The sequence below is a fragment of the Perognathus longimembris genome, chromosome 8 (assembly GCF_023159225.1).
Source record: "Perognathus longimembris pacificus isolate PPM17 chromosome 8, ASM2315922v1, whole genome shotgun sequence".
Lineage (NCBI taxonomy): Eukaryota > Metazoa > Chordata > Mammalia > Rodentia > Heteromyidae > Perognathus > Perognathus longimembris.
The window spans coordinates 40,545,390-40,833,747 of NC_063168.1; the positions used below are offsets into that span (position 1 = coordinate 40,545,390).

General features: G+C 39.5%; 4 protein-coding genes across 8 annotated transcripts; 2 read left to right on the forward strand and 2 right to left on the reverse strand.

Moving 5' to 3' along the window:
- Positions 1–1,729: 1,729 nt before the first annotated feature.
- Gpr75 (G protein-coupled receptor 75) lies at positions 1,730–4,775 on the forward strand. The gene has a single exon (XM_048352939.1). The coding sequence runs from the start codon at positions 2,582–2,584 to the stop codon at positions 4,187–4,189; it is 1,608 nt and encodes a 535-aa protein (XP_048208896.1). The 5' UTR covers positions 1,730–2,581; the 3' UTR covers positions 4,190–4,775.
- A 15,395-nt stretch (positions 4,776–20,170) lies between these two features.
- Positions 20,171–44,728, reverse strand: Erlec1 (endoplasmic reticulum lectin 1). The gene is made up of 14 exons (XM_048352945.1): positions 44,420–44,728; positions 38,772–38,876; positions 37,253–37,333; positions 35,971–36,048; positions 35,768–35,831; positions 34,777–34,811; positions 32,363–32,586; positions 32,141–32,270; positions 29,949–30,110; positions 28,890–28,949; positions 24,492–24,616; positions 21,812–21,889; positions 21,519–21,594; positions 20,171–20,432 (listed from the first exon to the last, which is right to left on the reverse strand). The coding sequence occupies exons 1-14, from the start codon at positions 44,576–44,578 to the stop codon at positions 20,361–20,363; spliced, it is 1,449 nt and encodes a 482-aa protein (XP_048208902.1). The 5' UTR covers positions 44,579–44,728; the 3' UTR covers positions 20,171–20,360.
- Positions 44,729–44,850: 122 nt separating this feature from the next.
- On the forward strand, positions 44,851–143,069 carry Asb3 (ankyrin repeat and SOCS box containing 3). Of its 4 annotated transcripts, none has more exons than XM_048352940.1 (10): positions 44,852–45,001; positions 62,526–62,733; positions 76,162–76,320; positions 92,439–92,551; positions 93,126–93,261; positions 101,365–101,542; positions 104,593–104,790; positions 112,832–113,089; positions 119,781–119,914; positions 142,291–143,069. In XM_048352940.1, exons 2-10 carry the CDS (start codon positions 62,538–62,540, stop codon positions 142,494–142,496), a joined length of 1,578 nt encoding a protein of 525 aa, XP_048208897.1. In that variant the 5' UTR covers positions 44,852–45,001; positions 62,526–62,537; the 3' UTR covers positions 142,497–143,069. The 4 variants fall into 4 exon arrangements, with proteins under 4 accessions (XP_048208900.1, XP_048208897.1, XP_048208898.1 ...); XM_048352941.1 differs by lacking the exon at positions 44,852–45,001 and adding an exon at positions 57,403–57,467; XM_048352942.1 differs by lacking the exon at positions 44,852–45,001 and adding an exon at positions 57,423–57,459.
- Chac2 (ChaC glutathione specific gamma-glutamylcyclotransferase 2) lies at positions 49,499–57,243 on the reverse strand. 2 transcript variants are annotated; one of them, XM_048352946.1, is made up of 3 exons: positions 57,082–57,243; positions 52,257–52,292; positions 49,499–50,377 (listed from the first exon to the last, which is right to left on the reverse strand). In XM_048352946.1, the coding sequence occupies exons 1-3, from the start codon at positions 57,214–57,216 to the stop codon at positions 50,012–50,014; spliced, it is 537 nt and encodes a 178-aa protein (XP_048208903.1). In that variant the 5' UTR covers positions 57,217–57,243; the 3' UTR covers positions 49,499–50,011. The 2 variants fall into 2 exon arrangements, with proteins under 2 accessions (XP_048208903.1, XP_048208904.1); XM_048352947.1 differs by lacking the exon at positions 52,257–52,292.
- Positions 143,070–288,358: the final 145,289 nt, after the last annotated feature.

Here is a 288,358-nt window from a genome sequence, read left to right on the forward strand (position 1 = left end):
GGGGAAAAAAACGTTGAGGGCTGGGAATATGGCCTAGTGGCAAGAGTGCTTGCCTCATATACATGAAGTCCTGGGTTCAATTCCCCAGCACCACATATATAGAAAACGGCCAGAAGTGGCGCTGTGGCTCAAGTGGTAGAGTGCTAGCCTTGAGCAAAGAGAAGCCAGGGACAGTGCTCAGGCCCAGGACTGGCAAAAAAGAAAAAAAAAATTGTTTAGAGTTGGGCTCCCACTGATAGCTCATGTCTGTGATTCTAGCTACTCAGGAGTCTGAGATCTGAGGATCTCATTTCAAAGCCAGTTAGGGCAGGGAGTTTATGAGACTGTTTCCTCTAATTCACCAGCAGAATCTCAGACTGGGTACATGGCTCAAGTAGCAGTAGAGCACTAGCTGTGAGCAGAAATAGCTGAAAGTTAGTTGAAGCTCTGATACCAGTGCGTGCATGCACACACATACACACCACAAAAGTTCAGGATTTTGTAGTTTTTACTTCCATAAAGCCTCTTTAAGGAAAGTATAGAGGATGTATTTCATGTTTCAGTGGAAAAATTGGTCACATTGTCACAATCTGTTCAATATGACTGTTGGGGATGTAAAAGAGTCTATTTTCTTCCTTAATGAAGGACACAAGTTAGTTATATACACTGCCCTGCCCTATGATCTGTCTGATACTCTCTGGCAGGGTGCAGCCTGTTGTTAAATGCTGATTGTTGTTAAAGGATGACTGTTCCCCCAGGGATCCCTCACTAACCCTGATCCAGAGACTAAAGGGTTGACAGCTGGGCACTTCTGGCATTCAGCTTGAGCTTGTGGTTGAGTATTCTACACAGGAGCCTGAGCCTCCCAACACCACTGGTTATTCTTAAAATGTTGGATTAAAACAAATGCTATTCAGTCATCCAGAGCACAGACTTGAATAACTTAGTCTGCCTTGCTGAAGTCTTTCGGCGAAGGTTGGCACAGGCCACATAGATTTGTTGGGTTGGAGGCAAAGTAGATTTGTGTGAGCACATAATTGAGGGGGAAAAGATTATGGGAAGGGGCTGGGAATATGGCCTAGTGGCAAGAGTGCTTGCCTCATATACATGAAGCCCTGGGTTCGATTCCTCAGTACCACATATATAGAAAAGGCCAGAAGTGGTCCTGTTGGCTCAAGTTGGCAGAGTGCTAGCCTTGAGCAAAATGAAGCCAGGGACAGTGCTCAGGCCCTGAGTCCAAGCCCCAGAACTGGCAAAAAAAAAAAAAAAAAAAGATTATGGGATGAAAAGTGGAGGAAAGCTGTTGTTCTGAGATAGTGAGTGTGTCCATATCACTTGTGTGTCTCCAGCTTCTAGTATGATGCTGGTCTGTTGTAAGCAGGTGAAATTCATGGAAATTGAGTGGATGGATGCCAGAATGAGCCCATGCCTGAAGGTTTGTCTTGGGGACATTCCTGTTGGAATATGATAACAGTTAGATTTTACAGTGTTTCTTTCCCCCCACCCCCCACCCTCCGATGCTAAGCCAATACTCTACTGTGGAGCTATCTCCAAAGTGATGCTTTATATCCTGTAAATTTCAAGTATGTCCATATAACCCCCCCCTTTTTTTTTTCTTGTCATGGGGCTTGAACTCCAGGCCTGGGTACTGTCCTTGAACTCTGAGCCACAGCTCCACTTCCAGTTTTTTTTTTCCAGTGGTTAATTGGAGATGATAGTGTCACAAGGATTTTTCTGCCTTGGTTGGCTTTGAACCACAATCTTCAGATATCAGCCTCCTGAGTAGCTATGATTATAGGCATGAGCCATTGCCCTCCCCCCACCTACACCCACACCCACTTCCAGATAATTTTTGTTACTTTGTTCCCATTCCTAGCCTGGGCACACAAAAACGGGGTCCTACAGTTTTTTGTCCAAAGGAGCATGTGTAGTTGGCTAAAAGAACTACACACTGGGAAAGAAATAGCAAAGAAATAGAAGTTGTTAGTGATTCATAGGCATTAGATGAAAAGCCCCATGATGTGTCACCAGTACCCTCCTTCCTGGTACTATTTCAAGGACATCCTGTTTCTTGCCTCCATCCCTCTTTTTCTCCCAGGCTGTTTGTCCCACTGCTGGTCCTCACCTCTCACCCAGCTGGCACCTGCTCAACAGAGCTCCCTTCCTCCTCTTGCAGGCCCTCCCAGGCTGGCTTAGATCCCCTCTTGAGTCCTTAGCACCCACAAAGGCTGCATTCCACAGTGATACTGGCTCCTCAGCTACAGTCTCACCTCAGGTGGACAGGTTCTGGTCATGTATATGTCCAGTGTCTGACATGGAAACATAGAGTTGCTAATTTGGACATGGTGAGGAGAAATGCTTTTGTACATCAGGAAAGAGCCGGGAAAAGATTCTAATCCTTTTGGTGAAAAATAATGAGAGTGCTGAATGGATTCCCTTGCTTCAACATTAATCCCTGTTTCTGGGTATGCGTTTCTGGTGCAGGCTCATCTGTCCCGGGCTTCTGTCACCTGATACTCATCTGTGAGTTGAGGGCCTGATTCCCTTCCCATTGAGTAAATTTGTTTTTTGGAGACTAGAAGGCAGAGCCATCTCTCTGAAGATGAACTCAACAGGCGCCCTCCAGGATGCCCCCAATGCCAGCTGGCTGCAGGCGGCTCCCTCCCCGGCAGGAAACAGCACCTCTCTCCAGGAGCTCATCCACAGGGCCACCTTGGTGACCTGCACCTTCCTGCTGGCCGTCATCTTCTGCCTGGGCTCTTATGGCAACTTCATCGTCTTCTTGTCCTTCTTCGATCCAGCCTTCAGGAAGTTCAGAACCAATTTTGACTTCATGATCCTGAACCTGTCCTTCTGTGACCTCTTCATCTGTGGGGTGACCGCTCCCATGTTCACCTTTGTGTTGTTCTACAGCTCAGCCAGTAGCATCCCCGATGCTTTCTGCTTCACCTTCCATCTCACCAGTTCAGGTTTTATCATCATGTCCCTCAAGATGGTGGCGGTCATTGCTCTGCACCGGCTGCGGATGGTGTTGGGGAAGCAGCCCAACCGTTCCGCCTCCTTTCCCTGCACCCTGCTCCTCACCCTACTTCTCTGGGCCACCAGTTTCACCTTGGCCACCTTGGCTACACTGAGAACCACGAAGTCCCACCTCTGTCTTCCCATGTCCAGTCTGATGGCGGGAGAAGGGAAAGCAGTTCTGTCCGTCTACGTGGTGGACTTCGCCTTGTGCGTGGCTGTGGTGTCGGGCTCGTACATCATGATCGCGCAGGCGCTGTGGAAAAACGCGCAAGTGAGAAAGTGCCCTCCGGTCATCACAGTGGACGCATCCAGGCCCCAGCCTTTCATGGGGGCCCCCGGCAAGGGCGGTGGGGAGTTGGTCCAGTGCTCTGTGCCGGCTCTGTACAGGAACCAGCTTTACAATAAACTGCAGCACGCTCAGATGCACGGATATCCGAAGAGTCCCAACCAGCTGCCCACCCCCGCCGCCAGCAGACTGCAGCTGGTGTCGGCCATCAACCTGTCCGCGGCCAAGGACTCCAAGGCTGTGGTCACTTGCGTGGTCATTGTGCTGTCCGTCCTGGTGTGCTGCCTTCCCCTGGGGATCTCCTTGGTGCAGGTGGTTCTGTCCAGCCACGGCGGTTTCATCCTGTACCAGTTCGAGTTGTTTGGCTTCACCCTGATCTTCTTCAAGTCGGGGCTAAACCCTTTTATCTACTCCCGCAACAGCGCCGGGCTGAGGAGGAAGGTGCTCTGGTGCCTCCAGTACCTCGGCCTGGCCTTCTTCTGCTGCAAACAGAAGACTCGACTTCGAGCCATGGGCAAAGGGAACCTGGAAGTGAACAGAAACAAATCTTCCCATCATGAAACAAACTCGGCCTACATGTTGTCTCCTAAGCCACAAAAGAAGTTTGTGGACCAGGCTTGTGGCCCGAGTCATTCTAAGGAGAGTGTGGTCAGTCCCAAAATCTCTGCGGGACACCAGCACTGCGGTCAGAGCAGCTCGACCCCCATCCACACTCGCATCGAACCGTACTACAGCATCTACAACAGCAGTCCTTCACAGGAGAGCAGCCCCCAGAAGCTGCAGCCTGTCAGCTCCTTCGGATTTGCCAGCTCCTACATCGCCATGCATTACCACACCACCAACGACCTCATGCAGGAGTATGACAGCACTGCGGCCAAGCAGATTCCAGTTCCTTCTGTGTAAAGCCATGCTACAGGACGCTGGTTTCCAACAACCGATTGATTTTTTTGCTTGTTTTGGGAGGGTTTTTTTTTTTGTGTGTGTGTGTGTGAGGTCAATGCCTGACAAAGACTTAAAGCTTCAGTAAGAGTTGTCAGTTAGGATTTTCTTCTGTCGCAAGTATGAAAGCATCTGGCTTTGCTGTGTAGATCCTTGACATTTTAAGATGTGATGTGAATGTTTATTTAGATATGTGTCCTGACTTGCGGCCCGATCTTCTGTACTGAATCTTTAAATAGATACCAAGAATGATGATACAACTGCTTTAAAGTAGGAATGGGAGCGATTGTTCAAGCCTTGAGTCAGTGTTACCAATCTTCCAAGCAAACCTTGGATGGAACTTTTTAAAGGAATTTGAAAGTTTGATCCTTGCCGAAGTATTATTTTTATAAAAAGTAAAAACTGATTCTTTGAGGTACTGAAGTAGGGAATAATACACATTTTTTTCTGCTACCAGGTTGATTTGGATAAATAATATTGTTACCATCAGAAATGTATTGCCTATACTTATGTCCTTACCAAAAAAATACTTAACACATGAAATACTTTCGTTACATAAGACAGTCAAATACGTGTAGAGAATTAAGACTATCGTCATTTCTTATTATAGGTACTATTATTTGAGCAACTGTCTAGTTCTTTTGAAAAGAAAAAAAGTGTTTTTGTGTGTTGCAGGTGGCTTATTCTGTAATTATTTTTATCCCTGGATTGGACAGGAGACAAGGGCTGCATGTGCAGAGGGACAATGTTCAGGGAAAGCAAGCTGGTTCATGGTCCTTCTAGATAAGGTTTAAGAGGGAGGCAGTGAGGGCTGTCTTATGCTAGGCAATCTTTGTTCTTCTTTAACAAGGCATACAGATGAAGGCTTTGATTTATCTTTCCTTTCTGTGTGAGTTGAGTTCGTTAATATACCTGACAGTAATTAAGTATGTGGAAATAACTTATCTCTTGACTTTATTTATATATTACTACAGTAGGAAAATTCTCAAGGTGATCTGTTTTTAATAAATAGTTTTATTCCTCTCCTGTTAATGTTAAACTGGAAATGGGCACCTAACATTAAGTATTTCTACATGCAAAATGAATTTTATCATTATGTACTCTGTGGTTGCTAGGAAAACAACCAATGAACTCCTATTTTATGTAAAAATATTTTCACTATGTAGTCAGTATTTGAACTCTTTAGAAGTTTGGAACCATCACCGTTATAGACTCAAGATAAGCATGGAGATGCAACATCTGTCTTTCCAAACCATTCTGTTCAAGAGTTACTCTTGCACGTGGGAAGCTGCTTTGTTCCTGTGAATGAAAGGCCACCAGTTCCCAGCACCTCCTTCAGGCCACCATGCCCAAACACGGGTCACAGAGGCAGAGGAGGCCTAGGTTTTCAGCCAGCACAGACTTCCCCTGCTCTAGCAACTCTTGACTTCAGTGTTCGCTTGTCATTCTGACTACTGCAACTTCTGTGAGAGAGGTAGGTTGTGTTTGTAAATTCACCTTATAGGACTGACAGATCTGCCTTCCCTTTCTCTCCACTCTCTTCTTCCTCTCCTTTATTTTTGCTATTAAATTTTTATAACAGAAGAGTATGTATCAATCTCTCACTTTTTTGGTAATTGAATGCTATTTTTGAATGTCATTATCATCTGTTTCAATTGTACTTTTATATTTAAATAAAACAATCCTCTCACTTATTAATATTCCCACAAGTAGATTAGTATGTTACCTCTTTTTAACAAAGAATTAAGAAATCTAATATCCTGTCCCACGATCATTCAGAGAACTGTGGCAAATTAAGAATTGGATATTTTTCCTCATTCAAAGGCTAGTATTTAGTTCAATAAGCCAATTAACTTTACAGTTAGTAATATTAGTAAAAAAGATATACATCCCCTTTGGTGAAACAGACATTTCTAATGTGATTTAATAAAAGGTTATAACAAGAGTAATTTCTACTTATACAATGTCCTGTGTGACCTTTGATTTTGACATGATTTGAATAGCATGGGGCTCACTTTGGGGAAGTACAAATTATAGCGTAAAGAAAACTAAGCATGTGCGTATCAAGTATTCAGTTTCTTTATGCTCATCGCAAATTATTGATTTAATCTGCATGATGTATGCAGTGAGCTCATTTCTTTGCTTCTTAGTTTGTATCTCTATCTGCTGGTAGATAGAGATACATAGATACACCTTGTCTCTTCATAAATTACACATGTCTGTCTGTACCTGTATGGTGTGGCCATATTGCAATAGCTATGCATATATAACTTGTCTCTTCATAAGGGCTAACCTGAGAACCAGAAATGATTAGAATTCAGTTGAATAGAATTCATTCACAGGTTCATTAGTTAGTTTTCTTGATGCTTTACTGTGATGCAAAGTACAAAACATTTTATAACAGTTCTTATATTAATCCTTAGGCTAGATTTGTATCTGATGCTTTTAATGTACTTTTAAAATAAAGTTTGGAAAATAAAAATGATGACAAGCTGAACATCTTGAACATCAGATTTCAGTATGGTAACTTTCCTGTCTAGTCCTTTTAGAATCTTAGGTTGGAGGTGTGGCTCAAATGGTAGAGCACCTGCCTAGCAAAGAAAAGGCCTCAAGTCCAACCCCCAGGACCCCAAAACAAAATTAAAAGAAGTTCCAGCCTCTTGTCACCTTGGTTTACTCTTGCGCATGTCTAGCCATACTTTCATGTGATAGCAATAGCACCTTATGTGCTCCCTCTTGAGACCACATAACTGCTCTCCTGTAAACAGAGATATGCTTACTCACTTCCAGAGGTCTAAAAACCAGACTTCTATCACTGTTCCTCAGTTATGTTCACTATTCTTCTAGCACTTGAGCCATACCTGCAGCCTGGTGTTTTCCGTTCATTAGAGATGAAGTCAATTTCAGATTTTTTTGTCTGGATGACTTTGAACTGAAATTCTCTAGGACTTAGCTGCCCGAGTAGCTAGTATTACAAGGATTAGCCTGGTACCTGGCACTTTCTAAGATCAGTATTCTATCTTGGTACCTGACACTTTTACTTATTGGCTGGGATACTACCAACTGAGCCATGCTTCCAACCCCTCTTAAAACAAAACAAAACAAAACACAAGTGTTTACTCTGTTAGTGTTCATTGTACTCAGGCTCACAAATCCTCTTGACTCTGATTTGTGAGTATGAGATTACAGCATGTGGTCACTACACCAAACCAGTAGATTTTATTTTTCCATTTAGGAGATATGTCCATTTTAAAATTACCCACTCTAGCCAGGTGCCAGTGGTTTGTGCCTATAATCCTAGTTACTCAGGAGGCTGAGATCTGAGGATCATGGTTTGAATCCAGCTTGGGCAGGAAAGTCTGTGAGTCTGTTATTTCCAATTAATCACCGAGAAAGCTGGAAGTGATGTTGTAGCTCAAGTGGTAGAGAGCTAACCTTGAGTCTAAGGAACCTAGGGACAGTGCTCAGGCCCAGAGTTCAAGGCCCAGACTGGCAAAAAAAAAAAAAGACTCCTTTGCTAGTCTACTGTAGTAGAAGAAGGAAGTAAAGGGTCATGTAAGATGATGAGGGAGAAGAAGATAGGCCCCCAGGAAAAATCTCCCCTCTCCTCTACTAGGGCAAGACAGTTTAGAGATGCCAGGCCTAGACTTAGCTTAGCATGCAAAGCAGCTGAGCTCCACCACTGGGAGAACCCTGCCTCCAGAGATGACTAAAGAATGCTCAGGATGCATTAAACCAAATTTAATGAGGGCCAGGGAGCCATAGTCCCTTTAGAAATGGAAAAAACAATGATCACCTGTCATTGGGTGAGGGCACTCTTACGAGGGTAGAGTAGAGAAAAAGGAAACAGTAAATAGTCTCAGTCCCCATTAGGAATTAGGAAGGGTAGGACTTATAGATAATATTCTTTTTTAGCTGATCCTGAGGCTTGAACTTAGGGGCCTGGGTGCTGTTTCTGTGATTTTTTTTGCTCAAGGCTAGCATTCTACCACTTTGAACCACAGCTCATTTTAGTGGTTCATTAGAGATGAGTCTCTGGGTCTTACCTTCCCCAGAGCTGGCTTTGAACTGTGAACATCAGATCTCAGCTTCCTGAGTAGCTAGGGTTACAGGTATGCATCACTGGCTCCTGACTAGGTATTTTTATGGAGATTGAAGCTACTCCTAGGGAATGGTGGAGCCTACTTAGAATAGACAACAAGCCTGGCAATAGGAATTGTTTATCCTGACTAATGATGGCAGTAGTAACAACTCATGCAGAGCTCCTTTCAAAACAAGAGGGGAACAATAGTCAACAGCCCAGAGTAACTAGTCCACTCTAGTAATGACTACAACATTATGCTTATGTCTATCTTCTGCCCCCTCCCCTAATTCTTTGTTCCCTGAAGATGGCTGAAGATGTGTGGTCTTCCTATGGCATGTGTGTCATAAGTTTCCTTTCTCTCCTCCAGCATGTCTCTATTTGGCATGTAGGGGTGAGCAGCTGGGCCTTGGATGAGCATCTCCTGGTGTAAAACTGCAGTTTTAGTAGGATGGTATACTCCAGGGGCCTTTCCTCTATACTTAGTACAGCTCTCCGTCCCATCATTATGTAACCCTCCATTTGACTTTTTTTTTTTTTTTTTTTTTGGCCAGTCCTGGGCCTTGGACTCAGGGCCTGAGCACTGTCCCTGGCTTCTTCCCGCTCAAGGCTAGCACTCTGCCACTTGAGCCACAGCGCCGCTTCTGGCCGTTTTCTGTATATGTGGTGCTGGGGAATTGAACCTAGGGCCTCGTGTATCCGAGGCAGGCACTCTTGCCACTAGGCTATATCCCCAGCCCCTCCATTTGACTTTTAAAAGACAAATCATTATTATCTCCTGATATCATTGTATATTGTCTCCTTAGGCTGTGGTAACATAGTCCCGTAGACCAGGTGCCTAAAACAACAGACATTTCTTTTCTCATGGCTCTGGAGGCTGCAAGGCCATGAGCAAGGTGCTGTCTTGGTTGATTCTTACGGATGCCTCTCTTTCTGGCTTTTATTATTTATTATTATTATTTTTTTTGCCAGTCCTGGCGCTTGAACTCAGGGCCTGAGCACTGTCCCTGGTTTCTTTTTGCTCAAGGCTAGCACTCTGCCACTTGAGCCACAGCACCACTTCTGGCTTTTTCTATATATGTGGTGCTGAGGAATCGAACCAAGGGCTTCATGTATGGGAGGCAAGCACTCTTGCCAGTAGGCCATATTCCCAACTCCTCTTTCTGGCTTTTAGTTGACTGCCTTCTTGCTGTGTCCTCTCTCCTTGCCCTCCATAGTGGAGAGATAAGAAGCCAGCTCTCAGGAATTCTGTACTAATACCATCATAAGGATCCCCACCCTGATGATCTCATTTAATCAAATTAGTGGTTAGGGGGTAGGCATATGAATTTGGGGGAACACAGTTAATTCCACAGTTCTATTGAGTTGTTGATTGCCTGTCATCCCACCAGACTTACAGCATTATAGCCCAGTACCTGTTAGTCCTTGGTCCTAGTGAACTATTTACTAAATGAATCAAACAAAGGCATGCATGGATGAAGCTTAGAGGTGAGACCTAAATCCATATGTGGTTTGGCTTACAACTTCCCTATGAATTATTCGTTATATCCTTCTCTAATTCCCAGGCTGGTTATCAATCAGTAGGATTCTAATGAAAGAGGACCTGTGACCAGGCACTGGTGGCTCATGCCTGTAATCCTAGCTACTCAGGAGGCTGAGATCTGAGGATGGCAGTTCAAAGGAATCCAGTCCATGATATTCTTACTTCCAATTACTGGAAAACCAGAAGTGGTGCTGAGACTCAAGCACTAGCACACTAGTCTTGAGCTAAAAAGCTCAGGACAGTGCCCAAGCCCTGAGTTCAAGCCCCACAACTGAAAAAACCAAAGTGGGGAAGGGGACTTGTGTTCTTAGTAGGAGTACAAGATCCTACCCTTTCTTTCTTTTTTTTTTAAAGGGATATAAAACTATTTATTGACCACTGTTCACCATTATTTACAATAAAATAAACAATATACAGTTGGGTAACATTCTGATTACTACAAAGTTGTTTCTCTGGCTTTTGTGGAACCAGTAACCCAATACTGAAAACAATTGAGCCTACATGTAAGGAATGAGTTGGGGTAAAGAAAAAGCATGCAGGTCAATAATTATAAAATTCTGTCCATTCATTTAGGCCAGCAGGTCCTAAATAGTCACATCTCTAACCAGCTGATTTTACATTTCCATGAGCTGAGTATTAGATAGCCCGTGACCCAATATTCTGTAAAGGAATGCTCACTACAGAAAATTTTAGTAAAGGAAATCAAGATTTGTCTTTTCTCATCTGGGTGAGGGAAGCTGTTATTAGCTTAAATTTTTTCCTTTCAAGAAGTTTTGCAAAGCTATTGCATTTGCATATCTATGGCAGAGGCAGGAGGACCTAAAGTTTGAGGCTAGCTAGCCTGGCTACCTAGGAAGTTCAAGGTGATGAGCTGCCTAGAGACCCTGTCTCAAAAATCAACAAAAAACTAAAACAAGGGCCAGGGATGTAACTAAGTGATACATCGTTTACCTACATATGCAAGGCTGTGGGTCTGATGCCCAACACCTCTAAACAAGCAAAATCTCCAAAACAAAAAAACTACCTATGTAAGTATATTGTTTACACACATACAAACACAAAGAAGAAAATTCAGGATGGTCCTTCAACATAGCAGTTAAAGACAAGTTGTTCTGATTAAGTAATGACCCCCCAAATTGTCTAATATTTAAAAAAGCCACAACAATCTATGGCCATACCACCCCGAACTCACCTGATCTCGTCTGAAATGTCACAACAAAATGCCCCCTGGTTGGGGCTGGGGATATAGCCTAGCGGCAAGAGTGCCTGCCTCGGATACACGAGGCCCTAGGTTCGATTCCCCAGCACCACATATACAGAAAACGGCCAGAAGTGGCGCTGTGGCTCAAGTGGCAGAGTGCTAGCCTTGAGCGGGAAGAAGCCAGGGACAGTGCTCAGGCCCTGAGTCCAAGGCCCAGGACTGGCCAAAAAAAAAAAAAAAAAAAAAAAAAAATGCCCCCTGGTACAACGAATATAATGCTAATAAAAAGTCTTAAGTCTATCACTCAATTACAGATAATTACTTATTCCCCTCCCCCCATCCAGATAAACAGATTTTCTGTGTTTTTCTAGATGGTTTTTCTCAGCTGGTGCTGAGAAAGGTCTAGTTGTTTCCTCAAGTTCCACTTGCATGGTGGTTTGCCCTTTTGGCTTTGTCCTGATCCCTCAGCCACTGCCTGTAGCATGCTGAAGCGTGGGAGTCTTTCAAATGACTCTCAATGTAGGAATCTTAATTTTCATGCAAAGCCTGACATTCTGCAGAATGTAGCTTGATGGAGATGTCAAGTAGACCCTACAAGGCCATGCAGTTCACAGAGCACTTTATGCCTGTCTTCTGGCACTGAGGAGTGAGAACAGGGCAGGTCTTAGAACTTCATAATCTCTGCTTTAGCCAGAGTTTGTGAGCACTTCTGGAGTTTTTATTTGGTTTCTGAACAAGATATGTCGAAGAAGCTGCTCAGTCTGATTGTCTTAATATGACGGAGGGAATGAAGAATAGAAGTTGTGCTTCTTCAGAGAAGCCGAAAAGGATGGGTATTCTGAGGAATAGGATTTGGTTATTTTAGCTCACAGGATTGGGGAAGTAGATGAAGGAGATGCACTGTGTACTCTCGCTGGGGAGAAATATGATGGTGAAACCTGTGAAACCACAAGAAAGGAAATATTCAGGAAACATTTGTTGAGTGACGTGTGTGTGTGTGTGTGTGTGTGTGTGTGTGTGTGTGTGGGTGGTGTGGTGTGTGTGTGGGGGGGGGGGGCTTGAAATCAGTCTCCAGGCACTGTCCCTGAGGTTTTGTGCTCAAGGCTAGTGCTCTACTTCTTGAGTCACAGCTCCACTTTCAGCTTTTTGATGGTTAATTGGACATAAAAGTCTCCCTGGGGGCTGGGAATATGGCTTAGTGGTAGAATGCTTGCCCAGCATGCATGAAGCCCTGGGTTTGATTCTTCAGTACTACATAAACAGAAGAAGCTTAAAGTGGCACTGTGGCTCAAATGGTAGAGTGCTAGCCTTGAGCTGAAGAGCTCAGGGACAGTGTCCAGGTCCAGAGTTCAAGCCCCATGACTGACAAAAAAAAAAGTCTCCCTGACATTCCTGCCTGGGCTGGCTTTAAATGGTCCTTAAGTCTCAGCCTTCTGAGTAGTTAGGATGACAGACGTGAGCCATTGGTGCCCACTTCTCAAGTAACATTTTGGTTCAAGGTCTGAGGAGAAAAAAAGTAAGATTATTTTTTTATTCCCCCAAAGAAGGTGTAAATACAAGAGGAAATGTCATGCTATCACTTAATCTTGATGTTCATAAACAGTGGCTATTTACCATGAAAAGGGATTATCAAATGTCAAATCTCAGTGGGACAACTTTTTTTTAGTAGTTTAACTGAACAAGGGATTTCATTGTAATATTTCCATACATATGCTTTGACCACAATCACCATCACCCTGTCCTCTTACTCTCTCCCTTCCTTCTTCTCCTCTCCCTCTCGAAATGGTCCACATTTTATACTCTTATCATTTTTTTTCCTGGTCTAGGTTCCACATAAGCAAGGACTTATACTTGTCTCTCAGTCTGGCTTATTTCACGTACTTGGATTTCCAGTTTCATCCATTTACCTATAAACATAATTTCATTCTTCTTTATGGATGAATAATACTTCATGTACATATACATATATACATTAAAAAATCCATTCATTGGTTGCTACAGACTTAGGCCGATTCTATAACTTGACTATTCTGAACAGTCACCTATAAACCTAGGAGTGCATGTGTCTCCTTCTATACACAGGAATGGTGTAGAAGGATCATAAAGTAGTTATATCTTTAGTTTCTTGAGAAACTGCCGTACTGATTTCCATAGTTGATGTACTAAGTTGCATTCCCATTGATAACGTACAAGAATTCTTCCCCAACCCCCGCGGTCCTTACTCGCATTTGTTGGTATTTCCTTGATAAAGGACTATTCTGATGAGGTTGGGATGGAATTTCAGTGTTGTTTTGATTTGCCAGAGTGATTTTTTTAAAAAATGAAATAAAGAGTTCTTTGAATGCATCATTTTTGAAGGTAGTATAATATTTCAGTGTATAAATATATGTGCTTAAACTTTTTCTAATGCTGTACATTTTTGGCCTTCCCTCCCTTATTTGCTATAAAGTTTTAATGAACATTTGGAACCAATGTTTATTGATATATTCAGAAATTTCCTAAGGATTTCTAGGAGAATTACTAGACAAATGTGTATTGCATTTAAAACTAATGACACACAGTTATTTCCAGAAAGATGCAGCTATACTGGCATATAGCAGTGGGGGAAAGCAGCCAACTACTCTTGCTGGTAATGGGTAGTTCCACTAAAAACACAAATAAGTTAGGTGCTGGGTGGCTCATTCCTATTATCCTAGCTACTCAGGAGGCTGAGATCTGATGATCATAGTTCAAAGCCAGCCCAGGAAAACAAAAAACTTTTTTTTTTTTTGCCAGTCCTGGAGCTTGAACTCATGGCCTGAGCACTGTTTGAGCTTTTCTGTGCTCAAGGTCCACACTCTACATAGTGGCATTTCTGGCTTTTTCTGTTTATGTAGTGCTGTGGAATCGAACCCAGGGCTTTGTGTAGGCTGGGCAAGCACTCCACTGCTAAGCCACATTCCCAGGCCCCAAATTGGAAAACTTAAATTACCAAAAGCCAGAAGTGGAGCTGTGGTCCAAGTGGTAGAGCGCCATCCTTGAGCAGAAAAGCCCGAGTACTGGGACAAGACAATAGCAGCACCTCCCTCCCCCTACCTAAATTACCAAAGAAACTGACTGTCCTGTGTGATGGGAGCCTGTTCTGTGCTCCTAACTCAATGATGCTCCCATAACATGGCCCACTGATACCCTCCCTCCCTTCTTGAAATTCTCCAGCCCAGAATTTTAATGTAAATATGAGAGCCCACTTCCCCAGGACAGGCTGTTACCATGAACTCTCAAGGCACGTCCTGAAGCTCCTGGCAACTCTCCAGCTACCTTCCACCCTGCCCCCACCCAGGAACCCTACTCAAGTCCTTACACCCCTGTCTGAATCACATCTGCTGTCTCCTGCCTCTTCTCAGGCCACCATGGCTTTCCTCTTCAACTTTTCATTAAAGATGATCTGGTCTGTTGAGTTCATTTTCTGCTTTATTCTAATACTCTCATGATTCAGTTTCTTTTTTTTTTTTGCCAGTCCTGGCCCTTGAACTCAGGGCCTGAGCACTATCCCTGGCTGCTTTTTGCTCAAGGCTAGCACTCTGCCACTTGAGCCACAGCACACCACTTCTGGCTTTTTCTATATATATATATGTGGTGCTGAGGATTTGAACCCAGGTCTTCGTGGATGCAAGGCAAGGATTCTACCACTAGGCCATATTCCCAGCCCATGACTCAGTTTCCTGACACTGTATTTTTTTTTTTTTGAGTTAACAATGTACTTTGTTTTTACTATGTTCTTCCATAGAGGATATACATATATATATATATATACACACATATATATATGCACACACATATATACATATGTACACATATGTTAACACTATTTCACAAGTGAAAAAAGGTTCATTTTGATTTTAATCTGTATTGATGCCTGATGAGATTTATTTTTAAAACTATGTTTTTAGGAATTTGCTTTTTTCCTTTAATGAGTAATTGTTTGGTTCATTAACATATTGAAGGTTTTCCTAGCTAAGGAGAAACTTTAATTTTGCTAATATATTTTAATCTGTCAGATGTGTAAATTGTACTAGCTTAAGAAAAGTTGATGTGGGCTGGGAATATGGCCTAGTGGTAGAGTGCTTGCCTTGTATACATGAAGCCCTGGGTTCAATTCCCCAGCACCACATATATAGAAAATGGCCAGAAGTGGCATGGTAGCTCAAATGGCAGTGTGCTAGCCTTGAGCAAAAAGAAGCCAGGGATAGTGCTCAGGCCCTGAGTTCAAGGCCCAGGACTGGCAAAAACAAAAGAAAAGTTGATGTGTATTCCATCAAAGTCACATGGAAAACCTGAAATCCAGGACTTAGGTGCCCATTTCCCTCACCCGCCAGGGCATCATGCTGAGCCTCTCTGTATGTTCTCTCCTCTCGGGTGGGAGATGGTTAAGAGTGGCTCCTGGGGAAAGTGTAACATGCTATTTATGAATATAATATGTGCAATATGAGTGTGTAACAATGTGCTGGCTTATGCCCTGTACTCAGTAGCAGGGAATACAATACCCAGCTTATTGGTTGAGATGGGGTCTTGCTCACTTTTTCCCTAAGTTGGCTTCAAGTCTTGACCCTCCAGATCTTCACCTCTTAGGCAGTTGGAATTGTTACAGGTATGAACCACCACACCCAGCCATGAAGCTTAAGTCTTAATGGGTGACAAATGAAAATTTTTCAGTAGGGCTGGGGATATGGCCTAGTGGCAAGAGAGCTTGCCTCGTATACATGAGGCCCTGGGTTCGATTCCCCAGCACCACATATACAGAAAACGGCCAGAAGTGGCGCTGTGGCTCAAGTGGCAGAGTGCTAGCCTTGAGCAAAAGGAAGCCAGGGACAGTGCTCAGGCCCTGAGTCCAAGGCCCAGGACTGGCCAAAAAAAAGAAATTTTTTCAGTATTTTGAAATGTGATATTTTCAATGTATTGGAGTATCTTGTCTGCTTGTACAACTTGGTTTGGGGATATTACATAAGAGAAAAAAGCCTTGTCAAGTAGCACTCTGTGGTTTTGCCAACATTTCTACTAAAGAATTGGTGGGGGGGAGGGAAAAAGGAGGGGGTCAGGAGACACAAAGACCTTTTCTATATTAAGTGCAAACAACAAACATTGATAAGTAAAATCATTCCACACTAGGAAAAGAGTTCGGAATGAGATCTAAGTTGGTTGGTGGCTACTTAGTTTTATTTGAATCTCCGGTTGCAAATCCTAACAAAGCAAAATGGACCTTGGGTTTTTATTTTTTTCCTGCTAAAGATAAAGGGCTTAAGCATTTTATGATAGCTCTTTTGTATTTCTGGGTTAATAGTATGTCCTATATGCATGATCAGAAACCATGCCAGGTCTAGGTATCAGATGACTAGAAAGGGTTGTTCACTTGACAGAACACAGGAGCTTATTTAGTTTTGAGGTAATTTGTTGAAAACACTGTTCATCCAAGGTCAGGGATGGCCTGTCAGCTCCACCTAGTGGTGTCTCAAAGAAGAGCAAGTAGAATTTAAACACTTTCCCATGTCACAACTCTTGGAAAGATTTACTTGCTGTTTGCCTGAAATTCTAATCTAGGGGCTTAGGGCTGGGAATATGGCCTAGTGGTAAAGTGCTCGCCTCTAATCTAGGGTCTTAGTATGCATGAAACCATTGAATTAGATAATGATTCTCAACCACTGAAGAACTCATTTAAAACAATCACTTGGTAATTTTATTTGAAACACAGATTCTTAGGCCTTATCCTAAAGGATCTGATAAGGACTTGGGACAAAATTTAGTAGTAGAGCTTGTTTTATTGTTCATGAGACCCTGTGTTTGATCCCCTGCACAAGACTGGAAAAACATCATGATTGCAGTAATAAAAAGCTAAATTTCTTCTTCTTCTTCTTTTTTGCCAGTCCTTGGGCTTGAACTCTGGGCCTGGGAGCTGTCCAAGTTTCTTTTGCTCAAGGCTAGCAACTCTACTCCTTGAACCACAGCACTACTTCTGGCTTTTTTTTTCTGAGGCTAATGGAATTTCCTGCCTGGGCTGGCTTCCAACCATGATCTTTGGATCTCAGTCCTCCTGAGTACCTAGGATTACAGACATGAACCATGGCACCAGGCTCCCTAATGTGGTCTCATTGTCATACAATATGTATTTCAAAGGAAAGACCATTACCCAGGATAAGGAAATCAATCACAGTGATACAGTGGACTTGCTAGCCCTAAATGTTTATGCAACTATTAATGGAGTTCCTATACAAGGTAAGAACAAAAATAGAACTAAGTTCATAGCCTGAATTTTTGTTCTGTCTTGGATATCAGTCCCGAGGCTTGCACTCAGGGCCTAGGCATTGTCCCTAAAGCTTTTTCGCTCAAGACTGGCACTCTACCACTTGAGCTACAGTTCCACTTCTGGCCTTTTGGTGCTTAGTTGGAGATAAAGAGTATCATGGATTTTTCTGCCTAGGCTGGCTTTGAACCATTGTGGGCTCTCTCTCTCGACTTCCCCTCGCTTGGGGGGGGGGGTGGTCCTTTATCGCTCTCACGTGGGAGCGATGGCCACGGGTAGCCTCGATGGCGTGTGGTCGCAGGGTGCCCCCAAACCGCCAAGAACGACACGGATGCGTGGGTCCCTGGAGAAAACCTCTAGGGCTTCTGTTTATTCAAACGAGGAGCCCCCCAGATATACCCCAAAGGCAGGCACAAGAGAGGGGACCCTGATTGGTCCCAAGTGGCTGTCCCTCAAATGATGTCAGGAGACTTCCTTTGTGGGCAGAGGTCCAGCCCCCTATGGATTGGCCCCTGGAGTACCCCTCTGCCATAGCACACATGCTAGCCCCAGGAACAGGGGCTTCTCTTCCTGTTAAAGACAGGAAGGGGAGGGACAGGCTGAGGTCGGTCAGCTGTGGTCTCTTAAAGGTACAGCTGACCCCAACAAACCATTATCCTCAGACCTCAGCCTATTGACTAGGACTGCAAGTGTAAACCACAGTTTCAGGGTAAAGTCAGAAATTTTAATAATCTCTGCTTCCTTTTTTCTTCTGAATTTTAAATTTATTATATTTAACTACTCTTGATCAAAACCATGTGAAATTAATACTTGAATAAGGAAGGGTACTGTGTATTTGTCTCTTGGACTTTCTTGCCTGGGCTCTTGAACCGGGATCCTCAGATCTCAGCCTCTTGAGTAGTGAGGATTACAGGTATGAGCCACCGGTGCCCAGCTACACTACTTTTTTTTTTTTTAAGTTGGTTATCTCAAGTATTTGTTAAAGTAATGGGAAAGCTGACCAATACAATGATTTTGGTCTTTGATTTTACTGTTAATGGAGACAAGGGCAACAGTAGGAAGTAAATGAACCCATATTAGAATCTAGTGTGTGGGTAAAGCTTTTTTATGTACAGTGAAATTAGTGCACTATTACAACTACCTTGCTCTTTTCTTTCTTTTTTCCAGTGTGGAATAATATAACTACTTCATAAAATATTTGCTTTTGTTGGGTGCCCACGGCCCACACCTGTAATCCTAGCTGCTTAAGAGGCTGAGATCTGCTGGGAATATGGCCTAGTGGCAAGAGTAGCTTGCCTTGTATACATGAAGCCCTGGGTTTGATTCCACAGCACCACATATATAGAAAATGGCCAGAAGTGGCGCTGTGGCTCAAGTGGCAGAGTGCTAGCCTTGAGTAAAAAAGAAGCCAGGGACAGTGCTCGGGACCTGAGTCCAAGCCCCAGGACTGACAAAAAACAAAACAAAACAAAGAGGCTGACATCTAAGGATTGTGGTTCAAAGCCAGCTTGGGCAGCAAAGTCCCTCTGAGACTTTTATCTCCAAATAATTGTTCAAAAGGCTCAATGGTTCAAAAGTGGAGTTGTAGCTCAAAGCGATAGAGTGCTAATCCTGAGCCCATAAAGCTCAGGGATTGCGCTCAGCCCTGAGTTAGGCCCCAGGACCAGCACTAAATAAATAAATCCAATTAATATCTTTTGCTGGGAGTATTGAAAAACAGAAAAAGTGATAACAGTTTACTTCTTTTATCTATTTTTTTAAAGATAACCCTAGCTGGCCTGGAAGTTGCTATTCCTTTCCCTGTCCTTACTTCTCTTTCCCTTCCTTTGTACCTGGGATTTGAGTTCAGGGACTCATCCTTGCTTGGCAGGTGCTCTCTACCACTTGAGCCACTGTAGAAGTCCCAATGATCACTTTTCCGTTCTTGTATGCTTTTTCTTTTCTTCTTTGGTTTGAGGCTGGAACTCAAACTTGATACTTGGCACTTTTGCTCATTAGCTAGTGCTCTACGAACTAAGCCACACCTCCAATCCCTGTATATATCCTTTTTAATGAACTAGTAAACCTTGTATTTACTTGAGTTCTATAGGCAATTATATTCAAAGTATGTGTAACAGGATAATAGAGAAAACTGAGGAACTGAACAATCTGCCATTGACTACATGATATTCTACTTGTGGACACTTTATTTTCTTTAAAAAATATTGTGCTGTAAAACCTTTCAGATCTGGTAATACACAGTAGGCAGGTATAATAAACACCTACCATTGTGTGTTTTGTTAGAGTAAATCATTCTAAGTCTGAGAAGAATCACCAACTGTTTATACACGATATATACTCTGGGAGTAAACAAATTTAGATGAAGAAAAAAACAGTTTGAAGAGAGAAATAAGTTTCTTTAGATTAATAGTGGTGAAGAAAACTCAGGTGTGGCTCTAACATATGTCCACTTTGTAGTTTAATGTCTGTTAGAGCAGTGGCTACATAAAAAGTTGTTGAAAGGATCTCTGGAATTTACATATTTTACATGGGCTCTCATTTGAAGAACCTATTAATGTCTTTACTTCATTAGCTCGTTATATATACACACTACGATTTACTTAATAAACCTATTATTTAAAATATTTCAGTAAGTACAGTTATGACATCTGTTTAAGTGGTTTGCATCTTCTTGGTTCAACTCAGGCAACTCATATGTCTCTAGGAATCTTCTGCCATATTTCCATCTTATTTGAGCAGTTATGACATTTGCCTAGGCTAGGTTCTAAGTTGCTTGGATGAGATTTAGTTTCAAATCACACTATCCAAGCAAAGACACATTAAAATAAAAAAAAATGAGACAAATGTCTGCCTTAGAAGTTTATCAATAACCTCTTATATATACATATATAATATAATGACAGAGTGGTCGAGTCCTTTTCTACCATCCATTAAATGAGGTCCCATGTCTGAGAACACTATGCTGAGATGCATGGTCAGACAGAAATTATCATTACTTTCAATGTTGTTGTTTTTTTCCTTCAATTTTAATGTCCTTTAGTTGGGGAGAGAAAGTAGTCCATTTTCATCTGCAGTGTCTAAGATTTTACAAATCACTGGAGATTCAACCTAAGAAACAAGAACAATAAAGCCATTAAAAAGCTGATAGGGTGAATACTTATTCAGTAGTATTTTGCTGAATGAATACATTTGCTAAATGCACGAATCATTGTTTTGGATAAACCAACATTATTTGTACAAATTAATTAAGCCTTTTGAAAAGCATTTTTAGACATCTGTATGCAATGTGAGATTGATGGTGAAAACATTTATTATTTCTAAGTAAATATCGAAAGGGAGAAGGAATGGGAAGAGCAGGAATATGAGAGATACTTAGCTAGATTTTACATATCAAGAAATATAAAACATGAGGGGCTGGGGATATAGCCTAGTGGCAAGAGTGCCTGCCTTGGATACACGAGGCCCTAGGTTCGATTCCCCAGCACCACATATACAGAAAACGGCCAGAAGCGGCGCTGTGGCTCAAGTGGCAGAGTGCTAGCCTTGAGCGGGAAGAAGCCAGGGACAGTGCTCAGGCCCTGAGTCCAAGGCCCAGGACTGGCCAAAAAAAAAAAAAAAAAAAAAAAAATATATATATATATATAACATGGAAAAATAATCAGCTTTATTTAGGTGAAAAAAGTTTTGAAGGGGATCAGATTTAGAAAAATGTATTGATAGACCAGGTATTAAAATTATGAGATGTTGTGATAATTATGAAAAATACATTAATAACAGTGGGAAAAGTAGACATGTGTGTAAGAGGGAATTCCATAAAGGAAACCATAAAAAGGGAAACAGATTAGCCTGGCACTGGTGGCTCATGCCTGTAATCCTAGTTACTTCAGAGGCCGAGATTTGAGGATCACAGGTTGAAGCCAGCCTGGGCAGGAAAGTCCCTGAGACTCTTATCTCCAATTAACCACCAAAAAGCCAGAAGTGAAGCTGTTACTCAACTGGTAGAGCACTAGCCTTGAGGAAAAAAGCTTGGAGATAGTGCTCATGCTCTGACTTCAAGTCCTAGGTTCAACAAACACACACACTCACGACTCAAAACTGTGTGAACAAAGGGACTCATGCATGATAGGCAAGTATCCTTCCATTGAGCAACGTACCCAAACAAAATTGAATTTCTGATATGTTCATTTTACTTACCCCAAGAATATACTGACAGGAGTGAGGCTCTAGCATATATACAGTAACAGCATGAGGAGAATCTGATTCTTTACATCTGAAAGAAAGAGTACTTTAAGGTACTTCCCAAATCATACAAATTAAGTAAACTATTACTCTCTTAAACTACAGAAATCCCATTTAAGTAGACCCAGTATAACTTAATAGATTCAGATAACAATTTAATAATCATTCATAATTATATTTATTTATATAAAACTTTTATCTGTAGGAAACAGTGAAGGCATAAAGCATAATTAAATGGTTCAACTTACTTTAGTTTTACAGTCACTTGTCTTGGTTTGTCAGTTATATCACAAATGTCTCCATTCCCATAAAAATGTGATACCATCCTGAATCAGAAAACACAAATTTTATTAAAGTTTCACTAGTTCAGAATAACTGGAATGGGGGCTGGGGATATAGCCTAGTGGCAAGAGTGCCTGCCTCGGATACACGAGGCCCTAGGTTCGATTCCCCAGCACCACATATACAGAAAACGGCCAGAAGCGGCGCTGTGGCTCAAGTGGTGGAGTGCTAGCCTTGAGCGGGAAGAAGCCAGGGACAGTGCTCAGGCCCTGAATCCAAGGCCCAGGACTGGCCAAAAAAAAAAAAAAAAAACAAAACAGAATAACTGGAATGGGTAATGTTGGCAACTGCTAGGGTTTTTTTGGTTATATCACATAATCTTTCAGGTTCTATAGGAAATATAAATTACAGATTACTTTTTTTTAATTATTTTTTTTTTTGGCTAGTTCTGGGGCTTGAACTCAGGGCCTGAGCACTGTACCTGGCTTCTTTTTTGCTCAAGGCTAGCACTCTGCCAACTTGAGCCACAGTGCCTCTTCTGGCTGTTTTCTATATATGTGGTGCTGAGGAAAGCACTCTTGCCACTAGGCCATATTCCTAGCCCTACAGACTACTTTAATAATGTCCTTAACTTGCCTAATATTTGTAGATAAACAGCTGAGATTCCGGGAGTAAAGTCACATGTTAAAAGTTATATACCTTCACCAAAAGGCTGAAAACAGCTTTCCTTATCTTACCAAAATGAACCAAGCATGTTACTTATAGTTATATTTTTCATCTGTTATTCTTGAGAATAGGTCTTAGTTTTGCACACAAGGTGTCTTATAAGGATAGTCATTCTGGTAATACATAAACAAATCAGTCCCAATAAAACTTTATTTTTCAACCCTAAAAACAAAAACAAAAAAAACCCTCCCATGCCTCATGCTCTTTCAAACTTTTTACTCAAGGATGATGCACTATCACTTGAGCCACACCTGCTGGTTAATTGTAGATAAGAATTTTGGATCTGTCAGCCCAGGCTGGCTTCAAATGGTGGTTCTTAGATATGAGCCTCCTGAGTAGCTAGGATTACAGGCCTAAGCCACTGGTGGAGGCTGGGTTGTCATTTGTTTTAAAGTTATTCATTTGTCCAGAATAGTATATTGTTTATTTTGCTGAATAATTCTTTTTGTTCTCTATCAGGCTAATCCTATTAAAATATTATACTGTAGGTGTACAAAAGTAAGTCTAGGACAAACTGTAAGATTTAAATAAGGGGCTGGGAGTGTGGCTCAAATGGTCGAGTTCCTGCCTAGCAAGTAAAAGTTGCTGAATTTAAACCTAGTACCACCACCTCCCTGCACAAAACCTCAAGGTACAGTGTGCAAAGGAACACACTTCCCTTTTGTAGCTGCTCCTGCTATGTTTCAGTATTGTTGGATGCCATAACTACTTTCACACAAAACACATACAAGCATAAGACAATCTGTTTAGCGAATTAAAATGCTGAAATGTCTGTATTTTTTCCAACTTTGATTTTGGTCAGACTGAGGACATCACATTCTGAAAACAATCTCTAAGTGCCATCTGTTCTAGGAAGAATAAAAGAAACATCTAACAAGGAACAAGAATGAATAAATTCACTGAGCAAGACATCACAAGAAAAGCTAAAGCTTATTCTTCAGAAATGAGATTAATTTATTCATGTTGCAACACAATATACCCTTGTGATGTGGTTTCTCAGGAAGTCACTGCTCAGCTACGTTCAACCATTACCTCAAAAGGTAATTACACTAGAAAAAGGTAAACTTCAAAGGAAAATGCTGGAGCATACTTAAGTGAATGAAATAACTTACAAACGTAAAGATTACATATGAATGAGGCAAATGCTTTATAATTTAATTCTAATAGACTGAGCTTGGTTGGGTTGGGGATGTAGCTCAGATGGAGAACATTGCCTAGTATAGGTGAAGTTTTGGGTTCAGTCTCTATCACCACAATAAACAAAACAAAATCAAAACCCAGGGGCTGGGAATATGGCCTAGTGGCAAGAGTGCTTGCCTCGCATACATGAAGCCCTGGGTTCGATTTCTCAGCACTACATATATAGGAAACCGCCAGAAGTAGTGCTGTGGCTCAAGTTGGCAGAGTGCTAGCCTTGAGCAAAAAGAAGCCAGGGACAGTGCTCAGGCGCTGAGCTTAAGCCCCACGACTGGCAAAAAAAAAAAAAAAAAAAAAAAAAAAAATCAAGACCCAAACTCAAACTAGCACTCCTCACATAGTCACTGCCACTCCATTCGCACCACTACCTCTGGCAAAGGCAGCAGATCTGCATGTGATTACCATGCAGGTACTGTCCTTCATAGGAATTAAGTTGCTTCAATGTCTCAACAATCCCATAGGCAACTAGGAAAGAAAAGTGAGGCTTCATGAAAACATTATGTGATTTGCTTAAGGATGAAGGTGAAGAGGCAGCCAACAACTGAATACACGTAGCTGATTCCACAAACGAGTGCTCTTTAACTGTTACACTGTGATACTTTCCCCAGAGAAAACCAATCTAAAAGATGTCCCCTGAGACTATACTGACCTGGGATTTTATTTATAAATGTAAATTTTCATCTGTGTAAATAGTCTGAATGTTAAAAGGCAAATAGTCTTTACCTGACTGTCTGGGTACCATCGTCTTGGAGATGATAAGCTCTAGCAGTGTTCTTCTTAGCCCATTCAATATGCTCTTCTTGGTTCCATGTTCCCACAACCACAGAGGTTTTCCCACTGTCCTTGTCCTAACAGATGAAAAATATCTGTGATAGTGCATGCTTGATATCATAGACATTTATGCAATGATTTGATCCTTTGGAGTAAGTCACATCCTTATTTTCATTTGCACATTTGATGACTATCTTTTTTTGTTTTTGTTTTTTTTTGCTTGAACTCAGGGCCTGAGCATTGTCCCTGATTTTTTTTTTTTTTGCCAGTCCTGGGCCTTGGACTCATATATATATATATATATATATATATATATATATATATATATATATATATATATATATAATATATTTGGCTTTAGAGTCTTCTGTATTTCCACTCTAATCCCTCATTCCACAATGCAAACTTTAACCCCTCATACCTAGATTGTACAACCACATACTATTGTACCTCGTTTTTGTGATGGTGTGGAAGACTAGCACTCAAATCCGGGCCCTGTGTCTGCTGGGTGAGCTGCAGTCCTAGTCCTGCTTGGATTCTCAATTCAGTCTTTGGTTTCTATGCCTGCTATGGGATGAATGCATCTTCCAAAAAATCAAGTGCTTGAAATGAATCCCCAATATAACATTGCTAGTGAGTAGTCAGGTCATAAGGGATACAATCTTGTTGTATGTATGTATGTATGTATGTATGTATGTATGTATGTATGTATGTATGTATTTATTTATTTTGGCCAGTCCTGGGCCTTGGACTCAGGGCCTGAGCACTGTCCCTGGCTTCTTCCCGCTCAAGGCTAGCACTCTGCCACTTGAGCCACAGCACCACTTCTGGCCGTTTTCTGTATATGTGGTGCTGGGGAATCGAACCTAGGGCCTCGTGTATATGAGGCAGGCACTCTTGCCACTAGGCTATATCCCCAGCCCAAGGGATACAATCTTATGAAGAGATCAATGTCCATTGTAAGGTTGGCTTGAGGCTCTCTCACTCTCTTGCTTTCTGTCTTGGGACAATGCAGCAAAAAGACTCTTCAAACTGGGGACCTTCATATTGGGTTTCCTAGTTTTTTGGAAGCCTGAGAAACAAAGTTTCGTTTTGTATAAACAACCCATTCTGTGGTATTCTGTCCTAGCCACCCAAACATAATAAGCTATTACCTTAAATCTACAGCCCAATTTCTTTTTAGTTTTATTCTTTTAAATGTAAATCTTCAAGTTATACTGGTCTTCACACTACTTATTTGACTCCATACTATTTCTATATCAAAACTTTCTGTCTAGGCTGGGCACAGTGGTACATAAATAGAATCCCAGAACTTGAGGCTGAGGCAGTAGGAGTACAAGTTTGAGGCCAGCTTGGGCTACATGGTAAGACCTTGTTTTAAAAAAAAAAGAAAAAAAGGCTGGGATGTAGCTCAGTGGAAAAATGCTTGCCTAGCAAGTAAACATCCTGGGTTTGGTCCCTAGTACCCCAAGAAAGAAAAGAACAAAACAAAAACCAACAACCAAAAAAACACAAAAACAATTATAAAAAGAAAAAAAAGGGACTCAATCCCTATTTCAATTCTGCCTTTATTATTTTTCAGAATAACTATATAGTCTTTTTTTTACATTGACTATAATGACTACACTTGCTCATCCTTTCTCCCCCCACTCCTGTTACCTTCTCCTTTACCCACCTCCCAAAACATGTTTACACTTCTTGGCATTTGTTTTGTTAAAAAATATATTAGTTGTTTGGAGGAGTAATGCCTTTGGATTCCTCCCCTAAGTATTCCCTCCTTTAGTCAGTTTGTGTGTAAATGCATTGAGGCCCACATATGTTACCATCCACAGTTGTGTTTTAGATCTAGCTTTCACATACGAAAGGTATGGTGCTGCTTGTCTCTTTGAGCCTAGCTTACTTAACATGACTTATTCTAAGTCCATCCATTTTCCTGCAAATAGCATAGTCTAAGTGTACTTCTCTTTTTTTTCCTTTCTACTTCCTTGTCTTCGTTTATATTTTATGTGTGACAACTATCTGTAGGCAGATACTTCTGATTGGGGAACTGAAATCCCAAGAGTGGTAAGTGAATCAAGAAAGGCCACTCTCCTCCCTCATGCTTATTGCCTATGGAAGGCATGGCTATTATACAGGCTTTTCAGCAACTACATGAAACTTCTAGGCGGGAATTAGACAACCAAATAAAGTGTTTAAGAGACGGGATGGGGAGCAGACTCCCTGACTATCAACTTTAGTCTGACCATTTATTACCTATATGGTATTAGGTTTAAGTTTTCCTCATCCATACCTCCTAAGGGTGTGACGAGGATTAAGTGAGCACTTCCTGGTACACAGTGAACAATTACACTTGTTGCTCACTATTGTTTTTTTTTCCTGAATAATTACTTATTTATTGTCAAAGTGATGTACAGAGGGGTTGCTCACTATTATTTTAAATATCCTAAAGCTCCTGGAGGAGTCCCTCAGGAAGTTCTATGTTAGATGACCTTGGACAAATTAAGTTTGGTAAAATAGTGTTGTTAAGTATGGAAAAGCAGTCACTTTAATGGGTCTATTAACTGGACTAACTGTCTGGAAGGCAGAATTTACTTCAACCTATCAAGTACATCACCAGTAGTATGTACTAGCAATATACTGGCAAAAGGACACTGTGTAGCATGGTAGTGCATGCCAGTAATCTCAGCATTTAGGAGGCAGAGGCAGGAAAAACAATTTTGAGGCCACTTTAGGGTAGGTTATATGGTGATATTGTGTCTCAAAGGAAAAAAAAAATACAGTAACAGAACTAATTAATGCTTCCTAAAACACTAAGAAGGTCTGGTTAAATGTAAGGTTGGTTACAGACATAATCCTATGTACCTGATGAAAAGAACAAATATGGAGCAATATGTGATCACTGAATAAATAAAAGGTTAGACCAACATTAAATATGTTGGGTTTTCTTTGTCAGTTGTGAAGCTTGGGCCAGGGTGCTCTTCCTGAGCTTTTGAGCTCAAGGACAGTGCTCTACCACTTTGAGCCACTGTGCAGCTTCTGGTTTTCTGGTAGTTAATTGGGGGAAACAGTCTCATGAACTTTCCTGCCCAGCTGGATTTGAACCGCGATCCTCAGATCTCAGCCCCCTGAGTAGCTAGGATTAGAAGCATGAGCTTCTAGAAAGCCTGGCTTTTTTTCCCACCCAGCAACAGAAAATGTTAACCACAGATATTTTTGGGAATGATGATAAAAGGAGAAACTAACCTTTCATTAAAAATTTTGGTGCACATTTCTTCAATTAAAGGAAGTTACTGGGTATTATCTGGGTTACAGTTACATGGTAATTTCTTTGCTCTTTACCTGTATTAGTAAGTTCCATTAAAAAGAAAGCATAATTACAGTAATTAGGAGGTATGGCAGGCAGGATCATGAGGTCAAGGCCAGCCTGGGCAAACAAAACAACTCAAAAATTGCAAAGCAGGATAAGAAATGGAAAGAATACTTAATATGATCCATCTTTGAGTTTAAGATTAGCTTAGAACATTTTATGGGCAATGAGCATGGCTCAAGTGGTAAAGCACCTTACCTAGAAAGGATGAGCTCCTGAGTTCAAATGTCATTATTGAAAACCAAAACCCAAAACTTTTGTGTTGGAAAATATAGTATTTCCTAATTATGACATTACTTGTATTGGGAATGCTTAAAGGAGCCATTTGAAGTAGTCAAGTCAATCTTTATCAAAACTTATCTTCAAGTTTTAGAAGTTTATCTTACTGAACAATTACAACTATGACAAGTATAGACAGTAAACAAGTTAGACCAATGTAGGGAAATGCTACCTGATTTAAAAAATTATAAATGAAAAAATACAAAAGTCTATGTATGCAATCTTAAAGACTGTTTTGCTATAGTCAACTCATTTTTCTTAATACCATTGTTAATGTATTATCTTAATTTAAAGTGAGTTTTAAGGATAACTTACTTCTTGATTAATGCTAGAGGGGAACAACAACCTATTACTCTACCAGGCTCATGCCAAGAATTTGAGTAGCCCATAAGCAGCATCACTTCTAGAGGATTGTCTTAGTTAGCATTAGGGTTTCTAATTTCTCAAGTTTGGAGATGATTTAATATTTCCATATGAAAATCATCTCATAATTAAAAGTAGTATCAATATTTTTCCTTTATTCCATAAACTATTTTAAAACTTTTAATGCAGAGCTGAGCTTGTATCAAAGGATTTGCCTAGTAATGCATAAGTCCCTGGGCTGGAAGTTCAGTATAACGAACAGACAAAAACCAAATCAATCAATAAGTAAACTAACTTTAACCCATCCAATGGTAAAAAAATATAGAAATGCTATTCCATACCTCATGGTATTGATGTACATGTTTGCCATAGCAGAATTCATATTTCCACCAGCCAACACCCTAAAGGAAAGAAAACATGTTAAAAGCTGTGCTCTGAGAAAGGGAACTGAGGACTGATTTAACATCGTCAAATGACAGTGATGAAAATATAAACATAATAGCAATGATGTGGTTGAAAATTAAACATGAGTGAGACGTATAATAAAAAACAATAACTATGGTACTATCTTGGTAAAATAAATAAAAAAGAGCTGGGCAGCAGCTGTATCACACTGGTAATAGTAACTACTCAGAAGGCTGAGATCTGAGGACTGTAGTTCAAAGTCAGCCTGGCAGAAAAGTCTGTGAGACTCTTTTGTCCAATTAACCACCAAAAAGTTGGAAGTGGAGCTGTGGTTCAAGTGGTAGAGCCTTGAGCAAAAAGCTCAAGGAAGTGGCTAGACCCTTAGTGCAGGCCCCAGGACTGGCACACAAAAAAATGAACAAAACAAGATAAAAATCCCACTTTTACTTTTCTTTGGTCAGTCATGGGGCTTGAACTCTGACCTTGGGTGCTATCCCTGAGCTCTTCAGGTCAAGGTTAGAGCTCTATCACTTGAGCCACGGTGCCACTTCTGATTTCCTGCCTGGGCTGGCTTTGAACTGCGATCCTCAGATTTCAGCCTCCTGAGTAGCTAGGATTATAGGTGTGAGCCACCAGCACCCAGTTCCCACTTTACTTTGTAGATGTTAAATTTAGTTTCAACTGTGATTACTATCTAAACAAAAAGTAGGAGATAGAATCATTGATGCCACTTCCCTTGATCAACCAGAATCATACATTGTAACTGTAAGAAAGGTCAAGTTTTCCCTTGGGAGTAAGACTATCTATAAGGGCTATGGATTAGATTATGGAGATGTGGAAATATTTGATTGTAGAGAGAAATGACTACTAGTAATGACAAGATCCTGTCATTTCACCACACACAGAAAACTTTTTGTAGTACGAATGCCTATTGATTAAATAATTGCAAAGTAAAAATTGAAGAAAAATATTTAAAGTGAAGGTTCACTTCTTACCCCATGAAAGCAGTAAGAACCACTAAGGAACTCTTTTATAAGTTGGTCATCTGTTAGCTTGGATATATGGGTTGTTCCAACAGTGAACATTGGCTGAGAGCCAATAGTAATAGTTTTGTGGATTGCTGGAAATCTTTCTTCTTTAGTTGACTGCAAATCTTCCTAAAAATAAGCAAACATATTTGTAATTCTTATGTTATACTTTTTTTTTCAATTACAGATTCAGTCATTACTCTTATTATTTGCCAGTCCTGGGGCTTGGACTCAGAGCATGAGCAATGTCCCTGGCTTACTTTTGCTCAAGGCTAACACTCTACCACTTGAGCCACAGCACCAACTTCTGTTTTTTGTTTTTTTTTTTGGCCAGTCGTGGGCCTTGGACTCAGGGCCTGAGCACTGTCCCTGGCTTCTTCCCGCTCAAGGCTAGCACTCTGCCACTTGAGCCACAGCGCCGCTTCTGGCCGTTTTCTGTATATGTGGTGCTGGGGAATCGAACCTAGGGCCTCGTGTATCCGAGGCAGGCACTCTTGCCACTAGGCTATATCCCCAGCCCACCAACTTCTGTTCTTGTTTTTTTTTTTTTTTTCTATATATGTGGTGCTGGGGCTTGGACTCAGAGCTTGAGCAATGTCCCTGGCTTATTTTTGCTCAAGGCTAACACTCTACCACTTGAGCCACAGCACCAACTTCTGTTTTTTTTTTTTTTTTCTTCTATATATGTGGTGCTGAGGAATCGAACCCAGGGCTTCATGTATGCGAGGCAAGCACTCTACCACTAGGCCATATTTCCAGCCCCTATTATTATTATTACTACTAGTATTGTGATTTTGGTGTTTAACTCAAGGAGGTGCACTTGCTAGGCAGGGCTCTATCACTTGAGCCATCTGCCCAGCCCCTTTTTGCTTTGGATATGTCTTGAATGTGGTCTCTCACTTACAAACAGGCTAGCCTAACCATAATCCTCCTAGTTATACTTCTTTTGTAACTAAGATGACAGAGACAAACCATCATGCTTGGCTTTTACGGATTTAAATACAGTCTATGAACTTTTTGCCAGGGCTGGCTCTCAATCATAATCCATCTTATCTTTGTCTCCAGAGAAGCTAGGATTAAAGGTGTGAGCAATGGTGTTTTTATCTTACTCTTATTATTTTTAAGTTATAGAAAATCTGGAAAATCAGTTCTTCACTTAATTTAATATGTTTTAAGGAAATGGAATTTATGAATGCTCTAAACAAATGATAGTTTCATCTACCAGTTAGGAGTCTGATAATCATTTTGAAACATAGAGACAAGTTCCATTCATATTTAGTCTCATTATTCTTTTTGGTACTTTGATACTTGTTAAACACTTCCTGTCCTTTCCATTTAGATTAACAAAAGATAAAAGATAACGATGACTATCTGAGGATTCCAAAACAGCTTTTGAAAAGTGTAAGAAGATGAACTGAAATCATAAAAAGAACTGGAATTAAAAAATCTGGAGCGGGCTGGGGATATGGCCTAGTGGCAAGAGTGCCTGCCTCGGATACACGAGGCCCTAGGTTCGATTCCCCAGCACCACATATACAGAAAACGGCCAGAAGTGGCGCTGTGGCTCAAGTGGCAGAGTGCTAGCCTTGAGTGGGAAGAAGCCAGGGACAGTGCTCAGGCCCTGAGTCCAAGGCACAGGACTGGCAAAAAAAAAAAAAAAAAAAAAAAAAAAAAATCTGGAGCCAATTATTGACAGGTGCCAGTGGCTCATGCCTGTAATCCTAGCTACTTGGGAGGGTGAGAATGGGAGGATTGTGGTTCATGGCTGGCCCAGGCAAAGAGGTTTGAGAGACTCCCTTCCCATAAGCTGGGAATGGTGCTATATGCCTGTCATCCTAGCTTTGTGGAAGGCTGAGACTGGAGGATCATGGCTCTAGGCTAGCTCTGGGCAGAGAAGTCTGCAAGATTCTGTTTCAACAGAAGAACTGAGTTTCATGCCTAGTTAGGAAGCAAGATGCTACCTATCTAAAAAATAATCATTGCAAAAAGGGCTGGAGTTGTGGCTCAGCAGTTAAGTACTGCGTAGCAAGTGTGAACTCCAGTATTATCTCCCCCACTCCAGAAAGAAAAAGAACTACTACAAACATCAAAATGTTGACGTATGTTCTAAAAACTGGAAAATGTAGCACTAAGAAATAGTCATTAGATAATCCACTTACCTCTTTACTTCTCCTAAAAGGAACCCTTAGTATTTCTTCTTGTTGCTCCAACTGTCTCAGCGTGAGAGGTTTAAATGGAGATCCTGGCAATGATTGGCAAAATATGTCATTCACAGGAGATGCTCTGAACCTATTTATTAAGAACAAAGCATTAAACTAAGCACCAGAACACTATGAAGCACATGTGCACTGTATGTTTAAAATATTAAATGCACATCCTACCTATATTTAGGATGATTGCACAAGAGTGGTGTCAGAATGACAACTTCATATTCACAAGTTGTAACTTCAGCTACTGAAAGAATTTCATGCTTAGATTCAGGATGACATATGTACATCACAGTACTTGATCTGGGCCGGTTCTGTTTCAAACTACAAGGTGTACCATTTCCCATGCCCACAGGATAGTAGGGTGTCATCTGACCTTCGATATTTTTAGTGGGAATCTTAAAAGAAAAGTATAAGACAGACTTTTCATTAGAAATTGAGGGGGGTTGGACATGGGGAAACACTCATTCTGGAATGCAAAAAGCTACATTTTACTTATAAACAGAAACGTAAGCTACATTTTACTTGTAAACAGAAAAGTAATATTTCTGTATTTAAGCCTAGTCTAATAACTTTAATAATTTGTATTTGCTAGTTTAATACAGTAAAAAAGAATATTATTATTTGATGCTAAAATTTACAAAAGTGATAAAGTTCAGGATTAACATTAGTTATTGTTAACACACTGAAGATATAAGAACTTAGTATATTAGCTGCTTTAAACTGTCTTTACTAAATTCTCAATTGGCTGTTTAAAAGAAGTTTGATTCCAGAAGTCCACAGGTTAATTTGGCAAAACAGAGGACAGTAAGACTCTATCTTCTAAACAGGAATCTAAACCAGTACTGGCACATCTAAGTATTCATCTCTGACATTAACAACACATATTTTTCAGCATCTAAACTGCTACATAAATCTATTCAAGTCTAACAAAATGCCTTTTAGGATGCCTTTAGAAATTTTCATGAAATGGGAGAATAAAGGATCTGTCTGAGGGGACAAGGATTCATTAAGGAGTTAATAATGTCTCAGTGCAAGCTCTCTGAAAGCAGGGAACTTCTATGAGATCCCTGTCCATGCCATATCCAAAACCAATCAATAAATGAATGTTCCTAGAATGTTTTGAGATAACTTGTATGCTATTTGATATTACTGAAAATTAGAAAAACCTGGGTTCCAAATTTTGAATTTGCTAGCTTTATGACTTTGATTAAACTTCTATGTTGGTCCTTTATAAAAGTAGGATAAAATATTTAAAGCTTGTTGGAAGAATTACGCATTAGCTTTTGTTACATGCCTGGCTTATACATTAGGTCTCAATGTTAGTTTACTTCCCTCATCCTTTTCTACTTCTTCCTTCTTACTTTTCATTTTTCAGTACTGAGGACTGATCTCAGGGCCTCCCCAGTCCTCATTTCATGCTTTGATTCCAATTATGCTACCCTTCACTCAAGGTCTTAAAGGTAGTCTGTAAAATCAAAATCTTTGAAATTATCAGTGCTTTGTGTTTATACTTAGCTTATAAACTTCTTCCCAAAGTACCAAAACCATCTTCTTAATTAGACATCAGTCCTAAGTATTTTCAAGGCCTTTGACATTTCATTTCATTTCTACTAAAGGCACCATTATGATACTAAGTCCTTTATAGAAATATCCTCCATCTAAAGTTATATACATTTGGGGGGCTGGGAATATGGCCTAGTGGTAAAGTGCTCGCCTCATATACATGAAGTCCTGCATTCGATTCCTCAGCACCACATATAGAGAAAAAGCCAAAGTGGCGCTGTGACACAAGTGGTAGACCAAGGACAGTGCTCAGGCCCTGAGTTTAAGCCACAGGACTGGCAAAAAACAAAGCAAAACAAAAAAAATAAAGTTATATAAAATTGGAAATTCTGAGAATGCTAAAGCACGCTGAACTATATAGATATTCCTAAATCATGATTATGTATTTTGAGGAATCAGTTTTCAAACGTCATTTAATAAATGTTTAGGAAGTGTCTATAGTATGTATGGTTCTCTACTTTGTACTGTGGGATGGAGAGATAAAAGATAGTAGTTCCTACACGTTAGTTCCTACTTTTAAGACATGTGCAGTCTGGAAGCTTATTTACAAATACAGTTTTTCTGTCTTATAGGACATAGGAACCAATGAGAAAATACAAAAACTCTTAACATGACATAATTAGGGAATCAATACATAATTGACATTTATTTAGATATGATTCTAAATGCAAACAGAAGAAACACAATGTGGGGCTGGGGATATGGCCTAGTGGCAAGAGTGCTTGCCTCATATACATGAGGCCCTGGGTTCAATTCCCCAGCACCACAAATACAGAAAATGGCCAGAAGTGGCGCTGTGGCTCAAGTGGCAGAGTGCTAGCCTTGAGCAAAAAGAAGCCAGGGACAGTGCTCAGGCCCGGAGTCTAAGCCCAGGACTGGCAAAAAAAAAGAAACACAATGTAACTTTTCACAGAAAAACCAAATACATTGCAAGTTTGTAAATCTTTGACCAAATCCGATGAATAAATTCACAGTTCAATAACAACAAAGGTTAAGAGTGAAAGTTAACACTTGTCACTTGCCTCATTTGATTTTTCCTTATCTTCTGCTTCTTGTTCTGTGGAACATGAGAAAAAGGTACATTTAAAGAAAGAGTAGTGACATGTATAAGATACAGCGATTAAACTTTCAACCAATCTTGTAATCTTAAACTTCTGATATCCAAAACACACATATGGATTTTGTCTTAGTAGTTTCTTTGTGTGGGATAGCAGTGCTGTCAAATGAATCTAGGGCCTCAACGTATGCTAGGTAAGCACTCTACCCCAGCTGGGCTTTCTAACTTTTAAGTTAGTTTCTTTGAAATTATTTTGTAGGAAAGGGCAGTCACATTTAATCTTTACATTATGTGTGTGCACGCACACGCCCGCATGTGTGCTAATACTAGGACTTGAATACTAGGACTTTCGCTTAGCTTTTTCACTTATGGCTGGCTCTCTACTATTTGTACCACAGCTCCACTCATGGCTTTTTGCTAGTTAATTGGAGGTATGTACTTATATACTTTCCTGCCTCATTTAGCTGAGTTGATAGCCAGATCTTAGCCTCCTGAGTAGCTAGGATTATGGGTGTGAGCCACCAGTGCCAAACTTAATCTTTATGTCTTTATGTAGAAATTACTCTACTTCATTAAGAAATTGTCCCCAAGAAGAAATGTCTTTGTGAAAAATTAAATCTTAAATAGCTGGACAATTTGGGTAATTGAGGTTAACAAAAGCTTGTCATTTGAGTTGTTCATCTATTTCCATATTTAAAACCTATGATTAAACACTATATAAATATGAATATCTAACAGGTTTATAAAACTTCATAAACAGAAAAAGAGCATGTCTGTCAAAGCAGGAAACAATGAAAACGAAGATCTCTTTTAAAAATGTTTCCTAAGAAACAGCTAAGAAAATGATTTTAATGTTTTAAAATTCCATTGCCAAGAAAATTTCTTAAATTTCAATTTGAATATAAATATGAAACCAAATTCCAGCATCATTATCAAATTACTGTGTAGAGACCAACCTTTTTCAGACAGAAGGTTCTTAGCCAACATATTCCCAAGGTAGTACTCATGAATATTTATTTTCTATATTAAAAAGAAATATGGTAAGTAATTTGCAAGTACATTATAAGGCTATAACTTTAAGTTTTACTACTAACAATCTTATTATGAAACTTCTCATTTTTATAGTGTTCTATATTTTATATTCTCAAGAAAAACATACCTGACCAGTTTCTTTCTCTTCATGGTACTGTCGAATGTGTTTTCCATGACATACTTCATAAGTCCAGTAAGACTCAATCTAAGAAATATGAGCAAATTTAAATATATAAAAGCCACAAAATTCAGTTAAATTACTTTGTTGAATTTATTAATAATTTTTAGATCTTTTAAGTAGTTGAGTAAATTTCCCCCAAAATTTACAGTAAGCTTTCACTAAACAAAACCTGTAATTACCAGAAGTTGCGGCAACTTCTGAAGTCCATTGTTTTCATTAGTTAGCTATCTGTGAAAATTATGGAAGAAAACAAATCTAGAACATTCTAGGGTCTGTAATAACTAACTGGTTTAATATGTAATAATTACATAGCTTAAAATAATTAGCATTTTAAATTAAAATTCTGAACAGCAAGAAAATTTTCTTTAAAACTGAACTGAAAAAAAATATCCAAGTGAGATGCTGGTGTATCACATCTGTAGTCCTAGCTATTTAGGAGGCTAAGATCTGAGGATCACAGTTCAAAGCCAGCTCACAGGCAGGAAAGTCTGGGAGATTTTTACTTTCAATTAAGCATCAAAAAAGCTGGAAGTGAAACTGTGCTCAAGTAGTAGAGTGTCAGCCTTGAGCAAAAAAGTTCAGCGACAGCCCCCAGGCCCTGAGTTCAAGCTCAGGACTGGTATGTGTGTATGTATGAGCTCACGTGCGCATGCATACACGTGCACACACATACACAATTTGGAGTGGTTTGGCAAGTGATGATCTCATACTGGTATTAATGAGTGCTACATATACTAGAATTTAAACAATATACACACATACTTTTTTTTGGTACATTCACCATCATTGTACTTTATTTAATAAAGAAATACATTTGCCCTTGCAAAAATAGCAAGTCCAAGTTTACAATAAGACAGACATAAAAGTCACAATGCTCAATCTTTTAAATTTACAACCAACAGAAGTTGATTGGTTTACAAACAATCCATGAACTACAACAAAAATAAAAACTACCAAAAGGTCACAGGAGCTTAACGAATATGTTTAGTGACAATTTCATAAATATCCCAAAGAAAATCCCAAGATTTCTAAACTTAAAATGTTTCAAGTGTTTTTATTGGTAAAATCCTTCAACAAATAAATGAACAAATATTAGGCAATAACTTAGATTTGCTCGTAACTTAAAATTTGACACAACATAATGAAGTAAGAAGAAATGCATAAGCAATTTCAAGGTTCTATTGTCTGCTGGAAATTTTCTATTTATCAAAATAACATAAATACATACTCTGTAGGAGCAACTGCTTTGCTTAAATAGTGGTTCCAAAAGCTGTCTTGGATTAGGGCCTTTGTAGTCTTTTTCTTCTTCCTAAGAAAGAACTGGCATTTAATACAATTTTCCTAAAATTCACCCAACTGTGCTGCTTGGCTATTTATTTACTAGATAAATCACCAATGCTTGGAAATAAAAGAGGAAAAAAGCCAAAACAATAAACACAATTCAATGGTATGATTTCTTTCAAATGAACCAAAGCAGAAAAATATGGAGCCATGGAATAATCTTCCCTCCCACTCATTCTTACTTCTTTTGGAACAATCTTTTCTGTACCCAAGCAAATTCTAGCTATGAAAGTGTGAGAATGGTTGAAGCTTGTGGAATATACTGGAGAGATAGTTTTTAAGATGCTTTTTAGTTTCCTTCATATTTCTACATTTTAGACTTGAATGCTGTGTGTGTGTGTGTGTGTGTGTGTGTGTGTGTATTAAGTGTCTTAAAGAAACTTAAAACAAAATTAAACAGCTGTCCTGCACAGATTTCAAATCTGAAAAAGACTTAAGCAAGCACTTGAATTTAGTAGTTACATTTTATAGATCACAACAATATCAATTGGCTTATAAGTTTATTGAATGGAGGAACTGAGTTTCAAATTTGTCCAAGGTTTCACTAACTGTAGCCTATACCTCAGGCTCCTGGCTCTTAGGCTGGTTTCCTTTCCATTTGATCATGTTGCCTCTCTTGTTTTATCTCAAAAGATGTCATTTCTTTGAAGGATGGATAAGAGGGCGTTAGAGATTTTAGAAGAAAAGTGAATGTATGAGCTAAGGAAGGGAGAAAGCAAAGTATCTGGAGGTTTATTTATGAGAAAAATCATCATAAACATTTCGTATATACATTAAAACGTCTCTTTTTTTAACTATGATACAATTCTTTTCTTTTTTCTTTTTTTCCTCCTTTATTGTCAAAGTGAAGAACAGAGGGGTTACAATTTCATATGTAAGGCAGTGAGTACATTTCTTGTTCAACTTGTTACTTCCTCACTCATTTCTCTCCTGCCTCCCCCTCCCTTTTTATTAGTTTTTTTTTTTTTTTGGCCAGTTCTGGGGCTTGAACTCAGGGCCAGGACTCTATCCCTGAGCTTCTTTTTGCTCAAGGCTAGCACTCTACCACTTGAGTCACAGTGCCACTTCTGGCTTTTTCTGTTTATGTGGTACTGAGGCATTGAACCCAGGGCTTCATGCATGCTAGGCAAGCACTTGACTACTAAGCCACATTCCCAATCTTAAACTTATTTTTATAAAGGAAAATAATTGTGGAGCTACATTTTCATTGTAACATTAACTGGTTGCTATTTTTTTTTCCAAAATGAATTGCAAACTCAAGAAATTCTGGAATAACAAAAGCGATGAATATTCTTCTACTAAAAGTTGTTGGGAATCTTGTCACTTGGTTTTAAAGCATATGGTTGCAATGTTTTAAAACACCATCTTTGATAACAAGGATTATAAAAATATTTATGAAAACGTACCTCATCCCCACTTGTCACAAGGGGAAGTATGCATTTATATTTTTCTTTATGTGCTGTTGTCATGATGACATAATTATCTTCTTTATATAAAACTCCAGTTGTGGGCTAGAAATAGAACAAAAAAAAAACCCGTATGTTACATTCTTCTGGAATAATTTACTTTTTTTTTTTTGCCAGTCCTGGGCCTTGGACTCAGGGCCTGAGCACCGTCCCTGGCTTCTTCCTGCTCAAGGCTAGCACTCTGCCACCTGAGCCACAGTGCCCCTTCTGGCCGTTTTCCATATATGTGGTGCTGGGGAATCGAACCGAGAGCTTCATGTGTAGGAGGCAAGCACTCTTGCCACTAGGCCATATTCCCAGCCCTGGAATAATTTACTTTTGTAACTTATTTACAAATTACTTTCTTCACTGGCATTACATTGGGTAAGTTCAGATCTAGTGCAACATAATTTTCTCAAACTAGTATGTCATTTCAATGGAATATTTTTAATAATTTCATTCTCTTCTTTATTCTCCCCTCCTTATCTTTTCTGAGAGGGTCTCTTTATGCATCCCAAACCAACCTCAAACTTGGTATCTTCCTACCTCTGCTTCCCCAGTGCTGATGCTCTGTGGCACCATGCTTGACTGAAGATGTATTTCCTGTATGTGTGCGTGCATGCGTGTGTAGGTCCTAGAGCTTGAACTCATGGTCTGAGTGCTGTCCCTAAGCTTCTTTTCCTCAAGGCTAGTGCTTTACCACTTGGGCCACAGCTCCACTTCAGGCTTTTTTTTTTTTGGTAGTTTATTGGAATTAAAAGTATCTTTTTTGCCTTCAGAATGTGATCCTCAGCTTGTGAACCACGGGCACCCTGCTGAAGATATATTTCTAAGGCAGAGAAAATAGCCTATACATTTTTAAAGTGAAGATAAACAAAACATATCCTTGTGTTATAATAGAAAAAATGAAATTTTAAGTACAAAAATAATAGTGCCAATGCAATATGTGGAAGTTATAATATTGATTAAAACACATATGAGACAATAAAACCTTTCTGATGATGCTGGGAATCAACCCCAGGTCCTCATGCATATAAGTATATGGTTTACCAGTGAGCTACATCCTCAGCCTAAGAGACTATGAATGTTCACAGAAACATCACTCAATAGTATGACTCCAATCACTATATGCAACAACCCACAGTACTTTATAAAACATTACTATAGATCTTCTGTGCCAAGCTAACTTTTCTTTTTTATTGGTACTGAGGTTTGTGAACTCAAGAGCCTTGCACTTTGCCAGGCAGATACTCTACTACTTGCTCCATGGCCCTGCTCCTTTTTGCTTCTTGTTTTTTTTTTTTTTTTTGCCAGTCCTGGGGCTTGAACTCAGGGCCTGAGCACTGTCCCTGGCTTCTTTTTGTTCAAGGCTAGCACTCTGCTACTTGAGCCACAGTGCCACTTCCGGCTTTTTCTATACATGTGGTGCTGAGGAATCGAACCCAAGGCTTCATGTATATATGAGATGTGCACTTTACCACTAGGCCATAGTTCCAGCCCTCTTGTTAGTTTTTGATAGTCCCCCATTTATGCTAGGCTAGCCTGGACCATAATCTTCCTATTTAAGATTCCCAGAAGACTATGATAACAGATATATGCCACTGTGTTTTTATTGCTTGAGATAAACTTTTGCCAGAGTGGCCTCAAACAGTGATAATCCCAATTCTCCACTCCAGAGTAGCTAGGATTGCAGTCATCACACTTGGCTCCAACTTAACTTTTTAAAGTATATAACAGGGATCAGCAAAATTCCTTTTATTTATTTATTTTTTGTTCTTCATGAGGCTTGAACAACTCAGGGCCTGGGCACTATTCCTGGGCTTTCTTGATCAAGGCTAGTGTTTGAGCACTGTGAGCTACAGCGTCACTTCTGTTTTTCTAGTGGTAAATTGAAGATAAGAGTCTCATGGGGAATTTTCTGCGTGGGCTGGCTTCAAACCCAACCCTCAGATCTCAACCTCCGGAGTAGCTAGGATTACAAGTGTGAGCCACCAGCTCCCAGTAGCAAATTTCCTTTGTAAGGGGCAATATTTTAAACATTTTAGGCTTTGTGGGTTTTATAGTCTCTGTTGTAGCTCTGCTATTTTAGTAACAAAATACACAGTTATGGCTGTGTCCTAACAACTTTATAAAAAGAGGAGGTGACAACCTGTCTGTAGTGATGGGAGGGAAAAACTGGGAGTGAGAGAAGGGGTAACCCTGTCCAAAAAGAAATGTACTTTCTATCTGACTTATGTAACTGTAACCCCTTTTACACTGCCTTTATAATAACAACAAAAAGTTGAATTAAAAAATAAGAGGTAAGCCAGAACAACAGCTATAGCTGTAGTTTGTGGATTCCTGGCATACTTCAACAAAACTATCCTTAGTCAGGTGCTGGTGGCTCATGCCTGTAATCCTAGCTACTCAAGTGGCTGAGATATGAGGACTCAAGTTTGAAACCAGATCTGATGGACAAATCTAAGACTCGCATCTCCAACCAACCAGCGAAAAAAGCCAGGACTGAAGGCATGGCACAAATTAGCATTGAGTAAAAAAGCAAAGTGAGAGTCCAGTAGGCTCTGAGTTGAAGTTTCAGTACCAGAACAAAAATAAAGCAACAAAAAACTATCCTTAAAGCCTTCTCCACTATAAAAGCAAACAAAGTCTCATTGATTTCTAAAAGCCAATATATTTCAAATGAATACCTAAAATACACACACACACAAAATTCTCTTTCTCAAACCTGGTTCTGGGATTTGAACTAAGGTCTTTACACTCTCAACTCAGCCTTTTCTGCTCCTAGTTGGTGCTCTACCTCTTGGACCACACCTCCACTTCCAGCTTTTTGTTAATTGTAAAAGATCTTATGTTGGTTTGATGTATCTGCATGGGAAGATTATATAAAGCAGAACTTTCAAAACCTTAGGAAAAAAAATTCCCATCTTCTAATCCTGTCTTTCATTTTAGACAAAGGACATTATCTTAGTTCACACAGCTCCTTTATTATATGCAAATGTCCAGTCAACTGGCCTATTAAAAAATGGTAATACAGGGCTGGGGATATAGCCTAGTGGCAAGAGTGCCTGCCTCGGATACACGAGGCCCTAGGTTCGATTCCCCAGCACCACATATACAGAAAACGGCCAGAAGCGGCGCTGTGGCTCAAGTGGCAGAGTGCTAGCCTTGAGAGGGAAGAAGCCAGGGACAGTGCTCAGGCCCTGAGTCCAAGGCCCAGGACTGGCCAAAAAAAAAAAAAAAAAAGGTAATATCAGGGGAGGAGTGTGTTTTTTTTCAATTAAATAAAGCAGTAAAGAGAAGCCTTTTAAAAAATACCAATGATGTTTCTTAGAACTTATTTAGTACAAGGGCATAGTTTTTTGCCACTTCACTGAAAAATGTTTAAATTTTTCTCAGAATAACTCAGACTTAAAAAGAACTTCTTGAGAAAAATCTAACGTGGACAAAGTCTTGAAATATGTCATCTAGATTGTTGCCTTGCCAAAGAAAAGTATTTAAAAATGAAATTTCAAAATAATATTGATAAAATTGACACATTAATGTAAAATATATTAGAATTGGAATTGTTTTCCATGATCTCTTTTTAGCTAGCAACACAAGTGCTAGAAAGAAGATGGAATGACTATATGGGAGTAACCTTATAGATTGTATTTCTAGGTACATACATTCAGAGATACATTTAAATATGCCTCTTAAACACAGGTCCAAGAGAAAGCAAATTTTAATGACCACATGCATTAAACATTTACCGTGAAGGGCGATCATTCTGTTTGCTCTTTACAATAGACAACCACACCTGGCCTAAAGTATCCTTATCTTAAGACTCATAAGGCTTTATCTGATTAATAAAAAAATTACATAGGCATTTAATACAAAATGGCAGTATTTCATGGTATTAATATAGAGATAAGCCTTAATATGGAGAGTACCTAAGTTTGAGAATTAATTACCAGAATGGACAACAGTAGGGAAGAAATAAACCAACTATTTCATACTGCCATCTGCAAACAGAACTTCAGTGGTTTAAGTGGACCAGATAGTATCAGTGCTGACCACAGAGCCCAGGGGACTATTTCTGTAAGTGGAAACTATAAAAGGAGGTACTTCAGGATACACTTCCGAAATAGCACCCATTTCAAATCTCTTCCTTGTGATTTTCAGAGCATGATGTAACTTTTTACTCAAGCTCTGACTGTTACAGCTATGGACAGATTCATATTAGACCCTGCTAAAGAGAACCTTAGAAAGAGTAAGGGGTATGGCATTAGAATCAAAAGAGTTCTTTTCACTAATCCACATGAATATGCCAACCTTTGAAAACAATCTTTATTGGTCTCCTAAAGTTATTGCTGCTTCAAGTAATGATAACATTTACTTGTGGTCTTAATTCTAAACTCTAGTGATTTGAGGCTTTGATAAAAGAGAAAGATATGCTATATGTGTAAAGTAACCCTGTGTGTGTGTGTTAGGGATCGAACCCAGGCCCTTGTATATGCTAGGCAAGCACTCTACCTCTGAGCTACAATCCTCATCCTCCAACTTGATATTGTCTTGCTGTCACAGTACCATCTACTAATATCCCAATGAAATAGTTACAGAGCAATTAATAATAGTATCAGAACTTGAATGATCACAGATAATAAGACTGAAAAAAGCCTTCCCCCCCCCCAAGAACTCAATTTGAAATAAATAAATTAACTACTATAGGGTAGCATAAGAGCAAAATTTTTACTGGTTTGCAACAGCTACATGTGGCTAGGAAGACTCTGCTGCAGCCCACCTCCACCCAACATTTTCATTTCCACGAGGTTATAAATACATTCTTCACTGTATGAAAATTCATCATTAAAAACAAACTCTCACGTTCTGGGATCTTAAACAGATCTTGGCTCATCAAAACATAGAAGAATGCGGGGGGGGGTTGAAGAAGGGAGGAAATGAGGGAGGAGGTAACAAGTTGGGTAAGAAATGTACGAACTGCACTTTGACAATAAAGAAATAAATAAATTAAAAAAAAACATAGAAGAAGGTCTTCCACGTAGAAGGAAGTCCTTAGCATCTCCCAAGCCAAACAATCCTGGGGGGTGGGAAGGAGGACAATTTTGAAGGGAAGAGATTCCCCAGGGGCTGTTGCAAGTTTGTGACTTGTCAAGTGTGTAATGTATGCGGGGGCAAAGAATGCAGAGAGGGGTGTAGGGAGGGAAGCAGACGCGCGGGTGGCCAGGTGGAGGGTAATGCAGAAGAAGGAGGTTGCTGGTGGAAGTAGAGAAGGACAGGCGGTTCTGCAAGGATGAGCAGGAGTGTGCCCAGGTGATTCCAAGGCTTCTCGAAGCGCGGGGTGGGAAGCAAGCATGACAAATTGGAGAACGACGGATCGCTGGATCCCCCAGCGCTTCCTATGGAGGGCGCATCCACCTAATGGAGCTGGAAGGATGAATGAATGAATACATCAGCGAGTGAAGGAACGCGGGGTAGAAGGAACTTGGGCCTGTGGAAGAGATGGGGGGGGGGGGGGGGGGGAGAGGCTACGCGCGCTGAGGGACGGGGCCGAATTGCTTGGTTCCCGGGGGGAAAAGAGGGTTGGAGGCGGGGTTCGCGACGACACTGACCAGAGAGAACTCGGTGCCGGGCCAGTTGACGCGGAAGGGGACGTCGTCGCTGAGTGGGGGCAGCGCCCGGCCGCCGCCGGCCGCCTCCAGGAGGCCGCAGAGCATCAGCATCAGCGGCCCGGCGACCGGGCTCCGCGCGCCGCCGCCCCCTCCCTCCATCCTCCGCCGCCGCTCTCTCCAGCCGCCGCCACAGCCTCCTCGGCTCAAAAAGAACAGGAGGAGGAAGAGGAGGAGGAGGAGGCAGCGGCGGCGGCGGGACTACAAAGCGTGCCGGGAGCGAGGGACCCAACCGCCGCCACGTCTCCTTCCGGAGAGTCCGGCAACGCCGCCTCAGCCCCCTCCCGCCTGGGGCCTCCCGCCAGTATTTCCGGGGTCAGTTAGGCGGCATATCAACATCCGGGGTCACGGGGCAGCGCGCCTACGGAAGCCGGAGACCGTCGCATTTCTGTATTTTCTACTACCTCAGCTCTGAGGCGGGCTCGGAAGCGGCGTTCTTCTGGCACCCGACGCCGGAGAGGGACTTTATTTGGGGGACCTGGAGACCCGCCTTTCCCTCGGAGAAGTGGCCGCACGGCGAAGCCGGTGAGTTCCGGTGGCGCTAGCCGCTTCGGGTCGCTCCTCGCGCGCGTCGTAGGTGGGTGGGTGGCGGCCGGGCCCGCACGGCGACGGCGGCGGCGGTGGCGGCGACGGTGGCGGCAAGCGTGAGCCGAGTCGGTGCTAGTCCTTGGGTAAATTCTAGGCGGTGGTGAAAGTGGCTGTGTTCCCCACTGCCCTGCGTGTACTTCATCTCTCTGCTTCTGCTGCCCGCTCGCGGCGTCTTGGTCCTGCTGCCTCAGGTTAGGGAAAACTTGGACGAGGACCTGCGGTCCCAGGCTCCAGAGTCCCATGGGCTTCCCACGTCGGCTTGGATGAAGACTCCAGGGGTGGGCAGCTCCATTCCCAGCGCCTGCCTTGAAGGTAGGTGTGTGTGTGTTTTGGCGGGCACGTGTCAGGAAATAGCGTGGTTGGCGGGCAGGTGTCAGTAATTTGACAGAAAAGCTGTGTGTGTGTGTGTGTGTGTGTGTGTGTGTGTGTGTGTGTGTGTTTTGGCGGGCAGGTGTCAGTAATTTGACAGAAAAGCTGTGTGTGTGTGTGTGTGTGTGTGTGTGTGTGTGTGTGTTTTGGCGGGCAGGTGTCAGGAAATAGCGTGGTTGGCGGGCAGGTGTCAGTAGTTTGACCGAAAAGCTGGAAATAGCGTGGTGGCCGAAATTGCATTCCAAAAAATCAGGCAAAAAGTTTTGGTTCCGTGTGTGTGTGTGTGTGTGCAGGTGTCAGGTTTTGGTTCCGTGTGTGTGTGTGTGTGTGTGTGTGTGCAGGTGTCAGGCCGAAATTGCATTCCAAAAAATCAGGCAAAAAGTTTTGGTTCCGTGTGTGTACAGTTTTGGTTCCGTGTGTGTGTGTGTGTGTGTGTGTGTGTGTGTGTGTGTGCAGGTGTCAGGCCGAAATTGCATTCCAAAAAATCAGGCAAAAAGTTTTGGTTCTGTGTGTGCGTGTGTGCGTGTTGGCGGGCAGGTGTCAGTAGTTTGACAGAAAAGCTGGAAATAGCATGGTGGCCGAAATTGCATTCCAAAAAATCAGGCAAGAAGTTTTGGTTCCTTCGCGCGCGCTCTTTTAAAAAACCAAAAATGATACTGTTTTTAATCTCTAGTTTAATAGATTATGCAGTGTTGACCATAGTAAGTCTCTTCTCTTCCTGGGAGGTGAGGGAAGCTAGTGTGTTAAATTTGTTTAAAAACTACCTTTCTAGCTGCGAATGTGGCATAGTGGTAGAGCGCTTGCCTAGCCTGGGTTCAATTCCTCAGTTCCACATAAACAAAAATTAATAATAAAATAAAATAAACCTGCCTTCCCTCTTCTTGTCCCCCAAATTTGAGTGAAAAAAACAGTCCATTTTTTGGGCTGGAGGTATGGCCTATTGGTAAAGTGCTTGCCTCGTACACATGAAGCCCTGGGTTCGAATCTTCAGCACCACATGCATAGAAAAAACCAGAAATGGCGCTGTGGCTCAAGTGGTAAAGTGCTAGCCTTGAACAAAAAGAAGCTCAGGGACAGTGCTCAGGCCCTCAGTTCCAGCCCTAGGACTGGCAAAAAAGAAAACAGTCCATTTTTCGTCTATATTTTCTCATAACATGAAGTCACAGTATCAAAACTGCTTTGCATTAGAATTGAGGTGTTATTCATTAGCACTTTATTTTTTGTTAGCATTCGGATTTTGAACTTATGCTTGGAAGAGTGTCACTGTTGCTCTGTGTCACACTTCCAATTCTTGTTTTTTTGCATTAGGTATTTTTCAGATAGGGTCTCACATTAAGTCTGCATATTACCTAATCTCCTGTTCTGATCCTACCTGTAGCTTTCCTTGTACCTAGATAGGTATACACTACACCACATTCAATATTGGTTGAGGGCTGGGGATATAGCCTAGTGGCAAGAGTGCCTGCCTCGGATACACGAGGCCCTAGGTTCGATTCCCCAGCACCACATATACAGAAAATGGCTAGAAGTGGCGCTGTGGCTCAAGTGGCAGAGTGCTAGCCTTGAGCGGGAAGAAGCCAGGGACAGTGCTCAGGCCCTGAGTCCAAGGCCCAGGACTGGCCAAAAAAAAAAAAAATATATTGGTTGAGATGGGTGTCTCAGTAACTTTTTATCTGAGCTGACCTCAAATGGTGATCTTACAAATGCTCCCACATGGTGGGTACAGGTGTTTGCTACCTCTCCTGGCATTTATTAGTGATATTTAGCATCTGTTGGTGTTGAATGTGACAAAACATTGAGATTGGTAAAATAACAAGTAAATGGGTTTCCGCCCTTGGTTTCTCATAAGTCTAGTGAGAAATTATACAGATACTTTTTTTTTTTTTTAGCTAGTCCTGGGTCTTGAACTCAGGGCCTGAGCACTGTCCCTGGCTTCTTTTTGCTCAAGGCTAGCACTCTGCCACTTGAGCCACAGCGCCACTTCTGGCCGTTTTCTGTATATGCCGTTTTCTGTATATGCGGTGCTGGGGAATCGAACCCAGGGCCTCATGTATACAAGGCAAGCACTCTTGCCACTAGGCCATATCCCCAGCCCCTATACAGATACTTTTAAATTAGAGTAATAATGGTAAAGCAGTTTAGACTTATTTAGCTTTTGTTTTAGTATAATCACTAATACATTTTTTGTGCCAGTACTAGGACTTGAACTCAGGACCTGGGTACTGTTTCTTAGTTTTGTTTTTGCTCAGAGCTAGCACTCTACAACTTGAGCTATAGCTCTACTTCCAGCTTTTTGGTGGTCAATTTGAGACAAAAGTCTCATGAATTTTCCTGCCCAACTTGGCTTTGAACTTTGAGCCTAAGGTTTCAGCTTCCTGTGTAGCTAGGATTTCAGGTGTGCAGTGCCCAGATGTAAATAGTTCATTTTTATGTGCATTTCATACTGTTCTGGTATAACTATAGACTCATTTGTAGTAACAGATACATAGCTGTCAAAGTGTAACCTTTTTTTGGTGTGGGGGGGTTCAATTCCCAAACTTGAGAACCTTGATCTTAAGATCCATCCTCCTGCGTTAGCCTCCTAAGGGCATTACAGACATGTGACACTACACTCAACGAACTCTTAACATCGTGTAACAAGTTACATACTGCTTTATTATACAAAGACATTAATTTACTTCCTGGAGAAAAGTTGCAGGGTAGTGAAAATAGTTAAGTGGACTGTCTTAAAACACACAGTGGAAAGATCTTAGGCATTAGATCACAGACCTGGGTCTGTGCTGCTAGTTAGATGTATAGCTGTCTGCTGGTTATTATGGAAGCAAGCTTGGAGGAGTAGCACATCCTTAGGAGATATAACTGAAATGTTGCCTGGAAAACAATATTTAAAATTCCAGAAAATACTTAAAAATAATTACATAGCTGAGCAATTTACTAAGTAAAGAACTTACTTAAAAAAGCAAAAACAAGGGCTGGGAATGTGGCTTGGTAGTAGAGTGCTTGTCTGGCATGCATGAAGCCTTGGGTTCGATTCCTCAGTACCACACAAACAGAAAAAGCTGGAAGTGGCACTGTGGCTTAAGTGGTAGAGTGCTAGCTTTGAGCACAGAGAAGCTCAGGAATAGCACCCCAGGCCCAGAGTTCAAGTCCCAGGACTGGCAAAAAAAGAAGAGGAAAAAGAAAAAACTTACATGAATAATATGAATTACCAAACCCACACACGAAGATGAATTACAGAAATCAGCTATAATGTGAATCAATGTTGTTTCTACTGGAGTTAACATAGTATTAGTTTCCCACTTGACTAGCAGCAACATACACAGTTGATACTCTTAGATAGGTGCCAAGTGGTAAAGAAAAATGTGTAGTAAATAATCAAGTGATGCCACTTTAACAAATTCAAACCCCAAAACCGTTTCAAGTATAACTTGTATATGTTTCTACTAATCTGTAACTATCAGAAAGCCTTTATTTTTCAGTTTCACTATAAAATAAATACTAAGTGAATGACGTTAGTGGATGTGATTTGTGTACTTAGTAATTTGAGTTCTTTAATGACTTTTTCTATGAGTAAAATGCATTTTTTTCATAGATACGTAACACATTATAATTCCAAAGAATCTTATATTCAAAAAGCAAGTTTATTTTTTATTTATTTATTTTTTTGGGCCAGTCCTGGGCCTTGGGCTCAGGGCCCGAGCACCGTCCCTGGCTTCTTCCCGCTCAAGGCTAGCACTCTGCCACTTGAGCCACAGCGCCGCTTCTGGCCGTTTTCTGTATATGTGGTGCTGGGGAATCGAACCTAGGGCCTCGTGTATCCGAGGCAGGCATTCTTGCCACTAGGCTATATCCCCAGCCCTATTTTTTAATTTTTGAGACAGGGAATTGCTATGTATTCCAGGCTGGCCTAAGATCCTCCTGTCTCCATTTGTAGGTGTGATTGAATATAGATGAATACCACCATATCCAGCTAAAAAGTCAATTTCTTTTGGCCTGAATTCGCTGAATTCGAGTCATTTAATTCCTGAATAATAAAGAAACACACAATTAAGGCTCAAATTTTATCTCTATTACTGTGTATTTTGAATCACACATTATTTTAAGCTTGCATATTTTAAATCATGGTTACAGAATGATTTTATAGGAATATATTGAAGGTGTAATTTTATTGTATTTACTTTGGTTTACTTCTCTATAACATTAAAATAGTATTGTGAGATGAAACAATAGGATTCTTTTTACTCTGATAAAAACAAGAACTGAATTGAGATTATTTCTAAAGAACTCAATTCTGATGAGCAAGTGCTCAATATCGTATAGTTAGGAAATCATTATGCTATTAAGACTTGAATTTCTCCTTTCTATATTCTTCAGTCTTCTGAATGTATGTTTCTGGACACTTGCAGTTAAACTATAAATTTGTTGATATCCTGACTACACCATTAAAAATAGTATCTTCATGTAGTTTACAAATTTTCAAAACACATTGCCATAATGCACTTAAATTACTCTCTGAATACTAAAAGCTCAGCTAATTTGGAAAAGTCGATGACTAGGTCTTGGTAAGTAAATGAGGTTCTATTTTTCTTCTAAACGTTCTTTTACTAATTTTTCCAAAGAGAAAAGATGTTCATCTGCATCTTCTGGCACAAGGTTTCTAATGGAATTTGCAAGTTCAAAAAGATATTCTGTATTTCTTCCACTTGGGCCAGCTGCATTAAAAATTTGTTCAGCAATGTCTTCCAGAGGTGCAGGACCAAGATAATTAGGATTATCACAGGTCCCAATATATAGCAACACACTGAATGGTTTTGTTGTGGGATCTTTTGGATAAAAGATCACTGTTATGGTTCTGTAGCCTCCTTTCTCTCTGAAGTCAAGGTATGTTTTTACTTCTTCTTCTTTTCCTACTGGCAGTTTATAAGCAACACCCCATACACAACCCTGTTGAAAAATGAAAATATACTAATTAGTGTTTACAAGGCTAGTCAGAATAGGTGAAGATACGCTATGACTGAAGATAACATTGTGTGGTCTTAGAAGGCAATTTTAAGTTTGCCTCACTTAAGATGCACTGAAGAGGTATGTACTATACTAAGCAATAAAGGAAGTCTTTATTTTGTTTTGTTTTTGTTGCCAGTCCTGGGTCATGGACTCAGGGCCTGAGCACTGTCCTTGGCTTCTTTTCGCTCAAGGCTAGCATTCTGCCACTTGAGCCACAGCTCCACTTCCGGCTTTTTTCTATATATGTGGTGCTGAGGAATTGAACCCTGAGCTCCTGAGCTCCCTGAGCTCCTGAGCTTCTGAGCTTCTGAGCTTCTTTTGCTCAAGGCTAGCACTTGAGCCACGGCTCCACGTCCAGCTATTTTTGTAATTTATTGGAGTCCTAGGACTTACTTTCCTGCCCTGGCTGGCTTCTAACCACCACTCTCTAATCTCAGCCTCCTGAGTAGCTAGGATTACAGGTGTGAGCCATCAGTGTCCACTTGAAGCTCTATTGATATTTTTTTGTAAATTCTTGAAAGCATTTTAAATTTACACTATTACTAATCTTATACTCTGTTATTACTATCTTCCTTTATTATTATTTTTTTTTGAGACAGGATCTTGGTGTGTAGCCTGGCTAGTCTCTTAACTTGCCATTCTCTTGCCTCAGAGAGTACTAAGATTACAGAGAGCACTCCTGTTTCTGGCACTGCTTGATTTTCATACAAAGTTTTTCCCAAAGCTAAACCTTCAATTTCACAAGATAAAAATGGAAATCTATATATCAACAAAAATAACTAAAATGTTTAAGAAACAGAAGCCAGTTTAGTAAGAGTTCAGGTAGGGCTGGGAATATGGCCTAGTGGCAAGAATGCTTGAGGCCCTGGGTTCAATTCCTCAGCACCACATATATAGAAAACGGCCAGAAGTGGCGCTGTGGCTCAAGTGGCAGAGTACTAGCCTTGAACAAAAGGAAGCCAGGGACAGTGCTCAGGCCCGGAGTCCAAGGCCCACGACTGCTCCCCCCGCCCCCCCCCCCCCCCCAAAATAGAGTTCTGGTACTCCACACCTGTGAAAGAAACACAGTGCTTTATATAACATTAGGCAGTGTGGAAAGAGAATTACTTAAGTTTTTTTTTTTTTTTTTTTTAATGAGAATAATAAGATTCCTAGCCAATGTGAAGAGAGCTTTCAGGGTCTGACGAGTTTTGGTGGTAGTTTGTCTATATGGGAGCTATCCATTAATTCTTCTTTCTTTTCTTCTTCTTCTTCTTTCTCCTCCTCCTCCTCCTCCTCTTCTTCTTCTTCTTCTTCTTCCTTCTTCCTTCTTCTTCTTTTTTTTTTTTTTTGCCAGCCCTGGAACTCAGGGCCTGAGCACTGTCCCTGGCTTCTTTTTGCTCAAGGCTAGCACTCTACCACTTGAGCCATAGTGCTACTTCTGGCTTTTTCTGTTTTTGTGGTGCTGAGGAATTGAACCCAGGGCTTCATGCATGCTCTAGGCAAGCACTCTACCTCTAACTCACACTCCCATCTCTCCATTAATTCTTAATAAACACATTTTTAAAAACACACAATAAGACTACATGTCATTTTGTTGTAATTTTTTGCTACCTTACACTCTATATTCTAACATTTCCCACTGGCCTCATTTCCCTCAAATATGATAAGCAAAGTGAAAGCCCTCATAACAAGTACAGAAAAGAGTTCTAGATTTAGTGTAGTGCAAATTGTCTGGTGACGTACTGACAGTAAAATTTCATTGGTTAAAAATGAAAAACAAAAAAGTAACAATCCCTGAACAATAAATCCTATGTAAAGAAGAACAATTATATCATACCCCAGGATCTTCAACAAGAGTCACGACTCTTCCAGGCTGTTTTGAAAAAGGTTAAAAAAATACTGAATTAAAGTTCAGTAAACAAGTGAGCATTATTATCAACTCATTGTTGATGGAATAAAACCTGCTTGCTCTAAGAAACACTTTTAAAACTGCTTATTTTTGCCAGGCACCAGTGGCTAAGGCCTGTAATCCTAGGTACTCTGGAGGCTGATGTCTGAGGAGCCAGGTTGGGTAGAAAAGGCTGTAAGACTTTATTTTGTTGGTCTTGGGGTTTGAACTTTGGGCCTGGACAGTGTCCCTTCAGCTCAAGGCTAGCGCTCTACCACTTGAGCCACAGCGCCGGGCCCAGTCAAAAAGCTGTAGCCCTGGCTGGTCTCGAACTTGTGATCCTCCTGCCTTATCCTCCTTGTTGATTACAGCATGCACCACCATAGCCAGTTGTACTGTAAGAGTCTTAATTTCACTAAAACTACAAGGCCAGAAGTGGTGCTGTGGCTCAAGTGGTAGAGTGCTAGCCTTGAGCAAAATAGATCAGGGACAGAGCCCAGGCCATGAGTTCAACCCCCTAGGACTTACGGACACATGGACACACACGCACATGCATGCATCTTGCAGACTTTTCTGAAGCTGGATTTGAATCACGACCTCAGACATTGGCCTCCTAAAAAGCTAGGATTTATAGGCATGAGCTTTCTGACTTAGTTCTGTCTGCTGAGTGCCTTCAGTCTGGTTCCTTTTTATCCTTTACTCACCTCTTGGAGCTCTGCCTTTGTCTCTTAATTTGCTTCTTTCTAGTCTATTTTCTGCTGGGTTCAGAATGACTACCTGGATTATAAATTTTAATATGTGATAGTGTACAGGGTAAAATGAAAATTCCCTAGCATAACTACAATCTTCATATCTTCACACTTTCCCCTCCAAGATGTACTAAATGACTTAACTCCTACAAACATTTCTATCTTTGAATATACTAATGTAGTATGTGTAGTCCCACCCTCTTTGTTTACCTGGCATATCAGGCCATTTCCTCCATAAAGTTTTGGCTCATTCTCCAGGCAGATTTAGTAGCTCCACCTAAACTCTCACTGATACTCATGAAAGGCCATGATACTTAGGAAAGGTTTTTCTAAGCTGAATGGGATTGGAGGATATAAAATGAGTCAGATGGGTGCTTTCAATGAGTAATGTTTCTGTCTGGAAAAGTTTATTTAGTAAATGTTCCCAATTGTGTAATATTAAACATTTTTCCTTTCCATTAACTTGTAACATATTCTACTTGTAGGAAAAGCCTTCACTTAAATAAGATGCTTATTTTAGTGAGAAACTGGCAGTTTTGCAATAAGTTGATGGTTAATTAAGCTTAGGGTTAACGAAGCTATAAAGCAAGCATAATTTGATAAATCGAGTAGGTTAAGTATTTTGCCCACTGCACTATGTGGAAATGAGACTAACATTTTGCATTTCCGTGTAGTAAACATGAGGCTTTTCTGATGACTTACTGGGGTACAGGCTGTTGTGAAAAACCTGATTAGTGTCCTAATTATCTGAAGTTGATGTTTCTAAAGCCTTCTGTTGTTTTGTTGGATAAGTAACATTTACATAGGCTGGTGATCCAAATCCACTTTAATAAAAATAGAAGTAGGGCTGGGGTGTAGCTCAGTGACAAGGTGCTTGCCTAGCAGGCAGGTTTGATCCCCAGTACCATTAAAAAAAAAAGAAGTAAAAATATGTGTTTTTTTCTTTTTTGGTGGTACTTGGTTTGAACTCAAGGTCACACACTTGCTAGGCAGGGACTTTGCCACTGATCCCAGTGTTTTTGTTTTTTCCTCATGCTGGTTCTGGGGCTTGAATTCAGGGTCTGGGCACAGTTGGTAAGCTTTTTTTGCTCAAGGCTAGCACTCTACTATGTCAGCCACAGCTCCACTTCTGTGTTGTTTTTTTTTTGTAGATAATTGGAAATAAAAGTCTTTTGGGTCAGGCATCAGTGGTTTATGCCCGTAATTCTAGCTGCTCAGAGGCTGAGATCTGAGGATTATGGTTCAAAGCCACCCTGGACAATAAAGTTCATGAGACTCATAAGTCCAATTAAGTACCTCCCCCCGCCAAAAAAAAGCTAGAAATGGTGCTGTGGCTTAAAGTGGTAAAGCACTAGCCTTGAACACAAAAGCTCAAGGACAGCACCTAGGACCTGAGTTCAGGCCCTAGGATTGGCAACAAAAAAAGAAAAAAACAAAAACAGGCTCATGAATTTTCTTGCCCTGGGTGGCTTCGATCTACGATCCTCAGATCTCAGCCTCCTGAGTAGCTAGGATTACAGGTGTGAGCCACTGGTACTCTGTCCACTGAACACTCTTGAATTCTTTTTTTGCACTGATTATTTTGAGGCAGGGTGGCTTATCTTGTGTCTGTATCTTGATCATCCTGTTTTCTTATTCCTGTAGTAGCTGGGATAGCAGGTGCACACCGCCATGCTCTGAATCTTCCACTGAGATGGTGCACCATTATCCTCTTTACCTTTGTCTCCAATGTAATTAGGATTTCAGGCAGGAAGCACTGTGCCCAGCTATGGACTGAGAAGGGCTCTTAATAATTTCTTTTTTTTTTTTTTTGCAGGGGGGGGGCACTTCTGTTGGACCTTGCGTTCTTGCCATTTTTTGCTTAAGATTGACATTCTACTACTTGAGCCACACCTCTACTTTTGGCTTTCTGCTCCACTACTCAGCTTTCTGAGTAGGTAGGATTACAGGTATGAGCCACTGTGCCCAGCTAGGTTTTTTTTTTTCTTCTTCCTTAACTAGAATGCCATACTTAAAAGATGTTTAGTACTTGGATTTTCCTTTAAGTTACTACTAGCATGTATTTCTAAAGTAAAAGGTTTAAAACTGTTGGCAGTGCAATTCTCTTCCTTCACCTTTCCCTTCTTATATTTCAATAACTTAACTACAAAGAGATGCTGGCTTTTTATAGTTCCTTTCTCCTTTCATTCCCATAATTGTCTTTTACATAGTATACAAAGGTCTTGCTTTCTTTTAAAGAATGAACTACTGTAATGATTGAGACTTTAAAAAATCATCAGTCTGTCTGACAGTATACATATCCTGATGTGCTGTGTAACACACATTGTGTGTATTGGGTTGTAAAATATGCTATCATAACCACATATGTATAAATACTTGTTTATTAAAGTGGGAGCCTAGGCTTTCTCTTCAATGGCAATTTAATTTAATTAATTAATTTATTTTTTTATTTTTGGTCAGTCCTGGGCCTTGGACTCAGGGCCTGAGCACTGTCCCTGGCTTCTTCCCACTCAAGGCTATCACTCTGCCACTTGAGCCACAATGCCACTTCTGGCCGTTTTCCATATATGTGGTGCTGGGGAATCGAACAGAGAGCTTCATGTGTAGGAGGCAAGCACTCTTGCCACTAGGCCACATTCCCAGCCCTCAATGGCAATTTAAATGAAACTCAAAAGGTATTTTATTTTGCTTAGTTTTTTTTTTTTTTGTTTTGGTTGGTCATGGGGCTTGAACTCAAGGCTTGTATGCTGTCCCTCAGCTCTTTTGTTCAAGGCTAGCAATACCACTTTGAGTCATTGCTCTACTTCCAGGTGTTTGAGTGGTTAATTGGAGGCAAGAGTCTCATGGACTTCACTTTCCCAGGCTGGCTTTGAACCATGATCCTTGGAACTCAGCCTCCTGATTAGGATAGCTAGGATTAGGTCTGAGCCACCAGCGCCTGGCTAGAATTAAATTCTTATTGGCTAACTCTAGTTGAGGTAGAATGGTTTCTAACTCAGATTTTTTTCCTCATTATTTCAATCCCATGTGCATACTATTTGAACCTTGATCTCGCCTCCTTTCCACAGCTGTATTTCTAGAACTGATTTCCAGTATTTTAGATACTGTGATTTTTGAGTCAATATAATTTCTTGTTTAAAAACAGCAATCAAGTTCACATAAATTTTCAAAAATATTTTAGAGAATAAGCAACAGAAATGTTTTATTCCCCATACATTAGGAGGTTAATCAAAACAAGTGTCCCAATTATCAGTTAATAGTTACCCCAAATTTAGTTTTCTTCAGGGATTAGCCAATACAAGGCTGATTTGCATGGGCATTTAGCTGCTACTAATTCTCAGAATACATATATAGAAATGAATGTCTCTGTATTTAAAGTAATACAGTGTATGATTTAGAGAAAAACAGGTCCAATAGTTTATATTAAACATTTGTAATTTAGAACTACTGAGGAATATTAAAATAATGCTGATTTAGGGTTGCTATTCATATAATAACTAAGTTAACTTTGCTAGTACCTGACAACCAAAATAATCAAAATAAGTTAATAACCAGAGATAATTTTGAAAACTAATTCCTCTGTGATATTAGGCGTCATTTAATAAAATTGTTGGAAAGACATAAAGAAACTAGAAACTACAAGTGTGTTTAAATGTAAACCAGGAGTCTGGACAAATGCAGAAATGTCAGCACATTTAGCCATTTTAACTTTTCAGGTTGACTTTTACTATTGCATTTTCGTGGTGGCGTGAAAATTCACCCCCTCTCCCCCATTTTTTCAGTAGTGGTCAAAGCTGGTGTGTTTGTGGCCGCGGGTTTTGCCGCCTCTAGAAACTTAACCAGCAACATCTTCAGCGGTTTTAGGGGGGTGCCCACGTCTGGGACAGAGGTGGGGGCTGAGGAAGATGCAGGCTTATTAACTGTATGTGGCCTCAGGGAAGCCTTGGGGTGCGGGTCTCCTACAGGTGGGCCAGGAATTGGGGAGCGGCACGGTGGGTAGCGTGGGGACCTTGCGGGCGTCTTACCTTGCCCGGGACCCCGCGGTGGTCAGTGCTGCCTTGCCAGAAGCGCCTGCTGTAGTCTGTGATGTACCCAACCAGCTTGTCCTGGTAGGGGAAGTCCACCTTCCAGATCAGGGACCCGTAACCAAACACCCACATCTTTTTGGAGCTCCTGGGTCCCGCGGTGGCCAACTCCGCCGCCGGGACTGCAGCCTCCCCGACGTACTTAACCGGCTGCTCGGGGCGCAGGCGCGATGACTGCGCTGCTCGGGGCGCAAAGCATACTGGGGCTGTAGTCCAGGAACGTTTCCCACTCCAGTTCTGTCAGCATTGCTTCATTTCCTTGTTTGAAAGGATCGTTTACTTTCTGAGAACCAATTAGCTGACTTCTCCGCAGCCTCGGTAAATCGGTAAACTTCCCCTAGTGTGCCCGTGCAGAGGACTACAATTCCTACAATCCCTTTCGAAGGGCTGTGACTCCAAATTGAAACTTTTTTCCCCCACCTGAACAGGGAGGGTCGGGAAAGGTAAGCATCGGAGTCTTGGCTAGTCTGGACTGCATTAGTTTAGGTAGGTCACTCCGGCATCACACTCAACGAGGAGAAAGACATTTTGTGCTTTGAAAATTGGATACCCGTGCGTGTAACAGCAGCCAGAGGAGCGGAAGCTGGAATTAATATATATTTCACACAATCGATCGTTTGCCTTTCAGATAAAATAAAATTAACAGTAAAGGTCTTATGCCTGTGAAAAAGCAACTGTTGGGCTGGGAATATGGCCTAGTGGTTGTTGAGTGCTTGCCTCGTGTACATGAAACCCTGGGTTCTATTCCTCAGTACCACAAATATGGAAAAAGCCAGAAGTGGCACTGTGGCTCAAGTGGTAGAGTGCTAACCTTGAGCAAAAAGAAGCCAGGGACAGTACTCAGGCCCTGAGTTCGAGCGTCCACGACTGGTAAAAACAAAACAAAAAAACCAAAAAACGAAAAAGCAACTGTTATTCCAGTGCAAATTGTTTACCCAGTTAAATTTTATGCTAAGAACAACCATGTATATTTTAGTGCTCTCAGTAGCTCATTTAGGAAAGAACAAGGCTAAAGCACTTTTCTAAAGCTCATAGCAGGCTTCAGAGAAATGAGCTGCGGAACATACTGAAATTGTGTACAAAATTGGGGTACATGTAGCTCTTTTGGGGAGAAACTCTATAGCGTTCATGAGCCAAAGATCTTAGTAAGTGTTAGGATCAACTGGTTAGAGCAGTTTCTCAAAAGCATTCTTTAGGAAGCTCACCTGGATTGTCATGGTTGTGTCTGTGTGTTGAGTCCTTAACCAAAATTTTAAATCCTTGAGAATTTCTATTAATCATTTCCAGTGTTATTAGAGAATGCTAAAACACTCAGGTTCAGAGTATTATTAGCATTTTTGAAAGGAAATCTATAGAAACTGCTACATGGAAATCTTAAGTTTCAGGATAACCAGATTTTTCATATTTTCTCTTGAGTTGTAGTTTCCTATTCCTGCTATGGTTATTTTCTGTTACTTTTCTCCTCCCCCTTAAAAAAAACTTTGAACTATACAGAAAGGTTAGAAAGTATAATGGTCATTCATATATTCTTCATGTATACCCAATGATTAATATTAGAATATTAATATTACAATTGCTTTCCTTTACTCTCTATGTAAATGTTTTTTTTTTTTTTTTTGGCCAGTCCTGGGCCTTGGACTCAGGGCCTGAGCACTGTCCCTGGCTTCTTCCCGCTCAAGGCTAGCACTCTGCCACTTGAGCCACAGCACCGCTTCTGGCCGTTTTCTGTATATGTGGTGCTGGGGAATCGAACCTAGGGCCTCGTGTATCCGAGGCAGGCACTCTTGCCACTAGGCTATATCCCCAGCCCCTCTATGTAAATGTTTTAAAAATTCTGAAGCATTTGAAAAGAGTTGTGTGTGTTTGAGCATTTTATTGCTAGATACTTCTGCATGAATGTTTGAGGAATAAGCACACATTCTTCTAATATCCACAGTGCTTTATCATAGCTAAGAAAATAACAGTTGCCTCATCAAATAGCTATTCTTTATTCAGGTTTTCTTTTTTCTTTTTTTTGGCCAGCCCTAGGCCGTGAACTTCGGGCCTGAGCACTGTCCTTGGCTTCTTTTTTGCTCAAGGCTAGCACTCTGCCACTTGAGCCACAGCGCCACTTCTGGCCATTTTCTGTATATGTGGTGCTGAGGAATCAAACCCAGGGCCTTATGTATAGGAGGCCAAGCACTCTTGCCACCAGGCCATATTCCCAGCCCCAGGTTTTCTTTCTTTCTTTTTTTTTTTTTTTTTGGCCAGTCCTGGGGCTTGGACTCAGGGCCTGAGCACTGTCCCTGGCATCTTTTTTGCTCAAGGCTAGCACTCTGCCACTTGAGCCACAGTGCCACTTCTGGCCATTTTCTGTATATGTGGTGCTGGGGAATTGAACCCAGGGCCTCATGTACACCAGGCAAGCACTCTTGCCATATCTCCAGCCCAGGTTTTCTTAATTATCTCAAAATTGTTTTGTAGAGTTTCCCTGCTCCAAATCCAGGATCCAGTTGAAGATTTTCTTTTTTTCTTTTGCAGTGCTGGGGACTGAACTTAAGATATGCTAGGGAACTAATCTATTACTGAGCCACACACCACTCAACTCTCAGTTGAAGTTTATATATCACATTTACTTGACTATGAATTCCCTTTCAGTCTAGAGCACAGACCTTTTTGTGTAAGGAAACATCTTATGAATAGTTTATGTTCAATAGACCATATGCTAGGGTTTGACATAAAGCTACTATACATTGAGATATTTGATCCATTTTGAGTTTTTATTTTGTTATTTATTTATTTAGCCAGTCCTGGGCTTGGACTCAGGGCCTGAGCACTGTCCCTGGCTTCTTTTTGCTCAAGGCTAGCACTCTGCCACTTGAGCCACAGTGCCACTTCTGGCCGTTTTCTATATATGTGGTGCTGGGGAATCGAACTCAGGGCTTCATGTATGCGAGGCAAGCACCCTTGCCACTAGGCCATATTCCCAGCTTGAGTTTTTATTTTTGATGCCAGATCTAGGGCTTAAATTCAGGGTCTGGGCACTGTCCCTGAGCTTCTTTTTGCTCAAGGCTAGCACTCTACCACTTAAGCCACAGCACCACTTCCGGCCTTTTCTGTTTATGTGGTACTTAGGAATTGAACCCAGGGCTTCTTGCATGCTAGACGAGCACTCTACCACGAAGCCACATTCCTAGTTCCTTGATTTTATTTTTATACTGGGTGAGAGATCGGGAATTATTGTCAGACTTCTGTGAATGATATTATATTTTTCCCCAGTTAATGTTTATTGAAGAGGTAATCTTTTCCCATTTTTTTTTGGAACTGGTTTTGAGAATGAGGTGTCTATGAGTTTATTTCTGAGTCCTCTCTTCTATTCCTTCAGTCCTTATGTCTGTTTTTGTTCAAGTACCATGTTGTTTTTGTTACAATGGATCTTAGTATAATTTGAACTCAGTTACTATGATACCGCTAGCATTATACTCTTTTACTTAGAGCTAGGGATGCTTTTCTGCCCATAGGCTCTTTTTTCTTCAGTGGTATCAGGGTTTGAGTTCAAGATCTCAAACTTCACAGCTAGGCACACTTCCCATCGAAGAGTAATTTTTTAATTCTTCCTGTTGTGTCAGGTACAACTCTCATTCTTTATTGAGCAGAAACAACTTCTTATATAATTTTTATGTCTCTATCTTTACTTCTCTTATAGAACTTTCCATTTCCTATCATGGGTGACATATATTTAATCATTCCCATGAGACTGAAAACAAATTGAGATAGAATTTATGACATATCAATGTCATCTATATATACTCCCCACTATTAATCATCTAGTTGGTGTTTAAATAAATTGCCAATTGTATAATTAAATATTGGACAGTTAACATACTCACTCTAGTAATGGACTTTTTGATCCAATCAGTATAATCAATGGCTAACATTACCTGTTTGGCTTGTTATAAATAAACTTCTGCAGTAAGTGTCACCTTCACTAAAGGTAATCATGGTAAATTTAAATTTATTATAAGAAAATTTCTATACATTTTAACATCTTTTCTGAAGTCTTTGGTTTTTTGATAAATTACTTAGAATGTGTTTCTAGAAAAGTTTTGCCTCTATTGAGGTAGACATGTTGGCATTTTCTGAATTACTACCTTTTTTTTTGTTGATTGTGGGGCTTGAGCTCAGGGCCTTGGCGATGTTCCTGAGACTCTTTGTGCTCAAGGATAGTGCTCTATCACTTGAGCCACAGCACCACTTCCAGTTTTTGAGTGGTTCGTTGGAGATAGTAGTTTCATGGAGACTTTTCTGCCTGTGTTGGCTTTGAACCGAGATCCTCAATCTTAGTCTCCTGAGTAGCTGGGATTACATGATAAGTCACTGGTGCCTGGATTCTGAATTGCTACTTCTTATGGTGATTAGAAAAACTAAAATGTCCAATAGGAGATAATTGTTTCCCTGAAAATCTTGAGTCTTAGTCCAACTTGCTTCACAGTACCATTAACAGTTGTTTTCGTGGTTTTTTTTTTCTCTTTTCTTTTCTTTTTTTTTTTTGTGTGTGCTAGTACTGGGGCTTGGGAACTCAGGTCTCTTTGCTCTTTATCCCTTTGCTTTTTCACTCAAGGCTAATGCTCCACTTTGGGCCATAGCTCCCTTTCCCAAAACTAAACTCAGCTTGGATTCTGACTTCAGGGGAACTTGAAATGAGCTGTAAAGGGAGATGACAATGATAATGAGGGCAGTACTGCTGCAAAGAACATTCTGGACTGGTGTAGGGAAGCTGGGCTCATCTCTTTGTGGTAGCTCTTTGTTGGTTTCAGAACATCCATTCATTGGGCCTATTTTATCAAGTATGGAGAACCTGAGTGGTTAACATGTGGAAAGGACTAGCAGTGTTGGGAAAACCAGGATAACTACTTAAATACTCCATTTGCTTTATTCTTCTTAGTAAACCACCTTTTACTCGTTCGTTGTTCTTGTTATGTTTTGGGGTCTTCTTTAGAAGGTTTTATGTAGAAGTTGAGCATTGCTAATACTTAAATGACCCTTTCTGCATAATGCAGTATATATTTGGGAATCACTGGAGGTGTTTAACAACTCTCATCAATAGAGTTCCAAAGAGTACTTTTTGGTGATGTATGAACAGTAGCAGAAACCTGGAAAGAGCTAGTTAAATATTTCCAGACTAGGAAAGATGAAGTATTTAAGATTCTCTTGATACTTGTAAATAATATTCCTAGGAATACTTAACTTTAGGGACAGGTTTAGGCTCAACTATGATTGAGGCTGTGGCACAACTGTCTATTTCTCTGTAGTTATTTGAGAGATGCTAGACTGTCTTACTGTGATCTACTAATCTCTAGGAGTATTAATTGACTACAGTATTATCTTTCTACCTTGTTTTGTAGGCTGGTCAAAGAATGGATTTTACAGAGGCTTACTCAAACACATGCTCTACCGTTGGACTTGCTGCCAGGGAGGGCAATGTTAAAGTCTTAAAGAAACTGCTCAAAAAGGGCCGGTGTGTGGATGTTGCTGATAACAGGGGATGGATGCCAATCCATGAAGCAGCTTATCACAACTCTATAGAATGTTTGCGGATGTTAATTCTTGCAGGTAAAGTAAATTCAAGGTATGGAAGGCTGTGCCTACAAGCTGGATTAATTTTTAAAAAGGTGGTAATATGTGGTAATACGTGGTAGTATTTGTTTCCCTTTCTGTAATCCTAAAATAACTGCCTTATCTGTTTAGGATAGTAAGATTGCCGCCTTGGATTATGTCAGTTTAATGCTCCATCTGGACATCTATAAATATTGTCTTTTATGTGGAAGTGCTTGTGTGGCTTATTTTTATTGACTGTGCTAGGGGAGGTGTCAGAAGTCGTCTACTGTTTGAATTTAAGCCCAGTAGTTCCTGATCCTATTTGTTCTTCTTTTTCTAAACAAAAGGAACAGTGCTACTGAGATTGAGGTTAAGTATTTTGTTGGGATTAGTCTTCTTTTGAGCACTTTTCAGTTTCCTTAATTTGGGAAGACTTTCAATTTCTTGGACTTTGTAGAAGATACGGCAGAGCGTATGCCAAAGTGCCAGCTTTCATAGTGCTTATATTCCTATCAGAGAAGAAAAAGAATACATACCTATGATGAAACAAAATTATTTCAGAATATAAAAAGTATTGTGTAGAAAATAAAACTAGTGAATAGAGAGTAAGAGTGTGCTATTACACATATCATTACAACTCTGCTTTCAATTACTTCATGCTATAGCTTTGGATCATCCATGACAAGATTTGTGATACCGATACCAGACAAATCAGCCAGTGCCGAAAATTGGCTGTTTGCCACAGGGTGAACCAGTTAAATATTGATCAGTGCACCATGATGTGAAGGGACTCTAGGAGAGGAAGGAGATAGGAGGAACACTAATGGAGATTAACCACTATGATCTGGCACATAAACCAGAAGCTTGATTTCCATTATTTACTTAGTATATGCATAATTGCTGTTAGAGGCAGTTACATATATCCTTATTTTATTAATGAGAAGACCAAAGTTCAGAGAAGTTGACTTATTAAATGTTATGTCATAAACTAGAGAATATTTGGTTTGAACTTATTTCTCTCTGGCCTTATTTATTTTATATTACTGTATTATATTTCATTAGTTATATGTATTTGGGTTAGTCCTGAGTCTTGAACTCAGGGCTTGGGCTTTCTCTAAGCTTTTTTGCTCAAGGTTAGCACTCTACTATTTAAGCCACACCTCCACTACTGGCTTTTCAGCCTCCTGAGTAGTTAGGATTACAGGCATGGGTCACCACATCCTGGCTTCATTTTATTTTATTTTTAATCAGGCTATATTTCTGAAATGGCTTGAGAGGTTTTATTTCTTTCTTTTCTTTGTCTTAGAAGTACAGGGTTTGAATTTAGGCCCTCAGGCTAGCTAAGCAGGTGTTCTATAACCCTAGCCATGTCTCCAGCTCTTTTTACTTTACCTTTCAGATAGGGTGTTGTGCTGTAGCCCAGATTGGTCTTGGATTGAGATCCTCCAACGACCTTTTTCAGAGTGGCTAGATTACATTTGGTGGGTGCCACAATGCCTGGCTTCTTTTTAGAGATAGGATCTCCCTAACTTTTTTTTTTTGCCTGGGTTGGCCTTAGACTACAATCCTTTTTCCTTTCTCTACCTCATGAACAGCTATGATTTAAGGTGTTTGACCCATACCAGGCCCTGTTTGATTCTGTAATTTACATCAAGATCTATTCTGAGAACAGCACATGTTCTTCTTACTCAAACTATAGAAGAGCATTCAAGTTTGATAAGGATTTCTTAGAGATTTAATATGCACACATGTTTCTTTCTTTCTCCACTTTAGCATACAATATATTTGCATGTCTTTCCTGTATTAGAAATTTGGTATAATAATTGACATATCTCCGAAGCTTGTCTTCTTTGGGGCTAATAATAATCTTTAGTGGCAGTTAACCATGCTATTCAGTATTAAACCTCTTGTTGTGAAGGTCACTTAATATCTTTAAACTAATTAGAATATATAGCTAAACAAATATTTTTTATTTGGCAAATAAGTGATCTAGCTTGTATTAATTTTTATTAGTTCATGTTAAACAACAGAATATATTGTTAAACCAGCACAATTAATTATAGGTAAGCTTATATATTAGTTCATATTAAACAACAGAATATACTGTTAAATCAGCACAATTAATTATAGGTGTTGACAATCCTTAACTAAATAAGGCAGTGTAGGATAGTTATTAAGACTTATGGTCAGGGCTGGGAATGTGGCTTAGTGGTAGAGTGCTTGCCTAGCATACATGAAGTCCTGGGTGGCACTGTGGCTCAAGTGGTAGAGCTCTAGCCTTGAGCAAAAGAAGCTCAGGGATAGTGCCCAGGCTTGGAGTTCAAGCCCCAGGACTGGCAGGGGGAAAAAAAAAAAAGGAAGAGTTATGGCCAGATGAACCTGCTGTGACTGTTTGGTGTGACTTTGAGCTTTTTTTTTTCCCCCTCAAGTCTAGTACTCTACCATTACAGCTCCATATCCCACATTTTCTCTTTCCTTTGGTGGTTAATTGGAGAAGAGTCTTATGGACTTTCCTGCCTTGGCTGGCTTCAAAACTTCAAGCTCAGTCATCAGTTCTTAGACTCTTGAATAACTAGGATTATGGATGTTAAGCCACAATCAACTGGCAGCAAGCAGATTTTCTAATGTCTCAATGGTCGGCTTTCAGCTGAAAGATAGAAATACTGTTGTTCTTGCTCAGACCAGAAACTGGCTCATCCTTAATTCATTCCTTTTTTCTCATCTCCCTCATCCAATCAAAAAATACTTATGATTACAGGTGTTGTTATCTGTGAACCACATATCCCCATATATACTGCATAATCAGACTACTTTTCACTGCTTTTAATACCTTTGTCTGGTCTATATTATTTCTTTTTTTTTCTGCTTTGTAGTCTTTTATTTTTATTGAAAGTTCATCAAAGAAATTTAAACAACTTTTTCCCATACATTTAACAGAACATATACCCTGCTTCAATCATCAAAATAAAATGTATTGCTCCTACTAATAGAGGACAATCACTTCCTTTGAGTAACAAACCTCATCTTCATTAACAGGAGAATGTAGTGTAAGTTTATTTAATACAATATAAGCTCTTTTTTATTACCTCCTGCCTTCTTTACTTTAAAATTACAAATATTGACCAGGTAAAAGATGATTTCTTTTTTTTTTTTCTTATTTATTGTCAAAGTGATGTACAGAGAGGTTACAGTTTCATTGGGCATTGGGTACATTTCTTGTACTGTTTGTTATCTCCTCTTTTATTCCCCCCTGCCCCTCCCCTTTTCCCTCTCCCTCCATGAATTGTTCAGTTGGTTTACACCAAACAGTTTTGCAAGTATTGCTGTAGTTGTTTGTCTTTTTATCCTTTGTCTCTCTATATTGGTATTCCCTTTCACTTTCCTAGTTCTAATACCAGTATATACAGTTTCCATTGTACTCAGATAAGATACAGTGATTGTGCGAGTACAACCACAGGAAGGGGATACAAGAAGATCATCAACAATAGAAGCTATGGTTTCACATGGCATGTTGAAAGTAATTACAACAGTGATATAACACTCATTTCCATAACATGGAGTTCATTTCACTTAGCATTATCTTATGCATTCATAGGGGCATAGCTATTAGGCTCTTGTGATCCTCTGCTGTGACTAGCCTAAACCTGTGCTAATTATTCCCTATGAGGAAAGACCATAGAGTCCATGTTTCTTTGGGTCTGGTTCACTTCACTTAGTATAATTTTTTCCAAGTCCTTCCATTTCCTTATGAATGGCCATAAAATAAATGCAAATCAAAACAACATTGAGATTCCATTTCACCCCAGTAAGAATGTCCTCTATCAAGAAAACTAACAATAATCTATATTATTTCTTGACTGGATTGCTGCAATAATATCCTAACAGATCTGTTTTCTGCTTTTGTTTTCTACCCATAACTCATTATGATATCAGAAATTTATTTGTTTATTTAATTTTGTTATTGAGTATACAAAGAGATTACAAGTTCCTAAGTCAGGTTATGAGTATAATACATCTTGATCAATGTCACCCCTTTCAACACGCTCCCCTATTTTTTCTTCTCCTATCCTTAAAATTTATTTTTTGTGCTTCTGGAGATTAAGCCCAGGGCCTCATGTATACTAGGCAAGCACTTCCCCTCTGATATATACACCCCCCCCCCCATGATCTGTTTGAAAGATATCAGACTATTCTGTTCAAAATTCTAGGGACCAGGAATATGGCCTAGTGGTAAAGTGTTCGCCTTGTATACATGAAGCCCTTGGTTTGATTCCTTAGCACCACATATATATAGAAAAAGCCAGAAGTGACTCTGTGGCTCAAGTGGTAAGAGTGCTAGCTTTGAGCAAAAAGAAGCCAGGGACAGTGCTCAGACCCTGAGTTTAAGCCCCAGGACTGGCAAAAACCAAAACCAAACCAAACAAAAAACTCTGCAGCAGCTCCTTATTTTCTTGTGAGTAAAACACTACTGTATAGTATTTTGCAATAGTCTGCATATAAAATAATTTACTTAATTACTTGCCTATAAATGGACATTTTTCTAGGTAAAGTTTTGCTATTAAAAGTAGTGCTTAGTAAACATGGTTCTCAGTGTACAAGTATGAGCGTTTCAGTAGCATGATTTTAGTAGTGAAATTGCTGGTTCATAAAATATGTTAACATGAAGGCTTTCTAGAGAAATAGAACCAATTTGACACACACACACACACACACGTGGAATTTCCTAAGGGAAATGTGATTATAGAGACTGGAAAGTCTCATCGTTAAAGATAGAGAACCAAGTAAACAAGTATTATAATGCAGTCTAGGTCAGAAGATCTGTGAACCAGAGAAACAGTGGTGAAACTCTGCCTAGGATCTGATTGGTGAACTGGTTTAAATTCCTGAGTGTGAAGGCTAAAGAGCAGGATTTCTGATCTCAAGAATAGGAGAAGATAGTGTAGCTTAGGAGAAAACAAATGCTTCTTCTGCTTTTTGTTGTTGTTGTTCTATTGGGCTTCAGTAGATTGCTCAATCTTATTCAGTGTGTAGGTTATTGACAAATTATGTTTTAGCAGGTATCTTGCTATAATTGTCACATAAAATTAACTATTGATATTAAGATATTGATAGATACTACTATGTTGTATTCTTCCAGTAATAAATAAAGAAATCCAGTTCATACTAGCTTGAACAAAGGGATTATAGTAGCTCATGTAAATGCTAGGTCTGAATGCAAAAAAGTCTTTGCAGGCATTACTGGACTCTAGTGATCATATGATTTCATTAGGACTTTGAGCCTCCCTTTCCTCTCTGCATTTTTCTGTGATGATCTTATTCTCAAGTAGGATTTCTTTCAGATTTACCTCAGTTTTAAAGAACTGTTGGGCTGGACATGGTGGATCACACTTGTGATCCCTGCTACCTAGGAGGCAGAGACAGGAGGATTTCTGTTCAAGACCATCTGGGGAAAAAGTTAGCAAGATCCTATCTCAATCAAATCAAAATGAAACATTTTAATTTGAAGAGAAATGGATGAATTGGATAACATCATATTAATCAAGACAAGACAGACTCAGAAAGCCAAATATGTTTTCACTCATATGGAAGCTAGATAGAAGGCAAATATTTGTGTACATGTACATATGTACACACATACACACATGATTCTAACTGGGACTTTGTAGGAGGATGAGGGGAATGGAGGAAGTAAGAAGAAAGAGAAAGGGTGAATACTTTAAAAATTCAATGCAGCTATGTATGAAGTTAGAAATTTCAGTGAAAGCTATTGGCTAATAGGGAATTGGGGAAACGGGAAGAGAAATCAATGGAGGGCTACTCTAAGCTATGCTATATGCTTATCTGAAATACCATAGTGAAACTCCTTGGTACAACTAATGAGCACTAAAATGAAAAAAAAGAAAAGATTAACAGGAAAGTGAAACAGACTGTTGGAGAGGGTGGGCACCAATGCTGGGGGATTGAGTTGATGAACAAACAGGGTGAATGAGTATAAATATATGGTGGAAGTAATTTATTTGTGCCTGTTGTAATTTTTTAAATTGTAAAAAGGATATACAGAGGAGCTACAGTTACATAAGTCAGGTAATGAGTATACTTCTTTTTGAACACTGTCACCCTTCCCTCATTTTTCTCCCAGTTTTTTCCCTCCTGACTCTTCCCCCCTCAAGTTGTATAGTTCATTTTCAACATAGCATCTAGTGAGTATCACTGCTGAATTTGTCCCACAGTTTCTGTGCTTCCCCTTCCCCTCAACGAAGACAAAGGGTACAAAAATAAAAACAGAAACAAAAGGGGAAAAACAAAGAAACAGTACAATAAAAAACTTCTTTTTTTAAACTTAGTTTTATTGACAAGGTGTTGTACAGAGGGGTTATAGTCGCATATACAAGGTAACGAGTACATTTCTTGTCACTTCTTATTTCCATTTCTTGGAGTTCATTTTGATAAGCATCCTTTTATTAAGCCCTTAATGTGATCCTATCCTAAGAATATTTCCCTTTGGTCTCACTGTGTGAATGTTTAGAGTCCTGCTTAATTAATCATGTCCAAGTGCAATTTTTTGCCTTTTTCTATCCATTGGGTTTACTTATAGATTAATAGGCACATCCAATTATTACAAATGGAGACCATGCAACCCATGTTTATTTGACTCTGGCTTATTTTGCTTAGAATAATTTTTTCTAAGTCTTTCCATTTCCTTGTGGATGTGCTGATGTCATTCTTTCTGATGAAAGCATAGAATTCCATTGTCTATATATACCACATTTTCTTGACCCACTCGACCAGTGAGGGGCATCTGGGTTGATTCCCTATCTTGGCTTTGATAATGCTGCAATGGACATGGTTGTGCTGGTGGCTTTAATGTGGTCTAGTTTGTGGTCATTTGGATAAATGCCCAGGAGTGGAATCTGTTGCAAATGTTTTAACAAAGGGGATTGGGATGGGGAGAGTGATAAAAGGGGTGAGGTTGATTTGAATCTATTGTATACATGTGTGGAAATGTTCAAATGAAACCGTCTTTGCTCAGTTAGTATGAACTACTGAAAAAAAAACAAAAGTGGTGTCACCCAGTGGCTCACACTTGTAATACCAGCTCTTCAGAAGGCTGAGATCTGAGGATCACAATGAAACTATCTCCAATTAACTGGCAAGAAAGCTGGATTGTAGATGTAGCTAAAGTGATAGTATACTAGCCATAAGCAGAAAAGTCAAATGAGAGCAATGAGGCCTTGAGTTCAAGCTCCAGTACCAGCACAAAGCAAACAGACAAAAACAAGACAGAATTGGTGACACATGCTTGTGCCCTAGCTATTCTAGGGGTTAAGGTAGGAGGATTGTGTTCTAGGACAGTTAATACAGGTCCTTATTTGGAGAAGAAAGGAAAAGATTGGAGTTGGTTGCTCAACCAGTAGAGCATGTACCTACCAAACATAGGATCCCGAATTTTATGTTGTTTAGAAGTTAGCAACAACAGCAACAACAAAAACCCCAAAAGTTACACATTCACACCCAAAACCCAAAGAATAAACAAAAAATGCAAGTATTCTGTTATTAATCCTTTGCCTATTACACATGTTTCAGGTATTTTCTATATATTTTCTTAGTCTTTTACTTTTTTTTTCTTTTTCTTTTATTGTTAAAGTGAAGTACAGATGGATTACAGTTTCATATGAAAGGCAGTGAGTACATTTCTTGTTCAACTTATTACCTCCTCCCTCATTTTCTCCCCCTCCCCCTCATTTGCTTTTCTTGTGGTGTCAATTTCTCTGTTATGTTTTCAAGCCTCTTCTCCACTGATTTCTTCCCTGCATCTTCTATTCATGGTTTCCAAGGTTTGAGAATTTTGCTCATGATAAAATTCCTTGTGTTGTGTAAATTATTTTGTATGTAATCTTTTCCTAGACTTCCTAACATAGTAAACTGATATAAATTATGTAAAGGTCTTAAGCATATACCTGATAAACAATGTTTATCATTTTGTGATCATCATGTATAAAATTTGTATGGCCTCATTTAAATTCTGACTCAGGCACTGAGAGACATGGATCTCAAGTTTTAACTTTTTTGGGTAAGGAAAGCCATGTGGTTTTGCTTTACTTTTTCGAGGTTAGCAAAAAAGAAACAAAAACAAAAAAACAAAAGTAAGTCTGTTGCCTGTCTCTACCACTATTATAAGTAATAGCTATGCAGTTTATTATTCATAAGTGAAAAGGGTACCTTACGTCAGCAGACAGGGTGTGGTGTCACTTGCAGAGTGTTAAGGTCTGCTCTTGTCACTGTTGCACAGATGGCCTCAGCCCTAAAATGTAAACAAGAACAAACTCAAAAGTTTGTTATAAATGACCTAACATGCTCTTGTGTTTGGCATTAGGAAGCCTTTAATGCTGCTAACATTTAAAATTTGTGTAAGTAGATTAGTAGAAACTACTTTGCCTTCTGCTGAAGATAAAATAGAGGTTATAACATTAAACATTAAAAGTGAGTATGATAAGCTAATTTTTTCAAGAAGCCCTCTTGCCAGGAAAGTCAGAGAGTAGTTGGTGGTCTAGGAAAACATGGACACAATCCCTTTGGTGAAACTGACATATTTTAAGGAACACAGTTTGTCATTGGAACTTGGGTACTGAAAACCATAAAGTGATACTTTGGAGACTCTATTAAATTTATAACAACTGCTAGAGCACATCAGTACAGTAATGGTTACATATCTACTATTTTTTTTAGTGTTTTACAAAATTTAAAACTATTCCTAAGTTTGCTGAGCCCCACTGAGAGTTAGGCCAGCAGTATTTTTACTGCATAATTCGAGCCTGAGGGAATTTAAGTAAATTGCCCAAATCTTAATCCAAATTATAATTGAAGATGCCAGCCTGAGTCTTCCAACTCCAAATGTTATCTTTCTGGCCTACTGGTTTTAAAGTTAGCTAAATAAATCTTTTTTATGTATAGTAATTGATACAATTATTTCTCATGTTTAGAAATGTTTTTCTAGTTATGCCAGAGGTTGTGTTCCTTTTTCCCAGAGTTACTTGCATGTTAGAGGTAGGAAAAAATTCTTTTCCTTGAAGAGTGGAAGCCTCTATATAAACTTTTGGGATTTTTTTTTTTCTTGGCTGGGTGTTAAACCCAGGTTCGCATGAGCTTCACCCCTAGCCCTGGAATTCTTTTGTTTGGAATTTATTTCTTCTCTTTCAGTTATTTATTTACACCTGCATGGACTCATGGATATTTATTCAGGGATATCGTCTAATATGATGTTATTTATTTTGTGTTCAAACCGTTTTGGTCATTAGCTACCCTTTCAGATTGGTTCCTATATGCTTTTGACATGGATCATTTTTTTTTTTTTTTTTTTTTTTTGGCCAGTCCTGGGCCTTGGACTCAGGGCCTGAGCACTGTCCCTGGCTTCCTTTTGCTCAAGGCTAGCACTCTGCCACTTGAGCCACAGCGCCACTTCTGGCCGTTTTCTGTATATGTGGTGCTGGGGAATCAAACCCAGGGCCTCATGTATACGAGGCAAGCTCTCTTGCCACTAGGCCATATCCCCAGCCCGACATGGATCATTTTGAAATTGTAATAACTTTTACAAAATTTTTAATTAGAATTTTTTTCTTGAATATTAATTTTTTTTTCTGAGCCTATACTATGCTGCAGGCTTATTTTGTATTTTCCCCTCCTAATCCTCAACATTTTCACAAAACACCTAGTTTCTTTTCTTGGGAGAATGATATTCAAAACTAATATCTGGCCAGGCACCAGTGGCTCACACCTGTAATCCTAGCTACTAAGGAGTCTGAGGCCCAAGTACCTGAGTTTAAAGCCAGCCTGGGCAGGAAAGTTTGTGAGACTCTTCTCTTCAATTAACCACCAAAAAGCTGGCAGTGGAGCTGTAGCTCTAATGGTAGAGTACTAACCTGATGCAAAATGCTCAGGGACTGTCAGTGCTTGGCCCTGAGTTTAAGCCTCAGGATGTGCACAAAAGGAAAAACCCAAGATCAGGGATGGAGTATGCTCACTGCTACTGGTGTGTCGTTGCTTTTAGGCCTTTGCATTAGACATAGCTGGAAAGTATTTTTAAGGATTATTATCTATTTATACACATATAACTGATTATTTCTTTAGCTATCTATATTGAGTTAATAGTATTTAGTCTTCTTGATTTGTTTTTTTTTTTCTGTTGTTTTGGCCAGTCCTGGGCCTTGGACTCAGGGCCTGAGCACTGTCCCTGGCTTCCTTTTGCTCAAGGCTAGCACTCTGCCACTTGAGCCACAGCGCCACTTCTGGCTGTTTTCTGTATATGTGGTGCTGGGGAATCGAACCCAGGGCCTCATGTATACGAGGCAAGCTCTCTTGCCACTAGGCCATATACCCAGCCCATGTTTAGTCTTCTTAAACTCTAATCCTGTACCATATTTCAGGTTCCTTTTAACCTCTTCACTTTGCTTATATGTAGTAGTTTTACTTAATTTTTTAAAATTTATAAAAATGACTCCATTAAGGTTCACTCTTTCTGAACTGTCTGGAATTAAACATTTTCTTTCTAATAGAAGAGAACATCCTTTCTTATTTTCAAAAGAAAACTCCTTGGCTGCTTCAGTAGTATGACATTGACCTTTTCAAATATCACCTCTTCTAGTCTCTCACTACTTTTTTTGGCTCCTTCTCTCCCAAGTATTTTACTTTTCCGTCTTTAGGATGTGGTTGTCAATACCTAAATCTAGATTTCCCTTGGTATCCTATTTATATTTCTAAATTCTTTGTTGTTCTTACATATCATATCCTACTTTTAGCAAGTCAAATTACTATACCAATTGTAAAACTAACAAGAAAGAGTTCTATGGGCATTTTTGTCAGACTTATCTTAAATTTATTATTTTGGATTTTTTTGTTTTTGAAACAGTTATTATTTAGTACTGGCTGGCTTGGACCTTGATATGTAGTCCATGCTGGCCTCAAATTTATGGTCCTCCCAAGTGCTGGGATTACAGGTATGTGTCACCAAGCTTGGCAAGAATTAGTATCTTTATAATACTGATTTTTTCCCCCATTTAGGATCCTTCCACCTTTATCAATTACATCTGTCTGTCTGTCTGTATCTATTTATCTACCTACCTACCTCCCTATGTAATCTGTCCATCCCTAGACATTTGTGGTTCTAGTTTTTCATATAATTTGTATGTATATAAAACTATAAGGAGGGCTGGGAATGTGGCTTAGCAGTAGAGTGCTTGCCTAGCATGCATGAGGCCCTGGGTTCGATTCCTCACCACCACATAAACAGAAAAAGCCAGAAGTGGCACTGTGGCTCAATTGGTAGAATGCTAGCCTTGAGCAAAAGAAAACCAGGGACAGTACTCAGGACCTGATTTCAAGCCCCAGGACTGGCAAAAAAACAAAACAAAATTACAAGGATAATATGTAAAAGCTGACTGATCTCTGACTAATTTAAGCGAAATAATCTGAACAATTTCTGAAGTTTTTTTTTTTTGTTGTTGTTGTTGTTGGTCATGGGGCTTGAACTCGGGGCCTGGGCACTGTCTCGGAGCAATACAGCTCAAGGCTAGTACTCTGCCACTTGAGCCACAGCACCACTTCTGGTTTTCTGGTGGTTAATTGGAGGTAAGAGTCTCATGGACTTTCCTATCCAGGCTGGCTTTGAACTGCAGTCCTCCAATCTTAGCCTCCTGAGTAGCTAGAATTATAGGTGTGAGCCATTAGCACCTGGCTGAAGAATTGTTCCTAAGATAAACTATGCTGTATTCTGTGACATTTATGGACCTTTTCTCTGAATACATGTACTTGTAAGCTGTTTTTGAATGTTATAACAGTCTTTTTTTTTTTAAATCAGTGAGTTACAGTTACAAGAATGGTTAGTTATTTTAGTCAGGGTATTAGTTTCAATTCTGGTATGTCTAGAATGTGTGTGTGTGTGTACATATGTATTTGTATATTACTCTCAGAAATGCCTTTACGATTCACCTCAAACCATCCTTAATTATGTGCTTAGAATTTCACTGGTTTGGAAGCAGAGGTAAGAAAATCACTTCTTAATGTTATGGAGTTTAAAATACTTTAATGTCAGTGTTATTCACCTCATTTGAATGCTATAAGAATGTATAGTTTTTCATCAGAAGTACACTTCTGAAATAAATTCCCAAGTCCCCACATATAATGTGTGTAACTGTTTAGCTTCTTTGGAGTACATTCTTTTTGGTGTGTCTTCATGTTGTTAGTTGAATACAAGGAAGTAATGCTAAAACATAACTCTGATGGAATTTAGGAATCAGACTTAATGGTATTTCAATAAATCTTACTCAAGCAACGTTGTGTTGCCTCCTGCTGAGCTTTTGTGTTATTTTCAACTCCTGCGACTTCTCTTTGCCCATCAAAAACTCAGAGAACATACAATGGAATTTTATGTATCTATTAGAAGGAATAACTTAGCCCCATTTATGAGGAGATGGAAAGACTTGGAAAAAATCATACAAAGTGAAGTGAGCCAGACCCAAAGAAACAAACTGTATGCTTTCACTCATTGGAAACAATTAGTACTTGGCTAGGATAGTCCTAGCAGAGGAGCCCAATAGCTCAATGTGCATATGATCACATAAGATGATCAATCCTAGGCAAAATGAACTACAAGACTTGGAAATAAGTGGTTTGTCTTTGTTGTTATTTCCAGTGTACCCTATGAAATTATGCCTTTTTCTTTTGTCTTTCTTCCCCATGGTTTTACCCACTGTAACTGACTTTGGCACACTGGGTATTGTATGTTTGTTTATTGGAACTAGGGGAGGGGAACACTAAAATGGAGACACAAAGGGTAAAAGGTAAACCAATGCAACAGCAATACTTAGAAGACAATATGCTGTAAACCAACTGTACATCTCAGGGGAGGGTGGGGAGGGAACTGAAAGTGGAGAGGGAACCGAGGGTGGGGAGGGAACTGCGGAGGGTGGAAGGTGGGAGAAAAACGAAGGAGGAGGTAACAAGTTTGATAAGAAATGTACTCACTGCCTTACATATGTAACTGTAACCTCTCTGTACATTACTTTGACAATAAAAAAAGTTTTAAAAAAAGAAACCAGAATGCTAGAGGAAATAGTCAAAAGCATTTAATTAACTAATTATCGACAGTACTGAGGCTTGAACACAAGACCTGACACTTTTTGTTTTTTTGGCTTTTTTTGCTCAGTCCTGGTGTTCTGCCATTTGAGCAATAGCACCACTTCCAGCTTTTTAGTGGCTCATTAGAGATAGAGTCTCAGAGACTTTCTTGCCTGAGCTGGCTGTGATCCTCAGTTCTCAGTCTTCTGAGTAGCTAAGATTACATTTTAATATTTCATTAAATTTCTCTCTCTCTTTTTTTTTTTTTTTGCTTTAAAACCCAAGGCGCACAAGTGCTAATCTTCTAGTTGACAGATTTTTATTCTTCCACAGAGTCATCTGAAAACTACATTCAGACAAAGACTTTTGAGGGTTTCTGCGCATTACATCTCGCTGCAAGTCAAGGACATTGGAAGATTGTACAGATTCTTTTAGAAGCTGGGGCAGATCCTAATGCAACTACTTTAGAAGAAACCACACCATTATTTTTAGGTGATGTATATACTATTTGTGGTACAGTTAAAAATTTTAATGTTAATTATTTTATTTTGTCAACAAAACTGTTAGAACATGTCCTTTTGGTAAATATTACATCACCACTTCTGTGGTTTTGAAACTGGAAAGGTATTTTTAGAGTTTCCCCCTCTTGTTTTCTATTTTTGGGTGGTGGTAGCACCTGGACCCTAAGTTTGTTAAAAGTTTGAAAATCTGTTTTTAGTTGGCACTGTTATAGTTTTTCTTTGTGTAGTGCATAAATTGTAGCAGTGTTACAAGGTTACTCAAGAATGTTTTATGCTTGCTTTTTCTTGGCATTAAGAAATTAAGAAGCTTTTATAAAAGCAATCACTAGCTAATCCTTTAATGCCAGTTAATTTGTGGCCTGTTCAGACTTATTCAATTACAGAGTTTTTAAAATTCTTTAAAGATGACAGACAAATTCTAAGTGGCACACTTTCAGAACTCCTTTTTGCCTTTCCTCCCTCCCTCCCTTCTTTCTATCTTCCTAAACATTCCCTCTCCTCCCTCTCCTCCATCTCTTTCTACTTTCTACTGAGAATTGAACCCAGTACTCTGATTCATGCTAAGCATGTCTTTTACTACTTGAGCTATATCCCCAGGCCTAGGCTCTGGCTCTCTTCTTTTTTCTGTTTCTGAGACAAAGTCTTGCTGCATATCCCAGGCTGGTCTTGCACTGAAGATCCTCCTACCTCAGCCTCCTGAGTACTGGGATTACAGATGTGTACCAGCATACCTAACCTCCCTTCTTTCCTCTCTCTTGCTTCCTCTCTTGAGTTCTTTCCTCTGTTGCATACACATTCACATGCACATGCATGTACACACACACACACACACACACACAGTAAATATTCTAAGGATAGGGTTTTTTTATGGGGTGGTGGAGGAAATAAAGATCCTATGCTTGGGATAGTGCTGCTGCTGCTGCTGCTGCTGCTGCTCCTCCTCCTCCTCCTCCTCTTCCTCCTCCTCTTCCCCCTCCTCCCCCTCCTCCCCCTCCTCCCCCTCCTCCCCCTCCCCCCTCCCCCTCCCCTCCTCTTTCCCCTGCCCCTCTCCCTCCTATAGGGCTATTTTCTATTATAGGTTAACTTGATGGCTTTTAGAAATGTAAAGAGCTGGGTCCAGTGGCTCACGCCTATAATCCTAGCTACCCAGGAGGTTGTGATCTGAGGATCAAGATTCAAAGCCAACCCGGGCAGGAATGTCTGTGAGACTCTTTATCTCCAACTAACCACCAGAAAACCAAAAGTGGTGCTATGGCTCAAGTGGTAGAGCACTAACCTTGAGCTGAAGAGCTTAGGGACAGCACCCAGGTCCAGAGTTCAAGCCCCATGACCGACCAAAACCAAAAAGTAAAGGTATTTGCTAGTGGATGAATGTATGTGAAGCATAATTCACTATTTACAAAGGAAGGAAATAGTGTCATATGTGACTGCGAGAATGAGTCTTTTTATTTTTTGGATGATGTGTGTATGAAATTTTATTTATACTCATTGCTGGCCTTGAACATAACATTCATATAATCAATATATTAATAAAAGGAATAGCTATTTCTGAAAATTATTTAAAGGCAAGTTTTTTCTGTTTCTGAGTTGCATATAATTCACACATAGTTCTTTATATTTAAAGGTATATTATTTTCTGTAAATGTCTATATTTGGATTCCTTTTTTTTTTTCTTTTCTTTTCTATTTTTTTTTTTTTTTTTTGCCAGTCCTGGGGCTTGAACTCAGAGCTTGGGTACTGTTCCTGAGCTTCTTTTGCTGAAGGCTAGCACCCTGCCACTTGAGCTAGAGCACCACTTCTGACTTTTTTTGTTTATGTGGTACTGAGGAATCGAACCCAGGGCCTCATGCATGCTAGACAAGCACTCTACCACTAAGCCACATTCTCAGCCACCTGACTCTTTATATAAGATCAGCGATTAATATATTTTATTTATTCAGCAAGTGTGACACACAGGTAATATTCTAAAAGCCATATATCATAATTAGTGGAAGCTTTAGTCAATTCAAAAATAACCACAAAGAGAATGTAAACATTGGGTGGATCTTGTTTTTTGATCCAATCTGCTGTTCTTTTGATTGGGGAATTGAGTCCATTAATATTTTGGGTTATTATAAAAAGATGTCATGTTTCTTGCCATTTTCTTAATTTCTTTCTTCTCCCTGTGTTTCCTAAATTGATCTTCTAGTGATTTTTATCTGATGTGTTTCTTTGAATTTGATTGCTTTGTTCAGATTGTGTATTCCTTGTTTTTTTTTTTTTTTTTTTGGCCAGTCCTGGGGCTTGGACTCAGGGCCTGAGCACTGTCCCTGGCTTCTTTTTGCTCAAGGCTAGCACTCTGCCACTTGAGCCACAGCGCCACTTCTGGCCGTTTTCTGTATATGTGGTGCTGGGGAATTGAACCCAGGGCCTCATGTATACGAGGCAAGCACTCTTGCCACTAGGCCATATCCCCAGCCCAGATTGTGTATTCCTTTAGAATTCTTTGTAATGCTGATTTAGTGATCATGAATTCCTTTAATTTTTGTTTTGAAGGTTTTGGTTTTACCATCTAGTGTAATGATAGCTTTGCTGGGTAGATCTGTGTGGGTTGGCAGTTGTTGATCTTCAGTAGAACTTGGCTTATACCATTCCAGGCTCTCCTTGCATTGAGGGTTTGTGTGGAGAGGCCTGCAGTAATTCTGATTTTCTTTCCATTGTAATGCAATTCCTTCTTTAATTTTTCCAGCATTTAAAATCAGTTCCTGCTATTCATGTCAAATGGAATCAATGAGGGGGAAGAATTTAATAGTAAAGGCATTGAAAACCTATGCAGTAAAATAATGTTTCATAGAGAAAACCTCATCTGCCTAACCGAAGTATACAGAATCCCCAGTAGACTGGATCCAACAAGAAGCACTTCTGGACACATCATAATAAAAATATAAGGATACTTGTTTTTTAAACGTCTTTAAAAATAAAATAGCTTTCTTATAAATATGTCTAATTCTAAGTGAAAACTTTGATAGTTCCTTAGAATATAGCTTTTCCCTTATTTTGTTGTATGTTCAAAATGTTGATAAATTGGAGTTTTAAATCCAACCCATTGTGACTTCTTAGAACAATTTCTATGGGAACTACACAACGTGCACTTTTGGCTTGTGTTGGATTGCTTTTTATTTTTTGTGCTTCTGAACTTACTTTGTATAACCTTTGTGTTAAACATAGCAGTAATGTTTACTAAGAACAAAGTGTTTTATAAACAGTGTTATGTAAGATTACCTGTCTCAATATTTAATTGTGAAATATGTCATACTCTACCTTATGTGGCACATCCTTTAACTCTCACTCTGCTGACATAGTCCATATTTGAACACTTTTTACTAGTGTCTTCATGGGTGATCATTCTGAAAGCTATATTTTAAGATACCTAGTTTTGAGATTTAGATTCATATATCTTACTATATGTTGATCTTTATTTTGTAGTGACTTTTAGATTTTCACATGAACCAATTACCTTCCTTGGGAACTGTAATGTATGCGATTTTTCCTTGAAGACATGTTATTAAAAATAAATATTTCAGGGTTAGGTGCTGGTGACGCACATCTGTAATCTTAGCTACTAAGGAGGCTGAGATTTGAGGTTTGAATCTTGCTTGGGCTAGAAAGTCCGTGAAACTCTTACCTCCATTTAACCACCAGAAAAATGGAAGTGATGTTGTGGCTGAAAGTGATAAAGCACTAGCTTTGACCAAAAGAGCTCAGGGACAGCACCCAGGCCCTTAGTTCAAGACCCATGATTGAAAAAATAATACAGATTTGCGTTTTCTAAGATCAGAAGTATAGAGTTTACCAAAACTTACACTTGGGGCTAGGAAGGTGTCTTAGTGGTAGAGTGCTTGTCTATCATGCATGAAGCCCTAGTTCAATTCCTCAGTACCATATATGCAGAAAAAGCCAGAGGTGGAGCTGTGGTTCAGGTGGTAGAGTGCTAGCCTTGAGCAAAAGAAGCTCAGGGACAGTGCCTAAGCCCTGAGTTCAAGCCCCAGGACCGGCAAAAAAAAAAAAAAGTGTTAATTGTATGTTCAAGTATTTACTTTTATCTTTGTTTATAAAGGTTTATAGTTCTTGATACAACTTTATTTCTTTTTAGTTTTATTCATATAATTAAATACATTTATATGATCTGTCATTTTATTTTATTGTCATATCTAATTGACAAATTTATATTTCCAGTGTTAAAAGTAAGGAAGTAATCTCATTTTTTTCCTTTTGGTGGTACTGAGGATTGAATTCAAGGCCTTATACTTGCTAGGCAGGTGGCTCTATCACTTGAGTCACATCTTCAGCCCCTTTATGCATTGGTTATTTCAGTTATGCCCTGGCTGGCCTCGATGACAGGCACCTACCACTGTGTCCAGTCAGTTAAGAAGGAGTTTGTGAACTTCTTTTTGCCTGGGCTGGCCTGAAACTATGATACCTAATCTCTACCTCGCTTGTAGCTAGGATTATAGTCTTGAGCTAACACATCTGTCCATTTTCCTTAAATTATTATGTAACCTTTTATTCTTAACTTTTGTCAGTTACATCATATTTGAATTGCCAGTGGAAATAATACTTTGTCTCTTGTTCTTCACTGTAAATTCTTCATTTTATTTTATTTTTAGTTCTGTGACTAAATTGTTTAGAAATTTATCACCGGCTATTTGTTTTGCCATAGATGCTTCAGCTTGGTTGTAAAATTCTTCTCTTAACAGAGCCCCCTGAAAGGACTTATGAAAATATTATTCCTTGAATTCTTACAGGTTTAATATTGAATTGTGATTTTGTATTTGAACGACAATTTGATTAGATTCAAAACTCTTGAGTCCTACTTTTCTTCTTTAATGGGAGGGGGATCTGTTCTGTTCTAGAGTTGAATCACTATAAATTTCTGACCTCCATCCCTCCCCCTCTTCCTCCCTTCTCCCTTCTATTTCTTCCCTCTTTTCCTGCCCTGTCTCCCCTTCATTTTCTCCCATCTTCCCCTTACCTCTCAAGTATGTTAAATATCATTTTTTTTCCATGGATACTCTATTAACATGTAGATGTAGACTTTTTAATTTTAGTATATTTTGGAATCATATCTTTAAATATTTGTTTTATTCCTATGACAGTGTTTTTAGATCCACATTATTCATATTTGAACAATAATTTTTTATCAGTGATTTCACCTCCAGTATTCTTTATTTTACTTTTCCTGTTCTTTTAAAATCATTTTTCTTAGTAACTTCTATTTTTTCCAGTATTGTTTTTGTTTGTTTTTCCAATTTCACCTACATATTCAAGGTATTTTCCCCCCAGGTCTTTTCTGAAGTCTTCATATTTAAATTATGTCACTTTCTGTCATCTAGCCATGGTTTACTTGGGCTCTTGTATCTCAATTGTTTCTTTTTCACAGAGACAGTTGTTTCATTAGCTTTTCTTTTCTTTTTTTAAACAAAACAACTCCCCCCCACCCCCAACTCGTAGACAGAGTTTTCATTCACTTTGTGGCAAGATTTTTTATGATGAGAATGTTTGTTTCATTTTGTTTTTGCTTTACTGTTTTTCTGTAACTTCCTTTTTTTCTTGTACTTTTTTATGTATTTGTGCTGCTTCCTTTATGACAATTTATGTCAGAAATATGTGTAAATTGCTTGACCAGTTATTTTCAAGAGGTTTATAATGGAAAGGAGCAGAGCCATATACCATATTAGTTTCGTTTTCAATTCATGGTTTTTAAATTTGAGTTAATTTTTGCTCATGACCTTAACAATCAGTGATGTGGGATTTTTACATTACAATTCCCTTATGGGTCAGCAGACTGTTTTGCCAACATGGCTTCTTTGTGTGATTCCTTGTTTAAAGCCAGTTCCCCTGATTTTCAGATTGAACGGAGTATATATCTTTTCTTCTTTTGGGAATTTATATTTTATACTTCAGATGGAGCTTCTAATCTTTGAAAAGTGTACTTTGATTTCTTTTCCTAAGATGTGCACCTGAGATATTCTTCCTACCACAAGTACCCAGGACTGACCTCCATTCTTTTGGAAGCCATTTACAACTGTTTCTGATTTGAAGTTCAGAAATTTACAACTAAGATACTAGATTTTCTAAAAGTGGAGCCTGTATTATTATTTTTTGCTGGGCCTGGGGCTTGAACTCTGGGCCTGGGTGCTGTCCCTGATCTTTTGAGCTCAAGGCTAGTGCTCTACCACTTGAGTCACAGAGCCACTTCCAGTGTTTTCTGTGATTAATTGGAAATAAGAGTCTCATGAACCTTCCTGCCTAGACTGGCCTTGAGCCATGATCTCAGATCTCATTCTTATGAGTATCTCGAACTACAGACTTGTGCCACTGGCATTGGGCTTATGGAAAGTGTATTTTTAAAATATAATTTTATTGTTATTACTAAGATGTTGAGGGTATATTTTTATTTCAATTAATCCATACAGATTAATAATTGCTTTGGTTTTGTTTTTGTTATTGTTGTCGGTGTTTTAAGACAGAATCTCATTAGTAGGTAGTCTAAGCTGGCTTTAAACTTGTGATCTTCCTGCATCTGCCTCTCAAGTACTGGAATTACAGATAGGCTACCAACATGCTTGGGTTCTTTTGGGTGTTGGGATTTTTTTTTTTTTTTTTGGTGTTTGGTTCTGGGGCAAAAACTGGGCATTTTCACTCCAGCTTAGCTGTTTTGCTTGTATGTGGCACTTTTCTCCTTGAGCCATGCCTTCACTTTGGTGTTTTTTGCTAGTTATTTGCAGATATGAGGATTTGTCTTCCTTGGCTGGCTTAGAACGTCAATTCTCAGAGTAGTTAGGATTACAGGAATTGAGTCACCATGCCCAGCTCTCTCTCTATCTTATTCTTTTCTTTTTTCTTTTTGGTGGTACTAGTTAGTGTTTGATATTGTAAATATCAGTAAAATACATTTCAGACTAAATATTGGTGGCCATGACACATTTTAGTAATATGAATCTATAGAGGGTGATTTGCCATTATGTAACTCTTCTCAGCAAGGAAGCTTCATTTTGTAATTATTATATTACAAGCTTTACCCAGTGACATTCTTGAAATAATTCTTGACACTCACATTGCCAGAGAAAAGGGTTGCAGCTAACATATAGCATCAATTGAACTTAGAGTGGTTCTCTAATAATCGTTTTTGGCATATTGTATTTGATATATTGTGTTGTCACAAAAACAGAGACCTAAGGTTACGTACAATAAATTAGAGATGTGAGGGAAGGAAGGTTCTGTTATGGCAGTGCAGTTTCTTATTCGGTACCACCAGATGGCAGTGTAACCACAGGTCCAGAGAAATATTGAAGCACTAAAATAGCTTATGAACATTGTTTATAAAAGAGGTAGTGTATGGGCTGGGAATATGGCCTAGTGTCAAGAGTGCTTGCCTCACATACATGAAGCCCTGGGTTCGATTCCTCAGCACCACATATATAGAAAACGGCCAGAAGTGGCACTGTGGCTCAAGTGGCAGAGCACTAGCCTTGAGCAGAAAGAAGCCTGAGTATTGCCCAGGACTGGGGGATGGGGGGTGGGGGGGAAGAGGTAGTGTAAATAAATGGTTTATACCTAAAGTAGATAGGCAGTAGAGTGTAAGAAAATGAAGTACATAATGGCAAATGGAGTGCATGTAGAGTGCACAAAAGCATAGATGCAATAAAAATTTGTATATAATTTAAATATCCTAATAGAATATGTAGGCAATCTCTAGGACTCCAGAATCACCAGCCTCCTTCTATATAGTTAGAAGTGATTTGTAGCTTATGATTAAATTGTTCATTATAGCTATAGTGTTTCTTCAAATTAATATCTGTCAAAATCTGTCCTTCAAAAACCAGATTATATTTTCCAGCTTTGATCTAAAACTTGCCTCATTGTGATTTGCAACTGGTACAAATTATTTGTAGCTTTTTCCTAGAACATATAGGTTTGTTAAGCATCTTTTTTTTTTTTTTTAAACCAGTCCTGGGGCTTGGACTCACTGCCTGAGCACTGTCCCTGGCTTCTTTTTGCTCAAGGCTAGCACTCTACCTCTGAGCCACAGTGCCACTTCTGGATTTTTCTGTGTATGTGGTACTGAGGAATTGAACCCAGGGCTTAAATGCATGCAAGGCAAGCACTCTACCGCCAAGCCACATTCCTATCCCTGTTAAGCATTTTTTTTTTAAAGCAAGTAAGGTTTTTAAAAAGTTCCATTTTGAAAAAAAAATTTTTGTGGTGCATAATTGGTTTTGAATCAGGGTCTTGGAAGGCAAATACTGTATCATTTGAGCCACATATTCAGCCCTTTTAGCTTTATTATTTTTACATATAGTCTGTGCTTCTTCCCTGGTTGGCCTTGGAGGACCATGTCCTTGAATCTTTGCATAGTTGGCATTAAAGAGCACCATGCCCTTCTTGTGTTTTGAGGTAGGGTCTTGAGAACTTATTTTTCCTTAGACTGGCCTTGAACTTCAATCTTCCTACCTCTGCCTAACAAGTATCTATGATTATAGATGTGAGCCACTCTACCCAGCCCTAAGAATTTACTCTCTAATAAATGCTGTATTCAACAGTAATCACTTTAATATTCCTGGTTACATTTAGAACTTAGATATATGTATTGGTCAGCCATGTTTCTTCCAGATGAAATATTACTTGGAGTCTATGTCTTCCTGAAATCTTCATGTAAGGTTTGTGATTGGATTTAACATACCTCATACCACAGCTGAATTTTTTAAAGCTGTTTGTTTGATGGTACTTTACTTTTATTTATTTTGTATTGTTTTCCTCAACTAGTTTTACAAAAGGGTTTCAATTTAACATGCCAGTTTCTGAGTATAATGCCTCTTGGTCAGTCTTCCATTCATTATTCTCTTCTCCCACTTATCTCTTCACATTTCCTATATCAGTTTTCACAAAAGTACATTGAGTATTATGGCTATACTCACCTATTGTTTTTGTTACTCATTGTTGTCTTAAACAAAAGAATATTTCTTCCTTCTAATTTAGGAAATAGAAACATTTGTTTCTTTAAAAATGTAAAATGACCTTTTTGAAAAGAGTCTCAGTGGCACAGCAGATAGAGACTTAACAAATGGGATTACATCAAAGTAAAAAATAATAAACAAAAAAATAGCCAACAGACTAGGAGAAGATACTTACTAGCAATACATCTGATAAAGGCCTAATATCCCAAATATACAAAGAGTTCAAGGAATTAACCCTTCCCAAAGCTAATAAACCAATCACTAAATGGGCAAAGGAGCTAAGGAGATAATTCTCAGAAGAAGAGGAAAGAATGGCAAAGAAACACATGAGGAAATACTCAACATCTCTGCCCACAAAGGAAATGCAAATCAAAACAACTCTGAGCTTCCATCTCACCCAAGTTAGATTGACCAATATGGTGAATTTGAATAACAACAAATGTTGGCGGGCATATGGGGAAAAAGGAACCCTATTGCCCTATTGGTAAGACTGTAAAGTAGTATGATCACTCTGGACAGCAATCTGAAGGTTCCTCAAAAAACTAAACATATATCTTCCCTATGGCCCAGCTATACCACCCCTGGGCATTTACTTAGAACATCAGAAGCCACGATACCATAAATATACTTGCACATTCCTGTTCATTGCTGCACTATTCACAATAGCCAAGTTATGGAAACAGCCTAGATGCCATACAGTAGATGAGTGTATCCAAAAAATGTGGTAGCTATACACAGTGGAATTTTACACAGCCATTAGAATAATATGATGCCATTTGCAGGGAAATGGATGGATAGATCTAGAACAAATTACGTTAAGAGAGGTAAACCTGCCAGGTGCAGGGCAACAAGTAGTGCATATTTTCTCTCAAATGTGGAAGCTAAATCTAAAATTACCCCTGACATGATAAATTATATAGGACTCCAAACATACACACAACAGTGAGAGTAAAGGAGGATACTCTTAGGGGACAAACACAAAGGCACAATGTTTGTGTGCCTCTGATCATATAAAATCATATTTATTGGAGTGAATTCCAGGAAATTGAAAAGAGTTTTTTTTTCTTGGTGTTTTGTCTTCTTTTTGTCTTGTTCAATTATCTTTGGAAGGGTAAGGGGGCACAGAATTGGAGGGACAAAGGGTGAACAAATATAGGTGTGGTACTCATAGATAGTATGTGGAAAATGAACTATATGAGGGAAAAACTGGGAGAGCGTGAGGAAAGGAGTGACACTGTTCAAAAAGAAATGTACTCATTACATGACTTGCTTTGTACATCACCTTTATGATAACAATAAAAATAGAAATACAAAATGTTTTCTAGACATTGCAGGAAATTATAAAGTATTCTTTTAACAGCTCTCTTTTGTATTATAATATGACCTGTTGTTGCTGGAGGGGCTAGGTTCCAACTCTCAGGACTTTACTTTTGTTCTTTCTCAGCTGGGTAAAGTCTTAAAATACTTTACAGTTGAAGAGAGGGAAGTCTTTTTTTCATTTCTCCATATATGGTGGTTGCTAGGTGGACACTCTCCTATTTGAGCCACATCTTCAGTGCTCTTACTTCTTCCTTCGCCCCTTTCTCTTATTATTTATTCTAGGACTCTGGAGCCTATTAGGTCCCAGTGTAATACAAGATACTATGATTCTGCTTTTTTCCCCCCAAGAACCCTGGGAACATTTCTTGGTTGTAGAACTACCCATTTCTATCTGATAAGTATTAGGCATGCGGCTCTTCTAGGTTAAATCTTAAACTTCAGGTAATGTAAGTGTTGTCCAGAAGAGCCTGTAAATATCCTATATTTGCACTATCCCATAGTTACTAGCCACATTTAACCTTTTTATTTTTTATTTTCTGTGCCAGTCCTGGAGCTTGAATTCAGGGCCTGGGTGCTGTCCCTCATCCTTTTTGTTCAAGGCTTGCCTTTTATCCCTTGAACCTACAGCTCCACTTCTGGCTTTTTGGTGGTTAATTTGAGATAAGAGTCTCACAGACTTTTCTAACTAGGCTGGCTTTCAAACAGTGATCCTTAGACCTTAAGTCTCCTAAGTAGCTAGGATCACATGTAGCTCTTGAGAACTTAATTAGGCCAGTTTGATTGAGGAACTCATATCTCATTTTCATTAACTTAAATGTAGCCACATGGGACTAGTGACTCTTGTATTGGAGAGTGTGGTTCTAGATAGCAACAGAATGAATATAGTCTCTCTTAAACCCTTTACTTAACAGTTAACATCTTAGATTTGAAATATGGGCCTTTTCTGCACTTGTATGTGGTCCTAGGTGGGTTCCACAGGGGAAGGTAAGGGACCAAAGAAACATCATGTTGGCCAATCACTTGCTTATCTCTGGGCTGGTAGATTGGATTTCCCTCAGACACCTCTGTAAATTGAGTAATTATTAGGCTACTATAATATTAGACTTTGTTCCTGATAGTGAGGACTTTTCATTTAGTTGAGGATAATGTAATAACTAGAAATTCAGTATAATTTATAATTTGAACTATAAGAAGTACAAAGTACAGATTAGTACTATCCTAATTATTGTTATTGTTTTGCTATGCATTCATTTACTTGTTTTCTTTTATATTCTTTAGGGTTCAAAGCATTTTAAATTATTAATCAAAGTTATGAATATTATTAAGATTGTTCAGTTAGATTTTTATAGATATGTTTTTGGAAATTCAGATAATATAGTATACATATTACTCTATTTCAGGTATTCAAAGTGGCTTGTAGATTTCCATTTTGAAATTCTCTTCGGAATTTGTGAAGTCTTTTTGTTTTCTGAATTTGTGGACAGTTTCAAGCATATACAAAAGTATATACAAAGATGTAATTGCCATGTTCCTAATATTCAACGTCAGTAATGATCAATTCATTGGTAGTGTTGTTTCAGTTTCAGCCTTACTGTCTCCACTTCTTATTAAATTTTTTTTTGAGACTGGGTTTTTACATGTAGCCCAGGCTTGCCTCTTAAGTGGAGACCCTCATGCATCTCCTGAGGGCTGAAATTATAGGCATACAACATATACCTGACTTGTAATTCAAAACAAAAATATTCACATACATATTCTATTAAACAAAACACCTAAAATGATCTTATTAATATTGCATATCCAGGTAGTATTCAGATTTCCTTGATTGCTCTGTGTGTGTGTGTGTGTGTGTGTGTGTGTGTATCTGTGTCTGTGTACACACACACATTTTGTAGAAATCGGGATTGAGATAAGGGCTTTTTGATACCATTAGTTAATATGTCCCTTACATAACTTATAATATAGTACTTCATCAGTTCTGCCTGTATAGTGTTTGTTACCTGTCCGTATATTGATTGTTGAATGGACGAGATCCCAGTCATGTTTTAACATCTGACAGGATTAGTAGTGGTGTTTTAAAGGAATCAATTCTCCTTTGTTCTCCAGATGCCACCTTGTGCACAAAGTATTATTAAAGTGAATTCAGCACACTTTGTAGATTCTGATGGGGAGAGATGGTGATGATGTTACTGCCAATTTCCACAACAGTAGAAAGGAGACTTAGCGTTTTATGCTTCTGAGATGCCTGGCCCTATGCATTTGAACCATAGCTTCACTTCTGGCTTTTTTTTTTTTTTTGGTAGGCTAGTGTCTATAAAGAATCTCACAGGGCTGGGAATATGGCCTAGTGGTAGAGTGCTTGCCTAGCATACATGAAGCCTGTGTTCGATTCCTCAGCACCACATATGTAGAAAAAGCCAAAAATACCACTGTGGCTCAAGTGGTAGAGTGCTCTCTTAAGCAAAAAGATGCCAGGTTGTTCAGGCTCTGAGTTCAAGCCCCATGACTGGCAAAAAAAAAAAAAATAGTCTCACAGACTTTCCTGCCTGGGCTGCTTTCCACTGTGATCCTCAGATCTCATCTTCCTTAGTAGCCAGGATTATAGGTATGAGTTACTGGTGCCTGACTTTGTATGTTTGTTTGTTTAAAATTTTATTGTAAAGGTGATGTCAGAGGGGTTACAGTTAGATAAGTCAGGTAATGAGTACATTTCTGTTTGTTTATTTTAAATGAAAGGAAAACTTACATTTTTTTTTCTGGGAATAGTGAACTGGTTTAAACCAGTTTACAATTTGCTAGTAGACTCAATAGAGAAGGGATGATGAGAACAAACTCAGAGTCATAGAACAGAAGGTATAGAATTGGGGTTATAGCACAGGCCAAATAACTAGAAAATAGCCTGATGCCTCTCTCTGGGCATAGGAAAAAGCAGGAATAAGTGAACTGTTTCTACACAGAACACAATGTAAATGCCAGTGTGTAGTGCATTCCTACCAAGTTGTCATCTCAGTATCAGTTGTATGGGGTTTAATTTGCTGTTGTTATTTTATTTTTGGCCAGTCCTGTGGCTTGGACTCAGGGCCTGAGCATTGTCCCTGGCTTCTTTTTGCTCAAGGCTGGCACTCTGCCACTTGAGCCACAGCGCCACTTCTGGCCATTTTCTGTATATGTGGTGCTGGGGAATTGAACCCAGGGCCTCATGTATACGAGGCAGGCACTCTTGCCACTAGGCCATATTCCCAGCCCCTTGCTGTTGTTATTGACACACTTCTCATTTCTCTGTATCTCCACAGCTCTCAAGGCAGAGGTACTCATAATCCTTTGCTGTCATTCTCCAGCCTTTCTCTTTCACCTTTGTCCTCACTGTCCCCACAATGTACTCACTATTACAGATGCTTAAATGGCTGACTCTGTTCCTGGGAAAGATTTGCACTTTCTGTTTGGATCCTGGGCAGTTTCTAACAGGTTTTTGTAGGTGTTTTTCTCAGAATAGTTGAGAAAATAGGTCTGCAGGAAACAATGACTTCCTTTTTGGAAGCACACCCATGCCCCATTTTGATAAAGACAAAGTTAATGCACCTTTATCCAAATGTCTAATATGCAAGTGAGTGTGTGTGTGTGTGTGTGCGTGTGCGTGCATGCATGTACATGCCCACGTTTGTGTGTATGTGTGCGTACTCATGGCCTTGAGCCTGCTATGTAGACAGTCTACCACTGAGCCATTTCTTTAGTTCTTTTTATTTTAATTTTTTTCTTGGCAAACCTGAGATTTGAACTCAAAAGCCTTATGCTTATTAATTAGGTAGGCATTCTATCTGAGCCACAGGTAGATGCCTCTATTCACAGAAAGTACTGAATGTGTGTGTATATATACATATATATATAGCTATCTATATATGTATATTTACAGTACACATGTACACATATATACATATCTGAGTTATAAATACATATGCTTATACACAACTAAAGTAGAGCTTGATTTAGATGCAGTAAGATATCACAATAACAATGAATACAAAAATCACAAGGCTCCTGAGTGACTAATGCATATATGTGAGGATGGATATTCTGGACATAGGGAAACTTCACTTCCTGGGTAGGAGGGAATAAGATGGTATAAGACTTTTTTTTTTTTTTTTTTGCCAGTCCTGGGGCTTGGACTCAGGGCCTGAGCACTGTCCCTGGCTTCTTTTTGCTCAAGGCTAGCACTCTGCCACTTGAACCACAGCGCCACTTCTGGCCATTTTATTTGTTATGTGGTGCTGGGGAATCGAACCCAGGGCTTCATGTATACGAGGCAAGCACTCTTGCCACTAAGCCACATTCCCAGCTCAGTATAAGACTTTTATTACACATCAGAACAGCATGCACTTTAAAACTAATTGAGCTGGGTGCTGGTGGCTCATGGTGGCTACTCAGGAGACTGAGATCTGAAGATTGTGGTCCAAAGCCAGCCCAAGTTAGGGAATTTTGTGAGACTCCAATTAACTACCTGAAAACCGGAAGTGGAGCTGTGGTTCAAAGTGCTGGAGCAATAGCCTTGAGCAAAGGAGCACAGGGACAGATCCCAGGCCCTGGGTTCAAGCCCCATGACAGACCAAGAAAAAAAGCAAAAATCTCAGTGGAGTTTTCTGTTTAACACTTTGGGACCACTGTTGACTACAGTAATGAAAGTTGCAGAAGGAAACCTGGGGAAGGATTGCTAGGGTTTGTCTTGTGTTCTGTTTTTCATTAATTCCATGTTTAAGCTTCCCCAGGATTGCTAACATTTTTTTTTTGTCAGTTGTGGGGCTCGAACTTGGGGCCTGGGCACTGTCCTTGAGCTTTTGTGCTTAAGGCTAGTGCACTACCTCTTTGAGCCACAGGTCCACTCTGGTTTTCTGGTAATTGAAGATAAGAGTTTCACAGTTTTTCTGCCTGGGCTAGCTTTGAACTGTGATCCTCAGATAGGAGTACAGGCATGAGCCACCAGCACACAGTGACACTCTAGTTTATCTGGAGTCCACCTTTAACCTTTTAGTATATTTTCATTTTTTAAATGAGATTACATTAGTTATATGGGGGAGGATTTCATTGTTACATTTTTATACATGTACAGTGCAGTTCAGTCATTCTCACCTCCTTTATTGTCTCTCTTTCCCTTCCTAAACCAATTTCAAATAGTTGCCTTGTTTTGTTATCATAGTTGCAGCCCATCTGTTTCATGGTATTCACCCTCTTCATTGTTTTTGTTATCCCAACCCACTTTGGCTGGTATTTACTTCCTTCCCCCAACAGAGCCTATTTCTCTTCATCACCCATTCCCCTAAGAACATAATTTTAGCAATGATTGTTGCTTATGAATATAAAAGAATTCCAAGATACAGAACTGGCTTTCACTTTTTGAGAGTGACTCTTGTCGTTTGTGATAAAATGGTCATAGCAAACCTTTCAACCTTTTTGAAGCTGTTTTTTCAGACTGGTGCTTTTTAAAAACTATTTACTCTGTCCAACTCCCAGGTGCATTTAAAACAAACTATTGCTACATGGACTCCATTGTCAGAAAATAAATATTTGCCTCTTGGCTTCTATTTCCTCTTGTCTTTTAATGTTGCATGTGAACAGAAAGGATATGTAAATGGGTTTGGGCTAAGATAGTCATGGTAAATGTTTAGGAATGATCACAGCATTGTGAGTTCTGAGATGAATAAATGATGAGAACATCACCAGTGTCCAGTTTTACGAATGTACCTTTTTGCTGACAATGATTTTTGTGACTACTATATTGCAGCTGTTGAAAATGGACAGATAGATGCGTTAAAGCTGTTGCTTCGACATGGAGCAAATGTTAATGGATCTCATTCTATGTGTGGATGGAACTCTTTGCACCAGGCTGCTTTCCAGGTAATCTCTGAATTTATTATTTCATTTCCATGTAAATTGTGTGTTTTACCCTTTTAAGATGACAGTTCTATACAGTTTTTGCTTCCTACTTGCCTATGATTTATGATGGTTAGTACAGCACAGAAAAGGCAGTCTAAATGCTAATGATCATTCTGAATAAGCCAACTGCTGTAGTAGCTGTAGCAGCTTTGGGCTATAGGGATTACCTAAGTTTTTAAAATCTTGATAGCAAAGTTAAGAAATCATCTGAATATTTGTGATATAAATTGATAAAGAGTAGAGGCTTATTTTATGACAGTGTATTAAGAAACTGTGATTATTCCGTAGTGCTTGAGTTAGTAAACTAATTTTGCAGGACTGTGTAAGGGTTATAATTCCAAGAGATTACTAATTAATATATTTACATTTAATGGGTTAGAGATAGTCTGATTATTTGGTTCCTTCTTCCCCAACCAATACGACTGTACTGTTTTATTTTTTTCTTCAAAAAGAAATTCAGAAAATGCAATAAGAAAAAACAATGCCTTCTATTTTCTTTGTTTTAATTTATTTACAATATGAATCTGTGCTTTAGGGAAATGCTGAAATAATAAAATTGCTCCTTAAAAAGGGCGCAAATAAGGAATGCCAGGATGACTTTGGAATCACAGCTTTATTTGTGGCTGCTCAGTATGGCAAGCTAGAAAGCTTGAGCATACTTATTTCATCAGGTAAGATGAATTCATTAGCCTTTGTCCTGCTACGATCATGACTTTCAGCTTCATATATTTGTTGGAGGATTCATTCCTGATTTAAGTATAAGTCAGTTTATAAATATGTGGTTTTATAAAAGTAAACAGTAAATGAGAAATATGGAAGTTGATTTATAAGCCTGGTTATTAGTGTCTATTACTAGCAATGCAGTGCACAGCTGCTAGTTTATCTGAGTAGGAACATAAAGATCTATCACTAGAGCAGGCTTATTGGTAAGCTGAAGGATGACACTGTTGTTTTCTATAAGGACCAGAGCAGTTACAACTTCTAGGGTATAAGCTTGGTATGTAGGCTCATTTTATTAGGTGGTTAATTAGTGCATTAAACTTTTGAGTTGCATGTTTTGATACTCATCTGATTATCTAAATGGGTTTATTTCAAAGCATGTTTACACCTTATTATGATAATAGCAACAGAAACCTACTAAAGGTTTCTCCTTGACAATTTTTATACAGTCAGCATTGCCAGAGAAGATGCTGTTGAGGTGGCTGGCATTCTTAGTTTATATGACTTCTCAGAATAGACGTATTTATTGTATATGGGCCTGTAAAGCCCTTCCATACAGCATATCTGCTTTTTTGCTACTAAACTGTTGAACATAGGTAAAGAGAGCAATACCATGAGATACTCTGCCAGGCAATTTTTTGTTCAGTATCTGGACTTTAATATATTATTTCCATATAAACAAAAGTTTATTCAGACACAAGGGCACATGTTTTATTTCTTCTTTTTCCTTATAAACCTTCAAATACCTAAGTCAAAGTAATAAAAGAATTTTTCAGAAAGTAAAAGAAACATTCATTAAGTTCCAGTTTGTTATAAATAATGAATCTTATCTTTTTTTGAAGTTTTTTTTATTATTAATTTCCTTCATTGGTCTTATAGAGGTGATGTACAGAGAGATTACATTTATGTGAGTCAGGTAATTAATACATTTGCTTTCATACAATGTCTTCTGTTCTCTCACTCTCTCCTAGTTCCTCCCTCCTTTCTCCACCCACAAGTTGTGTGGTTCATTTTCATCAGTGTCCAGTTAGTTCTACTGCTGTGCTTTTTCTCCCTTTTTCCCCTTGAGAATCTAAACCTTAAAGTTTAGAAAACACATTTTCTTATAATTACATTTTTATTATGCAAAGGAGTTACCATTCAACAAGTCTTTTTTCTAAGTATAATAAATCTTGATGAAATCATTTTTTCAAATACATATATATATATATTTTTTTTTGGCCAGTCCTGGGCCTTGGACTCAGGGCCTGAGCACTGTCCCTGGCTTCTTCCCGTTCAAGGCTAGCACTCTTGCCACTTGAGCCACAGCGCCGCTTCTGGCTGTTTTCTGTATATGTGGTGCTGGGGAATCGAACCTAGGGCCTCGTGTATCCGAGGCAGGCACTCTTGCCACTAGGCTATATCCCCAGCCCTCAAATACATATTTTTTAAACTAAGAATTCTAGGTGTTGTCAGGTGTTGGTGGCTTACACTTATAATCCTTTCTATTAGAGACTGAGATCTGGGGATTCTAGTTCAGAGCTAGCCCAGGCTGGCAAATCTGAGAGATTAAAAAAAAAAAAAATCTCCATTTAACCAGCAAAAAAGCCAGTACTGGAGGCATGGCTAAAGTAGGAGTGTGCCAGCCATGATGGAGAAAGCTCAAGGCCCTGGCACAAGAGTAAAAGAATTCCAGGTCCCTAAGTATTTTGAGTACTTTGCCAAAGATCTACAAACTTTCTGGCTGAATCAAGGCTTGGACTCAGGCCTTCTGACTTTTTATGTATCAGTACCAGGGCAGACTTTTCTGCTTGGGCTGACTTTGAACCTCAATTCTCAGTACTCAGCTTTCTGCTGAGTAGCTGGGATTATAGGTATGAGCTACTAGTGCCTGGCACCTTCTGATTTGTGATGTTTTTTTCTTATACTATGTCATACTCTTGAACACCATCTTAATTTGGTTTATGACTTCTAGTCCTGTGATTTTTCAGTTATCACTGTTTTATTAATACTTTGTATAAAATAAAACTGCACACTAATGGCTATCTCATGCCAAGTCTCTTGACACGTGGAGCTTTAACCGCTTGCTTAGTTTTTTGTTTTGTCCTTTTATATGTCCTTTTTTCTCTGAATTGTTATGAATGACAGATTGAAAAGGTGTATAAGACTGTTTATAATGTAACTTGGTATGTTTCCAGCTCATTATAGCTTCTTTCAATGAGATATCTGTCATTTTTTCAACTTTTTCACCTGTAGTCTTACAGGGTCCCTGATTCTTTCTTGTGCTTTGAAGATTTAATTAAATGAAGGACGTTTCTTTCTTGGCTTAGTCTTTTTCAGTAATGGGGTTTGTTTCTTTTTTCATGTTTTAAACAATGCATAAGATTGTAATAGTTAGATAACTTATTTTAATCTTTCCCTTGTTGTTTTCTCCATGATTTATTTATTTATTTTTTTGTTTTTGTTTTTGTTGCCAGTCTTGGGGCTTGGACTCAGGGCCTGAGCACTGTCCCTGGCTTCTTTTTGCTCAAGGCTAGCACTCTATCTCTTGAGCCACAGCGCCATCTCTGGCTTTTTCTGTATATGTGGTGCTGAGGAATCGAACCCAGGGCTTCATGCATGCTAGGCAAGCACTCTACCACTAGGCTACATTTCTAGCCCTCCAAGATTTTTTTAAAAGAACTTTTAAATTGTTATTATAAAGGTCATATGTAGAGGTTTATAGTTGCATAAGTCAGGTAGAGTCAACATTGCTTTTAATGCAATTAAAAACATGTTAAATGGCCTTATAAATTTATAAAGCTCCTTTTCGTTATTTGTCTTAGCCCTAAAATGTTCCCATAAGGTTAGAGGATTCATTAACCATTCAAGTTTATAGTGCAGAAAAAAGACGAAATAAATTTGATTTACATAGGGTCCTTCTCATTGCAATACCAGAGTTATAGAATAAAATCTTATCTAGAGTGGTGTTTATTTCTTTTTGAAGTTGACAGATCAAGCATACAACTTATCTAAGCAGATTCTAGTTACCTAGCATGTTTGGAATTTCTGAATGCCTCATTTACTGTTCACTTGACATTTGTGGTTTGCATAGTTTTTACCCATCTCAGGCCTTGAATAAATGTAATTCAAGGACACCCTTTTATTTTTTATTTTGTTTTCTTTTAATATATATTGTTATATGGAGGTCAGATCTGGCCAGTGCCATCGTTGGCTGTTGAGGGGTTTCAGATTGACTCCATCTCAGATTAAAGAGAGCAGAAGATGACTCCATCATCACTAAGATCTCCTCCGCCTAATCCAGGGAAGTTCCCCTTCACTGCGATAAGATTGTGTAAACCGCTTGACTACCTGAGTAGTAGAATGCTCAAGGTTAAACCTTTGCCCTCCCATGAGTAGGCGTATCCGCCTGCACCAAGTGAGCCCTGCCAAATCCATGTGCCAAGTATAACTAAAATGATAGGTTACTTCAAACAGTTGCTGTGAGGCAGATTGTAACTCCATTGGCCACCTGTGTGTGACCTGGCATGCTCTGTAAGTGTTGTAACCTGCGTGGCAAGCTTGACCATGTGGTATTTGCCTTTATAATCCGACCCCAAGTGTGGCTCAGGATGCGCAGTCCCAGCTCTGAGTCTGGGCCGTGACCCTGACCGGTCAGTATACTTTTTACTTCCCCAATAAATCCATCTTTTTATTTGAGACTGTCTCTGAGTGGTGGACTTTTGGAGGGATGAGGGATCCCCCCCACCCTCGGACCCTATTACATTGTGGTCCCCTCCCTTGGGGGGACCCCATTCATATATCAGTCACATTTTCTTGATCCATGCATCAGTTACAGGGCATCAGGGTTGTTTTCATAACTTGGCTATCATGAATAGTTCATCAAAGAATACAAATGTACATGTGTTTTTATTGTATCGTCTTACAAATTTTTGGACAAAAGTGTCCAAGAGTGGTATTGTTGGATCATAGGTTAGTTCTGTGTTTAGTTTTTTGAAGAACCTCTATACTGCCTTTCATGATGGTTGCACTAATTTACTGTGTAATAGGATGCTCCCACATCCTCATCAGCATTTGTTGTTATTTGCATTTTTTAATTTTTTTTTTTTTTTTTTTTTTTTTGGCCAGTCCTGGGCCTTGGACTCAGGGCCTGAGCACTGTCCCTGGCTTCTTCCCGCTCAAGGCTAGCACTCTGCCACTTGAGCCACAGCGCCGCTTCTGGCCGTTTTCTGTATATGTGGTGCTGGGGAATCGAACCCAGGGCCTCGTGTATCCGAGGCAGGCACTCTTGCCACTAGGCCATATCCCCAGCCCTAAAATTTTTTAAATTGTTACTGTATTGGTGATATACAGAGGAGTTATAGTTATGTAAGTTAGGTAGTGAGTACATTTCTTTTTTGGACAGTGTCACTCTTTCCTTTGCTCTTTTCCAGTTTTTTGTTTTTGTTTGTTTGTTTTGTTTTGTTTTGTTTTTGTTGCCAGTTCTGGGACGTGGACTCAGGGCCTGAGCATTGTCCTTGGCTTCTTTTTGCTCAAGGCTAACACTCTACCTCTTGAGCTACAGCCCCACTTCTGGCTTTTTCTATATATGTGGTGCTGAGGAATTGAACCCAGGGCTTCATGTATATGTGGCGAGCACTTTACCACTAGGCCATATTCCTAGCCCCCTAGTTTGTTTTTTGTAGTCTTGATGATGGCTGTTCTGACTGGCATGAGATACAATGTCAACATTTGATTGACATTTCCTTCATGTTTTAAAAAAAATTATTGTCAAGGTGATGTACAGAGGGGTTACAGTTACATATGTAAGGTAGTGAGTACATTTCTTGTCAAGCTTTTTTGTTTGTTTGTTTGTATTTTGGTTGGAGTGGGGCTTGAACTCAGGGCCTGGGTTCTGTCTCTGAGCTCTTTTGCTCAAGGCTAGCATTTTACCACTTTGAGCCACAGCTCCACTCCTTCATGTTTTTACTGATCATTTTTACTTTTTCTGAGAAGCCTCTAGCTTTTTCTTTTTCTACCTATTTATTAATTGGGTTATTCAGTCTTTGAGGGTTTAGTTTTTTGAGGTCCTTGTATATTTTGGTTATGAAGCCCTTATCAGTTGTATAGCTAGCAAATATCTTCTCGCACTCTGTAGGTTGTCTTTTTAGCTTAGTAACTGTCCTTCACTGTGCAGAAGCTTTTTAGGTTGATGCAGTCTTATTTGTCATTCTCCTATTTGCTGAGCTTCTGGAATTCTCTTCAGGAAATTCCTGCCAATATGAATAAGTTGTAATGTTTTCTCTTCTTTCTGTAATAGTTCTACTGCTCCTGTAGTGAGTAGTTTCAAGGCTTTTGGTCTTACATTGAGGATTTTAATCCACTTTGAATTGATATTAGTACAAGGTGACAGACAGGGATCCCACGTCAGTCTTCTGCACATGGATGTTCAGTTTTCCCAACACCATGTTGAAAAATTGAAGAGTTTTATCTTTTTTCCCAACATATTTTTGGCTCCATAAAAAATCAGATTGCTGTAGGTATTTATAGGTTTATTTCTGGGTCTTCTAGTTTGTTTCATTGGTTTTCAGGTTTGTTTTTGTGCCAGTATCGTGTGTGTGTGTGTGTGTGTGTGTGTGTGTGTGTGTGTGTGTGTGTGTATGTATGTATGTGTGGTGTGCTTGCCAGTCCTGGGGCTCATCTGCAAATATGAATACTTTAATTTCCTCTTATTTGAATCCCTTTTGATTCCTTTCTCTAACGTTTTTACTCTGGCTACAAAATTCCAGGAGTTGAGAGAGTGGGCATCTTTGTCTTGTTCCTGATTTTAGAAGTAGTTTTAGTTTCTCACTATTTAGTATAATGTTGGCTGAGAGTTTGTCACATGAAAGTTTTCAAAAAAAAACATAATGTTTTATATTGATATTAACTAATTACATATATTTCAAGGTGTTCATTTTAATTTTCACAATGATAAAAATCATCATTCTAATCTACAAAGCTTATGGGTAATATGTACATTTCTTTCCTTTTGTTTAGTATCATCGCTCTCTCTCTTCCCTTTCTCCCATCACCACCCTTGAGTTGATTAGTTCACTTTCATCAGCATCCAGTGCAGCAAATGGACCCCTCTGCTGTATTTTTTCACCCTCTTTCCACTCATCTGTGCCCTCCTCCTAGCTTCCCTCAGATGTGCACGTTTATAAAACATATATGAGGTAAAGAATATACAGTCATCTAAAAATAATAAGACAATTTCAGAAGAGGCCCTTTGTTTTCTTATCATTGGAGTTCTTTTCAGTCTGTATATTGTTTTATGTACATATGAAGAGGTGCTTGGGTCCTACTAGTTGTTGCTTTTCTCCTAAGACTGTCCTCTTTTGGTCTCACTGTATATTGGTATCTTGAGTCCTGTTTACTTTGGTATATCTCATTGCATTTTAAATCTAACACCTGCATATCAGGGAGACCATGCACTGTTTACCTCTCTGTTCTTGGCTTATCTTGCTGAACATGATTTGTTCTAGTTACATCCATTTCCGTGCCATTATTTTATCCTTTCTAATGACTGTAAAATTCAGTTGTATATAGGTACCACCTTTTTTGGATCCATTCATCTATTTGTAGAGAGCATCTGGGTTTTTTCCATATTGTGGTTATTGTGAACAATGAAGACATGTGACTTTTATTATTCAACGTATGTGTGTGTGCATGTGTGTGTGTGTGCGGGCCCTCAACTGTGGTCCTGTCTACTTGCATCATATCCCCAATTTTGGCGGGGTTTTTTGGGGGGGTGGTCATGGGTGTTAAGCTCAGGCACGGACAGTACGCAAGCCCTGAGTTTAAGATCCATGACCTCACCCCCCCAAAAAAAAACCCAACAAAACAAAACTCAGGACTTGCGTACTGTCTGTCTCTGAGCTTTTGTGCTCTACCACTTTAAGCCACAATTCCACTTCCTATTTTTAGGTGGTTAATTGGAGATAAGATAGATAGATAGATAGATAGATAGATAGAGGAATGACATTGTCCAATAAGATATGTACATATTACCTGACTTATGTAACTGTAACCGAAATAACAATAAAAAATAAAAATTAAAAAAAGATCACAGACTTTCCTGCCTGGGATGGCTTTTGAATGACAATCCTCAGATCTCAGCCTCCTGAGTAGCTAAGTGTGAACCACTAGCACCTGGCCACTTCCAGCTTTTTGATGGCTAATTGGCGATATTAGTCTCATAGACTTTTTTTGCCAGAGCTGGCCTCTGACCAGGAATCTTGATCTCTCCTTCCTCAGTTGCTCAGATTACAAGTATGAGCTGTCACTACCCAGTTAGCCAACCTTTCACATCTTTGTATATTTGTATTCAAATAACTTGATTTCATTCATGACTTCAAAATCAACCCAAAATCCCATTTAAAATATTGTTTTTCCTTTTCTGTGGACTTTATTTATTATGGAACAGTGATGAAGAAGAGATATAATAAAGAGAATGCTAAATCAGAGATCTCTTGTATGTTATCTCTACTAGTAGTTTTTTTTTCTCATTAATCTTAACCTGAATCAGTTAGTGACATCTATAAAGTTTGTAACATAGCCTTTTAAAAGTAATTATCAGAAATGTTAAAGTGTTATATGTATTGGATAGTTTGCACTAAACTTTTTTTTTGGTGAGGGCAGGCTCTGACTATGCAGGCCAGACAGATTAAATGAACTTAATGTATACCATAGAGTAGTCTCTGTGTTCTTCCTTTCTTAGCCTTCCATCTGCTAGGTTTACAGGTATGTGCCACCCTATATGGCCCATTTCTTCTCTTTAAATGTGTATATACTTTGGATCCACAGGTTGCTTGTTGAAGATTGAATAAGAGTTTTTAGTTTAAAAATGAGTTCCAAAATTGGATCCGTTGTTTTCTTTCTAATAGTAATTAACAACTTAGAAAATATTCAGTAACAAAAAAAAAAAGAAAATAGTAACATTCATTGATGGGAAAAATTTGTATAATGAAACATTATTTTGGCAGTTGCTTTAAGATTTGTTATTTCTTTTAAACAGATGATCATTATCTGTTAAGTCTCTTATTTTGTATTAGGTGCAAATGTCAATTGTCAAGCCTTGGACAAAGCTACTCCACTGTTCATTGCTGCCCAAGAGGGTCATACAGAATGTGTGGAGCTTTTGCTGTCCAGTGGGGCAGATCCAGATCTTTACTGTAATGAAGACAATTGGCAATTACCTATTCATGCAGCTGCTCAAATGGGCCATTCAAAGTAAGTATTGAAGGCAGAAATAAAAATGATCTCATAGTTAAAAGCTAATAAGGAATAAATCTAGGCCAGACCTTTAATCTCCAGGCAACATTTTTGGCAGTTCCTTCTGTAACTATCTGATAGGTATTGAAATCTATCTACTCCTTTTCTGTTCTCCATGTTATCCTCATCTCCTGTTAGTCTTACATCTTCCTTTCTGAGACAGAGGGGCTAGTAGATAGAGTAGCTTCAGGGTCTTTCTTGGGGTATTGTCTGTCCTCTGATTTTTTCAGTTAGTGCTACCTTCTTTCTCTCCTCCCTAGTTTTATCCTAAGCAGCCTCCCCCCCCCCCCCGCCCCCTCTTGCCAGTCCTGGGGCCTGGACTCAGGGCCTGAGCATTGTCCCTGGCTTCTTTTTTTGCTCAAGGCTAGCACTCTGCCACTTGAGCCACAGTGCCACTTCTGGCCGTTTTCTATATATGTGGTGCTAAGGAGTACTCTACTGCTAGGCCATATTCCCAGCCCCTCACATATCTCTTTGACTGCACAAAGTTTCTTATTCCTGTTTGGAATGGAGTCTTCTTTGTCCTTTTTTGTTAGTCATGGGGCTTGAACCTCAGAGTCTGGGTGTTGTTTTCTGTCCCTGAGCTTTTTCTGTTCAAGGCTAGCATTCTACCACTTTTGAGCTACAGCTCCACTTTCACTGGTGATTAATTGGGGATAAGAGTCTCATGGACTTAATTGCTTGGTCTGGCTTTGAACCATAGTTCTCAGATCTCAGCATCATGAGTAGCTAGGATTATAGGCGTGAGCCACCAACACCCAGTGAGTCTTTTTTTTTTTTTTTGCTGTGTGCTAAGTATGCCCCCCCATCTTAAATCTTTTGGCTGGCCTTTAGTTTCAAGTCAAAGCTTCTATTTTTCTAGCTTTTGTTGCTCTTCTTGATTTGTGAAAATTCTTGGGAAATTATTGATATCTTTTAGATTGATAATGCATTTGGTTTAAAGGAATCTTATAAGCTGGTAGCATCTATACGTTTAAGAAAATGACTCTGAACATACAATGACACTGAACAGTTTTTTAAAACAGTAATATATTTTCAGTCTTTAGGGCCATAGTTCTACAATATATCTTATAGCTCTCGGTAGTTTTTAAGAAATAATGCTAAGTGCCCATTATTTCATGTGTTACATGGTAGTCAGCAGTTTGCAATTAGGTTATTATGCCACAAGGTGGTGTGATATTTCACTGTGTCCTTAAAAGTATTTTTTTTTTTTTTCTTGTTGATCGTGGGGCTTGAACTCTGGGCCTGGTGCTGTCCCTGAGCATTTCAGCTCAAGGCTAGAGCTCCACCACTTGAGCCACAGTGCCACTTCCTGTTTTCTCACCACTTCCTATTTCTTGTTTTGTTTTGTTTTTTGCCAGTCCTGGGGCTTGAACTCAGGGCCTGAGCACTGTCCCTGGTTTCTTTTTGCTCAAGGCTAGCACTCTACCACTTGAGATACAGCGGCACTTTTGGCTTTTTCTATATATGTGGTGCCAAGGAATCGAACTTAGTACTTCATGTATACGAGGAGAGTACTTTACCTCTAGGCCATATTCCCAGCCCCACCACCATTTCCTACTTTCTTGTGATTAATTGGAGATTAGTTTCATGGACTTTCCTTCTCGGGCTGGCTTTGAACCACAGTCCTCAGATCTCAGCCTCCTGAGGAGCTAGGATTATAGGCATGAGCCACCGGCACCCGGCCTAAACAGATTCTTAATGTTAAAAAAAGTTAGGTATTAAAATTTGGTATTTACATCTTAGATGAAATTATGCTTGAAATTTAAATTAGTAACAAAACTGAAGAATTTGCCCTCACTTGTGTTGAGAATTCTATTTGCCATTTATAATTTCTTCTGTAGCCTACAGTAAAGGTTAATCTTTCTGTACACCTGAGTTTTCCTTTACTACTCTCTTAGGCTCATATAAGAGAAGTAGAATGTCATAGAGATACAGTAAGGTAAAAAGGAATTTCCTAGCTTGCTTACTCATTTTATTTCCAAATTAAAAAATTTAAAAACTGAAATATTCAGAGTTGAATTTAGGGCCTTGTGTTTCTTTAGACAAGCACTGTAGCATTTGAATTATACTCCCAGCCCTTTTGTTTTCGAGATAGGATATTGCTAACTTTGCCAGGGTGGGCCTCAAATTCCTGATTCATATGTGTCCACCTCCTGAGTAGCTGGAACTATAGGCATGCACCACTATGCCATGCTTATTTTATAAAAAAGAGTGAATTGCCCTTTTTGTTTCTAGTTAACTGCTGGAATAAGTTTATATAATCTAAACATGTTATATTTCTTTAGAATTTTCTATCAACTAGCTTCTTTATAAATCTGCTTCAAATTTTAATGACCTTATAGTCTTTTCAAAGAATAAATATTTTAGCAAAATTGTATTTTTCTGATGTAAATGTTATTTTCCATTTTGTATTATTTACCATCTTAAAAAATTCTTACTAATTAGACAAACAAAACTAATTGGAAACTGGGTGCTTGTAGCTCATGCCTGTAATCCTTAACTCCTCAGTAGGCTGAGAACTAAGGATCACGGTTCGAAGCCATCCTGAGCAGGAAAGTCCATGAGACTCCTGTCACCAATAAACTACTAAAAAAGAAAAAAAAGAAAAGTGGAGCCGTAGCTCAAATAGTAGAGTGCTAGCCTTAAGCAGAAAAGCTCAGAGTCTGTGCTCAGGCTCTGAGTTCAAGCCTCAGGACAGGAATACACCCTCACCCCAAACATCTTTTTCTCCCAAACCCCACTAAATGGTATTTGAAGAAGGAAAATACTTCATTGGCTTGATACCAGTTTATAGTTAGAATAATAAATATTTAAGTAATTTACTACACTTTGAAATATCAAATATAAAAAATTGAATATCGGAGCATAAGTGGTGAGTGATATTAAGCTAAATAGGCAAAATTAGCAAAAAAAATAAAGAACCATGAATGTGCAGTAGAAATGTTGTTTGAACTCATGCATATAGCAGGAAAACATTAAATGCTCCTGCATTTGTGTATTTATAGAATCTTGGACTTGTTAATACCACTCACTAACCGGATCTGTGATACTGGGCCAGACAAAGTGAGCCCTGTTTACTCAGCAGTGTTTGGAGGACATGAACGGTGCTTAGAAATACTACTTCAGAATGGCTACAGCCCAGATGCCCAGATGTGCCTGGTCTTTGGATTTGGTTCTCCCATGTGCATGGCTTTCCAGAAGGAGTATGTATATTTGCTATGTTTGAATTCTTTTTTGTTGTATGGCAATGTTTTACTAGGTATCTTTTTTCATGGTAACTTAATATCTCTGTTAGTGCTACATTACTAACTCAAACACCCACTATGAGGAATCCTTTTCAATCATTCAGCAACAAGGAAGTGATAATGTCAGGTAATCTGTCCTCTGTTATACCCAAGTCCTGAGAAGACCACCAAGAAGACCACCGAGAGCCAGACGGTCCGAAATGCAAAAGCAAGGCTTTATTCAGGCGAGCTGCAGATCGGGCCTTGTCCTACCCACCGACACAGCGGAGGTTAGGAGGAAGGCCCCGAGCTGAGATTTCACAGGGCTTATAAAGGCAAAAAAGCAAAGTTACAGCAATCAGGTGTTCAAGCAAGATTAGGATAGGGGTACAAATCTGATTGGCTCAGGGCTCAAGGCATTCTGGGGCGGTTAGAGTTAAGCATTCCCAGGCGGTTAGAGTTAAGCAGGGAGTTTCCTGACTGGCTGGGCCCTAATAAGCTTGTTCTGCTAGCCGGGATAATTGGTGGCCTGGGTTACTCATAGTTTAAACAGACAACAAAATGGGGGCTGCCTGAAAATGGGGTTTACTTTAACTTTTCATCCTCCTTTGAGCCTGGATTTTTAGTGTAGCAATTTTAAGTAATTCTTTAAGTGTGTTTGAAATATGAATACTGGGTCTAACTGGCACCCTCTTGGCATCTTGGTGGATGATAGGGATTTTCTGAAAACTCTTACAGGTGAAATCCCACCCCTACCCCCTGAAGGTGGTTGTGCCTGAATTCCTAGAAGCAGGGGTGAGGAGTTGGACAACAGGTTCCCAGACCTGCCAGATGTTTACCATAAACTCCTGAGACTCTGAATTCTCTGTGATCCTGCCCCCTCACTATGACCCTATTTAGGCCTGCCATCTCAGCTGTCATTGTACCCTTGAGTTTTGTGTCTCTTGACTCTCCTCAGGTCACCATGGTGCCCCTCTTCAACTCTCCATTAGAGTTGATTTAGTTTGTTGAGATAGTTTTTCTACTTTTTCTTTAATACCCTCAGTAGTTTCCTAATAGTATTAAGATCATTCAAGGCTGCAAGTTTTTTTTGGGGGGGTGGGGAGGACGACATATGTCCACTTGCAGTTGGTTGCTTTCTAATAAAGACTCCCAATTCACACGCCACTGTGCTCAGCTATGAAGTGAGAAAGGATCTTGTGGACTTCAGTAAGTTTATTTTAAAGAAAGCAATATTGAATAATACCTGTGATACAATGGAATAAGTTATATACATAGATGCTATTTTTATTGATGCAGGAGACATTGTAGACATACATTGACATTTTGGAATTCATCATTATGGCTATCTAGCTGCAATGCAAAACTTACTGAGGTTTTCTTTTTTTACTTCTTTGTGTTGTCTAATGTTTGCTATTTAACTGGTTCAGTTTATTTGTTTCAGTTTCTGAATCATGTTTTAGTTTGAAGATTTGGACTTTCGATGATTAATTATATAAACTCCTTGAGTTTTGCTTTTTAAGCCAGAGGCGCCCTAATTAGTTTAGTTTCAGTAAGGTTACCGTAATGACTGATTATTTCAGTTCTCTTTATGCCATATGAACAATCTTTATTAGGTCAGAACATAATGGTCTGGGAGAACTCTTTATGTGTTCACATGTATGCACATGTGCACTTATGTGTATGTGTGTCCTAATATGATCTTTTTTGGCTTTCTTTTTTTTTCCCAGAAGTGAAGTTTTTGTTCCTTCTGGTAGCAGCAGCTACGTTCTTCTCTCATGCTCTTGTAGGAATAGTTTGAGTTAGACCGTATAACACGGTGCCCCTGTTGACCCAGCAACACTATAAAATTAATGGTAGCATGTCAGAGTTGTGTAGTATGCTTCATGTCATTTACAGGATCAGAGATAAGTAAAGTTTGGTGGAAATAGTGTTAGGTAAGATTCTGGATTTTGCTAAACTACCTAAATTGTGGGGGGCTGGTCCCCTTTCCTGTTGATTTCTACAATCTTTTTGTTTTGTTTTGTTTGGAAGTACTAGGGTTTGAACTCATAACCTCACACTTGGTAGGAAGGTGCTCTTGAGCTACACCTCCAGCAAAACTTATGTCTTACACTATGTTTATATTAGCTAATGTCTGGCCATTCTTAATATACTAGCATGCTAGTCACTGAATATATGAAGTAGAAACTATTTTGGGATGCTGTAAAAGCTTTATTGATCAAACAAGAAAATGTTTAATGTTTTTCAATGGAATTTGTTTTTTGTAGGTGAAGACAATACAGCCTTTTATAACTGATTATAGAAGGAAATTATAGCTTATTTACCCGTTTTTGTCTACTTTTCTAAAATAATCATTGTTATTTTCGTTTTATCGAAACCACTGTGTTTATTCTAAATATCGTAAGTGGGAACATTGGAAAAAACAAAATGTCTTCATTTTAATTTTTAGCCAATGCCTGAAAGCCATTCAATGAAACTTTCTTATGGCCTTTTTGGTAATTGATCTAAATTGGCTAGGTATCTTATTTGCAATTAAAACATAGTTGCCCATTTCTGTTTGTATACAGTATATCTGTCATCACATTGGATTTTTTCGTTTGATGGCTCAATGTTTGATTCTTTTTTTTAATAAATTAATTTATGTCAAAGTATTGTACAGAGAGGTTACAGTTTCATATGTAAGGCAGTGAGTACATTTCTTATCAGTCACATTGAATTTTTTTACTTTTTACTTTGCTTTTCTTATCTGGACACTATTTTCCATGAGGCCTCTGATCTCTACTTTCTCAATAGCTAGGATTACAGGTTTTACCCTCCACATTCAGCTGTCCCAATTAATTGAGTCAGGAGTGTGTGGCCCGTGCTTGTCATCCTACCTATTCAGGAAGCTGAGAGCCAGAGGATCACAGCTCAAAGCCAGCCCTGGTAGAGAAATCTGAGATTTTGTCTCCACTTAGCTAGCAAAATACCAGAAGCATAGCCCAAGTAATAGAGTATTAGCTGTGAGCAAGCAATAGCTTTAGTCACCCTTCTTCTTTTGTTGTCCTTATTAATGTTTGAACTCAGTGCCTTAAAATGTATAGATGGATGCTTTATATTTTGGCCTTACATTTTTCATAGCTTGAGCCATATGTGTAGGCAGTATGTTGTAGGCTTAGTAAAAACACCTGTTTATTTTTAATTTTTTTTTTTTTGTATTTTTTTTTTTGGCCAGTCCTGGGCCTTGAACTCAGGGCCTGAGCACTGTCCCTGGCTTCTTCCCGCTCAAGGCTAGCACTCTGCCACTTGAGCCACAGCGCCGCTTCTGGCCGTTTTCTGTATATGTGGTGCTGGGGAATCGAACCTAGGGCCTCGTGTATCCGAGGCAGGCACTCTTGCCACTAGGCTATATCCCCAGCCTTATTTTTAATTTTTTTTATAAACGGTTGTGGCTAGGGTATCTACCAAAAGCATTTACTGTAACAACATGCTTTTAGGAATAATCAATGGTGCTTAATTAGTTGAATTCCATAGCACAAGTGTATCTTCTGGCAAGAGTCTTTAGGCTGAGCATCTATGCTAGGATTTTGTTGGTTTCAAATGCTTAAGGGAAGAGAGTTCAGTCAGTCTCTGAATTGCACATGTAAGCACACATGTCTGGAATTGTACATAAAATTTGTAATGAAGCACTATCTTGAGCTTTTCACACAGTTGCTCTTCAGTGCTTATTGGAACATGTTCAACAGTCCATGTGTAGTTTGTCTCTTCTATAAGTGAATCAGCAAGTAATAACTGTAGTCACAATAATGAGAGCTTAGTTAAATGAGGTCAAAGTGGTTGAGACAAATTGGTGATAATTGTTTTGAACTGTTGGTCAGAGGATATCCTTTAGGGCTTCCTGTAGTACAAAACTGCTGGCAACAGATTCTCAGGGTGTTTCAAAGCAGCCAGAGGAAAACTGCATACTGACAGAGTTGTTGTCAAGAACAAGAAGGAGATGAGCAACAACATACATTTTCACAAGAAGTTTAGAAATTACACACTTTCTGAATTATTATACAAATTATTAACAATGAGTAATATACTGTTAGATCTATTAAAAGGAAACAGAGATGAGGCATAAATAAAATAGCTTTGTAGTCATAGACATGGGTTAGAAGACATGTACTTACATATCTAGTCAACTGCTTATAATCTTGACTTCAAGTTTTGAATATGAATCCTCAGAAGTAGTTTGTCTCACATGACTATGGTTCAGATCTCGTATACATATTTTACCTAAAATGTTATACTTCTTATTTATTTAGATTGTATGGGTAGTGAAATATCTAGTCTACTGTGGTTCTTTAGGATGGTGTTAGTGCCAGTTTTAAAGGGCGACTAATATATTCTTAAATATTGCACAGCTGTCTGCAGTGAACACATGTTTAATGAACTTTGTTGAAGTTTAAACATGTTTATATCATAAACATTTAAAGAAAATGTGGCTACACAACCTTTACAATTGCAGATTTTGATTACTTAATGTTGTGTATATCTGTTTCTCTGTTTTGAGCATTTACGTCATGTATTTGTAAAGTTTGTCATTGATAATATTGTGTCTGATATACTTATACAAATAGGTTACAATTTCTTTTGAATTTTATCTCTTGAATAATTCCTAAGCGTTATATTACTAAAAGGAAGCCTGAGCACATACCTAAGTATATTTAAGTTATATAAATACATTGATCTAAATAAGTATAGTAATAACATTTTGTTTTAACTTAATGGTAGTTTACTTAAAATTTATTTGATATTGTAATACTTATTTAGTACCAGTTTTGTGGCTAGAAAAGTAAAGTAATTTACTTACATAGATAAGTGACTGGTCCAAGACTGTGCTCTTTAAGTTTGGAACAATGTCTGTTTTGATAATCCTGCCAAGTAGCTCTCTCAACTAAGGGTTAGACCTATCCTGAGTTAATTTCACTATGACTTACAAGTAGTAAGTAGTAACTTTTAAAAAAAGCAACCAAATTCACAAATATAAAATGGGCTGAGTGAGGTGGTTTACACCTATAATCTCTACTGTTCAGGAGATGAATGTAGGAGACTCATTGTTGAGGGCCAGCCCTAAGCTCAGTCCTTGAGTTTTTATCTCCAGTACTGCTTAAAAAAAAAAGATGTAAAATGAAATGCCTTTATTCTACAGAATTACTTGATAATGAAGATTAATTTTAAAATGTAGAACTGTAAGTTAAATTATGCATGTAAATTATTTCTACCCTTAGGGGAGGAACACAAAGGTATAACTTCTCTGAACATTCAAAATACTGTTTATTGAAAGGAACTCTAGGAAATGGAAACATGTCTTTTGTTGTTGTTGTTGGTGGTGGTGGTGGTGGTGGTGATGGTATTTGTTTTTGCTTTGGGTTTTTTCCTTCTTGGGGGTGGGTAAAGGAGAAGGAGAAAAGGTGAACAAATGCAATCATTCTATTCAGTACGCACTATGGAAAATGACCTATGTAACTTGTGGGCAGAGATGGGAGGGAGAAACTGAAGGAAATAAAGGAAGGGAAGCTTGTCCAAAAAAAAGAACTGTACTCATTACCTGATTTAACATTACCTGATTTAACATTAATAGTAACAACAAAATCATTAAAAAGAAAAAAAAGTCATAATTTTTTTTTTCCTGGTTTGATCTTGAACCATAATCTTCCAGTCTCTGCCTTCCTCATGGCTAAAGGCATGAACCACAGTGCCTAGCTTTGTTGGATTTTTTTGTTGTTAAAAATAAAAGGCCTTTTCTGTATTATATATCTGAATATATGTGTATATATATTTATATATGTATACATATGTATATACATACATACATGTTTGTATATGAAATACACACATATGTGTTAGGTTTTTAAAGTAGGTAACCGGTAAAGGAGAACGCCACGCGGTATTCAGGCAGGAAAAAAAGTTTATTACCGAACTGCTGGCCTGTGGCCAAGATGATCCATGGCCGGAGAGAAGGGAGAGAGAGAGAGAGAGAGAGACCCCCACCCAGCCCTGCTTTATTTAGGGCAGGGGCATGGGGTGTGGCCAGGTGGATTAGGAGGTGACCTCAGGGAAAGGGGAGGTAACTGCCTCCAGGTCTGCAGGTTACCCAGGTAACTGGGTGGAGACTTAATGAGGTGGGGACATCTGCATGTAGCCCTCAGGGAGAGGACCTTACAATATGTATATACATGTTGCCATTAGAAATCTGAAGAGGGAAATTGGTTAAGTCTATTTAATAAAAGAAATTATGTTTATTAGATATTTTCTATATATATACATATATGTGGGTGTGTATATATATGTACACACATATTGCTATTAGAAATCTTAAAGAAGGAAATTGGTTAAGCCTGTTACTAAAGAAATGATGTTTTAGAAATCCTGGAATGAATCATTAGGCTTTAGGGACTTATCACATTGTTTATTAGCTTGGTTTAGCAAGTGTTTTATAGGAGGGATACAGAATTGTACAAAAATTACAACTTGAGAAGATTTTTTTTGTTGGTGATGATTTAAAAAATATCTATTTAAACATGGTTTTATTTTTAAGTAATTGTTTCAATTAAGGTTTCAATTAGGCACATCAATTTTTATTATATTTTTGGCAGTCGTGGGATTTGAACTCAGGGCCTGGGCACTGTTCCTGAGCTTCTTTTGTTCAAGACTAATGCTCTACTATTTTAAGCTATGGCTCCATTTGTAGTTTTCTGGTGGTTAATTGGAGATAAGAGTCTCAAGAGTCTCACAGACTTTGCTACCCAGTGAAAACAACCATCCCAGAAGACCACACAAAACAGTCACATACAGCAAAAGGAATTTATTGTCAACAGGGGCTGACAAGGCCAATTCTCTCACAGGAGAGGGAGAAATGGTGTCTGTCCTTTGTTGAGGGGCAATTTAATACAGTCATGGGATTAGAGGCCTAACACTAAAGGTAGCATTTAGCCAGGGCAGGTTATTTATTTATTTATTTATTTATTTTTATTGCAACAGTTAGATTAGGCAGCATTCCACTGATGCAGCTGGGGGCTAGAGATAGTGCAGTTTAGCTGGGGGTGGGCAATTGTGGCCAAGCCTGGCTTGGTCACTTGATTTTGGGGAAAGGACAGAGGACCTAGGATAGAGGCTGTCAAACAACAGTTGGGGAGAACATGCTAAGATGTGCTAACACCCAGTAACCACTATCCTTAGGTCTCAGTTTTCTGAGTAGCTAGGATTTTAGGTGTGAACCAACAGTGCTCAATGAATCAATTTTTTTTTAAAAACAACAACAACAACAACAACAACAACATATAACTTTATTGTTATTACAGGGAGTTTTACAGAGGAGTTATACTTTCATGAATCAGGTAATGAATACAATTCTTCTTGGACAGTGCCACCCTCTCTTTGCTTTTCCCCAATTTCTTCCTCCTGTCTCTGCCCACAAGTTGCATACTTGATTTTTTACATACTTAGTGTATATTGAATACCGTGACTACATTTGTTCACCCTTCCCTCCATTTCTGTGTCCTTCTTTTGCCCCTTCTAAAAATAGAAAAGCTACCAACAGTAACAACAAAACAAACCATGTTTCCATTTCCTAGAATTCATTTTGAAAAATTGTATTGGATGTTCAGAGTTACACGTTTGGGTTTCTTCTCTAAGAGTATCTTCCTTTAGTCTGTTTGTGCGTAAATGCATAGAACCCTGTATAAGTTATCACGTAAGTTGTCTTATATGTAAGTTTATCTGTTTTGTGATGGATAAGGGGAGCATAGAAATGGTGGGACAAAGGGTGAACTAATACAGCAGTGATACTAGAAACTGTGTCAAAAATAAACTATACAACTTGTAGAGGAGGGAGTTAGGAGGGAAAAAATGGGGAGAAAATGAGGGAAGAGGTGGCATTATTCAAAACATAATGTACTTATTATCTGACTTATGTAACTGTAACCCTTCTGTACACCACCTTTACAATAAAAAATTAAGTCTAACTTCTGTTTTTAATTTTTTTATGATGAAGCTGTGAATTCTTTGGAATTGTGAATATTCTTTTGAAATATGGAGCCCAGCTAAATGAACTTCATTTGGCATCTTGTCTGAAATATGAAAAGTTTTCAGTATTTCGATACTTTTTAAAGAAAGGTTGCCCATTGACATCCTGGAACCATATATCTGAATTTATAAGCCATGCAATTGAAGCACAAACAAAATATAAGGAATGGTTGCCACACCTCCTGCTTGCTGGATTTGACCCACTAACTCTACTCTGCAGTTCCTGGTAAGAAATCCCACTATTATGGGCCCTACAATTTTATGTGTCTATGCTATCTTTTTTCCCCCTTATGTGTTGAGATCTCTGTGTTAAGAGAAGGGTGTGTGTGCCTATGTGTGTTTTGATTGCTTATGTGTGTTTAGATAGATGCTAGTGAGTTATTCTGAGAGAGAGCTTCTCGAACTGCCCTTTCTCCTCTCTCTTCTTCTTCCTTCTTCCTCCTCCTCTTGCTATATAGGCCAGGAAATCCTCAAATTTATTATGTAGCCCAAGTTGTCTTTCAGTTTACAGTCCTACTTCAGCCTTCGATGTGCTAGGAATATATTATAGGCATGTTCCCTTATTCTTTTCTTAAAATGTTTGTGACACAAGAAAAAAAAGGTTATAGCTGCTTTGAAGATTGTTATCTTTACCAAACTAGATTGAATGTTCCTACCCTACAGCATCTTATCTTTTTAAAATTTGTCTCCTTAAAAAATGGTTTCTGAAGTATCTGAGGATATAACTTGTTTAGGTAGTTTCTCAAAGAGGTAGCACTCTACAAGAGATTATACAAATGTTGAATCAGGCTTTTACTTGGGTAGGAAGAAATGGCTGTTTCTTGCTAACCTCCAACCTTTGCAAGAATCATTACTCTGGTCCTGACTTTGGTGGCTTATGCCTATAATCCAAGGTACTAAATAAGCTGAGACCTTGGAGGATCAAAGTTTGAAGCAAGACCAGGCAGAAAAGTCCAGCAAAGTGCTAGATTGCAGACATGGCTCAGGTGGTAGAGAGCCAACCATGAGAAGAAAGCTGACTGAGAATGGAAGGCACTTAGTTCAAGCTCTGGTATTTATACAGAAAAATAAACTCGTAGTGTCTGGAGACAGAAAAGTGTAATAGTTAGAAGACTTTTGGCCTGATGATCATGTTAATGAGGCAGTAGAATAAAAATTTGCATCAAAGTAGAGGAATATTATTTTACAGAATTTTAGTAACACATCTAGTCTTTATTTGGCTCATACCTTTAATCCTAGCTACTCAGGAGTCTGAGATCTGAGCATCAGCCTGCCCATCAGGATAGTCCACAGGACTCTTATTTCCAATTATCCACCAAAAGGCTAGAAGTGAAGCTGTGGTTCAAATGGTAGAGGGCTAGACTTGAGGAAATAAGCTCAGGAACAATGCCCAGGCCCTGAGTTCAAGACCCAGGACTGGTGCAAAAACAAACCTACCATTCACTAAAATAAAATTCTGATAAGTACTAATATTTTATATTTGACATCTTTCCATTTTTTTTCCTCTCCCAAAAAGCCTTTTTTGAGGTTTAAACATAAATATTGTCATTGTGGCAGAATGCCTGACACACATAGCTCTAAAGTAGGAAAGGTTTATAGGAGGCAAGCACTTAGGGTTTTTTTTTTTGGCCAGTCCTGGGGCTTGGACTCAGGGCCTGAGCACTGCCCCTGGCTTCTTTTTGCTCAAGGCTAGCATTCAGCCACTTGAGCCATAGCACCACTTCTGGCCGTTTTCTGTGTGGTGCTAGGAAATTGAACCTAGGGCCTCATGTATACGAGGCAAAAGTAGGAAAGGTTTATTTTGGCTCATGAATTCAAAGGGTTCAGTACATGCTTGCTTTGCCCCATGCTCATGAGCAGAACATCATTGTGATGGAGTCTACAGAGAGCTGTTCACTCAAGGCAGTTAAGAAGCAGAGTAGAGCAGCTCATATCAAGGCAGACAGGAAGCAGAAAAGGGATACAGGAAGAGGCCAAGATGAGACAGAGCCCTCAAGGACTGCCCCCTCTCTCCTGTGTCTTGTCTTCACCACTTCCCAATAATGTCATTGCATTTTGATATTGTAAGATGGTAATCAGTTCCTTAAGTTAGAGCATCACAAGCACCATCCAGATATGCTTTACTAATCTCTTAGGAGTTTTTTCACTCTAATCTGTCTTGACAAGATGAGTTTAATTTGCATTTATCTGAACTTCCTCCTCCACCAGCTTTCTCTTTGAGTGAAAACACTAGGTATTTTGTCAACATTGTTCTAGTATCTTATTGTGTGTGCCCCATTACATGAGATTCAGGAATTTTCACTGAACCTCGGCTTTATGCTTAGGAGTATCCTGAAGTGATACTATCTCTCAGATATATTATTTTTGAGGAAAACTGCTTTCTCAGTGGTTTGGAGCATATAGAAGTAAAAGCAGAGTTGAATAACTGTATTTTTCGGACCCCCCCTTATTTTCATTTATAGTTTATAGCAGGTAGAGTTTCTAATTGTGTTTATTATGCACAGTGATATGTCAAAAGCTTCTGGTTGCTTTTTACTGTTTCCTATTATTTTTTGCAAAACTCACCTTTTTAGATAATTGAATAAAAGAGATAAAGTTTACTGACATGTTGAAGTATCTATAATTTTTACAAGTTTGTTATGTTTGTCTTAATAAGCCATGTCCCATGCACACACATTCTTACATACTGTTGAGATGCAAACCACTTGCTAACGAATGTATATGTAGTTATTAATAAAGTTATTTCAAGATTGGATCTGATGTCTTGTTAGCTAGCTGTTGCAGGCCCTCACTAGTGTAGGATTCACTCCTGGACTGTGCTATAAATCCACCCTAATGTGGGTGGCTATGAACCACCCTGATGCTCTCTTTTCCACATGGTGACTGTGGTATCTACTTTCTTCTCAGCCACACTTCCTGTGTTCCTGTCTGGAAACTTAACTGAGACCATTTGACTTATCTTGTGCTTTTAACCTTTACATTCCTTTTTTGTTCGTTTAATCAAAATAGAATGTTGCCTGACATCTAGTAGGGACTAAGTTCTTATATAAGGTCATGTACTATATTAACCCATTTACCATTACAATTATTTTACAGAGGATAAAATTGTGGCATAGTGTTTAATGTACTTGCCCAAGCTTACAAAGCAAGTTAGCACTAGAGCTTAGATTTGAACCAGGCTGTTGTGCACTGTGGCTCGTGTCTGTGTTCTCAACTGCTGTTGCTTTGCTGCTGTAGCCTTGTATATCACTTAATCCCTTGCCAAACCTGAGGGACAGAGGTGGGGGGTAAGGGTGTCTATGCTAATGTTTCTGATTCCTCCCACTCCTAAATTAGGGGGAAAAAAGTCACAGGAAAAAGAATTAAACATTGCATCTTTTTCTTTCTTCTTTAGCCATCTAAGTAGAATGTTGGCTGGGAGAATGAAATATTTAGCTTTATTTTATTTTATTTTGTTGGTTGTGGAGCTTGAACTCAGGGCCTAGGCACTGTCCCTGAACTTTTCTGGGTAGCACTTTACCACTTTGAGCCACAGCTCCACTTCTGGTGTTCTGGTGGTTAATTGAATATCAGGGTCTCACAGACTTTCCTGCTCAGGCGGCTTTGAACCCTGATCCTCAGATATCAGCCTCTTGAATAGGTAGAATTACTGGTGTGAGCCATCGGCACTTCACTTTTTACTTTTTTTTTTTTTTTAATTCCTATACTTGGGTTGGAACTCAGGACCTGGACACTGTCCCTTAGCTTTTTCATTCAAGGTTTGTGTTCCACTTGAGTCATAGCTCCACTTCCAGCTTTTTGGTGGTTAATTGGAGATAAGGGTTTTGTGAACTTTACTGCCCACGCTAGCTTCAAACTTTGATCCTCAGATCTCAGCCTCCTGAGTAGCTAGGGTTATAGACATGAATCAGTGCCTGGTCTATAGCTTTATTATTTTTTTTTTAGAAGACATTGTAAAATATACTGTCATTGATTCAGATACAGCCCCCCCCCCGCCAGGTGTGAATGATGAGAACTTTTATTGTTGTAAACTACTGGGTATGTTCTGTATTTGCTGGATGTGTTAGGAAAGAGTTAAGAACTAGTAAACAGTCTAGTTATTTTTAAGTAAATTATAAAACTTTCAGCACTTTGGATTGAGAATGCCAATTGCATATATTTTTTTTTTTGTTTTTTGGCCAGTCCTGGGCCTTGGACTCAGGGTCTGAGCACTGTCCCTGGCTTCTTCCCGCTCAAGGCTAGCACTCTGCCACTTGAGCCACAGCGCCCCTTCTGGCCGTTTTCTGTATATGTGGTGCTGGGGAAGCGAACCCAGTGCCTCATGTATATGAGGCAGGCACTCTTGCCACTAGGCTATATCCCCAGCCCCCAATTGCATATATTTTGCTACCAGGTAGTAACTTGGGTCACTTAATATTCATTAAAACAAAATGGCAAATTTCACTTTGGATGTGAAAATGCTTAACATGGTCAAATTTTTGTTCTCTGAGCTCATATTGAACAAATAAAGTCTGTTTGTTTGTTTTTTTACTGGGTATGATAAATGCTTTATTTTGTTTGATCATATTTAAATTCAAAGAGCTATTTTAGGACAAAATTCTCCCATAAAAATTCCAATATATTAAAGTGGATTTGGGTTGTTTCTTGTTTATAACACATGCAAGTCTGTTGTTTAATCTTTGTCATGTACATTATAAATGTCTTCCTAGGTATTGCTTGTCTTAAAACAGTCTTAAAAATGTATCTGGTTGAATAATTGCCTGTCACAATATAATCTACAAAGCTGAAATGTTTTTCAACTTTAAATGCAAGACTAAGTCCCCTCCTCCTCCTGGAATGTAATGGGAGAACAATAGAAAGGAAATGTCATCTGTGCATTTTGTTGATTAACTGTCACTTGTTTATGATTATACAACTGTTCTGTACAGTGTAATGGTCAATGTAGTACAATGACAATACATTTTTAGTGGCATTATCAGTGTTGATAAAATAAGCTCACCATTTTGTTAACTAAAGCTGTACAAACAGATCTACCTCTCACACGTATTCTGCTAGCTGCATAAAAATGATTTTGTGTTGGGTTAGAGTGAGACCTGAAGAACATGGAGGAGGAAAATGAGGCCATTAAAAGAAAATAAATAAGGAAACCAAACCAAGTGGCCTTTGATATGCTAACTCCTAGAACATCAAGGACAGTTTGCCTTTGAATATATTTTATCATTTCACTTATTCTTCGTATTTTCTGATAAGTTTTGATTTCACTGAGAACTGAGGAGTAAAATGTTTTCCTAAGGTTTATGGGCTGCATGTTAAGTTCCTTTTGTATGTGTGTACATTTCAGAGAATTGAGAATATGGGGAATGATCTTCATACTTTCAGATCAATCATTCATTTCAAGGATACTTTGATTCTGAATTACCAAAAATGAGTTGTGGAGGTGGCTTTGTGGCTCAAGTGGTAAAGCACTAGACTTGAGCACCAAGAGGCTCAGGGACAGCACCCAGGCCCAGAGTTCAAGCCTCAGAGGGGAAAACAAAAATCAAAAACAAAAATGAGTTGTGTTTGAGAAGACAACTTTAGAATACTACTTAGTCTCTCTCCTCTCCCATTTTCTCTCTCTCTCCCTCTCCCTCTCTAGTTGTTGGTTAGTAATGTTCCCTCCTACTCCCCCAAAAGATCTTGCTTTTATGCTGATCACCAGAGGTCCTAATTTTTCAAACACATGATGATAGAGGGTATCTAATTGAGCTTGAATGCTTAATTTTGTTAGGATTTGGAGTTCTTATCACACTTTGACAGAGTTTCATTTGAATAATATTATGAGGCTTTCTGAAAATATAATACTGAAAATTTCCAGTCAGTTCTAGCAATACCAAATATTAGTGTAGCATTTTACATTTTAAAAGCATATTTACTATATTATTACATATTATTTTCAAAAAAAGTCTGCTGAAATAGGCAAGTTAGTTATCCTCACTTTCGAGACCAAGAGTAAAGACTTAGAGAATTTAGATATGTTTGTAAGTAGTAGAGGTAGTGTTAGATAGAAATAAGGACCGTGCTTAAATTAGTATTCTTCCCATCAAGTTAAAAAAATTAAGAAAAGCGTCTTGTTGATAGGGAATTTCACATTATTTTGAAACAGCAGAGGAAGAACTGTTTGTAGGGAACCTTTTCTTTTGAGTTTTTGAAGGTCAAATCTTCTGTACTTTCTTTGTGTGTGTGTGTACTGGTTCTGGGGCTTGAACTCAGGGCCTGACAGGCATTCATTGTCCCTAAGCTTTTTTGCTCAAGGGTTGCGCTCTACCACTTGAACTACAGCTCTACTTTGGGCTTTTTGATGTTGTTGTTAATTGGAGATAATAATCTCATGGACTTTCTTGTTTGGGCTGGCTTCAAACTGTGATCCTCAGATCTCAGCATCCCCAGTAACTAGGATTACAGGCCTCTAACATTTTCTAGGGCTGAATCTACAATGAGAAAAGAACAGCTGAACATTCCTGGGAGTTAGGCAGGGAATTGTTATCTCTCTGGTATATTTAATTTAGCAGTAACTTGAGTGTCTGGGCTTTGTTTTTCAGGATTATCAAGTTATATGAATGTAAGGGTGACCAAACTACTTTTGGCAGGATAGTCCAGTTTGTAGGAGGAGATGGCAAGTCCATTTGTGACACTGGTGCTTTCTCCAATGGGCAGGGAAAGCCCTATTCTTTAAGAGGTAGAGGTCCTCTTGTTACCTGTTGTATAACTACATACACAGTCAATTCGATTTCTAGGAGGAACCTATAGATGACTTTTTGTGTCTGTTATGCTTGCCATTAGTTCCATGAATATTTTCAGAACCCTTTTTTTAAGTTGTTGTAAAAATAGGGTTATGGTATTTGTTTCTAGCACTAACTGCAGGCTTGTTAATGTAGGATTGACTCAGTCAGCGAAGAAACCCTTATCTTCACTTTGGAATTTACTAATTGGAAGAGACTTCCTCCAGCTATTGAAAAGATGATATCTGATCGGATCTCAAACTCTTCTTTGGTGCTGCAGAAACATATTGGTAAGAAAGAACAACTTTTAAACACTTTTCCCTCTTTTGTTTCTTGATGCTGTAATTTTCAGTGAAAGAATTGTTGGAGAGTAAATAGTTAATTGGACCTAACTTGGATTTGTTACATGAGAAATATTTGATGGGTAGTATTTATTTTTTCACTAAAAATCATACTTGATCTTGGTAAATTTAGCTTAGAGATCATATAAGAGATATACAGAAAACAGTTGTTTATTGTTTTAATTTAATGATATCTTTTAATTAATGGATATTATATAAACAAAAGTGGACCCTAGAAAACTACTTAGGAAATATTTAGTTTGTGGTTAGAAGATGTCAAACTTAATCATACTTTCTGAAATGTATGAATTTATATTTTCTCTGTAATATTTAATCATCCTCTACTTATGCCTATTTTTAGTGATTTTGCCAGTCTGTTAATATAACTCTGAAGGTAAGCTGGATAAATAGTCTGAACTGGAAGATTTTTTTTTTTTTTTTTTTTTGGTGCTGGTACTGGGGCTGGAGCTTGACCTCTGGCCCTGGGTGCCTTCCCTGAGCTCTTTTGCTCAAGGCTAGTGCTCTACCACTTGAGCCACAATGCCACTTCTGGCTCTTTTGGTAGTTAATTGGAGGCAAGAGTCTCAGAGGCTTTTCTGACCAGGGCTGCCTTTGAATAGTGGTGATTAGAACTCAGCCTCCTGAGTAGCTAGGATTACAGGTGTGAGCCAGCCTGATGTCCAGCCTGATTGATATTTAAAAGATTGTTCATCCTAAATTTACCCTCACTTGTTAAAACACTTTTAAGGTAGTTTAAAAAATTAAGGAACAGGGCTGGGAATATGGCCTAGTGGAAAGAGTGCTTGCCTCATATACATGAAGCCCTGGGTTCTATTCCTTAGTACCAAATATATAGAAAAGGCCAGAAGTGGCGCTGTGGCTCAAGTGGCAGAGTGCTAACCTTGAGCAAAAAATAAATAAATAAAATAAATAAAATAAAAAAATTAAGGAATATACATTAGAAGATATTGTATAAGAAAATCAAACTAGGGCTGGGGATATGGCCTAGTGGCAAGAGTACTTGCCTCGTATACTTGAGGCCCTGGGTTCGATTCCCCAGCACCACATATACAGAAAACGGCCAGAAGTGGCGCTGTGGCTCAAGTGGCAGAGTGCTAGCCTTGAGCAAAAGGAAGCCAGGGACAGTGCTCAGGCCCTGAGTCCAAGGCCCAGGACTGGCCAAAAAAAAAAAAAAGAAAATCAAACTAAACATAACATATGTACAGCATTCCTGTTTACTTACAACTAACTCTGAAGTTTTATTTTACTTTGACTATGTTTGTTCAACCAGATTATGTCTTAAGTTAGGAAAATTACTTTTTTACTCCTCTTTTAGCCCTTCATGAAGCATTTTGAATAGAGTTGTAGCAGTGAATTTATGCATTTGTAGAAATGTATCTTCAGACACCTTGGAAAATTACATTTAAGAAAAATTTCTCAAGCCCAGATATTTAGCTTGAACTGTGGGGTAGTCCACAGTTTCTGGTTTCTCATGAAGAAAAATAGTATTCAGTTTAGAGTCTTTGAGCCTTTTTAAAATTATTGTTGTGAAACTCACTTGCATGTAATTCTTAATTCCGAGAATTGCACCTGCTTTTGCCATTTATGTATCTGAAGCCAAAGAGAACAAATAATCTATTCAGAGCAGATAGGATATGGGACAGTGTGTTTGGGAACAAAGACTCAAAGATGGTGTGATTGCCAAATGGGAAAAATATTGCAGCATATCAATTAGTAAAGATATGTGAGCGTTTACTCTGAAGACCTTAACATATGTCAGGTTTGTCCAGATGAAGGTAAAAACTACATGAGTGTATTACCCTGCAGTAGACTAAATCCATCAAGGGCTTCTTGTTTAATTAGGCACTAGGTGTAGAACTTGTATAGGGTAATAATCATCATCTCTTAAGAGGATTTTAAGTTGGCTGAAGATTTGCAAAAGCCTTTCTCAGAGGTATTAATGTAGCTAATGCTTTTCTGATGTTTTCTCAAGCCAAGTCCTCCTTTCTTGGTTCCACTTGCATATATACAACTACCATTTGGACATTTCCACTTGGTATTTCACATTTTCAAATTGAATGTGTCATTTTTCCTAGAAATCCTTCTGTTCTTTCTGTTTTCTAATAAGATGGTTTGGGACTGTTATTTGCCAAAAGAATGGGTTAAACCTAACAGCTGTTTATTATTTGTTTTAATCATAAAAGTGATGTTCAAGGGGGTGGAAAATGGGGGCTTTTTTTTGTCTTTAAGAATATATGACAATGTCTGCGAATAGGTTTTGATTGTCATAACTCATGGGATTCTATTGCCACTTAGGGGGTAGAGACCAGGGATACAGTTAAACATCCTACAGTGCACAGGAGAGCTTCCCACAACAAAGAGTAACCCAGCAATAAGTGTCAAGAGCTGAAGCTGAGAAATCATGTTCTATTGTGACTCTTTTGTTACCCAGAAGAAGCCTCTCCCCCAAACCCCCAAGGCTTGAGATTGTTTCTTGAGATAGATTCTGTGTGTATCACAGGGTAGCCTTGACTCTTATCCTCCTGCTTCAGCCTCCTCAGTGCTAGTATTACCAATATCTAACATTATTCCTGGCTCAGAAGAAGGCTTTTAGCTCTACCCTAGGCATGCTTTTTAACCTTATTAAAAGCTACTTAGGAAGAGCTTTCATCCTTCCTACTACTTAAATTGGTTTCATAGGGAATGCTTTTCTGCAGATAGTAGGAGCAAGGATAATGCTGAAATCTTAGTAAGTCTGGGAAGAAACAATCTGTCTAGCTGAGTTTCAAATTGAATTGAGATCTTCAGGGCTCTCCTTTCTCTCCTCAGTTTTCATGGCACTCATTTCTGCATGTTGATCATCTGGATTCCCTTTCTTCTCTAGGTTTTGAGCTGCTCAATCTTTAGAAAGCAAAGCTTTCTTTTGGCTGAGTTTTTGACATTCGTTTTTTTTGGGGGGGGGGCGGGGGGAGGGGGCCAGTAAAGGAACACTGAACCACACTTGCTTTATATCTTACTTAATCAAATAATGTACCATAGTATTAACAACTACTTCTTGTCAATGTATTAAATTTTTTTGAAAGAGGTACATTGTGTGCATATATGAAACATTAAAATGAAACGTATTAGTTTATAAACATATACTAGTGAAAAATAAGCTAATATGCAGCTCAGTAATAAGAATGCATACTTAGTATGTGCAAGGACCTGGGTTAGGTTTCCTCAGAATTATAAGAAAAACCAATACAAATTATTAAAGATTATCTCTTGTACCTTGGCCACAGTTAGTAAGCCCTAGATAATGGTCAGTTCCCTATCCCCATTAGTTGGCCAGCAGTATCTATCCCTAGGGAATGATTTACTTCCACTTTTACAGCCCTTTCCAAGCATGGTGATGCCATGTAATTAGTCAAACATGTCTTCTTTTCACTTTTTCTGCCCTTGGGAAATAGAAAATTATTGTGATAAGTTTGTGGACAAAAATGACAATCCATTCTTTTTTGCTTTTCTTTTAACCACTGAGTTAAATTTGCCTTTAAAAAGTTTCTTGCAGCTGGTCATGGTAGCACACGCTTGTAATCTTAGCTACTTTAGGGAGAAAGGCAGTTTGAGGCCAGCCTGGAGAAAGTGAGACTTTATCTTAACAAAATGGCTAATGCCTGTGACCCCATCTACTCAGAAGGCAGAGGTTGGAAAGATCATGGTTTGTGGTCAGCTCACAGGGAAAAAGTTAGGAGACCCTACTTTCACAAAAGTGCACATGCCATGATTTCAACTACATAGAAGGACAGGTAGGAGGATCACAGTCCAGAATGGCCTAGGCAAAATTGTGCTGAGACTCTATCTGAAAAAAATAACTGAATCAAAACAGGTGTAAGGACATGGCTTAGGTAGTAGAGGACTTACCTAGCCAGTATGAGGCCCTTGTTCAAACCCTAGTACTGACTCTGCCCTCCTTTCCCCCTTAAATCCACCCACCCCCCCAAACCGGAACAACAATAAAAAGGTCTGGGGGATTTGCTGAAGTGGCAGAACATACTTAACTAGTAATCATGAGGCCAATCAATTAATCTCCAGTGCTTAAAAAAATAAAAGCTTTCTGCTTCAGAAAGGTAATATATATTGTGTGAAATTGTAGTTTTACAACTATTTTGTATGCATGTTTCATGAATACTTCTTAGAAGGATCAATCCAGCAATGTAGCAGTAGACTTATTAGAAAATTCCAGCTGGCTACCAATTCAGGAAGCTAAGCCAGGAGGGTCACCTGAGCTGAAAAGTTCAAGAGCAGCCTGCGAAACCTAGTGCACGTTAAAACTTTCTGTCAACTTCTGGTCACTGACCAAGATCAAACCTTAGAAATACTATGGGTAAAAGTATTTAGCTTTAGTTTATCCTGAACTTTTAGTGGTCAGATATATACTGTTTTGCCCACATACTAAATGGGCTGAATTCTATAAAGGATCCTAAAAGCACCCCAGGAAACTCTTCACATCTTTTATTCCAGTGTATTTCTCTTTTATTCTAACAAAGATTTGAAAAGTTTCTACATACAAATACATAACAAAACTGTAAAGCAGAAGTTAAAAGTGGCAGCGAGGTAGAGAGTGATATAAATGGAATCAGAGAAAAGGTAGTCATGGTAACTTGATACTTGTCCATGCTGCTGTTGCAAACTTCCTAGGCAGTGTCTTGGTAGCCATAGTTTCTTGAGACTTTGTCTTACTGGTCTTTTAGTATGGTTATTTGCTGTTATTCTATCAAAGCAATTCAGTCAAAGTAGTTCCTAAGGAGTCAGCCCAGGTGGCTCAGGCATTCTCTGTTCCTGTAAATTCCACAAGGGCTAGAGTTGAGAATACCTGGAGAATGGCCTGTTCAACCTTTAAGCAGTTCTCTATAAATATTGTGTCTCTCCACTCAATTTGAAATAGTAGGTAATATAGAATTGTGAGTTACATTCAAGTCATACTACTGATGTAGTGTCAGAGTGCAGCTGTCTGGGGTTGTACATTAATTGGAGACTGCTCATTAGAAGAGGAACTAGGTGATCTTTAAAGCAAATGCCAAAGAAAAGTGGAAAGTAAAGGTTGATTAATGATAAAGTAAATTTTCAGTTGTAAAACCCAAGGAATGTTTATGAGGCTTCCTTCCAATCTGGTAGGCCCAGCAAGCATCTACAGTTTAAGGCCAAGTTGTTTTTGAAGCTGAGCAGTGTTCTCTGTTTTGAGTAATGCTTTTTATTCTCATATGCTTTTTCAAGATAAAGTAGGTTGGGCAAAGATACCAAGATAACTACACGTGGCAACTAATTTTATGAGTTTTATAGCTACAGAAACAAAATTTAGATTTAGGAGTAGTTGATTTGTAGTCCTTTCTGTTACTAATGCTAGTAACATAATTTACTATTGTCATCATAGCAGGGACAGACCTGGTTAACGAATTGCATTTTATTTTCCTCTTCTTAAACAAAGAACTTAAGTTTTTTAGCCTGGTTGTCATGTGGTTGGGATATTTGGTGGAAAACATGAATCCCTGGTGTGAGTACTCTGTGCTTTCACTTCCTTTGCTAAAGAAATCTGGAAGCCATATTTGGGATGGCAATGAGGCAAATAAACATAATCCGGAACACTCAGCTGTCAACTATAGGATAATCACTTGGCTTGAAGAGCATTTTGCACATTAATCCAGAAACAAATCTTTGTTGTATTATAATAGTTTTTGTTTTCTTATTTTTAAATGTATTTTTGCTTAGGGTTTATTTGTTACCACAGCATAATCTGGCCTATAACCAAGCTACTCCATAACCAGATCTTATTCCAAATTATTGTCTAAGGAAAGGTCAAAAAAACTATAAGCAATGGAGTAGTATGCTTGGCAACAAATATTCATGATATGGTGTGTGTGATAGTGTGTGGTAGCCCAACCAAAGTGCATTCACTCCATTCATTTTTTATTTATTATTTTTGTTGGTTGTGGAGCTTGAACTCTGGGCCTGGGAGCTGTCCCTAAGTTCTTGACCTCAAGGCTAGTGCTCTACCAGCTCTACCACTTTGAGCCACAACACCACTTCCTGTTTGCTTGTGGTTAATTGGAGATAAGAGTCTCAAGGACTTTCCTGCCCCAGCTGGCTTTGAACCACGATCCTCAGATCTCAGGTTCCTGAGTAGCTAGGATTACAAGTGTGAGCCATTGACGCCCAGCCATTCACTCCTTTTAAACTGTGATCTGCTAATGGCTAACTTTAATTTCTAAATAAAATGTTCAATAACCTAAATGCTGTGTAAATTCACTGGGGAATGTGTGAATAGAAGAACTTCTTTAGAACACAGGGTTATGTGTGGTGCCTACCCTCGAGGGGCATTCCCATATCATGAATAAAGCTTAAATATCTAATGGGACTAAGCCCTCTATTCACAGTGTTTTTTAACTCTATAAAGTATTTTCTCTAGATGCTATATATCTGTATGAAACATTATTACTAAGAATCCAGTGATTGAGTGCTGTCATCTTCAAAAATTGGACATATGACCTTTCATTTGTCATGTGGGAAATTTTCAATCTTTCAGACATCAGCTTAGGTAGTGTGTGTCTTACGTGTAGGTGTACCAGGGCTTGAACTCAGGGCCAACACTCTCGAAAGGATTTTTTATTCGTGGCTGGTGCTCTATCATTTGAACCATACCTCCAGTTTCAGGTTTTTGGTGAATTGGAGAGAATTTTCTTGAATTTGCCTGCCCAGGCTATTTTCTAACCACAATATTCAGATGTCAGTCTCCTTAGGTAATTAGGATTACAGGTGTGAAACAGTGGTGCCAGCCCTTTTTTCCCTCTAGTTTTCTTTAAATGAGAAAATTATAATTAACTTTAAACTTTAATGAGTGTGTGTGTACACTTACAATTTTAGGTTCTAGCAGGCTCTTACTAATCTAGGCTTTTTGTTTCTTTTTTTTGCTGGGAAATTTTTAGTAAACTAGGCATTAATTGATCACATCTACATTTTTGCTTTTAAAATCATTTAAAATTATTAGCAATCTATTGGTAAGGTAAAAGAGGAGAGATTGTTGCCTTAGAGCTATTAAAGCTGAGGGTGTTTTCCATGTTTTAAATAACAGGTCACCAAGGTTGTTGTACTTTTTTCTGTCTATCTTCTGAATTGGTATGTTTGTCAGCAGACTCCCTGGGACAGCTATGTCCCAATTAAAACCAAAAGAGTTATTTCCCGAATCTCAAATATCCCATTTTAAGTGTAGTAGAGGCAAAGAATAGTTACCTATAGTAGAGGTTATGGTGTTTTCCCTGAAATGAAATGAATAAAACGTTACCTAGATTTATACTACCATCAAGACTTTCAAGTCTGTATGTAAAGAACTTCATTAAGAAATTTTTAAAATTAAAGTTAATGCAACCATTTAAAAAATATTCCTCATGGGAGAGCAGTTCATTCATTCATTGCTGCTTAGATGGCATTCTAGTAAACTACCAGTGTTTTCATCCAGATTTTCTCAAAGGATGAATCATATAAACTATATGTGAACTATATAAAATCTATATTTCTCTGCAAGTACTGGGGTTTGGGACTCAAGGGCTGAGCACTGTCCCTGGCTTCTTTTTGCTCAAGGCTAGCACTCTACCACTTGAGCCACAGCGCCCCTTCTGGCTTTTTCTATATCTGTGGTGCTGAGGAATCGAACCCAGGGCTTCATATATAGGAGGTGAGCACTTTACCTCTAGGCCATATTTCCAGCCCCTTAAGTCTCTCTATCTCTCTCTTTCTATCTCTCTCTCTTTTTCTCTCTCTCTTTCTCTCTCTCTCATCTGTCCTTCCTTCCTTCCTTCCTCCCCTCCCTTTTCTTCCTTCCTTCCCTCCCTATCTCCCTCTCTTCCTCCCTCTCTTCCCCCCTCCCCCAGTCCTAGGCCTTGAACTCTGGGCCTGAACTCCCTAAGCTCCTTTTAGTCAAGGCTAGCACTGTACCACTTGAGCTATAGCACCACTTCTGGCTTTTTTTTTTTTAAAGTTTTTATTATAAAACTGATGTACAGAGAGGTTACAGTTTCATACGTTAGGCATTGGATACATGTCTTGTACTGTTTGTTACCTTGTCCCTCATACCCCCCTCCCCCCTTACCCTTCCCCCCTGACGTGTTCAGTTCACTTACACCAAACAGTTTTGCAAGTATTGCTTTTGTAGTTGTTTCTCTTTTTTTTTACCCTGTGTCTCTCAATTTAGTATTCCCTTTCAATTTCGTAGTTCTAATACCAGTATACACGGTTTCCAATATACTCAGATAACATTACAGAGATAGTGTAGATACAATCACAAGAAGGTGATACAAGAACATCATCAATAGTAGAAGCTACAGATACACATGGGATGTTGAAGTAGTTACAACTGTGATATAACAATCATTTTCATAAAATGGAGTTCATGTCACTTAGCATCATCTTATGTGATCATAAGGGTATAGCTACTGGGCTCTTGTGATCCTCTGCTGTGACTTGCCTAACCCTGTGCTAATTATTCCCAATAAGGGAGACCATAGAGTCCATGTTTCTTTGGATCTGGCTCACTTCACTTAGTATAATTTTTTCCAAGTCCTTCCATTTCCTTACAAATGGGGCAATGCCATTCTTTCTGATAGAGGCATAAAATTCCATTGTGTATATGTACCACATTTTCCTGATCCATTCGTCTACGGAGGGGCATCTGGGTTGGTTCCAGATTCTCGCTATGACAAATTGCGCTGCAGTGAACATTGTTGTGCTGGTGGCTTTACTGTGATTTTGTTTGTGGTTTTTCGGGTAAATACCCAAAAGTGGGGTTGCTGGGTCATAGGGGAGTTCTACATTTAGCCTTCTGAGGAATCTCCATACTGCTTGCCAGAGTGGCTGAACCAGTTTACATTCCCACCAACAATGAAGTAGGGTTCCCTTTTGGCCACATCCTCTCCAACAACTGTTTTTGTTAGTTTTCTTGATATATGACATTCTTACTGGGGTGAGATGGAATCTCAATGTTGTTTTGATTTGCATTTCCTTTATGGCCAGTGATGTAGAGCACTTTTTCATATGTCTCTTGGCCATTCTCATTTCCTCATCAGAGAAGTCTCTTTGTAAGTCTTTAGCCCACTTGATGAGCGGGCTATTGGTTGTTTGTGGTTTTGTTTTGGAAGAAGGTAATTTTTTTAGTTCTGCATATATTTTAGATATGAGGCCTTTGTCTGTTGAATGGCTGGTAAAGATCTTCTCCCAGTCTGTGGGCTTTCTGTTTATCTTGCGAGCTATGTCCTTTGCTGTGCAGAAGCTCTGCAGTTTGATGCAGTCCCATTTGTTCAACCTTTCTTTGATCTGTAGCCTTTCTGGGTCTTTATGTCAGAACTAAGGAAATGGAAAAACCTCCCATGCTCCTGGATTGGGAGGATTAATATAATCAAAATGGCAATATTGCCAAAGGCTATCTACAAATTCAATGCAATACCCATTAATATCCCAACACCATTCTTTGATGAAATAGAGGAAGCAATCCAGAAATTCATATGGAATAATAAAAGACCTAGAATAGCAAAAACAATCCTAAGCAGAAAGAACAGTGCTGGAGGAATTATAATACCCAACTTCAAGTTGTATTATAAAGCTATAGTAATAAAAACAGCTTGGTATTGGCACCGGAACAGGCCTGAAGACCAATGGAACAGAATTGAAGACCCGGGAATAAACCCACAGAACTACGCCTACTTAATCTTTGATAAAGGGGCTAAAACAATAGTTTGGAAGAAAGATAGCCTCTTTAACAAATTGTGCTGGAAAAACTGGCTCAACACATGCAACAAACTAAAACTAGATCTTTATATATCACCCTGCACCAAAATCAATTCCAAATGGATTAAAGACCTCGAAATCAAAACAGACACCCTGAAAACACTAAAGGAAGGAGTAGGAGAAACACTTGGGCTCCTTGGCGCAGGACGGAACTTCCTTAACACTTCTGGCTTTTTCTGTGATTAATTTGAGATAAGAGTCTCACAGACATTCTTGTCCAAGCTGGGTTTGAACTGCAAACCTCACACCTCAGCCTCCTGAGCAGAAGTCTGGCTTTTAAATTCAGTAATAAGAATACTATAGGGCTTTTTTAACTAGGTCCTGTTCTAAGTTAAGAGTCATGAAAAAGCCCCTGTCTCTAGCTTCTTAGGGGACCAAACAAGACTAGAGGGAAAGGTTTCTCATTACCAGTGCATGAATAGCATAGCTTTCTTAAAAGTGAAAGAATTGAAGGTGACCAGTGCAGTGAGGGTTTTGTTTGGTTGGTTTTTCACAACTTGGAGTCTAGGGAAACAGGCCTTCCCATCCATAGCATGTAAACGTTTTTAATTTGCTTTTTATGAGATAAGAATCTCTATCCTGGAACTCACTATTTGCCTTCCCATGTCCATTAAAAAATGATTTAAGACATCTGTTGAAGCGGCACTGTGGCTCAAGTGGTAGAGCACTAGCCTTGAGCACAAAGAGGCTCAGGGACAGTACCCAGGTCCTGAGTTCAAATCCCAGGACTGGGGGAGAGGGGGAGAATAAGACAAATTTGTTCACATGCAATGGGGCAGTGGGTTGATTTTTACAAAAGAATCAAGTGATATTTTACTGTAATTTTGTTATTATTAAGGCATTGCACAGAGAATTACTCTTTCATAAGTCAGATAATGAGTACATTTCTTTTTTTGAACAATGTCACCCCCTCCTTTGCTTTTTCCTAGTTTCCCCCTCCTATCCCAACTCATTAGTTGCATAGGTCATTTTTCACGTACCATGACTACATTTGTTCCCTCTACCTCCTTCCCTTTCTGCATCCCCCCCCCCCTTTGCCCCTCAAAAAAGACTGGAAAAAAAAAGCCCCAAGGTAAAAACAAGCATCAACAAAAAAGAAACTCGTGTTTCTATTTCCTGGAATATACTTTGATAAGTAATATTTTAAGTGTTCAGAGGAGTTACGCCTTTGGGTTCCTCCCCTAAGAGTATTGTCCTTTAGTCTGACTATGTGTGAATGCCTAGTATCCTGTGTGAGTTATTAGGTCCAATTGTATTTTAGATCTAGTTTCTGCATGTGAGAGAAAACATGCCCTGTTTGTCTCTCTAAGCTTGATTTACCTTACTTGATATGATTTGTACTAGGTAAATGTAAATGACATAATTATTCTTTCTAATGGATGAGTAAAATTCCATTGTGGATATGTACCACATTTTGGAACCACTCATCTATTGTACAGCATCTGAGCTGTTTCCATAAGGTGGCTTTTGTGAGTAGTGGAACAATTGAACATAGATCTGTGTCTCTACTGTATCCTGACTTGTTATGGATAGATGCACAGAGTGGTAGGGTTAGATCATGAGGAAGTTCTATGTTTAGTGTTTTTAGGAACTTCCAGATTGTTGTCTGGAGTGATTGCACTAAGTTTACATTTCCACCAACAGTACAGTAGGGTTTCTTTTCTCCACCCCCCACCCCCAATTTCCCACCCCCACCCTCCACCAGCATTTGCTGTTTGAATTCTCAGTGTTGGCCAATCTCAGAGTTGTTTTGATTTGCATTTCCTTTACATCCAGGGTTGTTGACCATTTCCTCCTATTTGCCATTCTTCTGAGAAATCTCTTTTTAGCTCCTTTGCCCATGTATTGGTTGGTTTATTAGTTTGGGGGGGGGTAATTTTTTGAGCTCCTTGTATATTTTGAATATATTAGGCTGTCAGGTGTATTGCTGGTAAAGATCTTCTTCCAGTCAAGTTCTAAATTTTTATTAAAAGGTGGAGTCCTTAAAACTCTCAACAGGCCAGGAAGCAGTTTTTAAACCTTTAAAGGTATAAGCTTTTTTTTTTTGGGGGGGGGGGCCAGTCCTGGGGCTTGGACTCAGGGCCTGAGCACTGTCCCTGGCTTCCTTTTTGCTCAAGGCTAACACTCTGCCACTTGAGCCACAGTGCCATTTCTGGCCATTTTCTGTATATGTGGTGCTGGCGAATCGAACCCAGGGACTCATGTATACGAGGCAAGCACTCTTGCCACTAGGCCATATTCCCAGCCCAAAGATAATTTTTTTTTTTTTTTTTTTTTTTGCCAGTCCTGGGGCAAGCTTGGACTCAGGGCCTGAGCACTGTCCCTGGCTTCCTTTTGCTCAAGGCTTGCACTCTGCCACTTGAGCCACAGCACCACTTCTGGCCATTTTCCATATATGTGGTACTGGGGAATTGAACCCAGGGCTTCATGTATACAAGGCAGGCTCTCTTGCCACTAGGCCATATTCCCAGCCCAACAATAAGCTTTTAAAAAAACAAAACCAAAAACTCCCAACAAGCCAGCACCACAAAAAACCTCATGCTACATAGATACTGAATTGTAGTGATCTGGTCAGCCAGCAAAAAGCAAGCACTGAAGGTCTTCAACTGTAATATCTTATTCATTTCTTATTGCTGGATTTTCATGCTCACCTCTTCCCTTGGGTAACTGGATGATGGTCAAGATGGTAAGCGTGATCCACAACACAGTTGATTAACATGTATTTTGTATGTTATATGTACTGATACAGTGAAAAATACAGAACTCTGAGTGTTCACCTTTTTCAGCAGTGCTGTAGAGGTGAGGGATGGGCTTGTCAGGAGATGATTAGTATGAAAATGTTTTACTGGATACCCAGCAACACGAGCTCACTGAAGTAGCAGCAGGAGATGGTCTCCAGATTACCACAGTAGTTAAGTGTATATTAAAAGTAATTTTATGTGGATATGATTCAATACTTTATCACTTCATCTGACTATATTCTTTTCAATTGAGAATTAGTGCCTTGGTTTCAATAAATTTTAACTTTGTGCTGGATTTGTGTGTTTATGTCATGGTAGTAAGTGATAAAATAAACTTATCTACTTATACCTTACGTATTCTTGACATAAATTTACTTTTTCTTAATGTTTTGGATATTTCTAGGGATATCTTTCAAATTGTTGTAAATGTAAAAAAAAAATTCTCACACACACACAAAAAGCATATAGAAAGCATAGAACCATGGTTTTAAAAGTGAGATGTAGCGTCATTTTCTTTATAATTCATCCTCGTTGGTAGGCCTGAATTGGGTAGTTTAGAATCTTTGAAAATAACCATCCATGTAGGAGTCGAACTGGCCCAGTAGACCTCTATTTTACCTAGGTGTCTTCTTTATGTATAAAACTGTAACCCCTCTGTACATCACTTTGACAACAAATAAGTGATTATTAAAAAAAGATAATAAAATTATAAAGTTGTACATTAACAGGCTTCTGTTAACATTCCAGAAAAGCAAAGGCTGGGTACCTGAATGGTGGGAAATAAGCAGGCATGAAAAACGCAGTTGTTCCTGGGCATCAGTGGCTGATGCTTATAAATCTAGCAACTCAAGAGGTTGAGATCCGAGGACCTTGGTTTGAAGCCAGCTGGGGCAAGAAAGTCCCTGAGACTCTTTTGTCGCCAATTATCCACCAAAAAAGCTGGAAGAGGAGCTATGGCTCAAGTGGTAGAGTGATAGATAGCCTTGGGCAAAAAAAGGTCAGAAAATGTGCCCATGCCCCCAGTTCAAGCCCTAGAATCAGTGTGTGTGTATGCACACTTGGAGGCACACATACACACACACTAACACTCACACATATATGAATTGGTGCCTGGGTGCTAAGGCCCCCTTGCCTTTTTTGTCCTGCTGTGGTGGCCCTTTTGTATCCTCATTAGAATCAGGCCAGGAACACTAGATAAAGTGTGAGCAGATGATTTGCTCCTGGTCCATGGCATGTAGTGGAGATGGTGAATTTGTGCAATCTGCATTCCTTATGCAAAGAACAACTAGATAATCTGGGAGCAGAGGCTCAAGGCAGGAAGATTTCAAGATCAAGGCCAACTTGAAGTACATGAGATCCTGTCACTAACCAAACCCAAAAGGACTAGATGATGCAAAGTGTCATTCAGAGCTTTTCCTTTTTAAATGTCTGATTTGTACCAATGATTAAATAATTTCTAGGAAGAATTCTGTTAACATGTAACATGGTTCCAGTTGTTTGAATAGAGATCCATAGTTTTGCAGAACTCTTTTGAAGGAGACAAATAAGTAGGTGTAGATAAAGAAAAAGTCAGTAATCTAATTCTTTATTTTTTTAATGAGATGGTCTTTAAAAATATTTATTTATTGTCAAAGTGATGTACAGAGGGGTTGCAGTTTCATACATAGGGCAGTGAGTACATTTCTAGTTCAACTTGCTACCTCCTCCCTCATTCCCCCCCCCATCTCCCTCTTCTCTCCCCAACCCCCCATGATAAGTTGTACAGTTGGTTTACACCAAATGGTTTGAGGTCTTTCTGTGCCACATATATTCCTGTGGACTTGTTTCTTAGTGACTATTAAGGTAAGAGACTATAAAATAGTAACAAAGGGAAGTTCTGCAGTTTAGAATATGCTAACAGTAAAAAAAATTTTAAATGAAATATACAAGTGTTTTGGGATGACATTTTTCATTTTTTCTTGGAGTGCAGGTAAGGAGGAGAATAGCAGCTCTTAGTTTAGTGATCCTGCTCAGCTGTTTCTCTTTTGTAGATGAGGAAGTTTTCTCATTTTGAAGAAACGGTACTTTCAGTGCTACTTTGTGAATATCCCCCATAACCAGGGGCCCTTCTGTTTATTGTCACAATCATTTCTGACATGTATGACTTCTGAGTGGCCAACCACTAATATAATTTTCAGGACCACTGTGAATAAAATAAGTTTAAATATACCATATCCCTTAAAAAAAACAAAAACCTGTCAAAGTAACATAATTTCTCTCAAACTAAGAGTTAATCTCTAGCAAGGCATATCAGGCTATTTATAATCTGGCCCATGTAATGCCTTTCTATCCTACTTTGCCATGAATACTGTATAACAATACTTATTTTCCCAAAATCTGTTCCTCATAGATTTGCTAAGGTTTTTTTCCCCCATGATATTAAGGTTCTCTATTTTGTTTTGCTTTGTTTTGTTTTCCTAGAACTGGGAATTGATCTCAGGGCCTCTCACTAGGCAGAACTCTGCCACTTGAACTCTGTCCAGCTGACAATATATTTTTAAAGAAATCTTTCTCATAAGCAGTGAGAATATTAGGAATTGCTGTACAAGACTCCTAAAACTCCCAAAACTTTTTGTCACTTAAATCCTGATAATCTCTTTTATTCATGAGTTAGGAAATATTTTCTATTAGGATTATTAGAAAAATAATAGTGAACTTGTTTTGATATGATTAGGTAGAGTGACTTAAATTAACATGGACAGGTATATGGGACAGAGGCTTTAGCTTCTGTTTATTTCTGGACTGCTGACCACTCATTCTATCATTTTAGTTCCAAATGTGGATCATAGGCAGAATTCTTTAATAAAGGTTACAAGTTTTTTTTCCCCTTCCCTTCCCTTCCCTTCCCTTCCCTTCCCTTCCCTTCCCTTCCCTTCCCTTCCCTTCCCTTCCCTTCCCTTCCCTTCCCTTCCCTTCCATTCCCTCCCCTTCCCTTCCCTTCCCTTCCCTTCCATTCCCTCCCCTTCCCTTCCCTTCCCTTCCCTCCCCTCCCCTCCCCTCCCCTCCCCTCCCCTCCCCTCCCCTCCCCTTCTTCCCTCCTCCTTTGCCAGTCTTGAGGCAAAATACTGAAGATCAAGGTATTGAAATGACTTTCCCAAAGTTACACAATTAATAATGGCTCCTCGTCTCCAGAACAGGTCTTATTGCTGGGCAGCACCTTTTCTGCTTATTTTATTTATTGTGACTATACTGATTATTCAAGTTTTACTTCCTGCTCCAATCTCGTATTTTTTTAGAATCTTTGGGTAGTTGTCTTTTGTATAGTCTCTAGAGATTTGGTTGTAATCAGAGGAAGAGAGAGATTATATAAAAAACTAAGGACAATTGGGGACAAAAAGATAGAAATCATCTTCAAAGATAGTATTTTAAAGATGAAGGAGGGGGCTGGGGATATGGCCTAGTGGTAGAAGCCCTGGGTTCGATTCCTCAGCACCACATAAACAGGAAAAGCTGGAAGTGGTGCTGTGGCTTGGGTGGTAGAGTGGTAGCCTTGAGCAAAAAGAAGCCAGGGACAGTGCTCAGGTCCTGAGGTCAAGCCCCAGAACTGCCCCCCCCCACCAAAAAAAGGAAAAGGAGTGGGCTCAGAAGTTAAATGAGTACCTTTGATATTGAAAGAAGTGCAAAGGAGCCAAAGAAATAGAGTACTTGAACCTTCTTGGTTCATGGTAAATGTGATAGATAGATAGATAGATAGATAGATAGATAGATAGATAGATACATACATACATACATACATACATACATACATACATACATGATATAGATTTAGTCTGTGTTATAAATGTTGGCACCAATAAACATCATGAATTAAGAATTATGAATTTCATGTATTTGTAATTTTAGTGAAATTTGATTTTAATAAAACTTCATATAACATCTAGCCTATAAAATGCATGAAATAGAAGAATTTTATATAGGAATGAACTATCAAGGTTGCTGTCTACTGATAGCTATAGATAAACTGGGTTTAGCATAACTAAATAGAAAATGGTTGCATCAGGAAAATAAGTTAAAGTGTAACATGTTTCAGACATTGTTTGCTGAGGTAGAATCAAGGCCATAGTCTAAGTTCACAGAGAATTATTTAACAAATTTGAATCTCATTTTAATAGGTTTCCTTGAAAGTGTGTTTTACCTAAAGCTTCTGTGGCCTTTAAAAATTTTATAAATTCAAGGACTAGCTTGATCTATCAGCCTCATGGCAACACATCTGGAAATACTGCACGTCACTAAAACATTCATAGGAATCTTGTGTGCTTTGAAATATTGCATATCTGGTTAAAAAATTCCCTTGGTATTTGCTGGCATTTTAAACTAAAAGGTCACTGATGGGCACAGTTTTGTCTATGTTAATAATACTCAGATGAAAGACTACCTTAGTTCCATTGAACACAGTTCTTACCTATAATTGTTAATTAGGCCAGCGGTGCTCTCAGGAGGAAAATCAAAATGGGACAATTAAAATTTGAGCCAATATCCAGAGCACTATAACTTTACTTAAAATAAATGAGGGCTGGGAAGGTGGCTTAGTGGTAGAATGCTTGCCTAGCTTGCATGAAGCCCTGGGTTCAAGTCCTTAGTACCACATAGACAGAAAAAGCCAGAAGTGCTACTGTGGCTCAAGTGGTAGAGTGCTAGCCTTGAGCAAAAGAAGCTCAGGGGCAGTGCCCAGGCCCTGAGTTCAAGCCCCAGAACTGGCAGAATAAATAAATAAAAATAAAATATTTTCTAAAGCTTAGGGTAGTTTCAGTGGCTATATGGGGCTTTTCATGGCTTAGAAAAACATATAGTTGAAGTATAGACCATTGGATATAGTTAATAACAACTATGTTGTTAATACATGGTATCAGGTAGGCCAGGCATTCATGCTTCCCCTAACAGATGTTTGCTGGTTCAATTTGGCTTCATAACCAACAGTTAAGCTTCTGTATATGTATTAACACAAATGCATGATTTGTTAAAGCTGTAAAGATTGGACTTCAAACTAGGCACCAGGGCCTCACACCTATAATCCTAGCTACTCAGGAGGCAAGATCTGAGGATCATGGTTCAAAGCCAGCCTGAGCAGGAAAGCCTGTGCTGGGAGACTCTTATCTCCAGTAAACTACTTAGAAAAAACCAGAGCTCTAGACTTAAGCACAAAGAGGCTGAGGGACAGCACCCAGGCCCTAAATTCAAGCCTCAGACCCAGGGTGTGTGTGTGGGTGGGGGGGGAATTGGACTTTGTGATATTGTCCAGAATGAAAGAATTGTTGGTGTTGGCACTACAAGGTGGTAGGAAAGCCAGAAAACCTTCTTCAGTCAGCCTGAGGAGTTTTGAGTCGGTGTAGTGTATCAGAGACAGGAAGGCTGGAGCAGTGCTAAGGATCCCCTATTCCTAGGCGAGCAGCTTTCCTCTGTCTTACAGCTATCTCTCATCTTCCTTCTGGGTATATAATAAATATTCACATTAACAAGAATGTGATGAAGGAAGAGGTGAATTTAATGATATATATTGAACTCTTAACTGAATGTAAGTGGGCATTCTCTGAACTACCTTCACTTTAAACTACTACCAGTCTTGTCATTTCCTCTCAGGCCCAACTGACTATGCTTGTGGCAGGCAGTGTTTGTTACTGGTAGGCTTTTCTCTAGAATTGCCAGCATACTTTGTCCTTCCCAGATGACTTCTATGCCTTCCAGTTTTGTGTATATCTGAAAATTCATTACATTTGTGCATATTATTGTAATTAAAAATTTATCTCCAAATTGCATAAACCAGTGATTTATGAGTGTGAAAGCAGAGTCATTGTTTCTGTTATAGTAAAGATGGATTTTTTTTTTCTTTTAAGGTGAGCTTTTGCTGTATTGTCCAGTTTGGCCTGAAACTCAGTTCAAGCAATCCATCTACCTCAGCCTCCCAAGCAGCTGGAAATACAGAGCCTGTCTTCAGGCTCTGTAAAACCTTGATAAATCCAATAGCATAAAGAACCTCAATAAAAGCTGTTGATCAATAGATGGCTGAAGAGGCGAAAGGAGAAAGTGAACCAGGCTTTGTTGGGGATGGGAGCTAGATACTAGGTACTAGTTAGAGGAAGTTAGGCTAATGAGGGTGAAAGAAGATGGATATTGTTGAGATAAATTACTGCCAATATGAAAATAGAATTTTGAAACCTTTTGAACTTGTATTACAAAAGGGATATAGAGTCGGATTAAAGGGAGTTATGAGGGATTGATTTGGACTACATTATTTATGTGTGTGGATATATCATAATGAAATCTCTCCTTGTATAGCTAATGTATATTGATAAAAGAAAACTTGGTTAATATATGCACTGAAAAGAAATGTAAGTTGAATTAGATGTGGGTGAAACAACTAAATGACAGAAGTAAATGACAGGAAAAATACAAAAATATAGAGGGATTTTGAACCTGCCTTGCTACTCTCTCTCTCTCTCTCTCTCTCTCTCTCTCTCTCTCTCTCTCTCTCTCTCTCTCTCTCTCTCTCTCTCTCTCTCTCTTTGTTGTTGTTGCCAGTCCTGGAGCTTGAACTCAGTGCCTGCTTTCTTCTGTCCTTGAGCTTTCTTACTCATGGCTAGCGCTTTACCACTTGAGTTATAGCTCTGCTTCCAGCTTTTTGCTAGTTAATTGTAAATAAGTGTCTTACGGACTTTCCTGTCAGAGCTAGCTTAGAACCACAATCCTCAGATCTCAGCCTCCTGAATAGCTATGGGTACAACATGAGCCACTGAACGCCGCCCAGCTTTGCTTCCCATGTATTTTCAAATCTAGGCTATAATTTAGAGAAATGAAACTTCTAACTGCATTGTGGGTGTGGCTTATATGTGCATTTAATTTCACTTTTATTTTTTCTTTTTCCAATGCTGAGGATTGAACGTAGGGCCTCATACCCACTGGGCAAGCACTCTGTGCCAGAGCTACATCTCCAACTGTGCATGCATTTTAAATTAGTGTTTATAAGTGTGTATGGTTTGGTCACTTGCTTTCAGATGGTTTTATAAAGTGAAAGAGGGCTTCCTTAGGAGTGGCAGTTGAATACAACTTCTAGACACCTTTGCAGAACTGTGGCACTTATAGTTGGAGCACACATACTTCTCTGCACATTTCTTCAGTGCTATTTTGTTTTCCTACCATTCAAGCAAGAAGAGTGTTTATTAGCTTTCCATTACTATAACATATACCCAGAATAATTGACTTACAAAGAGAAAAGGCTTTTTGGCTCATAGTTTTGGAAGTTCTAGTTCGTGGTTGTTTGGTTCTTTTGCTTTGGGGACTGTATTCCACTCAATTTACAGAAAAGGATATAATTAATTAATTATTTTAATTAAAATTATCTTGAAGTACTGGTACAAAAAGGTTTCAATTCAACATGTTAGTTTGTGAGTACATAAGACATGGGTGTGAAACTATGTTGCAAATAAACCTAAATACTATACATGCTGCAATTTTACTGTACACTTATTAAATGTGTATGTATATATGTATATAAGTAAGTACTGGAGTTTGAAGTCAGGGCTTTATACTTTCTAGGCTGGTGCTAGCCCCATTGCTAGTCCTGGCTATTTATTAAGAATCTCTTAACATTTTTGTGTGTATGTGGTAGTCCTAACTCAAGGTTTGGGAACTGTCCTGAACATTTGTGATCAAAGCTAGCAGTCTACCACTTGAATCACAGCTCCACTTCTAGCTTTCTCTTTTTTTGGCGGTTAATTGGAAATAAGAGTCTCATATACTTTCCTTTTCTTGCCCTAGCTGGCTTTCAACTGTGGTCCTCAGAGCTCAGCCTCCTGAGTAACTAGGATTATAGGCACGAGCCACTGGTACCCTGCCTTCTAACGAAAATAATCCATCTTAAACTTACATTTTTAGGTACAAAACCAGATAACTTTCTTTTTATTAGCATTGCATAAGTTATACAGAGTGGATTTCATTGTGACATTTCCATTTATGTTCAGTGTATTTCGATCATTCCCCTCTAGCAGTCTCCCCACCTTCCTAAAACAATTCCAATAGGTCTCATTGTTCTATTTTCATGAATGCTGCTTTTTTTTTTTAAATTTGGCATTTTGAAACCCTGTAGTTTGACAGATTTCTTAAACATTAAGCTTAACTTCAACTGGAATTTAAGATGTTGAGTTAACTTTAGTATAGAAGATAGGGAAGATGTTAGAAAAATTAGTGTGTGCTTTACTAGTGTGTAACCTTTACTTGGTGTTAGACTAGCTGGTCTTGTATCAGTCGTGTTCTTGATGGTACTTATCTTTGATGCTCTGATGCTAGTCAGTTAATTGTTGCTACATTTCACTGGGATTTATAAAATATTTCTTGTGCTAACTAAAGGTTTGATTCATGTAAAAGCACTAGCTGTTTTTAATACTCTCAGTTTTCATGGACATTAACCTCTTCAGTTAAAACTTTTTATCTTGGAAAATGAAACTGCTATCATATGGTGGTTCTTAATTTTGTGCATGGATGATTCGTTAGTTGAAAATGAGCTTTAGTAAAACCCTAAGCACATATAGAGACTTTAGAATCAGATGGACTTGAATTTGAATCTTGGCTTTGGTGATCAGGTCTGTAACCACTGGAGAGTTTCTTATAAACTTATTTTTAAACCTCTCATTTTCTTATCTTTATAATAGCATAATAATATATATCTCAGGATCGGGTGGTATAGCTCAGCAGTAGAATGTCTATATTGGCCTGACATGCATGAGACCCTGTATTCAATCACCAGCACCAAAAAAAAAAAAAAAAAAGAAAAAAGGTGTGTGTGTGTGTGTGTGCACGCGCACGCATGTGTACATGCACGTGTGTGTTTACATGTGCACAGTTCATAAGGCTAATGAAGATGAAAGAGAATATATGTGAAGTACAAGGACATGGAGTAGAAGGCACTCAATAATGTTTCCTTAGTCTCTGTGCCCATTTTTAAATTTCATTTTATGTCATAGCTAAAAAGACACTTTACATGCATTCCCTTGATGTGGCAGGTACTTGTGTGTCCTGTCATTTCTAAAGTTAGCTCTTCCAGTTCCCAAGTGCCAGATAACTATTGTTAGATCTTTAGAATTTAAACATTTAATTTTTTTTACAGGGTCATATTTTAGTTCCTGAATTTTACAGTTGAGCATTAATACCATCACATGTATACAAATGGAGTAAAACCAGTACAGTGGTATTTTTAATACAAAATAAACATCTGTTTTATGGAAAAAACTATACTTCATATCTATACAAATAGCCCATCTTTTCCAAACAATAGTCAAAATTAAAATTAACTACAAAAACATTTAAATTTTATGCTGACTTTGATTGTATGATCAACAACAGGAGGGAAGCAAGCCAGATTAAGGCTGTATAAAGATCAAACGAAGTTTTATGTGGCTATCATCTTTTTACCTGTAACCTTTAGTTTCTCAGGGGGCTGAGATCTAGAAAATTGTGTTTTGAGGGCCAGCCTAGCAGAAAAGGCTTAGAGACTCTATGTTCAAAGTAAGCAGTAAGAAGAGGGCTGGAGATATGGCTCAAGTGGTAAAATAACAGCCTAGCCAGCAAATGGCCTTGAGTACAAATCCTAGTACCGTAAATAGAAAAAGGTAAGCCCAAGCAATGTATCACTTCTTATTTACTACATAGAAGAAGCTAGGGGCAGTGATGCTTGCATTTACTTTAAAAGTACTGTTAGATCTTTCTGTTAAAATTGTTTGCCTTTTTCTGTTTCTCCAGCCTCTGTTCCATGCCTAACCCATCTTTGTCGTTTGGAAATTCGGTCCAGCCTAAAACTAGAACACCTTCGATCTGACAGTTTTATCCATCAGTTACCACTTCCCAGAAGTCTACACAGTTATTTGCTCTATGAAGATGTTCTGAGGAGGAATGAGGTTCCTGAACTGGCAGCTATTAACGATGGAGAAATCAGTGAAGCTAGTTGACACTGCTCATTTCTTATTCTGGAAGCTATCAAGACAAAAGAGCCATGGAGGATAGATTATTCATGACTTTGTAGTCATAGAAGATAGGTTTTGCTTGTGTGATTTGGTTAGGTTTGGGGGACAGTAGTAAATATGAATGTTTACAATGGACTTCTCATTAAAAAGATATTATAAGCTTTGTTTGTACTACTTTTTTGCAGTTTAATTTCCAGTTATACTTTATATTGTAATATTTATTTCTACTTTATGCTGAACTCTGCTGCTTCTTCTGGTGTTAGACATGGCATATTTCCACCTCTGTTTCATGTTCACCTGGTTCTAGAAACCAAGAATGGAAAGCATAAACAGTATGTATAACTGCACTATTGCATTTTTTACTACTTTATTTGGGGATATGAGTAAGTGATCTTATCCTGTTGTTGTATTCCATTTTCATCTCCTAATCTAGTACTTTATGAAAGAATGGTATTCATCGCCTTTCCACATGTAAACTCAGGGGATTTTTTTTTTTTTTTTTTAAGAGCATAGATCAATTGTATTGCTAGTCCTGCTCCCTTAGGTTTTTTTTTTTTTTTTTTTTTTGGCCAGTCCTGGGCCTTGGACTCAGTGCCTGAGCACTGTCCCTGGCTTCTTCCCGCTCAAGGCTAGCACTCTGCCACTTGAGCCACAGCGCCGCTTCTGGCCGTTTTCTGTATATGTGGTGCTGGGGAATCGAACCTAGGGCCTCGTGTATCCGAGGCAGGCACTCTTGCCACTAGGCTATATCCCCAGCCCCGTGGGTTTTTTGTTTTTAAACTCTTTGGCAAAATATATATCACAGTTCTAGTCTGCAAAGATGATAATACACCAATCTCACAGACATGTTCAGCTTAAAAAATATTAGGGGGCTGGGGATATGGTTTGGTGGTAGAGTGCTTGTCTAGCATGCATGAAGTCCTAGGTTCAAAAGGGTGGAAATGGCACTGTGGCTCAAAGTGGTAGATCACTAGTCTTGAGCACAAAAGCTCAGGAACAGTGGGCAGGCCCTGAGTTCTAGCCCTAGTACTGGCAGACACAAAGAAATAGTAGGTCAGTTTTAGGAGTAGTTTACCATATTTAGGATATTAATAAGGGAGGGGAATTTCTGTGTCACCATCTTTAAAGAAAGAATGGTACGCATTTCAGAGTTACTTATCACCAAATACAACAATCAGGTTCTTTTCAGCTCCACAATCAGTGAGCAGCTTTGTTTTCATGAAGCAGTGATGTCAGTTCTAGCAATACGTTAGTGGTTTTCCTTCATAAACAAGATGGGTTATTACAAACAATCCACTGAAGACCTCATAATCATAGGTTAATGAAGCACTGCGACGTGAATTTTTCCAATTGCTCAATTTAGGTCTAGAGTCAGGAAGTATCAAAATAGGATCAAGTGAGCTTGATTAGAGATTGTGGAGACTAGCTTTGAAAGATAGAACATTGCCATCATAAGACAACATGGACAGCTAGAGATTGGTTCAAAGGAAGTGAATCTCCTATATTGTTCTTATTCTGTGTTTGAAATAGATGGGATAGATCACTCAGGTCTATCTCAGATAGTCCTTCACTGTTCAACAAAAGTAATGAGGACAACATTATTAAGATCCAAAAGAATGGCTGGACTCTTTTTTCACTTTAGGAACTGCCTATGGGGTGAATGTAGAATTTGAGTGTATTTATGCAGGTGGCAGAAGGTTAGCTGTTGAGAGCTAGGTGCAATTCTCATATTTCAATTTAAAAAATTTCCAAAATTGTATCTACCATGTAGCATTTAAAAATGTTACAACCTTTATTTTTTTAAACCATTTAGTCTCTGAGTTTTAACATAACACCAATTTTTTTCCTAGAGTCAAATGTACATGGAATGTTTCAATTTTGTGAATTTTGTTCATGTTCATATATATAATAAAAACTCAGTTATCCACAAGTTCTTGTTGAGCTCTTAATTTTGAAGATGAAAAATCAATACAGATGATCCCTGAGTTAGAATCTTTTGACTTTGCAAAGGGACAAAAGTGACTTATTTTGTACTGTTTTGAGTTTTAACCTCTTCTTGGGCTACCAAAGTGCAGTATGGATTCTGAGCATTGGTAGTGAGCTGCAGCTTCTAGTCAACCACACAATCACAAGGGTAAATGGTTGACACTCTAGATTGCACTTCGTTGGTAAGGTATGTTTAGTAGATTACATGTATTAAATACATTTTCAACTTAGCATATTTTCAACTTATAGTAATATTTTAGAAACCTTTAAAAGCTTTTTGGTATTTAAACTGATAAGTAATTACTATAGTTTGGATTTGGAGTGCCTTTCAAAGGCCATATGTTAAAGGCTTGGGCCCCTGTGGCTATGGAGGTGGTAGAACTTTGAAGAGGTGGAGCCTAATGGAAAGAAGTTAGGTCATTAGTATGTGTTCTTGAAAGTGGCATTGGGATTTCCAGCCCCTTCCATTCTCTCTTTGCTTCCTAGCCACTATGAGGTGAGAAGATTTGTTTCACATGTGGTTCTCTACTACATTCTGTCATACCACAGGCCCCAAAGCAATTGGCCTACTACTAATCATGACGGTAGGAGTAAGGCTAGGTACCAGCTGCTAATCCTTGTTATTTGGAAGGGGGAGATTGGGTAAACCCTAGCTCAAAGCCAGCCTAGGGGAAACAAAAGTAAGACCCTATTTTAACTAGTGGTTGGCTATCATGGTGTGTGCCTATCTTCCTAGCTATGTGGGAGATTGAAATTGGAAGGATTGCAGTTCCAGGCCAGCCTGGGCAAGTAAGTTTGTGAGACTTCATGGCAACATAAAAGACTGGATGTGGTGGTAGGTTTCTGTCATTCTAGCTATTCTGGGAAGCCTAAATAGGATGATTGTGGTTCAGGCTGGCCTTGGCAAATTTTAAGACCCTAATCTAAAAAATAAATAAATCAGGTATGGTTCAAGTGTGCCTTGCAAGCAAAGTTCAGTACCCAATACTTCTACCATCCAAATGCATATGTACATCAAACTATCTTCCCAGTTTGCACTCTGATCTATCCTTTTCTGCATGAATGAAACCTGTAGTTTAAGGGCATGAGTTATTACAGAATTGGAATTGTTAAGAAAGAAAAGAAATGAACCGTTTCTGTGCTGATTCTTAAGATTATCTGCACAGAACACATAGCCCTACCCTATCTTTTGTAAAGGGAAGCAAGGAATGGAGGTGATTCCTTTGTGAGTCTGCTTTTGTCATCTGGCCTCAGTCTACAGTAGTCAGGTAATCGCAGGTCTTTTGCAGTACTCTAGGATTACTTTGTATGGTATGTGTTTCTAATGGAGGAATTTAAACTAGCAGTTGTTGCAATGAAGATCCTTGTCTCCCTGGTTTTTCTGTCTCTTGGCTTCTGCATAGCACTAATAGATGAAGCAGAACAGGTGGTAATTGCCACTGGTGCACTGAGACTTGGGAATAGCATCTGTTTATGTCTCTTTTACCATCAAATGGTTAGTGTCCCCTCTTCACTGCTTTCCTATGTGGATGATAAAGTCTATCATGAGTCACTATAAGGTGCCAATTTACACTCTCTTTTCGCAATGATGAAACTAGTGAAGAAGAAAGTCCATCTGGTGACTAAACAGGACTATGGTTTGAGCTGAACAATTCAAAAGAAGGCACAAAATACTTCTGAGGTTATTATGGATTATTGATCAAATAATATGTGCCAAGGATAGCAATGTAAAACCTGAATGTGCTTGGTTTTGACATTTAAAATTGTTATTTACTTTTTTATTATTTTTAAAATCTCTAGTTGTACAAAGGGTTCAATTCAATACATTATTTACTTTTGATTATATTACACAGTAAAATATTCAAATCTTTATGGTCATCTTGCTTGTAATTATTTGGCTTTATTAAGCCCACTCTTAAATGTCATGCTGTGGTATTTGTATTGTTGTAAGTGCGTACTTATTTTTTAATCTTTATAATGAGAAATTTCAAGCAGAAAAAACAGAATATTACATAATGAACTCTTTCCCATCAATTACACCTCCCTCCCACTTACATTTTAAATCAAATTCCAGATGTAACCTTTCTAATATTTTAGTATGCATTCTAGAAGTTAAGGACTCTCCTTTTAAAACTAACATCAATATCACCCCATCTTCCTAAAAAAATTTAAAAAAATCATCAGTACTTTACTAATACCTATTCAGTATTCACTTTTCTTTTCCTTCCAGGATTTAAACTTTTTTTTTCTGTTGGTTTGTCATGGGGCTTGAACTCTGGGCTTGGGCACTGTCTCTGAGCTCTTCAGCTCAAGGCTAGCGTGCTACCACTTGAGCCATGGTGTCACTTTCAGTTTTCTGGTGGTTAATTGGAGGTAAAAATCTCAACGACTTTCCTGCCCAGGCTGGCTTTGAACCTTGATCCTCAGATCTCAGCCTCCTGAGTTGCTAGGATTACAAGCATGAGTCACCTGGTGCCGGCTAGGTTTTTTTTTTTTTTTCCTTCTTTGCTTGCTTTGTTTTTGGCCAGTCCTGGGGCTTGAACTCAGGGCCCGAGCACTGTCCCTGGCTTTTTGCTCAAGGCTAGCACTACCACTTGAGCTACAGCGCCACTTCTGGCTTTTTCTATATATGTGGTGCTGAGGAATCGAACCCAGGGCTTCATGTATGCGAGGCAAGCACTCTACCACTAGGCCATATTCCCAACCCCTGCTGGCTGGTATCTGTCTGTCTAACTATCTATCTATCTATTTATCTATCTATCTATCTATCTATCTATCTATCTATCTATCTATCTATCTATCTATCTATCTATCTATCTATCTATCTATCTATGCCAGTCCTGGGGCCTGAACTTAGGGCCTGAGCACTGTCCTGGCTTCTTTTTGCTCAAGGCTAGCACCCTACCACTTGAATTACAATGCCACTTCTGGCCTTTTCTATATTTGTGGTGCTGAGAAATTGAACCCAAGGCTTCATGTATAGGAGGCAAGCACTCTACCACTAGGCCACATTCCCGCCGGCTGGTTTTTAAATCTTAAAAAAAATCTTTCAATTCAGATCTGAAAAACGATCTTTAGGATTTGCTGTTTGGTTCAAGACTTTGGCTTACTTTTCATCCTATGTCCTCCCTCTCACAAAGGAAATCAATTTATAGGTTGTTCTTTATTTTAAACATAAACACATGCTTGCAAAGTGCTTCTCTGGTAAGCAAAGGGTTGTATACACGTTCTCTTCATCTTGCTGGGAGTCGTTTCATTTTTGTCACTAAGTATATCCTGATGTTAAGTCCATAAGATGGAATAAGATATTAGTTTAGTAATTTATAGGACTTGCCCTCATTTATTTTTAGTACTCAACTGTGCAGATATGTTGGGGTTTATTCAACATTTCTGTTATTAGTGGGTCTTTGGATTATTTCTAGTCTTTTACAAATGGTACTACAATGGATAGCTTTGTACTGTTTATGTTTTTGCCACTTTAGCCTTAGGAAATTCCTAGAAGTGTTTTTGCTTTGTCAAAAGGTAAGCAAGTACAAGTCGGGCACTGGTGGCTCATGCCTGTAATCCTAGCTACACAGGTGACAGATCAGAGGATCATGACTCAAAGCCAGCCCAGGCAGGTAAGTCCATGAGACTCTCACCTCCAGTTAATCACAGGAAAATCCAGAAGTACTGCTGTGGCTCAAGTGGTTAGAGTGCTAATGTTGGGCAAAAGGAGCTTAAGGACAGCACCCAGGCTGAGTTCTAGCTCTAGGATGGGTGGGAGGAAAGTGAATGGATTTGTTAGATGTGTTTATTAGTAATGTATAAGAGACATCTGAGTGGCAATAGAGAAAGTTCTCAAACATGTTGTATTTATCAGTCTCATAGGGCAGTATATTTTTGTGATGTTTAGGGTTAAACTCAGGGCCTGACAGATACTAGGCAAGAGCTCTGTGCTAAACCACCAGCCTATCAATATGGTTGTGATTTCTCTTATGAACAAGATGGAGCATCTTTTAATGTTGATGGGAAAGATAGATCTATATGGCTCTTTGGTACTCCAATATTTATTAGAAAATCCATTTTTTCTACCAATCAAGGCATTACTATTAATTGATATTATATTTCTATAAGCGCTTTTCTTTCCCACTCACTTGTCTTGAATTCTGTTGCTATAAATACTATTCTAATGATAAAAAAAAATTATTATACTCTGGTACCTGACAATATCAGCTTCTCCCCATTGCCCTGTTAGGATTTTCCCAGTTGTTTTTCCTTGCTTCTTCCTTTAGGTGAACTTTAAATAATTCTTCTAGCTCCAGTAAAGAGCTTTATAGTGTTTTCACTGGAATTGTGCTAAATTTATCAACTAATTTGTGGAAAACTAACATCTGTGACAGATGTCTTCCTTTACAAAATCAAGGTATGAGTCTTTTGTTATTATATTTTAATGACTTCTAATGGTTTGAAGCAGTTGGAATGCTTGCTTGACCCCAGTGGTTTAGGGCCAGCCTTTGCAACCTAGTGAGAAATATCCCTTAAAAAAAGATACCCACTGGACTGGGATGTAATTTAGTGGCAAAGCACTTGCCTAGCAAGTGCAGTGTCCTGGGTTAGATCCAGCTCCCCTATGACCCAGTAGCCCCACTTTGGGGCATCTACCCAAAAGATTACAAGCAAGAACACACTAAAGCCACCAGCATATCTATGTTCATTATAGCACAATTTATCATTGCTAAAATATGAAACCAACCCAGATGCCCCACAGTAGATGAGTGGATCAGGAAAATGTACATATACACAATGGAATTCTATGCCTGTATCAGAAAGAATGACACTGCCCCATTCTTAAGGAAATGGGAGAACTTGGAAAATACTATACTAAGTGAAGTGAGTCAGACCCAAAGAAACATGGACTCTATGGACCCAAAGAAACATGGACTCTATGGATTCTCTCATAGGGAATAATTAGTACATGTTTAGGTTACTCATAGCAGAAGGCCACAATAGCCCAATAGCTATGCCCATATGAACACATAAGATGATTCTAAATGAACTCCACGTTATGGAAACAAGTGATATTATTATTTTCAACATGCCATGTGAGACTGTACCCTTTTTATTCTTTTTTTTCTCTTGCATTCCCTTCCCCTGGTTTTACCCCTGCTATCACTGTATCTGATTTTAGTACCCTATCTAGCACAGTATCCAGATACTGTATATACGTGTATTAGAACTATGGAAGGTAAAGTGAATACCAAAATCAAGAGACAAAGGATAAAAAGACAAACCATTCCAAAAGCAATACTTACAAATCCATTTGGTGTAGACAACTGTACAACTCATGGGGGTGGGGGAGGGGGAGGGAAATGGGGGAGGCGGAGGAAAATGAGGGAAGAGGTAACAAGTTGAATAAGAAATGTACTCACTGCCTTACATATGAAACTGAAACTGTAACCCCTCTGTACTTCGCAATGACAATAACGAAAAAAAAAAGACACACACAAAAAACATACCCACTAACTCCTCCCTTCCCCGCCATGTGTAAAAGTAGCAGAGCCTAGGGTTATAAAAAGCAATCTAGGTCTGTTGTGTTCTTTGTCTCTCTCTTTTCTCTCTCTCTTCATCTTTGGCCATATTGTGAGGAAGTTTAGATCACAAGTAGAGGTGACATTCAGGTATTCTGGCCAGTTGTCACAGTTAAGGATCCAGCCAGTGTCCAGTGTCAGTCATTAGACTTGTGACTTAGCAAGATCTCAGAAGATTATAGAAGATTCAGAAGATTCTTTTGAGTCATTCCAGCCAGTACTAAGTGAAATAGATTTATTTCAATTAATCCTTGCCTAATTTTTGAGCAAAATTAAATACTTCCACTGTTCTAGTCCACTTAGTTGAGCAGTTTTTAAAGCAACTATAATAACATTGAGCATATATCATTCAATTTAACTCTCAGTCACCGTTGTATCGCGTTCACTCTGCTCATTTCTCAATTTCAAGCACATTCCAGACTTCATGCCATTTATATACACACATACTCCACTTTTTAAATAATGCACAGTGCTCTTATCTAATAATTCTGTAGTGTTTATCACATTAAACTTTACATAATTTTACTAAATTCTTAGTATTTATTTGGATTAGAATCCAATTAAATCCATATATTGGAATAATTAATATATTTTATTTGTTTGAGATGGGGGTTTCACTATGTTGCTCATGCTGGCAACATAGTGAGATGGGCTCAAGCCATCCTCTTGGCTCTCAAGTAGCTGGGATTATAGGCACATTCCACTATACCTGGCTTGTTACTATTCCTTTTAATCTTGTTAAAAATACAGATATCTCAACATTTTCAAAGACTTGCATTTGCAAGGCACTAGGCAATTTGTAAAGGAAGCTAGACAGATTGAAATAAGTTTGTAGACTGAAAAAGATGTGCATACACAAACACTGGAATAGAATATAATAAAAATTTGATCAGTTCAATATAGTAAGATTTGAAAGAAGGAAGATAACACTATTGACCACAGAAGCTGTAGTGTTTACATTGGCCTATACAGGCATCTTTTTATTATCTTTATTATCTATTTTTATTACCTTTAAGTAGTTGCATAAAGGAGTTACTCTTGGAGTTACTCTTCATCAAATCACTTTCATCATTTATCCCCATACCTCCCACTACAACTCCTCTCCTCAGTTTTCCTAAATTTATAGGCTGTGCATTGACTATTATGACTGTATTTTCCCCTATTCCTCTTATTTGGGGCTGCTGTAACAAAATATCATCAAACTGATGACTTAACCAAAATTTATTTTTCACAGTTCTTAAAGCTAGGAAATTCAAGATTAAGTGATGGTAAATTTATGATGACCTGGTTCCTTAGTCTCAGATGGCCTCTTTTTTTCTGTGTCTCCACATGGTAGAGAGAGAGTGTGAGGTCTTGACTCTCTTTTTATAGACACTAATTTCATCATGCTGGTTCTGTCCTCATAACCTAATTACCTCTCAAAGTCTTGATCTCCAAATACTGTTGCACTGGGGAATAGGATTCCACATAAGAATTTGGTGAGGGGACACAGACATTTAGAGAGTCAGATGGAAAACAGACAAAAATAAAGAATGGATTCTGAAGGTTCCAAAGGGCTTCATAGATGTTAAGGTCAATGTCAATGTAAAGGGCATGTTTGAGCCTCACCAAGGAAGAACAAACAGTTTGAGCCAAAATGAGATAGCCAATCAGAGAGAAAATACAAAATGCCAGTGTCTTGGAATCAATGCTCACCAAGTGTCCACAGGTTATCTGGTTTTACATATTAAAAAGATGGTTGTTTGTTGCATTGGTTGGTAAGAATAGTACTGGAAGATGCATATGTTAAGTATCCTTAATAAGAAAGAATTTTGGTTAAGAGGAAAACATTCTTCAAGCTTTTTGTTACTCTGGTCATGTCAGTATATCTTAGGAAAAACTAAACTGAAGCACTTAAAAGTTGAGCTATCCAGATTGTGAGACTTTGGAATTTAGAAGGGTGTAATTGCTGTCTCACACCTGTGTCAGCTAGGGTCACCGGATTGCAGATACCACTTCTATTAGTTATATCTTCAGCAGGAAGGCAAAGGAGAAAAATACATTTTTTGTTTTTCCTCTTAGAACAACACTATTTAAGGTTGTTATTGATCCTAGCAACCAATTTGATCTTTCATTTTCATAATTTTTAGCTGCCAAGCTTCTAAAATAATTTATGTTATAAACTCAGAATTACCAAGGAGAAATCATTTAACACTGAAATTTTACTCTGGGGGAAATGAATATAAGGATAGTTCTGCTGTAAGAAGAATAACCATAAATATTCAAGTGTGATTTTTTTTTTTTTAGACTGAGAGGAGGAAACCTCAGCAGAACAAAAAAAACTGGCCATTCAGTCTTAGTGGTTCTGTCAGTGGATGCAGGCAAAGGTTTGTAAAGTTTCTCTCTAAAGGCAGGAGCTCTTCATTTAGGGTCCTTGACTTTGCTTGTAGAATAAGATTTCTGGACGAGTCATAATGGTAAGAAAACTTGGTGGAGCTTTATTGAATGAGTAAGTAAGCAGACAAAAAGTAGACAAGCAGAAAGGAGAAGGCACACAGAATGTGGGTGCTCTCAAAAGGAGAGAGAGACACTGCTCTTTGGCTGTCAGGGGTATTTATATGGTAAAAGCAGGGAATCTAATTTCAAAATTATGCAAAGATAGGTGTTTTATATTTGCTTTAATCACTCTTGGTATGGATGTTTTGGGAATTTCTTCTAGGTAAGAATGTACCCTAACATAAAGCAGATGGTTATCTTTAGATAAGGAAGGTGTGTCCTGTTGTTTCTCTTAGAAGCAAAGATTGAACTTCTAAGTTTCTAAATACCATGTTCCTGGATTGCCTTCACCAGGTCCCATTTTCCTGAATTTATCCTGCCTCAGTTCAGTTTTGAGGCAATGCAGGACCAGAATTAAGCTTTACAGATTTCTTGGTTTGCAAAATAAAATAAAATAAAAAATTGCAAATAGTGCTGTTCTTGACAATCCTCTGACTGCCTCTTCAGAATATTTATAAAACTAAACACATTTTAAAAACTGGTTTAAGGGCAATTTATTCATTTTTTGTTTTATTTTAATCCCCACAAGAGTCACTGTAAGAAGTAGGGGATATTTATGAGCTGTGGCTTAATACCTAACTAATCGTGATGGACAATGGCTGTTTTCCATTTAAGAGCTACTTGAGGAAGAAGAAAGGCCTTCCGTGGTCAGTAGGGCATTACAAAAAACCTAATAAGTTGCTTTTACTGTTTTGGTAATAAAATGCAATGGCTTGTTAGACATACAATTGCATAAAATGTACTTAAAGAAATTTTGGGGTCAGAACAGAAGATTTACACATGTAATTGGTTGAAAATGAACAACTTGCTTTTTATAAAATATGTAAGAAAGCATGATTTTATTATTTTTATATGTTACAAATCTTGGGAAGGTATTATGTTGGTGGTGGTTGCAATTCCAGGGAAATTATTCTGTGATCATAGTTTTTACATCATTCAAATGAAGTGGACTTGGGAGGGGCTCAGAGAAGGAGTGAAGTGAAGAACTCTGAAAAATAACTAGCCATCAAATGGTCATATCTTGTCAGGCTTTGTCAATAGCTTATCCAGGTTTTGGAGAAGTTTAGGTACTCAGAACTTCTTTTTATGATGTGTGAGTCTAAATATGAATAGTATCAGGATTATGGGAACTTATACATTTGCTGGCTGGCACCTTAATTTTATCTAAAGGGCAGAGTCTAACCAACCAATTAATTTGTTTTGTTTATTTTTCTGCCACAACTCTTTCCCCCATTGAAATTGTATTGCTTCTCAAAAGTTTTTTCTTTACATATCACTTTATAAAATCATTTTCATGTTTGTATTAGCTATATATCATGCCACAACAAATTGCCACAGGTTTAGTGGCTTAAAGCAACACACAGTTATCACCTCATGATTTCTGAGGGTCCAGAAGTTGGATACAGTTTAGCTGGATCTTGTTTCATGGTCTCACATGTTTGTGATAAAGGTTTCAGCCAGGAACATCATGAATTTGAACAAAAAATTGGTGTGGAAGTGGGGAAAAGAACCCTATTGCACTCTTGGTAGGAATGTAAACTAGTACAACCATTCTGGATGGCAGACTGGAGGTTCCTCAAAAGTAGATCCTCCCTTCAACCCAGCCATACTAGTCCTGGGCATCTACCCAGAACATCACAAGCCAGAATATCACAAAGACACTTGTACATCCATGTTCATTGTTGCACTATTCACAATAGCCAAGTTATGGAAGCAGCCCAAATGTCCTACAATAGATGAATGGATCCAAAAAATTGTGGTAGCTATACACAATGGAATTTTACTCATCCATTAGAAAGAATAATACAACGTCATTGCAGGGAAATGGATGGGTCTAGAATAAATCATGTTAAGTGATGTAAGCTAAGCTCAGAGATACAAATGACACATGTTTTCTCTCATATGTGGAAGCTAGGTCTAAACTATACTGGGACATGATAAATTATACAGATTTCTAGGCATTCACACAGTGAGATCAAAGGAGGATATTCTTAGGAGAGGAATACAAAGGCATAATGCCTATGTGCATGAACTCCAGGAAATGGAAACAAGAAAGAAAAGAAAGGTGTTGGCCAGGGCTGAGATCTCATCTGACAGCATGGGTGGAGAAGGATTGTTTCACGGGGTTGGTAGGATCTAAGATCTAGTTTCTTATAGCCTGTTGGATTGAGAGCCTCCTTTTTTTGCTAGCTAATGGTCAGAGGCCACCTTCAATCTTAATTAGTGGTTGGCTTTTAACTGTTCTAAGATTTTAACTATTTGGTTTTTCCTAAAAGTGAATATGCAAGTATGAAAGTCAAGAAGGCAATAGGAAAAGTGGTAACAAGTTCAAAGTCCATACTGTGTTACTTAACTATGGAAATTATAACCCTGTGTTAGCTTTTTGTCACTGTGACAGAAACCAGAGAAAACACCAAGTTAAAGGAATAAAGATTTATTTCGGTTTATAATTTCAGAAGTTTCAGCCTGTAGTCAGCTGGTGCTATGTCTGTGGACTTGAGGTAAGGCTGAATATCATGACAAAGAACATGAAGTGATGCAACATTGCTTACCTTATGGTGGACAGAAAGGAGAGAAAGAGAAAAGCAGGATAAGGCATACTTTTTCAGGTCAAGCTCCCAGTGACCCACTTTCTTCAGCAAAGAGGAAGCTAAAATAATATCACCTTTTAAAACAATACGATCTCCCAAATAGCACTGCAAGCTAGAAAGGAAGCATTCAACACACGAGACATTTTTTTATTCAAACCATAAAAACTCATCACCTTTTCCCTCTTCTGTTGTTTAGAACCAAGCCACAGCTTATGAGCAGATCAAAAGGAGAAGATTAAATAAGTTAACTACCAAGAGGTAAAGATAAAAGAGAGTCTATTATAGTATGTCTGCTATAGTATTTTATTAAAACTAATATGTATTTCTTTAGAATGTATAAATAGTTTAGACATCTCATAAAAATGTCTCTAATCTACTTGCCCACATTTTAAAAAAGCAAGTAATATTTTGGCAATTATTCTTCCAGTGTTTTATCTATTATATAACACACAAATATATATATATATACATATATACATATATACATACATACATACATACATACATATATATATATATATGCAATCTACCTCATTTATGTCATTAAGCTTTCTTTTTTTGGCCAGTCCTGGGGCTTAGTCCTGGGCTTGGGCACAGACTCTGTATTACTCTACCACTTGAGCCACAGTGCCACTTCTGGCTTTTTCTGTGATAAATTGGGGATAAAAGTCTCGTGGACTTTTTTTTCTCCCCTCCGTCCCTCCCTCTTTCTTTCTTTCATTTGTTCTGCCTTTTGCTAGTCCTGGGGCTTGAACTCAGGGCCTAGGTACTGTCCCTAAGCTTCTTTTGCTCAGGGCTCCCACTCTACCACTTGAGCCACAGTGCCACTTTCAACTTTTTCTGTTTATATGACACTGAGGAATCAAACCCAGGGCTTCATGCATGCTAGGCAAGCATTCTACCGCTAAGCCATATTCCCAGCTCTTTCATGAACTTTTCTGCCTGGGCTGGCTTCCAACTGTGGTCGTCAGATCTCAGCTTCATGAGTAGCTAGGATTACAGGCATGAAGTCATTGGTGCCTAGCTTCATTAAGCATTCTTGAAAGCTAGTAAGGAATCATCTACACAATTTTAAATTGTTGCATAAATTTATGTTATGATTAGACCATATGTTACTTAACCCACAGGTTTTATGTGAAGGTAAGATACTAAATATTTTCTGGTTTTGTGGTCATATAATTGTAGCTAACCAATCTGCTATTATAGCATGAAACCAGCCAAAGATAATATATTGAATGGGTGTGACTATTTTTTCTGTCAAACTTTCTTTGAAGACAATGACATTTGAATTTAACGTGGAACAAAGTATTTTTTTAAATTTGTTTTACCTACTTAAGAGCATAAGGACTACTCGGCTTATTGGCTGAATGAAAAACAGTGGTGGATCAGATTTGGTACGTGGCTAACACTTATTTATTCTAGACAATCAAATAAGTCTACTTTATTAGTGTCAGAGTTATTGTTGAGATTAATGTCTTGGCAACTAAGCCAGTGTGAGAGGAATTTAATTTTTTGAGTTCTGTGTATATTTTAGAAATGAGGACTTTGTTTGTTGTATGGCTGGTGAAGATCTTCCCCCAATCTGTGGGCTTTCTGTTTATCTTGCAAGCTATGTCCTTTGCCATACAGAAGCTCTGTACTTCGATGTGATCACATTTGTCCAATCTTTCTTTGATCTATTGTGTTTCTGGGCCTCCTTTGAGAAAGTTTCGTCCTGTGCCAAGGAGCCCAAGTGTTTCTTCTATTCCTTCTTATAATGTTTTCAGTCTCTGATTTTACCTCAAGAGATTTGATCCATTTGGAATTGATTTTGGTGCAGGGTGATCTATAAGGATCTAGTTTTAGTTTGTTACAGGTGTTGAACCAGTTTTGCCAGCACCATTTGTTGAAGAGGCTGTCTTTCTTCCATACTATCTTTTTAGCTCCTTCATCAAAGATTAAATAGCCATAAGTCTGAGGGTTCATTTGTGGGTCTTCAGTTCTGTTCCATTGGTCCTCAGGCCTGTTCTTGTGCCAATACTAAGCTGTTTTGTTTTTTTTATTACTATAGCTTTGTGATACAGGTTGAAGTTTGGTATTCAAATTCCTCCAGCACTGTCCTTTCTGCTTAGGATTGTTTTTGCTATTCGGGGTCTTTTATTGTTCCATATGAATTTCTGGATTGCTTCCTCTATTTCATTAAAGAATGGTGTTGAGATATTGATGGGTATTGCATTGAATTTGCACATAGCCTTTGGTGATATTGCTATTTTGACAATGTTAATCCTCCCAATCCAGGAGCATGGGAGGTTTTTCCATTTCCTTAGTTCTGTTTTAATTTCTTTTTTCAGGTCTTTAAAGTTCTCATCATAGAGGTCTTTCACTTCTTTAGTTAAGGTTATTCCTGAGTACTTTATGTTTTTTGAGGCTATTGCAAAAGGAGTTTGCTTTCCTGCTTCCAACCTCACTCTTCTCATTGTTGGCATATAGAAAAGCCATTGATTTTTGAGGATTTGTTTTATATCCTGCTACTTTGCTGAAGTTTTGGATCAGCTCAAGTAACTTGGGAGTAGAGTCTATGGGGTTCTTTGAATACAGGAGCATGTCATCTGCAAAGAGAGAGAGAGTTTAACTTCACCTTTTCCTATTTGGATCCGCTTTATATCTGCATATTGCCTTATTGCTCTGGCTAGGAATTCTAGTACTTTGTAGAAGAGGAGTGGAGAGAGCAGACGTCCTTGTGTTACTCCTGATTTTAAAGGAAATAAGCCATTCACTTTTGACAGAGGGGACAAAAATATATGTTGGGAGAAATGGTGTTAGAAATTATATAGATTTCTACATGTAGATGAGCAAACTTGACTTCTCTCCCTGCACAAAAATCAATTAAAATTGATCAAAGATTTTAATATTAAGGCACAACAGTTTAAAAACGTCTATAAGGAAACAGAAAATACTTAAAAATATAGGTATAGTCAATAACTTCCCAGTTAGCCAGGAAATAATAGAATTTAGTTTGATGAATAGGATTACATCAAATTAAAAACTTAGTGCATCTCAACTGAAACAACTATCAGAAGGAAAACACGTAAAATGAAAGGAAATTGTTGCAAGTTCTTCATCAGATGAGTGATTAATATCCAGAATATGTAAAGAGCTAAAAAAAAGTTTAGACACCAGAAGAACAGACAGCTCAATAAGTGGGCAAATGAGTTGAACAGCAAGTTTTCAATAAGTAAAAATGACCAATAAATGCATGTAACCCCCTAGCTATTAAAGAAATGCAAATTGAAACATTCAAATTCCATCTTAACCCAGTCAGAATGATGTCATAAAGGAAACAAACAACAACAAATGCTGGTGAGAATGCAGTGGAGAAAGGAACCCATATACACTGTTGGTGGGAATGTGAATTAGTGCAGCCAGTATGGAAATCAGTAGATAGACTTCTCAGGAAACTAAAATTAGAACTACCATATGATTCCACTATACCACTCTTGGGTATATATTCAGGAGAGAGAGAGGGAAGGAGAGAGGAAGAAAGGAAGGAAATAAGAAGGAAGGAAGGAAAAGAGGGAAGGGAAGAAAGGAACAAAAGAAGGAATGAAAGAAGGAAGGAGAATAGAAAACTAAGGTGATGCCTACCTGTAATTTCAACATTCAAGAAGCTGACATAGGTAGATCACAAGTTTAAGGCTGGACTGGCTATAGAGTGAAACTTTTTCTCAAAATAAAATCCCCCCAAAGTTAACTATAAACACACGTATTTGTATCTGTGTATATCTATAGGGCTTAATTCTGTTTTCCTACAACTCCGATATAATATCACTCACGTCATTAAATCTTTTCTTGCCATCTTAAGCCCAGACTCTTTCACCTGCTGTTCAGAATTTAATAAAGTTTATCCTTTTTAGTCTTATGTAATGGTTCTTTCCTATAGAAAATAACAAAACATAGCAATTAGCCTTAAACTCTGTACACATATTGAGGTACATGCTTTAGGTTAGATAGTATTATTATTATTTTAAAGATGGAAAAATAGGTTTTGAAAGCAGAAACAGCTTGAATAAGGTCAAAGAGTAAGTAGTGTTTATGGTTTTCCTCTCCCAGCTTCACTACCTGCAGTAATTAATTCATTACTGTGTTAAGGGTCAGGCAACTCTTACCAGCAGAGTCCAGCAAGGTCTCAGTGAAATCACAAATTTGTTTCTCTGCCTTGAGGGAGCTTTCACTATTCCATTTGGTTCAGCAGTGTGCTTATTTCAAATAACAGTGATGGAGCTGAGCTTTGGACCACATGATAATATCCCTCTTTTGGATACTTGGAGAATATTGGCATTAGCCAAGAAGGGAAATCCAGTTCTCTGTAGAGTATTTCATTGGGTAATAAAATTCTTGAGCTGCTTGCCTTGAGTTGATGATCTATGGTAGTGTACATATATATTATTTCCATACCCCACAGGTGAAATATAGCAATAGTAATTCAAGGTATAAGGGACAGTAATAGAATGTCAGCTGTTATTGTCTTTAATAAAATGAAAATATTCTTGGAAAACTAGGAGAATTAATGACTTAAAGCAATAAGCCAAAATCATTACACTTTGCACAAAAGAAATAGCTCCCTTCTCAATAGCACTTCTCTTTCATTGTTAGAGGAAATGGTTTGGAAGCTGAAGGAAGAGCTAAGCTTATTGGGGAGAATTCTGTGGCTACGCCGAGGGCTGGGATTTCCAGGTCTTTGATACTGTATATGAAACACCTCTGAGCTGTGCAGAAAGTATCAGGGTAGCATAATACATGAGATTGCAGGTGGCATGCATGGTGTGTAAAGCAACACTGCAGCCGGGCATGGTGACACACACTTCTATCCCCGCACTTGGGAGGCTGAGGCAGGAGGATCACAAGACTAATTAGGAAGACCTTATAAGATCATTTGCCTGGTATGTAAAAAGTCCCTGATTTGATCCCCAGCACTAAAAACACAAACAAGCAAAATCTATGCTATATTCACAAACCAGAGAGGTTTCTGTCTTTCTGTCTCTCCACACACACACACACACACACACACACACACGTGTGTGTATACATACAGATGTATATACTGCACACATATGTACATGTAGTATACAAACACAAGAATATATGTAAGCATGTGTAAAATGTGTATATCTGATATATGTATATATGCTATGTATATAAAAATGAAATTTTTCATGTGTCATTATTTAAAATGGTACATGAATAAGACCTGCTAATTTATTTATTATTTGTTTTTGCCAGTCCTGGGGCTTGAACTCAGGGCCTGAGCACTGTCACTGGCTTCTTTTTTTTTTGCTCAAGGCTAGCACTCTATCACTTGAGCCACAGTGCCACTTCTAGCTTTTTCTATATATGTGGTGCTGAGGAATCGAACCTAGGGCTTCGATATGCAAGGCAAGCATTCTACCACTAGGCCATATTCCCAACCCCTAAGACCTGCTAATTTACTTAATTCAGTCAGACTCTAAGGGAAATAAGTTAGATAAAGAAACTTGGGCCTGTTCTTTGTACCAACAAAGAATGAAAGAATTTTCTAGGTCATTACAGGCAGTAAGTTGAGTATTATTTCTCACGACAACTGAGAAGTATGTTTTAGATTGATAGTTTCATTTCATAGGAGAGAACATTAAAAGTTTGCAGTTTTGCTAACTTAAGAGGATATCAACAAATAACCCACTAAACACATTTTTGATTATGAAATGCTAAAGAGGATTATAAATTGACCTGAGTTGCTAGATCTAGCAGGCTATTTGATTCCCATCTTATAAATGCCCGGCCCCTTTACCTTTATTCAAGAGGTTTCTTCAATGGCCATACCAGAATCCTGTCTTTATGCTGGATATGCATGGTTGCCATTGTTCTTACCAACTGTTTACAAGGTGATCCAGAGGTTGAAGCAAGTTGCTAGAATTCAGTTTGTTTTAACTCTTTGTTCACTTGATTCTTCATATTTATTTTTGAATAATTATTTATTGTCATAGTGATGTACAGAGGGGTTACAGTTTCATATGTAAGGTAGTGGGTATATTTTTTATACAATTTGTTGTCTCCTCCCTCATTTCTCCCTTCTTCCTTCCCCTTTCTCTCTCCCCCATGAATTGTTCAGTTGGTTTACACCAAATGGTTTTGTAACTACTGCTTTTGGAGTCATTTGTCTTTTTATCCTCTGTCTCTCGATTTTGATATTCCCTTTCCCTTCCCTAGTTCTAATACCAGTATATACAGCATCCAGGGTACTCAGATGAGATACATTGATAGCATGGGGGCAACCACAGGCAGGGGATACAAGAAGATCATCAACAGAAAAAGCTACGGTTTCACATGGCATGTTGAAAATAATTACATCAGTGATATAACCCTGTTTCCATAACATTGGATTCATTTCACTTAACATCATCTTATGTGTTCATAAGGGCAAAGCTATTGGGCTCTTGCAATCCTCTGCTGTGACTAGCCTAAACCTGTACTAATTATTCCCTATGAGAGAGACCATAAAGTCCATGTTTCTTTGGGTCTGGCTCACTTCACTTAGTATAATTTTACTAAGTGATTCTTCATATTTAAAATAATTAGGAGCTAAGTTTTACATTTTTGAAAGCCTTACTAATGACAAATTACGTAAAAAGTGAAGTGTTTGATAATGATAAAGCATTATGGATGAGATGTTTGTTTTATAACTCAAGATTCTAAAGGAAAGGAATAACAAGCACAGAGCCCTGAAGGTAGAACCAGTGTGATGGTCTCCAGAGAAGAAATGAGACTAAGGAGGTGACCAGAGGCCACATTAATTAAGGGCTCTTGTACCACAGATGACACTTGGGTTTTACTTAAAGGCCAATAAAAAGTCCTTGTAAATCTGAGGCAGAGAAGTAATAAGACTTGATGATTTCATTTTCAAAAAGGTATCTCAGCGTGTGATAGGAAGAATGAACTGGGGGAGTCCAGACCATAACGAATGCTAGGCGTGGTGATATACAAGCTACTAGGGAGGTGGTAATTAAGATGATCTTGGTTTGAGGCCAGCTAGGGCAAAAAGCCAGACCCCATCTCAACAAATTTGCTGGGTGTAGTACACACCTGTAATTCCAGCATGGTGGAAGCCCTCAAAGAAAAAGGTGAGTTAAAAGACTGGTGCCATGGGTGGCTTGGGCTAGGGTGTCAGGAGTGGATGCAGACAGAAACACATGGTTTTGAGATAAGTTTGGAAGAGTCTGTAGAGGTTGGGGAAGAATAGACTGTGGGAAGGAAGTAAGGGATGAATCCAGGATAAGTCCCATATCTTTTATACATGCATCCTGTCCCTCAAGGTTATATTTGCCTTTACTAAAAACTGTCTTTTGAATCCTAGAAAAAGAATAACAAAAGAAATTTTATGCAAAAATGCATCCCGAGCTGCAAAACACGTTGTGAATCTTGCTTAGAATTCTGAACACTTAGCTTTGTAAATGGCTTTGGTCCAAAAGCAATAAAATTAAAGCATGCACATTGGGAGCAGAGCTGGCCAGATTGTGGGATCATTTGGAAAGCTGTATTGAAAAATGTTCTGTCTCTTGAACCACTTCTGATTGTAATATAAGTTCTACCAGTCCCAACTAATTTTATATGCACAGAAAGTGGTACAACTCCACAGGAAATATAAATTTTTCATTGACTAGCAGCCTGTAACTGCTTTTAGTGTAATTACACATTTTTCATTTAAGATCAATTTCACAAAATCGTTTTTATGACCCAAGGCTGCCTTCTTAATAATTGGGTGCAGCTAATTTATTAGGATTTGCCCGTGTTGGTGTTGGTGTCATTCTTGTCTGGGTTTAATTTAGAAACAGCCTCCATGTGGTTACATAGAGGACTCTCAGATTTCATAATTTCCTTCTGTGCTGATCCAGGAAGCTCAATTTTATTTCTCAGCCTATACAGTCTGGAAAACCCAGGATAACCTGTCCTTAAAATAGCTTCACAAACAAATGAGGATATTTTCTGTTTAATTCTCAGGAAGATGCCCCCTCAGAACATAATTAAATCTGCTCTCTCTCTTACTTGGAGTATGAATAATTCATGGAGTTGAGGTAAATGAGGTTCTAGGCTTTGGGAAATTTTTAGTTGGTGTGCAAAGGTTATTATTATTTTTTTTCTTTAAAGGAAAAGATCCTAAGGTATCATCTTCTTTGCCCAGGCTCAAGTGCTAAGGAGACTTCAGTAAGGGAAGCGAAGGGTGAGAGGGGCTGGGGACCAGGTCCCTTTATGTTGAGAGAAATGGACTTGTACTTGTGTACACAGTTAATTCAGTATGCTTATTTGAACTTGCTTCTCCCTGGTGGCTTGTCTCCTTAAAGTAAATAGGAGCAAGAGGTTTGACCTCATTAAATGGCTCGAGATTAGAATTAAGGACTGTGGCACAAAGCTCAGGCAGCTGGGATTTAGTCTGCTGTCTTTAGTGCTCTTCTTAGTCAGGACTCCTAGAGAAGCCACCAGCAGGTGTGTCCAAGGAAGCTCTGGGTAGACTTAGTGCTCACTGTAGGTCTCCCTAGAATAACGACATCTAGGATTCTTCAGTCTTCTCTCAACAAGAAATACAGGTCTTCTTTTCTCAGGGCTGCCAATAAGACATTTTAGTTGCTCAGTAAGAAAAGGATGGTACTTGGTTTCTGCATTAAAAAAAGCTTGCAATTTAATTAGGAGATAAGACAGACTGATTGAGACTCAGCACGAGGACAGTAGTCTGTTGTGAAGGTGTGTGGGCAAAGCTGGCACTCAGGGATGGAAGGGATCACTCTATTGACTCAAACCAGGTTTGGAGAAATTTAAGGAATTTTGATGCGCAGTAAGGAAAGGAAGGGCATCTTAGAAAGCCCACGATGGGAATGGATGTGGTCTTTTGAGTGACAGACAGCATAGGTGGCTTGTACTAGGGAAGCCAGTGAATCTAGGGTGAGGCCTTAGGGCTGGAGGCATGCAGCAAGATTTGTGGACAGGGAGAGCAGCCCCATCCCACTGTGGTTAAGAAGGTCGCTGTGACCTGAGGCTTGCAGTTGTTAAACATATTCTGAGCTGGGATTTTAGACTGAGGCCATTGTGCTTATCCATAGGGTAAGGATGAAGAACTTGGGAAACAAGTAGGAGAGGAAGAATTCAGTGGAGTGAGTGAGAAGCAGGCAGTTTTTTGTGACTGGAGGCAAAGGAGGAAGGTTAGGTTCCATACCCTTTCACATCTGTCTGTATTTGCACATGCTCTTGCTTTTCTGTTTTAATGTTTACTCCTTTGATAAAAACCAGTTTACAACACTCCACTTCCAGATATTAGAGGCATAATAGTTTACCTTTAGAAGGGTTTCCATATACCTGTAAAGGTACAAAACAATTAGCAGATGAATACAAGTTCATCAGATGTAAATTATAGATGCTCAGTCATAAGTAAGGGCTAGAGAGATTGGTCGACAGACAGAGGTCTGTTCACAACTTCTAAGCATGGCCCGAGGGAGGATCTCTCTGACTAAGGATTGCCTCAGCTGCCTGAACATTGCCTCACTGGTGTCTCCTACCATGAAGTCCTGCCACATTAAGACACAGAGCCACTATTAGGTGACCAACACATTTAAGGCAAGTCATTGCTCATTTGTTCCTCTGGATTCCAATGGTGTACCCCAGTTTCTAAGCCTCTGAAATAGGTTATGGCTTAGAGTAACTGATATAATTCTCCTGAGTTGTATATGGCAGGGGAACATTTGTGGCTGACACAGTTATTTTACAACTGGTCATAATTTATCTGTGATCTTGTACTCATTGCTGCAGCAAGATGGATCATACTTCATGGAGCTCAGAGCTCAGTGGGCTTTTCCTGTCTTAGACCAGCCATGGACCCACATGATCACTTGGAGATCTATATGCACTAAATCTTTGGGTTTTTGCCTTACCTTGGACATGGAGGAACAGTGAAAACAGCAAAAATTTAGACAGGGTAGGCAGGAATTGCTAATTAAAGAATTGTAAACTTTTCTTTTTTGTTGTTGTTGCCAGTCCTGGGGCTTGGACTCAGAGCCTGAGCACTGTCCCTGGCTTCTTTTTGCTCAAGGCTAGCACTCTACCACTTGAGCCACAGCACCACTTCTGTTTTTTTCCATACATGTGGTGCTGAGGAATCGAACCCAGGGCTTCATGTATGCGGGGCAAGCACTCTACCACTAGGCCATATTACCAGCCCAGAATTGTGAACTTTGGGAGGGCATGTATTCATCCACTTGGCATGCATGCATATATATATATATGTGTGTATATATATGCATATATATATGAATGAATTCTCATACATTCATATTGATGTAGGGTCTTGCTTTTAGATGCTTATGAAATGAGCAAATGCTTAATACCAGACTAATCTCCTACAGATTCTCAGGACTTCTCAGCAGCCTTACTGCATGGTGGCTAGAGACAGACAAATATAGACAGGAGTTGGAAGAAGAGGTGGAGGAGGAGAAGGTGTAGAATTGGGAGGAAGAGGAAGAGGAAAGGGAATGAAGGTCTTGTCAGTCATAGCTGGGAGACATAGGGCACTTGAAGAAGAACTGGGTGTAACATAGCAGCACCTGTCTTGTCCTATCTGCTTGAGCTTTTGGAGGACTTATTGAGAGATAAGGACTCATAATGGCTTTATATCATATATTAACAAAAATGAAGCTTGATTCACACTTTATGGTCAAAGTACTCTGAGAATGTTTGGATCATGTTTGTGACTAAATGAAGATCAATGTAACATGTAACTAGAGCAAAAGCCATGGTGGAGATGTTCAAGCTATGTCCTGCATATGTGGAGGTTGGAGATCAAGTGATGAGGTTGATGGTTTATGTTTGGGTCTTTCTGTGCCTAAGAGTCTTGTCCTTCAGGAACTTGAACAGTCTCCACTGCAAAGAGAGAGCTGTTGCAAAATTTTAAAGTAGGAGAACCAAATCTCTCCAGTACATGTTTTAGAAACACAATGAAGTGGGGGTGCTGGATCTAACTGGTGCCATCTTGGCCATGTGGCAGATGGGGAATTGGGTTCAACTGGCACCATCTTGTCTTTATGGTGAAGGAGAAGTCCCACTTCCCAGGTGATGGGCATGCCTGAATTCCTAGAAACAGTGGCGGGGACTTGGAAAATAGGTTACTGGACCTGTCCTGTGCTTTGAACTAGGAAGACTCTTAAGTTTCCTGTTACCCTGCCCCCGACCTGACCTTATTTTAGGGTCAGGCCAGCTCAGACACCATTAAGCTATGCCTAATGTGCTCTGTTCTGTTTCCTGGCTCTCCTTCAGTCACCAGGGCATCCCTCTTTAGCTCTCCATTGGGGTTGATTTGGGTTGTGGGTATTGTTTTTCTGCTCCTTCTTTCCTTTCCTGCTGCCATGGCTCAGTTTTCTAATAGTGTTAAGTATATTCATGGGGCAGGTCTTTGTGACAACAGTCCACCTATAGACACTGGCTTTCTAATAATGACTCCCAATTTGACCTCCCAAAATGGGATTCTCTGTGTCTTGCCGACTGGATTCACCTTATAACAACAACAGGATTGAAATGTGTGTAAAATTGGAGGGAAAGAATGAACAGAATAGAAAACAGTAAGAATGCTGTTACCATATCCAAGTGAACAGCCCTGAGGCATCAGATATTTTTTCCCAGCCTTTTTCTACCTATAGTTTTATTTGTTGGGATGTATTTGGGCTCACAATGCAACTAAATATGCAAATAGAAGAACTCTTTCATGTTTGTAATGGAACAGTTTATGAGGTTAATTATATCCTTTACTGAATCACCAAATCATGGAAGAATTGTATTTCCTTATATTCTGTTGTTTGCCAAAAGGAATATTTTTTTTTGGTTATCTTGCTTTTCTTCTTGTAAACACTGAATTGAAATAATATAGAAGTATGGTGAAACATTATTTACTGCAAAGATCTAATGAAATGGGCCTCTGGTGACTTGAAGGAATTGGGTTATCCATCAGAGCACCTAAATTATACCCAGGGAGAAAGTTAGAAGCTGGCAGAATTGGGCTTACCTTCATAGAGGGTAATAAACATACATTCCAGATTTGGTTAGATGCAGTGTGAGGATTGTTATTTTATACAGCCTATTATACTTTGAGTCCTTTTATCCTCTCTTGGACTTTGTCTACAGTATAACAATTCCTGGGCTTACCTGGGTGACTTGAGTTTCATCTGATGCTTTCAAGGTGATATATACAGGAATGTCTCTACAGAGGCAAAACAGGATGGAAATAACTTGTATATCAAGGACATTGGGATAAGCTACCTAGGAAGGGACCTTTTAGCCACATAGAGAGGAATAGCAGTAGAATAGCAGGCTGGATGAAGAGGGAATTTGCTGACATGGGTCTTACGTGTGACTCTGGATTACTGTTCTAACAATAACATGGGGAATCAGCACAGAAAGCCATGTGGCCTGCCCATGCCTCACTTCTCCCAGGGCCACCACCTCTGAAAGACTGCTGTTTCACTGATGCCTGGAGGGCTTAACCTGCTGCCTAGCAGTCTCCCATGGCAGAGCTTTGCTCAGAATGCAGAATATACCCACTGTCTGAGAGCCAGTCTGCCTTGTTTTTCTGAGTACCTAGGAGGGACACATCCTCATTTCAGCCCCATGGAGGTTGCCTGTCCTCTCTGTGAGCTGCCTTGGCTGACATCCTGGGAGGCCATGAGTATGTAACTCATAGAAAGCATAATGTGGCACTGTCATGGGTTTCTAGCTGGGTTTGGAGCATCCCTAAAGGTGGCAAGAACTCTGTTCCAAATATGATCTCAGTCTTGGAACTCAGTCCTAGAAATGCCTTCTGACAAGCCACATATGGTAGGTAGGAAATGAAGAATGCCACAGCAGGCCAGCACACTATCTCTTCACTTGATCTAGGACCTTAATGGAAAGGTGTGTCCGCCATGGCTAACCACAGCCCCAGCAGAGGTGGACGTCAATCATGACCACTTTTCCTCCAGTTGTCCTTCACTTCATTTCCCTATCAGTCAAGATTCAGATTCGATATTAGCTGTTGTTGTTCAAACCAGCCTCTAGGATTTTTCTATTGCTTTTCTTGGTCGTATTAATTTCATGCTTCATCTGTTCATGCTCCCATAACTGTATCTGCATTTTTGTCTCTAATTCCAGACTGATTTCAAACAATATTACCAATGTTAGAGCATTAGAAAGCAAGAGAAAAAAAGCTTCAAGTTGATTGGCAGAAAAAGAATGAGACTGCATCTGGGCCATCAAATGCCCTGATTGCTTAAGATTCCTGGTTTGGCAAGTGAATTTATAGACCTGTTTATTCACACATTTTCATTTGCATATAGCCCCAAGCTTCTATTTTAGTTCTGAAACAATAAGAGAGGTTATTTTTCCCCCAGCTCATCTTCTTGATGGGCTTCCAAGAGCAGATGTGTTTATGAGACCTGGCTGAGAAGGTGTGAATTTTGTCACCTTAAAAAGCAACTTGCAGGAAGACAAAGGATGTCTTTATCCTCAACCCCCTTCTAAAACTTTCATTCAGTGGTTCCATTTGGCTCTTCTAGTCAGAAAATCCTTCAAAAAATGCCCCATGCAGGGAACACACACACACACACACACACACACACACACACACACACACACACACCTGCCCCATCTTCCTGACTCTATATAAAGCTATTCTTTGCCCAATCAGATCTCAAACATTGTTGATCCTCGCTAACCTATTGAGTGGGGACAATGGCCTATCCTTATGTCAAAGTTTGACATTTTGTTCATCATAGAATTTTGAGAGGATTCATTTTTATTTTTAAAATACAGCTTTAAATTTTTACATATCTGTATTTGGAGTTGTTTACTTTCTTTTTTAAAAAGTTTTTCTTCTAGTGGCACTTGTGATTGAATATGGGACCTTGTATATGCTAGGCAAAGCTTCTACCACTGAACTACACCTGTAGCTTGATTATGGCATTTCTTGCTACCTTTCCCAGTTTTGGGGCTGAGGTTAGAGCCTCCTGTGCTTCATCTTACTCTTGACTTTGCTTAGTTGCCATGAAAACTCAAGAAGAGAGAGTTAGTTGTCTGGTTTAAAAAATACTGGCTGAGGAGAAGGTGAGGGAAAGACTTCAGTATAAGAGCAGTAAAATTGGTCACTAAGATCAACAGCCACGCCAAGGTGAGGAATTAGATTTTTTTCTTCCAAAAGAAGGAGAGAAAGGGAGAAAAGGAGAAAGATCAGTATGCACAGCCTGGCTTTGGCCTTATAGATTTTAGACTAAGTTCCATTGTTGCTTTACTGAGGAATACTTGGTTCTTTTCCTCAGCAGAACCTGACTTGTTCTAGAAAGAAGCCACAACCGCTTTCAGTGTTATTGTTATCCTTCATATATGTGCTGGGTCTAATTGTATTCATGTTTTATACCCCTTTGCTTGTGTATAAAAATCCTGCATAATTTGGGTGTGAAGAATACACTACTGCTTTACATGCTAATTCTCTCTGTGTTACTCAAATAGAGAATAAACAACAAATAACTTCTGGAGGCTGGGAAATATAAGATCAAGGTGCTAGCAAATTTCTTATCTGGAGAGGGTCTCTGTCCCTTAGATGACAGAGGGATAAGCGAGCTACCCAGGGCCTCTTTCTTAAGGACACTGATCCCATTGTGGAAGTCTCATCCTGATGGCTTACTCACCTCCAAAAGACTACACCTCAAAGTAGTATCATTGGGTGTTTAAATAATATTTAATATTAATTTTAGGGGATATATTCAGTCTTTAGCACATACTTTATCTAAAATAAAAGTATTTACATTTGCAGTTCTTGTTCCCAGTTATTTCTTCCTAGAGAAAGTGAAACACACTGTACAATTATAGAGTGGATTTGCCTTTCCCAGTTCTGCGCATTTAATACATTTCTCACACTTACCACACTCCAGTTGGGATATCATATGCCAACTAAATGGTGCACCTTCCTGTAGTATGTTTATTCCCTTACAGATGACCATTACCTTTGCCACTACAGAACCTACAATTACAATGATTTCCTTCCCATTCAGAACAGAGGTGCATTGCTTCCCACAATGATTGGTTTGAATTATGTTGTCTCTTGGTACTTTCTGAATGTTTCTAACCTCTACCTCCAGACTTCCCTTTCTTCTTTGGAGACATGGCCATTATAGAATTGTGATAGTAATAAATATGTAATGTTTACAATGTGCCAGGTGCCAGGCCCAGCCACTTGTGTTGAGAGCCATACTAGTTAAAAACAAAAGCACTGTGACAATCTAGGCTTCCAGCCCTGGTTCACCTATAGGTGACTTTGAGAAATAGCTGACTCATCAGTGAGGTGAAGACACTTAAAAGACTTTCCTCATGGAGTCCACAGATAGGGGAGGTATGGGATAATTCTACCATAAGAGTTAGCTATGTTATTGTAGATAATCTGTCCAACTCCCACAACAATCCAGGCCTGGAACCCAGATCTGGCTCATAGTCATTGTCCAAAATGAGATATTACAATTGTTTGTATCATTAGTTGGAAGTGGAGGCCATTTTTTATGAAGTTTCCATTGGGAAGGAACTTTCACTAAAAGCTTGGTTTTCTAGGCCTCCCCTCCCCTCTACAAACCTTTCCACTTGTTCCTCCATGGAGGAGGAGGAATGATTGTTTGGTTGTTAACTTGTGATGCAGGATGTGACTGTAGGTGGCTCCTGTTCCTTTTGCCTCTCTTCTTTGTCTCATCTGCCTAAGAAGGGTTTATAGTCTCCTTGGCAGACCTCCAATGGTGGCCATGTGTCCTCCAGGTACCCAGATCTCCAGTGTGAGGGTGGATATGTGCCATTTCTTCTGTCTGGTGTTGGGGAGCTCATGGTGTCTGCATACTCAATATCCACATTGGCTTTCTCAGTGATAAAGCTGAAAATTTGAAATCCATTTGCCAGGCACTTGTGTTTATCAATTAATTGGGTTCTGAACTCAGGCTTGGAAAAGGGAGATGCTCTTCATGAACTCTTCAGACTAGCCATTTTCTTCAAACAGAAAGTCAAGTACTGTTGCTTTTCAATTCTAGCTATCTCCTAATTTCCATTTCTTCTGGTGCTTCTGCCTCTGTGTAGGCTCTCATTGATATGGTGGCATCATTCCAACTGTTCTCTTTGCTAACAGATTAATCTCTGTTTCCACCCAACACTCTTCCAACCATGCACCCTGTATTCCCGGCACAGCCTCAAAGCACAGATAGGATCTTCACACTCCCCATCACAGCTCTTTTTTTTTTATAATTAAATTTTGTTGACAAGGTGTTGTGCAAAAGGGGTACAGTTACATAAAAGGGCAGTGAGTACATTTCTTGTGATATCTTACACCCTCATTTTTCTTTTCTTTTCCTTCCCTAGATCAGGTAGGCATATAAACAATATCCAGTGTACCAAAATCGCATACAGTAGCCACGTGGCGTACGCCAAAGGAAATTCACCTAGAACTTTAAATATAACGTCAACAATAGAGTTTGCTTATATATACATAGCTGTTGAGCTATTGTGATCCACTGATAGATAGGTCTATTTTAGAACTTTTTATATTTAGTAGTTGTTTGGTTTTAGATACATAATGTAAGATCGCTGACCCAAACCTGTGGAAATACCATTTGACAAGAAGTTTTTTGTTTCGCAGACCTGGTCTCTACTGTGCCCCCCAATCCCTACCCTAACAGTCATATATCAAGGATACCATGCCCCTTGTTCTCTGCCATCACAACTCTTAAGGGACTACGTCTGACTCCACAACTGTCTATTCCTCAGTCTAGAACACAGAGTTTGGGGGCTACCACCGCTTCTCCTCCTCTGATGTGTCTGCCTCAGGCAGCCTCTGCAGCAGTCACTTGGAGCTAGTGCTTCTGTTCCTAGAAACGACAGGTTCTGAATCCTTACTTCCATGAGTTGCAGATACTATTTCCTTCCTTTAGAATGCTCTTTGCTTTCTCTATCTGGCCACTTTGAATTCTTCACTCTGTGGTTTATTGAGAGAAGAGGCTTGACACATTAAGAGAAGAGGCTTGACACATTAAGACCCTTCCCTTCCCTTCCTTCTTTCCTTTCCCCTCTCCCTTCTTCTTTTTCTCCCAAGTCTCTCTCTTCCTCCTCCCCCACAAGCCCCCTGACCCAGAGTATCCTCTTGCACATTGCTGGAAAGGTTTCTAGTGATTTTGGGGGGTCACTGAAAGCTGAGTTCTGTACCCTGAAAACCTCAGTCCTGTCAGCTCGACTACCTGGACCTAACCTGCCTTTCCAGTCTGTCCTTGCTTAGTAAAACCCAGTGATGTGTCTTTTTCCACCTGCATACCTGTACTGCTGCATCACAGTTAGATGTAGGGACAGCTACAAACCCTTTAGGGTCTTTAGGTTTGATTTCCAATGGAGCGAACCAGAAATCAGGAAAAGATTCCCTGTCAGGGATATAAAGGAGATAAATGCAAAAACCAGCACAGTAGAATGAGCACAGTTAGGGGTGGGAATATGGCCTGGTGGTAGAGTGTTTGCTTAGCATACATGAAGCCTTGGGTTAGATTCCTCAGCACCACATATACAGAAAAAGCTGGAAGTGGTGCTGTGGCTCAAGTGGTAGAGTGCTAGCCTTGAGAAAAAGAAGCTCAGGGACAGTGCCCATGACGTGAGTTCAAGCCCCAGGACTGGCAAAAACAAAAGAAAGAGGACAGTTAAAACAAAGTTGGCACACAAGCAGTCTACACGTTAGATTTTTTGTTTTGTTTTGTTTTGTTTTGTTTTGCCAGTCCTGGGGCTTGAACTCAAGGCCTGAGCACTGCCCCTGGCTTCTTTTTGCTCAAGACTAGAACTATACCATTTGAGCCACAGAGCCACTTCTGGCCTTTTTTATGTATACGGTGCTGAGGAATCAAACACAGGGCTTCATCTATATGAGGTGAGCACTTTACCACTAGGCCTTATTCCCTGCCTCCTATGTTAGATTTTTTTTTGTAGTTATCTCTTGATTGATCTATCTGTCTATCTATCTATCTGGGTGTATGTATCTATCTAACTATCATATATCTATCTAATTTTTTTTAATTACTGGGGTTTAAATGCAGGGTCTTGTACCTGTCAAGCATACTACCTCTTGTGAAATGCTTCCAGTTCTTTCTGCTTTAGTTTATTTTTCAGATAGAGTTTTGTGTGTTTTGCCTGGGTTAGCCTCAAACGGATTCGCCATTTCTCCTGAGTAGCTGGGATTATAGGCATGTGCCATCACACTGGGATAAAGGTTTTGCAATGTGTTTAACAGTTCATTGATGCTTTTGCAACCATATCTGTGTAGAAAGCAGACTTTACCTCATTAAGCCTCACCTGGCAGATATTTTAGGCATGGGGGGCCAGAATTACAACTTGGAGGTTTCTTCATTTTGCTTCCCTTTATGTCTGGAACTATATCTTTACTATTTTGACAGGTGGTATGTAAAGACTCATGAGTTTTACATCCCTGGCTTGCTTGGTATCTGGTACACCACTTCTTCAGAGGCTAGTTTTCCTTTGTCCTGCTTCTAGCAGATTGCAAGATTTTCACTGACCACTTTATAGGAATTGGGGTTTGTCTTGTGTTTGTGCTTTAAGCAGTAGCTTCCAGTTATTATTTCTTGAAGTTTAACAAATATTTCTTTTTTGTTTTGATGAGAGATTTTAATTTTTTAAATATTCTTTTTTGTTTTGACACAAGATATGTTTGTGATCTGTAGAGTCCTGGGGTTGCTGGTATGTACCATGCCTGGCTTCTTGCAGTATATATGTGAGTGCTTGTCAGTCATGGGGCTTGAACTCTGGGCTTGGGCATTGTACCTGAGCTCTTTTGCTCAAGACAAGTGCTCTACCACTTTGAGCAACAGCTCCACTTCCAGTTTTGGGGTGGTTAATTGGAGATAAGAGTCTCACGGACCTCAAGGCTGCCTTTGAACCACTATTCTCAGATCTCAACCTTCTGAGGAGCTAGGATTACAGGTGTGAGCCACCAATAACAGCTACTTGGAGTAAGTATATCAATAGCTATTTCATTAACGGACATGCTAAAGTTAAGCTGTTAGGTACATAGAGAATGAACTTATGCCAAGTCATTTTCAAGGTAGTATTATGTTCTGAAGGAGAAAACAGAGGAGTTTTGCAGTAGAGAATGGGCTTCATGGGGTTTAATTCAGGCACAGTGTTTGGATTTGAGGATTTGACTTGGGACCCAGGTCCAGTGTGGACATCACTGGCTGTAATGGATAAATATTTCTAAGGCTTATTTGTCTTCTAAAGCTGTGATGGAACATTTTGAACAATTTCTGCTCTATTTTTCTAAATAATTACTTGTTTATTGTCAAAGTGATATACAGAGGGGTTACTGAAGTAGAGTGGGGGTTTGCTACAATGAAACGGGGTCCCCCCCAAGGGAGGGGATTCCTGGTTCCCCCAAGAGTCCACCACACAGTCTCCAGCTACAAGATGACAAAAAGGCAGTTTTATTGGGGAAGTAAAAAGTGAACAAAAAGTGAACCGACTGGCCTTGGTCGCAGCCCAGACTCGGGAGCCAAAACTGCCAACCACAAGAGCAGGATCAGGGCCCAGACTCGGGAGCTGGAACCATGCACACCTGTGCAGCCCAGACTCGGGAGCTGGGACCGCGTGTCTGTGTGGCCTTCCAGCCTGGTTATAAGGCAAACATCACAGACAAACTTGTCACACGCAGGTGACCAATGAAGATACAACACTTACAGAGCATGCTAGGCCGCACGCAGGTGGCCAATAGAGTTACAGTCTGTCTCATAATATCTATTTGAACTAACCTATCATTCTTGTTAGAATTGATGCATGGATTTGGCGGGGCTCACATGATGTAGGTGGATACACCTACTCATAGCAGGTTCCCTTGAAGCTCCCAGGCCTCAGGTGGTCAATCTACATAACTTATCATAATAAAGAGGAGGACACAGGTTCCCTTGAAGCTCCCAGGCCTCAGGTAGTCAATTTACATAACTTAACATAGTAAAGGGGAGCTTCCCTGAAGAGGGTGGGGGAGGGCTCAGTGGAGATGGAGTTGGCTTCTGCTCTTATCTGAGCTGGAGTCAACCTGAAGTCCCTCCACAGTTAATGGTGGCACTGGGCAGATCTGGCCTCCCTATTACAGTTACAATTTCATACATAAGTCAGTGGGTACATTTCTTGTACAATTTGTTACCTCCTCCGTCATTTCTCCCCTCCCCCTTCCCTTTCCCTCTCCCCCCATGAGTTGTTCAGTTGGTTTACACCAAATGGTTTTGTAACTATTGCTTTTGGAGCTGCTTGTTTTTTTATCCTTTGTCTCTCAATTTTGATATTCACTTTCTCTTCCCTCGTTCTAATACCAGTATATACAGTATCCAGGGTACTCAGATGAGATTCAGTGATTGCGTGGGGACAACCACAGGAAGGGGATACAAGAGGATCATCAACAATAGAAGGTACGGTTTCACAGGGCATGTTGAAAGTAATCACAACAGTGATATAACAGTCGTTTCCATAACATGGGATTCATTTCACTTAGCATCATCTTATGTGTTCATAAGGGCAAAGCTATTGGGCTCTTGTGATCCTTTGCTGTGACTAACCTAAACCTGTACTAATTATTTCCTATGAGGGAGACCATAGAGTCCATGTTTCTTTGGGTCTGGCTCACTTCACTTAGTATAATTTTTTCCAAGTCCTTCCATTTCCTTACAAATGGGGCAATATCATTCTTTCTGATAGAGGAATAAAATTCCATTCTGTGTATGTACCACATTTTCCTGATCCATTCTTCTACTGAGGTGCATCTGGGTTGGTTCAATATTTTAGCAATGACAAATTGTGCTGTAATGAACATTGTTGTGCTGGTAGCTTTAGCGTGTTCTTGTTTGAAGTCTTTTGGGTAGATGCCCAAAAGTGGGGCTGCTGGGTCGTAGGGGAGCTCTATGTTTAGCCTTCTGAGGAATTTCCATACCGCTTTCCAGAGTGGCTGAACAAGTTTACATTCCCACCAACAGTGTAGTAGGGTTCCCTTTTGGTCACATCCCCTCCAGCATTTATTATTGTTAGTTTTCCTGATAATGGACATTCTTATTGGGGTGAGGTGGAATCTCAGTGTTGTTTTGATTTGCATTTCTTTTATTTGCATTTTCTTTTTATGTAGAGCACTTCTTCATGTATCTCTTGGCCTTTCTCATTTCCTCATCAGAGAAGTCTCTTTTTAGGTCTTTAGCCCACTTGTTGAGGGCGCTGTTGGTTCTTTGAGGTTTTGTTTTGGAGGAAGGTAATTTTTTGAGTTCTGCATATATTTTAGATATGAGGCCTTTATTCATTGTATGGCCGGTAAAGATCTCCCATTCTCTGGGCTTTCTGTTTTTCTTGTGAGCTTTGTCCTTTGCCCTGCAGAAGCTCTGCAATTTGGTGCAGTCCCATTTGTCCAACCTTTCTTTGATTTGTGGCATGTCTGGGCCTTTATTAAGGAAGTTTTGTCCTGTGCCAAGGAGCCCAAGTGTTTCTCCTACTCCTTGTAGTGTTTTCAGGGTATCTGTTTTTATTTCAAGGCCTTTGATCCATTTGGAATTGATTTTGGTGCAGGGTGATATATAAGGATCTAGTTTTAGTTTGTTGTGGGTGTTGAACCAGTTTTGCCAGCACCATTTGTTAAAGAGGCTATCTTTCTTCCATCCTATTATTTTAGCTTCTTTTTTTTTTTTTCTCAAATTTTTATTATCAAACTGACGTACAGAGAGGTTACAGTATCATACGTTGGGCATTGGATACATTTCTTGTACTGTTTGTTGCCTTGTCCCTCATGCCCCCCTCCCTCCCCCCTTTCCCTCCCCCCCCCCCAGGTGTTCAGTTCACTTACACCAAACAGTTTTGCAAGTATTGCTTTTGTAGTTATTTCTCTTTTTTTACCCTGTGTCTCTTGAATTTGGTATTCCCTTTGAATTTCCTACTTCCAATACCAGTAAACACGGTTTCCAATATACTCAGATAAGATTACAGAGATAGTGTAGGTACAAACATAGGAAGGTGATACAAAACATTATCAATAATAGAAACTACACATACACATAGGACGTTGAAAGTAGTTACAACTGTGATATATCACTTGTTTCCATAACATGGAGTTCATTTCAATTAGCATCATCTTATGTGTTTCTAAGGGTATAGCTATTGGGCCTTGTGATGCTCTGCTATGGCTTGCCTAAACCTGTACTAATTATTCCCAATAAGGGAGGCCATAGAGTCCATGTTTCTTTGGGTCTGGCTCACTTCACTTAGTATAACTTTTTCCAAGTCCTTCCATTTCCTTACAAATGGAACAATGTCATTCTTTCTGATTATTTTAGCTTCTTTATCAAAGATTAAGTAGGCATAGTTCTGCGGGTTCATTTGTGGGTCTTCAGTTCTGTTCCATTGGTCCTCAGGCCTGTTCTTGTGCCAATACCAAACTGTTTTTTTTTGTTTTTGTTTTTTTTTACTATAGCTTTGTAATACAGCTTGAAGTTTGGTATTGTAATTCCTCTAGCACTGTTCTTTCTACTTAGGGTTGTTTTGCTATTCTAGGTCTTTTATTGTTCCATATGAATTTCTGGATTGCTTCCTCTATTTCATTAAAGAATGGTGTTGAGATATTGATGGGTATTGCATTGAATTTGCACATAGCCTTTGGCGATATTGCTATTTTGACAATGTTAATCCTCCCAATCCAGGAGCATGGGAGGTTTTTCCATTTCCTTAGTTCTGTTTTAATTTCTTTTTTCAGGTCTTTAAAGTTCTCATCATAGAGGTCTTTCACTTCTTTAGTTAAGGTTATTCCTGAGTTCTTTATGTTTTTTGAGGCTATTGCAAAAGGAGTTGCTTTCCTAATTTTGGCCTTGGTCTTCGGGTTGTTGGCATATAGAAAAGCCATTGATTTTTGAGGGGTTATTTTATATCCTGCTACTTTGCCAAAGTTTTGGATCAGCTCAAGTAGCTTGGGGGTTCTTTAGATACAGGATCATGTCATCTGTAAAGAGAGAGTGTTGGACTTCATCTTTTCCTATTTGGATCCCCTTTTTGTCTTCCTCTTGCCTTATTGCTCTGGCTAGGAATTCTAGTAGTAGTTTAAGAGGAGAAGGGAGAGTGGACAGCTTTGTCTTGCTCCTGATTTTAGAGGAAATGGCTTTAGCTTTTCCCCATTAATTGTAATGTTTGCTGTGGGTTTGTTGTAGACAGCCTTAATTATATTTAGGAATGTTCCCTGGAATCCTAGTTTCTCCAAAGCTTTTATCATAAATGGGTACTGGATTTTATCAAATGCTTTTTCCGCATCTAGTGAAATAATCATGTGAGTCTTGAACTTGCTCCAGTTGATGTGGTGTATTACGTTGATTTACTAACGTTGATTGAACCAGCTCTGCATACCAGGAATGAATCCAGTTTGGTCATAGTGAATGCTTTTTTTGGTGACCTGTTGAAGTTGGTTGGCCAGAATTTTGTTGAGAATTTTTGCATTGATGTTCATCAGGGAAATCCATCTATAGTTCTTTTTTCCTTCATGAGTCTCTGCTGGTTTTGGGATAAGGGTTATACTAGCATCATAGAATGTGTTTGGGTGTGAACTTTCACTTTCAATTTCATGGAAGAGTTTGAGAAATATTGGTGTGAGTTCTGTTTTGAAGGCCTTGTAGAATTCTGCTGTGAATCCACCTGGATCTGGGCTTTTCTTGGATGGGAGATCTCTTATTTCAGTTTCTATTTCAGGGCCAGATATGGGTCTGTTTAGAAGGTTTAAATCTTTTTTTTTTTTTTTTTTTTTTGGCCAGTCCTGGGCCTTGGACTCAGGGCCTGAGCACTGTCCCTGGCTTCTTCCCGCTCAAGGCTAGCACTCTGCCACTTGAGCCACAGCGCCGCTTCTGGCCGTTTTCTGTATATGTGGTGCTGGGGAATCAAACCTAGGGCCTCGTGTATCCGAGGCAGGCACTCTTGCCACTAGGCTATATCCCCAGCCCTAGAAGGTTTAAATCTTCATGATTAAGTTTGGGCATGTCAATTTTTTGTAGGGATTCATCTGTTTCATCCAGGTTCTCAAATTTGTTGGTGTAAAGGCTTGCAAAATAGTCCCTTATTGTGTTTTGAATATTGGTTTTTTTCTGTGATGATGTTACCTGTTTCATCTCTGATCTTGTTTATTTGGGTGTGCTGCCTTTGTTTTTTGGTGAGATTTGCTAGGGGTCTGTCTATCTTCTTAATTTTTTCAAAGAACCAACTCTTCATTTTGTTGATTCTTTCCATGGGTTTTTTTTTTTGTCTCTAATTCATTTAATTGTGATTTGATTTTTAATTATTTGCTTCCTTCTATTGGCTTGAGGTGTAGCTTGTTGTTCTCTTTCAAGGAGCATAAGGTGCTTCCTTAATTTGTTGAATTGATGTTTCTCCAGTTTGTTGATGTAGGCACTCAGAGATATAAATTTTCCTTTGAGTACTGCCTTTGCTGTGTCCCAAAGGAGCTGGTACTTGGTGTGCTCATCTTGGTTGAAGTCCATAAACATTTGAATTTCTGTTCTAATGTCTTCAATGACCCACTGGCAGTTCACCAGTATGTTGTTTAGTTTCCATGAATTGTAGGATTTTCTGTAGTGGCTGTTTGAGTTGAGCTCTAATTTTATTCCACTGTGGTCTGAGAAAATTCAGGGAATGATTTTGATACTTCTGAATTTGTACAGGTTTGCTTTGTGCCTTAAGATGTGATCTATTTTGGAGAATGTTCCATGTGATGCTGAAAGGAATGTGTATTCTGGTGTTGCTGGATGGAATATTCTGTAGATGTCGGTTACGTCTAGTTAGTCTAGGCAGTTGTTTAGTTCTGTGGTTTCTTTGTTTAGTTTTTGGCATGTTGATCTCTCCAGAGGTGACAGTGGAGTGTTAAAGTCTCCAACTATCAATGTGTTTGGTTCTATGGGTATTTTTAGAGTCAGTAGTGTTTGTTTGATGAAGTTGGATGCTTCTTTTTTTTTTTTTGGCCAGTCCTGGGCCTTGGACTCAGGGCCTGAGCACTGTCCCTGGCTTCTTCCCGCTCAAGGCTAGCACTCTGCCACTTGAGCCACAGCGCCGCTTCTGGCCGTTTTCTGTATATGTGGTGCTGGGGAATCGAACCTAGGGCCTCGTGTATCCGAGGCAGGCACTCTTGTCACTAGGCTATATCCCCAGCCCCTGGATGCTTCTTTATTTGTGGTGTAGATATTTAGGATGGTTATATCCACCTGTAGGAGTGATCCCTTTATTAATATGTATTAACTTTCTTTGTCTCTTCATACCATTTTAATTTGAAGTCAATTTTTTCCGATACTAGGATTGTAACTCCAGTCTCCTTATGGGGGCCATTTGCTTGGTAGATTTTATTCCAGCCTTTAACTTTTAGAAGATGTTTACTTTTGCTGGATAGATGTGTCTCTTGGAGGCAGCAGAAAGATGGATCTTGATTTTTGATCCAACTTATGAGCCTATGTCGTTTGATTGGAGAATTAAGTCCATTAATGTTGAGAGTTAGGATTGAGAGATGATTGTTTGTTCCTCTCATTATAGCTATCTTTTGAATGGCTGTATCTTCCCCATTCTTGATCTAAAATTCCAGTTTTCTATTTAAGGTTCATTTCTTTGTCTGTATTGTGGTCTTGATTATTTTCTATCTGGAAGACATCCTTGGGGATTTTCTGTAATTCTGGTTTGATAGAGATATACTTTTTCAGTTTTTCCTTACTGTGGGAGACTTTTATTTGACCTTCAGCTATGAATGAGAGTTTAGCTGGGTACAGTATTCTTGGTTGATAGTTATTTTTCTTTAGGATGTGGCATACGTCATTCCAGGCTCTTCTTGCTTTCATGGTCTCTGCTGAGACATCTGGAATAATTCTGATTGGTTTTCCTTTATATGCGATTATTTTCTTCTCCATAGCATCTTTAAGGATTCTTTCCTTGGTCTCTATTGATCCTGTTTTGATCACAATGTGTCGGTGGGATGTCCTATTTTGGTCTTGTCTGTTTGGGGTTCTAAATGCTTCTTGTATCTGGATAGGCCTATCCTTGATATTTGGGAAGTTCTCTGCTATTATTCTGTTGAACATATTGCCTATTCCATTAACTTCTTTCTCTAGGTTTTCCTGAATACCTATTAGCCTTAAATTGGACTTCCTGATTGTATCTTGGAGCTCCTGAAGGGATCTCTTTTGCTGATTGGATTGGTTTTATATTGTTTTTTTTGTTCTTTCTCCATTGAGTGTAGGGAATCTTCAGTTCCTGAGATTTGATCCTCTGCTTCGTCTAGTCTGCTCTATAGGCTAGCTACTTGATTTCGAATCTCCCTTCCTTCTGACTGGTCTTTTTTGATGGCTTCCATGTCTTTGGTATAATTTTCTCTTAGGTCCTGTATGGACTTCTTTACTTCATTAATTTGGTTCTGAGTGCTGTCTCTCAAATCTTTTAGCTGGGTAGCTATCTTTTCATTGGAGTGTTAAAGTTCATTTATCTTTGTATTTGTTGAGGCCATGAAATCCTCTATTCATTTATGTGTGGATTGATGTATTAATCTTTGGCTCGCCTCCTCACGCTCTAGAATAGTTGTCTGAAGAGATTCAAACTTTTCAGTTAACATTTTTATCAGCAGAGTTTGTAGAACATTTTGAGGTTCTCTTCTAGGCCAAATGTTCAATGAATCAGCAACTCTCATATTTACAGAGATCATTTATAAGTCATGTGAAATAATGAATTTCAGAATTTGTTTGCTTTGTTCCAATTATGGAAATAATTTTATATGAAATAAAGACCTTTATTTCAGAAAAAAAGAAATTTTAAAGAAAAAAATGTGAAAAGAGAAACAAAGAAAAAATACAGGAAACAAACACAAAACAACAAAAAATATAACCAAAAAAACAAAAAACAAAAAACAAATGAGAACTCAAAAATGAAAGATAAAAAGTGAAAAAGGTAAAAAAAAAATAAAAAAAAAGATAAGAAACAACGTGCAGACAAACGTGCGAAGAGAAAGAGAGTCTTCCTTGTTTGGGTGGGCTCTTTCCAGTCTCTGGTTTCCTTGAGATTGTCTGCAGTCTGCTTTCCTGCTGCTTGGCTGTTTTGATTTGCTTTCAGCTTGGAGGGGGAGGATCTGCTCTGACCCTCCTCCCCCATTAGTTAAATCCTGGCGTTCTGTGGTTTGCACAGCTTTCAGGTAGGAGTTGGGTGTCTTCTGTAGTTGGGGGACACTGAACAGTCTTGGGAACCATGGCTCCTCCTGTCTGCTGTGGGGCCGCTGCCTTTAATGCATGCCTCTGACTATGCTGCATACTCAGCTGGGTGGGGCTCCTCGGGCCAGGTTTACCTGGCTGAGAGCCGCTTGTCCCGGGGAGGTTCCTCCCTCCTGGGTGGGTATACCTTCTCCTGGGCAGAGCTGGCTGTGGAATTCAGCTCGGTTTGCTGGTAGAAATTGGGCATCTTCTGTAATGGGGCTGTTTATCTGTCTTGGGAACTGTTCACTCTCCTCTCTGATTGTTCCATGCTGCCAGTAGCTGCTCACTGCTTTCGGTTTGATATTAGAAATTCCAGCTGCTGGGGAGTCGGCAGTTGCAGTGTTGGTGGGGTGGGGCGGGGCAGGGTGGGACCTGCGGGGCACCTCTGGCTGAGTTTTCTTGAGTCTGTGAGCCACAGCCAGGGTAGAGATCCTTCCATGTGGGCGAAGGGAGCTTCTCCTGGGCAGAGCTGGCTCTCACCTTTCAGTTACTCTTGCCCTTTTCAAAGATGACCACCCCTTCATCCTTGCTTTCCCCTGGCCTGTCTTAGTTCCAGTCTGCTCTGGCCTGGTCTATGCCAGAGTCAAAGATGGTGCTCCACTCTGGTGGGAAGAAGGGCTCTGATGGGGGAAGGGCTACCTTCCGGATGCTGCTCTGTGGGTGTGAATGAGAATGCCTTTTGTGGGGTACTCATGCGTTCTCTGCAATTTTGGCCCATCTGTGCTCAGCCTGCAATCCATGTCTGTCTGCCACCATCGGGAGGATTTCTTCCTAGTCTCCACTGTGTACTTTAAGTGCATGGCGTTCCAGGACGCTGCCTGAAGCCCAAAACTGTGTTTTCAGGCCAGCAAAGTCGATTTTTCCTTTCTGGCCAGAATCTCTATACTGTTATAACTTACTTGGGCTGTCATTCTAGGAATAAAAGTTTCTCTGGAGTAGTAAAACTGGGATCTCAGAGGGAGCTTAGCTGGGGATCTCCTGCTCCTCCGCCGTCTTCCTGGAAGTTCCAATTTCTGCTCTTATGGTGTGTGTGCTGAGAATAGTCTGCTATTGAGAATCCCCAGTACTGCAAAAGTGCCCCAAACACAATTAGTTATTTTTATTTATTTTCTCTTGGTCGTAGGGCCTGAACTCAGGACTTGGGTGCTGTTATTGAGCTCTGTTTGCTCAAGGCTTGGGCTCTACCACTTCCAGCTACAGTGCCACTTATGGTTTTCCAGCAGTTTATTAGAGATGAGAGTCTCACAGGCTTGAACTGCAAACCTCAGATCTCACCCTCCTGAGTAGTTAGGATTACATGTGTGAGCCACCAGTGTCTGGCTGCAATTAGTTATTTTAAACACTCACACTTTACCCACATTGTATTTGTTCCACTGAGGGAAACGGGCAATTTAAGACATGACTTCTATTCTGAAGAAGCTTCAAGAATCCAGGCAAAGCTGAGTGCTACTGGTTTACGCCTGCACCCCTAATTACTTAGGAGGCTGAGATTCAGAGGATGGTAGTGCAAAGCCAGCTGGGGAAGAAAAGCACACAGATATCAAAAATAATCAGCAAAGAGCTGGACTGTAGGCTTAGTTCAAGTGGTAGAGCACCTGACAAACAAGTATGAGCACCTGGGTTCAAACACCAGTACCAGGAAAGAAAAACAAAGAATCAAACAAAAGGAAAGAAGTGCATATAGACATTTCATGCACAACTGTGCATCCGAGGAGAGAGATACGAAAAGTATATGATACTGGTGTTATCCATGGCAAGGTTAGGTAGGCTGTGAAGGCCTTGTGAGGATTTGCTGGGGTTGGGTCTTGAAGGATAAAAATAGTAAAAGAAAAAAAGGATTTTTTCAGCCTATTTGCAATGTCTTTAACTTTTAGGCCAATGAAGTATAGAGAAATAAAACTCTTTTATTTCCTATAACAGAAGACCTTATTGAATTAGCAAAAAGTTTTTATGTGCCTCATCAAGAAAAGCAACTGAGAGAAGAATTACAGCCTTTCATAGGTTGTCAGGTTTATGGAATAAAACAAGAATATGTTTTGACTGGTTAATTGCAGACGAATCTCTAAAGAAGTGCCATGTGGTGAGGGGTGGGAGCATGTACTTGTAATAATCCCAGAGCTAGAGGTCCAAGTAGGAGGATCAGAAGTGTGAGGCTAGCTTAGGCTACATAACAAGATCCTGTCTCAAAAGTCCGTAAAAGGACTAGGTGTGGTGACTTAAGCACTCAATACTGGCTACTTAGGAAGCATAGATTGGGGTGGGGAGGGATCATGGTTCAAGGCCAGCCTGACATAGGACTCCATCTCCAATGGCTGTGTACAGTGGCATGCACCTGTAATACCATGCTATGAGGAAGCACAGTGGCTGTGACTGTAATCCCAGCAATACAGAGAATGACAAATACAAGGTTCAGGGTCCAGGCCAGCCCAGGCATAAAGTGAGGCCCTAACTCAAAAGTAACCAATGCAAAAAGGAATGATGAATTAGTTCATGTGGCAGAGAACATGCTTAGTAAGCACCAGAGGCCCAGAGCTCAAACCTCCGTTCTACCCTTCCTCCCCATTAAAAATAAAATCTGAAAGTGAAAAGGTGTGTCCTTTGCCCAGACTTACTGACTAAGAGAACTAAAGGTCAGACTGGTGCAGGCCCCTGATGCCTTCATGTCTTGTGCTGGTGACAGAATCCAATGTCCAACACAGAACACAGCCTTCTGAAGACTGGTCCAAAGGCAGCTCTTCCCCACGCACTGGTGATTGTAGACAAATCACATGGGTGCTTGGGATCTCTCGTCGCACTGGTCAGACTTGGGTGAAGGGGACATTCCCAATGGCCACTGACAGCTCCCAATGAGTCTGTCACAAAATTTAGGTTAACCAACCCAGAACTCTGCAAACTAACATAGATTCTAATGCAAAAAAAAAAACAAAAACAAAAACAAAACAACAACAACAACAACAAAAAACCAACAGAAAATGCCTAGTAGCTACAAATTAACCCTCCTCCTGTGTTTTTAAACAGATCACAGATACCCATTTACATGCCACAATGGTAAAAAAGAAAAGTCTCTGAAAGTTATTTGAAATCTGAGCTGATTGCAAGAGGATTGATTTGCAGCAAATGTGACAAAATGACGACTTGGGACAATGTCTCACAACCCTGATGTTTAAATAAAAGGTCACTGACTGCAGATGAGAAGGGAGATTCCTTTGCATGAGTCAAGCATTCTCATGCCTTCTCTTTTCTTTCTCGCCCCCCCCCACTCCAAATATCCCCTAAATCTGTGCCCAAACAAATTACCAACTGTTGGAATGGGGGAAGTTGGAATCCTGCTGCTTTTATTTTGCTTTATTTGTTCTGGATTTAGAGTTAAAACTTTCCAGTGGATGAACTGTACCAAGGGCTTTTCATTTCATATTGTGAAATGTGTTGTTAATGCACTGGTTCATTCTATTAAAACACAAAACGTGTAAACCTCAATTAAAATGCAGAGTGTGGATCCCTCAGAGGAGGCTTTTGAAACACCCCAGGCATGAAATGTTGCATAGATTTCTTGTTAACCAGAAAATTATTTTAGCAAGCAACTCTTCCTGACGTCTTGAGTGGGAGCTGAGCTGTCATGAACTTTCAAGCTGGATGGAAGGTGTTTGGTATTAGGCACATTTATCTCCATTGCCAGCCACTCTACATAGCCACCTGTCTCAAGCTTTGCCAGAGGCTACCTGTGGTTTAAAAGGCCAGAAAGGTCTGGACAACAGGGGGGCTTAGGGAAATAATGTGGAAATAAGATACTGCAATTTTTGTTGTTGTTAACTTTCCTCTTAACGCCTTGCATGAGGTGTTTGGCTCTTTCTCAGATTTCGTACTGTGAGGATACTTTCATGATGATATTTAAAAAGACACAACCATCCTCGTTAGTATAGTGGTGAGTATTCCTGCCTGTCATGTGGGAGACCAGGGTTCGATTCCCCGATGGGGAGCCAAAAATAAAACAAAACAGAATAGACACAACCAGCTTCCTTGAGTGGACACAGTCATGCCATGGATCTACAAAAAGTTTTCAGCCCTTCCATTTGAGCTGTTGGCTACAGCTCCAGATAAAGAAGGGGACTGCTGGGTGATGAGCTTGTCATAAGAAAGGCTGAAATTGTATGCTGGAGTTTTGTTCTTCTATAGCCAAAAGGAATCAGAGTACCAAAAAACTGATCAGCAGAGTTCATAAAAATCCTTCCTTTTTTTTTCTCCAGACTCCATTTCCAGTGATACTCTCAGGGCGTTGCTGTTACTATTGACCATGGCCACCTCTGTCTTGTGTGACTGCAGTCACAAAAATTAGAACTGTGGTTCCATAGTGACCTTGTAGATCACTAAGGCCTTATCTAGATATGTGAAGGGGAAATAGAAGTGATCTAAAATGTATCTAATATTTATCTCAGCCTTACAAATCAAAGCCTAACTTAGGTAATATAATGCACAAACAATGAAGCAATGAGTTTAAATGATAACTGGGCAGTAATTCTAAAAGATAAAGTAGAAGCCAGATACCTCATTACTAGCTCTGTGACCTTGCCCAAGGTCAAGGGTAGGCTACTTAACTCCCTTCCTTCCTTCCTTCCTTCCTTCCTTCCTTCCTTCCTTCCTTCTTCCTTCCCTCCCTCCCTCCCTCGCTCTCTCCCTCCTTCCCTCCCTTCCTCTCTCGCTCTCTTCCTTTCCTTTTTTTGTTCTTCCTCCTTTCCCTTTTTCTTTCTTTCTTTTTAAAAATGTTTTTTGCTGGTATTGGAGCTTGAACTCAGGGTCTGGGCACTGTCCCTGAGCTTTTTTTGCTCAAGGCTAGTGCTGTACCACTTGAGCCACAGCGCCACTTCAGTTTTTGAGTGGTTAATTGGAGAGAAAAGTCTCACAGAGACTTTTGTGCCTGGGCTGGCTTCTACCTGCGATCTTCAGATCTCAGTGTCCTGAATAGCTAGTATTACAGGCCTGAACCACTGATGCTCAGTTCCTGTCTATGTAAAGTAATAATCACAACATTAAGATTTTCCTTGGCAATACAAAGAAAATTAAATTGATAGTGAGTGTTCTGATTATGGAGAATTATCAATGGATGAAAAATTTTCCTTTGTGTGGTCTGAAGATTTTAAGATATCCTGATCTGGTCCATAGAATTTCCCCCATCCCTCTTCATCTCATCTAAAACATTCCCCAGCAGGTTCTTGTGTCCATCAATAATGGCTCATAAAACATCCAGGGTTAGGTGTGAGGGTAGCTTTAGCATCTTTGAAAAGCTGGGAGGGCACTAGGAAATAGGGAGACTAGGTCATGGAGCTGTCTGTACCTCTGACCTGCCAGAGATCCTTGTGCAGCTTCAAGTGAGGAAATTAGTGCAAGGGCATTTGTTAAGAAAAATAAATTATTTTATTAAAAATTTAGTATATGCAATAGTACAAAGGGATTTCATTGTGATAATTCCATTGATGTCTACAGTATACCCTGGAAGAGTGTATCCCCTCTATTATCTTCCCTCAACTCCCATCTTCCTCTCCTCTCCAAACAGGATTTGGTAGATTACAACATGCTACCCATACACACAGTTCAATCTTTCTCATGCCCTTTTCTTTGATCTTCCTCTACCCCTCCCCATCCCACTGATTCCCCCATGATAGTCCCCCCTTTACACTCACTGTTTATCTCATTACTACTACTACTATCACCACCGCCAGCATTACAAGTTTAGGTGGGTTCCAGGTAATATTTGGCTATTTGAGCTTGGTTTATCTCACTCAACATGATGATCTTCAGTTCCATCTATTTTCTTACAAATGACATAATTTCACAAGGAGGATCTATTTCTTCTTCCTCTTTTTGTAAACTCTTCTGGCAGATGATAGGGACAAGAATCCATGTCTTTGAAGGGCTTTCAGTTTTCCTTTTGGTTGACAGAAAGGGAGTAGTAGTATTTCATGCCTCTTCAAAAGGCCAAGTATGTGGGCCTGGGGAACAGGGCTCGCTGGGGTCGGATAAGTAATGAACGAAAGTAGGAACCAAGAAGAGCAGACATGTTGGAGACAGGAGAGTTATGGAGCTCAGACTACCTAATCTTTGTTCTAAACTCTTCTAACCATATTCAAATGCAGACCTGCCAAAGTAGCTTCTGGGGAGTGGGGATGTAGCTCGGTGGCAGAGCACTTGTCTAGCATGAGGAAAGCCATGGGTTCTATCCTCAGTACTGGAGGAAAGTGAATAAACTAATGACATTTGTACCTGGATTTAGCCTCAGATTGCCAGATGGCTGACTTGCATGAGGATGGCAGGTGCAAGCTCAGGTTGAAAAATGTGCTGAGGGCATTGTCTAGGTGTTGTTCTTTTCAGGAAGGGAGGGCCTCCATGTGAGTTGTAGTTTTGTCTTTTCTTTTGAAGAACACACACTCATTAGAGCATATCCTAGAAAATCAGCAGAATAGGGCCTCAATTTCTCTGAGTCAGCACTGGATGCTGATGTGCTCGCTATCATACCTCTGGTTTATTTTGCAATTCAGAATTCAGTTTCCCTGCTGTGGCCGGTGCCTTTGGCTTCAGTTACAGTGCAATAAATTCAAATAAACATTTATGAGGGTGAGTAATCATATTTTATGCAAACAAATTATTCTCCCTTAAAAAGTCACATTTAAAAAATGCATGCTATTTCTTTTCTCAGTCAGCACATCAAGCTAATAAAAGTTATTGTACCATCAACATTCCCTTCATGATTGTTGATTGTACCATTTATGATAAATTTAGAAGGTTGTCTCTATTTTGTTTCCTCCCCGGGGCCCCGCCCATTGAAACTTTAATACTTGTTATTGATTTTATTTCTTTGAGACAGGGTTTGGCTATGTAGTTCAGGTTGACCTTGAAAATGTCAGTTCTCTCACCTTAAAAAGTTTTAATACTCCTAAGCAGTAAAAAAAAAAATAGAATTAGTTACTCCTAACTAGGACAACTTCTGTTAAAAATATGTAGAGGTTCAAAATCCATGGAAACACATGAATTCCTAGTTCATCAACATTGGAGACTGCTAATGCAGTGTTTTGGTCAAAAGATGGAATGCTCTTATGCCCACTGTAAGGAAGCCCGTTTGTTTTCTTTTTGTGGGGTGCCTGGACTGCTGCTGAAGTCACACGGGGTGTAATGGAGAGAGAGGACCCTTCTTGGCACCCTTCTTGCCAATGAGGAAGGAGCACAATGTCACGTGCCTGATGCACAAATTTAACATGTGTGCATTTGATGCAGAACGGTATCTCCAGGGAAGAGAGTGGGAAACACTTTCAGTGCTAAGGAAGTGTGGGAGGGAAGGATGAGGGGAAATGGTAGGAGCCATTGAAGGTGCAATCCTGCTGCAGAACTCTCCTGGGAGACCTAGGGAGGCCCTCAGAATTTTTAGGGTCTTCAGTGGGTAGCCTGTTCAATACCACATTTCATGGTGTTTAAGGAGCTTGTAGTCTTCTGTATAGGAAGTATCTCAAACCATCTGAACCCATGGGCTGCACCAGGCTCTGAAGACTTTGCATCTGCAAGAAGGTTCCTGCTGTGCACTGTCTGGTTATTTCTTGGCATTGCACAATAATTCCTTACTGGAGTCTTCACTTCTGTACTTCATGTCAGGTTGTAAAGATGATGACATTTGACTGGACAGAGCCAGAATAAGTACCTGCAAAGTATCCCCTCAGGGAGTAAAGTAGAGGAGGCAAAGAAGGAACACAAAACAAAGGCAGACTTGGTGGGAGACCTAGGCTCAATCTCAGTTTAGCTGTTACCAGCTTTGTGTTCTTAGGGAGATCTCCCTAAAATTCCTTAATCTCCCTGCACTTTGGTTTCTGTTATAGTGTGAATCCTGAATGTCTCCAGAGTTCCATGTGTTGCTATTGGGAGATAGTAGATCCTTTAAGTACTCAAAAGTCTCTTTTTGGTTAGTTGTGGGGCTTGAACTCAGGGCCTGAGCACTGTCCCAAGTGTGTTTGTGCTCAAGGCTAGCACATTACCACTTGAGCCACAGAGCCACTTCTGGTTTTTGAGTGGTTAACTGAAGATAAGAGTTTCAAGGGGACTTTCTGCCTGGGCTGGTTTTGAGCCACAATCTTCAGATCTCAGCCTTCTGAGTAGCTAGGATTGCAGGCGTGAGCCACTGGCACCAGGCTCCTAACGGGAAATCTTTATAAAGGTCATTGGAGGTCTGTCCTCAGAAGGGATGGAGGAGCTCCAACCTCTTTCATTTTTGCTCCCTAGCCATGATCAGTGGTTTTGCTCCACTCTGAGCTTCTCTGCTGTACTGCCTCACTAGCATCCCAAGCAAGAGGACGAAGCAGCCATGGACTAGAATTTCAATCCAGGAGGTGAAGTAAACCTCTTTTAAGATGCTTATCTCAGTTGTTATTGAGATGAGAGATGGAAAGCTAAATAGGATAAATAATACTTCTTGATGTTACTGTGAGCATGAGATAAAAGAATACATATAAAATATCCATCACTGTATGTGGAATAAAATAGGTACTCAAAAATGAGTAGCTTTATTATTTTTATTATGGTGATTTCCCTTCACAGTAACTCTAACAGAAAACAGTTAAACTGATTTGCATGTACTACTTAGATATGCGCTTCACTCTGGTTATTTAAATCCATTTTTATTCCATATTCAATTGAAGTATCGTTCATGTCATGAATATTACTTCCAGTCTTTAAATGAGAAACATTCAGAAAATTATTGCCAGCCATGTATAATAATTATAATATTTTTGACTTAGCATTAAAAAAATAATGAGTCATACTTATAAATATCTAAGTATAATGTTTTTCTTTCTACTGAAGGGAAATATTTTTCATTTATTGCAGTTCTACTTCTGAAAATAAACACCACAGCATAAACATACAAGCAAAGCTGTCTTGAGCTTAAAAATAAGTGAAAATAAATTTAACTTCAAGGAGAGATAATGAATGCATACTTACCTCTACTTGAGAAGATATGGAAGTAGGAGAAATGATGCTGAGTAGTTACTAGCTAAAATGGGGTGCTGTCTCAAGTGCTGGCTAAAAAACACTATCATCATCATCATCATCATCATCATCATCATCACCATCATCATCACCATCATCAGGCTTGTTTGGCTTAATGTATCAGAATTTGCCTTTGGCCTCTATGGAAATGAAGTTTCATTCTGCAAAAATACCAGTGGTCTTCAAATTCACAAGTGATTTTCTGGCTCAGCAAAGAATTGCCAGTTGGTTTGAAAGGTGAAAAAACCTTTTTTCATTTCTGGTGGGACCTACAATTTTCGATTCTGCTATCTGGTAAGTACCTTGTTATCTGAGCTTTTTCCACCTGCTTCTTCCCCAGCTCAATTCCATTCCCCATGATACTTTCCCCTGGGCCCCCTCCCCACTCCTTTCTGCCTCTTTGTTGGCATTAACCACCCCCCTTGTGACTGCAGTCTCATTTTGCATTTTGAGGCCTGCATTCTCTGACCATATTGTTCTCCCAACTTCCTGGGCCACTGAGGGCAGCGTTGCTTTTCCCCTGGGCCTTGACTTGCTATACTTTTACTGGGTTTCAGCACATCTCTCCACCAGGAAGAAACTCTTTCAGATGAACTAAGTGATACTCATTTTTAGCCTTGTCATAGTGAGTGAGTCCAAGCTGCTTGTGAAACCTGCAGAGGGATTCCGTTGACTTCTGTTCTTTCTCTTGAATTACTCCTTGACTCAAGGAACCTGCTCCAGAGACCAGATAATATCTCAGGTGGGCAGATGTGTGTGTATGTGTGTGTGTGTATGTGTGTGTGTGTGTGCATATATGTGTGTGGTGATGAAAAGTCTATCCTCATACTTATGATGGGAGCAAGATTTTGTCACTCTGAATGCTGCTTGCTTGTGAGAGTGTATTTGGCTTACAGTTTGAGACCCACTAGTGTGTCTTGAAATTAATGTAATTGGTTGTGGCCAACTCCAATCTTTTCTTTAAAAAAGCATTCAATAGGGCTGGGAATATGGCCTAGAGGCAAGGGTGCCCGCCTCACATACATGAAGCCCTGGGTTCAATTCCTCAGCACCACATATATAGAAAAGGCCAGGAGTGGTGCTGTGGCTCAAGTGGTAGAGTGTTAGCCTTGAGCAAAAGGAAACCAGGGACAGTGCTCAGGCCCTGAGACCAAGCCCCAGGACTGGCAAAAAAAAAAAAAAAGCATTCAATAGCATAAAATATAGAGCATTTTAGTAAGAGTAAGACATCTTTATCTTCCAATTTGCTCTCATGGTTGTTTGTGTGTGTGTCTAGGTTGTAATGTGGTGTGTGTGTGTGTGCCAGCTTCCTCACTCATGCCTTAGTATTTCTTTTTTTTTTTTTTTTTTGGCCAGTCCTGGGCCTTGGACTCAGGGCCTGAGCACCGTCCCTGGCTTCTTCCCGCTCAAGGCACTCTGCCACTTGAGCCATAGCGCCGCTTCTGGCCGTTTTCTGTATATGTGGTGCTGGGGAATCGAACCTAGGGCCTCGTGTATCCGAGGCAGGCACTCTTGCCACTAGGCTATATCCCCAGCCCCCTTAGTATTTCTTATTGAGGTCCTTAACCAGAAAAGTTTGAAACTCACCATTATGGTAAAACTAGAGCAGTATGCTACTAAAAAAGTCTATTTTTCTTTGGTTTGTATTCTCTCCTTAATCCTTCATCAAGCTCCACGCCAACTGCTACATGGTCCACTCAGGGGAGGATGCTCACAAGGAAAAGAAAAATGTTTTCATAGTAAGTAGCCACCATCACTACATTACCCACTTTCTGTGGGTGGGAGCCCAGAGTTTGGGACGTCAGTAAACAGGAGAGAGAGAACTATGGAGAAGTTTCTGGGGGCAAAGGTTTGAGAGTTCAGAGGACAGGATGAAGGAATGGAAGGACAGGACAATACAGAACCAGAGTTGGAAACAAGTAGTGAGAAAGTCTTTAAAGGGAATGGTGACAGTAGAGGAGAGGTATGAGTGAAGGAGTCCTTGAGAAACTTTAGTGGATATAGAATAATTGAAAGCAACCTGTTCCATGCCAACATGTCCTCACACAAGCACATGCTACACTCACAGCTTTGTGTTTGATTTGCAGAGAATAGGGGAAAGATGGTGGTCTTGGCACTTCTAAGGTAGAACTGAGAGAGCTGTTTAGGGTCAAAAGAATAGCCAAGAGCTGGATTGTCAGAGGCATCAGAAACTATACAGGGGAAGACAACATTAGAAAGATAGGAAGGGTCAACACTGGTATTTTGTGGAGTCAGTGTGTTCTTGGAAAATACCACCAGGAACACAAGTTATGGTTGAATAAGTTGGGTCTATTAGTTGCTGCAGCTGTATTGAGGGAGAGTGAACACCATGGTGAACTCCCAGGCATCTCAATGGCCTCACCTTGGAGGAACTTACAGGACTGGGGGCCTATGCTGTATGACTTTTTTTCCCTTTCAGTACTGAGGCTTGAACTCAGGGCTTTGTGCTTGCTAAGGCACTGCTGCTCTAGCCACGCCTCTAGCCCTAGAGGCAGTTTTTTTTTTTTTTTTTTTTTTGCCAGTCCTGGGGCTTGGACTCAGGGCCTGAGCACTGTCCCTGGCTTCTTCTTGCTCAAGGCTAGCACTCTGCACTTGAGCCACAGCGCCACTTCTGGCCATTTTCTGTATATGTGGTGCTGGGGAATCGAACCCAGGGCCTCGTGTATATGAGGCAAGTACTCTTGCCACTAGGCCATATCTCCAGCCCCCTAGAGGCAGTTTTAAGGAAATAAAACTTTGTTCTGTTTGGACAATGTCAGAGATTGGGGCAAATACTTGATCAAATATCTTAGCCATCTTACCTCTAAGAATAGCCAACTTAGCCGGTGCCGATGGCTCACCAGTGTAATCCTAGCTACTCAGGAGGCTGAGATCTGAGAATTGTGGTTTGAAGCCAGCCCAGGGCAGGAAAGTCCAGAAATTCATCTCCAACAGACTACTTAGAAAATGTCAGAAGTGGTGCTGTGGCTCAAGTGGTAGAGCACTAGCCTTGAGCCAAAGAAGCTCAGAGACAGAACCCAGGCCCAGAGTTCAAGCCCCATGATGGGGGATGGAGAAGCGGGGGAGAGGATTAGCCAACCAGAGCTTGCTGAAAGCTGTCATTGGGTCAAGAGCAGTGATTTATATTTTGTGAGTTGTACAATGCTGTTGTTTTATTTATGGTCACATATGCAGAGTGGACTTGATTTTTATCTTGATCTGGACTGGCTTTGATATGGATGTTCCATACAATTGTTTACATTCAAGAAAACAACTGCAGGCTTAGCTGTGTGTGCTAGTTCATCTCTGAGCAACACAAAATTCCCAATTCTCAGAGGTTGCTTGTCTCTTACTAGTACAATTATCAATTACCCAGGGAGTTGTGAGACTGGGGACATCACAGTGACAAACATGTTTGTATGCCTACATATGTGAGGTAGCTTATGAGCACATAAAGGTTATCTAGCTAGTTAACCTACAGTACTATGTTAAGTCCTGAGTTCCCTTCTTGGAAGGAAAGAGAATTCACATCTTATTAATTGAAGGAAATTCCACAATCTCTCTTGTGAATTCCACTTATTACCTTCAACTTTGCAAAGTAACCAAATTAGGAGGCTGGGTACCTGATTTGAAATTTTTCTAGCATAATTTAAGTATCAAGGTCAGATAGCATTAGCAATGGATAGAATCGATTACCTTTAGAGATCAAGATGGGTTTTGTGGGTAAGTAGTTGTAGCATTCTTTGTGTGCTAAAAAGCCAGAAATCCCCTGGATGGTCTAAAATGGGCAGTTTCCATACTGGGCTAAGGAATGGTGTTGGCAATATAATATTTGTGTGGTCAAAATCAGCTGAGCTCCGTTTGAAAGACAGCCTGCTGGGCTTTAGAGGAAAACTTAGAATGATAATGAATCATCTCACACCAGAGTGGATTAATGCCACATCACTGGGAAGTCACTTACAATAATGGTGAATTAAGCAGCACAACAATATGCTAACTTTAATTCCAGTGCCATATGGCTTTTAGTTTACTTTTATGCCTTTGGGGGATGGGTCAGGGTGATTTTTTACTTTCTTTTGCATAGAGAAAATCATGAAAGCATGATGCTATTTTATTAGGAGACTAGAAATCTCAATACAATATAGATGCAGGAAAATGGAGATGACAGGGGGAGAGCAAATGTGAGATGACTTTATTACTGTGTAGGCAGTGAGAGCGATGGGGGTATTTATGACTTCCTTATGGTTCCTGAAGCAGTGGATAGCTTCAAGTGTTTGGGTTTTGTTTTGGGGCCCAAACTGTTCGGCACAAACTGGTCTCTTGGGGGTTTGGCTGAGAGTTGACGTGGAATGTGTGAGCCTGAATCAATATGCTTTGTGGGTCAATGGACTGGGGAGCTTTTGAACAAGAGCCACCATTTGTTGTTGTCAAGCATTACATTTTGTCAGCTGCTAGGCTAAGGCTGATCATTCATAATCTGAATTAATCTTTATAACATTCTGTAAGGTAGAGATCACTCAATCCCATTTTACAGGCTGGGTACTGTGAGGTGTTGAGAAATTCAGTCTCTTCTCCAAGGTTGCACAGCTAGCAAATACAAGCCTTAGACTCAATGTTAATATGAGAGAAAATAAAAGTACACAATGTTTTGGATAACAAAGTATGTTTTAGAAGGAACCACATGTGCTTCGATTTCAAAGTCTGATTAAGGTAACATATTCACTGGGCTTTGCAGGGCATAGCAGCAGGCAGTGGGTCCTCAGCGCTCTATGATCCAGTCACACTTCTATGAGTGTTAGCACCCAGCAGCCTTCCTGTGACAAGGAGCACATACGGGACGTGCCGGTAGTGATTATCACAGGAAGGGCAATGAAGTCCAATGAGGCACCTGTACAACCCTTTCCATTTATTTTACTCCACTTGGTTATGTTTGTCATGCAGCTTACACATGCATCCTTGCACACAAAGGCATGGCTCTCATTTTTCAGAAAGAACTCGGGCAGAGAGGCTTCAGCCCACTTCCTTCAAGTACTCAGGGCTTCAACTATGCTTCTCAGTGCCAAGCAAACACCTTTGTGGCCATCACAGTACATGGCGGTGGGCCCCACCTTCAGAGTGGTGGTTTCACTGCCTTCCTCTCTTTGTAGCATTCTTCCCAGTCTAGCCGGGTGCTCACACCTGTATCACATGGGCTAGTCAGGTTCTGGGGTTGGTACCCTGGGTATACACATGCTGGTGCCTGGATGGTGGCTCTGTTTTGATTCTTGGACAGTGGTCTTAGTTCTTGTTATCTACCTTTCTGAACTGTGGTCTGTGCTACCCTCTGGCCCTGGAAACCTGTATATGCCTGCCTCATGTCTCTGGGCCCCATTCTCTATTTCAAGTCCTAGATTCAGTGCTTTTTTAAAATCTCATAATTATCCTTCAGTTTTTTAGTTTATAATATAAATACAACTTTTTATTTGTCCATATATTTATTTATTATTACTTTAAAGGTGCTATACATAGGGTGACAGTTACGTAAGTCAGATAATGAGTACATTTCTTTTTGAACAGTGCCTCCCTTCCCTCATTTTCTCTCAGTTTTTCCCTCCTGACTCCCCTCCCCAACACAGTTATATTAAAGTATTGGTTATGATTACAAAAAAATGCATGTGTTTCCTGGTTAGCAGATTCCTTGAGGCACCTTGGTAGGCCTCAAACGTGTGCCTCTGAGGTTTTACATTGGGTTTATTACTATTTTCAAGCACAGTGATTCTAAATCCTGGGTGCCACCTGGAGCTGTAAAAGATATCTGGGCCTCAGTCCATAGATCTGTTTAGCTGCTTGATAGGGGAGCCCAGGCAACCACAGGTAATTCTAATATGTAGCCAGGAGTAGAGACCAGGGAGCTGGACCATTATCATTTTTAATGTTAAGTGAGTCAGTAAGATTGGCTTTAAAAGAACGTCTGCCAGATTTAACAAATAAAAATGCAAGATGCCAAGTTGAATTTGAACTTCAGAAAAACAATGAATAATTTTTTACTGTCTTTATATCCTGTTCAATATTTGGAAAATATTTTTGGCAAAAGTTATTTGTTGTTCATCTGAAGTTTAACTGGACAGCTTGAATTTTATTTGTCAACCCTATGTACAGGGAGAATCCCATACTTTAGAGATTTTTTTTGAACTTTTTTTTTAAAGAAAAAATTTGTTTCATTGCAACTTGAACTAATGCTATTATTTATGCCCATGCTCCATTGAATAAACATCTGAAATTAAGTTCATATGTTGGAACTCTTCCAGAAATTTCTACAGGAGAGAGAATTACACTTCCAAAAAAATCAAATGTTTCAGCTAGCAGTGGGTCCCTAATTGCCCATCTCTTTACTTTTATATGCTCTATATGGGCAAATTTACAATTATGTTCTACTTTTTTTCTTTGAAATAAGTCAATCTTCGTAGCCTGGGACAATATTATCCCAAAGAATTTTTCCTTTTTGCATGAACCCTGGGAGGCCCAGAAGTGGAGTGGGGAAGAACTTGTTCTGGGATATGGAGAAATTATAAACTCTATTGGCTTTGTCAAATGGAGCAAAGTGATTGGGAATCACCATGTCATTAATAATGCATTATTATTTTGTAGGCATTAGAAGCAACTGTTTACAAGGTTTATGACAGTTCTGACATTTTAATGGACCCTGAAATGAAGTGAATTATTAAAAAGCATACTTCGAATGAGGTCATGGACTCTTTAAGATTAGGGATCAATAGAAGTAACCCATGTATGCCACTGTGGCCAAGCTATGCCAGTAACCTGTGATGTCAGGTTATTCTGTTAATATGGAACAGTGAGAGCCAGCCTTCCCCTCCTTACTCCACTGCCCAAACACATAAGAACAGACACAGAATGAAGACCCATTATTAAAAGTCTCATCTCGTTTTCATATGGAAAATCTACCCGAATGTTTATCAAATTTTATTAAGAATAAAAATAAAATACTTCTTTATCTTTCCCTTAATGATTTAATTTATTCTGCTGTAAATTTTGCTCTAAGTTTTAATGCTTATTTAACTACAAACATTGGGATGAATCCAAACATAAAGAATACCAACTTAAAACTTTTTTTTTTTTTTGCCAGTCCTGAGGCTTGAACTCACAGCCTGAGCACCGTTCCTGTCTTCTTTTGCTCAAGGATAGCATTCTACCACTTGAGCCACAGCACTACTTCTGGCTTTTACTCTTTATGTGGTGCTGAGGAATTGGACTCAGGGCTTCATGCATGCTAGGCAAGCATTCTACCACTAAGCCACATTCCCAGCCCCCCAACTTAAAACCAAAAAGCTTAAAAATATTTTCTTAAAATCAAATATGTGTTTTTTGGTAGTTCTGTGGGTTTGAACTCAGGTATATGCATGCTAAGCAGGTGTTCTACTGTTGAGACACGCTTCCAACTCTGTTTTCTAATATAGATAACTCTGTTATTTTAATACAGGGATTTGCTTCCTACTTGAATATGTGCCTGAACTGTGACAGGGCTATTTTATTCTTCCTATCCTCACTGATATGACAGACATGTGCCACTGCATCTAGCCTCCTTCCACTGAGATGGAGTCTCATGGACTATTTCTTCCCAGGTTTGCCTGAACCCATGATTCTTCCATTCTTAGCCCTCCAAGTAGTTAGGATGACAACTATGAGCCATCTGTGCTCTGCTTCAAACAGAATACATTATGAACAGATAAAATCAAAGATGTTCTTTAAAGAGGGGGTTAGAACCTAATTCTGCTTGTGCAATTCCTTCCATCTCTTTCTTTCTTCCTTTCTTTTCTTTCTTTCTCTCTTTCTTTCTTTCCTTCTTTCTCTCTCTCTTTCCCTCCCTCCCTCTTCTCTCTCCCCTCCCTCCCTCCCTCCCTCTTCTCTCTCCCCTCCCTCCCTCCCTCTCTCTCCCTTTCTCTCTCTCTTTTTCTTTCTTTCTTTCTTTCTTTCTTTCTTTCTTTCTTTCTTTCTTTCTTTCTTTCTTTTTCTTTCTTTCTTTCTTCTTTCTTTCTTTCTTTCTCTCTCTCTCTCTCTCTCTCTCTCTCTCTTTCTTTCTTTCTTTCTTTCTTTCTTTCTTTCTTTCTTTCTTTCTTTCTTTCTTTCTTTCTTGACTTGAACTTAGGGTCTGGGCACTGTCCCTGAGCTCTTTTGCTCAAAGCTCTTTTGCTCAGCACCACTTCCAGTTTTCTGGTGGCTAATTGGACACAAGAGTCTCATGGACTTTCCTGTTCAGGCTGGTTTCAAACTGAGATCCTCGGAGCTTAGCCTCCTGAGTAGTTAGGATTACAGGTGTGGGCTATCAGTGTCTAGCTCCTTAAACTTTTTCTTTTTTTTCTGAATAATTATTTATTTATTGTCAAAGTTATGTACAGAGGGGTTACAGTTTCATATGTAAGGCAGTGGGTACATTTCTTTTACTATTTGTTACCTCCTCCCTCATTTCCCCCCCTCCCCTTTCCTTCTCCCCCCATAAATTGTTCAGTTCGTTTATACCAAATGATTTTGTCCTTACACTTTTTCTTGACATATCCCTGTAGAATTCTTGTAATATTCCAACTTTATAAAATCCATAGAGTTATATGGAGCTCAGGTTGAAAACCACTGTGGTGGACCAACTATCTTATCTATTTGAGCTTTTCAGTTAGCCTTAGGGTATCTTATATTTATTCATTATTGAGATGGTTGTTGATAGGACCAATCCTGGCTCCTTTGTGGCATGTTCTATGGAAAGTAGTAGCTTAAGGACATGATTACAGACTTCTCAGAGCACTCAGCCTTCCTTATATTATTGCTAAGAAGTAGGTACCTAGAGATTTGTATTTATTGGCAGTGGGAAATGCTGTTGGTCATTTACAGCAACTCAACCTCTTAAAGTGGTAGTCTGTAAGCACTTAGGGTGTGCTTTGTGATAATAGAGGAAGGCATACAACCCGAAACACAAATGCATTTGAAATGTAGGAGAATACACTCTTCTAGATATGCTCTGGCTTTTAATCTTTTGCAATCTAGGAATCAGGTTCTATTCAGACATCATCATTTCTCAATGGTATGAAGGAAATGAATGAACTAGGGGACAAACATAGAAGGAGGTCTTATGTTTAGAATACTCTCACTTGAAAATAACAGAAACGTTATCTAAAAGCGACTTAAAAGTGGGAATATATTTTATTTCAAAGAACATGTGCCTAAGTAGAGAAGTTCTAAGGATGGTTAGTTAATTCTATAGCTCAACATCATCTAGGAACTAAATATTGCCATTTATCTCCTCTACCTTCTTTGGCATTTGTGCTTTGACGTCTCCTCGTGATTTTAAGGTACCTGAATATTGACAATTTCCTGCTGTCACATGAAGGTGGCAATTTTTAAAGAAAAATGAATTTTCCTTCTGTAGATCTCATTCTCTTCAGTGACAAAAATTTCTCTCAGAAGCTTTTAACAGATCACCCCTTGTATATCATTGGCCAATGTGGTCAGATAAATTCAAGTCTAAACTAGTCACAGGATAAGGAAGTAGTTAGCTTGGACCAATCATGATTTACCTTTGGTCTAGGGAGGGCCCGAATCTACTAGAAGCACTCTGTTCTTATTTGTATGAAGGAAAAAGGGGGAGGAAGGCTCAATTAGTAGCATATATCACAGGTCTCAAGTATTTCTTCGCCTTCTTTGTGACATTTGAGTGATCTCTAGTAATTCCCTGGACTATTGTAAGAATTTAAAAATCAAGTGACTAAATTATTTTCATATGAAAAACGGATAAGCTAAAGAACAAATTTGAAAACACTTTACATTTTACACCAAAACAAATTCCAGATGGGTTTGAGTGAACGATAAACAAAACACCTCCTCATAAATTCTAGAGAAATTAGGAGAACACTGTAGCTCATATCAGAGTAAGACTGTGAACTTTGTAGCTTTGCAATGATAGCAAACAGTGGAAGAAATAACATAGAACTCTTGGATATTTGAATGTATAAAGTTATAAATTTTGTATGATAAAAGCCAGAAACATTTTTTTTGAGATGGCATCTTTATATGCTGCTCAAGGTATGACCTTGAGTTTCTGAGTCTGGTTTTTCCACCTCAGTTATAGGCATGTGTTAATATATCTAGCTTGGAAAAAGCTTTTTGGTCAAAGATTACAGCAGTTTCTTATTTCTTATCTGTAATTTTGTATCAGATTTATAAGAACAGTGGCTTTTAAAGTAGGACAGTCATTAAATACATTCATAATTGTAGGTGTACATCTGATATTAATTGACACTAAATTGGCACATACCTTTTTGAAAAGTAAATACATATGAGAGCTCTAAAGATGTTCATACTCTTCCATCTTCCTCTGGAAATTCAAATGCAGAAAGTTCTAGCACAAATCAAGAGAAACAGAAAGCTGTATATTCAAAGATATTCACTGTAGTGAAAGTGTTAGTACAATCCCAGGTCCTCCTCTCAAAAAGAAAAATCCCCATTTAAATATTTAGTATTATGGAAATAGTTAAAATTGTGGTATATCTGCATGATAAAATATTATTCAGCTATTAAAATATTCATTTTAGCCAGGTGCTAGTGGCTCATGCCTGTAATCCTAGCTACTCAGCAGGCTGAGATCTGAGGATTGGCAACTGGGTCAGGAAAGTCTGTGAGACTCTTAGCTCCAATTAAGTACTCCCTGCCCCCTCACCCCCAAAGCCAGAAGAAGATCTGTAGCTCAAGTGATAGAGCACCAGCCTTGAGCAAAAAGGCTTAGGAATAATAACACCCAGGCCCGGAGTTTAAGCCCCAGGACTCCCCTGCTCCCCCTGCCCCCAATTAACAGGAATTCAAATGGCTGCTGTGTGATGACAACACAAAATATTTGCATGTGGAAGAGACAATGCAGAGATGGAAATCACATTAGGACAAGGGGCTATTGGTGATATCTTACTTGAACAAAATATTTCTATCATATGGCTGAACTTACCTATCATTCCTTGTCATAAATTATCCTCCAGCTTAGCAACTTCCAGCAATGAATATTTCTTCACAATTTCTGTGCATTAAAAGCTTGGAAGTTCAACTGGGATGGTTTGGGCTTAGGTTCTTGAGCTTGCAGTTGATTAATTGTAGTCATCTGAGAGTTGACTGAGGCTGGAAAATCTGATGCTGAGCTCATTTACATGGTTGTTGATAGTTTCCATGTATTTCCTGTAAGTACCTGCTGAAACAGAAAAATTCATGACCCGCTTTGTGGGTGTAAGCTGTGAATCTTGAGTTGGGAAAATATGGGCATTTTTAAACAAGAGAGGCAACAGTCTATAGTGACCAAATTAAAATGCCAAAGCAAACATATTGTTCTCCTAGGTGAAGGTAATTATTTCTGTCATTGTGGTGGCCAGAGCAGTGGTACTGATTGCTTCTCACTTAGGTCCAGAGGGACCATGTGGAAGAATGGCATCTTGCTGGCAGATGGCAAGAAACTTCCTTTCTTTGTAACAACCACACAGGTGAGCGGAACATTTTCTCTGCCATCTCTGAGGGGCCTCTCCTGCTTGAAAGGTCTGGTTGTGAGGTGTACATTTCATCTGAATTAACAATTACCTTTGAGCTATTGTCCGGGGTTTTTAGCCTCCTGGGCTCTCCTGTCCTGCAGGAGAGATGGGAAAACACGCCCCACCTGGGCGGGCTAGGAAGAGGAAAGGGCGGACAGACTGCCACCCCAGCCCCACTTTTGTCGGAGGACCCACAGACAATCCGAGAGCCAGTCAGAGCTAAAACTTGTTTAATGGTGGCAATGAGCTGTTCTTTTATACCTGGGTCAGAGGGCGGCAGAAGGGGAGGGGTACATGCACCTAAGTAGGGGCTGTGAATGGACACCTGTCCTGTCCATCAGGGTGGAGCTCCAAGGGACAGCCCAAAGGGGCAGCCTACATCTACATCTTGGCCCTCAGGACCGCCTCTGGGTTCATCACCTGTTGCCATCTTGGCGCACACGGGGTCTGAAGCTCGGAGGCGGGGCTGGTTAGAGCCGCCTTTCAGTTCCCCACCAGAAGGCAGGCAGGGCTACCAGCCACGGAGCTCCAGGGCTGGGAAAAGAGGCAGTGCCTGCTAGAACCGCCTCCTAATGATGCAAGGCATCTGGGTGGGTGTGCCCCACAAGCTATTGCAACAATTTGGAACTCAATTAAAAAAAGATCACGGAACATGAGCTGTGGTATGTAGTCTCTAAATACTAACCACATATGGAAAAATAGGGAGCAAATACCAGTTGGTGCTAGAGCTCCAGTTCGAGATAATCAGAGCAATTCTACTTGAGTTCAGAAAACATTTTGTTTAGTTATATCTCTAGTTTTCAGTTTTCCTTAGGGAGTGAGGACAAGTAACCTGTCTCATTATTTTGTAGGCTCTCTTTATTCTTCTGTCCTACCCTAAATGTTTCTGGATTTTCTATTAGAAAGCAAATGAGAGGTGTGATGAATGATGATGATGATGATGATGATGATCATCATCATCATCATCATCTACTGAGTCTGGAGAATTTCTATGGATTAAAAAAAGTTTTGTTCTTAGTAATCAATGTTCTATGGTGAACAGGACATGGATTTAGCCATTGTAAAGATCTCAGTTAGATTCCTTACTTTGTCACTTCATGCTTATTGTACCAGATGCTATGATAGAAACCCAGGAAATAGGAATCGAGAACACATGAGTCATTTTCAAAGAGTTTAGTTCAGTGGGGAATATAGATAAGAAAAAGGACAGGTAAAACTGAACAACTTGGGGGAGAGGGAAAGGGGGAAGGGAGAGGGGGGAAATGAGGGAGGAGGTAACAAATAGTACAAGAAATGTATCCAAGGCCTAATGTATGAAACTGTAACCTCTCTGTACATCACTTTGACAATAAATAAGTAATTATTATTTTAAAAAAAGAAGAAGGACAGGTAAGTCCAAAGTGAAAAGAAAACCCATATGGGTACTCATGAGAAGCCTGTGAATTAGGAAAGTTATCAAAGAAGTGGAGACCTCCAATGAGCTGAAGGATGAAGGAAGAAAACTTGGGAATACAAGCAAGCATTGTCATCTTGTAAATGTGATGGTGATTCTGGATGGTTGAGTGGTAGATATTTCTGGCTGCCTGACAGGAAGCTGTTTCCATCTTTCCTTTTCCACCCACTTTTCATTGTACAGCCCTCTCTTACAGCTAATGATAGCTATGGAATGTGGCTCTGGAAAATGAGATTATTAGCATGGCTTGTTGAGTAGAATCTTCCTCTTCCATGCTTTGAAGTCTGATAGAATGCTTGCAGGAATAGCCACTATTTTGTGACTAATAAAACAACACACAATCTACAAAGGGGGAAAATAGAAGTCTGGGCCCTGGCTGACATCATGGAGCTACTGTAGTAGCTCTGTATTCTCTACCCAAAGACTTTTCAGGGAAAACAAACAGATAAACACATTGGCAGACAATTTATTTCACTATATGTGACAGTTCTAACTGATAGAGAATGGAGTGTTAGATGGGAGTTTATGCCAAGAAAATGAAAATGGAGTTGCAAGCACGTGGAGAATTTGAGTCCTGTACATTATGGTGACTGTAGTCAAGAACAAAACAAGTGTATATTTGAAAATTGCTAAGAAATAGATATTACATGTTCTCACTACAAAAAGAGAAGAATGTATAGTTACACATATGTTAACTAGCTTGATTTAGCTATTCCACAATGTATGTCAAAGTATCATTTTGTACAATATGTAAATTTTTGTATTTGTCAGAAGTAGAAAGTTCATACAGAAAGGAAATTTAAGGCTAACTGGGCAAATGGAAATCTTTGGCAAGTAATAGGATTCCTCTAGGCCTCAATTTCCTAATAATAATAATAATTATAATAATAATAATGTCTGTCATAAGACTTGTGACGATTAAATGAGACAGTGTTTGTAAAATGTTTAATAATGTTGACTTTTGATAGCAATTTAATATGAAGCTGTTTTTATGATGATCTTAATGATGAAGAAAATATTTTAATTATCTGTACAATTTTGAATTGGGCAACATAGTACACAATTTCTTTTTTCCCCCCACATATTTAAAAATGTTATTGTTAAGGTGATGTATAGAGAGGTTATAAGTCAGGTAATGCATACATTTCTTTTTGAACAGTGTCACCCCTTCCCTTGCTTTCTCCCAGTTTTTCCCTCTCACTACCCCCCAGTAGTATAGTTCATTTTCAACATAGTGTCTAATGATTATCACTGCTGCATTTATTCACTCTTTCCCCACCATTTATGTACTCCCCCTTACGCTCCCCCCAAAGATAAACTTACATACAAGACAAAAGTTACAGAAAACAAAAACAGCAACAAAGGAAAACAAAACTGTTGGTTTGAATTTCTTGGAGTTCATTTATATATATATATATATAATTTTATATGATCATATGGACTTAGCTATTGTGCCTTTGTGATCCTCTGCTAAGAATAATGTGGTACATATACACAATGGAATTTTATGCCTCTATCAGAAAGAATGACATTGCCCCATTCATAAGGAAATGGAACGACTGGAAAAAATTATACTAAGTGAAGTGAGCCAGACCCAAAGAAACATGGACTCTATGGTCTCCCTCATAGGGAATAATTAGCACAGGTTTAGGCTAGTCACAGCAGAGGACCACAAGAGCCCAATAGCTATAACCTTATGAACACATAAGATGATGCTACGTGAAATAAACTCCATGTATGGAAAAGACGGTTATAACACTGTTGTAATTACTTTCAACATGCGATGTGAAAACATAGCGTCTATTATTGATGATCCTCTTGTATCCCCTTCCTGTGGTTGTACCTGCACTATCTCTGTATCTTATTTGAGTACATTGGAAACCGTGTATACTGCTATTAGAACTAGGAAAATGAAAGGGAATACAAAAATCGAGAGATAGAGGGTAAAGAGACAAACGACTACAAAAGCAATACTTGCAAAACTGTTTAGTGTAAATCAACTGAACAACTCTTGGGGGGAAGGGAACAGGGGGAAAGAGGGGGGAGTGAGGGAGGAGGTAACAAACAGTACAAGAAATGTATCCAATGCCTAACATATGAAACTGTAACCTCTCTGTACATCAGTTTGACAATAAAAATAAAAAAAAAAGAATACCCACCTTTGTTCTCACTGTGTGAATGTCTAGAGTCCTACATAATTTATCATGTCCAAGTATACTTTTTGTCTTTTACCATCCAATTTGTTTACTTGTAGATTTATAGGCACAGTATAGTTACAACAAATGAAGGAGACCATGCAATCTGTTTCTTTGTGTCTGGCTTATTTTGCTTGATATTATTTTTCCAAGTCTTTCCATTTCCTTACAAATGGGGCAATATCATTCTTTCTGATGGAAGCGTAGAATTCCATTGTGCATATATATACTACATTTTCTTGATCCATTCGTTCACTGAAGGGCATCTGTGTTGCTTTGTTTTATGGTCAGAAATGTTGAACATTTCTTCATGTGTCTATTCTTACTTCCTCTGAGAAGTCTAAATCTTTAGTCCATTTATTAATTGATTTGTTTCTTTGACTGCTTATTTTTTGGGGAGGTGTTAATTTTTTTTAGCTCTAACTATATTTTTGATATAAGGTCCTTGTCTGAATGCATAGCTGGTAAAATTCTTCTCTCTGGGCTGGGAATATGACTTAGTGGTAGAGTGCTCACCTTGCATGCATGAAGCCCTGGGTTCAATTCCTCAGTACCAAATAAACAGAAAAAGCCGGAAGTGGTGCTGTGGCTCAAGTGGTAGAGTGCTAGCTTTGAGCAAAAAGGAAGCCAGGGACAGTGCTCAGGCCCCGAGTCCAAACCCCAGGACTGGCAAAAAATAAAACAAAAAATCTTGTCCCTTTGTGTGGGCTTTCTATTTATCTGGCTAGCTATGTCCTTTGCCATGCAGAAATGTTTCAGTTTCATGCAATCCACCTATCCACTCTTTCTTTGATTTGTTGTAATTCTGGATATTTACTTAGGAAGTTTCAATCCATGCCTAGGAGCACTAGTATTTCCCTTGCCCGCTTTCCTATAATATTTTCATGGTATCTGGCCTTACATTTAGAATTGCCCCTCCCTGCCAAAGGAAAAAAATACACCAAGAATAACAATAATAACAAAAACCATGTTTCCGTTTTCTAAATTCCTTTTGATAAATAGTATTTTAGATGTTCAAAGGAGTTATACCTTTGGGTTCCTCCCCTAAGAGTGTTTTCCTTTAGTCTGACTGTTTGTGTGTGAATGCCTAGAGTCCTGTATAAATAATCATGTCCTGTTGTATTTTAGATATAGCTCCTACATAAGAGAGAAAAGATGCATCATTTGTCTCTCTGAGTATGAGCCACTAGAGCCCAGCTAGACCCTACTTCTTAAAGGTTCCACCATTCCCAATATTACCATTCTGTTGATCAAACCTTTAATACATGGGTCTTTAGGGGGAGTTCAAGATTCAAATGACATTGCAGGGCAACCCCCCCCCCCCCCATACAAACATGTCTGGATAAGTTGGCAATGGAGCAGTCATGTTGATTTAGCTCAGATAATTCTATCCCCTGGGATGGATCATGCCTTTACCCCAATTGAACTACATAATTTAGATAATATTCTAGCATTTGCAAAAAAAAGGAGGAAAATATTTGTCATTAGGATAACTTAACAATGTGTATCTACTAGTTCATTTTCTCAGTCTTTTTTTGTTTTTTTTTTGGTCACTGGGAACCACCTGGGCTGTGTGGATCAGGCTGTTTCCTGAAAGCTTATCAGGACCACTGTTTTCAACTGCTATCCATTGTGACTTGGGCTCACTGTAACTGGGGAAAATGTTACTATATTGTTTCAGTCTTTTCAAGGACAGTACCTCCTCCTTCCATTTACTACTAGTGAGAGAACAACAAACTTATCTCTGCCTTTACGCTTGGTTCTCATATCTTTTGATAGCCTCTGCAGAGCCAACACTTGAGCTTGCCTGCTTTACACACCAGTGCATAGACAGTATACATTTTGGGACTGATAATAAAGAAGCTTCTGGGATGTTGGTAATGAATGACTAGTTGAGCCAACAATGTGCTTTTTGTGTTTAAAATGAAAAGCCAAAGAGGTCTCTGAATTAAACATTATAGATCTAGAGATAATGCATGATGAAAAAAATTAAGTTTATGATCACATTTCTCTCCAGCAGAGAGAAAAACGGCTTTCTAGCATTTGTGGCAGATAAGCAGACTCTTCCCATTGGCTTTTGGCTTCAGCCTTAGATAATGCTTTCTTGCATAACTCATCCTCCTCCTATCCCTACCCCACTAGCAGTAGACTGACTTGTGGCTAATTGGTTTGTAGTCCTGTTTTGGGGAGTGGAAGCTGGAGGCACTTGAGGGGAGAAGAAGGTCAGGTGGGGAGGGACTACTGAGGACACACTTTTTCACAGTGCTCTCTGGAGGAGCTCCCCTTTACCGGAACTAATCTCAAACCATGCGTTAAGAGAGTGGCCATCTATTTGTGTTGTGCACAGTTGCTGTTTATAGTTGCAAAGCTTATGCTGACTTGGTGCTTGCATCACCTTTCCAGAGGCTCAAGAGAAGCCTTTTTTGGGAGAATGATGGAAAGAACGGCTCTGATCAAGAAGCACTGGACACATTAGATTGTAAGCCAACTGTGGGAAGTCTCAAAACAAACAAAAACCTTCCCAAGATCAAGGGAGGTTGCTAATCTTTTTTAAAATTCCTCTTTTATGTTTTCTGACAATATAGAACTTAAAAGATACAAGTTTATTTTGTGACTATGTTTTTCCTTTTTAAAAATTTTTATTTTTAGTTGTTATAAAGATGATGTACAGGGCTGGGGATATGGCCCAGTGGCAAGAGGGCTTGCCTCATATACATGAGGCCCTGGGTTCAATTCCCCAGCACCACATATGGCCAGAAGTGGTGCTGTGGCTCAAGTGGCAGAGTGCTAGCCTTGAGCAAAAAGAAGCCAGGGACAGTGCTCAGGCCCTGAGTCCAAGCCCCAGGACTGGCCAAAAAAAAAAAAAAATATGATGTACAGAGGGATTACGGTTACATAAGTGGGGTAATGAGTACATTTCTTTTTGTTATCCTACTTAAAAATAATTTATTGTTATTATTAAGGTGTTGTACAGAGGGGCTACCATTTATCCCTCATTTTTTTTTTTTTTGGCTAGTCCTGGGCCTTGGACTCAGGGCCTGAGCACTGTCCCTGGCTTCTTCCCACTCAAGGCTAGCACTTCGCCACTTGAGCCACAGCGCCGTTTCTGGCCGTTTTCTGTATATGTGGTGCTGGGGAATCGAACCTAGGGCCTCATGTATCTGAGGCAGGCACTCTTGCCACTAGGCTATATCCCCAGCCCCCTATCCCTCATTTTTATTAGCATATATTAACTGTACATAGGATTTTTATTTAATATCTCCATATATGAATATAATGTACCTGGATCAAATTCTCCCCTGCCATACTTTTTCTTACAATTATTAAGCTCGACCTCTGTCATATTGTGATTTCTCTTTTTTGAGGGCGGCCATATTGGACTTAACCAAAGGCATTTGATATAACAAGTCTTTCCTTTATTGTTCTATCTAGAGGATAAAACATTTTGCTGGGCTGGGAATATGGCCTAGTGGCAAGAGTGCTTGCCTCGTATACATGAGGCCCTGGGTTCAATTCCCCAGCACCACATACATAGAAAAGGCCAGAAGTGGCGCTGTGGCTCAAGTGGTAGAGTGCTAGACTTGAGCAAAAAGAAGCCAGAGACAGTGCTCAGGCCCTGAGTCCAAGCCCAAGGACTGGCAAAAACAAAACAACAACAAAACAACAAAAAAAACCCAGAAAACATTTTGTTGGCATTTAATGGAAGCTTGCAATTATATTCCAAGTGTTCAGAGTGGCCACATAAACGATGCTATCCTGAGAGGAGGAGAGACAGTTTGATTGTGTTGTTCTCTTCCGTCAGTTCTGGGGCTGTTGGTTAAGGATTAGTGGAAAACATCAGAAGAAGTAGGGCAGGACAATTAGGCAGAAGCACATTCATCTAAATTGAAATCTATGGTGAGCTGTCAGCCTTGTACTCAATGGCAAGGACCCACACTCTAGTCTTAAAGTAGAAATAAGAGAATGCTTTGGGAGAATTCCCCAGGTGATGGGCCAGTATATTTAAAGGCTCAGAACAAGTGCTAGGAATATAACTCAGTGCACTTAAGAGCTGTCCTGACATGTGCAAGGCCTATGGCTGATACCCATCAGGGGGGGGAAAAAACACATGAGAAGCTTTCAGTATTTAGATCTTAACCAAGTTGCATGTAAGTGAGTGAAAATGCAAATTCAGGATTTTTAGCAGAAAAACTTGGATTGTCATTATGTCTTTTATTCAATCAATAGGAACATTATGAAACATGAAACTTAAACATCACTTTTGGCTGCAGGTAATTTTAAATGGAAATGAAATTGGAGCCGATTCTTTCCTTTCTTTAATATGCTTATAGGTTTAAGAGGCATTAATTTACTTCATGGAAAAATAATTGAGACAAAATATCTTAGGGGATTGGAGCCAATAGTTCTTTCTGAATTGGTGCAGCTTTATTTGAGATGATGTAGGCAAGGCAGAGTCATCCTAACTTCAGATGGTTAAAAGATGGTGGGCAGAGTATGGCTCTTTTCTTTTTTCTAAGTGAATGGAGAATCTATAACTAGAGGAAGATTGTTCACTTCTGAATTCTTGACACCCAGGACAGTATCTTATACATGCTGGAACACACATGTATATCATATTAGTAAGTCTGGTGTTCTTGTTACATTTTAAAAAATAATTAAAAACCTTGAAATAATTTTGGATTCACAGGAAAGTTCTAAGGGTGGTATAGAAACATCTCATATAGCCTTCCTCAGCTCCCCTTAGTGCTCAGCTGACAGTCACAAGCTAAAATTGGGACACATAATCTGAACTCCACACTTCATTCAGCTTTTCCCAGTTTTTCCACTAAGGACCCTTGTCAGTCCCTGCATCTCAGCCAGGATTTCATACACAGTATTTCCTCATCACATCTCTGTTGTCAACTCTGTGCCATGTTCTCAGGTCTTTGTTGTCCATGGTCTTTACCATTTTGAGGAGTAGATGGTTTGAGGAGTAGAGATGGTCAGGTGTTTTGCTGACTGCTGCTCAATTAGGCTGGTGTTTTTCTCACACTGGTCCTTTTCTCACGATGAGTCTGCAATTATTCCACTGGGAGGATGATCAAGGAAAGGCAGTACCATTTAATCATATCCTACTAGGAGTACCAGGTGTTGACATGACCTAGCACTCATACCAGCACCCAGAGAGACAATTTCAAGCTGCCTGAACATCAGGAGCGACCTCCCAACATGTTCTATCAGCTCTATTATTTCTCTAGAGCTCTGGGCACAAATGGAGATTGCTATTATACTGCTTCTTTCTCTAACTAGAAGGTAACCTCTCTGAGGGAAGAACCATGTTTATTTTTTCCACCCTTCTTTCCCCAGTACCTAGCCAGTGCCCAACACCCAACAATGTTGATTTAATAAAGAATGCACTATAATTTTCTTAGCAAAACATTATTATGAAGATTTGTGATACTTTGTTATCTGGTGGAAATCTGAGGACTATATCTCATATTACCATTTTTGTTTCAAACTTCTTATCCATAGCATTGAAGTAATTAAATTGCAACATCAAGAAACACAAAGGCCAGATGCCAGTGGCTCACACCTGTAATCCTAGCTACTCAGGAGGTTGAGATATGAGGATCGTGGTTTGAAGCCAGCTAAGGGCAGGAAAGTCCATGAGATTCTTGGCTCCAATAAACTGCTCAGAAAAAAGCAGGAAGTGGTGCTGTGCCTGGAGCTTTGTGGGGGAAGGCTATTGTGGTGGAAGTTGTCATTTTTAACCTGACTCCACTTGATTATTTTACTTCTATGTGATTTCCTGAAATGAACTTTTACAAGTGTGGTTTCTAGAATCATTTTCAGCTGACCTTTGCATGGGTAGCCGCATCCACAGGAAGCCTTCAGCCACCATGTGGTTACGTCTATCATGGGCTTGCGGGCCCAGGTGAAGAAGCTGAGGTGCTTCCTGTGAGGGGATTCATCCACGAGGTGAGTGAATCTGTGAATGCCGGATGAGGCTGGTCACACGTGTCTGTGCTTTATGTTGTTACTGCTGTGCCCAGTGTGGTCACCAATAAGATTGTTTTCCAGATCTTTTTTCTATCAACCCGATTTAAGAGGAGTTAGAACCTCCATTTATTGTCAGGATACTGAGTTTCATAGGATGCATAGTTGCTGACCTGTGTGTTTGGAGATCTTAGAGGCTGAGAACCTGTCTGTGGTTCAAGCCAACTCAAGGCTTAAGGCCTTGAGTTCAAGCCCCAGTACTGGCACACTTACATACAGAAAAAGGCAAAAGCTGAAGACAAGCTTATTCTTTTCTTTTGCAGGTCCCAAGGATTGAACTCAGGGTTTGGACAATCTCCCTGAACTTCTTTGCTCAAGGCTGGGGTCCTACCACTTAAGCCACAGATGTATTTCCAGTTTTTTGGTGATTAATTGGAGATAAGAACCTCACAAACTTTCCTGCTCCAGCTGGCTTCAAACTGCTATCCTCAGATCTCCCTCAGTTTCCTGAGTAGTTGGGCTTCCAGGCATTAGCCACCAGTTGCTTGGCTTCAAGTTTAGCTTTTTAAGTTCACATGAGTCTTAGACTGCTTATGCTGCACTTCCTATAATGAGATGCAAATATATCCTTTTGTGTTTAGGCCACCACAAAGTCTATGTGTGTGCCACCTGTTTGTGACTTTCTCCTTGCTGAAATAGGATCTTGGGGGAGGGAATTGGAGCCCATAACAGTCATACCTGAACTGTACTGGGAGTGTTGTGCTAGCCCTCCTCTGGCTGCATGCTTTGGGTAGGTAGTGCTAATTCTGATTTGATTTGCTTGTATGGTTTGACCAGAGTCCCCTTGTCCTCTCACTGGGTGCAAGTGCAATCTGGTCTCTGTTAACTGAGTCTCTCCCCGTGTGTGCATGCATGTGTCTGTGTGTGAGTTGGGGACAGTCTGCCTCCCTGAGACTTTTGCCTAGTCTAGTTGCAGTAAGGAGTGTTACTCCCCAGGGAACAATGTTTGTCCTGCCCAGCTGGCAGCACATGTATCAAGCTGAGAGAACCATACATGCTATAGAAGAAGTACTGGAGAGAGGGTGTTGGGTTTAGCAATCCCACTGTTCTGTTTATACGATTTGTTAAATGCCAATTACATCACCCTGCCTTGATGCTAGGAGGTATCCTTTCTTGCATAGACAACTGTGATTGCCTACCTGTTGATGTTCTCATCATTGATTTTCTGCTTCCTAACTTGTCTTTCCCCCACTATAATTAGAAGATCTCTTTTTTAAAGGACGTTGGTGGAGGGAGCACTCCTATTCTTAGGCATGGATCTGCTTATCTTATAAAAGTGTAGAACCACAGCTGGGTACCAGTGCTCACACCTGTAGTTCTATCTACTCAGGAGGCTGAGATCTGAGAATCCTGGTTTGAGGCCAGCCTGGGCAGACAAGACCAGGAGACTATTATCTCTAATTAATGATAAAAAAGCCAGAAATGGAGATGGGGCTCAAGTGATAGAGTGCCCACCTTGAGCAAAAAAGCTAAGCAAAATCACGAGAGCCTGAGTTTAAGCCCCAGTACCAGCACACACATAAATGTAAGACTATGTCCACAATACCTGCTCTTTATCCATCCCAGCTGGTGAACTGAGTCAGAGCCTACCTTCCTCCCCCAGGAGTGGCCAATTTATGCTTTCTTTTTCTCAGAAGCAGTCTGTAGGTCTCTCAGGACCACTTTTCACTTCCCCAGCTGGCAGAGGCCCAGAGAGACCTGGCATATTGTTAACCCTAAACCCTTGTACTTTAGCCCAATTTAATAAAAATGGGGTGAGAAGAACAAGCCTGACCCCTAGTCAAGAAATGGTCATGCTTTCCTTTTCCTCTTGTCCTGTTGGAGATTATATCCCTGAAGAACACCACAGGGCAGAGAATCTAAGACAGGATTAGGATATCTTGAATCCTCTTGTCAAACAGCACTTAATACTCCAAAGCCATTTAAAGCCCTAAAACTTATTAAGAAAAAAAGATCTCATCTTGTCATCATTTCAATTCTCTCTCTCTAGAACAGGGACTACACATCCAGGCATCTAACCTTTGCAAGCCAGGCAGGTAATATAATAAGTAAAACAGGTGGGGGTAATCACGACTTCTCTCTTGCCTGCCCCTCTGTGTAGAGAAATAGTTATATAAAAAACATTTCCTGATATGACAACACAAACAAGATCAACTGAAATCATAAATGGGCTATAAGCTAAATATTATAGGAATGATAGTGACTGTGGCAAGCTGGAGAATATGTGCATTCTTTGGGAAAGCCAGCTGCTACTCAGATCCTGCTGACTAAGTCCATATAGGAATACAGGCCTTAGTTTGATGTTTAAAAGGAGTTTTGTGTTTTTTTGGTGGGGAAGGAGAAAATTCTGGAGATTTGAATGTTAGCCCAAATATTTAAAACATACAAGCAAACCACTTGGTATGGATCCATTACACATGTTTATGAGCCACATGATTATGACTCCTGGCTTAGAAGAGTTGCTCAGCTATCTTTACAACTCCATTTGCTCTGCCTTTTGCTTCATTTTCTAGTTTCCATCCAACATTCCACAGCTACTCGCTACTCAGTGTTAAACTTTGTGCTTGGGATATTTCCCTGTTGTGACTCCATAGTCTTGTACAGGCTATTTCTTCCATGTACTTCCTTAGCTCATTAATTGTGCAATAGTTTATTCTCTTCAGGATGCTAGGGCTTCATGCTTGCCAGGTTGATACTCTACCACTTGAGCTATGCCATTGTTCTTTGTTCATTTATTTTTCAGATAGGGTCTGGTATTTATGCTGGTCAGCCTGGGCTTGGAGTTTCTTTCTTATTCTGTGTGCAGTCAGAGCTTCCACGTTCAGCTTCTATTGGCTGAGATGGGTCCTTGGAAACTTTTGCCCTGGTTGAACATAAACTTTGATCTCCTTGATCTCTGCCTTCAGAATGGTTAGGATTACAGGTATGAACCAGCACACCAGCATTAATAGTTCATTCTTAAAATTCAATGCCACAAGGGCTGAGGGTGTAGCTCAGTAGTCCCTAGGTCCTGGGTTTTACCTCCAGCTGTGCAACAACAACAACAAAAATTCATTGCACAGTTATCTCCTCTTTTAAGATGTTCACAAAGATGGTTGCCTCCTGACCAGGCAGAAATTTAGTGTCTCATTTTTTTCCCCCTGCTCATGTGGAGCAAAGTGCATAATCTTTCTACTGAATCTTTTGTAATTCCTGGTTGCATGCCCATCACCTCAGCTCACCACTGAGGCTGTGTCCATGTCTTACCAGCACTAAGCACAGTGTTTGGTCTTGGGTTCATGAACTATTGTCTGGATAAAAATCATTATGTGTCTGTCAGACAATAAGGATGTCATTTTTTTTTCAAGAGTGCTTCATAGTTTGCTTCACTGAAATAGTTGTGTGAGGGTGACATCATTCGTAATTTCAGTAATGTACAATTTGAATGGTCTAAACCATAACTACCTAAACTTTGACATACTTACATATTCTTGACCTCCAAGACCAGCACCATTCTTTCCCAAAGGACCTCTGAAGTGACATTCTTCCTCCTTAGCAAATGCGTTAACATTTAATGCACACACTTTTTGCATTGTTAAGGGCTTCTCTAATCAGGCAGGAGTGAGAGAGAGAGGGATGATATGGGGCTTGCCTTTTACCACTCTTTTTCCAGTGCAATGTCAGGATTAATAGGGACATTAAAACAAGGATGAGCACATATACGTATCCATTGACAAAGCAGTAAAGAATTATATTTCAGTTTACTATTCTAAGTATATTTTCAACTCCTCCCTCTGCCCCCCCCCCCCACTTGACATTTTTCTCCTTTGACAGCCTGGAGAAAGAGATTTTGTAACTGTCTCTCTTGGGGGTTTAGTTTGAAGAGAAAAGCAAAGTGTGCTGAGTGCCATGGCTAAATTATAAATTTAGACAAGCCTGTAATTTAAATCAACCCCAAATAATAACAGGCTGAAAGCTTGTCAGGCTGAGCTGGGCCTGGCTTGTTTTACATAGATTATGATGATGGAACCACAAAGCCCAGCACTTTAAGTGCTTTTACCCATTAGCTTCATCAAGTGATTGCAGGTTCAGAGGCATTAGTAACAACAAAGTTTGACACCTTGGGAAAGAGAAGTAGACCTTTCCCCCTTACAGATCTAGCCAGAAGGAAAAGTACCTTGATGAGGGACTATGGGTAGGGGGCTGTGCACAGCCCGGAGAGCAGAAGTGAGAAGGATCCATACCAGCATCTCTTTGAAGTCGAGGCCTTTCATTTCCATTTGCTTTTCTTGGTTCACTCAGTGAACTGTGGCATCTCAGTGAGCTCAATGCTGTCACCTCAGCATGCATATTCATCAGAAATGGGTGCTTTCTTGGAAATGTAAATAAATAAAAAAAAAGAAAACAACTAGAAACAAATAGGAAGAAATCTTTTTCCTAACTTGAGTTTAGGGAGAGGGGAGATCACAGAAGCTTCTTTAATCAGAAGCCAAGGAAGTCTTCTCCCATTCCAGTCATTTATTGTGGAAAATGTTTGCGTTCTTGGCTGATATTCATTTTTAGAAGGCTCAGTTTCCTCTGGTTGGAAGAATTTAGTAGTGTCTGTTGGATGAACAATGTGGGAATCTCCTGTCAACATGTAGTTCCAGATTACATATGACTTCTCACATAACAAAGATATCGCTTCAGTACTTTTCAGCCACAGCAGTAAATAGGGGCCTACTGATCACTGGTCTAACTGGGCCAAATTCATGATTCCAAATTCTTCGTAAACCTCTATTTCCTACAAAGATTTATTGAAACTACCTCAAAAGATTTCAAAGATTCTTTAAACTTTTTTTTTTCCTGGCAAGGGATGATGGTGAGGTCAATAATTATATCTATTTTAGATTTTTTTTTTTCTGATTTTACTATCATAGCCAAAGTTTCCAAAGTTGCTAAGTTTTAGATTCCATTTGAACTTGACTTTGTACAATGTCAAAATATTCTATATTAAAAAGAAAAAAAAACCCTCATGCTATAATGGATAAGTCCAAGGTAGATAGATGGTTCTCCCCTAGCACACAATTGATAAATAAGCCAGCAACTCTAAATACTCAGACTGATTTTTCCTAAGAAATCCATTCTATCTAGTCTTTTAAATTTCCCCAGTGTTCAGAGTGATGCTGGTATTTTCAAGAGATAAACCCTCATGCTATTTTTCTTAGAGGAGTTAAAAAAAGATTTGACTAAAGCAAAATGTGTTCTGTGTCAAATAATTATTTTTAAGCAAGACCTTGTTTTGCATATTATCAAAAGGATGACTCTTAATTGTGTAATGAGCAGAGCTGCTGATCATACAACATCAGAACTGGCTCAGTTGAACAACTGTCTTTCTCCAGTACTAGTGCCAGCCACTGAATGCCACCCAAGGGACTTTGGGGAACCCTAGATCTCCCAGACAGAAACAAAACAAAAGACTTGTCAAGATTACATTAGTAACCAGCCCTTAATTATATCAATTTTCATACCCCCCCTTTTTTAAAGCAGTGATATCACTGCTAAACTCAAATGGTTTTATGACAAAATAATATTTCCAGCTGTCTAATTTCATAACATAACCCAGGAATTGAGTTCTTGTCCCCGACTGATGTCTCCCTAGAGAAAGAGCTGTTGCAGGACTGGCTGGACAACTACCTCTTCTTTTGAAGCCCACCCCCATTTATAATCTTATTGTCTTTTAGCAGAATCAATGACTCCCCTCCAGTGTTTGGCACTGAATTCTTAAAGTTGCCAATAATAACCAAAGTTATCTGCCAGAGTGAAATAGAAAAGCAAATAAAATATTGTATCATGCATTATCTTTACAATGGGTGTATTGAGTTGGGTGCTGGTGTCTCATGCCTGTTACCTAATTCAGAAAGCTGAGATCCTGAGCATCTTGTTTTTAAGCCAGCCTGAACAGAAAAGTCCATGAGACTCTATCTTCAATGAACTAGCACAAACAAAAGACTTGAGGTGTGACTCAAGTAGTAGAGTATCTTCTCTGAGCCAGAAAGCCAAGACAGGATGTGTGATTCTGAATTCAAGACATAGAAACAGCATACACATGAAAAGAGTAAGCCAAAGCCCAACAAAATAAGTACTAGGAAATGGATACTTGCAAGAGGGAAGGGGAGGGCCAAAAGGAGAAGGGTAGAAGAATGAAGGGGGAAGTGGGGAGAATGTAGATAAGAATTCATTGCATATACCACAGAATTGAGAAATATAAGGAAAAGGATGGGCCAAAGGGGAGTGAAGATATTGAAGTGGTGAAACAGATCAAGGCGAATTGTACAGGTAAATCGCTTTGTTAAATTGCGAAAAATTCAACACATAACCTAAAATTAAGACAAATAAGGGAAGGGATATGTTGGGAGGGGTGGGTGAGATATTGAAAGGGGTGCCATTGATCAAGATGCACTGTATTCATAAATTGCTTCAGTGAATGGCAACTCCTTTGTGTGACTACTTAAAGATAAAATACTGAGAAAAAGAAAACAACAGGCCTATCTGTGGTAGGATGTGGAACATATACATTTGTGGAAAAATATAGAGAAGGTATATGTGTTCATATAAAACACGGTTGGTCATTTTCATAAAGTTAAATCCATGCCTAGTCCTAGAAATTCGCCTATGAGAAATGAAATGTGTGGTCATCCAAAGTGGCTGCCACTTTACTCATCATCATCTCAAACTAGAACAAGCTCACAGGTTTATACCAGAAAAGTATAAAACAAGTCTTGTTTAGGCATATAATAAATAAAACACAGATGCTCAGATTTCTGTTGTTCAAGTCCCCTGACTTACATGTAGCAGTTACTATCACTATAACATGGTAAAATCTGGCTCCTAGTGTAACTATTTGTTTAACGGTGTACTCATCAGAAACCTGTAACTGGCAATCCATCAAAAAAAATTAAGATCCTAAAAATTAGTTTTGGTACTGGAAGAAGACAGACGTGATGTATCTTTTTTGGCCAGATTTGACAGATGCTATATTGATAAACACAAGGGCCATCATTTCAAGTAACCAGCCACTTGAGCAAAGTGGGGTCATACAGAATCCTCTAATTTGTTAACATAGATGAGCTGACTGATGCTGAAACACTGTTTCTTTCATTTGTATAAGCACTGCTTCTGTATTTACAGTCATGGAGGAGTCAGATGTACCTCTGCTATGCTGTGTTTGTCTGAAAGCCAGGTTTGAAACCTCATGGGTGCTGTGACTGGTAGGAGCTGCAGAGAGCATTAATCCCACTGTGAGCAGATGGGGTCAGTCAGTGGTCCTCTGAGAGTCAAGAGAGCTAAGGAAATCCAGAAATACAAAGTGAGAACTGTGAAAAGCTCTAGCTAGGTCTGATATCAGTCTTCCTAATGGATGGGTAAACTCCTATTGTGTATATATGCTTGTATTTAGATGAAACTTAGGTCTGAGAAAAGTCTCAGAAACCTAAAGGGAATCTTGAAGGTGCTTGTGCACTTCACTCTGCAGAAATAAGCTGTAGCATTCTAAAGAGAGTGTGCTTTAAGAGACATTAAAAAATGCCTCAATCCCTTATTTAATATTTGGCTATGGCTGGGTGCCAGTAATCCTAGCTACTCAGGAGGCTGAGATCTGAGGATCAGGGTTCAGAGCCAGCCTGGGCAGGAAAGTCTGTGAGATCCTTATCCAGTTAATCACAGAAAAAGCCAAAGGTGGAGCTGTGGCTCAAGTGGTAGAGTACTGTACTAACCTTGAGCAAAAAAGAAGCTCAGGTACAGTGCCTAGACCCAGAGTTCAAGTCCCAGGACTATAAATACACACACACACACACACACACACACACACACACACACACACACACACTATGTTTGTCACTGGACCTAAGTCATACGTTTGGAGATTCTGGGGACTTCTGGAAAGTCTGGCTAGGTCATTTTCTTTTCCTGTTTATTCCAGAAAAGCATTCGTTCATCTGTTCAGAAGTTTCATTTGGAACTGCAGGTGTATGTTGAAAACCAGACAACAGACAACAACTTAATCACAGCATATGAAGAAGTGACTCTTTATGAATGGAAAATGAGTATTTTCACTTGATCTACTCCATAGGTAGCAATGTATAGAAACAAATATTTACGGAAACCATATAATTGCCGCCTAATTTTCTCTAAGTTCCAAAATGAAAAAAAAATTGAACAGTATCGGTGAAACTGACTAGCAGAGATAGAGGGAGGTATTGGAAAGGTTTAGCCTAGAGCAGTTCATTGCAAAACATGTGGGAAGATTTTGGAAGCCTAGCTGAGCTCTCCTTGCTGCAACTCACAGTAAGGCAAGCGGGGATAAGGGAAGACACAGCAGGCTACATTAATTGAAAAAGTTAGTGAAGACCCAGAATCACCCAAAGCTTCCTACAATGGAGTCATTGTGATAGTGATTAAACAACTCATTTTGTAAATTTCATGTCATTTAAATTTTTTAAAACAATTAAAGCTAGAAGCTACTCAGAAGGCTGAGAATGAGGGGATAATGGTTTGAGTGCAGGCCAAAAAGTTCTTATGATCCCTTCTCAACCCATATCTAGTTTTGATGGTGTATGCTTGTCACCCTAGATTTGTAAGAGGCTTGAGATTGGGAGGATTGTGGTTCTAGACCAGCCTATACAAAAAAATGCACTGAGAATTTGTCTCAGTAGAAGAAGCTATGATATAGTGTTGTGAGTTTATCCTCTCTGCTATGGTAGGAAGCCTAAACAGGCAGATTGGGGTCCAGATGGATGTCTGGGTAAGAAGTAAGACTATCTCAAAAATAATCATCAATGGGCTGAAAGTGAGGCTTAGTGGTAGAGCACCCCTAGAAAATGTGAGGCCCTGATTTCTAACTCCAGTGCTGAAAGAAAAACAAATCTTAAAAATTAGCATTAATACAAGGAGACTGAAAAAATTTCAGTTTTAAAAAATGTGTGTTATTATTGCTGTAATCAATATAACACCTAGAACAGGGTGCCAGTGACCTACACCTGTAATCCTAGCTACTCTTGAAGCTGAGATCTGAGGATGATGGTTTAAAGCCAGTCTGAGCAGGAAAGTCCATGAGAACCTTATCTCCATTTAACCACTCAAAAGATGGAAGATGAGCTGTGGTTCAAGTGGTAGGATGCTAGCCTTGAACAAAACAGGCCAGGGACAGTGTTGAGTTCAATAAAAGCAAATGGCAAAGCATTCGTGATGTACAAAATCAAACTGTGAAGTCAAGATTGGTATTGATGACTTCTGCTGGAGGTTGGTCACCAGCTCAAATCCTTTCTTTGCCTCTGGTGGAGAGTTATATAACAAAGCTTGGTATGGGGTTCAGAGCACAAGCACCATTTATGAGGGATATGAACCACTTGGAATTCAGATCACCCAATGCTCACCATGAGTTCTGCCATCATTCTCAAATAGTAATGTCCACCAGAGAGGTTCAGTCAGTGGTCTCAAGACTGTAGAGGGTGGGTATGATATTCAACTCACACCCTCCAAAGTATGCATTTTCCACTATGGCCCCCTACCAAAGAAGTTTCAATAACACCTACAAAAATCGATTTGTTCATTTTTATTGTAAAAGAATGACTGGGTGATCAATAAAAGATATTTAACCAAAGCATTTCAAGTTAGCTCAATATTCCATGTGAAGTACATTGTGAAAGTTCTGTGTTAAAGTGCTTGATTCTTTATTTCTGTCGAGGTACTACTTATCTATAAAGTACACACATCAAGTGTGCATCTCTGATTCTTTGATTTCAATTCACATGGGAGCTAGCAGGCATCATTGTGCCCTTCGGGCAGTATGCCCAAAGACAACTATTATTTTGACTATTCTTGCTATAGATTTGCCTTTCTTAAATTTTGTAGAAGTACAGTTCTGTAGTACATCTTCCTTCAAGTTTGGCTTCTTTTGCTTCACTGTATCTTGAGATTCATCTCTGTTGTTGCAAATATCAGTGGTTCATTAGTTTTCATTGTGGTGCTGAAATCTGTGGTTTACCATACCACAAATTATTTATGCATCCCACCATTGAACATTTTTATTTACAGCTGGTATATTATTAAAGATGCATTGAGCATCCTGGTAAGGTTCTTTAGTAGATACATGCATTCATTCCTTTGAGTATGTATTTACACACCTAAGAGTGTATGTATATATATATGTGTGTGTACGTATATATTTAGTATGTATATATTATATTATGTATATATGTATGTATATATTTAACATTATTTTTTATTATCTATAAGTAGTTCTATGACAGGTCAGTTTATGAGTCCAATGCATCTTGATCAATGTCATCCCTTTGCATCATTCTTCTCCATCCCTTCCAATCCAACCCCCTCTCCTCAGTTTTCCTAATTTCAAATGATTGAAACATCATGGCTACTTATCACCTCCTTCCTCTCTTCATTTGTCTACCTGTATCCCCTTGACTCCCCATGTCCCCTACTTCCTGGTATTCATTTTGTTAGACTGTAAGTTGTTTTAAGGAGTTACACCATTGGAATTCTCCCTGCATATGCTATTCTTATGTAAATACATTTGTGTACATGTGCATATGTTTACTTACATATTTATAAGTTATATCTAACTTCCTTATATGAGAGAAAACATGCATCTTTTGTCTCTTGAGGTCTGACCTACTTCATTTAATTTTTTACAGGTCCATCCATTTCTTTGCAAATAATGTAATATCAGTCTTCCTAATGGATGGGTAAACTCCTATTGTGTATATATGCTTGTATTTAGATGAAACTTAGTGTTCCAAAGTAGCTGTACAAATTTACACTCTATCCTGCACTGTGTGTGAGTTCCATGTCCTCCATATCCCTGATAGAGTTTCCTATAGTCAATTTTCATTGTATCCATTCTGGAGATTGGGGGAGCCCCACATCAGGTGGCATTTGAATTCCCTAAAGTCTTCTTTTGAACATATTTTCACACATACATTGTGTATTTGGTTTCCCTTTCCTGTGAAATGTTGGTTCAAGTCCTTTGTCCATTTTATGCTGTGTTGTTTTACCTTTCCTTACTGATCACTGGTTGGTATTTTTGTTGTTCTTATATATTTTGGGGGGAGGACTGCTTTTATATTGATGGGGATTGAACCTAGGACCTCTTGCATGCTAGGTAAGTGCATTACTACTGAGCCATACCCTCAGCCCTGGTTTGTAAGTTCTTTGTCATAGTTGCGTACGGAACATCTTTTCCCAAATGGAAGCTTTTCTTTCAGTAATTGTCCTAGGGAGAAATGAGGCGCGCCAGACATGGCTTTCCCCACTCACACAGAGCAACGGAGGCCTTTACAGGCCTAGAAAAGCCATATCTTTGTATAAGTAACATTTGTATAAGTAACTTGTAAAACTTAAATGCAATTGAAAACCCTACATATATACAATAACTTACAATAGAGTTCAAAGAGAGGTTATGATTTTCCTGATTGGAACCAGCCTACATTTAGTTACACACTGACACTTGTTTTTATTACAAGGCCTGGTATGAAATAATGAAATACCTGTTAAGAATGTTAACATGGCAAAAGCAGTGCAAATAATACAATTTAGTGAACTCAACTGATTTCAATTTTATCAAGGTATAAGTTATCCAAGGTGAATTCAGCATTCAGTATTACAAGTAGGACGGTAGGGGAATAATAAGTGTGTATTTGTCTTAAACCTATTCATTTATTTACTTTTACAGGTAGAGTTTCATTATGTAGCCCAGATTAGCTTCGCACCTAGGATTACAAGCATGGATATGTGTGTGTGTGCGTGTGTGTGTGTGTGCATGTGTGCACATGCGTGCTAATCTTGGAGCTTGAACTCAGGGCTTGGGTGCTGTCCCTGAGCTTCTTTGCTTAAGGCTGACACTCTACCAGTTGAGCCACAGTTCCATTAACAGCTTCTTTGGTAGTTAATTGTAATTGTAGATAATAGTCTCACAGACTTTCCTGCTCAGGCTAGCTTCAAACCACAACTCTTAGATCTCAGCCTCCTATGTAGCTAGGATTACAGATGTGAGCCACTGGTGCCAGGCTGTAAGTGTGAATTCTTACATGCACAGTATGTCCATGTCCCACTAAATTCCCCCAGCTCTCTTTACAGTCATTTCTATCACCAGAGATTAATTTTGCCTTTACTTGAACTTCACAAGAATGGGATTGTTCTTTTTACACTCTTTTAAGTCTGAGTTGAGTATACTACGATGCTTTTGAAATGTATCCATGTTTTTGGCAGATATTGATGCATTAGTCTTTGTGTGATGTAAGTGACTCCATTCTATCACAGTTGGTTAATCTACTCACCTGCCTGTTGTTGGAAAGTGAGATATGTTTCAGGTCAGGGATATGAGGAATAGAGATGAGTGAGCATAGTAGTCACATATTTTAGGGGCACAAAGCACTCCACTGAAGTCCTGCCCAGGGGGTGGTGACTCAGTGATTCTTTGGTCTTGTTTCTACACTTATTATACCTTCTACCTCCTTATTCTTGGTCAGATTTGGGCCCTTCATCCAAGACATCATGTGCCAAACTTAGACTAAGATTCAGCAAATCAAATCACAATATCAACTATGAAAAAATTAATCTTTTGTCTTTGTTTGATTTTGAAAGTTGAGAAGTTTCATCTTGTCTTAATGACAACTCATGGATACTGTTTGTCAAGTGATAGTAGAGGTGGAATTCAATTTCCCTCCTTTTTTATATTTTTTTTTATTATTAATTGAACATAAATTTTTTTACAAGGTGTTGTGCAAAGAGGGTGCAGTTACATAGTAGGGCAGTGTGTACATTTCTTGTCATATCTTACAACCTGTTTTTCCATCCCTTGTCTAGGTCAGGTAGACCCATATGCAATATACAATGTATCAAGCACATATACAGTGTTCACAGACTTGGTCTCTACTGTCTCTCCGTCTCCCTTTGTTAACAGTCATATATCAGGGAGATCATGCCCCTTTGTTTTCTGTGTTCTAGGCTTGTCTCACTCAACATTATTTGTTCGAGTTCTGACCATTTCCCTGCGAATAACAATATTTCACCATTCCTAATCGCTATGTAGTATTCCATTGTGTATAAGTACCATATTTTTTGGATCCATTCGTCTGTGGAGGGGCATCTGGGTTGTTTCCATATTTTGGCTATTGTGAATTGTGCCGCGATAAACATGGAAGTACAAATGTCTTTTTGATATCTTGGGTTTTGCTGTTTAGGATAGATGCCTAGGAGTGGTATGGCTGGGTCATAGGGTAGGTCTATATTGAGCTTTTTGAGAAACCTCCATACGGTTCTCCAAAGTGGTTGTACTAATTTGCACTCCCACCAACAATGGAGAAGGGTTCCTCTTTCCCCACAGCCCCTCCAGCATTTGTTGTTTCCTGAGTTCAGAGTATAGGCCATTCTAACTGGGGTGAGGTGGTATCTCAGGGTTGTTTTTATTTGCATTTCCTTTACTAGCAGGGATGTTGAGCATTTCCTCATGTGTTTCTTTGCCATTTTTATATCTTCTCTTGTGAAGTCTCTCTTTAGCTCTTTTGCCCATTTCCTAATAGGTTTATTGGGCTTGGAGGGGCTTAGTTTTTTGAGTTCTCTGTAGATGACAGATATCAGGCCTTTGTCTGTTGCTGTGCTGGTAAATATCCTTTCCCATATCGTTGGCTGTCTTTCTATTTTGGTGGCTATGACCTTAGCTGTGCAGAAACTTTTTAATTTGTAGTAGTCCCATTTGTTGAGTCTTTCCCCTATTTGTTGTGCCCCTGGGACTCTATTCAGGAAGTTCCTTCCTGTGCCTATAAGTTCTAGTGTCTTTCCTACTCTGTCCTTCAGTAGTTTCAAGGATTCAGGACTGATATTGAGGTCCTTGATCCATTTTGAGTTGATCTTGGTGCATGGTGATAGGCTTGGGTCTACTTTGAGTTTTCTGCATATGGCTGCCCAGTTCTCCCAGCACCAGTAGTTGAAGAGGCTATGTTTATTCCATTGTATGTCTTTAGCTCCTTTGTCGAATATCAGTTGGCTGTAAGAGTGCGGTTTTATGTCTGGGTCTTCAATTCTAATCCATTGGTCTTCCGATCTGTTTTTATACCAATACCATGCTGTTTTTGTTATGATGGCCTTGTAGTAGAGCTTGAAGTCTGGTATGGTGATACCTCCTGCACTGCTTTTTTTGCCTAGAATTGCTTTGGCTATTCTAGGTTTTTTGCTGTTCCATATGAATTTATGGATTGGTTTCTCTATTTCAGTGAAGAATGTGGCTGGGATTTTGATAGGTATTGCATTGAATTTGTATAACAATTTGGGCAATATGGCCATTTTCACTATATTGATTCTGCCTACCCATGAGCATGGGAGGTCTTTCCATCTCCTTGTGTCTTCTTTGATTTCCCTTATTAGATTTTTGTAGTTTTCATTGAATAGGTCCGTCACGTCCTTGGTTAAGTTGATCCCTAGGTACTTTATTCTTTTTTTGGCTACTGTAAATGGAATTGTTTCCATAATTTCCTTTTATGTTTGTCTATTGCTGGTGTACAGAAAAGCTGCTGACTTTTGTGGATTGATTTTGTATCCTGCTACTTTGCCAAATTGGTTTATTAGGTGTAGGAGTTTGGGTACTGAGTTTTTTGGGTCCTTCAGATATAAGATCATGTCGTCTGCGAATAGGGATAACTTGATTTCTTCCTTGCCGATGTGGATCCCTTTGATGTCCTCCTCTTGCCTTATTGCTATGGCTAGGGATTCCAGCACTATGTTGAACAGAAGTGGGGAGAGTGGGCATCCTTGTCTTGTTCCTGAGTTTAGGGGGAATGATTTAAGTTTCTCTCCATTTAATATGATATTAGCAGTTGGTCTGTTGTATATGGCTTTTATTGTTTTGAGGAATGTTCCATCTATTCCTGTTCTCTCCAAAGCTTTTAATAGGTATGAATGTTGTATTTTGTCAAAGGCTTTTTGGACATCGACTGAGATAACAATGTAATTCTTAATTTTAGATCTGTTTATGTGGTGAATTACGTTGATTGATTTACGGATGTTGAACCATCCTTGTGACTGAGGGATTAAGCCTACTTGGTCATGATGTATGATTTTCTTGATCAGTTTCTGGATCCTGTTAGCTAATATTTTATTGAGGAGCTTTGTGTCTGTGTTCATTAGTGATATTGGTCTGTAGTTCTCTTTTTTTGTTGGGTCTTTGCCTGGTTTGGGAATGAGTATGATATTAGCTTCGTAGAATGAGTTTGGGATTTCTCTCTCTGTTTCTATTTCGCGGAAGAGTTTGAGGAGTATTGGTATTAGCTCCTCACTAAAGGTTTTGTAGAATTCGTTGGTGAATCCATCTGGGCCTGGGCTTTTCTTAGTAGGGAGATTCTTGATTACCTCCTGTATCTCACCGTAAGTTATTGGTTTATTTAGTTGATTTATTTCTTCTTGGTTCAGTTTGGGCAGTTTGTACTTCTCTAAGAATTGATCCATTTCTGTAAAATTATTGTTTTTTGCTGAGTAGAGGTTTTGGAAATAGCTCCTTATGATTGTTTGAATATCGTGTGTACTTGTTGTAATTTTTCCGGTGGAGTCCCTGATTTTACGTGTATGAGTCTCTTCTCTTCTTTTTTTTGTGAGTCTTGCAAGGGGTCTGTCAATTTTGTTTATTTTCTCAAAGAACCAGCTTTTAGTCTTATTTATTTGTTGAATGGTCTTTCTATTTTCAATCAGATTTATCTCTTCTTTAATCTTTGTGATCTCTCCCCTCCTAGTCGTTTTAGATTCTGTCATTTCTTGTTTCTCCAGTTGTTTTAGTTTCATCGTGAGGGTATTCACCTGCGCTGCTTCCATTCTTTTAATGTGGGTGCTGAGTGCAATGATCTTGCCCCTCAGTACTGCCTTAGCTGTGTCCCATAGGTTTCTTTGTGATGTGTTTTCTTTGTCATTGTGGCTTATGAATTCGTTGATTTCATCTTTAATTTGGTCTGTGGCCCAAGTGTTGGATAGCAGCATGGGGTTTAGCCTCCAAGAGTGTGTATAGTGTCTGTGGTTTCCTTTGTTGTTGAGGGATACCTTTAATCCACTGTGATCAGACATAATACATGGGATGACGTCAATACTTTTGTATTTGCTGAGGTTCTTTGTGTGGGCTATGACGTGGTCTATTTTGGAATATGATCCATGGGCTGCTGAAAAGAAGGTGTATTGGGTCTCTGTAGGGTGAAAGGTTCTATATAGGTCTGTTAGATCCATTTGGGAAATGGTGTTATTTAGGTCCTCAGCTCCCTTACTAATCCTCTGGGTGTTGGATCTGTCTCTTGGAGAGAGAGGAGTATTAAAGTCACCCACTATGATTGTGTTTGCATCTATTTTGCTCTGTAATTCTGTGAGAATTTGCTTGACATATGAAGGGCCTCTTTTGTTCGGTGAGTATACATTTATCACCGTGATGTCTTGATTCTGGATTTTTCCTTGTATTAATATGTAGTGTCCTTCTTTGTCTTTTTGAGTGGACTTTGAAGAGAAGTCCATCTTGTCTGAGATCAGAATGGCTACACCTGCCGTTTTGGTGGGTACATTTGCTTGGTAGATCTTGCTCCATCCTTTCATTCGAAGCCTGTTTTTGTCCCTTGCTGTAAGGTGGGTCTCTTGTAGACAGCAGATGTCAACTTTTTGTTTGCGAATCCATTCTTCCAGTCTGCTCCTCTTTTTTTTTTTTTTTTGGCCAGTCCTGGGCCTTGGACTCAGGGCCTGAGCACTGTCCCTGGCTTCTTCCCGCTCAAGGCTAGCACTCCGCCACTTGAGCCACAGTGGCGCCGCTTCTGGCCGTTTTCTGTATATGTGGTGCTGGGGAATCGAACCTAGGGCCTCGTGTATCCGAGGCAGGCACTCTTGCCACTAGGCTATATCCCCAGCCCGGGTCTGCTCCTCTTAATGGGGGAGTTTAAGCCATTTATATTTAAAGAGATCAAGGATAAGGGTGTTTTTTCTCCTTCCATTTTCTTGTTGGGCTGTTTTTTCCTCTTTTTTTTTTTCTTCTTGTCTTTAGTGAGCTGGTCTTTCTGCTGGACTTTGGCTATTGAAGTTTCTTTCTGATTCTGTCTGTGTGTCTTTTACGATCTCTGTTGGCTGGGGTTCCCCTCTTAATATTCGCTGTAGGGCTGGTTTTTTATTCACATACTCCTTTAGCTCCTCTTTGGTTTGGAAAGATCTGGTTCTCCCTTCGAATGTGAACTCCAATTTTGCTGGATATTTGATCCGAGGTTGTAAATTGTTATTCTGGAGTATTTGGATGGTGTTCTTCCACTCACTTCGAGCTTGGTAAGTTTGTGTGGATAAGTCGGATGTTATTCGAATCCTCTTCCCATTGAAAAAGTTTCCTTCTTCGCTTTGGCTGAATTCAGAATTTGCTCTTTAATCTTGAGGTCTGTAGTCTTGAATATTATGTGCCTTGGGGTGGTTTTCCTGGGGTCTGGCCTGCCAGGTGTCCTATAGGCTTCGGTTACCTGGATGGGGTCCCCTGTGAGATTGGGGAAGTTTTCTGCAATAACTTTATTGAGAACATGATTAAGCCCTCTGTTCTGATATTCGGCTCCTTCTTCTATTCCAATTATGTGCAGATTATATCTCTTGTCTTTGTCCATTAGTTCCTGGATTAGCCTTCCCTGAAGCTTCACCTTTTCTTGGACTGTGGTCATTTTCTGGTTGTTGTCAGCTGCTTCATCGTCCAGGCGAGAGATTCTGCATTCTATATGGTCCACTCTTTGTGTTATGGTTTCAATTGCGGAGTTTATGGATGTCAGAGAGCTATTCATGGTTGTCATATTAGCTCTGATCGTGGAAATTTCTTCCTTTAAAGAGTTGTATTTTAAATCTATTTTCTCATGCATTTAAATTCTCAGGATGTGGATATTTTCTTTAAAGGCGGCTTGCATTGTATCCATTTTTGCTTCCATTTCTTTAAACGAGGCTTGCATTGTATCCATTTTTGGTTCCATTTCTTTCTTGGCTTCCTGGGTGTCCTTCCAGATTCCCGCTCTAAACTCCTGGAATTGTTTTCTGATTTCATTTCTGATGCTTTCGATCATTCCTGTTAACATGGCCTCATTTGCTTTTTTATTCTCCATCTCCTCTTCAGTCGTGCTGCTTTTTGGAGCTGGCGAGTTGGCTTGTCCTTTGATAAACTGAGTTATGTTTCTTTGTGATTTGCGCAGCTGGAAATCTGGGTGGCTTCTCAGGTTTGGTTTGTAGCTCTTTCCTCCCTCCTGTGTAGGCGTATCTACGGCAGCAGGTGCTGCCGCTGTGGCCCCGCCCACCAGTGCAGGGTACACGCCTACCAGAGCAGGCGCTGTCGCCGGGGGCCCCGCCCTCCTGTGCGCTGTTGTCCACTGCAACATGCACTTTAGCCGGATATGCCTCCCAGAGCGAGTCCTGGGTTGTTGGGTTGTGCTTGCGTCCTCCGGCGAGTCCGTTGGGGGGGGACGGTATGTGTGGGGGCCCAGTGGGATCGACTGTCTGGGTGTGGCTTGGCACCCTCAGACCTCGCCTCCGCTGCGAGGGGGGGGACGTGATCAGGCTCAGGTGACCCTGCTGGGCTGGTATTGCCCACCAGCGCCTGTGATTTTAGTTGTAAGAGTCCGCAAGGTCCAGGCGCCTCGGGTGGGGCTTGCCCTGCTGGCCGTCCCCGGGCCCCTGTTGGGAAGGGGACGGGGCCGGTTCTGCCAGTTCAGGAACCTGTGGGGTGTTGGTGCTGCTGCGCCCTTCCCCTGCTAAACTGGCTTCCCAGCGCCTGATGGGAGCTTCCCCCCTGATTTGGGGGTTCTTTGTTCCCTCGGGAGTGGGGAGGGGGAGGGAGGGAGATCTAGCTTCTTTTCGGGTTTGGGTCTCCCGTTGGGGGAAGGGATTATGGGGGACTCACTTTTGCTGCTTTGTGTGTGTGTCCCGCGCAGCCATTGGCCCTTCAGGGGTTGGCGAGCTGTCGTGGTGGCTTCCCCCGTTCCCTCTTTCTGCCGCGCTGGGTTCCCTTGTCCGAACCCGGTGTGGACCCAAACTTCTCGTCGCTGCCGGTGTGTGTCTTGGTCCGCACCCTGCCTTGTGTCCGTGGGGTCTCCCGCTATCTGAATTTTGCGCTCCTGGCAGCCTGTCTGCCGATTGCCGGGTTCCCCTTTCCCAGCCTGGCCCTGTTTGGGCCAGGGTCGGCTGGTGGGGGGAGGGTGCCCCGGAGAATCTCCTGCTCCGTGTAGGTTTTCGGTTCTTCTTTTTTGCTCCTTTTTGTTTTCCTGTGTTTCTCCACTGCTTCTGGCTGCTGGTTTTGCTGGGTTCTTGATGGGGTGTTGGGTGTTGGAGTTCCCAGCTCGCTATTCAGTTGGTGCGAGCCGGGGTGCCTCCCTATTCTTTCGGCGCCATCTTTCTCCTCTCCTTTTTGTTTTTTTTTGTTGTGAAGTCTTCCCATAGATTCTGAAAATGCAATCTGACATGGTGAAGGGGCAAGGGGAAAGACTTGCCCTTCTGGGAATGGAAGTGCTCCATAAAACATATCTGATTTGCTCTGTACACATTAAAAGAATACTCCAGTCCCTTCTCTCCTTAAAACCTCATCTAATTTTGGCCTTTTTCTCATGCAGAATCTAAGGATTCTGTCATGAGCCATGGAAACTCCTCACCTTGGTGGCCCCATGCACACTTGGGAAGCTTTTGTTTGAGTCTGCTAACAGTTCTGGCTCATATTGTTTTTTTCAAGAAATAGCCTTGCAAGAGTGGAGTTCTCAAGGCCCGTCTTCCATCTGTCATGTGTGTAAGACATTGGGTCTTATCTCTGGAGCATTTCCAGGGCATTTTCTAATCTATCACTAAGATTTCTGCAAGGCCTCAGCTGGCCCAAAGCTCAGCAGAGTTTGCAGCACTCAAATCAAGCCTCATTCTGAAATCCAGCTGAGGGCCCTCATTACTCAGGATTGAACCTTCTACTTTATCTCTCACAAAATCACAAAATGGTACAGACTTATGATGTGTTTATTGACCTCTAGTATCCATGCAGTGTTTCCATACAAGTATACAACATGTGATACTTAAATCAGCATAGATGGATGTGGCTATCTTAAAACATCTATTTCCTTTTCAGGTTTTATTTATTTAGTTTTGGAGAGCTGGTCTCAGGGTTTGAACTCAGGGCTTGGGCACTGTCCTTGAGCTTTTTTGCTCAGGGTTAACATTCTACCATGTGAGCTATAGCTCTATTTCTGGCTTTTTGGTGTTTAATTGGATATAAGAGTCTCATGGACTATCCTTCCTGGGCTGGCTACGAACAGTGATTCCCAGATCTCAGCTTCCTGAGTAGCTAGGATTACAGCATGAGCCATGGGTGCTGGCTTACCTTTTCATGTCAATGTGGAAATCATGAGCAATCCTTTCTTGTAGCCTTTTGAAGCATACTATGCAACATCCCACCAGAACTTCACTGTGACTTAGAACTCACTGAGCAGCCTTTACTATATTTCCTTTGCTCTCCATTCTCCCACCAACACTCAGTGTGACCATCCACACACAGATGCTTTCCAATTTCCTTCACCTTTGATAAAAACCCAACTCTGGAAACAGCTATGCTTTCTGAGACAGTCTCACTGTTTAGCTCAGGCTAGCCTGGTACTCCTGAGCTTCCTACCTCTGCTCCTGAGTTCTCAGATTACAGGTATACACCACCACACCTGATTTAACAGCTGTGGGTTTGTTTTCCCTGCTAGTGTACCCCATCATGCCACCATTTTCACTCACTTTGCTGGTTATTGAAATCAGTTCACCTGCCACAACTAAGGAAATAAACACATATTTCTAGGACTTCATAATTTTACTCACTATTCAGAAGGATTGTAGTACTTTTTATTTTGATAAGAAATTGAATTTCTCTTCAGATTGTTTTCCTACTAAGTATGATATTTTGAATAAGTTGACATGTTTCATGTCTTCCAGCCCAGATGGTCACAGTCAGGTCTTCAGAGTCATTTCTCTGGTGCGGAGATGGCAATTCTTACTAGGTGAAATATGTCCATAATACACAGCAGTCTTCTTCAATCAGTTCACTTAGCAGCTGCAGCTTGAGGCCTGACTTGGGCTAAAATTGGCCGAGTGACTGGTGTCCACTGCTTTTTGATCCACTGTGTGTTTTTCCTTCTTGAAAGGCTCATTTATGTTCAGAAGATCTGACATTTATTAACATTAAGCTGCAAATGAAGGAGAATGTTAACATACAGTCTTGTTAGAGCATTTACATTTTACCTTCCATCCTTTCCAAAAGACAAATTCTTAGGATAATGGAGTGCCATGTCCCAAGGTGCATAGCACCAAAGATCGAGCAATGAGGTCTTCTGAGGCAGCCTGCTTAGCAGGGATCCCAGAAGGACATCCCAGGTGGTCTGAATTTCACAGATGCCTGGACATGCTTTTAGTGCCCTTGGAGAGTCATTGTTTTCCTTGAAGTTCAAGGCTCAGATCTTGCAGATGACTGGCAGATGAAATACTTTTCCTGGCAGGGAAGTGAGACAGTATAGATCAGGGAAAATGAGGCATGGGAAATAGCAGCTGGGAATTCAGAGATCAACACTCTATTAATGAATAGCTTGATTAAAAGCACAGAAGCACTATTTTCTTTGCTTTAAGATGTTTGCTCTTATATAAGCAATAACATTTAGTAAAAAGAAAAAGAAGAGGATAGAGCACTGACCTTCCTCTGACCTTGCCTGCCTTCCAAAATAAGTAGTGTGCTCTGGGAACTAAGCAAGGGTATATGCTGGAAAAGGCAAAAAGCAAAACAACAACAACAAAAAACAAAGCAAGAGGGAAAATGACTCCTCTTGGCAGAAAACCTGTTTAAAAGTCCGTATCTCAAGGATGGAGCCCAGTCTTGAAGGGAATCTGCAGCACAATCTATCCTTTGTTTAAAGGGATGTTCAGATATATATGACCCATGATCAGCGAGCAGACCACCCTTGAGATTTCTGGGCTCAGTTGGCAAAATAGTGTAACAGCAAGAATGATGAAAGGTATTATTATTAATTATTATTAGTGCTTGTACTCTGGCTTGAATTTAGGGCTTTTTTTTTTTTTTTGCCAGTCTTGGGGCTTGAACTCAGGGCCTGAGAGCATTGTCCCTGGCTTCTTTTTTCTCAAGGCTAGCACTCTACCATTTGAGCCACAGCGCTACTTCTGGCTTTTTCTATATATGTGGTGCTGAGGAATCGAACTCAGGGCTTCCTGTATACGAGGTGAGTACTTTACCACTAGGCCATATTCCCAGCCCTGAATTTAGGGCTTGGACATTCTCTCTTAGCTTTTTATGCTAAAGACTGGTACTTAATTATTATCATTTGGGTCACACCTCCACTTCTGGCTTTTTGCTGGCTAATTGGAGATAAGAGTAGACTTTTCTAACAGGGCTGACCTCAGACCACGATCCTCAGATCTCAGCCTTTTGCAGAGCTAGGATTATAGGTGTGAGCTACCAGTGTCTAGCCCCTCCATGATGAGACAACATCATGAACTTGGTACCATAGCCTCTTCCTTTTGGAGACCTCCTTCTGAAAGCCTCACTAATTTAGTAACAGAAGAAAACGTATTCTTAGGTATCTCATGGATCCAAGTACAGATTAATGAGAAAAAAACCCCAGTGAATTTTTGCCAGAGTTGGGTTTCATTTCTCAGTCCCTGGTTGGGAGTTGTAACGGATGGAGAGAGAACACAGTGGTATGTGTAGAAAAAAATTCTGGTTTCATTTTGTGATTCCATTGTCTATTTTGATTCTCTGTCACCAGATGTGAGGCAATTCAGTATCTCTTCCATACCAGGACTGCACTTTGTTGGCAGAATCTGCCCCTTCAAAAGCTATGACTCTCTCCTTTTACGTCTTCAGCCACAGCGTAGCAAAGGCTATATTTTAATTGCAAGACCTAAGAATAATTGTATGCTAGGGTCCACTCACTGTGCATTCCTTCTCAAATTAAGATAGAAAATTGCCCATTGTTATTACTCGTGGTGGTTAAGGGTAGATGTTTTAAACTACTTTCATATTGTCTGTTGACCCTTCATGATGAGAAAAATGAAGCTGAGTGATATTAAATAATCACAGATAATAGAGGATGAACTGTATATTGAGTGATTTTTGCGTACTATGCATGGTGAGAATCCCTATGTGGGCTCTCCCCTGAAATCTTAACAACAGCTGTGGGACAAATATCCTGTCATCTACCCTGTTTTCTAGATGAGGAAACTAAAGCTTAAATATATTGCCTAAGTACGCAGTGAGCTGGAGGATTAAACAAGTCAACTTCTTAATCATCATGTTCTAATACTTCAATTATTTGAACCTGCAATAAAACTACTTGATCCTAGTCTGTGTTTACCTATGCAGAAGCTATACTAGCCTGACTTTATGGGCATGAATTCCTTGGAACACTTATATTTGTTGTACATGAATAAATTACTCTTCTGATTTAATTATAACTGACAACTAACTTTTATGAGTGTCTACCAGTACTGGGCTTTGTCCCAGCCCTTTACATGTATTGACCTATTTAATATCACAACAATCTTTTGATGATGTTACTTACTATCTATGGAAATATTTTTATGATATTACTACCTTTTGCAAATGGGAAATATACTCCAACAAGGTTTTATGCTTGGTTCAAGATTGCACAACAGAAAATGCTAATGTTAGTATCTGAATCCAGAAGTCTGGCCACAGCATATCCATACCCATTTCTCCTGCTTTGGCTCCAAACAAGAGGATCTGGTAAGAATGGTTAATGGAAGTCTTTGCTAGGGCACAAAGGAGTGATATAACACTTGGTGTCTGAAACAGCAAGTCCAAGAGACAATTCCTGGACTAAGAAATACTTTTTAAACTCATAAATATGTCACCCTGTAGAGTTGCTTAGGAGACAGCCTGCTGGTTTCCTTGGAGATAACCCTGGGCTCTCTACTAGCCATATTTTAAAATGTTATACAGATGCTCTCTGCAATATAATGAAGTGCAAATTATGTGCTTCTGGTGTGATGCTGCAAGTTCTCAGGAAAGAGGTCAGTGTCGGGAAGGTTAGTTAGCTTCAATTAGGTGGAGCCCTTTAGATGGAAAGAGAAAGGAGGCACAAGGGGAGCATGAGGCATAGGTGGGTGGGCATGGCGGGGGGGGGGATGAGCCTGGAGATTCATCATCTCAAAGTAGAGAGAGATCTCTGCTTGGGAGCACTGAGAATGAGAGCTGATAAGGAGAGAGACTGGACCACGGGGAGACTGGAGAATTCACAGTGAATGCTAGTGATAATTGAGAAGCTAACATCAGAATGGAAGAGGTGTTCCTGGGAGGTGCTTCTGGCAGGAGTGTTTGGTGGTGTGTTTTGGGAGGGTCAGGCATGAAGGCCTTCTCCATAAGTTTAGAAGCTTGAGACTAGAAAGGAAAATGTTGAAATGCTGGCGCACCTTTTTCATCTCATTAAATTTTCTCTTTGTCAAATAGTTATGCATTTTCTGAGGTTAAACCAAAATGAAGAAGAAAGGCCTAACACAGACACAGAGCTGCCAATGTCAAGGTGGAGGAGAGCCACTTGCCATCTCCCTTTGGGGTACTCTCATGAGGCCTGTCTGTGTGCTCATGAATACTTTCAGCCTTGCATTTATGTAGGGCATGTGTATTTATAGTTAGACCCTAATTTAGTTCAGGTGTCACTGGGTCATTCACTTGTACTCCTCCCAGGATTATACTAGTTGCTCATTTTGGATGCTCTCAGCTCCTTTGAAAGGAAGCCCACAGGAAGCATCTACTTAGGGAACAATGTGCACCTGTGCTGTGACACAGGGGACAATGTTATTTTGTTTCTGGAACTAGTCCCAGAAATGATGACAGTGTGCGTTCTTTTCCTGTCAACATCTGTTGCCCCATGGCCAGTGTGGGACCCATTTTTGCCTCTCGCACTGTTGTGCTGCTTTGTGCTCTGAGTAGCAGAATCAGAATACTTTTGGAGAGGAGTACATAGACTGGGTAAATTTGGCTATTGCAAACAGTGCTAAAATGAACATGTGTGTGCGGGTGCCTTTGTTGTAGCTGTCATCATTAGATGATCTATGTTTAGCTCTTTGGGGAATCTCCATGTATCATGGGAATAAGGAGATACTAGACATTTCCACTGATCATGTGTTAAAGTACCTTCTTGTCTACATCCTCACCAGCATTTGTTATTGTTCATATTCTTGACTATGGCCATTCTATATATGTATCATCATATAAACATATACCTATGTATATCTACATATTTAGTGGGATATCTGATACATATCACTCTAATTAGAAATATATATAATCAATCATCTATATTTCTATATGTTGCTAATCCAATAGTACTATTGAAAATCCTTTCTTTATTTAAAATATGTCTTTTAAGGAGTATAGACATGATTAAAATATATTTATAGTCTTCCCATTAGCTCACACACTTACTATATCCAGTGTTCTTCATTTCTTCTCATGCATATAAGTTACTATTTGCTGTAATTTCTTTTGGGGATAAGCAATGTTATAGTTTTTGGCAAGGCAGGCTTCCTTCCAATGAACTGTCCCAGTTCTTTTAGTTTGTTTTGTTTTTGTTGGTCGTGGGGCTTGATCTTTGGGCCTTGGGCACTGTGCCTGAGCTCTTCAGCTCAAGGCTACCACTTTACCACTTGAGCCACAGCACCACTGAACTGTCCCAGTTCTTGTTTTATGAGACTGTGTTTAAATTATTTTTTAATTATCTTTAGTTATACAAAGGTGTTGCCATTCAACAAAGCAGTTTATGAATAATAGTGTGCCTTGTGCTTTTAAGTTTTGTCTTCATTTTTTTTAAATTTAATTTTATTGTCAAAGTAATGTACAGAGGAGTTACAATTACATACATATGGTAGTGAATACCTTTCTTGTCAAACTTATTACCCCTTCCCTCATTTTTTTCCACTTTCCCTTCCCCCTACTTCTCCCTTGCCAAGGATATATATATATATATATATATATATATATATATATATATATGTGTGTGTGTGTGTGTGTGTGTGTGTGTTGCTGAGGAATTGAACCCAGAGCTTCATGTATGTGGGGCAAGCACTCTACCACTAGGCCATATTCCCAGCCCCTCATTTTCTTTTCTTAAATATGAGTCTTCACATCAAAGAACCTAAACAAATTTCAAATTGAATAAATAAAAATGCCTATACCCATACAGGTTATACACAAATTATCGAAAGCCAAAGAAAGAGGTCTTTCATATACCAAGAGAGAAATGATTCTTCTTCATGTAGCCTCATCGAAAACAACAGAAGCCAAAAGACAGTGGAATGACGTCCATATGCTAAAGGAAAGCTTACCAGCCAACAATCCTATGATCATCAAAACTATCTTTCAAAAATAAAGCAAGGGAGACTATAACAACTTTGTAAAAAGATTTAAATCTTTCTTGAGTCTCAAAGGAGTATGTGACCAGGCATGATCAAGGACCACACTAAAGGTTTTAAGACTGGCCTTAAATCAAGCCCCATCACTTGATAGCCATATAATAAAGCCAAATTATCTTGTCTAGCAGAGTTAGTCCCATGGGAAACTATTTCCCCATTTTTTTCTGTCTTTGTCTTCCTTTTTTTCTTCTCTCTCTCTCTTTGTCTCTGTCTCCCTCTTTCTTTTTTTTTTTTTTTTCAAATTTTTATTATCAAACTGTTGTACAGAGAGGTTACAGTTTCATACATTATCTCTCTTTCTTTCTTTGTTTTTTGGTGCTGGTCCTGGGGCTTAAATTCAGGGCATGGGTGCTACCCTGAGCTTTTGTGCTCAAGGTAGCACTCTACCACTTGAGCCACAGTACCACAGATTTTTGATAGTTAATTGGAGATAAGAGTCTCACAGCTGGCTTTGAACCACAGTCGTCAGATCTTAGCCTCCTGAGTCTCTAGGATTAGATGACATGAGCCATCAAAGATGGCGCTTGTCTGTCTTCTTTAGTTTGTGTTTCTTTAAGATTTTATGTTTGTTCTCTCTCTCTCTCTCTGAGTGTGTGTGTGTGTGTGTGTGTGTGTGTGTGTGTGTGTGTGTGTGTGTGTATTGTAGGAGGCTACAATTACTTGATATAGAAAGGGCTAGGAAATACTCAGGAAAGCAGGAGAGACTGGCCAATAAGGTTATCCCCATTTGTCAGTGTTATATCACCCATTCATTCCAAAAATGAATGAATTGTCAACCTCAGTAGGTTGAAAGAAGCTACTGTGTATAAAAACAAACAAACAAACCTACTTATAGATCATTGCAACTTAAAGTGTATTTAGTTGCTGCTTGGATTACCTACACATTTGCATTTGTATGTTCTAAAATTATTGTGGGCCATTAAAAGGTCCGAACCAGATTGTAGATCACCATGTGAGAATACTTTGCTAGGTCACCTCCCGATGGTTTTTGAGGTAGCAGCATGTCAACTATGGCTGGGTTTTATCCAGCATCCCAGAGCTGGGGACGACTTTCCTGTCTGACAATGGTCAAATTAATCCACATTTCTCTTCCAAATGGTGTTTTTATGCCTCATGAAACTTCTTATCATATTAAAAATATTGAATTTGGTCCTTTTTTCTTTGGAGTAGAGCTTACTTCTTCCAAGAAGTAAGGCACATTTGTGACTATGGTCAGCTATGTACATGCTGCATCTCTTTGAGATCTGTTTTTCTTTTACTATTGTCATCCATGAATTTTCTTCTTTTTGTCAGTAACTTGGGCTTTTTTTTGTGGATGAAAGGAGAAAAAAATGACAGTTTTGGGTTTGCAGAATCTCTAAGGTCATTTGTACCCAAAGAGATAAGAAAGTTTATTAAGTGTGCACCTGCTGAGGTACTAAAGGGAAGCAGAATGTGTTTGTCCTTCATCTTTATTCATGAAGCCCTTGAGGGTGATGGGTAAGGAGACTGGCGATTAGGAGACCGGGCACTCTCAGACAGTTAGATTGTGCAGAGACATTGGAGCTGGCGAGTCCCGGATGCCTCTGTTGATGTGCACACCGGGCTGTGCCAAGTCGTCTACCTTGTGTGCTCTGCATTATTAATGCCTTCAGAAGGGCACTCATTTGTATGCTGTGGGGAGGCCAGATTGGCACAGTCTCCTCTCTACCAACCCTGACTAGTCTCTGCAGTGACACTAGGGCTCCCAGAATGACGCCAAATTGAGCAAGCACAGCTGGAAGACAGCAGATTGTCTGCTACTAGGAAAAAAAAATGCCTTTAGTCAATTTTAAATTAAGAGGTTTTGTTTACGTTTTCTCAACTCCTCTTACCGAGTCAGTCAAATTTTAGATTCCCTCCAAAATTAAACAAGTGTCAGGAACAGATGGTGGGCTTATTTTACTTCATTCAACCTGTTCAAAGAGTGTGAACTCAGGGACAGATCAGTGCAATACAACTTTTCATGTTAACTTGTCAAAAGAAAGCTTGATGTGTAGCTTCTTGAAAGAGAACAATTTATATACATGTAAAAGGATGATCTGGGAAGTAGACTAGTCACCTGTCCAGAGCTGGCTTCACTATTTTTTTGTCTTGAAATGCCATACTGTTAAAGAAAAATCTGAACTTGCAGGTCTAGCTTATGTCTGATCAGGCTTCATGTAGGAGAAAAGATTTAGAAAGTCTAAAGTGTACCTCAAATAAGTGCTCAGATGATGCTGATAATTTCTGTATTAATGGTTTGAACTGTATATCCATGTTCAAGCCAATTTGGGATCGTCTTGCTGATTTTTTTTGTGGGTCTTGTACAATTGCCATGATTTCATTAGATGGAATAAGGAGGATAAAGCTACTCTAGTGGAATTTCAAGTTCTCTTAGACATTATTTTATTGGTCCTCATTTTGCTGCCATTTGGCCAAGACTGACACTTTGGAAAAACCTAAATACATTGGGAAGTTTTATTTGCAGATCCTGTTGACAGATTCTTCTCTTTTTATTGATGTAATTGTTTATCAAATGCTTTGAAAAACAATTAGACGTAATTACACTGAAGTAATTTTTTTTGTCTTTTAAAGTTGTCATCTAAATGAGGCATTTTATTTGGAAACTAATAGTGGTTAAAATAGAGGTAATGGTTTTTTAATGAATAATTTGTGTCTCATTCCCTACTTCCCATTCTTTCCTCTTGATGGCATATCATGAATTTTTTAAATTATCCAGATAATTACTTTAATGCTACACTTAATATTGCATTTGTAGAAACAGCGTATAGTCTCAAATTGTTAGGTCAATGCTGTCATATTCCAACTTTTGCCACTTGTTTTAATCCGTTATTAATGTAGACTGGCAACAGAAGTCAATTTCTAGTTAATAATAGAAAACCAGTCAGGTCAATAGATGCCTAGTTGGTTGCTCTTCAGTTTAGACTTTTCTCAAACTTTCCCACTTTTCAGTGATTCACAAATAACTGATTTCTTTTAGCTTTTCAGCAAAATTTCAGTCATAAGTTAACTTAGTAAGATAATAGGTAATTCATATGAGAAGTAAGTGGCTAGATGGTTCAAAACTTTGCATGATCTTATTATCATTGTTCACAAGCCTGTGACAAGCATCAAAAATGTAACAGTCAATGTTAAAGACATCACTTTAACAATAAAGAAATGGAAAAAAATAATCAAGATGCTATTCAGGAGGCAAAGATCAAGAAGATTGTGGGTTGAGGCCAGCTTATGGAAAAAGGAAGTGAGACACCATCTTAACTAATAAGCCAGATGTGACTGGGAATTCTGGAATCCCAGCTGCAAAGGAGGCATGGGTAGGAAGATCTAAGGACCATATCCAAAAAATAACTAAAGCAAAAATGATTGAGAACATGTATCAAGTGGTACAGCTTCTGTCTAGCAAGTGCAAGGCACCTAGCAAGTTCAAACCCCAGGGATTCTCCTCCCTAGCATTGGGGGTGGGAGGGGAAGGGGCAATGAAGGGAAAGTACTGATATCTTAAAGCATGTTGCCATGGATTCACTGGATGATGTATGCATTTTTAGTATTTTACAGCATGGTAAAGTAAGAAGAGATCAGAGAAATGACTGCCAACGGATTTTATAATTATCTACAGAAAGACACACTTGGAGCACCTTGGCACAGAATGATTATATCAGTTCCTAGTGGCCTTTCCTGAGCCTGGTACTTATGAAAAAGAATAGAAGTGAACTTCTAAATTCTTTAATATGCAAAAAGCAAAAAAGCTTGGTAGCAATTAACTAGTTTGTAGTTCACATTTGGGAAAGCCTGTGTTAGCTTTCTGCTGCTGTGACAAATTCCTGAGGTAAAGTAGCTTAAAAGGAGGAAAGGTTTATATTTGTTCAGGATTTCAGAGGTTTCAGTCCAAGTTTGCTGAGCCTATTGCTTAACAATATGGGAACAACTGATGGAGGAGGTGATCTTCTCACATCAGCCAGGAAGTGTGCCACACTGTCTTTTGTGTATTCATAAATATCCTGCATGCTAGTCACTCTTTCATGGCTTCTGCCTGGGAAACCCAACCTCTAATAGCCTCTTCATCTGTGATGACACAACCCTGCTTTTCAGCCACTCTACACCTCTCTGACTTTCTTCTCTCTACCACCCACTCTCCTCACTTTCATTCTCTTGTCTATTTACTCTCTCTGTGTGTGTATATGTCATGTTCCTTCCCTTTTATATTATAAGCATAAATAAATTTATTAAAATATATTAATAGAATATTATTTTTAAATTATTTTAAGTTACTTTAAATGTTATTTTAAGTATTATATTAATAAAATAAATTTATTTTATTTTGAGGTAGTAGTTATTGTACTCTGTTTTGTTTTGTCTTTTTCTTTGGTCACTTGTTGGGCTTGAACTCTGGACCTGGATGCTGTCCCTGAGATCTTCAGCTCAAGGCTAGCACTCTACCACTTGAGCCACAGTGCCACTTCCTGTTTTCTGGTGGTTAATTGGAGATAAGAGTCTCACAGATTTTCCCGTCCAGGCTGGATCTCAGCCTCCTGAGTAGCTAAGATTACAGGTGTGAGCCACTGGCACTCGGCTTTGTACTCTATTCTTAAAAAACAATCGTCTTCTATTTCTCTTTCATTCCTTTTTCATTCATTCACATTTGTTTTAGAGAAATCTATCCCTAATATCCTCATCATCAAAACTGAATAAAAAATCAGCCCTAGTAAACCACTTATTTCTGGCCCCGAATGCAGTGATGATGGCTGGTGGAATTGGTGGCTTCAGTGAGGAGGTATGTAAATTGTCATATAAGTGATAAAGATCCAACTGTCAACTATTCCAGCCCGAGAGGGAAGGTAGGAGCAGAGACTCAGGTGGAGATGAACTTTTTTACTTAAGAACAACAGAAAGACCCAAATTGATGGAGAACAGTCAAGAAGTTAGGGTGTACACACCTCTAGTTGGCTTTTTGCTGGTTAATTAAACATGGAGTTCTGAAAACTTTTCTCCCTGGGTTTGCTTTAAATTTCAATTCTCCAGATCTCAGCCTCCATAGTAGCTAGGATTATAGACCTGAGGCACCAGCACCAGAAATATCTGTAGGGTGTGAGAATGTGGCTTAGCAGTAGAGTGCTTGCCTAGCATGCATGAAGCCCTGGGTTTGATTCTTCAGCACCACATAAAGAGAAAAAGCCAGAAGTGGTACTGTGGCTCAGTGGTAGAGTATTAGCCGTGAGCAGAAGGAAGCCAGAGACAGAACTGGCAAAAAAAATAATAATAAATAAATAAAAAAAGAAGTTAAGGTGTAGAACAAATGAACCTGACCACATGGGGAGTTGTCAGATTTTGTTGTATGAAGATTAGAAAGCTCTGGGAGCTGTCAGTGGAGTGTGGCTTAGTGTGATTTGTACCTTTAAAAGCCTCCCTGACTGCTGGGGTCTACAGTGCAGAAGGAGTGGTAGCTGAGAAGCTGGGGGACTGTTACCAGAATCTGGATGAGAAAGAATGATGGTTTGTTCACTTACACCAAACAGTTTTGCAAGTATTGCTTTTGTAGTTGTTTTTCTTTTTTACCCCGTGTCTCTCAATTTTGGTATTCCCTTTCAAAGGGGGAGGAGGGTGGGGGGGGTATGAGGGACGAGGTAACAAAGAGTACAAGTAATGTATTCAATGCCTAACGTATGAAACTGTAACCTCTTTGTACATCAGTTTGATAATAAAAATTTGAAAAAAAAATTAGAAAAAAAATGATGGCTTGGATCTTGGCTGTTTCCAATGGGAAGCCTGGAGCAAACAACAGTTGTTGATGGACTGGAAGTAAAGAATTATTGGGAACTTGAGACTAGACTCTAGAGAGGCTGTGTAGCTGGTAGGTCGAATAGTAAGATCATGTAAGATGGAAAATATTAGAAGACTAGACTTTTTTTTTTCTTTTGGAGTGGGAAAGCTGCTGGTTTTAAAAGAAAGCTAACAACTCTCTTCAGGCTGTGTAAAATATAACATGTGTCTTGCAAGATGTTCTTGGGGATTTAGCTGAGGTCCATAGCTGAGGGCATCAGTTGACTACCTCCTTTACCTTTAAAAAAATTGTTTGACCTACTTTTACCCAACATGGTAAGAGGTGGCCAATATTGGGCCTGCAACATGGCTTTCCTATCTGAGTGGGAAAATAATCCTTCAAGTTGTCCATGCTGTATAATATCATGGCATTTCTCTTCTATTCAGGAGAAGAGAGGTACACTTTCTTTTCTTCTGTTTTCTTCTTTCTCCTCTTCCTCTTTCCCCCCTCCTTCTTCTCATCCCCCTGCCCCTCCTTCTTTTCTGTGTGTCTGGGATTTAAATTTGGGACCTCACTCTTGCTTTTCCACATGGGTCACACCACCAATACCCTTTTTTTTTTTTTGGCTTTAGTTATTTTCCAGATAAGATTTTGCTCAGGGACAGCCTTGGACAGAGATCCTAATTATCCCTCTGGTAGCCGGGATTACAAGCATAAACTGCCATGCCCAGTCTGAGGCATGCATTTTCTATCCTACAACACGAGCAAGAGGCCTCAAGAGAACCTTATAGCAACTGGTGATGCTGGCCAGCAGGAAACAGACACTAGCTTGTTTCTTAGACCCCAGTAAATGAATTTAGCAAACAGTCTCTGGGCTGGGAAGGTGACAAGAGTGTTGTTTGTGTTTGTTGTGGGTTGTACTTATTACCCTAGGTCTTTGTACACCTGCATGGTGAGTAAAGCTCCTACTTATCCCAACAGGGTATTCTGATTAAATGGGTAAGACGGAAAATTGATGTTGGAGTCTTCTTTTTTTAAAATACTGAGTTTATTTCACATGTATATTTTGTATCCCCACCATTTCCACATCTGACCATCACTTCTACTGTGGCCCATCATAACATTCCATAATATTTAAATCCAAGCACAGGGTGGAGTTCCGTCTTTAAAAACTAAATGGGCATTTTGGACAACATGTTCTTGGCAGTGGAGCCTGTACAACATTTATCAAACACAGCAGGGAAAGTTCGATGTTGGAGTCTTATGAAACTAATGTATTCCACTTTTAGAAAACCTGAGGGCCCCAAATACCAATTGTCTGCATTAGGTTATGATCAATTGAAGATCTGGCCATGTCTGTAACTCAGAAGTCTTGCCTCTTGATGATGGTTCTTAATTTAATTATCTGATGCCCCACAAGAACAGAAGGAACAAAAATTTTTTATTATTTGAGAGTTATTCAAACAAATTCTTATTTATTTATGTATGTATTTACTTATTGATTTATTATTTTGTGCTAGTAGGGGAGCTTGAACTCAGGGCCTGGGTGATGTCCCTCAGCTGTTTTGCTCAAGATTGGCACTCTACCACTTGAGTTACAGATTCTGGCTTTTTCACAGTTAATTGGAGAAAAGAATTTCCTAGACTTTCTTGTCTGGGCTGGCTTTGAACCATGATCCTGAGATCTTAGTTTCCCGACTAGCTAGGATTATAGTTGGAGCCACTGGTACTGGGCTCAAGTTAGTCCTTTAGCAGCTGGCTGGTCATGGGCCATAGAGCTAAGAGTGAGATCTTATATATATATATATATATATATATATATATATATATATATATATATATATATATATATATATATTTTTTTTTTTTTTTTTTGGCCAGTCCTGGGCCTTGGACTCAGGGCCTGAGCACTGTCCCTGGCTTCTTCCCGCTCAAGGCTAGCACTCTGCCACTTGAGCCACAGCGCCGCTTCTGGCCGTTTTCTGTATATGTGGTGCTGGGGAATCGAACCTAGGGCCTCGTGTATCCGAGGCAGGCACTCTTGCCACTAGGTTATATCCCCAGCCCGAGATCTTATATTTTTATTCTTGTCTTTTACTCATATTTTTTGCCTACTCTAGAATCTTTAAATTCAGAATTTCCCTGAGATTTTGGTTTAGGCAGAAAATATAGCTGAAATACTACTCATCGTTTACTTCTTTGTGCTCTTCCTCCTTCCATTTCTGGTGTGTACCCTCTCACTTTGCATTTTCTTTGTCTTGTTGGCAAGCCACAGAGAAACTCACTGTATTAAGTATCTTCTTCCTGAACTATGCCTTAGCTGCCCCTTGCATAGAAAGGAGAAGGAAATAGTATGTGTGTTTCACCTTCCCAGTGACATATTTCCCTTGGCGTTGTATTTAATTAGATTATAGTGAATGTCATGCTGTGCTGTGCTGTGTTTTATTAAGACTTAAATGTGGTTCCATGATAAAACATGCTGTAAGTCCTGCAGTGCAGTGCAACAGGAAATTTGTAGCAACACCTGTGTCTATTATGTTGTAGTTGGTAAATACAACCTCAGATGTTTATGTAAGGAAGAAAGAGGCCAGAGGACATGCTATAATCCAGGTAAAAATACTCTCAACTTTAAAACATACAAGTTAAATTAGTGGAAGAAATATCCAGCTTTTCTACTATCAAAATGGAGTGTTGCCTTGTGGGAATGCATGTGCTTTAGTTCAAACATTGCTGGAGGTCTCAGGGCACTGGAGGATTTGGGTGTTCATGTGCTTGACAGTCATTTATTTCTTACACAGCACTGAGAGAATACAAAGTGTGTTTTTCTTTCCTCAGTGAGCTATCTCTGCTGATCAATTATGAACAACATTTTCCTACTCATTAAGCTGAACTTCGGCTATGAACAGCATTCAAGAAAGACTCGCACTCAATAAATGATGGTTGAATGCTGGTTGACTACATGGAAAGACTTAGACTTGGTTCTTTCTATTCTGTATTTAGAACCTTGGTTACTTTTTAAAATCTACATTTGCTTTTCTCTCTTGCTTAATTTGTATTTCTTCTTTGGTCAAATAGGGAAACCTATTCGTTTCAATTGTATAAATTGTGCTAAATAATATGCGAACATTTAAACTCTGAGGTTACATTGTTCATTGGCTCTATTTCATCTCCTTCTCCCATGGTATAATTGGATACTCATTTAGAAATATGCCAGTAGATAGCTAAATTGGAGAAAACCCATTACGGCTCTTTATCTGAGGACACCAAATCCATGGAGCATTCTCTGATTTTATCTAACCCATGCTCAGTCCTGGGGTGAATCAGCCATTCACAATTCAGATTTGCTTTGAGTGAAATGCCATTAAGAAGTCTTGGTGACTGTAGATGATTAGTATGTGCTTTCAGCTCAGGAGCCAACCCTAGTCAGTCATCCTAGAAGTCTGATGTTTGAGGAGATTTAAAAATCAGCACAAAGAAGAGCACAATGCAGCTATGGTTTCAGGTTACCTTCTGTATCAGAAACCTTGAATCACCATGAAATGGGGATGGGTTTCTGGCCAGCTTCTTTCTATCCTGCCAAAAGCATGGGCAGAGGATTTTCCCAGTGAGACTGAATCTTTTTTTTTTTTTTTTTTTTATCATAAAGGACTGGTTCTGCTCTCTTAGAATGTTAGTAGTTCACTCTAGTGGAAATTGCACTGAACACCTCAGGGGGGGAAAGGGTAAGGGGGAGGGGGAGGGGGATATGAGGGACAAGGTAACAAACAGTACAAGAAATGTATCCAATGCCTAACATATGAAACTGTAACCTCTCTGTACATCAGTTTGATAATGAAAATTTGAAAAAAAAATTGCATAGACTAAATAATTGTCACAAGACTGTTTCGTGATGAGATGACACTGGGTTATTAGGAAAACCATTTGGTCTATCCAAGAAGCAAGGCCATTCAGGTTTACCTTGGTAGCCAGAGTAGCAGCTCAGGAGAGCTCAGGAGAAGTTCTATCCAGATGTAGATTCCATCGAAAAGAGGAGTTACTGTTGGAATATGATAAGAAACTCAGATTATATGTGAGGAGAGGCCTAAATCTTTTGGAAGCTAATGAATAGATGACAATGACAGCTCATTTGGTGCTGATAAATAACGACAGGTTGTTGCATGGTAGAATACGGGGCTAATTTGTGCACCACTTGGCATGCGAGATTAAACGAAAGTCAGGGAGTTGAGTGTGTGTGACATTACATATGAATGATTGAAGGAAGATGGATGAGGAAAAAGTCAAATCTGTATATGCCATTAAATATGAGCCTGCAGTACCCAAAGGCATTTGTTTCAATCTCTTGACGAATCAAAGGCTACCCGCCTCTGACAGCCAATGTGTGTGTATTTTTTAAATGTGAAAAAGAGTCAATGTAAATAAAAAAACCCCTTTAAAAACAGGCAGCCTATTCAGAAAGAATTGTTAATGTGACTTTTGATTCTGAACATTTGGAACAGTGTGAGCAGTATTGATATTTGGCTCTGAGAATGAAAGGCAAAGATCCGAAGAACAAAGAGCAGCCCCAGTCAGCAGTGATGGGAATGGGATGGCAGATAATGAGTACAGGAGCACAGCCAGGCACACAGGCCCTTAGATCTCTGCGAGGAGAGCAGGCAAGACAGGGCACAGTCAGGGCAGAGAAATGTGGAATCATGGCATCTTTGATGAATCATCTTCACATCAGCTTAGGTACAGTATAAAGCAGACCTAAAGAAATGAAAAACACCCATCGAAAGGTCTGTTTTCTGAGTTCCACTAATGGTGACGTGACAGAAGACAAAAGACCTGCAGCCCTATGCAAACTCTTTGAAGACCTGGATGAGTGAGATGTCATCATCTTTTAGTGTTTCTTAAGTTGTGTGGAAGAGAGTACTTCTGTTAGAGGCAAAGATATATACCTGACCAGCTGAAAAAAAATACTGAGGTGTATTGCTTTGGTTCAGTCCAAGGGAGGAAAAAAAACACTTGCCTGTAACAAAATGACACTGCAGTTAGAATGTCTCCATATCTGGTGAACTCAGGGCTGGCTTACACGTGTCTGGATACCTCGGCCTCTTTCCAGATGTGTAACTGCTGCTATTCCTTGTGGCAGATGTGGATGTCATACAGGCTGATTAGATCAGGCTCTCATAAAATGGAGAGATATTATTAGTGCTATTACTTAAGTAAAGGTTTTAGCCAGTCAACTACTTCTGTCCCTTGATGTTATCAGTTCAGATGAGTTTGACTATTTCTCCATGCAGGATATCAAAGCATTTATCTGTTCAGGTGTGAAAGGCACAATCCTTCCCCATTTCCCACCTTCTGAGAAAGGACATCAGCATGCACAAGGCTGCCTTATACACCCCTGTTCTTTCTGTAATTAGCACCTCCCTTTTTTCAGAGGCTGAGATCTAGGAAGGAAAGTGAGAGCAAATTCTGACTCAGGGAATACTGTGCCTCTTTACCTACTCAATATAAACCTTAACCACCTGGCCTCATTAAAAAACAAAACAGCCATCAGATCAGCTATTGATGGTTTTTCTTTTCTTTTTTTTTTTTTTTTTTTTTTGCCAGCCCTGGGGCTTGGACTCAGGGCCTGAGCACTGTCCCTGGCTTCTTTTTGCTCAAGGCTAGCACTCTGCCACTTGAGCCTCAGTGCCACTTCTGGCCATTTTCTGTATATGTGGTGCTGGGGAATTGAACCCAGGACCTCATGTATACGAGGCAAGCACTCTTGCCACTAGGCCATATCCCCAGCCCCGGTTTTTTGTCCTGATAAGAGAGTCTGTCTTTGAAGTGTGTTTGTATGTATAAGGGTTGCTTCACTCAACCGTGGGGAAGCTAGAATATTAGATTTTAAGAATGACAAGGACCACAGTGGCAATCTGGTTGCCCTGAGAGAATATATTAAACCATATATGAGGAACTTAGCATTTATTTGCTTATGTATCTCTTTGTTTTCTAAGTACTGTGTTAAGCAAACTTGCATGTGATTCCTGTTCTTATGGAGCTAATTCTGGCTGAGGAGATAAAATATAAGACAAATCTAGCCACCCACAGGCTTGGGGGCTCCTTGCTCTGTGAAATTCTAGTTCTTGTATTTACTAAGCCATCATGACTACTTATCTTCCCCTCTTCCTCAGGAGATTAAAAAAAATAGTTAAAGATAAGAATACCTCATAAGGCTGCTTTGAATTAAAGGAGCTAATTAATGTCGACTATTCCCAATAATTTTTTTTTTAATCAGGAGACAACATTCTCAAGCCTTACAGTTTTTAGGGTCAGGAATTTGTGTGTGTGTGTGTGTGTGTGTGTGTGTGTGTGTGTGTGTGTGTGTGTGTATGAAGTTTAAAATTTTATTGAAGTAAAGAAATGCACATGGTTGAAAGGTCAGAAGTCTATGAAATAGCAAACAGCGCAGTGAAACAGCTAACCTACTGTTTTCATTTTGCATTCCCAGAAGCAATGGTTTTTGTCCCTCAGTTTCTCAATGACATGTGGTCTTAACTACTTCTTGAATTTTCACTTGTAGAGGTTAGACTTTCTTCTGTGTAAGGTAAGGATTTAACGCTTATGCAAATATTTTAGAGATTGTAATTATCTAGTTATTCCTAGAATGAATTCTTCAGTCTACCCTTGTGTCTGCCACTTAAACATGAGTGGAGAGACAAGAGTAAGAGACATTTGATAGAACCTTCTTCCTACTATGCTTACAGTTTTGTAGCTCTATGAATGTGACTACCGTGAGTTAGGCAGCATACTATGGTAAATTTTGCTCCTTTCCACAATATATATTTTAAGTTAATAAGTATCTTTTTTTGGTTATATATTTACTTAATTTTCATATTCATTTCTCTTCACACCTTTTACTTAATTTTTGATTGTACACGTCACTGATTTTACCTGTCTTTACCTCCGTTGTGGTATCTCACCTCAATACATGTAAACACCTTGAACTATGTACCATCCTTTTTTTTGGAGAAAGCAAAAACAACAACAACAACAAAACCCACAAAAACTTCTAGGATTTGTTTTGGGTTTTCACTGATTTATATAGCTTGTTTTTTAGGCCTGACACATGATTTTTGTTGTTGTTGTTGGTTGTGGAGCTTGAATTCAGGGTCTGGGCCCTGAGCCTATTTATGCTCATTGCTAGCACCTGACCAATTGAGCCACAGCTCCACTTCTTTAGGGGGTGGGGGGGTAATTGGAGATGACTCTCACAGAGATTTTTCTGCCTGGCCTGGCTTTGAACCATGGTCCTCAGATCTCAGCCTCCTGAGTAGCTAGGGTTACAGGCATGAGCCACCAGCACCTGGCTTTTTTTGTTGGTATTGCCTTATCTCGGGCTTGGGTACTGTCCCTGAGCTGTTTTGCTTAAGGTGCTCTATTTGTGCCACAGCTCCACTTATGATTTTTTTGGTTATTAGTTGGCGATAAGAATCTCACACACTTTCTTGCTTGAGCTGGCTTCAAATCTGGATCCTCATATCTTGGCCTTCTAAGTAACGAGGATTATAGATGTGAGCCACCAGCAACAGGCTTTTGTTTTTCTTCTTTTTGTGACAATAGTGGGGATTGAACTCAAGTCCTCACACTTGGCTAAACAGGAACTTTACCACTAAGCCATACCTCCATCCTATACAGCTGCTATCTTGCATCTCCCTTCACTCTCATCCTGGGTACCCCTTGCTTCTCCAGTTTCTGGATTTCCTTTTTTCTTAATTATTGTTTTTAAAAAACTAACTTGTATTTTGCTCATTCATTTTGGTGGAAGATGTATTCTTTTTTTGGTTTTTTTTTTTTTTTTTTTTTTTTTTTTGGCCAGTCCTGGGCCTTGGACTCAGGGCCTGAGCACTGTCCCTGGCTTCTTCCTGCTCAAGGCTAGCACTCTGCCACTTGAGCCACAGCGCCGCTTCTGGCTGTTTTCTGTATATGTGGTGCTGGGGAATCGAACCTAGGGCCTCGTGTATCCGAGGCAGGCACTCTTGCCACTAGGCTATATCCCCAGCCCTTGGTGGAAGATGTATTCTAATAGTTCTGAGAAAAGGTTTGTAGAATAAAAGAATTTTTAAATATTTTATTTTTTTTTCTAGCCTCACATTGTTAGTTGGGCTAGGTATAAAACTTTGGGTTGGGAATAATTGATTCCTCAGTATTTGAAGGGAATTAATTCTAAATTTTTATAGCGTTATTATTAGCTTATATTAGTTATACATGGAAGATTCATATGTGTTAATATATTAATAGCACGTTATTAACACATGTTAGTAATATATTTAAATCAATCTCATCATCTCTATCACTCTCCTTTCCCTCCTTACTTTCTTCTCAAAACAATTTTTTACTTTTTAGACCTAAGAGATGCTGTTAAGAAGTCACTGCCACAATGTTTCTTGGTCCCATATGTAGACAGCTATTTTCCCCCCTTTTTAGAAGCTTATAGTACTTTTTGGGTGTCCTAAGAAATTTCATGATGATATATGTCTGAATATGTGATTACTTTTATTCTTACATTGGTTTTCTTCAATGTGGAAGATTATATCTTTTGGTCATGAGGAATTTTCTTGAATTATATATTTTATTTCTACTGTCCTTTATTATTCTTTGATTTCTGGAATTCTTACTATTTTGATATTAAACATCCTGAATACATGCACAATTTTTCAGTTATTTCTCATTTTCCATTTTATTTTTCTCTTTAGGTAAAATTTCTTCAAAATTATCTTCTATATAGCCCTATCCTATAATTTGAAATGTTCACTTCTGTTATCATACTTTTGATTTCTTGCAGCCTTATTCTTTGAATATTTCTTCAAAAAAATAAAATACTTGGAGCTGGGGATGGGAATATGGCTTTGTTGTAGAGTGCTTGCCTCGCATACATGAAGCCCTGGGTTCGATTCCTCAGCACCACATATATAGAAAAAGCCAGAAGTGGCACTGTGGCTCAAGTGGTAGAGTGCTATCCTTGAGCAAAAAGAATCCAGGTGCAGTGCTCAGGCCCTGAGTTCAAGCCCCAGGACTGACCAAAAACAAAAACAAAAATAAAAACAAAAAACTTGGAGCTGGGCCCCAGTAGCTCATGACTGTAAACGTAGCTGAGACCTGAGGAGCATAGTTTGAAACCAGCCAAGGAAGGAAAGTCTGTGAGACTCTTATTCCCACTCCTCAAAAAAGCTGGAAGTGGTACTGTGTCTCAAGTAGTAGAGTACTCACCATGAGCAAAAGAAGCTCAGTGACAGTGCCTTGGCCCAGAGTTCAAGTCCCAGGACAGGTAAAAAAAATAAAATATTTGGGTTGGTTGTGGTGGAACATGCCTGTAATTATAGTTATGTAATTACGTGGGAGGCATAACTAAGAGGATAGCACATGGAGGCTGGCTCAAGACAAAAAAAAAAATAAGACCCTATCTAAAAAAACAAAGCCAAAAAGAGCAGGAGGAGTGGCTCAAATGGTAGAGTGCACATCAGAGTTTAAATCCCACTACTACTGGAAAAGGGGGGGAAGATACCTTCCTTGTTTTGTTTTGACATATTCATAGTTTTCTTCTTTCTCATCATGTCCAAGCTGACATTAAAAACAATTCTGGTCTCTGTAGTTCATGAAGTTATATTGTGGAGATATCCTGGACTCATGTTTAAGTGTGAGGCACCAGAACAGATGGATACTTATTTTGAGTGAATAGATCTTGTCTGTTTTGATGTTCATGGTTGGGAGATCTAGCTGGGGAAGCCTCTCGGTGTTGGTTATCAGTGTTATTAGATCTGTTGTCTTGGACAGGTCAGATTTATAAAGAAGGATCTTGTTACAGTCTCTCTCTCTCTCTCTCTCTCTCTCTCTCTCTCTCTGTATTTACATTTGCATGTATGCCTGGATTCTGGCAACCAAGCAAAGGAAGAAGGCCTTATGTGTGAGTTGGAGTTTCATTGTTGCTGTGCCCACATACCTTCACTTAATTTCTCTTATTTTTAGCACAGTACCCTCTCCTTCTGTTGAGCCTCCAAGGGTGAAGGCTCTCTGATTTCTAAAATTAAACTTTACTCATTGTTAAGAAAAGAAACTTTAGTTCTCTCAAATGGAAAGGGGGTCAGTTGTAAACAGTAAATGAGAGAGATCTTGGGGGCCATCTCCCTTGTTATCAAGCAAGTTTTCAACCAATCATCTTTTATTTTTTACTTGTACCCTAGTTACCAAAGGTGTATGCCATTACTATCTTCTGAGACTTTTGGGAGTTTGTGGTATAAATTGGGTTTGCTTTTTGTTCTTCCCTACTGGCTTAAATTCAGCTTACTTAGAGACTTCTATGCCAGGTAACTCTTATTTACTTGCATTTGTGACTCCCAATTTATATTTTTTAAAAAAGAAACTCTCTCTCCTTTTTTAGTTTGTAACCTAAAATTATCTTTTATTGTAATTTTAGAGTCTAAGGAAAGAAGAGAGTTGAATGCTCTATAGATCTATCTATCTATCTATCTCTATCTATCTATCTATCTATCTATCTATCTATCTATCTATCTATCTACTCTATCATATTAGCTGAAAGTGAAGGCATTCTTTGAACCTGAGTCTTGTGTTATACAGAGAACATTTAACACAATTCCAAGTTGTTTTTGTATCTTCTCCATCTTACTTTACTTATATTTTCATATGAAAATGACTTTTGAAATACTTTGATATAATATGTCAGTTATCAACATCAATAATATATTTACTATATGAATGTTGAGACTTGAGTGTAAGTTCAAATAAATTTTACACTTTTTTGTGACAATATTGGGATACTAGGGCTTGAACTCGGCATTCTGCTCTTGTTTGGCCTGTCTACGCAAGACTGGTACTTTACCACTTGAATCATACCTCCATTTCTGGCTTTTTGCAGTTTAATTGGAAATAAGAGTTTCAGGAACTTTCTTGTTTGAGCTGGCTTTGAACAGCAATCCTCAGATGTCAGCCTTCAGCCAACAACACTTGACTGATATTCTGTCCTTTCTCTTACAAAATAGTGATTGTTAGCTTTCTAAATCTATAATAGTAAAAATGTAAGTGAGAGCCAATCCTGTTTCTCAGGGACTGATTGTCCAACTTTAGTATTGATTAATTACTTAATTTTTATTTCCTTTTGGTAGTGGTTATTTCTGCACCTTTTCTTCCTTATTAAAAGGTTTTCTTCAGTGAACATTGTAGTATAAACCTACAGTTCCAGCATTAGGGGAAGTAGAGGCAGCAAGTCAAAGTGAACCTGAGCTACACATCAAAAACACTAAGGGCAAAATGAGGGAGGAGGTAACAAGTTGGACAAGAAATGTACTCACTGCCTTAAATATAAAACTGTAACCCCTCTGTATTTCACTTTGACAATAAAAGGAAAATAAAACAGAACAAAACACTAAGGGCTGGGAATATAGTCCAGTGGTGGGGTGTTGGCCTAGCATGTACATGAAACTGGATTTGATCTCCAGTCATGACAAAGAAAACCAAAAAACTTTTCATTTTTTTTTCAAAAAGACAGGAAATAGAACGACTTTGCCAATTATCATCTTTGGTCCAGTTCAGTAAGCATATCTTAAATGTTAGTGGTTATTGTGTTAGGCCCAGGGTTTATAAAAATAGGACATTATCTCTACTCAGCCCAGCTCCATTATTTATATTGAGGAAGTTGAAACTTAAATGGCTAAGAATTAATTTTTCATTATTTGTATGTTTATTTTGATCTAATCTTAAATGCACAGAAAATGTTATTGTACTCCTTTCGTTTTTGTCTTTTAAAACAATGTAGAAGCATATAAAGAAAAACTTAGTACTGCCTGGCCCCAAACACCTTTCTTGATCAGTTAACAATGGACGGAAACTCACCATTCATATTCATGTCTTCCCTGTAAAGGTCTGGGCCCTATTAAAATGTAAAAACACATAGTCTGTATTCACACCTAGACTTTCTGAATCTTTCCTGTCAGTAGGTTTGGCAGGCTTGGGAAATGGAGAGAACATGAGGCTCATGTCTATTTGTTGACTGTGGTAACTGGTGTGCTGAAGGGGATGAAGGGAGGACAGTACACCCAGGAAGCAAGTCTGGGGCTATCAGGAGCAGAACACAAATTCTCCATGTGCTGACACGATTCACTTCTAGATTCTTTAGAAAAATCTCTTTTGTTCTGTTTTAGGATCTTCTCAGTGCTTGTGTGGTCTACATTGCCATGCTCATCTTCCTAACATATTTTATTGACCAGAATATAATGTGTCTTGGTCACTAACAACTCTAGTAGTTGCATCATTAGTTCAGGGAGGAGACTATTTCTCTATTATTTCTCTTACATTTCTCTCTGCACCAACACATTGTTCAACACATGTCTCCAACTCCAGGCCAAAGTTTCAGGGCTTCTGTTGGGGCTGTTGATTGACTAAATGAAGAAGTTCTGGCATCCTGTTCATCCTATTTGGTGTTTTTCCTCTTGGCCTGAATGATTCAGAAGTATTTTTCCCTACTGAGCTCTTAAATATACCTCCTTTCCTTCTCCAGTGTGTTGGTCAGGTCCTACTGTTGGGATTGCTCCCCTAAAGCTATAAAATAGTTCCAGCTAATGGTTTATGGATTTCCAGGTAGTCAGACCCTGCTGTGTGCATCTATTAATGGGACTGAAATGGGGGGGGGGTGCTTCATGAGCATTGCGTCTGGGGAGGGGAAGGGATTCTGGCGTCATACCTTTGCAGAGAAGCAGAACCCCTGAGAACAGTCGTAAGGCCAGGTAGGGTAGAATTGTTGAGGGGCAATAGGTTCAGACATGGTGCCCTTTGAAATAATACATTCCTCTGCTATTTCATTCCTTATCTGCATTGCTGTCTGTTTGTCTGTCCGTCTGTCTGTCTCTGTCAAGAATGGTTAACTATCCTACCTATCTTCAGGCTCCAGAGTCATTCTGCTTGGGTTCAAATGCAAGTTTCAATATTTACTAACTGGTTTTTATTTGAAAGAGTGACCTTAACCTTTTTATATCATGGATTTCTCACTTCATTTGTAGAATGAGGACAATAACATCTACCTCATTAGACACTTAAGTGATTTAATAAGGTTTAAATGCTTAAAATATAAATGCCCCATAGATATTAGTTCTTATTATTACCATCCAGATAATATGATCAAAATGTCTTCAAGAATCCAGGCGATATGGAGAACTCCTGCACTCTGAGCCCCTCTGACTTGTTTCACACTAGGAAGAAAATAAAGATCTGCACTTTGTAAACCTGCATTGTCACTAGCTCATTAATTAGACTTCTAACTCATCATAGCCCAGAGGGTGACAGACCAAATTAGAGACTGGAGGAAAGAAGTCGTACCTAAAAGTAATGAGAACTTTGCTAAATGGTATCATAGCAATGGAAGAGACAGTGAACACAGAAGTAGCACTGAGCATGGGGGTTGGTAGCCTGGGCCCTGGGCTAACCACTTAGCCTCTGACCTTCTGATTCTTTACTTGTGGAAGGAGGATAAAATTATTTGCCTGCTATGGATTGAATGTTTGCATCTCTCCAAAATTCATAGGTCTAGTGGCATTCAGCTTAATTTGGTGACTTATACAAGATCCTTGAGCAGCCTGCAGTAGGAATTCTCTTGGACTCCTTTGGGCTTTGCTCTGTCTGTGATAGTCCTCTCAAAAGGCCTATGGTGGGCATGATCAACATCCATGCTTGCTTCCATTCTGTTCCTCACTCAAAGCCAAATTCCATCAGCTGCTCAAAGCCTCCTCTGCCCTACTTGCCCACTCTACCAAATGGAACTCATCTCTTCTTTGTCCTAAAAGACCAGCCTGTGTCACCTTTCCATTTATAATCTGTCTAATTAGGTTCATAGCCTACCCTCAGTAGTCAGGAATTCATGAGTTCCTTCTCTCCCTCCCTCTTTCTTTCTCTTTTGTGTTGGTATTGGGGCTTGAACCTAGAGTCTGGGCACTGTTCCTAATTCTTTTGCTCAAGGCTAGCACTCTACCACTTGAGCCACAGCTCTACTACCAGCTTTGTTGTTGTCCTTGTTGTTAACTAGAGATAAGAGTCTCTTGGACATTTCCTGCCCGGGCTGGCTTCCAACCATGATCCTCAGATATCAGTCTCCTCAGATCCTCTCCTCTCAGATCCTCAGCTAGGATTATAGGCATGAGCCATCCATGCCCAGGCAGTCATGAGTTCTTTAGTACCAGGATTGCTGTCTGATTCATTCCCAGCATCTCCCAACCTAGTGTTTTTCTACAGCCAGGACTTAGGAGACATTTATTGGAGAAACAACATTCCTGTTGATTTTCCTGGTCCTGATACCCTTGAATCTCAGTAGCATTTAGAAGTTTTTCATTGTAGTAACATCTCAAGGGTCCAGAGGTATACTTTGTGTTGGAAAATACACCAAACTAAACCACACAGGAAGGCAGAAGTGTATAAATGGTCAGGCCTTGTGTTGTTTGACCCTTCAAAAGATGTGATGGAAGTGAAAGTGGCCTTCTCCCTGCCTCAGCAGCTGGAAACTGTCTCAGGTCCTCTGGGCCTGACTTTGTCCAGCTGTTAATGATGGTTAGCCTTAAAATATCTGATCAAAAAATGCAATGTCTTAAAGTGATCAGACAGACCAGATTGTCAGGCTGGCCCGTTAGGAAAGCAGGATACTGATTTCAGAGGTGTTCACTGCCATGCGGGGCTTCAAAGAGATGGAGGAGAAATAGATTGCTTCTTTGCTGGGTGGGAATGTCTAGAGAGCTTAACGAGGCCAGCTCTGGGCTTTGCAGTCTGTTGATGGGAAGCCTGGTGTGACAGGCAGTTAATGTTTAAGGACAATGAACTGTCTTGCTGTGTGATCACTGCAAGATTGTCTTTTATGGTCTCATTGATGAGTCATCCTCTCTGGGCAATCAATTTTTACCTTGCTAAACTTGCTTCGCTTTCCTTATGAATGCGTTTATTTATAATCTTCAAATCCTCTATCCCTGCCTGAGCTCTTGTTTTGAACTTTGGCTGGGCACTGGCTGGGAAACTTCAGGCTGTTCAGGTTTGGAGTATGTATTTCAAAGTCAGATTGTCTAGACATCTGTTCTAGAAGTTGGTATGGCTCCACTGAGCATGTCACTTGGGAGATGAATTTCTTTATGGCTGGCCTGGCATCGTTAATTTTAGTAAAAAGTTTTCGCATTGTAGTTTTATACACTAATAGTCTGGAAGTGCTCAGCATTACTTATCCCACAGGTCTGGGGAAATGAGAGCTTCCGACAGAGTCTATGACAGGGAAATATCACCAGCTCCAACAGCGGAGTATTCATGGAGGTTTCCAATGAACCTGCCAAGGCCTGAGCCATCTGCTCCCCCTCCAAGTCTCCTCTTACTTGATGTGGGAATGCAAATATGCTCAGTAATGCTGAAGTACATGACAATAACACCAGCACTGGTGTCCATGACAGTAGCCATGGCCACTATTGACTGGGTAGAACAGCTTCTGGGCCACATGTTCTGTGAACATTAGTGCCCTCCCCCCCCCAATTGCGTGGGAGAGTGAACACAATTAGATCAGGGTTTCCTTTTCTGATGTTGTGTTCCAGATCTCCCTTTTATAAACTCTTTAAAATACCCATTAATTTCTGATTATTTAAGTAATCTGTAAGCCTTCTGGAATTTTTTGAGATTAAAGAAACCAAAGAATGGCTGAGCAGTAGGGATGGGGGGTCAGGCTTATAATCCTTGCTATATGAGAGGCTGAAATGAGAAGGATTATGGCTTGAGGCCACATGTGGCAGAAAAGTTCTCATGATCCTCTTCCAAGGAAAACCTGGACAGGGTGGCACAAGCCTGCTTTTCTGGCTACACAAGATTAACATAGGCAGTACACCCAGGAATGTGTATGAGCAGGATGACAAACCCCATCACAAAAATAATGAGCAAAAATCGAGTCTGGAGGCTTGTCTCAGCAGTAATAAGAGTGAACTTACATTGGTGGCCACAGTGGGGCGGGAGAAGCTATTGAGGACTGTGTGTTTCCCATCTGTGGGGCCAAGTTAGAGGTATCCCACAGCAAGGAGAGGGGGGCAGCCATGCATAGTGGAAACAGTCCAAGGTTTTCTCTTGGATTTGGGGTCTGTGCAGCAGGCCTGCAATTGGAAGGTAATAAGTATTGCTTTGGTGTCCTCCTGTCTGGAAGGGAGAGCAAAGAAAGGAGTTTTCAGAAATGGCAGTGCATCACCTTCATCATGACCCCCTCTCCCCATAGCTCCACTGCCATACCCTAGAATGCAGCAGAAGATCCAAGAGAATGGCCATGTGCTAAGGCTGGGGAGGTGGGTCTTGGGCACCAGGAGTCCCAGCCCCAGAGAAGATTCTTGGACTACTGTAGCTCTGGGAACCACAGTGAGCTTAGCCAATGACAGTTGCTCTAGGCAGATGTCAGGCCTTCCATCTCTTGGTGCCACCTCAGGCATCTTGATTCTGATGCATCTTTAGGAGGCGAGGTGGTGCCAGGGATATTCTGCTGACATTCTCTCTCATCTGGCAAGATGGATATTTGGAGTCGCAGTTAGATGGATTGTGTCAAATTAGAGAAATGTGTACATGCTGCAAGCTCAACTGTTCATACCCACTGAGAATGTATTCTTTTCTTCTCAAAATTAAAGATGACATTTCCCCTTCTTACATGGAGGAGTTCTAGTAATCATGAAGATGATGTAACACCTAAGATCAGGGATGCTGTTACATGCGTGTAATTCCCAGCTTCTTGGGAGGCTGAGGCAAGAGAATCATGAGTTGCAGACCGCCTTGGGTACGTAGTGAGACCCTCTCTCAGAGGGAAAAGGGGAACTTGTAAGTTCCATCAGGGTGAGGATATATCCAGCAATGGCACCATCCAGGTTTCAAAAGTATTTGTTAAATGTGTCTTGATATGTAAATAGGCCACCGATACTCTGTTATTAGTGCTGGGATGCTCGGGAGGGAAAACTGGCACTTACACAGGCTGCTCTGAGATGATGTCATTCTCTATTTCTGTTACTGCTCAAGTCCTGGGGATGTGTCTTAACTCACTGACTTGACAAAGAACCAGGACATGGACAATACAGGAGGCCAGCAGATGCCCTCTGAGGTCCTCATAGCAATGGCTGTTCTGAACTCTGGAGAGTTGGAGTCAAAAAGGAAGACACATTTAATTACATTTCTTTAGCTTGCTGCTTCATTTCCTTGAGTCTGCTGCAGATTCTTTCTAAATACATCGTCTATGAGATGAGCCTGCTTGGTAAATATACCTGGGTGGCAGAAAAGGTCACATCTGTGTTCTGAGCTCATCACTAGGGCTATGGCTTATCTTGGATCTGACACCCTGTGGCTGGCACAGAAACAGCAACCCCTCACGTCTCCCAAATGGCCTGACTCAAGCCACTGTCCCCATTAGCACTACCTGTGCATGAATGCCTCATTGCATCCCAAATGTCAACCTCTAATGCCGTAATAGGCTTTAACTAGAGCAGACAGCGAGGCTGATCAGATGTTAAAGAAGGATTATTAATGAAAACAAGAAAGCAGTATATTTAAGTCAGTGTCAAATGTGTCAAGTGCAGTGGGCTGGCATAATAGTATCTTCGCAGCTGCACAAGGCCAAGTATCTGCTTTACTGCAGACCCTGGGTGCTCCTGCTCAGGGAGAAACGAAGGGCACACCTTTCACCACAGGGGGGCAGCACTAGCTCTGTGCCTGTCACTGAAACAGCTGTCACAAGGACAAGGTGAGGACAGATTGGCAGGGGGGCTGCAGGGCCGGGTGGTGGTGGTGATGTCAGTTGATTTGGGACTAGGGAAGACTAGAACAAGGACAACCAAACTGAGCCAAGGAAAGCCTCACTTAGGTGTGAAAGCAGAAGTGGGTTTGATACCCCTGCCATATAGCCTTGCAAGGTGATCTGAGAAGGCTCCTTACCTTTCCTGGTTTCAGTGTTCTCACTAGGACAGTGGTATTTTGAGCTGCTCCTCTCAGGGGGAGGTGCTACTGTGGAATGTAGTTGTGAAAGTGCTTGCCAATTGAAAAGTGTATTTCACCTGATGAGTATTTGTTCACCAACTTGATGGTGTTGTATTTGACACTGTTACATGTAAAAATGTATAAACTTGGAGCATGGGGTTTTGTTGTTTTATTTTATGTTTATTTATAGAATTATCTATCCATCCATCTATCATCTATTTATTTTATTTATTTGTTCTTTTTGCCAGTCCTGAGGCTTGAACTCAGGGCCTGAGCACTGTCCCTGGCTTCTTTTCGCTCAAGGCTAGCACTCTACCACTTGAGCCACAGTGCCACTTCTGGCTTTTTCTATGTATGTGGTGCTGAGGACTCAAACCCATGGTTTCCATATATACGAGGCAAGCACTCTACCACTAGGCCATACTCCCAACCCTCATCTATTTTTAATTTTTTTCTTCTTTATTGTCAAAGGGAAGGACAGAGGGGTTACAATTTTATATGTAAGGCAGTGAGTACATTTCTTATCCAACTTGTTACCTTCTCCCTCATTTTTCCCCTGGCTCCCCCCTCCCCATTTCCCGCTCCCCCCCCCACCATGAGTTGTACAGTTGTTTACACCAAATGTTTTTTTGTAAGTATTGCTTTTGGAATGGTTTGTCTTTTTATCCCTTGTCTCTCGATTTTGGTATTCCCTTTCCCTTCCCTAGTTCCAATAAATGTACATACAGTATCCAGGCTACTAAGATCAGATACAGTGATAGCAGTAAAATCATAGGAAGAGAATATGAGAGAAAAAAAAGGGTACAGTTTCACATGGCATGTTGAAAATAATTACAACAATGATATACCACTTGTTTCCATTTTGCTTAGCATCATCTTATGTGTTCAGATTGTTACGGGGTTTGAAGGAGGGGATTCCATGTCCCTCCAAGAGTCCACCACTCAGAGACAGTCTCAAGTAAAAAGATGGATTTATTGGGGAAGCAAAAAGTGAACTGACCAGCCAGGAATGCAGCACAGACTCGGGAACTGAAATTGTGACCTTTAAAAGTCCTTGAGCTGGGGTTTATTAAGGTAAAAGCATAGCACAGATGTAGGAGGTTGATGCAGAGGGTAGAGCAAGTAACAAACAAGTTAAGCAAGCCATTTACAGAAGCAGAAGTTTGTAGTCAGGTTGACCTAATATTTAACTTCATTTTAACAATTGTTACCATGTTTCCCTAATCAAGATGGAGTCAGCCCCAACACATATGGGCATAGCTATTGGGCTATTGTGATCTGCTATGACTGGCCTAAACATGTACTAATTATTCCCTATGAGGGAAACCATAGAGTCCATGTTTCTTTGGGTCTGGTTCACTTCACTTAGTATGATTTTTTCCAAGTCCTTCCATTTCCTTGTGAGTGGGGCAATGTCATTCTTTCTGACAGAGGCATGGAATTCCACTGTGTATATGTATCACATTTTCCTGATTCACTCATCTACTGAGGGGCATCTGGGTTGGTTCCATATTTTAGCAATGGCAAATTATGCTGTGATGAACAGAGTTGCGCTGTTCATCTATCTATTTATATAGGGTCTCCCTTCTGTAGTCCAGATAGGTCTTAGGCTATGCTCAGGCTGGTCTCAAACTTGAAATCCTTCTCTCCACTTATTAGTGTTTTCAGGAGTGCCCCATCCCTAGCAATGGCTTTGGGATCTGAATCTCTACAAGGTAAGGCAAGTGAGGAAAAAAAATCCCCAGAGTGTAATTTAAATGGAGAGCTATGAGACTTTAGGGGAATAAGAGTTCATTTCTGGCTTGAGGTTAGTGAAAAGCCACTTGGGGAAACAGGTGATGAGAAAGTTAAGGAAGGCTAAAGTCTGGGTAGCCTTTAGGTGCAGGCTGTGGCACTAATGAGAGAGAATGGAACGGAAAGGGCAGGAGGTGTTCTAGGTGTAAAGAACAACTGGGTTTTTGAAGTGAGGTGGGTACATATTGTAGACAGTGAAAAAAGAATGCCAGGAAGGTAGGTGACTAACTGGATTACAGAAGCTAGGAAGAGAAATGGGAACTGTATGTAGCACTCTTTTAAATAGCTTAATTTGTTTGTAAAGAAACAATGGTGTTCCCTGTTAGGAAGCTCTTGGAACAATGCAGGTGTGAAAAACTAAAGGCAGGCCTGGGAAGATGGTGTGGGCAAGGAGTGAAAGGAAAGAGAAAAATCAGGTGCTGCATATATAGTATACAGCTGGAGAAGCAGGTTGAGATCAGGAAGTGGAAGGGTAGGGACGAGAACAAACCTAAGAAATAAGGGAGAGCCAGGCTCAGAGGGGCTGTGTGGCCATCTTAAGGTATCTGGCTTTATTAGGTAAATACATGTTATCCGTGGTGCTTCTACAAGAGACAATGATGTGATCTAAGTTGTCTGTTAGAAGGTTCTTTGTCTAGGCTGGAGTTAGAAAAATTGGTGGAAGAGTGGTCAGAAAATGCTGGCATTTATAGTTTAGATTAAAAACAAAGATGGGATGGAACCAAGACACATAGAGGTGTTGTTTCTTTCTTTCTTTCTTTCTTTCTTTCTTTCTTTCTTTCTTTCTTTCTTTCTTTCTTTCTTTCTTTCTTTTCCAAATTTTTATTATCAAACTGATGTACAGAGAGGTTACAACTTTATACGTTAGGCATTGGATACATTACTTGTACTGTTTGTTACCTTGTCCCTCATACCCCCCCCTCTCCTCCAACTTTCCCTTTCCCCCCATGCGGTGTTCAGTTCACTTACACCAAACAGTTTTGCAAGTATTGCTTTTGTGGTTGTTTTTCTTTTTTTATCCTATATCTCTCAATTTTGGTATTCTCTTTCAATTTCCTAGTTCTAATACCAGTATACATGGTTTCCAATATACTCAGATAAGATTACAGAGATAGTGTAGGTACAACCACAGGAAGGTGATACAGGAACATTGTCAATAATAGAAGCTACAGATACACATGGGAAGTTGAAAGTAGTTACAACTGTGATATAACAATCGTTTCCATAACATGGAGTTCATTTCACTTAGCATCATCTTATGTGATCATAAGGGTATAGCTATTGGGTTCTTGTGATCCTCTGCTGTGGCTTGCCTAAACCTGTACTAATTATTCCCAATATGGGAGACCATAGAGTCCATGTATCTTTGGGTCTGGCTCACTTCACTTAGTATAATTTTTTCCAAGTCCTTCCATTTCTTTATGAATGAGTCAAAGTCATTCTTTCTGATAGAGGCATAAAATTCCACTGTGTATATGTACCACATTTTCCTGATCCATTCATCTACTGAGGGGTATCTGCGTTGGTTCCAGATTCTAGCTATGACAAATTGCGCTGTGAGGAACATTGTTGTGCTGGTGGCTTTACTGTGATTTTGTTTATGTTCTTTTGGATAGATACCCAAAAGGGGGGCTGCTGGGTCATAGGGGAGTTCTATATTTAGCCTTCTGAGGAATCTCCATACTGCTTGCCAGAGTGGCTGAACCAGTTTACATTCCCACCAACAATGAAGTAGGGTTCCCTTTTGGCCACATCCCCTCCAACAATTGTTATTGTTAGTTTTTTTTGATATAGGACATTCTTACTGGGGTGAGATGGAATCTCAATGTTGTTTTGATTCACATTTCTTTTATGGCCAGTGATGTAGAGCACTTTTTCATATGTCTCTTGGCCTTCTCATTTCCTCATCAGAGAAGTCTCTTTGTAAGTCTTTAGCCCACTAGATGAGGGGGCTATTGGTTCTTTGCAGTTTTGTTTTGGAGGAAGGTAATTTTTTTAGTTCTGCATATATTTTAGAGATGAGGCCTTTGTCCATTGAATGGCCGGTAAAGATCTTCTCCCAGTCTGTGGGCTTTCTGTTTATCTTGCGAGCTATGTCCTTTCAGAAGCTCTGCAGCTTGATGCATTCCCATTTGTCCAACCTTTCTTTGATTTGTAGCCTTTCTGGGTCTTTGTTAAGGAAGTTCCGTCCTGTGCCAATGAGCCCAAGTGTTTCTCCTACTCCTTCCTTGAGTGTTTTCAGGGTGTCTGTTTTGATTTCGAGGTCTTTAATCCATTTGGAATTGATTTTGGTGCAGGGTGACCTATAAGGATCTAGTTTTAGTTTGTTGCATGTGTTGATCCAGCTTTGTCAGCACCATTTGTTAAAGAGGCTATCTTTCTTCCAAAGTATTGTTTTAGCTCCTTTATCAAAGATTAAGATTATATTGAAATTGTATTCTTTAGGAACACCAAATCCAATTTTATACACAGGTATAAAAGGTATGTGAATTTAATTGTGAACTTCTAAGATTTACACAACAGTGTTTGGTAAGGTCTGCTTTGGGTCTTAAATGGTGCTCACAGGTGCTGGTAGACTGGCATTCCCAATCCAAGTGGGCAGAAGGAACACAGGAAAGATGGCAAACAATGAAGTTTTATCCCCCACTCAAAACAAGCAGGAAACAGAGCAGTCAATCAAAGACATAGAAGAGAACCCCCAAAATCCTCTACAAAGTCTACTGATAAACATGATAAAAGAAAAGTTTGAATCTCCTCAGTCAATTATTCTAGAGTGTGAGGAGGCAAAGCAAAAATTAATGGAGAATTTCATGGTCTCCACAAATAGAAAGATAAATGAACTTCAAGAGTCAAATGAAAAGATAGCTACCCAGCTTAAAGATTTGAGAGACAACACTCAAAACCAAATTAATGAAGTTAATGAAGTAAAGAAGTCCATACAGGACCTAAGAAATAACATGGAAATCATCTGGAAAGACCAGTCAGAAGGAAAAGAGATTCGAAATCAAATAGCTAGCTTACAGTCCCGACTAACTGAAGCAGAGGATCGAATCTCAGGAGCTGAAGATTCCCTAGAATCTATGGAGAAAGATCAAAAAGCAATACAAATCCAGTCCAATCAACGAAACAGATCACTACAGAATATTCAAGACACGATCAGGAAGCCCAATTAAGAATAATAGGTATTGAGGAAAACTTGGAGAAAGAAGTTAATGGGATAGTCAACCTATTTAACAGAATACTAGCTGAGAATTTCCCAAATATCCAGAAGGAAAGGCCTATACAGATACAAGAAGCATTTAGAACCCCAAATCGACCAGACCAGAATAGGACATCCCAACAACACATTGTGATCAAAACCCGATCAGTAGAGTCAAGGAAAGAATCCTTAAAGCTGTTAGGGAGAAGAAAACAATCACATATAAAGGAAAAGCAATCAGAATTACCCCAGACTTCTCAGCAGAGACCATGAAAGCAAGGAGAGCCTGGAACGAGGTATACCAAACACTAAATAAAAATAACTACCAACCAAGAATACTGTACCCAGCTAAATTCTTATCATGGCTGAAGGTCAAATCACAGTAAGGAAAACCTGAAACAATATAACTCCACCAAACCAGCTTTGCAAAAAATCCTTAAAGATGTACTATACAGGGAAAATAATCAAGATCACAATACAGACAGAGAAATGAACCCTAAATAGTAAACATCAGATCAAGAAATGGGAAGACACAGCTTTTAACAAGATAGTGACAATGAAAGGAACAAACGATCATCTCTCAATCCTAACTCTCAACATTAATGGACTTAATTCTCCAATCAAATGACATAGGCTCATAAGTTGGATCAAAAATCAAGATCCATCTTTCTGCTACCTCCAAGAGACACATCTATCCAGCAAAAGCAAACATCTAAAAGTGAAAGGCCGGAATAAAATCTATCAAGCAAATGGCCCCCATAAGCAGGCTAGAGTTGCAACCCTAGTGTCAGACAAAATTGACTTCAAATTAAAAAAGGTAAGAAGAGACAAAGAAGGTTACTACATACTAGTAAAGGGATCTCTCCTACAGGAAGATATAACCATTCTAAATATCTACACACCAAATACAGGCACACCCAACTTCATCAAGCAAACACTACTGACTCTAAAAACACTCATAGACCCAAACATATTGATAGTTGGAGACTTTAACACTCCACTATCACCTCTGGACAGATCAACACGCCAAAAACTGAACAAACCACAGAACTAAATAATTGCATAGACCAACTATACTTAACCAACATCTACAGAATATTCCACCCAGCAACAACAGAATACACATTCTTCTCCGCAGCACATGGAACATTCTCCAAAAAAGATCACATCTTAGGGCACAAAGAAAATCTGTACAAATTCAGAAGTATCAAAACCATTCCCTGCATTCTCTCAGACCACAATGGAATAAAATTAGAGCTCAACTCAAAAAGCTACCACAGAAAATCTTTCTTTCTTTCTTTCTTTTTTGAGAAGAACTCAAAGGAAGTGAAGATGAGTCGGTTTCCTACCTGTGGAAAGTTTCATTCCTAGAAGCCAAGGACAAGGCCTTCGTGGAAAAATGAGTGAATTTAGTTTGGATATGCTGATTTTGTAGAGCATCCAGGTGAAGATGCTCAGGGAAACAAAGATGAAGAACCCTTTGGAGAGCAAGTCAGAGACTAGAGATGTAAATTAGAAGCAGACCATACAGGAGGAGAGTAGCACCCAGTGTGGGGTACTGGGTTAGCCTAGCCTCTATATAGTAATTTTAGTCTGAGGGAGGTTTAATGTCCATTATGCCTCCACCACATTAGAACCTGGGGGTGAGAGCATGGGAGGTAGGCAGTAAATACAGTTTGCAAGTCTTGCCAAGTTAGGATGATCCAATGGCCTGGCACTTACTTTGTGGAGGAAATTTTCTCTTTTTCTTGATTATTTCTCTATAGTTTGTGAATCTTTGGAGGGGAAAAAAAACCCTGAGCCCATTATCATGTTCTCTCCCACATTCTTGCCAGAATCAGATAACCCCACTTCTTGGCTAAAAGATCATCAAGTGGATAGATATGCATTACATCAGTCAGAAATGCTTTTAGCTGTGGGTGGCTAATAAGTTTAACAGGCAAGATTTTTTTTTAATGTCTGAAAAAGAAGAGAATGTGGAGAGAGGGAACTGAGTTTGTTGGATCAGGAGTTCAATTGAGCTTCTAACTCTTGACATTTTCCTCATGGCTATTAGATAACTTCTGTTTTCCAAGCATTATCCTGCCTTTAGTGCAGAAAAAAAAGGAAGTTGCCATTCATGTGGATTTATTTTCCAGTCAAGGAATCATTGACCTACACAGAAATGCTGTAGAAGATCTCTTCTTAGCTCTTATTGGACAGAACTGTCCAATAGAAAGAAAGGAAGTTACCCCAGCTGCCTGAATATTGAGAAAGGTAAGTACTTAGCTTTCCCTATGCTTTTGATGATATTCAATTAATGGAGGCACCTTATGTCACCTAATCATGCCACCTTGCCTCAGTTTACAACATTCTTGTTATCAGAAACTGCAAGGTAAAAAAAAATCTCATTATTGCACAGCATTATTTTACTTTCAAAAAGTTTTCTTTCCATAATTATAAAAATTTGTCTTTGTTTCTTACTGTGTTCTGATGTGGCTATTTGTTGGCAGATGAGGAAAGATGTTGGAGTGGCTGTGTGGCTTGACTCAGGCCATAAAATTAGTGAGTAGCCGAACTGGAATGATTTGAATCTAGGAACTGCTTCTGTGGGACCAGACGATGTGGGAGTCATGGCAGAGCCTCCAGAGCTCGTTTCACAGGATCACAAGGCTCTCAGACCAAAGCAAACATGGCTGCTTTGGTAAGTTCTGGGGCCAAGGCCTATCTTTTCAGATGGGTTAGAGTCCATAATCTGAGGCCCAGAATAAGCTTCAGAGCTTCGAACACTGTCAACATGAAGTAGGAAGACTGGAATGGAGAATTTCTCTTGATAAAAGAGAAAGGAGATTTTTTAAAACTGTGAATAAAGAATGACTATGGCAGTACAACACAACTATTGAGGCCCAACTACTGGTCCTGTGATCCTGCAAGTGGCCAAGGTCAACCTGTTGATTAAATTTGATATCTATATATGCATATATATGTATATTGATATTATATCAATATAATTATAATAACATATAATGATATAAGTGTTTTAGTGATGTCTCTTTTTCTCTTTGCTTAATGATTTTAGTTTGTGATTTGCTTCACCAAAGTGAATAGGCATATATCAAACACCATGTAATCTTATCACCAGTTATATTGCTTGGTGCTGCTACTGCTCCAATTCTTTTACTGTCTCAAAATATTGCCCCTTCCAGGTCTTTTGTAGGTCAGGTTTAAGCTAAGGCTTAGTGCCCTGCAGGGGTTGCCAGGATAAACCCTGAGCATGCACACCTAGATGCCCCTCTTACCTCACTCTAGCTCTGAGCATGACCTCCCATCACAGAAATGTAAACCACTGAAAATTGAATAATAAACCATTTCTGGTCTTTAAGTCTCCAAGCCATTCTCATTTTAGAACAGCTATTGATCATCTTCTGTATAGAGGCTGGGCCATTATGCTCTTAGCAATGCTCACTGTGGGGTCATTTCTTATTATCTATAGAGTTGTGATTACTACCTCCTCCAGCATCCCTCTTCTCCCATTTTCTTTCAGCTCAAAGCCTCCCAAGCCTCTCAGAGGCTCTCTTAAGGGGTCATCAAGATTCTCAGTTAAGTAAAACCTTTGTTCCGTCCAAGAGGATTGCAGGTGAAGTCTTCTAATTATAGACTGGAATCTACAGGGAAGTAGCTGATCAATAAATTTAGACTGTGTCCCTATAGTCAATCAAATTCTGGAGGCATCGGGCCATAATCTGAAGGAAACTTTCTTTTGAAAAGTGGTGTGGTGGGATGGGCAGGGCACTGCCCTGGAAGCTGCTTACTCTGGAGTTATGGATGTGACTGGATGCATGCTAAAGGCTGTGTGAACTTGCACCAGTCTCCATTTACTCATCTGTAAAATCATGTTGATATTACGTGAGTTAAAAATATACAAAGTTATGTCCTTTGCCTTGCAGAAGCTCTGCAGTTTGATGCATTCCCATTTGTCCAACCTTTCTTTGATTTGTAGCCTTTCTGGGTCTTTGTTAAGGAAGTTCCGTCCTGCGCCAATGAGCCCAAGTGTTTCTCCTACTCCTTCCTTTAGTGTTTTCAGGGTGTCTGTTTTGATTTCGAGGTCTTTAATCCATTTGGAATTGATTTTGGTGCAGGGTGATATATAAGGATCTAGTTTGTTGCAGATGTTGAACAAGTTTTGCCAGCACCATTTGTTAAAGAGGCTATCTTTCTTCCATCCTATTTTTTTTTAACTCCTTCACGAAAGATTAAGTAGGCATAGTTCTGTGGGTTCATTTCTGGGTCTTCAATTCTGTTCCATTGGTCTTCAGGCCTGTTCCTGTGCTAATACCAAGCTGTTTTTATTACTATATCTTTATAATACAGCTTGAAGTTTTGTATTGTAATTCTTCCAGCACTCTTCTTTCTGCTTAGGATTGCTTTTGTTATTCGTGGTCTTTTATTGTTCCATATGAATTTCTGGATTGCTTTCTCTATTTCATTAAAAAATGGTGTTGGGATATTAATAGGTATTGCATTGAATTTGTAGATAGCCTTTGGCAATATTGCCATTTTGACAATATTAATCCTCCCAATCTAGGAGCATGGGAGGTTTTTCCATTTCCTTAGTTCTACCTTTATTTTGTTTTTCATGTCTTTAAAGGTCTTATCATAGAGGTCTTTCACTTCTTTGGTTAAGGTTATTCCTAGGTGTTTTAGGAGGAACCTCCCCCCGGAAGCGACTCTCAGCCTGGTAACCCAGGCCAGAGGTTCCCCGCCCTGCTGAGTCTGCAGCCTATTCAGGGCTAGGCATTAAAAGCAGCAGCTCCACAACAGACGGGAGGAGCCATGGTTCCTGCGACTGTTCAGTGACCCCCCATCTACAGAGGACACCCAAGTCCTACCTGCAAACTGTGTGAACCACAGAACCCCAAGATTTCACTAACAGGGGAGGAGGGTCAAAGCAGATCCATCCCCTGCAAACTGAAAGCAAGACAAACCTGCTACTACAGACCATTGCAAGGAAACCACAGACTGGAGAAAGCCCACCGAAACAAGGAAGACTCCATTTTTTTCTCTTTAACATTTTAAAAACTTTTTTATTTTCTATTTTTCATTTTTGAGATGTTGTTTGTTTTTTGTTTTCCATTTTTATTCATTAGTTTTTTTTTTGTTGTTGTTTTTTGGTAATTTTTTTTCCAGTCCTGGGGCTTGGACTCAGGGCCTGAGCACTGTCCCTGGCTTCTCTTTGCTCAAAGCTAGCACTCTGCCACGAGCCACAGTGCCACTTCTGGCCATTTTCTGTATATGTGGTTCTGGGGAATTGAATCCAGGGCCTCATGTATACGAGGCAAGCACTCTTGCCACTAGGCCATATCCCCAGCCCTGGTAATTTTTTTTGTTTTGTGTGTTTGTTTTCCAGTATTTTTTCTTTCTCTCTTCACATTCTCTTTCTTTAAAATTACTTTCCTATGACTAACACCTTCACTCTTTTCTGCCGACTCTCCATTGTCTATCATTTTAACTTCGTTCTTTCTACCGATTCTGCTCTTCTCCACATTTCCTCTTCACTGAAACTAAATTGAAATCATCACCCCTCCCCATACATTTTACTCTATTCTCTTCACTACCCCTAACTTACCCTCCTGATTTACTTCCAGGATGTCCAGACTCCATTTATCAGATAGAGAGTATTCCTGTTCAATCCGAGTGAATCAAAGGGGTTCATAGAGAAAGCCCACCAGTCCAAAAAGAACTTAATATAAGAAGAAAAATTTCTCATAGGGTTGTAATGGTAACTGCTGAATACAGGGCTTAGGGTTGGTTGTTAAATTGAAATTGTATTTTTTAGGGACACCAAATCTGATTTTATATATAAAAATATAGAGGGAAGATATCTGTATATAATTGTGAACTTCTAAGATTTATACAACAGGGTTTGGTAAGGTCTGCTTTGGGTCTTAAACAGTGCTCACAGGTGCTGATAGATTGGCATTCCAAATCCACATGGGCAGAAGAAGCACAAGAAAGATGGCAAACAATGGAGCCTCATCTCCCACTCAAAACAAGCAGAAAGCAGAGCAGTCAAAGACCTAGAAGAGAACCCTCAAAATGCTCTACAAAGTATAATGATAAAAATGTTAAATGAAAAGTTTGAATCTCTTCAGTCAACTATTCTAGAGTGTGAGGAGACGAAACAAAAATTAATAGAGAATTCCATGGCCTCCACAAATAGAAAGAAAAATAAACTTCAAGAGTCAAATGAAAAGATAGCTACCAAGCTAAAAGATTTTGGAGACAGCACTCAGAACCAAATTAATGAAGTAAAGAAGTCCATGCAGGAGAAAGACCTGAGAGAAAACTATAGCAAAGACATGGAAATCATCAAGAAAGACCTGTCAGAAGGAAAAGAGAATCGAAATCAGGTAGCTAGCCTACAGTCCAGACTAGATGAAGCAGAGGATCGAATCTCAGGAACTGAAGATTCCCTAGAATCTATGAAGAAAGATCAAAAAACAATATAAAACCAATCCAATCGGCAAAACAGTTCACTCCAGGATCTCCAAGACACAATCAGGAACCCCAATTTAAGTTTAATAGGTATTGAGGAAAACATAGAGAAAGAATTAATGGAATAGGCAACCTATTGAACAGAATATTAGCTGGGACCTTCCCAAATATCCAGAAGGATAGACCTATTCAGATACAAGAAGCATTTAGAACCCCAAACTGGCCAGACCAGAATAGGACATCACACCGACAAATTGTGATCAAAACAGGATCAATAGAGTCCAAGGAAAGAATCCTTAAAGCTGTTAGGGAGAAGAAAACAATCACATATAAAGGAAAAGCAATCAGAATTACCCCAGACTTCTCAGCCGAGACCATGAAAGCAAGAAGAGCCTGGAATGAGGTATACCAAACACTAAATAAAAATAAGTATCAACCAAAAATACTGTACCCAGCTAAATTCTTATTCATGGATGAAGGTCAAATAATAGTTTTACACAGTAAGGAAAACCTAAAACAATATAACTCCACCAAACCAGCCTTACAGAAAATCCTCAAAGATGTACTACACAGGGAAAATAATCAAGATCACAATACAGACAGAGAAATGAACCCTAAATAGAAAACTAGAATATTAGATCAAGAATTGGGAAGATACAGCTCTTAACAAGATAGTGATAATGAAAGGAACAAACAATCATCTCTCAATCCTAACTCTCAACATTAATGGACTTAATTCTCCAATCAAATGACATAGGCTCATAAGTTGGATCAAAAATCAAGATCTAGGGCTGGGGATATAGCCTAGTGGCAAGAGTGCCTGCCTCGGATACACGAGGCCCTAGGTTCGATTCCCCAGCACCACATATACAGAAAACGGCCAGAAGCGGCGCTGTGGCTCAAGTGGCAGAGTGCTAGCCTTGAGCGGGAAGAAGCCAGGGACAGTGCTCAGGCCCTGAGTCCAAGGCCCAGGACTGGCCAAAAAAAAAAAAAAAAAAAAAAAAATCAAGATCTATTTTTCTGCTGCCTCCAAGAGACACATCTATCCAGCAAAGGCAAACATCTTCTAAAAGTGAAAGGCCGGAATAAAATCTATCAAGCAAATGGCCCCCCTAAGCAGGCTGGAGTTGCAATCCAAGTGTCAGATAAAATTGACATGAAATTAAAAATGGTAAGAAGAGACAAAGAAGGTTACTACATACTAGTAAAGGGATCTCTCCTACAGGAAGATATAACCATTCTAAATATCTACACACCAAATACAGGAGCACCCAACTTCATCAAACAAACACTACTGACTCTAAAAACACTCATAGATCCAAGCACATTGGTAGTTGGAGACTTTAACACTCCACTATCACCTCGGGACAGATCAACACTCCAAAAACTGAACAAAGAAACCACAGAACTAAATAATTGCATAGTCCAACTATACTTAACCAACATCTACAGAATATTCCACCCAGCAACAACAGAATACACATTCTTTTCAGCAGCACATGGAACATTCTCCAAAATAGATCACATCTTAAGGCACAAAGAAAATCTGTACAAATTCAGAAGTATCAAAACCATTCCCTGCATTCTCTCAGACCACAATGGAATAAAATTCGAGCTCAACTCAAATAGCCACCACGGAAAATCCTACAATGCATGGAGACTGAACAACACACTGCTGATTCATCAGTGGGTAATTGAAGATATTAGAACAGAAATTTAAATGTTTATGGAAATAAACCAAGATCAGCACACCAAGTACCAGCTCCTTTGGGACATAGCAAAGGCAGTACTCAGAGGAAAATTTATATCTCTGAGTGCCTACACTAACAGACTGGAGAAACAGTAACTCAACAACTTAAGGAAGCACTTTAAGCTCCTCGAAAGAGAACAACAAACCAAACCACAAGTCAATAGATGGAAGCAAATAATTAAAATCATATCATAATTAAATGAATTACAGAAAAAAACACCATCGAATGAATCAACAAAATGAAGAGTTGGTTCTTTTAAAAAATTAACAAGATAGACAGACCCCTAGCAAACCTGACCAAAAAACAAAGGCAGCATACCCAAATAAACAAGATCGGAAATGAAACAGGTAACATCACCACAGAAACAACCAAAATTCAGAACACAATAAGGGACTATTTTGCAAACATTTATGCCAACAAATTCGAGAACCTGGAAGAAATGGACAGTTTCCTAGAAAAAATTGATATCCCCAAACTCAACCATGAAGATTTAAACCTTCTAAACAGACCCATATCCAGTATTGAAATAGAAACGGCAATAAGAGATATCCCATCCAAGAAAAGCCCATGTCCAGATGGATTCACAGTAGAATTCTACAAGGCTTTCAATACAGAACTCACACCAATATTTCTCAAACTCTTCAATGAAATTGAAAGAGAAAGTTCAATACCATACACATTCTATGAAGCCAGTATAACCCTCATCCCAAAACCAGGAAGGGACTCATCATGGAAAGAGGGCTATAGATCGATTTTCCTGATGAACATTGATGCAAAATTTTCAACCAAATTCTGGCCAATTGACTTCAACAGGTCATCAATAAATTCATACACCGTGATCAAATTGGAGTCATCCCAGGGTTGCAAAGTTGGTTCAATATATGCAAGTCAATTAATGTAATCCACCACATCAACTGGATCAAGGTAAAGAATCACATGGTTATATCTCTAGATGTGGAAAGGGCGTTCAATAAAATCCAGCACCCATGTATGATAAAAGCCCTGGAAAAATTGGGATTCCAGGGAACACTCCTGGATATAATAAAGGCAGTCTATGACAGACCAACAGCAAGCATAATTCTAAATGGTGAAAAGCTCAAGCCATTCCCTTTAAAAACAGGAGCAAGACAGGGATGTCTGCTCTCTCCCTTGCTTTTCAACATAGTACTGGAATTCCTAGCCAGAGCAATAAAGCAAGAAGAAAACATAAAGGGGATCCAAATAGGAAAGGATGAAGTTAAACTTTCTCTCTTGGCAGATGACATGATCCTATACCTAAAGAACCCCATAGACTCTACTCCCAAGCTACTAGAGCTGATCCAAAACTTTGGCAAAGTAGCAGGCTATAAAATAAACCCTTAAAAATCAACGGCCTTTCTATATGCTAATGACCAGAAGACCGGGGTCGAAATCAGGAAAGCAATTCCTTTTGCAATAGCCTCAAAAAATGTAAAATACCTAGGAATAACCTTAACCAAAGAAGTGAAAGACCTCTATGACAAGAATTTTAAAAACATGAAAAACAAAATCAAGGCAGAACTAAGGAAATGGAAAAACCTTCCATGCTCCTGTATTGGGAGGATTAATATAGTCAAAATGACAATATTGCCAAAGGTTATCTACAAATTCAGTGCAATACCCATTAATATCCCGACACCATTTTTTTAATGAAATAGAAGAAGCAATCCTGAAATTCATATGGAACAATAAAAGACCTAGAATAGCAAAAACAATCCTAAGCAGAAAGAAGAGTGCTGGAGGAATTACAATACCCAACTTCAAGCTGTATTACAAAGCTATAGTAATAAAAACAGCTTGGTATTGGCACAAGAACAGGCCTGAGGACCAATGGAACAGAACTGAAGACCCAGAAATTAACCCACAGAACTATGCCTACTCAATCTTTGATAAAGGAGCTAAAAAATAGGATGGAAGGAAGATAGCCTCTTTAACAAATGGTGCTGGCAAAACTGGTTCAACACCTTCAACAAACTAAAACTAGATCCTTATACGTCACCCTGCACCAAAATCAATTCCAAATGGATTAAAGACCTCGAAATCAAAACAGACACCCTGAAAACACTAAAGGAAGGAGTAGGAGAAACACTTGGGCTCCTTGGCACAGGACGAAACTTCCTTAACAAAGATCCAGAAATGCTATAAATCATAGAAAGGTTGGACAAATGGGACTGCATCAAACTGCAGAGTTTCTGCAGGGCAGAGGACATAGCTTTCAAGATAAACAGAAAGCCCATAGATTGGGAAAAGATATTTATTGGCCATCCAACAGACATAGGCCTCATATCTAACATATATGGAGAACTAAAAAAATTAAATTCCTCTAAAAAAAAAAACCCGCAAAGAAGCAACAGGCCCCTCACCAAGTGGGCTAAATACTTAAAAAGAGACTTCTCTGATGAGGAAATGAGAATGGCCAAGAGACATATTAGCAAGTGCTCTACATCACTGGCCATAAAAGAAATGCAAATCAAAACATCATTGAAATTCCACCTCACCCCAGTTAGAATGTCCTTTATCAAGGAAACTAACAATAATAAATGCTGGAGGAGATGTGGCCAAAAGGGAACCCTACTTCATTGTTGGTGGGAATATAAACTGGTCCAGCCACTCTGGAAAATGATATGGAGATTCCTCAGAAGGCTAAACATAGAGTTCCCCTATGACCCAGGAGCCCCACCTTTGGGCATCTACCCAAAAGATTACAAACTAGAACACATTAAAGCTACCAGCACAACAGTGTTCATCACAGCACAATATGTCATAGCTAAAATATGGAACCAACGCAGATGCCCCTCCGTAGACGAATGGATCAGGAAAATGGGGTACATAAACACAATGGTATTTTATGCCTTTGTCAGAAAGTATGACATTGCTCCATTCGTAAGGAAATGGAAGGACTTGGAAAAAATTATACTAAGTGAAGTGAGCCAGACCCAAAGAAACATGGACTGTATGGTTTCCCTCATAGTACATGTTTAGGCTAGTCACAGCAGAGGATCACAAGAACCCAATAGCTATGTCCTTCTGAACACTTAAGATGATGCTAAGTGAAATGAACTCCATGTTATGGAAATGAGTGTTATATCACTGTTGTAATTACTTTCAACATGGCATGTGAAACCGTAGCTTCTATTGTTGATGATCATCTTGTATCCCCTTCCTGTGGTTGTCCCTGCACTATTACTGAATCTCATCTGAGTACCCAATTCTGTAAATACTGGTATTAGAACTAGGAAAGTGAAAGGGAATATCAAAATCAAGAGACAAAGGATAAAAAGACAAACAACTCCAAAAGCAATACTTGCAAAACCATTTGGTGTAAACCAACTGAGCAACTCATATGGGGTGAATGAAAGGGGGAGGGTGAGGGGGGAATGAGGAAGGAGGTAACAAATAGTACAAGAAATGTACCCATGGCCTAATGTATGAAACTGTAACCCCTCTGTACATCATTTTGACAATAAGTACTTGTTATAAAAGATAAAAATTAACTTCATATATATAGTTATCTTTAAATCCTAGAATAGTTGACAATGTTATTGGAATTAAAACAATCGTGGGTCAGACTCAGAAACGTTCATTGAGCCAAATATCTGGTCTACGCACAAGCAGTCTGGCTTGGGGTGCTATGCCCCTGGCTGACTAGCCACCTGTGGGGTGGGAGAGGAAGGAGCCATGTTTTCTGCTGAGTGACCCATGGCAGGAAACCACCTTCCCACGGAGGTCCTCTCTCAAGAAGAGTAATTAAGAATGAGGCTGAAGTGGCAAGTCCAATTAATGACTAATTGACAAAAGTGCTACAAGAATTTCAACTAGGTTCCTAATGATTCCTTAAGAGACCTTTTGGTGCACATATGAGACAGTGGTGAAGCCTGAGAAAATAATATAAAAATCTTACCTCTCTGTTACCTGACATTTAAGTACCTTTGGAAAGCATCTCTTGTTTGTCTGCTGAGACATGGCTTCCAATAGAATACTTGGGACACTGGGTCTGGTTTCTGGATTTTATTTTCAGTGTTGGCAAAAAGGGGCAGGGTAGTTTTGAGTGCAAGTTTAGTGCTGGGAAAAGGGATATGATTTGGCTCTGTTACTTCTCTTTATTTTACGAGCAGCTATTGATATGGTTTAAAATAAATGCTCAACTGATGCACCTCTTCCTTACTGGCTGGCTGGGAACATGAAAAAAAGGTAGTTAAAGATGATCTCCTCAGTATTTTCAGTCAGAAGCACTGTATCATAAGAAATGAATCCCAGTTAAAGAAGTGAATGTGTTTGCTGGGATCCAGGGTGTGAGTGTGGTTTCCTGGGAAAGGGGATGATCTCCAGAGCTTCACAAACTAGAGTCACAGTGAACCATCCACTCTCTCCTCTGAGATGCATTGAAGTCTCAGCAGGCAGTAGTTTGCTAAAATGAGGATGTGACTTTCTCATTCTTCTTGTGTTATTGAGGAGGCTGGGAATATTATAGCTAGAGCCAGCCTTAGGATCAGAGTCTACTAGATTTCCTCTCCAATTAACCAGTAGCAAGATGGATAGGAGGCATGATCAGGTGGTATACAGCATCAGCCATAAGTATGAAAGCCAAGCAAGAGCCCAAGTCCCTCATTTCTAGCCCTTTCTGCAACTCTTACTTAGTTCATAGCAAATGAGGGAAAAACAAAAATCAACAAAAATCTTTAAGAAAGTGAGACCTTAGCTTTGTAAGTGGTTCTTAACAATGGCATTAAAGGATTTTCAATTTCACTTTTTTTTTTTTTTTTTGGCCAGTCCTGGGCCTTGGACTCAGGGCCTGAGCACTGTCCCTGGCTTCCTTTTGCTCAAGGCTAGCACTCTGCCACTTGAGCCACAGCACCACTTCTGGCCGTTTTCTGTATATGTGGTGCTGGGGAATCGAACCCAGGGCCTCATGTATACGAGGCAAGCTCTCTTGCCACTAGGCCATATCCCCAACCCCTCAATTTCACTTTTATTAGTGCAGAATAGATCTTTTTCTCTGTGTGCATTGGGGAAACCTGTATGCAATGAAAAGTAAGAAAAGTTACTGACATTTGCTCTAAATACACATAAGTCCTTAAGTTATAAGGAAGAATGTTCCTGTTTATGGCTCAGGATTTAATTTATGAGGTAAATTTCTTCATTAGAATAGTTCTTTTTCTCTGCGCATTGGGAAAACCTGGCTGCAAAGCAATGTAAGAAAAGTACCAGCATTTGCTCTAAATACCCATAGGTCCTTAAGTTCTAAGGAGGAACACTCCTGTTGGTGGCTCAGGACTTAATTTATGAAGAACATTTCTTCATCATTTATGGGGAATTGAAATATATACAAAAAAGGCTAGGCATCAGTTACCTTTTTAACAAGTTGGACTGAATGTTGCAGAATTGGTTACATCTATCACAAGCTGTGAGTCAGTAAAATGCTTGTGTGTGCAGAGGCATTATAAATGTGGCTAGAACCAACTGCTATGACTTAGGAGTATTACCTCATGTTTTACTGTAACTGTTGATGTCAGTGTGTTACAATGTCTGTAATTCACTTTAAATGCTTCAGCATAGATTGAATAACATTCAGAATGTGAGTTAGTTTGAGCCCCATTTTAGGGGAAGTCACTTGCCCATTGTCAGTTGCTATAGAAGTATGCAGTTAGCAATTAATCAGAAAAGGCCACACTGCAGGCAGGGCTACTGGGAGCATCTTTATTTTTGTAAGCTCCAGAGACTTTACTGGTCAGCAACCTCTCTGCTAGGAATGGGATTTAGCAGGTGAAATTCATTAGTATAGCACACTATGGAAAGGGCAGAGTTTTATGAAATTAGTATTATTTAGGCAGTATGGATCAGGGAAAAATAGAGAGATTCTTTCACAGGAAAGTATAAAATTGAACAGGCTCTCTAGACTTGACCTATGTGGAGGCCTTGTGGCCTGATGCTTTGTAGTCCAAGAATTTGGCTGACTTTTCCTATGAGGGACTAGAGAGTTAATATTTTCTAGTCACATGACACATGGTTTATTGTCTTTTTTTTTTTTTTTTTTTTTGCCAGTCCTGGGGCTTGGACTCAGGGTCTGAGCACTGTCCCTGGCTTCTTTTTGCTCAAGGCTAGCACTCTGCCACTTGAGCCACAGCGCCACTTCTGGCCATTTTCTATATATATGGTGCTGAGGAACCAGGGCTTCATGTATATGAGGCAAGCAGCCCATGCTTCAATGTCTTAACTGCCTTTCTTTTCCTTTCCTTTTCTTTCTCTTCTCTACTTTTATATATTGTTACATTATTATTATTATTGTCATTGCTGGTAATATGCTTATCTCCTTCAGACTTTTCCACTAGGAATGGAAATCTTCTTGATTTTTTTCTTCCCATGTATCTGGGTACCTAACTATTGGTTGAGAAGGGATCTTACATGTCTACCTGGGCTGTTCTCTAACATGATTCTTCCCACCAAATCCTCCCACATAGTTAGAATTACAAGCATGAATGAAAGCCATGCTGAACCACCTTCAGTGTTGGAATCTTGGGAAACATATAGAGCAGATTGTATAGTGATGTAACTACTTACTAATTCTTCAAAAGAAGGAATTTAAACTTTGTGGGTCTAAAACATGTGGGTGATTTCACTTTCCTGCCAACTTCATGGTTTATGTACCACATTGGTCTAGTCTATGGTCTTGAGTACTTTGGTCAAGTTCAGGATGTTTCTCTTTGATGTTGGCCCCACTGTGGTAGTGATACATGACTCTGTGGTACACAGTAGGTCCTCTCAATGTAGATTGTGAATTAACTGCTTGCTCCATGTGGATCAGGGAATGGGATGATTGTTGTTGTTGTTGTTTGACAATTTAGTTCAAAGGAGGCTATCCTGTGATCCTGATGTGCTTAGCATTTAGCCGTGCAAGCATGAGAATTAGGTAGACCTATAGATCAAAAATTGTGAAAATTTATTATATTGATTTTAGAGATAATCAATCATAAATTTAACAACTGAACAGTAAAGGTACATATCAGGTTACTTGGAAGAGGAAAATGGAACAGATTTGTTTACTTTGTATAAAATTTACTTCCTGTTCATATTACTTATTTTAATCAGTATAATTTGGAGATGCAATTCTAATTTTTTTTGTCAGTCCTAGGTTTGAACTCAGGGTCTGGGTGCTATCTGTCCCTGAGCTATTTTGCCCAAGGCTAGTGCTCTAGCACTTAAACCACAGCTCAACTTCTGGTTTGGGGATGGTTAAATGGAGGTAAGAGTCTCATGGACTTTCCTGCCCAGGAAGGCTGTGAACCATGATTCTCAGATTTCAGTCTTCTTAGTAGCTAGGATTACAGGTATAAGCCACCAGCACCTGGATAATTCTATGTTTTTAAAGTGAGAAAATCCTCATTGTAGATAAACTCTGGAAACCGTTAATTGAGATAATAGATTGCTGACTATAAATGGGGATGATATTTCTGATTTTGCTTTTATTCTCTCCATTTTCAAGCTTTCCTTCAATTGAAGTGACAGTCTCAAGTTTTAATATCTAGTTTAGTATTTGCAATTTGTTGAGTTGTTTGTCTCGTTTTGGTGGTGATGGGGTTTTGAACTCAGAGTCTTCCATGATGTTAAACAAACACTGTACCATTTGAGCCAAACCTCCAGCCTTTTTTACTTTAGGTGATTTTTTCAGATAGTATCTCACACTGTTTGCCTGGGACCACTCTCAAACTGAGCTCTTCCTGTCTGTACCTTTTGTGTAGGTGGGATTGCAGGCCTGAGTGAATCACCGCACCCAGTTCATTTGCTGAGATGGGAGTCTTGCTAACTGCCTGGTTTGGTCTTGAACCATGATTCTCCTGATCAAGTGGCCAGGATTGTAGGCATGATTACTGCATCTGGTTGAGCAAGTATTTATTAAGCAACTTTCATATGTATCTCTCTGTGCCAGCTGCCCTAAAGTGCAGAGTAAAGGTATGCAGTTGCTCCCTGGTGTCAGTGGGTAAATGGTTCCAAGGAGATAGCTGTTGAGGAAAAGTGGTGAATGCTCAGGATACAGAGAATTCACTACTCTACTACAGATGCTTAATTCATTTTTTTATGCTAAAGACATGCTGCCTTTCAACAAATCCATAAATTTCACATTATTACTTAAATTATGCACATTACATGCCCTTTATGGCTTGGGAGAATTACTATATTAGGCACCATTTACTTTTTGGGAGGCATATGTTCAGGAAATTTAGGACAGGGAGATAGCCAATCACACAGGATTTAGACACAACTTATGACCATATGGGACAGACTGAGACCTTCTCCATATGAACTGAGCTGGGTAATTAATGCATGGGTTTGTGGATGTTTACAATGTCTGTGTTTGAAATTTCATGTGTCATTTTAAAATTTGTTATTTTTGTTTTACCACCACACCTGGTTAAAATTGCATGCAAGAAATCCATGAATAAGGCAATCTTACTGTCATTCCTGATCTTGAGGTGGGCTTGAAGCAATGACGAAGCCTTTCCCCTAGGGAACATACAAAGCTCTCCTCTGAGCCAGGTATAAGTACTTGCCAGTCATGGCATGTTCTGGCATTCTTTCAGATGAGCACATACGAATGTGTATCAGTATCTCAAACACTCCCTGGCTTCTGTTAAAATTACCTTGGGTTTTGCAAGAGTTTATTCATCTTTCCTGAGGTGCTATTCTGAATAGTCAGGTGATGAGCAGGAAGTTTTAAAAGGAAGGAAGGAAGGAAGAAAAGAAATAAGTGATACATTTCAGGGTTTCTCCTTAATGATGTTCAAAAGGAGCTAGTATAGGTGATTGAAATGTGAACCCACGGGCAGGGTACTTTTTAATTTCCATTTAAAGTGGAGAGTGAGCCTGTGGGGAGCCAGCCTGACCTCATTTAGCTGGCAAAAGGTATGTATGTGCATAGCTAATAATGAAAGACTCTCATATTTATAAAGGAATTTTATGCTTTGAAAGTTCTTTGACACACTTTATTATATTTTTGATCCTTCCACTAGTCCCAAGAGGAGGCCAGAATTATTATTGCCTCTTAGGGTATATAGAAAATGAGACACAAAGAATTCAGCAATGTGTTCAATGTCACCTGTTATCCTGCAATCACAGGAACACAGTTACAGTCTTACACATCACATTCAACAGCTTTCTGTTGCAAGGAAAACAAAAACAGCTCAAGGTAAAAACATCTCTTTAAAATACAGGCCAAATTATTGTGTTACTGGGTATAATTTCTGAGTCTTCTAAGTTTTTTTAAGTCAGGTAAAGAGGGTTTGGGATGTGGCTTAGTGATAGAGTGCTTGCCTAGCATGCATGAAGCCTTGGGTTCAATTCTTCAGCATCACATACACAGAAAAAGCCGGAAGTGGTACTGTGGCTCAAGAAGTAGAGTGCTAGCTTTGAGCAAAAAGAAGCCAGGGACAGTGCTCAGGCCCTAAGTCCCAAGCCCTAGGACTGGTAAACAAACAAACAAAAAATCAGGTAAAGACACTTTATCTTTCTGGTGCTTAAAAATTCTCTTTTGAAAAATTAGGATGACCAAAAAAACTTCCAAGTTTTGTCCGTGTCTGAAAACCATCTGCTCCTGTAGTCATTTCCTATGCACGTTTCCTTACCCGGTTTCTAGGGCAGGCAAAGGACATGTCAACTAGTTTCCTGGGAATGGCTTGAGCATTTGTGATTTTTGTAAACTTGGAAGGTTGCATTCTCCTATCCCAAGAACCTGGAGGTAGAGTAAGTGGGGCTTCACAATCCAACTCCACTTACGAGCTCCATTTTTCCCTTTATACATTGTGAATGCCCTACAGTTTTGTTGTGGAAAGGAAATTCTGTTTCTCTTTTCAACTCTTTAGTCATCCCAGAAAGGATGAATATGACCAAGTACCTTATATGCATGTATGAAAACATCACAATGAAACCTCACTGTAAAATTAGTATGTGCTAATAAAAATGTTAATCAAATGCTTTCAAATTGTTTCGGAGAGAGGCTTGCATTAAAAAAAATGAAAAGATTGAAAGGTTGGGGTTGGAGGCATGGCTCAGTTGGTAGAGTGCCAGCCAATGAGCCAAAATGTCAGGTACTGAGTTGGAATCTCTGTCTCAGACCTAAAAGAAAAGAAAAAGAAAGATTGAAAGAGGGGAAAAGAAAATCAGAGTGTTCTAACAGAAGCTACAATATGCAAAATCTATGTGTTAGAATCAAAGGCACCTAGAAGACCCAGAATTAGGAATTTAAAATCCTTGAGTTTAGCTTCTCTCAAAGGCCTGGACCTTGTACTTCAGAAAGATTAAATAACTCAACAAAAGTTTATACAGTAGGCAATGAAAGTTCCAACACTAAGAAGCAGAATCACTTAAAAAATGCTTATTATATTAGGTGGCTTACAAAAATGTTATTTCCTAATATGATGGGTTGAATTGTGTCCCTCTCCAGTCCCCTTGGCACTCTAGTGTCTATGTTGCTATCCTCGCCCTCAGTTGCTCAGTGCCTTGATTTGGCTCTAGGGTCTTTGCAAGGTAACCAAGCTGAAGAGAAGTCGGTCTTTAGGCAGACTCTAATACTAAATGACCGGTATTCTAAATGATGGACACACGCATGCACACAGAGAGAACACCATGTAGCCATATAAATAGCTATGTAGAATCAAGGAGAAAGCACAAGGGAAAATCTTTCCCTCCCAGTTCTCACAGGAACCAACATGCCCAAGACTGGGATTGCAGGCTTCTGGTATGGAGGGCTGAGACAGTACACTCTTGTTCAAGCCATCCCGATTGTGAGCTTTGTTACACAGCCCTAGCTTATGACTAGATTCCACTACCTTCTCCAGTAGGTATTATTTCTCTTATTGGGCAGTTTGGGAAGCTTTGTGTTGTATTTCAAAGTCCAGTATCTTTGCTGGGTGGACTGTTTCTGGTCGGAGGAAGAGTTACATGTTAAACAGACCACTCTCTCCCCTCTGCCCTACGCTGTTTTCTTATGAAGCTGCTCATTGAAGGCTTCAGAGTGTTTTGTGACAGCTCAGTTTTCTTTACAGTTGAACCATGTAATTTTTTTCTTTTTCCTTTTCAAAGAGAGTGTTTTTTTCCTCAAGTGTTTTCAGTTGTGAGGATTCAGAGGTTGCAGGTATAGGTAGATAAGCCCTCAGCTTTAGCAGTTGGAGAATTTAAACACTTCAGTGTATCAAGTGGCTTTGTTTCTCTTTGAACCCAAACACCCACTGCTGCAACCAGAAATCATATCATCAGTCAAGTGTAGGGTCATGGTTGTACAGAAGTTAAGAGGCAGTGTTTCTTTTCACTACCAGGAAGCCCACTGTGAATGGGGTTAAAATGTGAGGTTCAGAGGCTCACTAGAGTGAGAGTAAGCAGTGTTAAAAGCTGTTTACATTGAGAAGATAGTATCTGTATTTTGAACTTTTCACTTCATTTTCTTTTGTTTTTAAATCTTTTTATTAGCATCAATTAGTTCATTTTGACATGTCCATACAAAGTACCTTGATCAGACTCACTTTTTCCACCTCTCCCTCCTCCCTCCTTTCCCCCTTCCCAAACCAACCTCAACTAGCCTCATTGTTCCATTCTCACACACATACCCAAGTATCTCCTTCACTCTGAGTGTTCACTCTTTCTTCTCGTACTAGTACCCCTATCCCTTGTTCATCTTTTATAGTGTGTTAATTGTTCAAAAGAGTTTAATGATGGTATTTACAAATGCACGTATAGTATTTTAACTAGATTGACCCCTCCTCTTAATGATGGTTTGTAACTTCAATGGCTTATTTTTTTCTGAAGGAAAAAATATATTTAAATTCAACTTTGTTTCTTTAGTGTGTATGTGTGTGCTGAAGGGATGCCTTTAAAATTTTTTTTAGCTAACATCCTTAACTGTGACATGTCATCAGATCCATTCTCTAAGATTGTTGTAAGAATCAAATATGTGTGAGTTTTGGGAAAGTAAGTCTATTGTCTAGACCCATCTAGACAGCAGTTTTTAATTACACTACCAATTTCCCCAGATAAACATTAAGATAGAAATAGAATCCATTATTTCAAAAGTTGTAGCTAAGACTTCTCCATTGTATTTTTTTGGGGGTATTTCATGAGTCCTGGGGAAGTAAATTCTGCATCTTGATGTTCCTCCTTTACCT

What these genes read in the sequence shown, in the direction of transcription:
- Gpr75 (XM_048352939.1), top strand. Translation starts at nt 2,582, where the DNA reads ATGAACTCAACAGGCGCCCTCCAGGATGCCCCCAATGCCAGCTGGCTG.
- Erlec1 (XM_048352945.1), bottom strand. Translation starts at nt 44,578, where the DNA reads ATGGAGGGAGGGGGCGGCGGCGCGCGGAGCCCGGTCGCCGGGCCGCTG. An exon ending in AAGAGAAAGAAACTGGTCAG is followed by an intron (nt 35,832 to 35,970) that starts GTATGTTTTTCT and finishes TTTTTAATATAG; the next exon opens with AAAATAAATATTCATGAGTA. An exon ending in CAAGTGACTGTAAAACTAAA is followed by an intron (nt 21,595 to 21,811) that starts GTAAGTTGAACC and finishes TCTTTCTTTCAG; the next exon opens with ATGTAAAGAATCAGATTCTC.
- Chac2 (XM_048352946.1), bottom strand. Translation starts at nt 57,216, where the DNA reads ATGTGGGTGTTTGGTTACGGGTCCCTGATCTGGAAGGTGGACTTCCCC. An exon ending in ACCGCGGGGTCCCGGGCAAG is followed by an intron (nt 52,293 to 57,081) that starts GTAAGACGCCCG and finishes TTTTCAAAACAG; the next exon opens with CCTGGAAGAGTCGTGACTCT. An exon ending in CTCTTGTTGAAGATCCTGGG is followed by an intron (nt 50,378 to 52,256) that starts GTATGATATAAT and finishes ATTTTTCAACAG; the next exon opens with GGTTGTGTATGGGGTGTTGC.
- Asb3 (XM_048352940.1), top strand. Translation starts at nt 62,538, where the DNA reads ATGGATTTTACAGAGGCTTACTCAAACACATGCTCTACCGTTGGACTT. An exon ending in GAGCATACTTATTTCATCAG is followed by an intron (nt 93,262 to 101,364) that starts GTAAGATGAATT and finishes ATTTTGTATTAG; the next exon opens with GTGCAAATGTCAATTGTCAA. An exon ending in GCTCAAATGGGCCATTCAAA is followed by an intron (nt 101,543 to 104,592) that starts GTAAGTATTGAA and finishes GTGTATTTATAG; the next exon opens with AATCTTGGACTTGTTAATAC.